Below are 276,555 nucleotides of genomic sequence, written 5' to 3' on the forward strand. Positions count from 1 at the left end.
GTTTTGCCTCAACTCCATTCTAAATGGCCTACCCTTTATTCTTAAACTGTGGCCTCTGGTTCTGGACGCCCCCAACATCGGGAACATGTTTCCTGCCTCTAGTGTGTCCAATCCCTTAATAATCTTATATGTTTCAATCAGATGCCCTCTCATCCTTCTAAATTCCAGTGTATACAAGCCAATAACGTAGCAGTTAGCATGACACAATTACAGCCTGGGGCACCAGAGTATGGAGTTTAATTCCAATGTTTTCTTCAAGGAGATTGCCTGTCGTCCCCGTGAATGTGTGGGTTTGCTCTGGTTACCTCCCACGTTCCAAAGATGTACTGGTTGGTAGGTTAATTGATCATTGTAAATTGTCCTGTGATTAGCCTAGGGTTAAATAAATGGCCTGTCCAATACTGTATCTCTAAATAAAATTTTAAAAATTATCCCATCCAGACTCATCGTTAAGCTTCAAGACTTGGGCCTTTGTACCTCTCTCTGCCTTTCTCATCAGCAGACCTCAATCACAGATGATTGATGGCAACAACTCTGTCCTCCTCACTGACTATTAGCACAGGTGAACCTTCAGACTGTGTGTATAGCTCTCCCCCCTCCCCCCACTCTGCTCACTATAAACACAAGGAAGTGTGGCTAAGCACAGCTCCAATGTCATAGACAAGTTCACCAATGTCACCACTGTTGCTGAACAAATTACAGGTGGTGATGAGTTAGCTTCCCGGAGCGAGAGAGTGCCAAGCTGAGTGCCAAGCTAACAGTTGTTGACTCCAGGAAGGGGAAGCAGGGTATATATGCACCTGGGTTCAGTTGTGGAGAGAATGAACAGCTTTAAATTATTGGGCATTAACACAACTGATGATCTGTCTTAGACATAGCACATAGCAATTTAAGGGGGTTCATCTTGTTAGCGCACACTCAACATCCTTCAATAGATTACTGTTGAAAGTAGCCTGATGGGCCACGTCATGGTCTGTCATGCCAATTAGAAAGCAAAGGAATGTAAGAAGCTGCAGAGGGTAGTGGACTCTGCCCAAAACATCACAGGAACCTCCCTCCCCACCATCAACTGTATCAACAGGAAGCACTGCCTCAAGAAGGCAACATCTATCGCTAGAGTTGCAAAGAAAACACATCAGCTCCCCTACTTGGTCAGTAGTCTGTAGAGATTCAGCATGTTATCAAGACTCTTGGCAAACCTCTATAGATGTGTGCTGGAAAGTGAGCTGACTGGCTGCATTATGGCCTGGTGTGGGAACACCAATGGCTTTGAGCAGAAAATCCTACAAAAGATAGTAGATTCGGCCCAGTACATCATGGGTAAAGGCCTCCCAACCATTGAGCACATCTACACGAAACTCTGCCATAGAAAAGCAGCATCCATCATCAAAGATCCTCACCACCCAGGCCATGCTCTTTCCTCGCTGCTGCCATCAGGTAGAAGGTACAGCTCCTCAGGACTTGCACCACGAGTTTCAAGAACAGTTACTGCCCCTCAACCATCAGGCTCTTGAACAAAAGAGGTTATCTACAAAGAGGATCTAGAGCTTTCCCACTGTTTATAATGAATAAGCTCTTCTCTGGCATCCAGCCAGGTACAGGTATCGATTTTAAGCAACATTTCAATGACAAACTGACATCTTCATCAGGGATGATGCCTGGGCACCCCTAGTCAGGTGCTATTCATACCCCTGTTGTACATGCCTCCTGATTAGTTGGTTCTCATCCAATCAGGGTTCCACTGTCCCACTTTGTTTTCAAATGAATTCCATTTCTACACTCATTCTATTTCTGGTGTTCCCACAACCAATGGTCTCACTTTAAGGACTCTTTATCTTGTTATTTCATGCTTTCATTATTTATTGCTATTTATTTATATTTGGATTTGCACAGTCTGTTGATCATTCATCCTGTTTAAAATTCTATAGATCTGCTAGCTATGCCCACAGGAAAATAGAATCGCAAGGCCGTATGTGGAGACATGTACAAGATGTGCCCTAATAATAAATTTTACTTTGAACTTTGACATACCATTCTTTGCAGCTACCATCAGGCAGAAGGTACAGAAAACCTTAAGTCTCACACCACCAGGTTCAAGAACAGCTTCACTATTTGGCTTTCGAACAACAGGCCCAACTCTAAACACTACAGTTTAGCAACACTTTGAACAAAAATAGACTTTGTTTTATTTTGTTCTAATTTGCAAAAATTGTATTTATGTTTAATTTATGCTTTTCTTGTGAATGCTACTTATTGAAGCTGCAGTATATGCCTGTGATCTGTGCATAGGACAATAAACTTGGCTTTGACTTTGACTAAATAATAACCAATACAAATACTGAAAAATGAAACAAAATTTAGGAAGGTAGAGAGTTTTTGTTTCAGACTGGTATATGGAAGGTCATCAGTTTCAAACATTAAGAAAATGCAGTTATATATAAACAAACGGCCAGTTACATATTTTGTGTGTGTCGTGGGGTTGGAAGGGGGTATGTGGTGCTGGGATCAAGGAACAGGTAATGCAAAGATACATATTTAAAGTGAAAATTAAGACTTTCGAATTGAAACATAGAAACATAGAATTCTGCAGCACATTGCAGGCCCTTCGGCCCACGACGTTGTGCTGACCATGTAACCTACTCTAGAAACTGCCTAGAAGTTCTCCACTGCATAGCCCTCTATTTTTCTAAGCTCCACATACCTATCTAAGAGTCTCTTAAAAGACCTCTTAAGATAATGTAGCAATTGGATTAATGATAAGTAGATTTGAGGAAAGGGTTTAACAGTAATAGCAAAGAGAGTCAATTCAAGGAAAATAGGAAAAAGTTGAAATTTACAGATAATGTATCTGAATGTACAAAGCATAGTACATAGGACAGTATAGCACCAGAATAGGCCCTTCAGTCCACAGCACAATGTTAATAATCAAATGGCCAACTAAGCTAATCTCTTCTGCCTACACAATGTCCATATCCTTCCACTTTCCTCACATAGATGTGCCTATCTAAATCTCCCTTAAAAGACCCTAATGTATTTGCCTCTACCACCAGCGGATTCCAGGCACCCACCACTCTCTGTGTAAAAATCTTACCCTTCACATCTCCTTTGAAAATACCCCCTCTCTCTTAAATGCATGCCCTCTGGTATTAGACATTTCAAACCTGAGAAAAAAAATACTGACCACCTACTCTATCTCCACCTACTCTCGTTATCTAATCAGATCACACCTCAGCCTCCACTTTTCCAAAGAATACAACCCAAGTTTGTTCAACCTCTCATTAGAGCACATGCCCTGGTAAGCCTCCTCTGCACCCTCTCCAAAGCCTCAACATCCTTCCTTTAGTTGGGTGACCAGAACTGTGCGCAATACTCCAGGTGTGGCCTAACTAGAATTGTATAGCAAGGTTCCATGGCCTAACAAAGTTCCATGGTTCTTCTTTGTTTCGTGACTGTGGGGAAGATGAATCTCAAGGTTGTCTACTGCAAACATACTTAGAAAATAAATGTACTTCCAATATTTTGAATCTTTTGACTAATAAAGGCAAGTATGCCATATGGCATTTTAACCAACGCAAGTACTTTCAGCGAGCTGTGAACTTGGACCCCAAAACCCCTCTGCTCATCAACACTGTTAAGAGTCTTGCCCTAATTTTACAAAGATGTTGCCTGGATTGGGGAACATGCCTTATGAGAATAGGTTGAGTGAACTCGGCTTTTTCTCCTCAGAGCAACAGAGGATGAGAGGTGACCTGATAGAGGTGTATAAGATGATGAGAGGCATTGATCATGTGGATAGTCAGAGGCTTTATCCCAGGGCTGAAATGGCTAACATGACAGGGCACAGTTTTAACGTGCTTGGAAGTAGGTACAGAGGAGATATCAGGGGTAAATTTTTTACACAGAGAGTGGTGAGTGTGTGGAATGGGCTGCTGGCAACAGTGGTGGAAGCGAATATGATAGGGTCTTTTAAGAGACTCCTGGACAGGTACATGGAGCTCAGACAAGTAGAGAGCTATGGGTGACCCTAGGTAATTTCGAAGGTAAGGACATGTTTGACATAGCTTTGTGGGCCGAAGGGCCTGTATTGTGCTGTAGGTTTTCTATGCTTCTAATCAGTGTACTCGCTCTTTAAATTTGACTTACCAAGGTGAAGCACTTCACATTTGGCCAGGTTAAACTCCATCTACCATGTCTCTGCCCATATCTACAAATGATATGTAATGTATCCCACTGTATTCTTTGTCAGTCGTCTATGTGATCCGCAACACCACCAATTTTCACATCATCTCCAAGCTTACTAACCCACCCATCTACACTTTCATCCAGGTCACTTATATACATCACAAACAGCAGAGGTCCCAGTACAGATCTCTGTGGAACACCACTAATCACAGACTTCCAGCTAGAATAAGACCCTTCGACTATATAACACTATTATATAGACAAACTAACACCAAAAATGGAGCTGAACAGATTTCATATAATCGTCTCTAACCCTCGTACTGCTCATTTCTACCTTCTACCCAAGATCAACAAACCTGATTAGCAGAGAAGGCCCATTGTTCCTGCTTGCTCCTACCCCAATGAACTCATGTCTTCATATTTTTGACTTCATTTTGTGTCCCTTGCCACCTACATTCATGACACTTTACTTGCTCTCGATCTTTCCAATCATTTTAAGTTTCCTGGCCCTTTTCATCTCATTTTTACGATGGATGACCATTCCCTATACACCCTAATCTCCCTTTAGGAAGGCCATAAAGCTCGCAATTTCTTTATAGACAACAGACTAACCAGTTCTCCTCCTCCACCACTACTTTCCTTTGTCAGGCAGAACTGGTCCCCACCCTCACCAATTTCTCTTTTGGCTTCTCCCACTTTCCTCAAACTCAAGGTATATCATTAAGAAGACATCAAATATAAGAATACCCTGAACATATGACAAAAACTTCAAGTAATTTTTAGATTTGCTGAGAATTTCCACCATTTGTGTTTTTGGCTTTCCATTGAAACAGTTTAACAATGATACAAAATTTAGTAAGCTAATAAGCTGTGTGTGGACACACTAAATTTTGCAAATGGATAGAGCCAGGACAAGCAAATTGACAAAAAAGGAGTATACAAGAGTGGTTTTCTGAAGTATAGAAGAAAAGGATTTGTTTAAATAATGAAGTGGTAGTAAATGTGATTTGTTGATAATGCTATTCATGCGAGACAGAACCTACAGGATAAACCTATGCAATAGGGAGGCTAAAGGAATGTTTGGCCTTCATTATGTTGGAATTGGGGTGCAGAATTGATGAGACCACATGTCCCAAGTTTTGCTTTCTGCAATAAAAGAGGATGTGCATTCCTTATAATCACTGTCAAATGACGTCCCTTTACCTTGGAAATCCAGATAAGTGGTGCACCACTTTTTATTGGGTAGGCAGGAGTTACAGTTACAATTAGTTCTGAGGATCTCTATCAAGAATGACATTTTAACTGTACCTACCAGAGGCTTGTAATTATAATCATATTTAAAGAGATGATTATCATAGTCGGCTGAAGGTTTGAGGTTATTAACAGTTAAATATAAACTTTCTGCAACTTTATAAACTGAGCTCAATTTTGATTATTTAAACAATATAATTTCACTAGTGGATGCTTTCACTGAATTAATAGATGTATTATACTGTTTCTCAGAGACCAATATGGGACACTTGATCTTTAGCTGTACTGTTGTGAGATTGATTACTGCTTCAATACTTGACTACATGTTTCTTATTTAATGAGATCTTGTGGAGAGAAGACATGGTCACAAATGAACATACTGCTAAAAGGAGAAGAAGATTTCAGGGAGTATCTATAGGAAGAAGTACAGCCGACGTTTCGGGCCAAGACCCTTTGTCAGGAGGGTCCTGAGGAATGGTCTCGGCCCGAAAGGCTGACTGTACTTCTTCCTACAGATGCTGCCTGGCCCGCTGCGTTCCACCAGCATTTTGTGTGTATTGCTTGAATTTTCAGCATCTGCAGATTTCCTTGTGTTTGCGTAGATTTCAGGGGTAACTTTTGTAGTCTTGTAAAATGTTCTGGGTCAAGCCAACTGTAGAAACTGAACAGATTTTCGTACTCAAGCAGGAAAAAAAATCTACAGATGCTAGAAATCAAAGTAATACACACAAAATGCTGGAGGAACTCAGCATCACACAGCATCAGTCACAATGAAGGGTCTCGGCCTGAAACGTCAACAGTTTACTGTTTTCTATACATGCTGCCTGGCCTGCTGAGATCCTCCAGCATTTTGAGTGTGTTGATTTCCTTCCTGATGCTTGTTGTGCAGTGAATCAAGGCACTGCCAGCCAATGAGATCCAGATAAACAACTGATTCCATTCCTTCTGCTTCAATGGAATACCAACTTCAGGGAAAGGATTTGGATCATGATTGTGTTCAGAAAGCACTTTCTGGAAGGTAGGAAAATGAGGAGAATGACCTTGTTATGGAACCAGTTCTGTTCATTGAGAAGTCTCATTTCCAAAGGCCAAACTTTCAAAGGGGACCAATATACTTCAGAAAGGAAGATCACGTCCTCCAGGTTTGTGACAGTTTCTTTATTTTACATTTATGCAAGCTTTGATCTCTGACTGCAGCACCACAAACATTCTTGTCTTTATCCTTGGCAAGCCACCTGATTTCTATGATGATAAATTGTCTCCATACTCAACAGCAGTCTCTTCTATATGTGTTTAAAATTGATAGTAGACAATTCCACATGATTTGATGAGATTGAGGTTGGAGACAATAGCAGTAATATTTCACTCACCGATGAGTTCAACACCTTTTATACACGATCTGAAAGGGAGAATAACACTACACCTGTGCCAATCCCCACAACATCTGATGACTCTCTGATCTCTGTTTCTAAGGCTGATAGCACAACATCCTTTAAGAGGGTGAACACTGGCAAGTCATCAGGCCTGATGACTTGCTGAAAATCTGTACCAACCAACTGGTTGGAGTATTCAAGGATCTAGAACAAAGAATGCAGAACATTGCATTCTGCTATAAATTATGACATTGTAGCCATCAGTGAGACTTGGCAGTACCAGGACTGGCAGCTCAATATTCTGGGGTTATGTTGTTTTAGATATGACACATCAAGAGGGATTAAAGGAGGAGGGGTTGCATTACTAATCAGGGTAAATGTCATGGCAGTACCCCATCAGGACAGACTGGAGAATTCATCTAGTGAGGTATTACAGATGGAACTGAGGAATAAGAAAGGTATGACCATGTTAATGGGGCTATATTACAGATAATCTAACAGTCCTAGGGAGTTAGAGGAACACATTTTGTAGAGAGATCACAGATATTTGTAAGAAACATAAGGTTGTTACAGTCAATGATTTTAACATTCCACGTATTGATAGGAACTCCCATACTGTAAAAAGACTAGACAGGATGGAGTTTGTCAAATATGTTCGGGAAAGTTTCCTTCATCAGTATGCAGAAGTTCCAATAACAGAGAGCATGATACTGGATCTGCCATTTGGGAATGAGACAGGGCAGGTGACAGAAATTTGTGCAGGGGAACACTTTGCATCCAGTGACCACAATGCCATTAGTTTCAAAGTAAATATGGAAAAGAGTTCTGATTCATGGATAGAGATTCTAAATTGGAGGAAGGCCAATCTTGATGGTATCAGAAATGATCTGGCAAGTGTGGATTGGGACTGGCTGTTTTCTGGCAAAGGTGTATGTAGTGGGAGGCCTTCAAACGTGGAATTTTGTGCAGACAAAGCTTGTATGTGCCGGTCAGAATAAAATGTAAAGAAAACAAGTGGAGGGAACCTTGGTATTCCAGAGATATAGAGGCACTGGTTAAGAGAAGAAAGGAGATGCATAGCAGACATAGGCAACTGGGAACAAAGAAGGTGCCTATGAAGTATAAGAAATGTGTGAGAACACTTAAGAAAAAAATCAGGAAAGCTAAAAGAAGGCATGAAGTTGCTGTATCAGACAAGGTGAAGCAGAATCCCAAGTGATTTTACAGATATTGTAAGAGCAAAAGGATTGCAAGGGACAAAATTGGTACTATGGAATATCAGAATAGTAATCCATGTAAGACCATAAGGCCATAAGATATAGGAGCAGAAGTAGGCCATTCAGCCCATTGAGTCTGCTCTGCCATTCAATCATGGTTGATCCAATTCTTCCAGTCATCCCCACTCCTCCACCTTCTCCCCATACTCTTTGATGCCCTGGCTAATCAAGAACCTATCTATCTCTGCCTTAAATACACCCAATAACTGGGCCTCCACAGTTGCTCACGGCAACAAACTCCATAGATTTACCACGCTCTGACTAATGTAATTTCTCCACATCTCTGTTCTAAATGGATGTCCTTCAATCCTGAAGTTGTGCCCTCTTGTCCGAAACTCCCCGAACATAGGAAATACCTTTGCCATATCTACTCTCTTTAGGCCTTTTAATATTTGGAATGTTTCTATGAGATTCCCCCTTCATTCTCCTGAGCTGCAGGGAATACAGCCCAAGAACTGCCATACATTCCTCATACGGTAACCCTTTCATTCCTGGAATCATTCTCTTGAATCTTCTCTGAACCCTCTCCAATGTCAGTATATCCTTTCTAAAATAAGGAGTCAAAGGAGATGGACAAAAAGTCTATGGCAATGAGGCAAAGCAGCATCAACTTAATGGACCCTGTACAGATTACAGAAGAGGAGGTGTTTGCTATCCTGAGGCAAATCCAGGTGGATAAATCCCCAAGGCCTGACAAAGTGTTCCCTTGGACTCTATGGGAGGCAAGTGCAGAAAGCAGTGACATTTAAATAATCCTTAGTGACAAGAGAGGTACCAGAGGATCAGAGGATTGCCAATGTTGTTCTGCTCTAAACAGAAGCTAGGAAATTATAGGCTGGTGAGTCAGACATCAGTTGGGGGTAAGTTATTGGAAGGTATTCTAATGGACTGGATATATAAGTATTTGGATAGACAGGGTCTGATTAATGATAACAAGGCTTCATTCATGGTAGGTCAAGTCTAGCCAATCTTATAGTCTTTTGAGGAAGTTACCAGTAAAATGAATGAAGGCAAGGCAGTGAATGTTGTCTACACGGACTTTAGCGAGGGCCCCACTTGGGAGGCTGGTCAAGAGGGATCAGTCTCACAACATTCAAGTTAAAGTAGTAGATTAGGTTAGACATTGGCCTTGTGGGAGAGTCCAGAGAGTGCTAGTAGATAGTTGCCTCTCTGACTGGGGGCCTGTGACTAGTGGAGCGCTGCAGAGAATGGTGCTGGGTCAATTGTTATTTGTCATCTACATCCATGATTTAGATGATAATATGGTTAACTGAATCAGCAAGTTTGCGGATGATATCATAATTTGGGATGTAGTGGACAGCGAGGAGGCAAGTAGGAATCTTTTTAGCCAGAGAATAGTAAATCTGTGGAATGCTCTGCCACAGATTGTGCTGGAGGACAAGTCCATGCATATATTTAAGGTGGAAGTTGATTGTTCCTTGATCAGTCAGGGCATCAAAGGATATGGTGAGAAGGCAGGTGTATGGGATTGAGAGGGATCTGGGATCAGCCATGTTGGAATGGTGGAGCAGACTCAATGTACTGAATGGCCTACTTCTGCTCTTATGTCTTATGGTCTTATAGTCTGATGATGATGCTACTCCTTAGAAATAGATGATTGAGAGGAGATTTGATAGAGGCATACAAAATTATGGGGGGTATAGATCGGTAAATACAAGCAGGCTTTTTCCATTGAGGTTGGGTGGGACTACAACCAGAGATCATGGGTTAAGGGTGAAAGGTGGAATGTTTAGGGGAAACGTGAGAGGAAACTTCTTCATTCCACAGGGATGTGTACATAGCCCCCTGCTCTATTTGCTTTACACCTATGACTGTGTGGCTAAGTACAGCTCCAACACAAGTTTGTGGATGACACCAATGTTGTGGGCTGTATCGAAGGTGGTGATGAATCAGCATACAAAAGGGAGATTGAAAATTTGGCTGAGTCTCACTCTATGTCAACAAGACCAAGGAACTCGTTGTAGACTTCAGGAGAGGGAAACTACAGATTCATGAGCCAATAATCATTGGTGGATCAGAGGTGAAGAGGGTCAGAAACTTTAAATTCCTGGGTGCCACTATTTCAGGAGACCTTTCTGAACCCATCTTATAAATATAATTGTAAAGAAAGCACAATTGCACCTTTACTTCCTCAGGAGTCTGTAGAGGTTTAGTAAGTCATTGAAACCCTTGGCAAATCTCTATAGACACATGGTGGGAAGTGAGCTGACTGGCTGCATTATGGACTGGGAACACCAATGGCTTTGAGCAGAAAATCCTACAAAAGGTAGTGGAATCAGCCCAGTACATCACAGGTAAATCCTTCCCAACCATGGAGCACAACTACATGAAACACTTCTATAGAAAAGCAGTTTCCATTATCAAAGATCCTCACCACTCAGGCCATGCTCTTTTCTCACTGCTGCCATCAGGTAGAAGGTACAAGAGCCTCAGCACTCACACCACCAGGTTCAAGAACAGTTACTAACCACAACCATCAGACTCTTGAACAAAAGGGGGTAGTTACTCTAATTTATGGACCCTTTATTGCTATTTATATCTGCATTTACACATTGTTGCCCATTGATCCTGTTTACAGTTACTGTTCTATATATCTGCTAAGTATTCTCGCAGAGAAAGAATCTCACGGTTGTATGTGGTGTCATGTCTGTACACTGGCAATGAACTTTTGTTTGAACTTTGAAATGAGCTCGCAGTCCTTTTGTGCTTCACACCCTTTGCTTCTTTGGAATTCAACATAGTGAATCAATAGTTTCAATAGAAACAGTATAAATAAGGCAGTTCTAAAATCTGCAGACAAATTATCACAAACTGCACGTTGTCAACACCATCCACATTAGAAAGGAAAAGAAAACATGATTATGTATGATTGTGAAATATACTTAACATGTCAATGTGATAGAGGGTGTCAACCTTTTGTGTGCAGTTTAAATACCTTTGTGCTCTAGTGCACACACGCACTCATAGAGGCAACATTGCACACAGGTGAATGATGGTATACTAGGTAGAACCACCTTATTGTACACTATTGGCCTAGCTAAAACAAGTATTAGAAACAGAAAAAACTGGAAACACCCAGCTGTTTAGACAGCACTGTTAACATTTCAGGTTGAAAACCTTTTGTCAGATTTCCAGCAATGCAGCTTCTTGACTTGCATTAGCTAAAACTGATATCGAGTTGAAGGTTAGGGTACAGAGTAGAATCAGGATAAAGAATTATGCATTTCGAAGCAGGTCAAGGAGAAATTTGTTTACTCGGTGGGTACACGGAGCTTAGCAAAATAGAGGGCTATGGGTAACCCGAGGTAATTTCCAAAGTAAGTATATGTTCAGTACAGCATTGTGGGCCAAAGGGCCTGTACTGCGCTGTAGATTTTCTATGTTTCTACATAAGTAGCTGGAATTCTCTACCTCAGCACATGCTCAGTCATGGAATTAGATCATGGTTAAAACTGATCAATGTTTTCACACTAAGAGAATCAAGGGACATGGTGATTATCCGGTAAATGGAATTGAATGACTGATCTATCAAAATCATATTGAGTAGTAGGAGATACTTCTTTATATTTCTGACTAAATCTATGACTAAAGCAAGTCACCAAACAACCATGAGAAATACCTTCACTAATAATTAGACCAATTATATCATCAGTGAAGTTGACATGCAGAGTGAAATAATTCACTATATCATGTTCATTCATTCCACGCTCTATCAAGTTTAAGAATAATGCAGCTAGTTTTATACACATGAAGCACATCTCATCAGGGAAGCAAGTGGGAGAGTGAAGTAAAAGAATGTACAGACCTTGTTCACTTGTTTCCTTAATATCTAATCTGCTCATTTTGAAGGTTGCAAAGCAGAATGGATGCTTTTATCATCACATAGCTTGTTCAACTACTCTACCTATCTAAAATAGAAATAGCTGACAGAAAGAATTTAATCCAGAAATATACTGATTCTTATAACTACAGCACAAACTGGATGTGAAAAAAAAATACCATATCAGCACAGCACAAGGAATGAAGTGTATGCAAAGTCAGGAAATTTATTTCTTCTTTCAAAGAATAATTTATCTTTAAATCTTTCCTATTTACAGACCATGCAGTTTAGTTGTGGACTTAAATTCTCCACATAACCATCTCAGAAAGATTCACTTCCCACAGATGTATGCCTGCTTGTATTTTAAAAATCCTTTTCTTATTTCCATCTCCAAACCTTTTCCAGTCAGTCATTCTATGTCCTCTGGAACAAATGACTGAATTGTTAAATTGCAGTAAATGCAGAACTTCTCATTTAACTTTCAGGCAGCAAATTCTTTGATCTGTTTTCAGGATCTGCATGTTTGTGTCCTAAAAGAATGATGCATGGATGAAAGCTTTAAAAAGGGAAATGAACAAAAGCTTAAGCAGTGAATCCAGCATGAATTGTAGGTTTGGAGTTGGAAGTGCTTGTCCATAGAAGACAAAGAGTAGGGGTGGAAGGCTGGTGGTTTGTGTTCAGAGGAGTTCTGCAAGGTGCTAGGACCACTGTTGTTTACCTATCCGTGATTTGGATGAAAATGCAGATGGGAGACCAGCAAAGTTGAAGAGGATATCAAGACTGGTGGAGATGTGGAAATGTAAATGATAATTAAGAAATAGTGCAGGATATAGATCAGTTACAGATATGGGCAGAGAAGTGGCAGATGGGAGTTTAATCCAGGCAAATATGAGGTGTTGTACCTTAGGAAGGTAAATGAAATCATATGGTATACAGTTAATGGTAGGCCCCTTAATGGTAGTGAAGTCCAGTAGGATCTTGGTGTCTAGACCCATAGTTCACTGAAAGTGGCACACAAATGGATGAAGTCTTAAAGACAGCATATGCTTGCCTTTATTGGTGGGGATGTTGAGTAAGCAAATAATGTTGCAACTATATAAAACTTAAGTCAAACCAAACTGGAAGTATTGTGTGTGGTTCTGGTCACCCTATTATAGGAAGGACATGGAAAGTATGCTGAAGGGAGTCCGGGATGCTTCCTAGATTAAAAGGTATGAGCTATAACAAAAGATTGGACAAACATGTGTTGTTCTCCTAAGAGAGCCAAAGGGTGAGATGAGACCTAATAGACGGCTTTAAATTATGAGAGGCATAGATTGGGTTGACTGTCAGAACCTTTACTCCAAGGTAGAAATGTCAAATATCAGAGAATATGTTTTTTAAGATAAGACGGTGAAAGTTTAAAGCCCATAGAACAGCAAGTGTTTTTTTTAATGAAGAGTGGTAGGTGACTGGAATGGGTTACCAGGGATAGTAGTAGAAGTAGGCAATTTGGTGGCGTATAAAAGGATCTTAGATGGACAAATGAATATGAAAGGATATGAATGAGGATATATAGTATGGACTGGCATCCATATCTGTACAAGGTCATGCGCTGAATAGCCTGCCCAGTGTTGTACTGCTCCACGTTCTATGAATCAAGAGCAACATTAACTTTGAGCGTTTGAACAGTGGTGAATCAGAGATCAGGAGGAAGAGAGGAGATGTCTCACTTAGGTCGGCGAGCAAGCGTTAAAAAGCAACACTTCATGGTAGTTTTGGTGTTTGAGCAGTGGTGAATCATGGTCGGGATTCATTAGCAAGTGCAAATTCATATAAGATGGAGGCAACTGGAATGGCCTTTGTTGGAGTGAACAGTGTAGGAATGGGTATTTGAGGCTTTGGCTCTTCAAGGCTTGAGTGAGAGAAGGCAAAAAGCTATAGGTAGATTTTTTCAGTTTATTTATTGTTTCCTTCTTTATAATTGCACAGTTAGAGCAGTAGGGACGCCAGGCAGGACAGTTGAATGCTCCTCTTAAGGGATGTGGGAAGGCAGGGAGACCGCCAGTGTCACTGATGACTTCAGCTTGAAGAAGTGCATCCAGCTGCAGCTTCGAACAATCCGCATTCAGAAGTTAGAGCTGGTACTGGAGGAATTTCGTATCATTCGGGAGGCTGGGGGGTGGGGGGTGATACACAGAACATGCAGAGAGGTAGTTACACACAAGGTGCAGGACACAGGAAACAGGGAGAAAGGGGTTAAACGGTGAGTGCAGAGTATCCCTTTGGCCATCCCCCTCTGCAACAGGTATACTGCTGGCGGTTGACCTCACACAGGAAAGTCACAGCAGTAAGCTTTCTGGCATGGAGGTTCAGAAGGGAAGTGGGGGGAGGGGAGAAAAGAGGCGAGCTGTGGTAATAAGGGACTTGTTAGTTAGGGGAACAGAAAGGAGGTTATGTGGACGAGAACGAGATTCCCAGATGGTATTTTGCCTCCTGGGTGCCAGGTTAAGGGACATCACGGATGAGTCCTCACCATTCTTACATGGGGAATGAGCAGCTAGAGGTCCTGGTCCATGTAGGTACCAATAATGTAGGTAGGAAGGGGGATGAGTTTCTTCAAAGTGAATTCAAGGAGTTAGGTGCTAAGTTAAAGGACAGAAATGCCAGGGTGGTGATCTCAGGATAGCTACCTGTGCCAAGTGCTAGTGATGCCAGAAATAGGAAGATTATACAGTTCAACCTGTGGCTAAGGAGTTGGTATAGAGAGGAAGGCTCAAATTTTTGGATCATTGTGCTCTCTTCCAGGGAAGGTGGAACCTGTATAGAAAACATAGCTTGCACCTAAACAGGAGGGGGACTATTATCCAAGTGGGAAGGTTTGCTGGTACTGCACAAGATTGGGGGGGGGGGGGTGTGGAAAGTAGAGTTGAAGGTGTTTGGGAACCAGAGTATTACAACAGTTAGTAGAGTGGTTGTGGAGACTGACGTCATTTAGATTCTCAGACAAAGTCAGTAATCAAAAGTTTGAGCATGGTGCAACTGACATCCTGAGCTGAGTATATTTCAATGCAAAGTATCGCAGGAAAGGTGGATGGGCTCAGCACGTGGAATTATGATATTGTAGTCATTAAATAAAATTTGGTTGCAGGACGGGTGGGGCTGACAGCTCAGTATCCTGGGGTTCCATTGTATTAGACGGGATAGTCCAGGACAGCTGAAAGAAGGAGTGGCATTACTAATCAGGGAAAAGGTCACAGCGGTGCTCAGTCAGAACAGACTGGAGAACTAGTCTAGTGATGATTTTTGGGTGGAACAGAGAAATAAGAAAGGTACAACCACATTAATGGTCCTATCCCTCCAAGGGATTTAGAGGAACAAATTTGTAGAGATTGCAGACAAAGGATTGTGATAGTAGGTGATTTTAACTTTCCATGTATTGACAGAGACTCCCATACTTGTCAAAGGGCTAGATGGCACAGAGTCTGTCAAATGTGTCAGGAAAGTTTCCTTAATCAGTATATAGAAGTCCCAATGAGAAGGTGTGCAATACTTTATCTCCGATTAGGGAATGACACAGGCAGGTGACAGAAGTTTGTGTAGGAGAACACTTTGTATTTAGTGACCATTATGCCATTAGTTTCAAGGTAATTATGGGAAAGGTCTTGTCCTTGGGCTGAAATTCAAAATTGAAGAAAGGTCAATTTTAATGGTAGCAGAAAAGTTCTGGCAGTTGTGGATTGGGACATGCCGATTTCAAGCAAAGGTATACTTGTTAAGTGGGAGGCCTTCAAAAGTGAAATTCTGAGAGTGTGAAGCTTGTATGTCCATGTCAGAATAAAAGGCATGGATTTAGGGAAACCAGACTTTCAAGAGGTACTGTGGCCAAAGCTAAAGAGGGCATCAGAGGGCAACTTCTCCCAGTTCATTAGTGAAACAAATAAATTCTTCCTATTCCAATGTGTCTGTTTTCCTTTTCAGGGCAGCTGGGGTCCTATGGGGATCTTTGATTTATAGTGGCACTCAAAATTGTGGTTCTGCACGGCAGCATTTTCCTGTTCTTGAAGCATGCCAAGCATCAGCCTGAAGTTAGGCAACTTTGGGTCCTTGTACAGCTCTGTAGACACAGATTCTCACTAGTATGACAAAGTGAAGTGTAGCAGGAGCTGGGACATTGAAGATAGCAAGAGTGGCTGTCAGAGGGCTGTGCATTTGGGATCTCTCTCTCTCTCTCTCTCTCTCTCTCTCTCTCTCTCTCTCTCTCTCTCTCTCTCTCTCTCTCTCTCTCTCTCTCTCTCTCTCTCTCTCTCTCTCTCTCTCTCTCTCTCTCTCTCTCTCTCTCTCTCTCTCTCTCTCTCTCTCTCTCTCTCTCTCTTCAATTTTTGAGTTGGGGAACGCAAAATAAAATAAATAGATGCAACATCAAAATAGCAACTGCTTGTCTCCCCTTTCACTGTGGAAAGAGTGATATTTTGTGGGTGTGAGAGAGTGCCCGAGGGATGTCAAAGACGTTGGAGTGAAGAGTTAGTTTTTGATGTACTGTAGACCATGGCCTCTCTTGAAGGGCTTTGCTGTTGCTTGCATGGTGGGTGGTGGGAATGCTAATGCTTTATGCTGAAATACGTGGAGGGAGGGTTGTGCATGGGAAGGGGGCAGGGGGCATTGGGGTCCTTATATTTTTTTCTGACATTCATTTTTTTGGTGGGTTTCTGATTTGAGGATGTCTGAGTAAGAATTTCAGGATGTATATTGTATATATTCTCAGATATTAAATGGAACTATTGAACTATTGATATTGAGGCCCTGGTTAAGAAAAGAAGTCTGTAGCAGGTAGAGGCAGGTACTTGAGGAGTACAAGAAATGTAAGAGAACACTTAAGAAAGAAACCATGAGGGCTAAGAGAGAGCACGAGGTTGCTCTAGCAGAGAAGGTGAAGGAGAATCCTAAGGGCTTCTACACATATGTGAAGAGCAAAAGAATTGCAAGGGACAAAACTGGTCCTCCAGAAGATCAGAATATTAATCTGAGTGGAACCAAAGGAGGTGGGGGAGATCTTAAATGGAATTTTTTGCATCTGTATTTAATTGGGATAGAGACACGGCCTCAAAGAAATGAGGGAAAACAGCAGCAAGGCCTAAATAGATCACAGAGGAGGAGTTCACTGTCTTGAGGCAAATAAGGGTGGACAAATCCCCAGGGCCTGATAAGATGTTGACTCAAACCCTGTGGGAGGCAAATTCAAAACTGAAGTAGCCCAGGCTAATATACTTAAACCATCCTTCGTGGCAGGTGAGGTAACGGAGGACTGGAGGACAGCTGATATTGATCCATTGTTTAAGAAAGGGTTTAAGAATAAACCAGGAAAGTATAGGCCGGTGAGCCCAACATCAGTAATGGGAAAAATATTGGAAGGCATTCAAAGAGACAGAAAAAATTAGTATTTGGATAGATAGGAATTGATAAAGGATAGGCAGCATGGTTTTGTTCATGGTAGGTCAAGTTTACCCAATATTATAGGGTTTATCAAGGATGTTATCAGGAAAGTTGATGAAGACAAGGCAGTGGATGTTGTCTACAATGACTTTAGCAAGGCACTTGACAAGGTCCTGCACAGGAAGTTGGTTATGAGTGTTCAGTCGCTTGGCATTTTGGATGAGCTAGTACATTGGATTAGACATTGGCTTTGAAGGAGAAACCAGAGAGTGGTAGTAGATGATAGCCTCTCTGACTGGAGGCCTCTGACTAGTGGAGTGCTGGGATCCATGTTGTTGTCATCGATATCAATGATCTGGACAATAATGTGGTTAACTGGATCAGCAAATTCGAGGTTGACACCAAGATTGTGGGTGCAATGGACAGTAAGGAAGATTATCGAAGGTTGCAGCAGGATCTAGAACAGTTGAAAAAAATTGGCTGAAAAATGGCAGATGAAATTTAATGCAGACAAGTGTGAGGTGTTGCCCTTTGGGAGAACAAACCAGGGTAGATCTCACACAGTGAATGCTAGGGCACTGACAACTGCAGTAGAACAAAGAGATCTGGGAATACAGGTCCATAATTTATTGAAAGTGGCATCAGAGGTAGATACGGCCATTATGAAAACTTTTGATGCGTAGACCTTCATTGAACAAAGTATTGAGTACAGGAGTTGGGATGTGATATTGAAGTTGTATAAGATGTTGGTGAGGCCTAATTTGGAGTATTGCATGAAATGTTGGTCACCTACCTATAGGAAAGATGCAAATATAGTTGAAAGTGCATAGAGAAAATTTACAAGGATATTGCCAGGACTGGAGGACCTGAGCTATAAGGAAAAAATTGAATAAATTGGAACTTTATTCCCTAGAACATAGAATATATTAAGGGGAATTTTGATAGAGATATGGAAAATTATGAGGGGGCATAGATAGGGTAAATGCAAAGCAAGCTTTTTCCACTGAGAATGTGTGAGAGTTTAACTAGAGATCATGGGTTAAGGGTAAAAGATGAAACGTTTAAGGAAAACATAAGGGTAAACTTCTTCACTCAGAGGATAGCGTGAGTGTGCAATGAGTTGCCAGCAGAGTGTTGGCTACATTTTTGATTTCAATGTTTAAGAGAAGTTTGTATAGCTACATGGATAGGAGGGGTATATAGGGCTATAATCCAGGTGCAGGTCAATGAAATTAGGCAGTTTAAATGGTTTGGCTTGGAATGGATGGCCCAAGAGCTGTTTCTGTGCAGTAGTTTTCTATGACTCTTTCCGTAGGAGAAATAGATGGGACAAAGGCAATATTTATCCCGTAATGAAAGAATCAACTAATAACCTCAAATGTTTATTTCATAGTACATGTATAATGTTGGGAATACCAACCTTTTGTTCCCTTTTTGTCTGAGGAAATGATGCTTAGCTGCCATTTTAAACCAACACTGCTTGCATGAAGGTACAAACTAATGCAGTTGATGGAATAATTCTAGTATTGTCCAACAGATGAAGAATCAGTCATTTATTTAAGTACAGGATGTGGTGAGGAACTTGATGATGAAGGCACCCTGAAACTACTGTGACCTGATTTTCTAGTTGTCTAGAGGTTGTATGTTAGACTCAAACATGCACCCTCTAGACATATAGAAAATGTAGCCTTGCTGGATTGCTGCCACCCATTTTATCGATGGCACAAATTGCAGCCAAAATTTGTTGGTAGGTAAAAAAAAAGAGTGAATGCTTGGTAGAGTTGGAGAAACTGGTGGTCTAGGGAGTGGAAATGAGTACCAATCAACTCCTGCATAGTGTCAAGCTTTGTAATGGCTCATGGAGCTATGCTTCTGTCTTTTGACTAAGAAAGCACAGTATAAGATATAAGATATAGGAGCAGAATTAGGCCATTTGTCCCATTGAGACTGCTCCACCATTTTATCATGGCTAATCCAGTTTCTCTCTCAGTCCCAGTCTCCTACTATCTACCCTTACTAATCAAGGAAATAACAACTTCTGCCTTCAATATACCCAATGGCTTAGCTTCCACAGCCACCTTTGGCTACAAATTCCATATATTCACCACTCTGACTAAAGAAATTCCTCCTCATCTCTGTTCTAAAAGGACCCCCTCTATTCTCAAGCTGTGTCCTCTGGTCTAAGACTCCCCCAGCCTAGGAAACATCCTCTCCACATACACTCTATTGAGGCCTTTCAACATTCAATAGGTTTCAATGAGGTCCCCCCTCATTCTTCTGAATTCCAATGAGGCCCAAAGTCATCAAACAGTCCTCATATGAAAAGTTTTTCAATTCCAAACTCATTTTTGTGAACCTCTTTTGAACACTCTCCAATGTCAGCACATCCTTTCTTTAATAAGGGACCCAAAACTGCTCACAATACTCCAAGTGAGGCCTCACCAGTGCCTTATAAAGCCTCAGCATTACATCCTTGCTTTTATAAGCTAGTCTTCACAAAATGAATGCTAACATCGCATTTGCCTTCCTCACCACTGACTCAACCTGCAAATTAACTTTTAAGAAATCCTGCATGAGTATCTTTCCAGTAATACCACGGTCTCTGAACTAGTTAAGCAGCCTCATGTGTGGCACATTGGAAAAGGCCTTCTCAAAGTCCAAGTACACAACATCAACTGATTCTCCTTTGTCTGTCCTACTTTAAATAATTCACACAGGTTTGTCAGGCAAGATTTTCCCTTAAGGAAACCATACTGACTACAGCCTAGTGCCTCCAAGTACCCTGAAATCACATCCTTAACAATCATTTCCAACAACGCCCCAACTACTGAGGTCAGACTAATTGGCCTATAGTTTCCTTTCTTCTGCCTCTCTCCCTTCTTGAAGAGTGGAGAGACATTTGCAATTTTCCATTCTTCTGGAACCATTCCAGAATCAATTTATTACTAATGCCTCCACAGTCTCTTCAGTCACCCTTTCAGAACCCTGAGGTGTATATCACCACTTTCACTCCTTTCAGTTTCTCAAGCACCTTCACTCTGTAATAGGAACTTCATCCACATCTGCCCCATGACAGTCTTGAACCTCCAGCATACTTCCAGTGTCTTCCACAGTGAAGACTGATGCAAAATACTTATTTAGCTTGTTTGCCATTCCTTGTCCCCCATTATTACCTCTCCAGCATCATTTTCCACAGTCCAACATCTACTCTTGCCTCTCTTTTACACTTCATGTATCTGAGGAAACTTTTGGTATTCTCTATAATATTTTAAGCTCGCTTACCTTCGTATTTCATCTTTTCCTTCTTCTGAGATTTTTCGTTGTCTTCAGTTTATGTTTAAAAGTTTCCCAGTCGTCTAACCTCCCACTAATTTTTGTTGTATTATATTCCCTTTCCTGGTGCACATGTGGTTATCTGGAAGACTGGCAGTTACTCAGACTTCCCACATCTCACACACAGCACAAAACACTGCCTCTGGAGCCAATCTCACTGCACTACTCCTCCCTAAGAGATGAGGAATGAAGATTTAAGAAGGAAAAGAGACACTTCTAGATACTTACCTCGCCCAGATCTGATGAGCCAAAGCCACTCCAAACACTGCCCAACTCACAACAATGGCTGCTCCAAAAATGGCTAACCTGCCTGCTCTTGTATTATTTTTATTCGTCCATTGTGAAGAATCCTACTGAGTGCTTTTGGAAGTTAAAACTTTGTAGAACATCTAATTTCTGCCCTGTTTTGCAGACACAGATTTTTTTTAGCTGATGCAGTTAAGCTTCTGTTCAATAGTGACTCTAAAGATGCTGATGTGGCAAACTTTGCAACAGACTGGCATTGTACATCAATGAACGCAATTCAAACACCTTTTGGAGACGGTCATGGATATGCATTTTTGAAGCTAGTTGACTGTCAATTGGCTAGACCTGAACTTCTCCCAATTTTGTCACATGCAGACACAGATTGTTTTAGTGCGGAAGGACATGAGAATGGAACTAAACATTGCACAATCATCAGCAATCGTTGTCCCATATAGAGTAGGCACAGGTCCTTCAGCCTCACTCATTCTTGCTGATCAAGGTGCCCATCAAACTCATCCCATTTGCCTGCATTTGGCCCAGATCTTTCTAAACTGATCTTGTTTGCATACTTATCCAAATACTTTTTAAATGTTGTCACTGTATCTGCCACAACTACTTCCTTTGTATGAAAATGTTGCCACTCAGATCCCTTTTAAATCTTTCACCTCTCCCCTTAAATCTATGCTCTTCAGTTTTTAGTTCCTGTTCCATAGAAAAACAAGCACATGGGAAAAAAGACCCTATGGGATCTATAGGATCAGAAGATTTAGAATCTTTGTAGGCAGTGTTAAGAAAAACTTTAAGGATAGGAAAACTCTGATTGAAGATGTCTTTTTAGAGCATATGGTTGAGCCCACAAGGGAAAAGGCAATCCTGGATTGGGTGTTGTGTAATGAACCAAATTTGATTAGGGTTGATTCCAATCAACCATTGGAAGATGTTGATCATAATATGATAGAATTCACCCTGCAGTTTCAGAGGGAGAAGCTAAAATCAGATATATCAGTACTACAGTGGAGTAAATGCAGCTACAGAAGCATGAGAGAGGAGCTGGCCAAAGTTGATTGGAAGGGGACACTAGAAGGGATGATGGCAGAACAGCAATAGCTGGAGTTTCTGGGAGCAATTCAAAAGACACAGGATAAATACATTGCAAAGAAGAAGTACTATAATTGTATGTTGAGGCCACTGCGACTGACAATGAAAGTCAAAGACTGCAAAAATGCAAAAGACTGGGCATAAAATATAGCAAATATTAGTGGGAAGGCAGGTGATTGTGAAGATTTAAAAAACCACAGAAAGAAATAAAAAAGCCATATGGAGAGAAAAGATGAATTACGAATGTAAGCTAACCAATAATATAAACTGTAAAAAAGGGTTAGAGTGGATGTTGGACCTGTCACTCCACTCTTTAAGAAGGGTGGGAGACAAAAAGAGAAGAAATTATAGGCCGGTTAGCCACTTCAGTGGTTGCTAAGATGTTGGATTCCATTATTGAGGTCCTGGGGTACTTTGGAGCACATGAGAAAATAGGCTGAAGTCAGCATGGTTTCCTTAAGGGAAATCTTGCCTGACAAACCTGTTGAAGTTCTTTGTGGAAATAAGGAGGATAGACAAAGAAGAGTTAGCGGATGTTGTTTGCTTGAAGTTTCAGAAGGCTTCTGACATGGTGCTGCGCATGAGGCTGCTAAACAAGAGGCTCGTGATATTACAGGAAAGATACTAGCTAGCTGACTGGCAAAAGGCAAGGGATGGGAATATAGAGGGCCCCTTCTGGTTGGTAACTAGTGGTGTTCTGCAGGGGTTTGTTTTGGGACCTCTTCTTTTCACGTTATTTGTTAATGATTTGGATGATGGAATTGATGGCTTTTTAGCCAAGCTTCCAGATGATATGAAGACATGTGGAGGGGAAGGTAGTGTTGAGGAAGCAAGGAGTCTGCTGAAAGACTTAGGTTAGGAGAATGGGCAAAGTGGCAGATGGAATATCGTGTTGGGAACTGTATGATCATGCACAGAGTTAGAAGGAATAAAGCCATTTTCAAAGGGGAGAAAATTCAGAAATCAGAGGTGCAAAGGGACTATGCAGAATTCCATAAAGGTTAATTTGCAGGTTGCATTGGTAGTAAGGAAGGCAAATGCGATGTTAGCATTCATTTAAATAGGACTAGAATATAAAAGCAAGGATGTAATGCTGAGCTATTATAAGGCATTGGTCAGACCACATTTGGAGTATTGAAAGAAGTTTTCGGCCTGTTATTTAAGAGAGGATGTGTTGACCTTGGAGAAGTCTAGAGGAGATTCACAAGAATGATCATAGGAATGACAGGGTTAACATATGAGGAGCATTTGATGGCTCTGGGCCTATATTCATTAGAGTTTAGAAGAATGAGTGGAGGATCACGTTGAGACCTATCAACTATTGAAAGGACTAGATAAAATGGATGTGTAAAGGATATTTCCAATACAGAAGGAGTCTAAGACCAGAAGACACAAACTCAGAATAGAAGGTTGTGTCTTTATAACAGAGATGAGGAGGAATTTCTTTAGTCTGAGGGTGGTGTATCTGTGGAATTAATTGCTACAGGTGATTGTGGAGGCTGTCATTGGGTACGTTTAAAGCAGAGGTGGACAGGTTCTTGTTAGTAAAGGCATCAAAGGTTATAGAAAGAAGGCAGAAGAATGGGGTGAGAGGGCTGGACCAAATGGCCTAATTCTACTCTTCAGTGTTATGCTTTCTTGGTCTTACATCCCTCATGAATTGTTGGAAAACGCATGGTCATGCACTTTGGGAGTAGAAATAAATGTGTGGACTATTTTCTAAATGGGGCAAAAATACAGGAGTCTTTGATGCAGAGGGATTTGGGAGTCCTGATGCAGAACACCCTGAAGGTTAACTTGCAGGTTGAGTTGGTGGTGAGGAAGGCAAGTGCCATGTTAGCATTCATTTCAAGAGGTCAAGAGTACAAGAGCAAGGATGTGATACTGAGTCTTTATAAGGCACTGGTGAGGCCTCACCTTGAGTACTGTGAACAGTTTTGGGCCCCTCATCTTAGAAAAGATGTGCTGGTATTGGAGAGGGTCCAGAGGAGGTTCACAAGGATGATTCCAGGAATGAAAAGGTTATTATACGAGGAACGTTTGATGGCTCTGGGTCTGTACTCTCTGGAATTCAGAAGGATGACGGGGGATCTCATTGAAACCTTTCAAATGTTGAAAGACCTAGACAGAGTAGATGTGGAAAGGATGTTTCCCATAGTGGGAGAGTTTAGGACAAGAGGGCACAGCCTCAGGATAGAAGGGCGCCCTTTCAAAACAGAGATGTGGAGAAATTTTCTCAGTGAATTTGGGGAATATGTAGCCTCATGCAACTGTGGAGGCCAGGTCATTGGGTGTATTTAAGGCAGAGATTGATAGGTTCTTGATTGGACTTGGCATCAAAGGTTACAGGGAGAAGGCCGGGAACTGGGGTTCAGGAGGAGATAGGAAAAAGGATCAGCCACGATTGAATGGCGAAACAGACTCATTGGGTCAGATGGCCTAATTCTGCTCTTCTATCTTATGGTCTTATGAATTTATACATATATAAGGTCACTGTTCCATCTCCTATGTTCCAAGCAATAAATTCCTAGTCTGTTCACCCTCTCTGATAATTCAGTTCCTCAAACCCTGGCAGCATTCTGATACAGTAAATCCACTCTGCACTCTTTCCAGTTTAAATTATGTCTTTTCTATTAACAGGAAGACCTAAATTGCATGCGGTAATCTAAGTGAAGTCTCACCAGTATCTTGTACAACTACAAAATTATGTCCAATCTTCTATACTGAATGTTCTGATTGGTGAGGACTTGCATGCCAAGTGCCATCTTCAGCATTCTGTCTAACTGTATTGCCGCTTTCAGCAACCTATTTATGTGTACTCCAAGGACCCTTTTCGCACAACAGTACCCCAGTCCCCAGGGTCAAACCATCCACTACGTATGTCCTATTCCAGTTTGACTTCCACTTACAAGATCACACTTATCCGAATGGAAAGGCAATCCTCTGGCCACTTATCCAACTGATTAATGTCTGCCAGCAATTTCTGATAACCTTCTTCATCCTCTACAATTCCACCAATTTTTGGCTCATTTCAGACTTATAATCATGCCTTGTATGTTCACATCCTGATTGCTTACATAAAAAATGAACAATGAACGTCCCAGCATTGACCATTGTGGCATACCAGTCGCCAGAGGCCCTTTGTCCCCTGTCACATTGGATCTTTTCAAAGGTCTTGCTCAAGTCCATGTGGACAATGCCCACTGCTCTACCTGCTTCTTCTTGGTTACTTCTTTGAAAAAAAATCCATGAGGTCTGTCAGACACAATTTCCCTTGCACAAAGCCATAATGACTGTACCTAATTATATATTGTCTATCCAAACATTGATAGATCATGTCCCTCTAAAATCCCTCCAGTAGCTTATTTACTGCAGATGTCAGACTCACCAGCATGTAGTTCCCTGCCTTGCCTTCGTCATCCTTCTTACACAGTACAACATTAGCCACTCTGTGGCAAAAGATGAAGCAAATCTCTTTGCAAGAGCCTCTATAATTACTTCTCTAGCTTACCATAAGATCCAAGGATGCACTTGGTCAGGTCCTGGGGATTTTCCAATCTTAATGTGCTTTAAGACTGCCATTATCTTCTTCCTGGTAATTTATATGTGGTCCAAGGCATCATAACTTATTTCCCTTTTTTCCTTTATTATCTATAAAAACCGATAAGAAATATTCATTGAAAATCTCACCCATCTCCTGCAGCTCCACACATAGCTGTCCATGCTGATCTTTAAGTGGACCTATTCTCCTGAGCCACCCTTTTACCGTAAATCTGTCTATATAATCTCTTCCGTTTTCATTAATCTTGCCTGCCAGACCAACAGCATAATGTTTTTTGCCCTTCTGATTTCCCTATCAAGTGTACTCCTACATTCCTTATAGCCATCAACAGATTTGCTTGTTTCCAATTGCCTAAACACTCTTTTTGTTTCCTGACAAGAGCCTCTATATCTCTCTCAGTCAGGGTTCCCTAAATTTGCTAGCCTTGTCCTTTCAGCTTTGCAGGAACATTCTGCACCTGGACTTCTGATATTGCACTTGTAAACGCCTCTCATTTTCCAGTCATCCCTTTGTGACATACAATGTCACCCATTCAACCTCTGCAAAATTCCTCCAAAATTGGCCCTGACCCAGTTCAGGAGCTTAAGCTATGGGTCTATCCTATCCTTCTACATAACTATTTCAAAACTAACAATATTATATTGATTGAACCCAATTTTCTCCCCATTGACACTGTGTCACTTGCCCTACATCACCCCCCAAAGAGAAGTTCCAGTGCTGTGCCCTCTCCAATAGGGCCTTCTAAAGATTGATTGAGGCACATTTCCCAAATTCCACCCCGAGCAAAGCGTTTGCTTGATGCGTGGTCCAGCCAATGTTAGGGAAGTTAAAATCTCCCACAACTACTATCCTATTACTCTTACAACAATCTTCAAACTCTCTCCATATCTGCTCCTCTATTTCCTGCTGACTACTGGGGGCCTATAGTACAGCCCTATCAAAGTGAACTTCCCCTTTTTGTTTCAAAGTTTGGCTTCTCTGGATTATCCCAGGAATATTCTCTAGTGCTAATGTTGATATTTACCTCATTAAAAATCAACTTCCCCTTCTATCTTACTTGTACCTCTGTCACACCTGTAGCTTCAGTTGCTTGGAACAGTAAGCTGTCCTGTCTTTCACTCAGCCAATCTGTGCCTTGAGTTTATCCACCTTACTATATTCTTCCTGAATTGTAACTTCTACCACAGTGGAGAGACCCCTTTACTGCATCATATCTACTTTCCACACCTCTGCAATTCCCCTTCTCCTGCTGGACAGAGCACGAATAGAATTCTCCTGATTCAATAATTTCTGTCCCAAGAATTTGATGGGTCATAGTAAAGCATGGAAAAGGTCCTTTGGCCCACAGAGTTCACGGTGATCATTAGATAAATAAATAGTACAAAGAAAAGGAACAATGAAGAACTGTTCATGGGTTTCATGGGCCATTCAGAAATATGATGGCGGACCTCACTATCTCCTTAACCTTCATGTCCTTCTCTTTGGTAAATACCTATACAAAGTAACCAACACAAAATGCTGGAGGAACTTAGCAGGTCAGGCAGCTTTGACACAAATGAACAAACAGTCAATGTTTTGGGCTGAGAACCTTCTTCAGGATTGGAAAAGAGGGAGGAAGAAGCCAGAATAAAAAGGTTGGAGGTTGGGGTTAGGGAAGGAGGAGATGGTGCTTTCGGTGGGCTGGTGAAGCACAGCGATGACTTTCTGGCAAAAAACACAACAATTAATTACTTCCTTACTCACACATTTTCTCAAAAACAATCACTGCATTCAATAGCAAGCAGCTTCCCTTTTGGAGCTGAGCTTTAGAACTGCTGGCATGTGCTGGCATTTTTGCGGTGTGAATTGAAGTCTCAAAGGTGCAGGACGATTGCAGTGTGATGTGTACAGGGGGAGGTGAAGAGATGAAGTAAGAGGTGGGATCAGAGTGGGGAAATGAAGAAGAGGGAAGAGGGATGTGGAAATAATTACCGGAAGTTGGAAAAATTGATGTACATGGTACCTGTATGGAGGCTACCTAGATGGAATATGAGGTGTTCTTCTTCCAAGCTGAAAGTGGCATTATCATGGCAAAGAGGAGGCCATGGATGGATATGTTGGAATGGGAATGGGCATAGCAATTAAAATAGTGGCCCATGTCTCTGCCTGCTCCTGCCCCACTGAACTAGTGTCCACATACCCTGACTCTATTCTATTCCCCTTGCTTCAGTCTCTTCTTACCTACAACTGCAACACTTCACATGCTTCTGTTCTCAACAACTTCCAATTCCCTGACCACGACCATTTCATTTTCACCATGGATGTCCAATCCTTGTACATTTCTATCCCCAATTACAAAGGTATGAAAACTCTTCGCTTCTCTCTCAGCAATAGACTCAACCGGTTCCCTGCATCCATCTGACAGAACTGGTTGTCACTCCGTTCTCACCAGCTTTGGTGAGACCTGACATAAATTCGGGGTCTGCTTTGTCAAGCACCTTTGCTCCATTCACCAAAAACAATATTTCCCTGTGGCCAAACATTTTAATTCCTATCCCCATTCTCATTCTGACATGTTGGTCCATGGCCTACAGTTTTTCCATGATGAGGCCACTCTCAGGATAAATGGACAAAACCTCATATTCCGTCGAGGTTAGTCACCAACCCGATGCATAAATATAAATTTCTCCTTCTTGTATTTTTTCTCCCCTTCCCTCTTTGCTTAACCTGCCTGTCACTTCCCCCAGTGCCCCTCCTTTTACACTTTCTCCCATGGTCCACTCTCCTCTCCTGTCAGATTCCTTCTTCTCCAGTTCCTACCCACCAGCCTTCACTTACCACTTTCTAGCTAGTCCTCCTTCCTGTTCCCCCCCACCCACCTGTTATTCTGGTAGATTCCCCCTTGCTTTCCAGTCCTGGAGAAGGGTCTCAGCCCAAAATGTCAACTGTTTGCTCATTTCCATAGATGCTGCCTGACCCATTGAGTACCTCCAGCATTTTGCATGTGTTGCTCTGGATTTCCCGTCTCTGCAGAATGTCTTGTGTTTCTGATATAAATGACTCACTTAGGATCATGACCACATCCTCTGCCTCTGAGCACATGTTCCCTCCCTAGTTATCCTCTTGCTCTTTATGTTATTATAAAATGTCTTAGGAATCTTTTTGATCCTACCTGTTAAGGATTTCTTATGGCCATTCCTGGCTCTCCTAATTCTCTTTTAAAGCCCTTTTCTAGTCTCTTTATATTTCTTAAGGGCTCTGTTTGATTTTATCAACATCAAAGATTCTCTTATCTTCCCAGTCTTTTCCTTCCTTCTTACTACAGTATACCTGTCCTGTACTCCATGCAGTTTTTTTCTAACATATTCCACATGTCAGATATGATTTTGCCCAAAAGCAACAGTTCCCATTTAACTCTCCCCAGTTTCTGCCAAATACTCTTGCAAGTTGCCCTGCTCCAACTTAATACTGTCCTGTCAGGTTCATACTTACCTTGATCTATAGATCAAAATATTGAGAGATCTCATTGCAATTTACAAAACTCTTAAAGAGCATGACAAGTCAAAATCAGAATCAGAACCAGAATTTAGTTTATTAGCACTGATATACATCATGAAATTTGTTGGTTAGGGCAGCAGTACAGTGCAAAACATATAAGAACACTTTAAACTACAATGTATACAGTATATTAAGTCAGTAGTACAAAAAGAGAGCAGTAATAGTGAAGTAGTGTTCATTGTCCATTCATAAATCTGAAGGCAGAGGGAAAGTAGTTGTTCCTAAAATGTTGAATGAGAGTTTTCAGGCTCTGGTACCTCTTCTCTGATGGTAGAAAAGAAGAGAGCATGTCTTGGGTGATGGGAGTCCTGACTGAGGGATGCATGCTTTTTTGCAGCATTGCCTTTTGAAGATGTCCTCACTGCTGGGGAGGCTTGTCCCCATGATGAAGCTGGCTGAGTTTGCAACCCTTAGCAGCTTTCTCTGATCCCCTGCAATGGCCCCTTCTATACCAGACAGTGATACGACCAGTCAGAATGCTCACCACCGTACATCTGTAAAATTTTGCTAGTCTTAGATGACATACCAAATCTCCTCAAACTTCTAATGAAATATAGTCACTGGCATACCTTCTTCATAATTGTGTTGATATGTTGGGCCCAGAATAGACCTTCAGAGATGTTAACACCAGGAACTTGAAACTGTTTGCCTTTACACTGCAGACCCCTCAATGAGGATTGATATGTGTCTCCCTGACTTCCCTCTTCTGAAGTCCACAATCAATTCCTTGGTCTTACTGACATTGAGTGCAGAATGGATTATTTACTGGCTGAGAATCCAGGGTTAGGGGAGTATAGTTTGAAGATGAGGGATAACCTATCTCCTGCTGAAATGAAGAAATAAGGGTAGTGATCCTTCAAAATGATCTGACCAAGAGACTGTGGCGATTCAGTCAAAGTGTTCATTCAATAGCAGAGCTTGAGAGTTTTTTAGATATTAAAGGAATCCTTTGGTCCTAAAATCCTTCTGTACATCAACACTGTTAAGGGTCCTACCATAAACAGTGCACTGTCCCTTTACATTTCATCTCCCAAAGTGCAACACCTCACATTTAGTAGGATTAAACTCCACCTACAATTTATCTGTCTATATCTACAACTAGTCCATACCTTTGGCAATCCCTAAAGACCCACCCGCCCACATTTTCACTCAAATCATTTATACTTATCATAAAAATTAAGAGTCACGGTATGGATCCATGTGGAACATCACTGGCCATAGGCCTTCAGCGAGATAAATCCCATCAGTCACTACACCTTGTCATCTAAGGTCAAGCCAATTCTGAATCTAACTAGTCAAGTCACCATGGATCCCATGCATCTTAATCTTCTGGATGAGCATCACAAGATGGACCTTGTTAAATGCCTTATGTGTACAGATAATGTCTACGTTAATCACCTTTGTCACCTCCTCTTTATCAAGTTAGTAAGTCAGTTGTTATTTCAGGTAAATGAGTCTTTACAAGAATAGCATTATTAATTTCTGATTTTATTCTGCATAAATTCAGTATACCCTATCGATGTATGGGGTAATATTAGACACTTGACCTACAAATCTGTATATCTTTGGAATGTGGGAAGTAATCCAAAGATCAGGAGAAACCAACACAAAGAATGTGCAAACTCAAAACTGACAACAGGACTGAGCCCAGATCGTTGGAAGTGTGAGACATTAGCTCTACCAGCTATACCACAGTCCTCTTAAATGAAAAAGAATCTATCTTTTTACAAGTATTATATTAAACCAATACACATAATCTGTCTGTAACATTCAGGTGTTGAGAATAAACAAGTGCTGTTTAATAACATTTTACATGTTGCCTAATTTTACAGTGACTCATACAGCAAAATCTAATACCAATGTACTTGAGTTTTTACAGAATCTGTATACGCTATTCATGCTGCAAATCACAGTTAGTACTGTCTTACATAGAAATATAGTAATGGATTAGAGAGGATTCAGCTCACTCCACAAATAACCCTCCCATGAAGCCTGTCCAACAGCACTGGGAATGCAAGGATAAACATCTATGGATGGGAACCCTTCACTGGACAATGCACTACAAGCAGCCTGGAGGTCTCAGGCGCCAGATAATATGCATCATTCTCAAGACATCCTGAAAGCTCTTTGCCATCTTGTCTCCAATATTCAGTTCAAGGTTCAAGTTTATTTATCACGTCTACATCGAAACGTACAGTGAAATGCGCCACAACCACTAAGTGCATGCTGGGGACAGCCCACAATTGTCACCACACATTCCGGCGCCAACATACTGTAGCATGCTCACAGTGTTCAGGAGAACAAAGCAGAAGACAACAAGTAACAAAACAATCCCTGATTCTCCCTCCCACCCAGGCACACACACGGTTTTCTAACCCCAGAATAGGCCGTCTGCTTCCGCCTCCAGCAGGCTTGGGCTCACAGAGATTCATAGACGAAGGACTCCAGCCAACAGGCCTCAACTTCTGGACTTCTAATTCAATCCTTGGGCCTTGATCCTTGGCATCAAGCCTAGCACCACCACCCCCCCAATCACTGAACACTTCACCTTGAATTCTGGACTTCTAATTCAATCCTTGGGCCTTGATCCTTGGCATCAAGCCTAGCACCACCACCCCCCACCCCCCCCAATCACTGAACACTTCACCTTGAATTCTGGACTTCTAATTCAATCCCTGGGCCTTGATCCTTGGCATCAAGCCTAGCACCACCACCCCCCACCCCCCCAATCACTGAACACTTCACCTTGAATTCTGGACTTCTAATTCAATCCTTGGGCCTTGATCCTTGGCATCAAGCCTAGCACCACCACCCCCCACCCCCCCAATCACTGAACACTTCACCTTGAATTCTGGACTTCTAATTCAATCCTTGGGCCTTGATCCTTGGCATCAAGCCTAGCACCACCACCCCCCCCAATCACTGAACACTTCACCTTGAATTCTGGACTTCTAATTCAATCCTTGGGCCTTGATCCTTGGCATCAAGCCTAGCACCACCACCCCCCCCCCCCCAATCACTGAACACTTCACCTTGAATTCTGGACTTCTAATTCAATCCTTGGGCCTTGATCCTTGGCATCAAGCCTAGCACCACCACCCCCCCCAATCACTGAACACTTCACCTTGAATTCTGGACTTCTAATTCAATCCTTGGGCCTTGATCCTTGGCATCAAGCCTAGCACCACCACCCCCCCCCCCCAATCACTGAACACTTCACCTTGAATTCTGGACTTGCCCCTGATGGGATCCCAGACACTAGGACTCGATCTCCGGTCTCACCAATTCGCTAGCCCAGGGCGTCAACAGACCTCAATCCCCCTGGCCGCATGGAACTCCAACTCCAGAACACACAAACGACTCACTATCCCTAGGGAGGTGGGGGGCATCAGATGTTATCTGCACTGGTCTACTGGCCCAGCATCCTACATCAGACCATTGGGTTCCAGTGTCTGCATAGCTGGCCTTTGAACATGGAACAAAGATTTAGACTCTCTAATTCGTCCAAAACCCTATCCCTAAACCCTAACCTGACCCCTAATTCCCCTTTCTGGTTCCAAAACCATCCCTACAAAACTAAAAAAGCTAAATCTGTGCCGTGACTTCAACGGAGGTCGCAGTTCAGCACCATCTTTGTCAACATGATAGATATTTAAGTAACCCTTCATTTAAAAAAGAGAAAGATTAATTAACAGATTACATTCCTAAAAATAAAATAAAAATGTTAAGAGAAGAAATCAAGTTTGATTTCAAATGAAAGTAAAAAAATTGCAGATGGATGAAATCTGAATTTAGAACAGAAAATGCCAGAAGAAATCAACAGGCCAGTCAGCATCTGTGGAAGAGAAGTAGAATAATGTTACTTGCACTTGCCTTTTTACACAAGGTCACCTTGCATTTCTGAACCTCTCAGCTCAGCACATCTACGCTCCACCACTGGAATTAGGCTCACAATGGTAATGCAAGCAACAGCTGAATGTGATCAAGCCTGTAAGTGGGACTGAAACCTTTATTACGCTGATCTGCACAGTGAATATAGTGGTCCAGGTGACTTCTTCTGGCCGTTTGTAAACTTTGAAGGTTTTGGATGAAGAACTTCCTGTAGATAAGGTATTCAGCCATCAAATGCATCTTGGTTCCAACTTACGATCTGTCTTTACTTACTTTTGCAAACATTAACTCCTGTGCAACTGGGGATTGTCAGACTCGGCTTCTGCTCCTATGACACAATTAACTCAAGATTCCCTGCAAAATTCCCAGGTTCTATTAATGGTGTGGGCCTTTGTTCCAGAGGCTTCTATATTCCCGTTACCAGTATTGCTGGATGCCCCATGCTGTGTGAATGGTAACCAGCAGGGATTTCCATGAGTTTCCCAGTTCCCAGGCCGGGAAAACTTCCCACTGAACATGTTACATCTTAAACCTGATAGAGTACACACTATTCTATTCAAGGGAATGGAGAAAAATTCAGCTAATAAGCTAATCTTGCCTTAATATATTGATTAACTTTGGAAGTGTCTACTAAAAATAACATAGTTACAGGTCACATGAAACTTTCCTATTGTAGTTTAAGATTTTCAGTGAAATTATTTTCATGTATTTCTTTGCCTATAGAGTTGTTCAGTCAAGAATAAAATTGTGCCTTTAACAATAGCACAATTAGTTGCTAATTAACACTGAAGGGTGGGTTCAAATGAAGATGCGGTACATTCAACTGCACTCATTTTTCACGCTTCATACCATACAAAGGATTATTATCATCAAGTGCTGAATGGAAATGTAAAGTTGATTTTCATTTGCTATTAGTGAATTTAGCAGATTGAATCAAAGTACAAGAACCCTAATGGCATAATCATACTTCACAAAACCTCTTTATATCAAGGACAATTCCTTCAATTGCCCTGACTCACTCTCTGTGCTTTATCCATGCTTGAGATCAATCTGTATGGATGCATGGATTCAATTCTCCTGGCTCTCCTGATTCCAGAGACAAATAGCAATGTAGCAAGGTATTTCTGACAGCTGGGCTTAATCTGTCTGACTGCTGAACCCCTAACCCCACAACACACTTGTTATATCTGTGCACAACTACGTATCAATTAAATAAAAGCAAACACGTGGGAGATGGTTTTAATTGGTGTATCACATTGTAGCGAGAGAGAGAGAGAGAATAAATGCACATGCGTAGACAACAGATCGATATGTAGTGCTAAGCCGGGGAAGAGGGTGTGGGGGTCATCGCTCTAAAAGAAATAGATCCATACTTATACATCAAACTTCCTCCCCCTTTAGATTAATGCAACTTAAAACTGTATACGTACAAAGCATTCAATTTCCCTTTCATAAACCCATATTCCAAATAAACATGCTTTCACAATAACAGTTCATAACTAACTTCACAGTTCTAAAGGTTTAGTCTTTTAGGTAGTGCTGTTACTTTCAGGGTAGCGCCTCTGGACCTATGGAGTAGCATCAGGTTTGGCAGGTATCTTGTCAATGATAATGTTCTCGAAACGCCCCTGGACCTGTGGAGTGGCATCAGGTTTGAGAGGTGTCTTGTCCAAGACAAAGTTCTCAGTTTTCCATGTCACGTTGCTGTCAGTGACATCTTCACTGAGAGGTAAGTCCAATGACTTTAATGTGTCTACCTTGTTGGATGCAATTGACTCAGGTGTGTTCTTCGGTTGAGCATCTGGTCCATATGATGGCTCCATGTCTGATCTCCAAAATCCACCGTGTACATCAGTGGTCCAGTTCTTGCAGCTATCCGACTGGGTGTCCATTTGTCTTCTTGGTAAACACACGCTAGGACATCTGTCCAATCTCAAAGCTCCTTGCTGCTTCATTTGGCAACTGGCTGAACTATTTAATCTGTACTTCCCTCTAAGGATCTGGTTTCAGGAGGTTTATGTGAGATCTCAGATTCCTGTTCATGAACAACATTGCAGGTATTTGATTTGTCGTCACATGAACGCGGTTCCGATAAACTAAAAGGAAGTTGTCCATCTTGTTCCATAGAAAAAAGTCCTCCTTGTCCATTGCTTTAATGAACTTCTTGAAGGTTTGGGTAAAACTTTCAGCTAACCCATTCATTGCTGGGTGGTGAGGAGCCGACTTGAAATGTCTGATGCCATTTTTCTTCATGAATAGTCAGAATTCTTCTGACATGTATTATGGTCTGTTTTCACTCACAATTTGTTCTGAGAAGCCATTTCTGGTGAAGATAGACCTCAGGGTGGAGACAGTCTTTGCTGATGTGGTTGACTTCACTGGTACACAGTAACCTCCGGCCACTTCGAATGAGCATCCACAGCAATCAGAAATGTGGAGTCCATGAATGGTCCAGCAAAGTCAATTTGTACTCTTTCCCTTGGTGACGATGCCCACTCCCACGGGAGTAACAATACCCGTGGGGGTGCATTTTGAACTTTTTGGCATCCCAAACAGCTTTTGGTGAAGTATTCAATCTGCTATTTACGCGCGCTCACCACATGTAGCTCCGGGCGAGACTCTTCATCTTGACTGTACCCAGGTGTCCTTCATGCAGATTCTCTAACAGTCTGGTGCGCAGTTCAGAGGGAACCACAACACGAGAGCCACACATCAGTGTTCTTTGACAGACCGACAGTAGGTCTCGTCTCGCTGAGAACTCTGGAAATGTAGGGTTACCACGAGCTGGTCATCATTACATGGTGATTTCACAAATTTTTGACAATGTTGGGTCATTCCTTGTTTCACTTTGTATTTTGGAATTTGTTACCGGCAACTGGTCCAGCAATGCAGAGTGTAACAATTCTGCTGGGTCGCAATGTGAAGACTTCTCTTCTTCAGTTGCCATCAGTATTGCTGTGTTGGTTGGTACCCTTGAACTCTATGTCTTAAGAGGAATGGTGCCCAACCTTGTAACCGGGTAGCAGTCATCACTGGGATTCCCTTCCTGAGATTGAAAATGGACACAAGGTGCTGGTGATTTGTCACTAGAGTAAACTTTTGGCTGTAGAGATAGTGGTGGTTCTTTATTCTCCATATTAGACTAAAGGACTATTGATCGATCTGTGCATAGTTGGGTTCTGCGCTTGTCAGTGACCTTGAAGCAAATGCAATCAGGCGTTCAGATCCATCCTTTATAACGTATGACAAAACATCTCCAATGCCATAAGAGGATGTACCTCACTCCAGTCTGGTGGGCAGAGCTAGAGGATAGTGGGTGTACAGTTCATTTGATGATGTTAGTCTCTTTGTTTCCTTGAATGCTCTTTCACATCTCTCTGACCGTTCCCACTTTGCTCCTGTCTGTAACAGTGTGTTCAATGGGTGCAGCACTGTAGCAATGTTTGGGAGAAACCGGTGGTAGTAGTTTACAAGGCCCACGTATGACCTGAGTTGTGACACATTTTCTGGTTTGGGTGCCTGTAGCACTGCTTCAATCTTTTCTTGTGACTTATGCAAGCAATGCTTGTCCATAACATGTCAACAATATGAGATTTTGTTCTTGAAAAACTCACAGTTCTCTCTTTTTGCACGCAGACCACACTCACTCAGCCAGGTAAGCACTTTACTAAGGTTCTGGACGTGCTTTTCTTCATTTTTGCCAGTCATGATGATGTAATCAAGGTAACATCCTGGGATATCCTGAAGCACTTGGCCCAGTGCTGTTTGCCAAATTGCGGGAGCTGAAGTGACGCCAAAAATGAGACAATTTTATTGGAACAGTCCCTTGTGATTGTTGATTGTAAGTAACTTCCTGTTTGACTCCTCAATCTCCATTTGCAGATAGGCTTGTGATAAGTCACTCTTTGAAAACCTCTCCCTTTTAAATAGTCCTATTGTATCTAATTGTTTTTTTCACCCTTCCATTATAGATCAAGCTTATTCAGCTTGGAAAACTAAGGGATTACTAAGATTTTCTGATTTATTTTTAGATAATTGTTTCATGTCTTTTGAACAATTATCCAACAGATATAACTTGCCGAGATTTCATTTTTTTAGATATTTACAGTTTAGACATTTTTTAAGTTCTGTACTCTCTACGTTTCCAAATTTTGTGCCTTCAGATACTTTGGAGAGTTTATTTGAATTAGACCCTTTTCAAAAAGGGCTTATTTCAAAACTTTATAATATAATTATGAAGATACGTTCAGAGCCCCTTTATAAGACTAAACAGGATTGGGAAAGAGAGCTTAGTTTTAGTATTTCTAGTGAGAATTGGGATAGAATTCTTCAATTAGTTAATACATCATCGTTATGTGCCAAACATTCACTAATACAATTTAAGGTTGTACATAGGGCCCATATGTCCAAGGATAAATTAGCTCATTTTTACTCTCATATAAGTCCTATTTGTGATAGATGTCATTCTGAAATTGCGTCTTTAACTCACATGTTTTGGTTGTGTTCATTTTTGGAGAAATATTGGAAAGATATTTTTGATATTATTTCTGCTGTTTTGAATATTGATTTACAACCTCATCCTATTACCGCAATTTTTGGTTTACCAATGTTAGATTCACAGCATTTATCTTCTTCAGCCCGTCGAATGATTGCATTTCTAACTCTGATGGCTAGAAGGTCTATATTGTTGAATTGGAAAGAAATTGATCCTCCCACTGTATTTAATTGGTTCTCTCAAACTATGTTATGTTTAAATTTAAAAAAAATTAGAAGTGGTACTTTTGAGACTTCTATTAAATTTGAAAAGTTATGGAGACCATTTATTCAACATTTTCATATGATGTAATATGACCCTGTGCCAAGTACATTTGATTTCCCAGCTTTTAGCTTATGTATTTTGAGAGGACCGGAAGTGACGGCATTGATGAATACTTATTTTTGTGAGATATTATAAACAGCCCACTTTTTTTTCTCCTTCTCTTTTGTTTGTTTTTCTTTCTTTTATATTACTTATTAGTTATAGTTATTAGATTAGATTAGTTATAGTTATTAGATTAGATTAGTTAGTTTTGCATTATATAAATTTTTTTTGTTGTTTTTTTTTCTTTCTTTTTTCTGTTTTTTTTATATTATACATTATGAAATATTTAGATTTACTATGTCCATACATATATCTTATGGCTTATGTCTTGGTAAACTCATTTATATTGTAACTATTATGTATGTTTTTTTTTCATATGTAATGGAATGTGTATGTTGGTAATTTCTTTATCAATATATCATCTGTATTCTGTCCATATTACTAATATTAATAAAAAGATTTAGAAAGAAAGAAAACCTCTCCCTACCTGTCAAAGATGCAAAAATGTCTTCTATTCATGGCAGGGGATATGGTACAATACACAGCACCGGGTTGATGCTCACTTTGAAATCCCCACATATGCGAAAGGCTCCGGCCTTCATTTCTTGTCAACCGAAACAATGGGCTTGGCCCAATTACTCCACTCAACCCTGGTGAGAATTCCAGACACCTTCATCCAGTTCAATTCTGGTCTTCATTCCACTGAGCTTACCAATCCCCTTTTCAAATACTTTCTCATTAGTATTAAGCAGCTGTGACAGTCTCTGGTTAGTGCTACCATTGACTATTGATGTCACACTGAGAGCTTTGATTGAGTGCCAGTCTAGTTGGATTTTTCTCAACCATTCACGTCCTAAAAGTGCTGGGCCTCCATATTTCAATACATAAAGCTCTAACAGTTGTATTTGGACTCCATACATCACATTTACTTTCAGTTTGCCATTGGGAGACACTTTTTTGCCTGTGTAAGTCTTCTCTAATGGTATCTTAGAAAACAGTCTGTTGTAGTCAGCTTCTGAAATTATACACAAAGCTGACCATGTATCCAGTTCCATTTTCAGTTTTACATCAGACCCATCTATTGTAATCCAGATGATTTTGTGATCTGATGCAGTTCGAGGCATGAAAGTTCACCTTGGTCAGATTCTATGTTGTCTGATTCTGATATACATTTGGTAACTCTATGCATTTGCTTTGATTTTGAGAGTTTTCACTTGGTTGTGCTTTCTGCCTGCCTTGCACACTCTCTCCATGTGACCTTGTCTGTGACACTTCCTGCAGACTTTGTCTTTGAACCAAAAGTCATTTGCAACTTGGGAGGATTTGCCACATTGATAAAACCTTTGGCTTTTTGCACCATTCAGGGACATGTTGTGTATTTCACATTCTAACCTTTTCTGTAGTTCTGCTGCATCCTTTGCTGCAGACTCTAATGATATTGCAATGGTCAATGCTCATTCTAAGTTGAGGTCTCTTTCAGTCAATAACCATGAGTGCTTTGAATATGCATGCCACATACAAGCCTGTGTCTTAATGCATCAGAAAGTCCATCGCTAAAGTCACAGTACTGGGAAAGTTTACGTAGTTCTGCAACGTATTCAGAAATGCTTTCATCTGTTGACTGGTTCCTTTTGTAAAATCTAAATCTCTCAGCTATTGCCAGCGGTTTAGGGCTCAAGTGATTTTGTAAAGTTGTAACAATTTCATTGAATATCTTGCTTGCTGCTTGTCAGGGGTAATAAGGATGTGTAAGGGTCTATGTCCTTGCACCCATTAAACTATGAAGTGTAGGGGCTTTCTTTTGCTCCTCCATGTTGCTCGCATAGCTGTAGGGTTCAACCCTCTCGATATACGACTCCCAGCCTTCATTAGCATTATTATATTTGTCAACTTTCACAACTGAAGCCATTGTCATGTTATTTTCACTTTAAACTCAGCGCAATTTTCACTGTTACTCACAGGTCCTTCAGTTTTCTCGTGCTGTTTAACTCTCACTGTTTTGTCCCGTAACTGTCGGCGCCAATGCTGATATTTTCTGACATTCAAGTTTGTACTTGTTGCCAAATTGTTGTGTCTGTACACAACTACACATCAATTAAATTAAAGCACACAGGAGATGGCTTTAACTGGTGTATTCACAATGCAGTGAGAGAGACAGCGTAGACAACAGTACATGTGCAGACAACAGATCAATACGTAGAGCTAAGGAGGGGAGGATCATTGCTCTGAGAGAAATAGATTCATACATTACAACACAGACACATTTTGACAGGTAGTATTAGTGGGCAAAGTCTCACACCCTGCAGAGATGTGAAAATGGTTTACATGTATCCAATATCTGGGAGTACACTCAGGAGATACCTAATAAAGTGGCCACTGAGTATATATTCCTGGTCTTCCGCTGCTGTAACTCATACACTTCAAGGTTCAACGTGTTGTGTGGTCAGAGATGCTCTTGTGCACACTACTGTTGTAAAGTGTGGCTGTTGGAGTTACTGTCACCTTCCTGTCAGTTTGGAGTAGTGTGGTCATTCTCCTCTAACCTCTCTCATTTACAAGGCATTTTCACCCACAGAACTTCAGTTCACTTTGTTTTTCTCACCGTTTTCTGTAATCTCTAGAGACTGTTAAGTATGAGGATCCCAGGAGATTAGCAGTTTCTGAGATATTCAAACCACCCTGTCTGGCACCAACAATCGTTTCACCATCAAAGTCAGTTAGATCACATTTCCCCTTGACCATATCTGCACGTTTTTAAGCATTGGGTTGTTGCCACACGATTGGCTGATCAGATATTTGCATTAATAAGCACTTAACATAGAAACATAGAAATCCTACAGCACAATACAGGCCCTTCAGCCCACAATGCTGTGCCAAACATGTCCTTACCTTAGAAATCACCTATGTTTACCCATAGCCCTATAACCCTTGCCTGTGTACAGACATACATAATAAAGTGGCCACCGACTGTATATAGACTTAAAGTTATTTTACATATTTTTAACACTTATTTTTTCAAATTAAAGACATGAAGTAAAATAAATGTTCTTACCTTTTCTTACTAATCTCTTGCTGAAGATTCTTCATTCAGATAATGAGGCTCCTGATCCTGTATCAGGTGTGGCTGGAGTTGGACTGTAGGGGTGATACCCCCGTATGGTGTCAGTAGACATCATTCTTTCCCTGTCTGTGTTAGCAAATATACTGCTTCTCCTTCATCAGCTAATCATTGGGATTAAGGGTGAACAAATTCCTCTTGGAGGTGATTATTGAAGACAATATGTGAATCACAAACTCTTCCATAGAAAGGACAGCAGGTGGCTGAAAGAGCAGTCAGATTGCCATTTTTGAATTTGTTCCCTTTTCTGTTACTTTTGCAGAGGTCTATACGTACCCATTGCTTGGCCTTGATGTTCTGAGCTTCAATTTCATTGTAAAAGGATTTGAAGCTTGGAAGCTTTTTACAATTTGCAAGATGATGGTGAGACCACACCTGGAGTACTGCTCACAGCTTTGATCCACTTACACAAGAAAGGATACAGTAGATTGGAAGAGATCCAAAGCAGATTCACCAGGCTAATTCATAGGGCAATATTCTTATATCATCAAGAAAGGTTAAAAAAAATGGTGTCAAATGGTTAAAAAATGGATCAGAGTGATGATTACTGATCATTTCTGCTTTCAAAGCAATCATTTCCTAGAAGTTGGTGGAAGAGTTGTCCATGTTGGGTCTCAACATCTCCTTCTATAACTGGATCTTGAACTTCCCGATGAGGCGACTACTAACACTCCATACTGTCAGCAGCATAACTGGCTCCATCATGATGAGCTCCGGCACCCCAGGACTGCGTGCTCAGTCCGCTGCTATCACACGACTGTATTGCATAATCCAGTCCCATTAAGTTCACTGACAACACAACAATGGTTGGCTTCATCAGCAACAATGATGAAATAGCATACGGGGAAGTTGGGGGGTGGGGGGAACAGATTGTGGACTGGTGTAAGCACAACAATATGAGTCTCCAAGTGGATCAGGTTGAAGGGATAATTGTGGATTTCAAGAAGGTGCTGGATGTCCATTCCCTACTGCACATCAATGCTTCTCCATGAGACAGTCAGGAGCACCACATTTCTTGGCCTGCACATTACCGACAATCTCACCTGGTCCTGCAACACCTTCTCTTTAGCCAAGACAGCACTGCCAGACCTTCACTTCTTTAGGAGACTGAAGAAAGCGATGCTCCCCCCTCCCCAACCCCTACCACTGTTCTCACCACATTTCACTGGAGCACCATTGAGAGTGTCCTGACCAACTGCACTACCATCTGGGATGGGAATTGCAATGCTCCAAAGCACAAGACCCTGCAGTGGATAGTGAGGACTGCAAGAAACATCATTAAGGTCTCTTTCCCCCACCCTAACTTTCAGGACATATATCAGAAGCACATTGCCTTCAGCATTGTCAAAGACCTCTCCCATCCTTCCCACAATCTCTTTGACCTCCTGCCTTCAGGCAAGAGGTACCACAACATAAGAATCAGCACATGTACACCTTGTCTGAATGTCCTGCCACCAGCACCTCCCTATCCCACACCCCAACTCACAGACACATTCTACTTCTGCTCTGGTCACTTTTCATCTTTCACTGCTGCTGTTTCACATATTTATGCGACTGCTTGCTTTATTATAACAGTGTCAGTGTCATTATACTGTCTTACAAAAATATGTACCTTGCACTTTAAGTCAACCTATCAAACTGCAAGCCATTCTATTCAGGGACTTGAGCAAATATTTTGTGACTGTATGTGCTGGGTCACACTGTGTCTATATGCGCTGTGTGTGGCCATATATACTGTGTCTTCCACCTTGGCCCCTGAGGAACAATGTTTTGTTTAGCTGTATACATCTGTTTGGTTGAGTGACAAGAAACCTGAACTTGAAAAGATGAGTCTGCATTCTTTGGGGTTTAAGGTGGTCTTAAGGAAACATGTAAAATTCCAATTGCACACGAATGGGTAAATTGATAAATTAGTTTAAATTGGAAAATTGGTTTATTATTGTCATAAATACTATGGTACGGTGAAAAACTTGTCTTGTATACTGTCCGTACTGATTAAATCAGTACAACAATACACTGGGATAGTATGAGGTCAGAATGCAGAATAAAGTGTTACAATACAGAGAAATTGCATTGCAGGTAGTCAGTATTGTGCAAGGTCGCAACAAGATGTCAAGAATCCATCTTATCGTGCTATAGAACCATTCAATAGTCCTAGAACACCAGGATAGAAGCTTTGAGACTGCTTTTAGTATTTTGTCTTTTCTGCCTGATGGAAGAAGGAAGAAAGGATAATATGCAGAGTAGCGATGGTTTTTTAATTATCCTCAGTGGTTCTGATCCTGGTTGGCACCTCAGTGTAATAGTACTTGAAGTGTGCCTTTCAGAATAGTTGATCATCTCAAGTAAACACAAGCATTAGGTCCCAAATACTACATAATAAAGAGGAGAGCTTTCGCTGGTGTCCTGACTGACGGTTATCCCTCAGCTAATTTTGGCCCTTCAGGTAATTTTCTCACTGTAGTTTGAGGCACCTTTGGTGTGCCCAGGTAGCTGCTTTATATGTACTTTCTAGTTGCATTGCAAAAGTAGCTTCAAAAATGGCCTGTGTGGATTTTTTGGAATATCCTGCTGATGTAAATAGCTCTCTGCCTTTTTCCTTCTTTACTGGGGAGCAGAATTAAAATGTATAGAAATAAATGTGTGCTTACTGAAGCACCCTAAATAAATAATTATGCATACTCTGATACTAATTCATCTGCCTCACCCTATTGAACTGGAACTCAACCAAACCAGTTTTGTGATGAGCTTACCAGCAAATACATTAAAGGCTATTAAAAAATATAAATGTAAAAATGGACTAGTTAATTAAAGTTGTTTCAGATGCTCAATTAACTTTTGGCAACTGAAAGCAATCAATTACTAAGATTTATAGATAATTGCCTAGAAATTCCTTCCCAGATAGATACCAATGCCACATGTTCGCCTTGTGTTGTTTCAGCGTGATGCACAAGGATCATAATTAGAAATCTCAGTTGTAAGGCAACACCACAGGTACTCATTCTTATTCCTTTGTGGACTGTGGCAGAAATTTCACACAGCTGCTGGAACTTAACTGCATAGTTATGATGTTAGGGCTCCAGCCCTTAAAGGGATATAAGCCAATCATACATGTCTTTAATGCAAAACAAGAGTCATCCATGTCAGGCTGAGAGAGGGAAAGGGGTAAGCTCCCCAATCCCTCCTACTTAACGAGGGAGAACAGGATTTCCTGGTGGAGGGATCCATGATAAAAGGGAAGGCCATCAAAAGAGGTGCTTGCAAGGGTAGTTTCAAAGCTGACATCTACGGATGATGCATTCTGAAACCTGGAGTTAGAAGTGGTTGATATCTGGAATGCACTGCCTGAGGGGGTGGTGGAATTAGATATGATCACATTGTACAAGAGGAGTTTAGATAGATGCTTGAATTTGTAGGGCATAGAAAAGTATGGGCAAATGAGACTAAGACAGACAGGCAAAAATTCAGAATGAATGCGTTTCTCATTACATTGACTCATGATGTATTGAATTGACTTGACTTCATTTCTTATATCCTTCACATACAGGAGGAGTAAAAATCCTTAAGTCTCCATCTAATTGTGCCATGTGCTGTCGTAGTAACTTATAATAATTTATAATAAATAGAACAGTTAATGTAATATAGAAATACACTCATCAGCGTAAGTTAATCAGTCTGATGGACTGGTGGAAGAAGCTGTACCGGAGACTGTTGGTCCTGACTTTCATGCTGCGGTACCACTTCAAGGATGGTAGCAGCTGGAATAGATAGTGGTTGGGATGATTTGGGTCCTCAATGATCCTACGGGCCCTTTTTACATACCTGTTCTTGTAAATGTCCTGAATTATGTGAAATTCACAACTACAGATGTGCTGGGCTGTCTGCACCACTCTCTGCAGAGTCCTGTGATTAAGGGAGGTACAGTTCCCACACCAGGCAGTGATGCAGCTAGTCAGGATGCTCTCAATTGTGCCCCTGTAATAATTCTTAGGGTTTGGGGGCCCGTACCAAACTTCCTCAACCATCTAAGGTGAAAGAGGCACTGTTATGCCTTTTTCACCACACAACTGGTGTGTCCAGACCATGTGAAGTCCTCGGTGATGTGGATGCCAAGGACCTTGAAGCTGTTTATGCTCTCAAGCTCAGATCCATTGATGTCAATAGGTGTTAGCCCATCTCCATTCCTCCTGTAATCCACAACCAGCTCCTTTGTTCTTGCGACATTGAGGGAGAGGTTGTTTTCTTGACACCAATGTGTTAGAGAGATGACTTCTTCCCTGTAGGCCACCTTGTTATTGTTTGAGATAAGGCCAATCAATGTTGTGTCATTGGCAAATCTGATTAGCAGATTGGAGCTGTGGGTGGTGATACAGGGAGTAAAGGAGGGGACTCAGTACACAGCCCTGAGGGGCTCCTGTGTTGAGAGTCAGGGAAGGTGGAAATGAGGAAGCCCACTCTTACAACCTGCTGGCCATCTGACAGGAAGTCCAGGATCCAGGTGCACAAGGCAGGGTGGAGGCCAAGGTTTCTGAGATTCTTGTCGAGCCTAGATGGAACTACGGTGTTGAATGCTGGACTGTAGTCCAAGAACAGCATTCTCACATAAGCATCAAGAGTCATGGAGCATTGAAACACATTCATTCTAACTTTTTCCCAGTCTATCTTAGTCTCATTTGCCCATGTTAGGTCCATACCTTATGCCTTACATATTCAAGTGTCTGTCTAAACATCTCTTGTACATTGTGATCATATCTGATTCCAGATATCAACCACAGTCTGTATATAAAACATTCTTCAAATCCCTGTTAAAGCTTCTTTCTCTCAAACTTAAACTTATGCCTTATTGATTTTGATATTGTGTCCATGGGAAAAAGATTCTGACTATTTACACTAATGTGCCCTTTATAATTTCATTACCTCCACTAGGTCACCCATCAGATTCCTTAGTTCCAACGGGTAACTAACTCAGTATATCCAGTCTCTCCTTATTACTAAAGTCCTCTGATTCAGGGAACATCTTGGAGAATCTCCTCTACACTCCTCCCAGTGTGGTCACATTCTTCTTATAAAGTGGTGATTAGAAATGTACACAATATTCTAAGTGTGACCTAACAGAATATTGTAAAATTACAGTGTAATCTCCCAATTTATCAATTATTTGCCCCAGTTTATGAAGGTTGGCATGGAAATACCGCCTTCACCGTCTGATGTACCTGTATTACCACTTAAGGGAACTATGGACTTAAATCCCAATATCTCTATGTCCGTCAGCATTTTTTAGTACACTCCCATGTATTGTTTCCATCCTACCACTATTTGATTTCCTAAATTGCATCATTTTACACTTGTTGGGATTAAATTTCATTACCAATTCTCCATCTTCTTTTCCGTCTGATCCATATCCTGCAGTAGACTTGGATGACCTTTCTTGTTACGCACAACACCATTAATGTTCATGTCATTAGCAGATTTACCGATCATACCTTCTACACGTATATCCAAGTCGTTACTGTATATCCCAGCACTGACTCTTTTATACACGCTGGTCACAGACCTTCCAATTGGAAAGATGTGCTCCCTTCAGCTGCAAAACTAACCATTCAGGCATCAGCTTTTGTTCACCCACTCTTACTGCCATTCATCAACAAATCATATCAGGGATCCAACTCGATAATACGCCACCTTGTATTACAGATGAAGAGCAAGGGGGCCTGTAGTGCCCATAAAATGAGTGGCTTGAACGAGAGACAGGAACTGCCTCAAGGCTAAGGGGATGGATTTGGCCAAGCACAAAATCTCCATGATATACTAGTCTGTTGCTTAATGAATTGACCTTTATGTCAAAAAGCTTCTGCTGCACACAAGTGAAAGCTTGTTTCAAGCGGCAGTGCATGAAGCAGCAGAATGCTTTGGAATTTGTCCTTGTTACTGCAGACTCTTCAGGGAGAATCTACCCCCTGACGTGTTGCAAGAACAAACTCAAGAAAGTGAGCAGAAGGCAGTAGGCAAAGTGTCTGGAGATAGTGTGGGAGAATGAGGGCCATCCTATTTCATTGCACATATTCCTCCAAACCACTAGTTTACATACAGATACTGTAAGAGTACACAATGGGTTGAAGTAGCATATTGCAAGAGAGGACTAACCTGATATGAATGGACTCCAAACAGGCAAAACGGAATTAAGAAGATACACAATCAAATGCAATATCTGACCTGTCAGATTAAATACACAAGATGATTAAGAGAAAGGAGAAATCCAACTCACAGGGCAACATTGTGTGTATGCTGAAAGTGATATGCATCCTCATGACAGCTGGTCTTTGGATCTGGAGTGATTGATAGATCAAGTTTTAATTACCATGAAAGCACAGGAAGATGCTATTCAAAATCTTTGTGCCACTATGAAGTTTCATACCAAGCCTTTATACAAACGTATGAAAGGGAGGGGTAGGTCACTCAGTCCCTCAAGTTTGCTCCATCATTCCAAAAGCTTATGGCTGATCTGATTTTATCTCCACATTCCCACCTGTTCCTGTAACTTTACAATCATTGCTTATCATGGATTTAACTAACTCTGAATTAGAAACTGAATTTTAGAATATTTTAAACATCCTTTGAGGAAGAGAGGTCCAAAGACTTCAGATGTTCAAAAGAATTGTACCTCAATTCTGTCTTAAATGGACCACCACTTATTTTTAGAACTCTTCACATCCACCCCTTCAAGAATGTTATTTCAATCCCTTCCCGATCTTCTAAACAAGTCAAGCCTGTCCAAATTTGAAAATATACCTTGTCTGAACTGGTTCTAATGCCTTTACATTCCTTTGTGGAAAAAATAAGAATCCAGTACTGTAAACGATAATCCAGATGAGACCTCAACAATGTTCTTTATAACCTTTGATCTTTTGTATTCCATTTCCCCCCACAATGAACAGTACCATGCTGTTAGATTTCTTAATTATTTGCCACACTTGCATCCATCCTTTTGCAAACCAAGTACAAGTACACGCAGATCCCTCGGTACCTTAGGGTTTTGTAATCTCTCCAGTTAGATAATAAGTTTTTAAAAAAAAATTCCTGCTGCTAAAATGATTATTTCCTCTTTCTCCCCGCTTTGCTAACTGTGAGCCAGACTGCACTTGCAATATTGTGAGCAGTTTTGGGTACCTTATCTGAGAAAGGATGTGCTGGCATTGCAAAGAGTCCTCAGTAGGCTCACGAGAATTATCCCAGGATTGAAATTGGTAACGTACTGTTTGAGCAGTGTTTGATGGCTCTGGGCCTGTATTGACTGGGATTAAGAAGAATGAGGGAGAATCTCATTGAAAACCACCAAATATTGAAAGGTCTAGTTGGAGTGGATGTGGAGAGGATATTTCCTATAGCAGGGGAATCTAGGACCAGAGGGCCCAGCCTCCAAAATGAGGGATGTGCATTTAGAACAGAGATGAGGAAAAATTTCTTTACCGGAGGGTGATGAATCTATTTTATTCTTTGCCACAGATGGCTGTGCAGGACAGGTCATTGGGTATATTTAAGTCAGAGGTTGATAGGTTCTTGATAATCAGGGCATCAAAGGTTACAGGGAGAAGGCAGGAGAATGGAGTTGAGAGAGATAATAACCAGCCATGATAGCATGGTGGAGCAGACTCAATGGGCTGAATGGCCTAATTATGTTCCTTATGATTTTATGTGCTTAAATGGTACTCATAAAATTCTCACCTATTCTATGTTTTAGATTGCTGCTTACATAATAAGTGTTTCTGGTAATCCAACTCATGAACACACACAATTTCACTCCAGTTCTCCCTCTTCTCCCTTTCACATGCCCATCAATTGCCCCAATTCTGTAGCCATCTACACACAAATGTATAATAGCCTGTTGACCTACCGGTATGTTTTTGGAATGTGGAAAGAAGTTAGAACATGGAAGGTCTCAGGGAGGTTGTCCAAATTTCATGGAGGCAGCACCAGAGGTCAGGATTAAGTCCAGTTCACTGAACCATGTGGCAGCGTCAGTAACTGCCATACCACAAAGTAGCTTTCCAACAGGCATACCATCCTGATCTGGAGATATGTGACTAGCCATTATTGTTGGGGTTAAATCCTACAATCCCATGCTGAACAACCCTGTGAAAGTACCTTCACGAAACAGACTGCACCAGTTCAGCAAGTTAGCTTACTATCAGGAGCCTTAGCGGAGATTTTTAAAACATGCTTAGCAACCAGAAGATTAGAGGATAGCTAATGTTGTTCTGCTCTTTGAGAAAGGCTCTAACAATAAATCAGGAAATATAGGCCGATGACCTTGGCATTGGGATGGCACGGCAGCACAGTGGTTAGCACAACGTTTTACAGTGCCTGTGAACCGGGTTCAATTCCCGCCACTGCCTGTCAGAAGTTTGTACGTTCTCCCCATGACCCCGCAGGTTTCTATCAGGCACTCCAGTTTCCTACCACAGTCCAAAGACGGACTAGTTGGTAGGTAAATTGATCATTGTAAATTGTCATGTAATTAGGCTAGGATTAAATGGTGGGATCGCTGTGCAGCATGACTCAAAAGGCCAGAAAGGCATATTCCATGCTGTATCTCAATAATTAAATAATCAGTAATGGGAAGGTACTGGAAGGCGTCCTAAAAGACCAGATATATAAGTATTTGGATAGAAATGGACTGATTAGGGATAGTCAGCTCTGAAGATCCCTGCTGCACCTAATGACCCTGTGATCTCTGTCTCAGAGGCTGATGTTAGGCTGTCTTTAAAGAGACTGAACCCTCGCAAGGTGGAAGGTCCGAATGGAGTACCTGGTAAGGCTCTGAAAACCTGTGCCAACCAACTAGCGGGAGTAATCATGGACATTTTCAACGTCTCACTGCACCGGGTAGAAGTTCCCATTTGCTTCAAAAAGGTAACAATTATACCAGTGCCTAAGAAGAATAATGTGAGCTGCCTTAATGACTATCACCTGGTAGCACTCACATCAGCAGTGATGAAATGCTTTGAGAGGCTGGTCATGACTAGACTGAACTTCTGTCTCAGCAAGGACATGGACCCATTGCAATTTGCCCATCACCACAATAGGTCAACAGTAGATGCAATGTCCACATGGCTTTAGAGAACCTGGACAACACAAACACCTATGTCAGGATGCTGTTCATTGACTATAGCTCAGCATTTAGCACCATCATTCCCACAATCCTGATTGAGGATTTGCAGAACCTGGGCCTCTGTATCTCCCTCTGCAATTGGATCCTCAGCTTCCTAACTGGAAGATCACAATCTGTGTGGATTGGTGATAACAGATCCTCATCGCTGATGACCAACACTGGTGCACCTCAGGGGTGTGTGCTTAGCCCACTGCTCTACTCTCTATATACCCATGACTGGGTGGCTAGGCATAGCTCAGATACCATCTATAAATTTGCTGACAATACAACCATTGTTGGTAGAATCTCAGGTGGTGACGAGAGGGCGTACAGGAGTGAGATATGCCAACTAGTGGAGTGGTGCCGCAGCAACAACCTGGCACTCAATGTCAGTAAGACAAAAGAGCTGATTGTGGACTTCAGGAAGGGTTAGATGAAGGAATACATACCAATCGTCATAGAGGGATCGGAAGTGGAGAGAGTGAGCAGTTTAAGTTCCTGGGTGTCAAGATCTCTGAGGATCTAAGCTGGTCCCAACATATCGATGTAGTTATAAAGAAGGCAAGACAGTGGCTGTACTTCATTAGGAGCTTGAAGAGATTTGGCATGTCAACAAATACACTCAAAAATTTCTACAGTTGTACCGTGGAGAGTATTCTGACAGGCTGCATCACTGTCTGGTATGGAGAGGCTACTGCACAGGACCAAAAGAAGCTGCAGAATGTTGTAAACCTAATCAGCTCCATCTTGAGTACTAGACTAAAAGTACCCAGGACATCTTTCAGGAGCGGTGTCTCAGAAAGGCAGCGTCCATTATTAAGGACTGCCAGCACCCAGGGCATGCCCTTTTCTCACTGTTACCATCAGGTAGGAGATACAGAAGCCTGAAGGCACACACTCAGTGATTCAGGATCAGCTTCTTCCCCTCTGCCATCCAATTCCTAAATGGACATTGAAGCTTTGGACACTACCTCACTTGTTTTTAATATACAGTATTTCTGTTTTTGTATGTTTTTTAAAGCTATTGAATATAAGTAATTGATTTACTTGTTTATTATTATTATTATTTTCTCTGCTAGATTATGTTATTGCATTGAACTGCTGCTGCTAAGTTAACCGATTTCACGTCACATGCCGGTGATAATAAACCTGATTCTGATTCTGACTTTGTGCGTGGTAGGTCATGTCTAACCAATCTTACAGAGTTTATCGAGGATCTTACCAGGAAAGGCGATGAAGGTGCCACATGGTAGGTTGGTCAAGTAGATTCAGTGGCTCATTATTCAAAATGAGGTAGTAAATTGGATAAGACATTGGTTTTGAGGGACAATCCAGAGAGTGGTAGTAGATGGTTGTCTCTCTAACTGGAGGCCTGTGACGAGTCGAGTGCATCAGGGATTGGTGCTGGGTCTGTTGTTGTTTATCAATGATCTGGATGGTAATGTGGCTAACTGGATCAGTGGAATTGTGGATGACACCGAGATTTGGAGTTTAGTGGACAGTGAGGAAGATTATCTGAGCTTGCAGCGGGATTTGGACCAGCTGGGAAAATGGGTTGAAAAATAGCAGATGAAATTTATTCAGACAAGTGCAAGGTGTTGCATTTCCATGAGAGCAACTAGGGTCAGTCTTACACAGTGGACAGTAGGACATTGAGGAGTGCTGTTGAACAAAGGGATCTGGGAATATAGGTCCATCATTCATTGAAAGTGGTGTCACAGATAGATAGAGTTGGAAGTAAAGTTTTTGGCAGATTGGCCTTCATAAATCAAAGTATTGGATACAGGTTTGGGATGTTGAAGTTGTATAAGATATTGGTAAGGCCTAATTTGGAGTATTATGTGTAGCTTTGGACACCTACCTACAGGAAAGATGCAAATAATGTTGAAAGAGTGCAGAGAAAACTTACAAGGATGTTGCTGGGACTTGAGGACCTGAGTAATAGGAAAAGATTGAATAGGTTAGGGTTTCATTCCTTGGAACGTAGAAGACTGAGGGGGAGATTTGATAGCAGTATGCAAATTATGAGGGGTATATATAGGGTACCTGCAGGCAGGCTTTTCCCACTGAGGTTGGGTGGATCATGGGTTAAGGGTGAAAGGTGAAAAGTTTAAGGGATCATGAGGGGAAAACATCTTCACTCAGAGTGTCGTCAGAGTGTGGAATGAGCTGCCTGTGGAAGTGGTGCATCCAAGCTCCATTTCAACATTTAAGAGAAGTTAGGGGATGATAGAAGTATGGAGGATTACGGTCCTGGAGCAGGTGGATGTTTAAATGCAGTTTAAAAGGTTTGGCATGGACTAGATGGGCCAAAGGGCCTGTTTCTGTGCTGCAACTTTCTATGACTGTGATTCTATCACCTTCCTAGGTCCTGGAAATGAATCAAATAAGCCAAATAAAGACATCTGTACTTTCAAAGCAAATATACCATCAAAGAAAAAGAATATTGCAGCAAGCCATACAGATCAATCCAGTTTTCTAGGTAATTTGTGGATTTCAGCCAAAGCTTCAGTCACTTCAGGGTTTAGACAAAGTGAGGTAAAATAGGATAAATTAGCTAAAGTTCCTCCTCTGTTTGCTCTTCAATCACTCCAATAGAAAAACTTGGGTGTAGATATTGGGTGAGGACAGAAATGACTGGAGCTCCTCCATGGTCAAATAGTCTACTCACACTCATATTAAACATACGAATAAAGGCAACTTCAGTTAGATAACAACAAGAACTGGCATAGTCAGGAGAGGGAAAGGAAATTGATAAAAGGTGGTGTTGTGGCCCAAGGTGTTTCTGTAAGTTTGATTTCAAACTCCCATTAGGCTTATTTAACAGTTAGATGAATCCACAGCTTGTATTTGCTTAGTGGGGCTTGGAAATCAAACATCCTTTTTGTATTTTTTTGTGTGCCACTCAGGTTTCTGAAGACAAAAGAAGTTAGTTTACTTACATAATCATTTTTTAATAGTCAGAAATAGTGAGTCATAATGAACAAAACACATTGGTATAATGGTACATATCATGACAAATATTAATAACAGTAGCAGGCAAAACTTGCTGTCACCAAATTGAACAAGAAGTTAAGCTTTAACTGGCTGTCTAAGATTAAATATTAAGTAGCTCTGAATTTGCAAGAAGGTACAGAAATTATCGCTTATATCCACAATGATTTTTGGGCTGAAACAGAGTATTAAAATCTGATTTTTTAACACTATGGGAACATACACTGTAGCTACTTACATGCAGTAATTTTCTAGATTCTATAATAGAAATATTACAAATTTTTCTACAATGTTGGGTGCCAGTAGTAAGGAGATATTTTTATGACCATAACAAAAGGAGTAAAATTTACTCCAAGTATCAGTTTGATATCAGTCTTCTTCGTATGAAATTTTATATGTGAATGTGAGCACTCAGTTTGGTTAAACTAACCATTTTTGCTACAAACTGAGCCATGGTTTTTATTCCATCAGGATCTATTGTCAGTAGTTTGTAATTTTATGGAAGAGGGAAAAGCAGTGGTACCAAGGTAGTAATTCTTTTTGGTGGTCCTTTGTACTGATGATTCCATTCGTGTTCATGGATTCTAATAATAGAGCCTTCTGGATGGTGATCATTTCCAGGCCAAAACAAGTGGTAGATGTCAGTGTCAGTGTCTGAAGAACATTTCAAACAAATACACTACATAATAATTTGAAATGTTTTTACAAATAATAAAAAAAAGTGTTGGCATGATTTTTAATTGATTAAGTGCCATAACTCATGGATTATCTGATCTGTTGCAAACTGGGAATGCAAGATCCAAAGCAACATGCACAAACTGCTGCAGGAATTCAGCAGACAGGGCAGCATGCATAGATATAAATGAACAGTCAACGTTTCAAGCCAAGACCCTTCATCAGGGCTGGAAAGGAAGGGGGAAGATGCCAGAATAAGAAGATAGGGGGAGGGGAAGGAGTACAAGCTAGAAAGTGATGAGTGAAACTAGGTGGGTGGGGAGGGGGGGTTGTTGTTGGAGTAAGAAGGTGGAAGGGTGAGGGTTGGAGAAGAAGGATTCTGGTAGGAAAGGAGAGTGGACTGTAGAAGAAGCAGAAGGTGGAAGGGCACCAGGGGGAGCTGATATGCAGGTGAGGAGGAAAGGTAAGAGGGGATCAGAGTGAGGAAATGAAGCAGAGGAGTTGGAGAAATCAATGATCATGCCACCAGGTTGGCGACTACCTAGAGAAAGTATAAGGCATTGCTCCTCAAACCATGGGTGAGAGTGGCCTCACCCATGGCAGAAGAGCAGGCCATGGACCGACATGTCAGAATGGGAATGGGGTTGGGAATGGCAATTGGATGCGTTCCTTTCCAGAACAGCAGAGAGATCCTCTTTCTTCAAAGAACATGGCTTCCCTTCCTCCACCATTGTTACTGCCCTCATCCACATCTCCTCCATTCTCCGGAGATCCGCACTCACCCACCTTCCTGACAGATTTCTTCCTGTTCTCTCCGTCCACCCCATGAGACTGCAGATCCAACACATCATTCTCCACAACTTCTGCCATCTTTAATGGGACTCTTACCACCGAACACATCTTTATCCACCTCTGCCCCATCTCTGCTTTCCACAGGGATCCCTCCCTCCATAATTCCCTTGTCCATTTGTAGCACCCCACTAGCCTCCCACCCGGCACTTAGCCCCGCAGGCGGCAGAAGCGGGACACCTGCCCGTTCACCACCTCCCTCACCTCCATTCAGAACCTCAAAGAGTGAACCTGTTGGGATTGTCTACTGTATTTGGCGCTCCCGATGCAGCCTCCTCAACATTGGTGATACCCGATGTAAATTAAGGAGCCGCAATGTTAAGCACCTCCACTCCATCCTCAAAAAGAAATATTTCCCTGTAGCCAACCTAGATAGCCTCCAACTTGGTGGCATGAACATTGATTTCTCCAACTTCAGGTAATTTTTCCCACCCCGCTTCCCTCTTATTCATTTTGACATGCTGACCCCCTTTACGTCTTCTATTCAGTTGTCTATCCCCTTCTCCTGGTGCCCTTCCACTTCCCCTTCTTCCATGCTCCACTCATCTCTCCTATCAGATTTCTTCTCCAGCCCCTCATCTTTTCAACCTATCAACTCCCAGTTTCTCCCCCCCCCCCCCACCCACCTGGTTCCACCAATCACCTTCTAGCTTGCACTTCTTCCCCTCCCCCCACCTATAAGTTCTGGCATCTTCCCCCTTCCTTTCTTGTCCCAATGAAGGGTCTCAGCCCAAAATGTCGACTGTTTATTCATATCCATAATTGATGCCTGCCCTGCTGAATTCCTCCAGAATTTAGTGTTTGTAGTCCTGGATTCCCAAAATCTGTGGAATTTTTTGTGTTTATTATCAAGATCCAAGACCTCTATCCATATACACAGCTCTTACAGAGTGTATTTTTTGAAGGGCTTTTGTGAACAAAGTAATTATTCCTACAGACACACTTGCTGTGGGTTATAGTTTCTATTGATACTCAGTTTATTTATTGGTTTGCTTAGTTCGAATGATCAAAAAATATGTTAAATATAACTTGTGAGATCATGCAAGAATTCCAGGAATCAAGCAGTAATCAGTCCCAAAATGAGAGATTTGTGGAGTGGCTTCTTTCACTTATATAATTGTGCAGAAGTTAGATTACTGTAGTAGCACCAAGTGTTTGTGATCATTGATCAAGAGATGTGAATCCTATGATCAGACCATTTAATTCATTAAAACATCATAAACTTCAGACAGCACAATATTGTTAACCCACACAGTTCCGCAGTAAATTATGATTGACAATCAAAGTTGATATAGTAGGTGATATTGACATCCTAAGAATATAGTGCATACTATGATATATAATGTATCATGAAGCAAACATAACTGTGACCAAGAAATAATTGGTAGATTATTTATTGGGATTTGTGATGAGGGGCTGCAGAAGTAATACATCTACAAGATTATCGATATAGTTCCTGATTGACAAAATGATTGAATGGCTATTCTGACTTCAACATTAGCAATTTTCACTAATAGCTGAATTAATTACATTTTTAATTACACATTTCATTTTAATTTATAAATGTGATTGCATGGCTTCGTACTTTATACCTGTATCCCAAAGTTCAAAGTTCAAATTAATTAATTTTACTTTTTAAGATGCTGTCGGTCTGAAGTTTGCACGCTCTCTCTTTGACTGCATCCTCCAGGGCATTTCAGTTTTGTTCGCACATCCCTAAAGGCACGTAGGTGAAAACTGATCAGTATTGCCACCACTCACCTGGGAAGGTGCAGCTCAAAGTCTTGCCTTTTAGGGTGCTGAGGTTGTCTCGTATTTTCATCTGCATTGTCCTCCACTTAATATTAGCACTTGCCCACCACAAATGCTATGATTGTTGGGGAAAAAAAACCACTTTCTGGAAACCCAGGACAGACAAAGAATGTGGAAAGTCAATCAACTAATGTCTGTGTGGTATCTGGCTTATTTTAGTGCATACATTTTGCCTGGAATGATGATTTTGTGTTGGTTGTTATTTGGAGATTGAATCAAGAGGCAAATATCGGTAACAGGGGAATGTAAAGTGGCAACCACTTGTAATCAAGATATTGGTTTATATGCAGTGTAATATAGAGAGATAGTCACCAACAGACCAGCCAGAAACACTCGAGGCCAAGATGCTTAGAGACAGAGCATAAGCCCATGATCAACTCCATTTCTCACCGATCTCACAGATTGAGTCGTCGAGGAAGATTGAAACATTGAGGCACGTGGAAGCAAACTGGTGTTCAGTGCCATCAGCCAGCCTTTTGCTTGTTGCTGCCAGAGGAAGGTGTCTGCGAATGATGGTCTCTCTCTCCTACTCATCCACTGCTCCTGCAGGAAGGTCTGGACTGGAAGGTTAGATTGTGTGGGATCTGGGGTAGGTAAATAATTGGATTGATCCTTCAGTCAAGGAATTGTTGGTAAGTTTGTAGGTGATCCTGAAATAGGTAGTAACGTAGGCAGTGAAAAAGGTTATTAAAATTATAGGGGAGTCTCCTCAGAGACAGCAAAGAGCCAGATTGCTCAATTGGCTGAAAAGACACCATCACACTGTAGAACACAGGCTCTGACAGTACCAGACTCAAATTTAAAAGATAAAGAAGATGTAAAAGAAGTGACAAAAAGCAGCTTTCTGGACTATCTGGAAGATATTTCCCAAGATAGCGTAGTTTGCCGGCGCCAGTTTAACTGGATTTGACCACATTTAGCCCATATCCCTCAAATCCATGTACTTGTCCAGATATCTTTTGAAGGTTATTATTGCACCAGTTTCAATGCTTCCTCTGGCAGCTCATTTCATATAGGTACCACCCTCTTCATGTAGAAGTTACATCTCAGGTCCCCGTTAAATCTTTCACCTCTCACCTTAAACCTATGCTCAGTAGCTTTTAGTTTCCCTTCCCTGGGAAAAAGATCATGTGTCTATCCCCAATGTAATTTCATAAGGTCACCCTCAGTGTCCCGGCCTGCCTAACCTCTCCCTACAACTCAGTCCCTCAATCTCTGGCAGCATCCTTGAAAATGTTCTCTGCACACTTTTACATTAATTATGTTTTTCATATAATGGGGCAACCACATGATATACAATATTCCCTACATGATCTCAGCAGCATTTTACATAATTCAGCATAACAACACACTTCCTGTACTCAATGTCTGACTCATGAAGGCCAGAGTGCCTAACACCTTCTTCACTGTTCTCTCAAGATTTAGATTCCAATATTCAAAAGCAAGATGGTTTAATGTCATTTCCAATGCACAAGTATAACGAAGAATGAAATAATTGTTACTCCAGATCCAATGCAGCACAAAAAAATACAATAAGGTAAAGAACACAATAATAACAACACAAAATAAATGTAAATACATAAAATTGTTTATATATATATATTGATTGCATGTCCATAAAGTGACACTAGGCATAAGAGTGACAAGAAATGATGAAGTTGTGGTGGTGGAAAGTGTGGAGGAGTGGGTTAGTGGGTGGAGGTGTCGATCAGTCTTACTGCCTGGGGAAAGCAGCTGTTTTATTTGGAATGGTGTCTACCTGTGATGCCACTTCCAGGGAACTATGTGCACATACTCCTAGGTCTCTCTGTCCCACTATACTCTCCCAGGACCCAAACATCCTCTGTATCATTCCTACCCTGGTTTGACTTCCCAAAATGGAACGCCTTATACTTATCTGAACTGAAAACAATTTGACAATCCTTGACTAGCTTAGTTAAATGATCAAGTCTCCCTTATAATTTTAATAACTATTTTCACTGTCTACATTACCACCTATTTTAGGATCACCTACAAACTTACTAATGATTCCTTGTAAATTCATATCCAAACCACTTATATAAATAATGAACAACAAAGATCCCAGCACCAATCTCATGGCACACCACTAGTCGCATCTGTCCAGTCCAAGAAAAAAATCTGTGCTTCCTACATTGACCGAAATATCAATCCAATTATTTACCTACCCCAGATTCCATGCAATCTAACCTTCCAGTCTAGCCTGCCACGTGGAACCTTGTCAATGCCGTTGCTAAAGTCCATATAAACATCATTCACAGCCCTGTTTTCAGTTATCCTCTTGGTTACTTCTCTGAAAAACTTTATAGACACAAAGCCATGTTAACTGTGCTTAACTAAACCTCGCCTATCCAAATATTGATGGGTCCTGTCCCTCAGAATTTTCTGCAGTAAATTACCCACCATTGATATTAGAGTCACTGGCATGGTGTTTTATGTCTTGTCTTTGCCACCCTTCTTATAAAATAGTACAACTTTAACTATCTATGGCTAAAGATGAAGCAAATCTCTTTGCAAGGGCCTCTGCAATTACTTCCCTGAAATTGGAGGATGCATTTTGTCAGGCCCTGGGGATTTTCCATCTAAATATGCTTTAAGTTTCCCAGTACTGCCTCCCTGCTTTTTCATATGTGATCCAAGACATCACACATTTCTCTCATTTCTTTTGCATCCATCATCTTCTGCACAATGAACACATCTTGCTCCACTTTTAGACAGTCGTGATAATCATTAAGGGGACCAATTCTCTCCCTAGCCGCTCTTATACACTTAATATAACTACAGAATCTCTTCAGATTTTCCTTAACTTGGCCTGCTAAACCTTCTTTTCACTAAACCTCGTAAATGTACTCTGACACCTCTTAGAGTCATCGAGGGGTTCATTTGTTTCCGACGGCCTAAATCCAATGTATTCCACCTCCTTTTACCTGACAAGAGCCTCAGGTTCTCTTATCAGCCAGGATTCCCCAGGCTTGCCAGCCTGGCAGGAAAATGCAGCACCAGCATTCCTGATATTGAACATTGAACAATGAATATAAAATATTACAGCATGGTCCAGGCTCTTTGGCACACAATATTGCGGTGACTTTTTAGCCTACTCTAAGATCAAACTAAACCTTCCCTCCCACATAACCCTCCCTTTTTCTACCATCTATGTGCCTATCTAAGAGTTTCTTACATGTCTCTAATGTATACGCCTCTACCACCACCACAGGCAGACCATTCCATGCATCTGCCACTGTCTGTGTAAAGAACATATCTCTGACATACTTTCCTATAGTCACCTTAAAATTATACTTTCTTACTTTAGCTACTTCTTCCCTTAGAAAAAGTCTCTGGCTATCCACTCTATCTATGCCTCTTATCATCTTGTACCCCTCTATCAAGTCACCTCTCATCTCCTTTATTTCAAAGGGAAATGTGCTAGCTTGCTCAACCTATCTTCAGCATCCCGGTAAATCTCCTCAGCACCTTCTCTAAAATTTGCACATCCTTCCTACAATGAGGCGAGCAGAACCAAACACAATATTCCAAGTGTGATCGAACCAGAGGTTTATAAAGCTGCAACATTACCCCATGGGTTTTGAACTCAGTCCCCCAACTAATGAAAACCAACACACTGCATGCCTCTTTAATAACCCTGAGGGATCAATGGACGTGAATGTTCCTCCGCACTGCTAATTCTCCTGCCTTCAGGTGCGACCTTCCAAAATGAATCACTTCACTCTTCTCTGGGTTTGTTTGTTTGTTTGTTTATTTATTTATTTATTCGGTGTTACAGTGCGGAGTAGACCCTCCTGGCCCTTCAATCCATGCTGCCCCAGGAACCCCACAACCCTGATTAACCCTAATCTAATCATGGGACAAGTTGCAAAGACCAATTAACCTACCAGGTATGTCTTTGGACTGTGGGAGGAAACCGGAGCTTTCCGGAGCACTCATCTTTGAATCTGGATGACTATGCCGACTTCAATAAAACCCTGTGTGGATGAGTGTGTGCCTATGAAACGTTGTATATTCCCAAACCGTAAGCCGAGGATGAACCGGGAGGGCAATTGTCTGCTGAGGGCTAGAACTGTGGCATGTAACTCTGGTGGTCTAGGTCTGTACAAGAGAGCCAGGTATGACTCGCGGAGGGGCCATTTCAAGAGTGAAGAAACTCTGGCATGATTTGCAGGTAATTACAAGGCGACACCCAATAGCATGAATGGCAGCGATGCTTCACTACCAGATAAACTCAACACCTTCTATGCCCACTTTGAAAGGGAGAATATAACTACAGCTGCGAAGATCCCTGCTGCACCCAGTGACCATGTCATCCCTCTTTCGGAGGCCAATGTCAGGCCGTCCTTCTGAACCCTCACAAGGCAGAAGGCCCCGATGGAGAACCTGGTAAGGCTGAGAGAACTTGTGCCAACCAACTAGCAGGAGAATTCAAGGACATTTGCAACCCCTCACTGCTCAGAAGTTCATACCTGCTTCAAAAAGGCAACAATTATACTAGTACCTAAGAAGAGTTGTGTGAGCTGCCTTAATGACTATCATCCAGCAGCACTCACATCTATGGGGATGAAATGCTTTGAGAGGTTGGTCATGGCTAGAATCAACTCCTGCCTCAACAAGGACCTAAACCCACTGTAATTCGCCTATCGTTACTATAGGTCTATGGCAGATGTAATTTCAATGGCTCTTCACATGGCCTTAGATCATCTGGACAATACAAATACCTATATCAGAAGGTGGTTCGTCAACTATAGCTCAGTGTTTAACACCATCACTCCCACAATCCTGATTGATAAGCTACAGGACCTGGGCCTCTGTACCTCCCTTTGCAACTGGATCCTTGACTTTCTAACCCGAAAACAACAATCTGTGTGGATTTGTAATAATATCTCCTTCTCGCTGACGATCCACACTGGCGAACCTCAAGGATTGAACTTAGCCCACTGCTCTACTCCCTCCATATGTATGACTGTGTAGCTAGATATAGCTCAAATGCTATCTATATATTTGCTGAAGACACAACCATTGTTGGTAGAATCTTGGATGGAGATGAGAGGGCTTCCCAGACATACCAGCTAGTTGAGTGGTGTCACAGCAACAACCTTGCACTCAATGTCAGTCAGATGAAAGAGCTGATTGTGGACTTCAGGAAGGGTAAGATGAGGGAACACAAACCAATCCTCACAGAGGGATCAGAAGAGGAGAGTGTGAGAAATTTCATGTTTCCGGGTGCTAAGATTTCTAAGGATCTAACCTGGTCCCAACATATCGTCTCAGCTATAAAGAAGACAAGTCAGTGCCTATATTTCATTAGGAATTTGAAGAGATTTGGTTTGTCACCTAAAACACTCAAAAACTTTAATAGATGTACTGTGGAGAGCATTCTGACAGGCTGCATCACTGTCTGGTATGGGGGTGGGGGGCTTCTGCACAGGACTGAAAGAAACTACAATAAATTGTAAAATTAGTCAGCCCATCTTGGGTATTAGCCTCCATGGTATCCAAATCACCTTCAAAGAGCGGTGCCTCAGAAAGGCTGCATCCATTACGAAGGACCCCTATCACCCAGGATATGTCCTGTTCTCAAGAAGGCACACACTCAGTGATTCAGGAACAGCTTCTTCCCCTCTGCGATACAGTTCCTAACTGGACATGAACCCATGAACATTACCTCAATTTTTTATATTATTTCTGTTTTGCATTGTTTTTAATCTTATTAAATATAAATTCATATACTTACTGTAACTGATTTACTTTGTTTCCTTCTATATTATGCATTGCATTGTACTGCTGTTGCTAAGTTAACAAACTTCATGACGCATGCAGGTGATAATACACCTGATTCTGATTCTGACCTCACAGGGAGGATGTATAGAGACTCCTTGCAGAACAGTGCTGGAATTGAACTCCCGACTTCCAGGTTGCCCCGAGCTGTAATAACATCATTCTAACCGCTAGGCTACTGTGGCGCTCCACCCTCTGCTACTTCTCAGCCCAGCTCTGCATCCCAGCAATGCAAACTATACAACCCCACCAACCTCCATGTCATCTGTAAACTTACTAACCCACCCTTCCACTTCCTCACTCAAGCCACTAACAAAAATCACAATGTGTAGGAGTCCAAGAACAGATTCCTGTGGAACACTACTGGTTGTTGCCAACCAGGCAGAATACTCTCCATCTATTACCACCATTTACCTTTTCTGGGCAAGTCATGGATGCCATGCTCCTGACTTTCTGAATGAGCCTACTATGAGGAACCTTATCAAACGCCTTACTAAAATCCATATACATCACATCCACTACTCTACCTTTATCGATGTGCTTTGTCACATCCTCAACTAATTCAGTCAGGTTCGTGAGGCATGACCTGCCCGCACAAAGCCACAATGATTATCTCTAATCAGACTGTGCTTCTCAAAATTCTCATAAATCCTGTCTCTAAGAATCTTCTCCAATAATTTGCCCACTACAGAAGGAAGAATCACAGGTCTATAATTCCCAGGGTTATCCCTACTCCCTTGCCTGAATAAAGTAATAACATCTGTCATCTTTCAGTCATCTGGTACTACTTCTGTGGCCAGTGAGGAGCAAAGATCATTACCAATGGCACAGCAAACTCTTCCCTCACTTCCCATCATGATCTGGGGTATATTCCATCAGATGCCTGGGACATATCTATTCTAGTGTTTTTCAAAATTTCTAGAACATCAAGCTTTAACATCAACATATTCAAGCATATTAGCTTTTTATGCTGTCCTCATAATCATCAATATCCATTGCACTTCCCTCCCACAAGCCAGTCATTTCTTTACTAGCAAACAGTCCCACCCAACCGATCTGTGCAAGATCCCACCTAATGCCTCCGATACTGGTACTTTTCCAGGTTAGAACATTAACCTATGGGCACATCCTATCTTTCTCCATAATCATTTTAAAGGCAGTAATAGTCACCAAAGTACTCTCTACTTGACACATCAGTTACATGCCCTACCTCAGTCTCTCCAGAGAAGTTCCAGTGTTGTACCCTCTCGAGTAGGACCTTCTATAAATTGAATATAGAAACTTTCTTGGCAGTCCACCCTGTACAGCATTTTGCACTATGAGTGGATCAGTCACTGTTAGGGAATTTAAAATCTCCCACAGATACTATCTTATCATACTTACAATTATCTACAAACTCTACATATCTGCTCTTCTAATTCCTGTTGACTTTGAGGGATTTATAATACATTCCCATCAAAATGACCATCCCCTTCTTGTTTCTAAGTTCTAACTATATGGCTTCACTAGGAATATCCTCTTTAAGCACTGTGGTTAATATCTCCCCCCATCAAAAGGCAACTTCCCTTCCTGCCTTACTTGTACATCTGTCAGACCCGTGACATCTGTAACCTGGAACACTGAGCTGCCATTCCTGCCTTCTTCTCAGACATACAGATTTCAGCTATATCCCAGTCCCTGGAACCAGTTCATCTGCCTTATACATTAAGCCTCTTGTATTGAAATAAATGCAGCTTAAACCCACTGTCTTCCCTCTCTTTGAACAGTGGTCCTAGCTATCCAGACCACTAAAACTGCTCTTGCTGGCTGCAGTATTAGTCCCCCGACTTCTCATTGGCCTCGGCCAATACAATTTAAACCCTCCTGAGCAGCATTACAAAACCTTCCTGCCAAGATACTGGTCTCCCTCCCGTTCAGGTGCAAACTGTCTCTCTTGTACGATCACCTCTGCCCAGTAAGAGATCTCAGTGATCCAGAGCCTGAATCCCGTCCACTGTGCCAGCTTCTCAACCACACATTCATCGGAGCTGTCTTTCTATCATTGTTCTATTACTGCCTTCACTAGCACAGGGCATAATGCAATGAACACTACTCTTGAGGTCCTACTTTTGAAGTTCCTTGCTAAGTCCAGGTATGACATTTGTAAAACCATTGAGAGCAAAGAGGCAATTTTGGAACAAACGAATGAGAGATGGATGCTTCACAGCCGCAGCAGGGTGTGTACAATATTATTTCCTATGAAGTGTGACCGCTTATCCTGAGTGGCAAAGACCCATCACTCCTGGATGAGCTCAGTAGCTTTTAGATGCGCTTTGATAGTGAGAATGATGACACACATACAAATCAGCCTCTACATCTCCAGATGGCCTAATAATCTCACTCTCTGAAACCAACATCCAGATATCCTTCAAGAGAACTGGGTTGTTGGATCATTCAGTTGTATTTTCTAAAATGGCAGAGGCTGGGGAGATCTGATGGAAGTTGGTTAGACAATGAGAGACTTAGATTGAGTAGAATGATGGCACCCATTTTTTCCAGGGTTGAGATGACTAATACTAGAGGGCATGAATTAAAGGTGAGAAGGGAGAAGTTCAAAGGAGATGTGAAATGCATGTTTTTTTTATATACAGAGAATACGGGGTACCGGCAATGTGGTGGCAGGGTTTGGTGAAGGAGGCAAATATAATAGAGGCATATAAGAGGCTCTCAGACAAGCACATAATTATGTAGAAAGTGGAGGGATATGGACACTGAGTAGGCAGAAGGGATTAGTTTAGTTAGGCATTTAATTAGTTTGGCAGAGAGCCATGTTCAATGTAAGAGGGTTAATCCACGAAAGGCATACCTACTGAGTACTAAGGATCTGTGCGGACCAACCGGCTGGAGTATTTATGGACATATTCAACCTTTTGCTTAGGCAGTCTAAGATTCCCATCTGTTCAAAAAAGAATCTATTACATCATTGCCCAAGAAGAATATGACGACTTGCCTCAGAGACTACCAGTGAGTAGCATTTATATCAACCATAATGAAATCTTTTGAGATGTTTGTTATGAAACAAATTAATTCCTGTCTCAGAGATTACCTGGACTGATCTCAGTTTGCTTAACTCCACAACAGATCAGCAGCAGATACTCTGGCTCTTCATTTTGCTCTGGGCTACCTGGACAACATGAGCTCCTAATTCAGGATGTAGTTCATCGACTACACTTTGGCATTTAACAATATCATCATCAAACTTTAAGACCTGGACCTCTGTACCTCAAACTGCATCTGGATACTGGACTTTCTGATTGGCACACCTATATCAGTGAGGACTGACATCTCCTCAACACATTGATGCAGATGCACCTCAAGGCTACCTGCTTAAACCCCAGCTTTACCCCTTATAAATACATATAACTATGTAGGTGATAAGTGAAACCAGGTGAGGGGGAAGGTGGGTGGGTGCAGGAGGGGAGATGAAGTGAAAAGCTGGGACGTGATAGGTGGAAAAACACTGAAGAAGACAGCTGATAGAGAGGAGAGTCTCACTTCATGTTTCCACCTCATTTAGTTTCACCTGCCCCTTCCCCTCTCTCCACTTTTTTCTGCCCCCATTCTTTCCAGTCCTGATGAAGGGTCTCAGGCTGAAACACTGACTGTTTATTGCATTCCATGACCTGGGGATATACATTCGTTACATATTTGGGCATGGAAGAGATAGAGATGGAATTCGGTGCAGCTCGTGTACAGTGTTTCAATTTGAGAGGCCAAATGGAAGGAGAAAGTAGACAGTTAATGGTAGACCCCTTCAAAGCAGTGAGGGACAGAGGAACCTTTGGGTCCAAGTTCACAGTTCACTGAAAGTGGCTGCACAAGTGGATAAGGTGGTAAAGCGAGTTTGAGAGTATGAAAGCCATGCTGCAGTAATGTAAAACTTTACTCAGACCACAATTGCATTGTGTGCAGTTCAGGTCAGCCCATTACAGTATAAGAAGGATGTGGATGTGGAGAGGAAGGACGTGGAGAGGATGCCTGGATTAAAAGGCATGAGGTATAAGGAAAGTTTGGACAAACTTGGTTTGTTCTTCTTAGAGCATTGGGGGCTAAGGGGAGACCTGATAGTGGTTTTTAAAATTATGAAAGGCATAGATAGGGTAGACAGACAGAATCTTTTCCAAGGATAAAAATGTCAAACACACGAAGACATGCTTTTAAGATTTTACGAGGGAAGTTTAAAGGTGATGTGAGGGGCCCATTTTTGTACACAGCAAATAGTAGGTGCCTGGAATGGGTTAGCTTCAAGATTCAAAGTGCATTTATTATCAACAAATGTATAAATTATACATCCTTGAGATTTGTTTGCTTACCAGGCTGTCACAAAGCAGGGAAGCCGAAAAAATCCAACTTTTAAAATAAGGACCAACCTCCAGTGCCCACAGCGAAAGACTGAAAGAAACAACAAATCAAGCAAACAATAGAAGCAAGGAACAACAGCAGCATCTGAACCAAAATGAGTCTTTAGATCCAAATCTTTGGAGCAGCTCAGAGTAGGCCTAAAACCTTGGTGAAGCCAGTCTCACTTTAGCGTCACAGAGAGGAGCCTACAGACTCTCTGGCCAGTGTTTACATTGTCCAAACCTTGCACTAGGAGCCAGGTTCTGCCACATCGAATCACTCCAGGCCTAGATTTTGCTGTCAGGTAAGCCATTCTCAACCTCTTCAAATTGGCTTGGCACCTAGAGCAATCCAACCTCGCCCAACTCTCGACACCCTGCTTTTCCTGTCTATATGGGCTGGCAGTTTGATAGACCAAACAGCCTATTGTACCTCCCATTAGGGTACCTGGGCCTAGCCGCAGTGAATCATTCCAGGCCTTAGACCCGGATTTTGCTGCAGAAGAAGCCATTCTCAACCTCACCAAATCGGCTCGGGACTTAGAGCGATCTATCCTCGCACTGGGTAAATTGGACGGGCATCGGAACACCTCTGTCCCATCTTCTCCCCTCCGAATCGTTCACTTCAACCAGCATGGCTCCAATTCCAAGTGCGTTGAATCTGCCACGCACCAACAGGGCACATCTCTGGGGTTCACTTTGCCCTCACTCACCTCTTCATTGCTTGCAGTGATAGTTTACCACAATTTACTTCAAAATAAGCATCATGAATAATGTTTTTAATCAAATTCCACTGCTTTCAAACCACAAGTAAGTTGTCGCACGACTTCTGTAACACCATCTTAAAACAGAGGTTTTTTGAAGTGAGCAACAACAACAGCATTCTGAACCAAATTAGATCCAAATCTCCAGAGCAGGTCCAAAGCCTCGGTATGCAGTTCATCATATTAGTCACCCCGTAGTTCGCAGGCACGAAGCACAGCACTGGGGGCAGCCTTAGCATCGTAGAGAAAGGAGCGCCCATATTATCTAGGCAGGGGTAGTAGAGGATGCTGGCAGTTTGGTGGAGTTTCAAAGGCTTTTGGGGAGACACATGAGTATGAAGGGAAAGGAGGGATATGGATGAGACAGAGGAAAGAGGATATTTAGTTTAAGTCAGCATTAAGTGCAGAACAGCATGTGGGCAGCATGGCTTGTCCAGCACTGCACAGTTCCAGGTTTGTGACCCACCATGCCTTTTGCTTTGAAGTGATCCCAATCACTATTAAGGACTTTGAAATCCTCCACATCTATATCCCATTACTTATTTACTGCCTGTTATGCCTGCAGATGTTTAAAGCAGCAATGAAAGTCCTCCATCTCTGTCTGTCCTTTGCCATCTACTCTATTGTGCTTGACCTTGGCAGTGTTCAGGGCTTCCTCTCGGTTTTCACTACTGCCAGCAATGGAGACTCAGGAATACAGACACACTCAGGTGTGATTACTGTTTCCATAACTGTCTTGTTTCACTCATTAGCTCTGAGGAGAAACCCAAACCTGGAAGACCTTAGTCTAGCCTCTACCCTTTGACCTGTTTGGATTGGGTGACCCTACCAAGAACCAAAGTATAAGGCCCTGACTCCACTCAGCATAGCTCTCCAGGCCTATGAGGCACACAGACCTCCAAACCACGACAAGCTAGTGGTCCTCTTGCAGGTATTAATTTCCGCAAAACATTGTTTCATCCTGTAAAGCACTTTTTAAAAACTAAAAATGTATAATAAATAAAATGTTCAACTGTTACATTTTCCATTTTCTTTGATAATTTCCCTGCTTTGTCTGTGCAGATCAGCACTTTAACCTTTGACGAGTTACAGTTTGTTTATGGCTGTACGTAAGTTGTGAAAAGTACAGATAAAAAGGAAAGTTAAATCACACCGTAAGAGCTGTTTAACCTTTAATAGAGCAAATTTATGCTTTGTGCTTTATCTACTCTTCCTGCCATATCAATCTTGTGCAGCAGTAAGATTCAAAACAGAACTGCTGGTTGAGCTCTTTTTCTTCTTTAGGAACTGTGTTTTCATAGATATTGGTATGATAACAAACTATTGCATAAGTAAAATTGTGCTGCATTTTTCTTTCTTTATTAATAACTTTGTCTTTTCCAAGACGGGCAATGTTAGTTTAAAACTGTAAATATACAGATGCTGTAAACCTGGAAAGAAAATAGACCAGGCTGGAAAATCTGAGAGAATCTTAATATTTCAGCAAGATGAACGTTCATCAAGAATATATGGTGGTTATTTTTTCTGCCATTCAGACGCTACCTCTTTGCTGAGTATTTCCAGAATTTCCTGGTTTTTGTTATATATTGGAAATGTTAATGCTTCTAAGCATCAGTAAATCCAAAGTCTAGGTTAAAATCTTCCAGGCGCGGCATAAATTTCTCCTTATGCAGAGTAGCAGATTATGATGCATTGCTGGAATTTAACCAGTTGAAACGGTCCTTTTATCAGCCAGGATGCACACCGAATTAGGGATACTGATTTTAGTTTTGAACTGAATGGGAAGAATGTATATAAATGACCTGGATGAAAACATAGATGGATGGTTTAGTAATTTGCCGATGATACTGGATTGGTGGAGTTGTGGATAGTGTAGAAGACTGGCAAAGAATACAGCACGCTATGGATCAGTTGCAGATATGGGCAGAGAAATGGCAGATAGAGTTCAACCCAGGTAAATGTGAGGTGTTGCACCTCAGTAAGCCAAATGCAAGGAGATAATAGAATATTAAGGAACCCTTGACATGGTTGCTGAATAGAGAGATCACAGAGTCCAAGTTCATAGCACCTTAGAAGTGACTACACAGGTCAACCGGGTGGTTAAGAAGGCTTATGGAACGCTAGCTTTTATTAGTCAAGGCATTGAGTTCAAATGTTCATATGTTGCAACTTTATAGAACTCTGGTTAGGCCACATCTGGAATACTGCATAGTAGTCTGACTGTAGGAAGGATGTAGAGGCTTTGGAGAGGGTGCAGAAGAGGTTAACCAGAATGCTGCCTGGTTTAGCATGTGAGAGGCTGGACAAACTTGGGCTGTTTTCTCTGAAGTGGTGGAGGCTGAGGGGAGATCTGATAGAGACTTATACCATTATGAAAGAGATAAATAGAGTAGACAAAGAGTATCTTTTTCCCAGGGTGGAAATGTCCAAAAGCAGAGGGCATGCATTGAAAGTGAGAGGTTTAAAGTCCAAGGGAATGTGAGGAGCAAGTTTTTCACTCAAGAGTCGTGGATGCCTGGAATGCACTGCCTCTTATAGTGGTAGAGGCATGTAGAGACTTTTAAGAGACATTTATGTAGGGAGATGAATATGAGGAAGATGGAGACATCGTGTAGGTAGGAGGGATTAGCTTTAGGGGTGTTTTTGATTTGCTTTTTAGCTGGTGCAGCACAACATTGTGGGCCGAAGGACCTGTTCAGGGGCTGTACAGTTTCAGTTTCTAATGTCTGCCTCTTGACACTCCGGCATCAATAATATAAAATAATAAACTTTTAAACTCCACTGTAAACTGATTAAACGGTCGATTTCAGTGATTATAAGGAGCTCTTTCTGATAACTATATTAAAGCAAACATGGAATGTTAAACAATAGGCCAAGAGAATCAATCAGCAGCTTGCCGTGCCCTGAATTCACCCAAAGCATGGCGAGCAGTGGTGATGCTGGACTTGGCTTTTAGAATCTCTTTACAACCGAGCAGTATTGGTTCCGGATGTACGTTCAGCAGCTGATGTTATATACATCACAGTTTCCTCTTCCCTATTGTTTATTTGTCCGAGAGGGTACCGTGAAAGGAAATGGATGGCCTACCCAACCTTCACAAATCTTGCCTTTCGCGGAAGTGGACCTGCAGCTCGCCGTCATCAGTTCCGACCATATGACATTGCCCACTTCTAGCCGCCAGGCTTTTTCGGACAGCGGTACTCTTAATTTGGGGGGAAAAAAGCTTTGGAGTGTTCTCCAGACTCGAATGAAAACTAAAGAGTAGGTGTCCAAGTAATTTTTACTTTCAACATTTAACAGCTTTTAAGGATAAAAAAAACCTCTGGCTTGGATTTGAAATCATGGTGTACCCTGTCTCCCTGCAGCAACGTACAGTACTTAATTTTCAAATGAAGAGTAATTTCGGTTTCTATTTTCATCTAAATTACATCAACTGCGGGCAATCTTAAATAGAACTGGACCCTGCCATATGAACTAAGTAATTCGAAATATTAACTGCACTACACTATATGACAAGGGTGATAATCTATTACTGGCTCTGTTAGGTGAAAAACTGGATCTTTACAAGTTACACACGCTAGGATTCCGTTAGTTGTTTGCTGTAAATAGACATTTCTATGTGTGAATTGATTTGCCACATTTGTTTTAACCAAATCCGTGAAAATGCTGTGAGAGTAAATTATTCGCCTACACTTCAGGAAACAATATAATGTCATACTTGTCTTGAGTGCGCTATAATTATACTGATCGGACGCTGAAAATTTCCTCTTTCAATCTTATCCATGTCCAACACAAGCTAGTGAGGTAGAAAATGCAGGCCCACATGTGACTGTGGAGAGTGCTTTGTAACTACGGTATATTTTGTTTGTTAACGCTTCAAATGAGATATAAAGGAAATAAATGTACATAGAGACTTACTAAATTCCAAATGTAGTTAATGTTTGCATTGTGCATTTAAAATTTTAACTCGCTTGTTATATTATTTTCCACTTCTTCCGTCTCTTTATAAAACATTCTCCTGTCAATTTGTTAAAGCATAACGCCTTCCCAGAATGGGGGACAGGTAAAACTCATTCTCTCTCTCGCTGTCTCTCCCTCTCCGATTTTCGCCTCGCAGCACGCCAGGATAAGCTCCAAGATGTAATGTCATTAAATTGCAAATGCTTTTCATTTCCGACACACACTGTTTACTTATCTGGGAAAAACATATGTTCAGCGGAATCCGTTAAATTCTACCTATTGCCTCGGGTAAAAAGTGCAATGGGAACGCACCCACGGAGCTTTTTTCTCTTCTTTTTGGCACTTTGGTTATCTACAAGGCTGCTTAGCAGAGAACTGAAAATGAAGATACAGTATTTGATTAGAGAGAACAGTGAACAAAATTCACACTTTGAGGGTCACTTCATTGCAAATGATTTTCTTTCCTTCGACATCTGCATAAATTACTATTTTTAAGGCATCAGGAGAGTCTGTATATTTTTCTCACTCTGTCAAACATTTAATTTCACGCGGAATATTCTGAATATGCTGAATTCATATCATGGATGCACTTTTAGCTAAGAGGAGGAATGCAGAATGAGAGATAAAACGATGCGATTTGCACTACAAGCCCATTAGTAATGGTGTTAACACGTTTCCCCGTTTACTTCGGAATATACATAATCTGTCGTCAAGTATTTTTCTTTCTTCGAAGTATAAACCTATGTATTTTTTATATAATAGAAACAAATCTTTGCAGATACTGTGAGCAATGTTCTTTAATTTGCCCTCCTTTTTTTCTGGTGTTAAAACTGGAAATCCAATTTTGTAGAATGGCCACATTTTCAGATAAAACAGTCCATGGCTAACAAATTTCAGAATTAGAATGGCTGTGATACCAACTGTTTTCAATTTCTTTATAATGAATTCAACCTTTTGGATATCAGATAAACTAAATAATACGATTTGCTAGACCACTAGCTTATAAAAATATGCAAATATGAGTTGCAGATTTTTAAATAAAGTTTATTTTTATGTATATGTTTGCCCTAAATTTAATAACCTAAGGACTTCTTCATGCCCGGTTAGTGTCCGTCATTAGCCAACTATACACTTATTCAACAGGTCCAATTACCTACGCCAGTGATTTAAGTATTTACAGTTCTAGAACAGTTTCAATCAGTTATTAACTAATAGGAAGCAAGTTATAATTGAGCTATCCATCTAGCTCACCTGTTTTTTTTGCAGATGTTTATAACTATCGAATGCCATTCTGTACCAGCCAAAGGAGGTTACAGAGATTAAAAAGGAGATATAAACTCAGATTCTTTGGCAGCCTTTGGTTAAAGTATCTAGGCATACAAAATTTTCTGCTAAGAATAAGGCATGCTAATGTAGTGCTGGACCGACATGAGTTTTAGTCCATTCAGCCCATTGAGTCTGCTCCATCATTCCATCATTATCCACCTCAACCCCATTCTCCCGCATTCTCCCTGTAACCTTTGATGCCCTTACTAATCAAGAACCTATCAACCCTGCTTTAAATATACCCATTGACTTGGACTCTACAGCCATCTGTCAATATAAATTCCACAGACTCACCAACTCCGAGCTAAAGAAAACCCTCCATCTCTTTGTTCTAAAGGGTTGTCCTTGTATTCTGAGGCTGTGCATTCTGGTCCTAAATGCCACCACTATAGGAAACATCGTTTCTGTGTCCACTCTATATAGGCCTTTGAATATTTTATAGGTTTCAATAAGTTTCCCACTCCCCGATGCAGAACCTCAAGGCAGATGAATCCAGTCTTGCACAAACTGAATGGGATTGTGTGATCCTTTCATCGTTCAACAGACTTTGCATTAGGAACTTTGTACAACCACCTTCTTCCTATTAGATTCATCATTGCAGAGGAAGTTTAATAGGCCATGGACTGCTGGGTTACCAACAACAGTGGAAAGGAATATTGGAGATTGAACCACTTGGGGATGCACTGAATCTTGGTTTGGGGCAACAGATTAATGGAGGTGCTGGTAATGTGATTGGACGGTGTTGAAGGGTGGGGAGGGGATGGTGTAACTGGCTGGATCTGCCTGATGAAAATCAGCAGGGAGATGTGAGAGACCAAACTTAAATAAGGATCTGTGAGACTGTAGATGCCTCAGACTCCATGGCAGCAGACCAGATAAAGCTGGTCTTGTTTCCTGATGAGCCAGAATTTATGCATTCAGTTAAGGTCAATTTCAGAATGACAGACGCACGTTGCAGCCAAGATGCTAAAAAGAATTTTGTGTATATTTTAGAAAATTATTGGGGAAAAAACTACAGATGCTGGAAATCTGCAAATTTTAAACACTAGGTTAATCAGCATCTCTGGAAAGAGAGGCAGTTATTATTTCAGATTGAAATTTCTTCATCAGAATTGGTAAGTTTGCAAATCAAGATAGTTTTAAAGTGAAGGTGGGGGAGGAACAAGTAGGACAAAGTAAATATGTCAGATGGGGGAAGACCTAGGTTGCTGAGGAGATTCTGCTGTGAAAGAACTGTCTGGTTGAAAGATGAAGGAGGGTGGTTAGAAAGAGAAAATAGTAATGGACATGTAAAATATATGAAATGTAGGCCAGAGCTTCTGCTGGAACTGAAACTAAAAAGAGATTGCTCAAAGTACTCAGCAGATCAAACAGTTTCTGTGGAGGGAGAAAATCAGAACTAATCCACACGTGACTGGCATCCTGAAGCTTAAAGATACCAAAATAACTCTACATAATGATCATCCAAACTGCATTTGGTTTCTCAAATGACTAAATTTCATTAGAAGTTTGAGGAAATTTGGTATGTCACCAAGGACTCTAGTGAATTTATACAGATGTACTGTGGAGTGCATGCTAACTGGTTGCATCACCACCTGGTTGTGGAGGGGCTACCGCACAGGGTCAGAAAAAACTGCAGAGGGTTTGTAAATTCAGACAGATCCATCCTGGATCTAGCCTCCCCACCATTGACAACATCTTCAAAAGGTAATGCCTCAAAAAGGCAGCATCCATCATTAAAGACCCCCACCACCCAGGACATGCTCTCTTCTCATTACTACTATCAGAAAGGGGGTACAATAGCCTGGACATACACTCAATGTTTTAGGAACAGCTTCTTCCCTTCCACTATCAGATTTCTGAACGACGAAGATACAATGAACACTAACTATTTCTGCTCTCTTTATACATTACTTATTTAAATTTTAAATATATTTCTTATGATAATTTATAATATATTTCATGCATCACACTGTATTGCTGCTGTGAAACAACCAGTTTCATATGTGAAATGCCAGTGATAATAAACCTGATTCTGATTCAAAATAGAGGAGGCGACACTGTGAGTAACAAATGCTGTATATTACATCAGGAGAGGTACAAATGAATACCTGCTTCAGCTGAACAGACTGGGCTACTGGTAGGTGGGAAGGGATGAAACTCTTTTATTGGCTCTGTTTTGTAGAATCACCTAGGTTACCTGGGCCTCACCCTTCCCTTCTGTTTGATATTCTCTCTGTCCTATCCATCCACTCTCACCTTTCCTGTAACTTTAATCTATCTTGTTTTTATTTGTTAAATCACACTTTGTATAGTTATATATCCTGTATGGAGAACTTGGATTAAATTTATACATGAGTGTTATTTGCACATAAAGTAAAATACAACCAAGTTTAGATAAATTTAAGTTATGTAATGCACAGGAACATTTGGGCTGTGTGGAGACGTTACTCACCCTTTTTAAAACCCAATGCTTGTTTGGTTGGATATTCATTCTCACATTATCATATGGCTACATATTTGACTTTTTTATTGATAACTTATGCAAAATGTTATCAAATATGCTTCCAGTCAGATGTGGTACATGCGACTGTACACTAAATTTACAGACATTAAGCTCACTATAAATATGCAGAGTAAGCAGAAAGTCATATTAATTGGAATGCAACTCAGAAAAGAGGATGAAGAGACTGAAGAACAGGAAGAGGAAACATGGACACTCCATTGGTTAGGCTGCAGGTGAACAATTAATTCAACTTTAAAACATTAACTGTCAATCCAAATCCCAAATACATCAGTTTTTTAGAAAAATTGCATATTCAGCTTAACAAACAATGGGTCTCCAAAAGACCACAGATGAATTTAGTCAATGGAGCCTCATTAAGCTGTTATCCAATATTATCTTGTTTCACAAATGCAACCTGAATCACTTTGAAGTTTAGGATGAGGAATGCCTATGCTCCAGGGAGAGAAGCCTCATCCTATCCTGCCTCTCACAATACAAACCGTCCACACCCTGCATCATCCTTGTGATTTTTTTTTTTGCATACTTTCCAGCTTAAGAAAATCCTTTGTATAGGTCATAACCATTTGTTCACCCCATTGTATCAGAAATCTTATACAGCTGTAACATGTCATCCCTTGTCTTGTACTTCATACTCTGACTGATGAAGGCAACCATACCAAATGACTGCTTAAGATCAAAAGACCATAAGCCATAAGAGCATTATGGTGACTGTTGTGGGACTTGCTGTTTTGTGGCAGCAGTTCAGTGCAAGACAAAAAAAAAAATCTGCCACCAAGTCTACTCCCTGGCTGATTTACTTTCCCTCTCAACCCCATTCTCCTACTTTCTTCCCATCTTTGACATCCTTCACAATCAAGAGCCTATCAACCTCCCCTTAAATATAACCAAGGACTTAGCCTCCACAGCCGTCTGTGACAATTAATTCTAGATTCACCACCCTTTGGCTAAAGAAATTCTTCCTCAAGCTATTTTCAAAGGGCTACTCTTGAATTCTGAGGCACTGCCCACTGGTCCTAGACTTTCCTCTCCACTCTATTCCAGGCCTTTCAATATTTGGTAGGGTTTTAACAAAGCCTCCCTCATTCTTCTAAACTCCTGCTAGTACAGGTCCAGACCTATCAAATGCTCCTCATATGTTAACCATTTTATTCTGGGAAGCATTCTCGTAAAGCTTCTTTGGACCCTCTCCAATACCAGCACATCCTTTCTTCGATATGGGACACAGAAATGCTCACAATATTCCAGTTGTGGTCTAACCGCCATCTAGCTATGTTGCCACTTTCAGAGAACTATGTATTTATTCAAATTCAAAATCAGGTTTATTATCACTGACTGTTGCTGTTTTGTGGCAGCAGTTCAGCGCAAGACATAAATAAATTACAATGAAAAGAATAAATAGTGAATTAATACCATTCAGAAATCTGATGGCAGAGAAGCTGTTCCTAAAACATTGGGTGTGTGTCTTCAGCCTCTATACCTCCTCCCTGATGGTAGGAATGAGAACAAGGCATATCCCAGATGATGGGGTTCATTAATGATTGATCTCTTGTTGAGGCACTGCCTTTTGATGACATGTTTAATGGTGGGAAGGCTTGTGCCTGTAATGGACTCTTCACCCTTTTTTTGTCCTGTGCACGCCATACCAGGCACAACCAGTCAGAATGCTCTCTATCTTACATCTGTAGAAATTTGCTAGGATGTTTGGTGACACACTGAATCTCCTCAGACTCCTAATAAAGTACAGTATAGCAGCTGGCATGATTTCTTTGTGATTGCATTAATATGTTGTGCCCAGGATAGACCCTCTTAGACGTTGATGCCCAGGAATCAATGCTTTTCAATGCTGACCCCTTGATGAGGACTGGTATGTGTTCTCCCAGCTTCCCCTTTGTGAAGTCCACAACCGTCTGGTCTTGCTGACGAGGGCAGGGTTGTTGTGGCAATATTACTCAACCAATGATCTATCTCACTCCTGTACACCTCCCTGACACCATCTGAGATTCTGTCAACAACAGTGGTGTCATCAGCAAATTCACAGATGGAATTTGAGCTGTTCCTAGCCACAGGGACATGAATGTAGTGAGAGTAGACCAGTTGGCTAAGCACACATCCTTGAGGTGTGCCTGTGATGATTGTCAGAAAGGAGATGTTATTATTGATTTGCATAGATTGTGGTCTCCCGAAGAAGATCCAGTTACAGAGCCCTAGGTCTTGAACCTTGTTTAAAATCCTCTGCACTATTCACAACTGCACCAAACTTACTCACTCTTTTACTTCCTCTTTCAAGTTATTTATAAAAATCACAAACAGCAGGGGTTCCAGAACAGATCACTAGAGTACCACTGGTCAGCCTACGAGCACCCTCTATCTTCTGTGCACGAGCCAATTCTGAATTCACACAGCCTAGTTTTCCCCAATGTCATGCTTCCTGACTCTATATATGAGCCTACCATGGGGGATCTTGTCAAACACCTTATTAAAATCTATATACACCACATTCATTGTTCTACCTTCAACAACTTGGTTTGTTACTTGCTCAAAGAATTCAATCAGGCTTGTGAGACATGACCTGTCCCCCATAAAGCCATGCTGACTAACACTGATTAACCCATGCTCCTCTAAATGCTCATTAATGCCATCTTAAGAATCATTTCCAATTGTTGACACACCATTGACATAAGCCTCACAGCTCTGTAATTCCTAGCATTATTCCTTGACCATTCTTGAGAAAATGAATAACATTTATCACACTCGAGTTTTCTGATACTACTCCTGTGGCCAGTGAGGACGCTAAGATGATCACCACAGGCACAACAATCTCTTCCATTTTTTACCAATGTAACCTGGGGTATATCCTGTACATCCTCAGGACTCACCAATCCTAATATTTTTCAAAAGATCCAGTACATCCTCTTTCTTAATGTCGACACGCTCCAGCATATTAGCTTGCTGTATGCTGCTTCACCTCTCATTGGTGAAGACTGAAGCAAAGTATTCATTAAGAACCTCCATTACCTTCCGGCAGATATTTTTCCTTTTATCTCTGATGAGTTCTACCAATGTTCCCTCTAGTTATGTTTTTTTTAAACAGCTGGACAGACCAGCCATTGCTCTGAGCAGGAAACTTATACACGGCCTTAAAACTACACAGCATTTAACATTTGTTTTTGTAATATGCATACTATGAATATTTAGAATGAAAATGGAAAGATCACATACTTTTGATTTTTTTTATTCACTGAAGGGTATAATGAAATACAATGCAAAGAAAATCTTTCACGTTTCATAACATTTAAAACTTAGCAATCAACAGGCTAGCAGTTTATTAGCAATGAGCTACTGACTTCCATTCTGTGTTTATTGTTACAATTTGTAACACCATTGTACCTTGAAACACTGACAATGTAAACATGTTGAAGCTCTAAAATGTTTCAAAGTATAGGTTAAGATACATCTATTATTTTGAAAATTCATGGATTATACTCATAACAATTACAGGGTATTTCATAATTATATTAACAGATTTCAAAATTATGTTAGCATAATTTCAAAATTATATTAACATTACATAAAATAAGATTCGAGCTGCTCAACAATGACTATGTGCACAGGAGTATTTCAGTTACTGCACAGCCACACACCCTAGAGGGACCAGTGAGCCCTACCCTCATTATAGTTATCATCCTGTTCTTCATGTATGTGTAGAATACCTTGGGATGAGTAATCCTCTTCATCAAGGCCTTCTTATGACCCCTTCTAAAGCTCCTAAATCCCTTTTTAAACACATTTCTGGCTACATTACAACTCCCCAGACCCCAATCTGAGCCTTGTTTCTAAAAATGTATGCATTTAAAAATGTAGTGCTCCACTACCACCAAGCTAATTTTGGATTAGCTTGGCTAACCAAGTTTTCATCCCAGGTGATCTAACCTACTGGGCATGCATACAATGTGGGACCTTGTCAAAGCCTTTATGGACAATATCGACTACCCTGCCCTATCAATCCCATTGATTATCTTTATAAAAACATAACCAAATTTGTGAGACACAATTTCCAATGCAGAAAACCATACTGATTATTCTTAAACATGAGAAAGCCTATAGATGCTGGAAATCCAAGGAACAAACACAAAATGCTGGAGGAATTCAGCAGGCCAGGCAGCAACTATGGAAAAGAGTGAACAGTTGAAGTTTTGGGCCGAGACCCTTCAAGACATGCTTTTGCACAAGTAGTCAGAACCTGTGTCTCAGCATCCCATTGCAGTAACTATCTCACCACTGATGTTAGTCTAACAGACCTGAGTAGCAAGCTTGTACTAGCAGCCTAAGATAAAGGAACAATGTTTAAGAAAGGCTCTAAAAATAAACCAGGAAACTGTAGGTCAGTGAGTCTGACATCAGTTTTGGGAAAGTTATTGGAAGGTTTTCTAAGGGACCGTATATGTTAGTATTTGGATAGACATGGACTGATTAAGGATGGTCAGCATGGCTTTGTTTGTGGTAGGTTATATCTAACCAAGCTTATACAATTTTTCAAGGAGGTTACCAGCGAAGTGGATGAAGGCAAGGGAGTGGATGTTGTCTACAAAGACTTTAGAAAGGCATTTGAAAAGGTCCCCCATGGGAGGCTGGTCAGAAAGGCTCAGTCACTCAACCTTCAGGATGAGGTGGTAAACTGGATTAGACATTTGCTTTGTGGTAGAAGCCAGAGAGTGGTAGTAGATGGTTGCTTCCCTGACTGGAGGACTGTGACTAGTGGTGTGCTGCAGGTATTGGTGCTTGTCATCTACAGTGCCTATAAAGATATTCACCACCCTTGTAAGATTTGATGTTATATTGTTTTACAACATTGCATCACAGTGGATTTAATTTGGCTTTTCTTGATGCTGATCAACAGAAAAAGAACTCATGTCAAAGTGAAAATAGATCTCTACAAAGTTATCTAAATAAATTACAAATATAAAACACAGAATAATTGATTGTATAAGTATTCACCCACTTTAATATCAGTTGGCTGCATCATTACTGGTGCAGCCAACTGATTTTAAAAGTCACATCATTAGTTAAATGGGGATCACTACTGTGTAGTCAAGCTGTTTCAATTGTGGTAAAAATGCACCTGTATCTGGAAGGATCGACTGCTGGTGAGTCAATATCTTGGCAAAAACTACACCATGAAGATAAAAGAACACTCCAAGCAACTCTGTGAAAAGGTTATTCATAAGCACACATCAGGAGATGGACACAAAAAGTCACTGAATATCCCTTGGAGTACAGTTAAGTAAATCATCAAGAAATGGAAAGAATATGGCACAGCTGTAAATCTGTCTAGAGCAGGCCAACCTCAAAAAGTGAGTAACCGTACAAAAAGTGGACTAGTAAGGCAGATTACCAGGAGATCTATGTTAACTCTAAAGAAGTTACAAGCTTCAGTGACTGAGATGGGAGAGACTGTGCATACAATTGTTGCCCAGGTGCTTCACAAGTCATAGCTTTATGGGAATGTGGCAAAGACAAAGCCACTGTGGGGAAAAAAAAACACAGGAAATCTTGGCCAGTTTGCCAGAAGGGACACAGTCTTTGAAGTAAATCAGTTGGAACAAGGTTCTATGGCTTAGTGAAACCAAAAGTGAGTGTTTTGGCCATCAAACTAAACACCACACATCATCTAAAACACACCATTGCTACCACGAAGCATAGTGGTAGATGTATCATGCTGTGAGGATGCTTCACTGCAGCAGTCCCTGGAAGATTTGGAAGATCATCCAGTTTGCCGATGACACGACTGTGGTGGGTCTCAGTAGCAAGAATGACGAATCAGCTCAGAGAGGAGGTGCAGTGGCTAATGGACTGGTGCAGAGCCAACTACCTGTCTCTTAATGTGAAAAAAAAAGAGATGGTTGTTGACTTCAGGAGGACATGGAGCGACCACTCCTCAAGGCTCCTCGGTAGAGATCGTAAAGAGCACCAAATTTCTTGGTGTTCACCAGACGGAGAATCTCACCTGGTCCCTTGACACTAGCTCCATAGCAAAGAAAGCCCAGCAGCATCTCTACTTTCTACAAAGGCTGAGGAAAGTCCATCTCCCACCCCCACCCCCATCCTCATCACATTCTACGGGTTGTATTGAGAGCATCCTGAGCAGCTGCATCACTGCCTGGTTCGGAAATTGCACTATCTTGGATCGTAAGACTCTGTAGCGGATAGTGAGGTCAGCTGAGAAGATCATTGGGGTCTCTCTTCCCGCCATCACGGACATTTACACTACACACTGCATCCGCAAAGGAAACGGCATTATGAAGGACCCCATGGACCCCTCATACAATCTCTTCTCCCTCCTGCCGTCTGGGAAAAGGTTCCGAAGCATTCGGGCTCTCACGACCAGACTATGTAACAGTTTCTTCCCCCAAACTATCAGACTCCTGAATACCCGAAGCCTGGACTGACACCTTGCCCTTTTGTCCTGTTTATTATTTATTGTAATGCCTGCACTGTTTTTGTGCACTTTATGCAGTCCTGTGTAGGTCTCTAGTCTAGCATAGCTTTCTCTGTGTTGTTTTTTATTACATAGTTCAGTCTAGTTTTTTGTACTGTGTCATGTAACACCATGGTCCTGAAAAACATTGTCTCATTTTTACTATGCACTATATCAGCAGTTATTGTCGAAATGACAATAAAAGTGACTTGACTTGAAGGTAGAGGGCAGCAAAATACAGGGAAACTTAGGAGCAAGAAAGTTCAGAGTTGGGAGAAGATTTGTTTTCCAGCAAGAGCGTGACCCCAAACATAAAGACAAAGCTACACAGGAATGGTTTATAAACAACAAAATTAATGTCTTGGAATGGCCAAGTCATAGTTCAGACATCAATCCAATTGAGAATTTGAGGCTGGACTTGAACAGGGCTGTTCACTTCTGATCCCTATGTACTCTAACAGGGTTTGAGCAGTTTTATAAAGAATGGGGAAAAATTGCAATGTCCAGATATGCAAAGCTAATCAACACCTATTCACTCAGACTCAAGGCTGTATTGCCACCAAAGGTGCATCTACTAAATACTGATTTGAAAAGAGTGAATAATTATGCAATCAATTATTTTGCATTGTATTTGTGATTAATTTAGATCTCTTCGTAGAGATGTTTTCATTTTGACACAAGTCTTTTTCTGTCGATCAGTGTCAAAAAAGACAAATAAAATCCACTGTGATTTAATGTTGTAAAACAATAAAACATAAAAACTTCCAAGGGCGTGAATACTTTTTATATCAATGATTTGAATGATTATGTAGTTAACTGGATTTGCAAATTTGGGGATGTAGTGACCAGTAGGGAAGGCTATCAGGGCTTGCAGATGGATCAGTATCAGCTGGACAAATTGCAGGTGGAATTTAATGCAGACAAGTACGCATATAGCACTTCAGTAGGACCAACCAGGGTAGGTCATACACAGTGAACAGTAGAGAACTGAGGAGTGTGGTAGAACAAAGGGATTTGGGAATACAGGTCCACTACTCATTGAAAGTGGTATTACAAGTACATAGATTTTAAATAAAGCTTTTGGAACATTACTCTTCATAAATGAAAGCATTGTGTACAGGAGATGGAATGTTATGTTGAAGTTGTACAAGAATTTGTAAGGCTAAGTTTGGAGTATTGTGTGCAGTTTTGGTCACCTATCTACAGGAAAGATGCGAGTAAGATTGAAAGAATACAGAGAAAATTTACAAGGATGTTGCCAGGTCTGGAGGACCTGAGTTACAAGGGAAGATGGACAGGGTTAGGACTTTATTTCTTAGAATGTAGAAGATTGAGAGGAGATTTGATAGAGATATTCAAAATTATGAAGGGTATAGATTGGGTAAATGCAAGTAAGCTTTTTCCACTGAGGTTGGGTGGAACTACAACCAGAGATCATGGGTTAGGGGTGAAAGGTGAAAAGTTTAGGGGCACAAGGGGAAACTTCTTCAGAGGGTCGTGAGATTGGAATGAGCTGCCAGCATGTGATGCATGCAAATTTAATTTCAACATTAAGCAAAGTATAGGTAGGTACATGGACAGTAGGGGTTGGGAGGGTTCCAGTGCAGGTCAATAGTTATAGGCACTTTAAATAGTTTGGCATGGACTAGATGGGCCAAAAGGCCTGTTCTCAAGCTGTCCTTCTCTTATGACCTTCAAGCCTTGTGGTATCTCTGCCAGTCTCAGTATTTATTTTTGACTTCGCCCAAATGTACTAGAATGCACTTTTTCAGGACCCATAGAGTCATCTACATCTACGTGCATTAAGATCACTAGTGCCTCTTCTTTTGTGATGTGGATATGTTTCAAGCTATCACTACTGTCTTTCCAGAGCTCAGTAGCTCCATGACCTTCTCTATTTATTTCAGACCTTGTGCATCTCTTGTGGCTCTAAATGTAGATGACAAAATTGATCCATAGAGGGGCATGTTCTCTCCCTAGTTACCCCTTTTCTCTAGGTAGATACAGAAGCAGTGGATGTTACAGAGTTAAGGAGCCAAATGGACAGATCCACCATGCCCCTAATTTAACAACTCTGATGTTAGCCTTTCAAGAAATAGGCACACAGGTACTTTGAAACCTGCAGCTAGAAGGATTAGAAGATGTAGGTTTGATACCTGACTTGAGACTTTGTCAGACTTTAGGAGGTGGATGACTCCTGTGTCAAATTTTTGACACTTTCCTACCACTTTTTGATACTTCGAAGGGCTTGAAACCTACTATGAGTGAGCAAGTGTACTAAGATATTGCAGACATCTTGCCAGATGCAATTGCAGCTCCGGTAGCCTAGTGTTGAGCAACATGACTTCTAGGATCCTTTATACATTCCTCCCTCATATTAGCTTAACTGGGAATACTTCTTTATCAAGGCACTGTAAAGCATTTGCAAAAAGGCATTGCTTTAAGTTTTCTTTGACCCGACATATTAACTCCATTCACTATTCTCTGAAATTGCCAAATATTTCAAGCATTTTTCATTTATACTTCAGATTTATATAATATTCATAGCTTTCTTTTGCACAAATCATTTTAGATTTCGCAGTATACACTTCCATGTAAAACTGATCACGACTTCCAAGGAAGTTTCCCTGCTCATAGGGCTTCCTAATCAAGCAATTTCCCTCTATGCATAATTATGCATCTTGCTCTTGATAAGCAATTTTCAGTTGTGCCAGATAATTGAAGGTGTAATGACCTATATAGCCAAATGACAATGACATTGCCTTAGACTTTCAGCACCATTTGTGTACCACAGTTAATGCATATGACATTCCAAGGTCATTCCAAACTTAATATCACATCAAGCCATTTAAGGTGAAATTACAGCATTTGACAAAAAGCTTGTAGATTTAAGAAAATATCTTAAAAGAAGAGGGCAAGTCATTACCTAGGTTTAAAAGGAGATTCCATAATTCTGTGATCACTTTATGTAGCTGAAGCCTTGATATCAATAGTGGAGAAATTACATTTTGGGAGGAATCAGTTGTCAAAATTAGAAGAACGAAATACCTAGGAGTGTGTGAGGCTACAGGACCAGAAGAAGGTCCGATCTGGGAGTGATTTGATAATTCAAATGAATGGGATAGGTGTGAACTGAAGTTTATGAAACAAAATAATGAATGAGATTGGCCAAGCTGTGGAATACTTCAGTCTGGGTTAAGTCACAGACGAGTCTTTCAAGAGCAGATAAATTGATACTAGGAAAATCAGAATGAATGACGGTCTCCTGAAACATGCAGTTTCAGAGAGGTAAGACAGAGTGGAGGCTGTTGCTCTTAATGGCATATCTAGAACTCAAATAAGATTGTTTACTTATGATAAGGAGGAGACTCTCTCTCACTTATGAGTCTTTGGAATTCTGAACCTAGAGGGTGTGGATACCACATCATTAAGTACATTTAAAACTGTGGAGAGTAAATTTTTTGACTAGAGGGAGATAAAATGTTGTAGACATCAAAATAGAAAAAAAGATCAACAATGTGCCAATTATAATCTTAGTACACGGAAGAGGAGATGTTTATTTGTTTATTTCTGCTCCTCTTTCCTACATTCATCCAAATTAACACCCGAATTTCATATGTTGAACAATTACAAATCGGGAGATTTCTCTCCTGCCTTTCCCTCCAGCCCTATCATCCACATTCTCTCTTATACTCCTTAAAAACACTGGGCTGCAGTTCAGTTGTAATCAGAACATTGCAGCCTTATTGACTCTATCATGTTTTGATGACACTGAGTAAGTTCTTTGATTGTGTTTTCTCTTTACAGTACAGAATAAATGTCAGAGAAAATTATTTAGTAAAGCATCACGGCCCTTGAGAAAATTATTTAGTAAAGCATCACGGCCCTTTTTTTTACACCAAACTCTATTACAGATGATTTATCTAAAGTAACAGATGGCTCCATCTAAGTCTTAAATACTTGGGAAACACTGCTGCTGAGCTTTCAGTAACTATGTGTGTTGATTTTTAATTTGCCATTATTAGTAGCATTGATCAAAAAGGTTATATATGATAATGGTTACATTAACTAGTGAATTAAACAGTCACTGATGCATAGGGTCTTTATTCATAGATTTAAATATCAACAATGACAAATTATAATTAAAATGTATACATATTTAAGTAACATACTACTTAAATATGTAGAACAAGACATAATTGCAGCAACTAAAACTGGCATAATCAGCTGTCTTGTATTGTAGATCTAGGTAAATTAAACTGCAAAAAAAATTACAACCTTTTTTTGAAAAAAATGGTTGAAAGGAATACTTCTTTGTGAAAGAAATGTGCCTTTATAATATTTGAGCATGCTAATATCAACATTCCAATGCAAATGTGTCACACTCCTTTCCTATGTACAAAACATATCAGATGCAATTGTTCATTTATTACAAAGCAAACAATCTATGAATAACTTCAAAACATAAGATGCGCCTGTACCTACATATAAACAAAGAAACTTCTGTATTGTTGGACAGTTATGAATTTAATTCCACACCCAGTTTCTCTTCCAATTGACCATGCATATCAAAGACTGTAGGCCAGGAGGAATGAATGTGCATAGAAATTGTATTGCAAGAATTACTTAAAATGATAATTTAAGACTGAAAACCGTTGTCTACATCAAGTGTTGAAATTTTAATTATAAAAATTAAAAAAAAATAAAGTCAGTGGGAAAATGGTTCTACTGACTGTTAGAGATCATCATCCATCCTCAGCATACAGCCAAATTAGAAATCTCAACTGTGTCTAATCTGCGCAATTATTTAAACATCACAATGATATCAATGTTCAGTGTACCCAAGGTGAAAATTGAACTTGTGCCCATGTTCACACATCAGGTGCCAATGTGCAAATCTACATCCATGATTAGGAGTCTTCAACCACACTATGAGAGTGCTGGTAGTGTTTTATGATTTTCCATTCTGGAGAATCTGATATTGTAAGTGTACAGAGGCACTTTAATATGGAAAATAATTCTTTCATTTCTACTATCAATGATCAATTTCACTGTCAGAATTATAATGTTTCCAACATTCTGTTTAATTGTTTAATTCTTTATCATGAAATATCCTGGAGGTAATGAAGCTGATGAACCTATCTATACAACACGCAAGATAGATAATTTGTCAACAGGGTCACAAGAGGGAGGAGTTCAAGAAATTATTTGTTACAAAAATATGAAAATATTCTCCACCTAATGAGTACATGATCATGTAGCACCATAGAAATAATTCACTATCCTCTTTTGAGTAAAAGTTGTGCAATTGCTTCTAGGGGAGATCAAAATGATAAAAAAAAATTATATTTTATGGAAACATGCCTATGAACCTCAACAACAAAAGTACTTAATTTGATAATATTTAGTTTTCCCATTGACTGAGTTGTTAACATTTATAGTACAAATATATTGATATCAATAATACAACAGAATAAAAACATAATATTGTAAATTGCATTTCATTAATCTTGGTACAGAAACAAATTTTGAAATAAACATAGTCATACTCTTTTCCATGATGATTCTATTTGCAGCATTTATGGTGGCAGATTATGCTCTGAAAAATTGTGTCCACAATCCTAAATTTATTAATTCAAGTGCATGTAATGTGGACTAGCCTTTGTAAATGACTTAGTCTTGATTGGTTTGGTACATAATAATTTGTATTAAAATGTTACCCAAAACCACAGCTTTGCTATTAGAATTCAATATATATTATATGTAGTGAATCTTTCTTTAGCTACATCTTCATCACTAGGACTTGTAATGATATCTATGCCCAGATGACATAGTGAGCGGCAATGTAACTGAAGAAAGTGATGAAACTTCCCAGAAAAGACTCCGAGAAAGGAAGAGTCTGTACAAGATGACCATGGAGACAGACTGACAGAGAATGACAGTAATGACAATAATCTGGGAAGAAACAACAATGATTTTACTTAAGACTGGTCCTGTGGAAACAGATTTTAAGACATATCTTTGCTAAATCAACATTGACACATTTTAGGAAATCATAAAATTGCTGTTGCTGCAGAATTTAAATAATAAACTGAAAACACTATATTGGTGAGACCCGCCGCAGACTGGGAGACCATTTTGCTGCACACCTACGCTCAGTCCGCCAGAGAAAGCAGGATCTCCCAGTGGCCACACATTTTAATTCTACGTCCCATTCTGATATGTCAATCCATGGCCTTCTCTACTGTCAAGATGAAGCCACACTCAGGTTGGAGGAACAACACCTTATATTCCATCTGGGTCTCTCCTACCTCATGGCATGAACATTGATTTCTCTAACTTCTGTTAATGCCCCTCCTCCCCTTCTTACCCCATCCCTTATTTATTTATTTACGTACCTATCTAGCTATCTATTTATTTAGTATTTTTTTCCTTTTTTTCTCTCTCTGTCCCTCTCACTATCACTCCTTGCCTACTCTCCATCTTCCTCTGGTGCTCCCCTCCCCCTTTCTTTCTTTCTAGGCCTGCCATCCCATGATCCTTTCCCTTCTCCAGCTCTGTATCCCTTTTGCCAATCAACTTTCCAGCTCTTAGCTTCATCCCTCCCCCTCCTATCTTCTCCTATCATTTCAGATCTCCCCTCCCCTTTCCAAATCTCTTCTTTCAGTTAGTCCTGACGAAGAGTCTCGGCTGAAACATCGACTGTTCTTCTTCCTATAGATGCTGCCGGGCCTGCTGCGTTCCCACAAGCATTTTGTTTCTGTTGCTTGAATAAACAGAAAATGCTGGAAACACCCAGCAGGTCGGGCAGCAACAATGGAAAGAGAAACATTTTAGTCTACAAGTGCTTTCTCAATTAGAACTTAGTGTTCCAGAATACATTTTTTAAACTTTTAAAATGCATGGAAATATTTGTGCAGACTTAGTATTTAGTAACTTGCCAGTTCTCTTGAAGTTTGGTTGCAGATCTGAGAGCATTTTAGCACCTCCAGTTACACCAACCTGCTTACACTGCCCTTTTGCACAATATTTCAGCGCAGTCAAACCGTACTGCAAACAAACAGGCCTTTTGCGCCACTACATCCATGCTGACCTTTGTGCCCATCTATAATATTCCCATTCACTGGCATTACGATTGTATCCATAAACACTTTAAGACCATAAGACCATCAGATGCAGTAGCAGAATTAGGCCATTTGGCCCATCAAGACTGCTCTACCATTTCATCATGGCTGACCCATTTTCCCTCCAATCTCCTGCCTTCTCCCCGTATCCCTTCATGCCCTGACTAATCAAGAATCTATCAGCCTCTGCCTTAAATATACCCGATGGCAAATGGAAATTTGGCCTTTATTACAAGGGGAATTGAGTACAAGAGCAAGGATGTCCTTTTGCATTTGTACAGGGCCCTGGTGAGACCACACCTGGAATATTGTGTACAGTTTTGGTCTCCAGTTTTAAGGAAGGACATTCTGGCAATTGAGGAAGTGCAGCGTAGATTCACTAGGTTGATTCCTGGGATGGCAGGGCTGTCTTACGCAGAGAGATTGGAGAGATTGGGCTTGTACACACTGGAATTGAGGAGATTGAGAGGGGATCTGATTGAAACGTTTAAGATAATTAAAGGATTTGATAGGATTGAGGCAGGAAATATGTTCCAGATGTTGGGAGAGTCCAGTACCAGAGGGCATGGATTGAGAATAAGAGGTCAGTTATTTAAAACAGAGTTGAGGAAGAGCTTCTTCTCCCAGAGAGTTGTGGAGGTGTGGAATGCACTGCCTCGGAAGACGGTGGAGGCCAATTCTCTGGATGCTTTCAAGAAGGAGCTAGATAGATATCTGATGGATAGGGGAATCAAGGAATATGGGGACAAGGCAGGGACTGGGTATTGATAGTGAATGATCAGCCATGATCTCAGAATGGCGGTGCAGACTCGAGGGGCCAAATGGTCTACTTCTGCACCTATTGTCTATTGTCTATTGACTTGGCCTCCACAGCTGCTTGTAGCAACAAATTCCATAGATTCACCACTCTTTGGCTCAAGAAATTTTTCATCTCAATTCTAAATGGAAATCCCTCTACTCTTGAGACTGTGTGCTCTAGTCCTAGATCTCTCCCACCATAAGAAAAATCCTCTCCTCATCCATGGTATCATGGCCTTTTTCAACATTTGATAGGTTTGAATGAGATCCCCCTCATTCTTCTGAATGCCAGTGAGTAGAGCCCCAGGGCCATCAAACATGTGATAAGCCTTTCAATCCTGGAATCATTTTAGTGAACCTTCTTTGACCCCTTTTCAACATGAGCACATCCTTTCTTAGATAAGGGGCCCAAATCCTCTCACAATACTCCAAGTGAGGTTGCACCACAGCTTTATAAAGCCTCAATATTCCATCCTTGCTTTTATACTCTAGTTCTCTCAAAATGAATGCAAACATTGCATTTGCCTTCCTCACCACTAACACAACCTGCAAATTAAACTTCAGGAAATTCTGCATGAGGACTCCCACATCCCTTTGCAGGTCAGAGATTTTTGAATTTCCTCTTCATTTAGAAAACAGGTTACGCTTTTATTTCTTCTACCTAAGTGCATGAACATACACTTCCCAACACTGTATTCCATCTGGCACTTCTTTGCCCATTCTTCTCATCCAAGTCTATCTGTAGCCTCTCTGCTTCCTCAACACTATCTGCCTCTCCACACATCTTTCTATCAGCCACAAAACTGGCCACTATGCCATCAATTCCATCATCCAAATCACTGACATATAACGTAAAAAGAAGCAGGCCTAACACACACCCCAAGAGGAACACCATTAGTCACCAACAGCCAACCAAAAAAGGCTCCCTTTATTCCCACTCTTTGACTCCTGCCAATCAGCAACTGCTTTATCTATGCTAATATCTTTCCTATACCTTGGGCTTTTAACTTGTTATGCAGCTTCTTGTGTGGCACCTTGTCAAAGGCCTTCTGGAAATCAAAGTACACAACATCTACCGATTCTCACACAAAATGCTGGTGGAACACAACAGGCCAGGCAGCATCTATAGGAAGAAGCAATGTGCTCTCCTGCTGTGTTCCACCAGCATTTTGTGTGTGTTGCTTGAATTTCCAGCATCTGCAGATTTCCTCGTATCTACTGATTTTCCTTTGTCTGTCCTGCTTGTTATGTCTTTAAAGAGCTCCAACAGATTTGTCAGACAAGATTTTCCCTTAACAAAACTATGCTGACTTCAGTCTATTTTATCATGTGCCTCCAAGTACCCAAAACTTCATCCTCAACAATTGACTTCAAGATCTTCCCAACCACTGAGGTCAGATTAACTGAGCTACAATTTCCTCTCTTCTGCCTCTCTCCCTTCTTGAAGAATGGAGTAACTTTTGCAATGTTCCAATCCTCCTTGAAAGGCTGTTAGTAATGCCTCCATAATCTCTTCAGCCACTTATTTCAGAACCTTGAGATGTAGATCGTCTTTTTCTGATTTAAATATCTGTTCAAATCCCTCTTAAATGTAGCAAGCATATCTGTATTTTGGATATATAATTATACCATTGCATTTTATTGATCGATTCCAATTCCTGAGCAATATTATTGGAACTTTCTATACATCAAGATTATGCAACAGTGCACCAGTTGGTGAACAAGATATTAAAAATTCAACAGGAAATTGTGCATCCTCCTCAATATCTGTTACGATGTGAGGAGATGTGTAAAGGGGATTTCTTCTTTTTTTTTTGTTACTGTGTATGTAATCAAAATGGCTTCTTTGTTTTGTTAAAAGTAGGAATGCTTCTTTGTTGTGAGAGAGTGCTGGAAGCTTGTTTGGGTTAAAATTTACTGATAACGAGAATTGTATTCCTTTGTAAACCAACTGGGATTAATGTTGTTCTTTCTTCTGAGTCTGTAAGCTATTGCTGGTGGGCTTTTGGACAGATCGGCGCGAGGGGGTGAGAGAGAGAGGACGCGATGCTGTAAACTGGGCGAGGATTGGACCCCGGGTGGGGGTCCAAGGCCAGGAGGTACCCTGAGGAGAGGAGACGACAATAGATGTGCTTGGTTGACCACTTCGGGTGGTCCTGAGCTGCGAGTCAAGGAGTTCGGAGGGGATTGAATGGTGGCCAGAAGACTTCAGTAATTGAGCTCCAATGGTTGTGCACAAAGTGGTTTGGACTTTGATAAGTTTGGCGCCTTTTCTTTATTGTTTTTCCTTCATATATACTGTATCGTTATTAATCACTTAGTTATAGTAACCTTTATAAATTGTACTCATTTAATCACATATGATGTACTGTCTGTTTTTGGGCGAGGCGGGGACATCACACAGCATCCACACCAGCTGATTACTCAGTTTGGTAGGGCCGAAGGCTGCTCCCCCTAGATGAGAACGAGCTGAGCGAGCCTGAGGCGACCCAGGGGGTTACAGATGTATAATTATACAGATACTCCCAGAAGTTCTAAAAGTAGGCCTTTGTTCATGGCCTGCGGTGCATCATTTTTTGGTGCTCAAATTGCTCTTTCACACAACCACTGTTAATTCAAATGTTGTCGAGAAGCACTGTAACTCTTCTTCAGAACCAGGGGAAATGCAGAGATGTCAGTTTTTAAATCATGGTTGGTGGGAGGAGTGCAGTTTAAGAAATAAAGGTTATGAAGATTGGTGAAGAGGATGGGTAATAAGGAGCATGAATACTGACTATTAGCAAGGTAACTTAAAGAAACTGGGTGATAAATGTACACAAGCATGATAATGGTAAACTATGGGAAAGAAATTCATCTGTAAGTGGGAAGTTCAACATTCATTCCAACAGGTTGCAAAGTGCCTTGATTCATGATGTTCTTCCAGTTGACTTTGGGTCTCACTACGGCAGTGGAAGAAGCTGCAGAAAGATAGGCTGGAATATGTGTGGGATTGAGAATTAAAGAGGTATGTAATATAGGAAGCTCAGAATTACCCCTGTGGATCAAATGCAAGTGCGTTATTTGATTTCTCCAGTCCAGAGAAGGCCATTTTGTGTGAACACCAACTTCAGTGGACTAAATTAGTTAGAAAGAATTTATAATTAAAATCCATGAAAGATTTTCTTTGGACAAAGTCACATTCTTTCAGGAATGCAAATTTCAAGTACATACCTTCTTTCTTTGGTACTCGGCAAACATTGCTGATACAGCTATGAAGACTGGATGGCAGAGCAACCAAAGAATGCAGCCCTAATATATTAAAAAGAAAGAGATCCTTGTGCTGGTTGTCAATCCATGAAAACCCCTTTAACAATATGCTTTTAAAAAGGATCAAGAAATTATTAGATATTTCTTCATTTCCACTTTGCATGAAAAATTACCAGTTCTGTTTTCAACCAACCCGAGTTGTAATATTAATGACTGAAAAACCACACAGATATTTTTTGTAGGTATCTGGATCTGTTAACAAATAATTTGGGGTAGGTTGGGACTGGGCTAGATTCATTTTATAATTTCTCTGTTTACTCCATCAGATATTTTTATCATGTTTCTAATTAAACTACCTAAATGCTGGAGGAACTCAGCAAGTCAGGCAGTATCTATGGAAAGGAATAAACAGTCAACATTTTGGGCCGAGACCCTTCATCCAAGAATAAATGACTTTAGCTTTGACCTCTTTAAATAAACAGGTAGCATTTAGGGCTTTGGAAATGTTGGTTACTGATTTTGATTTAATCTTTGTAGTAGCATCAAGTTGCCCTTGCAAGCAATACTAAAGAGATTCTCTGATTTGGGTTCTACCATGTTTGTTGCTTTTTGCTCTCCTTAGCTTGTTTATTCATTTGTGGGATGCAGGAAATGCCTATCTCAAGTGACCTGGAAAAAAAGAAATAGAGTATGGAGTAGACAAGTCACCTCTCCAGACTGCTCCACCATTTAATGGGACCATAGCTGATGTTTTACTTCAGTGTACAATTTTGCATCTTCTCAAACACTTAATATTTGAGTGTTTATCAGTCTCTGGGAAGTGGTGGTCAGCTATTTTACCATCACTTCTCCCTATTAATTTTGCAAAAGGGTGCATGGCAGACAGGCATAGTTATATATACTGTGGATATACTAGAGCTGTTGGGGAGGGTTTAAACTGATTTGGTAGGGGAGATGTGAACCAGAGTGATGGGGCTGATGATGAGGCAGCTGGTATACAAGTAGATGCAATGTGCAATGAGACTGTGAGGAAGGACAAGCAGATGATAGGGCAAAACTGCAGTCAGTGGGAAGAGTTAAAATGTAACGGGGGACCAAAATCGAGAAAGGTAATGAAGACAGATCTGATGATGATATTTCTGAATCCATGCAGTATATGAATATAGATAATCTTGAAGTGGTATTAAGAGATTGGCAGTTATGATGTAGTGGTAATTTCTGAATTGTGGCTGAAAGAAGATCACAGTTGGGAGCTTAACATTCAAGGATACACATTGTATCGAAAGTACAGGCAAGTAGGCAGAGGGGGTGTGGTGGCTCTGTTGGTAAAAAAATGTAATCAAATCCTTTAAAGGAGGTGACATAGGATTAGAAGATGTAAAATTGCGAAGAAACTGCAGGAGTAAAAAGACCCTAATGGTAGTTATACATAGACCTCCAAACCGTAGCCAGGATATGAAAACATAGAATATGGGCCAGGCATGTAAAAAGGGCAATGTTGCGATAATCAGGGAGGATTTCAATATTCAGGTAAATTGGGATCCAGCACCAACTGGATTTTTCCAATGGAGTGAATTTATAGAATGTTTACGAGATGGCTTTTTAGAGCAGCTTGTGATTGAGCCCAGAGGGGAATGACAATTCTAGACAGGGTGTTACGTAATTAATCAGATTCAGTTAGGGAGCTTAAGGTAAAGGAACCCTTAAGGAGTAATATGATAATTTACCATGCAGTTTGAAAGGGAGAAGATAAAAAAGGATGTATCAGTATTACAGTGGAGTAAAGGGAATTACAGAGGGATGATAGCGAAGCTGGCCAAAGTTGACTGGAAGGGGACACAAGCAGGGATCACAGCAGAACAGCTGGAGTTTCTGGAAACAATTTGGAAGGCATAGGAAAGACACATGCCAAAAATAAATAACTATTCTAAAGGGAGGATGAGGCAACTGTGGCAAGAAGGGAAGTCTAAGACAACATAAAAGTAAAAGGGAGGACATTTAATACAGTAAAAAATGTTCGGAAGGTAGAGGATTGCAAAGCTTTTAAAAACCAACAGAAGGCAAATAAAAGAGCCATAAAAAAAGAAAAGATGAAATATGAAAGCAAGCTAACCAATAATATAAGAGGATGCAAAACATTTCTTCCCAGATGTCTAAAGAGTAAAAGGTAGATACTAATGGATATTGTCCATTGGAATAATGACACTAGTAATGGGGGACAAAGAAAAGGAGGATGAACTGAATAAGTATTTTCCATCAGTCTTCACCATGGAAGATATTAGCAGAATGTCAGAAATGCAACAGTGTCAAGAGGCAGAGGTGAGTGCAGTAGCTATTACTAAGGAGAAAGTGCTTAGCAAGCTAAAAGGTCTGAAGATAGATAAGTAACCTGGAACAGATGGACTACAGCCCACAGTTCTGAAAGAGGCAACTGCAGAGATTGTGGAGGCATTAGTAAATATCTTTCAAGAATCACCAGATTTTGGAATGGTTCTTGGAGAATTGGAAAATTGCAAATGTCATCCACTGTTTAAGAAGGGAGTGAGACAGAAGATAGGTAATTATAGGCAATTAGGCCTGATTACAGTGGTTGGAAAGGCAAGCAGGATAGACAAAGGATTGTCAGTGGATACTGTTTATCTGGATTTTCAAAAGGCCTTTGACAAGATGCTGTATGAGGCTGCTGAACAAGAGTCCATGGTACTACAGGAAGTATAATAGCATTTATTTTGAAGATTGTCTGATTGTCAGAAGGCAGAGAGTTGGAATAAAAGGGGCTTTTTCTGGTTGGCTGCTGCTAATAGTGGTGTTCTGCAGGGGTTGGTGTTGGGACTGGCACTTTTCGTGTTATATGTCAGTGATTTGGATGAAGAAATTGATGGCTATATGGGCAAGTTTGTGGATGATGGTAAAGTGGCAGGTCATGTTGAGGAAGCAAGGTGTCTGCAGAGGGACTTAGATAGATTGAGAGAATGGGCAAAGAATGACATTAAATGTACCTTTGAAGCGGAAGTTGGAATTTATTTATTGAGATACAGCAAGGAATAGGCCCTTTGAGCCATGCCACCCAGCGATTCTCCATTTTAACCCTTGCCGAATCATGGGGCAATTTACAATGACCAATTGATCTACCACCCAGTATGTCTTTGCACTGTGAGAGGAAACCAGAGTACCCAGAAGAAACCCATATAGTCATAGAGAGAACATACATATTCCTCACAGACAGTGGCACAAACTGAACCTAGGTCTCCTGTACTGTAAAGCCTTGAGCTGGTCACTATGCTAAACCATGCTGCCCCAAATACAGAGTAGGGAAGTGCATGGTAGAAGGAATAAAAGAATAGACTATTTTGTAAATGGGCTGCAATTTCAAAAATGAGAGATGCAGAAGGAGCCCTTGGCAAAATTCCCTAAGTATTAACTTGCAAGCTGAGTCAAAAGGTAAGGAAGGGAAAAGCAATGTTAACATTAATTTTGAGAGAGAAATCGAGAGTACAAAAGCAAGGATGTCATAATGAGGCATTAAATGACATTTGTCAGACTATTCTTGGAATATTGTGAGCAGTTTTGGGCCTCTTATCTGAGAAAAGACGTTTTGACATTGGAGAGGGTCCAGAGGAGGTTCATCAGAATGATCCCAGGAATGAATATGAGGAGGGTTTGAGAGCTTTGGGGCTGTATTTGCTGGCGTTTAGAAGACACACAAACATCATACTTCTTATGATTCTGCACTGTTGTGTTTTCTGACTGGGAGATCAGTATCTAAATCCAGATATAATTATGAAAAGCAGAATTAATTGTTGGCAGTTTACAAGACAATGTCATCTTAAAAGTTGTGTCAGAAATACAACATTGCTTTAAAGTATTAATGCTCTTTTTATCATGATTAGACTGTAACTGTAGTTACCCAGCAACAACACTCAACTTTGGAACGATAACGGAGGAAAATATTTCACAGAATTTGTAAGGTAGAAGCAGAGATTTTGACCCAACTCACTTGTTCTCATCACTTACAACTGCATACCTCACAAAATCATTTGAATCTTTGGTCTCCTCTAAGCACATCAAATCAAACATTTTGCCCTTCATAATGTTCAGAGAAGCATTACTGAGGCAAGTTGGGGGCAAGAAAATCTGTTTAACTTTGGTAAGCTTTGGTCTCAATTAAATGTTAAACTAGCTTTGAAAGTATGAAAATTCATGGAGCACATTTTAATGCTGGATGTAAAATTATAAGAGTTACATTGCTGCTTGATCTATTCAGTCAGTTCTGAAAACAAAGTACAGATGGCTAAATCATCAATAAAGTGTTTCCTGCATCTTTTTGGCACATTATTAGCCAAATATTCCCTGAACTTATTTTATAAATGCATACATACTTGCTGAAAAAGATTATATTTGGCTTAACTCTGATTAATATAACAATATAGTGAGGGAAGTACTAGAGTTCAGTGACCTACTATTGATGTGAAGTGACAATTGGTCTTTATTCAAAAATCTTCTCAAGTTCAAATGCAACTTCAGTTTCCTTGCATGTTACCTTTCTTTAGGCAACAACCCATTAACATTTTGACAGAACCAAGCATCTGAGTGCATTTTAATTTGGTAGAAGGTAACTAGAAAAACACAAATAATTTTAGATTACACAAATTTAGGTAGTATTGTTGATAGTGAAGAATTTTATCATAGAATGTAGAACATTTGTCACTTGGGAAAGTGGTTTGAGGATTGACAAATAGACTTCAATACAGAAAGGTGTGAGATGATACATTTTGGAGAGTGAAACCAGTGTAGGATTTATATTATGAATGATGGGCAATAGGGAGTGCAATGGAACAGAGAGACTGAGCACAAGTGCATAGTTCATTAAAAGGGGTGCCACAGACAGACAGGGTGGCAAATTTAGCACGCTGGCCTCCATCGAGGCATGGATGTAACGTTAGGAGATGCAACATCATGTTGCAGTTATATAAATGTGATGCCACACTTGGAGTACTTGTTTTGATCACAGTTGTAGGAAAGATAAGGTTAAACTGAAAAGAGTGCAAAAAGGATTTGCAAGAATGCTGCCAGATAAAGGGCCTGAGTTATCGGAGAAGTTGCCAGGTTATGTCTTTATTTCCTGAAATACAGGAAAATGAGGGGCAACCTTATAGAAAAAGGTAAAAGATTAAAAAAAATCATACTTACTTTAGCAAATGTGATGTAGAAATCTCTCTTAAGTACACTTCTTTCCAAAGTAATAATCTGGTAAAGACTAGAGGTTAAGAGCAAGGCTAGACACACCCGTAAAACAATCAGCAGGAGACCTGCCATGCCATTGTATGCATGGTAGCTATGGTGATCAATATCTTCAAATTGCTCCCAAAGTAATAAAACACCCTGTTTAAAAAAAGTGACAAGGGAGAATAGTTAGTGCGAACTTTATTAAAAATATAAAAAATAATATTAAAGGGGATTTTTTTTTAATGTGGTTACAGAAATGAGTTCAGTTATAAGTAACTAAAACACATCTCCTTGAAAGGGAGAATAACATCATACTGGTGCAAATCTCCACAGCATCCAGCGACCCTGTGATCTCCACCTCAGGGGCTAATGTCAGAATATCCTTCACGAGGGTGAACCCTTACAATGCCATCAGGCCTTGATGGTGTACCTAACCAGGTACTGAAAACCTGTGCTGATCAGCTTGCTGGAGTGTTTAAGGAAATCTTAGAACAGAGGCTGAGTCGGGCGGCGCCTTGGAAGTCCATAGTGGGGAGTAGTACTCCCTTCTGCTGCTGGCATGGGATGGCGAGTCTGTCGGGACCCCAGGGACTTGTGGAAACTGTGGTGATTTCTTTTGAACTTATTGTCCTTTAACATCTTGGACTATTTTTACTGAGCCCATAGTCTGTTTTTTTTTTATCAATTATGCTATTGTTTGCACTGTTGTAACTATATGTTGTAATTATATGGTTTTGTGCAGGTCTTGTAGCTTTAGTTTTTGGTTTTGTTTTAGTCTAGTGGATTTGGAGCTCCTTTCCGCAGAACGCACTAGACCAGGCGTGGGCAAACTACGGCCCGCGGGCCATACGCGGCCCGTTAAGCTTTTTAATCCGGCCCGCAGAACTTGATGAAATTATATTAATAAACCTTGTTAATATTTTTCCCCCGCAATTCTAGCGTTTTCCCAATAGATGACGCATTCTATATACATTTGTGGCGACCCATTTCCTGGCACATCCGAACCGGCTCACAATTAGCCAGCATTCCGGCTAAGGGAGATAGCCTGCGGGGATTTGCGAGCACAGAGCTTTGGAGCCTCTGCGCCACGGGGGGGCAGGTTGAGGGAGGCTTAAAAGTGAGGCTGGGGATTTCGAATAAAGTTTTTTTCTTCGACTGCAGTTACCGACTCCGTGTCGTAATTTTAGCGCTGCCTGTAGCACACCGCTACACATTGACCTTTGTTGAGGTGCAGCGTATTACTCCACATTTGTGCTTTACTCTTTGTTCGGCTCGACCTATTTGTGTGAACAGGCGTTCAGCGTCATGAACATCAACAAAGCCAGCCACAGATCCAAGTTCACTGACCAACACCTCAGATCCATCCTGAGAATCGCCACAACAAAACTAAATCCAGACTTTGATGCGCTGGCTAAAAAGGGAGACCAACAACACTGTTCCCACTGAAATTAAAAATAAGTTTCTTCGTTGTGTTATGTAAAAAATGCATTTGAAAATATTTTTTTCAATAAGCCTTACATGTTACATGTCTTTTCTGTTAAGTGATGGACATGAGTAGTGTGCAGGTGCACGTACGTTCTCAATATAAAAAATGCGCTCCAGATCAAATAACGTGCTCCGCATACTGGCGCGCTGTCACTGTTCTGTCTTTGTGCTGGTCGTTTTTGAGTTTTGGCACAGGGGACAATTGAATAAGAAGGAGCAGGACAAGTAGACCTGCATCTCCTACCGTTTTTGAAATAAAGACAGTCAGGAGGAGAGTGATGATGATAATATCTTGAAGGATAACAGAATTTTCAGTGCTTTAAAATAATAACTGTTACTATAAAAAAAAAGCTGTATTTTATTCATTTAATTTTCAGTGTTTTAAAAGTCATTTTAATAAATAGCTAAATACCATGGGACTTCAAAGACAGATATTTTGTTGTAATGCATTTGTTCATTTTCAATTGAAATTAAAGCACATGTTTTCTACATATCCCATGATATTTTATTTTCTCTTATGAGGTGTATTACCAAAACACTCCGTCCATCTGCTCCTGGTCTGGCCCCCCTGTCAAATCTTAGAACCCTTTGTGGCCCACAAGTCAAAAAGTTTGCCCACCCCTGCGCTAGACGGTAGCGCGATATTAATATGCAGCAGCCTCTGTGGACTCTGGATTGGGGATTGCCAAACGTTACGTGGATTTTCTGGTGTAGTCTGTTTTGTCATATGCTTTTGTGATATCATTCTGGGGGAGCATTGTCTCATTTTTTAAACTGCATTGCATTTGTGGTTTCTAAATGACAATAAACTGAATCTGAATCTGAACAAGGGAATGCAGATTCAACCAGTTCCATCACAGGCACAACCCTCATCAGTGCACAAGGAGGACCCTCACCATCCAAGACATACCCTCTTCTCATTACTACATTGAGGATGAGGCACAGGATCCTGAAGCCCCACACTCAGTGATTCAGGAACAGTTTCTTCCCCTTCATCATCCGAACAAGCCACAAATACTACCTAACAATTTGCACTATTGATTTATTTTGTAATTTATTGTAATTTTTATGTCTCTGCACTGTACTGCTGCCTCAAAATGACAATTTTCGCATCATATAGGATGGTTATAATTAACTTGATTTGAAGTATAAACTGGAGTTTAAGAGGCCCCTCTTAGAAAGTTGATAGATTTGTTATAAGTGTTAGAGTCATAGAATAATACCCTCTAGCCCAGATTGTTCATTGCAACTAAGGTGTCTTTTGCTTACATTTGCCCCATATCCCTCCAGACTTTCCAATCCCTGTACCTATCTAAATGTCTTTTCAACGTTAACTGCATCCACCTCTACCATTTCTTGGTAGCTCATTCTACATAACCAACACCCTCTGTATGGGAAAACTTATCACTCATGTCTATGTTAAATTCTTCCCCTCTCACCCTAATCCTATGCCCTCTAGTTTTAGACCTCCTTACCCTTACCCGGGGTAAACAACTGTGATCATCCACCATGTCCATGTCACTCACGATTTTGCATATCTCACTATGGATACCCTTCAGCCTCCTTTCCTGTAGGGAAAACAGTCGCAGCCTATGCAGAACTTTTATAATTTGAGCCATCCAGTCCCAGCAAAATCTTTGTGAATCTTTTCTACAGTCTCTCTAGATTAATTACATCATTCCTATGGTAGGGTGACAAGAACTGCACATAATACTCCTGGCATTGTCTTACCAGTTAGCTGCTGGGATGTGAAGGAATGCTGCAGAATCATTGAAAAACTGCAATATACAGATGCAGTTATCGGGCTGGATGTGTACACGTCTTCTGTAAACAATGCTCATTTGTATTTCATGAATAGCCATGGGTAATTAAATGACTGCAAGTCCATTTTAGGTCTCTATTCTATATGGTCTGGTATTGGATTCTTCCAGGTGCTGATTCTAGCCCAGAACTTCCCCATCCTCCTGATCATTCCCTCATCCACATACCTTTGGGTTTTCTCTTCAAAATTATTAATAATCAGAAAGTCATAATAAGGCAGGAGACTAGGTGACGAGTACTGGAGGGTGCTCTGATATGATGCAGACTGAGAAACCCTACCAGTCTCTTACATCATAGGGGTGGGGCGGGAGGAGTGAGATGAGGGCAGATCAGAAAATAGAGAAGATGCGGGTGAGAGCTGTATTGATAACAACACAGGAAATAAGACACTTGGATGTCCTGAAATGGAAAGTCTTTTCATGAGGTCAGATGAGGCTCAGATGGAGGAACTGAGAATGGAATAGCCTCATTGCAAGTGGCAGGGTGGGAAGAGATGTAGTCAAAGTAACAATGGAAATGAGTGGGTTTGTAAAAGGTGTTGGTGGATAATCTGTGACCAGAGGTGGAGACCGAGAGATGAAGGGACAGAGGTATCAGGATAGACTAACTGAATTTAAAGACTGAGTGGTAGTTGGTGGCAAAGTTGATGAATTTGACAAGTTCCACATGGGTGCACGAGGCAGCACCACAATGCAGTGAACAAAGTAGTGGAAAGTGAATTGGGGAGCTAAAGCTACTCAAGGATACAAACTCTTAAGCTCTTAATACAAACTCTTAATTTTTCCATCATTTTTTAACTTCACTAATTTGCTTCTCTTTCATTGAACTCTTGGTACCATAATATATCTGGGAAATGTTTATGTCCACTTCTACAAAGGCAGAATCAAGGAATTTGTTTAATTACTCTTTCATTTCTTTGTTTCTTCTTTATAAATTCACTGCAAGAGCCTCATTCTTCTAACGTTTACTTTTTGCATGCTCATTGTAGGTTTTACAGCCCATAATTTGAGCAAGGTTTTCCTTGCTCAAATGAGTTACTCTTATACTCTTACTTTAGTTCTCAATCGTTTGATCTCTTTTTGCTGAAGTCTAAACTGTTCAGACTATTAGGCTTGTTACATTTTTCAGTTAACATTATATGACTTTGGGTCTAATACTTCTCCCAACTTTTGTTGTACTGGCCGGAATGCTTTTCCTTTTGTGTTTTTAAGACAGTATAGAATATACAGCTGTTGTAGTTTCTGTATTTGTGGACTGGATGTCAGCGGTTATCTATCTACCACTATTGCATTCAGTAAAGCTCCCCAAACTATCAAGATTGTATAAATCATGGTTAGCATGATCTGTGACAGTTTACCAGAAGGACATGGAGTAGCAGTAGCAGCAATATGGACAATGGAAAGAATGAATTTCAGGAGGCCTGAGAAGTCAGCAGGAGACGCTCATGGAGTGAGCATTCTTTCAGATTCGCTCCATAACCTTTACTTTTTTTAACCTATGATCACCCTTATTTAACTTATTTTTACCTACACCAAAAGATTCTTGCTACTTTTTTGGACTTATCTTTAAGAGTTTATTGTGAATTTTGAAGAAATGAATACAGAAATGGCTCTTAGATCTAAAGGGCGAGAACCTGGGAAAGATCCTAACGGGAACGGGAAGAAGAAAAAGACCGATCCTAAGCGCACTGAATTGACTTATGAAATATTATTGGAGGTTTTAAATGAAAAATTTGAAGAACAACGACAAATTTTCAAACAAGATATAAAGGCTTTTCAAGATTATATGGATAAGACTGATTCAGTAGTTAACCAGCAGCAAGTTCTAATCGCAACTTTGCAAGAGGACGCTCGGAAGCGAGACTTGATAATTGAAAAACTGGAGCAGAAATTACTTTCAACGATTAAACAGGTGAAAACACTTAAAGCCAAGAGTGTCGACTTTGAGAATCGGTCCAGAAAACAGAACTTACGCATACTTGGTCTCCCGGAAGGTATTGAACAAGGGGACCCCTCGAAGTACTTCGCGCAACTTTTAAAGGACGCGTTCCCTTTTGTATTCCCAGACAGTCCTCCATTACTTGATCGCGCTCACAGAATTATGCGTCGATCACCAAGTGCTTCAGCTAAACCACCGGTTGTAATTGTCCGATTTCATTATGTGCATGTTAAAGAGCAACTTATTTGTGTGGCTCGGCATGTAGGGATGGTCAAATTTCAAGAATTCAATTTTCAATTAGTGGAAGATTTTAGTCCAGAAGTAATGAAGGCAAGGCTTCTTTTTAAACCTCTGATGTCCGAATGTTATGAGAAAAATCTAAAACCTGCGCTTTTATACCCTGCGAAACTCAGGATATCGCCTCCCAATGCATCAAGGTGTGTTTTCTTTTCTACATCTGAACCGAGAAGCTTTTTGAATGAGAACTTCCCTACTGCTATGGATTCTCATCTCTAATAAACGAGTGATTTTGATCGTTGCAAGATGGTTTTTGTTTCCAAAACCAGATTTTGTTTCTGGTTATTGGTGTAGGTTTACTCTATACTCTAGTTAAAGTTTTTTTTTGATGTACTAATCTTTTTATTTTACTTACTTCAATCACTGTACTTTAGCTTTGGTAATTTTTATTAATCCTTCGAAGGTGATTTTTTTTTTACTAAGATGGCGGTTTCTTTAAAATATTTTTGGCTTTTTTTTTGATTTCGCCATTTTTTTCTCTTGTCTTCTTCCTATAATGCATTTCTTATCACAGTTTAGATTTTTTTTTTGGTTTGTTTGGGTTTTAACCCGATTTATAAGTTACTAGTGATTATATTCTTTTTGTTTTTTTACTACCAATTATATTAAGAAGTTTGGTTTTAGTATAGTGATTATTATTTCTTTAGAGTTTGGGTGGATCTTTTTTATGCTTTATACACAGAGTTGCCTTCTGCTGATATGGGGGTAGATTTAGTTTCATTTCTCCTTTTTCCCAGCGTTCTCCTGGCTGGGGAGATCTTTTCTCCTCTTGGGTGGGGACTGGAGGGGTCTTTTTCTAAATCTTATATTCTTTACATCAGTTTTTTTTAGTTTCTTCATTTGGGCTGATTTTAAACGACTAAAATGTTCGCGATGTTGTCACTTCCAGGTCTGCCCCTTATTTTTGTTCCTCTTCCGGGTGCATGAGTTCATAATTTGGATAACCCTTTATATACCAAAGGGTTGATTTCAGAAATATGGCTCAGACCATTAATTTTGTCTCTTGGAATACTAATGGCTTAAACCATCCGATTAAACGGAAAAAGATTTTCAAAGTATTCCAAAGACTCAATGCTCATATTATTTTTGTACAAGAAACTCATGTGAGGAAAGAGGATAATTATCACCTTTTTTGGTTTTGGAGGGGTCAACAGTACCATTCGAATTCGAATGCTAAAGTAAAAGGAGGTTTCAATTTTTATTGACTCCTCTATTGCATTTGTCCAACACGATATCTTTTCGGATCGGAATGGTAGATTTTTGTTAATTACTGGCTTACTTTTTAACAAAAAGGTTGCTATGGTTAATGTTTATGCTCCAAATGTGGATTATCCTGATTTTTTTTAAGTCCTTATTTACTTCTCTACCTAATCTAAATGAATATAAGTTAATAATGGGTGGTGACTTTAATTATTCTTTAAATCCTTTGTTGGACAAATCTATATCTACTCAGACTTTACCTAATAAGTCGGCCACTTATATTAACTCTTTTTTGACTGATAATGGAATTTTTGATATTTGGAGATTTCAGCATTCTAAGGACAAAGAGTTTTCATTTTTCTTACATGCTTATCATTCCTACTTGAGAATTGATTATTTTTTTATTGACTCTTGTTTTATTCCATTGGTAAGTGGCTGTAATTATGATATTATAGCCATCTCTGACCATGCTCCATTAAAACTTTCTATTAAATTTATGGATACAGCTTCTCGTGCTAGACAATGGCAATTTGATTCTACCTTACTGCAAGATCCGGATTTTATTAAATTTATGAAGGAACAGATCAATTTCTTCTTTTCAACTAATTCCATGGATGATATTTCTTGTGGAACACTTTGGGACACTTTTAAAGCATATATACGTGGACAGATTATCTCCTACTCTGTTGGTCTGAGAAAACGCATTAAGAAGGAAACTATTTTATTAGTTGATAAAATTAAAGAGATTGACAAGAAATATTCGACTACTAGTAAGGAGCTTTACAAACAAAGGGTTGAACTTCAAATGGAACATAGTTTATTACTTACATCTTCGATTGAAAATCAATTAATGAAAACCAGATCTGATTTTTATATACATAGTGATAAATCGGGTAAACTGTTAGCTAGTCAATTGAAGAATGCTTTGGTTAAACGTCAAATTACTAAGATTCGTCAGCAGAATGGGGATCTGACAGTTAACCATGATGAGATAAACAAATCATTTCAAGATTTTTATAACTCCCTGAATCATTCTGAATTCCATCATGATTATAATACCATGTGTGATTTTCTTGGGAAATTGAATTTTCCAAAATTATCATCAGATGATCTTTCAATATTAGAAACTCCTATTACGGATGCAGAAATTAAAGGGGTTATTTCCTCTATGAATTCTGGGAAAGCACCAGGTCCAGATGGGTATACAGTAGAATTTTTAAAATGTTTTTCCACTACGCTTTCTCCTTGGTTATGCAGGGTTTTTGAAGAAGCAATTAGATTGGGTAAACTGCCACAATCTTTTTATAGAGCTTCCATTTCTTTAATATTGAAGAAAGATAAAGACCCTACTGACTGTGCATCCTATAGACCAATATCTTTATTGAATGTAGATTCCAAGATCTTTTCCAAGTTACTGGCATCCAGGCTGGAGAAGGTATTACCCCAAATTATTTCGGAAGATCAAACTGGTTTTATTAAAAATCGCTATTCTTTTTTCAATGTTAGCAGATTATTGAATATTGTTTATACTCCTTCACATAGCACTTCAGAATGTGTCATTTCACTAGATGCGGAGAAAGCATTTGATAAGAGTTGAATGGCCATACTTATTTACTGTGCTTGAGAAGTTTAATTTTAGTCCAACATTCATTTCCTGGATTAAACTGATATATCATACTCTAGTAGCCTTGGTGCTTACTAACAATCAAAGATCTCCCTTTTTTCATTTATTTCGGGGTACTAGACAAGGCTGTCCTCTTAGTCCATTATTATTTGATATTGCTTTAGAACCCTTGGCAATTGCTATTAGAGAATCACAGAACATTTTTGGCATTAATCGTGGGACGGACATACATAAGCTATCATTATATGCAGATGATTTATTATTATTTATTTCTGATCCTGAGAAATCCATTCCTGCAGTTATATCATTGTTGGCTCAATTTAGTAATTTTTCCGAGTATAAGTTAAATCTTAATAAGAGTGAATTGTTTCCTTTAAATAGACAGGTTCCAATTTATGGAAATTTACCTTTTCAATTAGTTAATGACTCTTTTTATTTACTTAGGGATTGAAATCACAACTATAAGGACTTATTTAAGGTTAATTTTTTACCCCTAATCGATCAGATTAAATGTTTGTTTACTAAATGGTCACCAGTATCTTTATCTCTGATAGGTCGGATTAATGCTATTAAGATGGTTATTTTACCCAAGTTTTTAATATATATTTCAAGCGGTACCAATTTTTATTCCGAAATCTTTTTTTGCTAATGTTGATTCAAAAATTTCCTCATATATATGGCAGAATAAAAATCCTAGATTAGGTAAAAAATATTTACAGAAGGCAAGGAAGGAAGGTGGATTGGCATTGCTTAATTTTAGATTTTATTATTGGGCAGTTAATATCTGATATTTGATATGTTGGTTAAAAGATTGGGATTTATCTTTTAGCCCTCATTGGGTGAACCTGGAAATTAAATCTGTACAAGGATTTTCACTGGGTTCTATTTTAGGGTCTTCTCTTCCCTTTGCTCTTTCTAAATTGCCGAAACGAATTGACAATCCGATAGTTAAACATACTTTACGTTAATGGGCTTAATGGACCAATAAAAAGAAAAAGGCTATTGCAGTTACTTGGAAATCAGATACATATTTAAGTATAGACTCTTGGAAGAAAGAAATCTATGGCTGTATTCCATTAGAAAAAATTACGTATAATTTAAGAGATAAAAATGAAACATTTCTGAAAATTTGGAGCCCTTACTTACTAAAGACAGGACTAAATATATAAATGCTCTGAAGATGAAACAATTGGTTATTTGGGGAAAGAAATAAATATATATATTAAAGTTATAATGAACTCCATGGAGCATGTGGAGATCTACCACCAACCAGACACTCTTTCTTTCTTTCTTTTTTTTCTCTTCCTTTCTCTTTTTTTTCTATAGGGTAGTCAGGGGGGAGGGGTTAAGGGGAGGGGGGAAGGGTTATATACATATTTTTTCTCATATTTCACTCTGTAATTACTTAAAAATGCAATAAAAAAAGTTTTCAAAAAAAACATACTTTACGTATATGGTTTCAATTTCAGAAATTTTTTGGGTTGACTCAGTTTGTTTTAAGTATTCCTATTGTATCCAATTGCTTTTTTTATCCTTCTATTATAGACCAAGCTTATTCAGCTTGGAAGACTAAAGGATTACTACGATTTTCCAATTTATTTTTGGATAATTGTTTTATGTCTTTTGAACAATTATCTAATAAATATAATTTGCCTAGATTTCATTTTTTTAGATATTTACAGATTAGGAATTTCTTAAATACTGTACTTCCTACTTTTCCAAATTTTGTGTCTTCAGGTATTTTGGAGAATTTGTTTGAACTAAATCTTTCTCAGAAAGGGCTAATATCAAAATTTTACAATATAATTATGAAGATACGTTCAGAGCCCTTCTATAAGATTAAAAATGATTGGGAAAGAGAACTTAACCTTACTATCCCTATTGAGAATTGGGATAAAATTCTTCAATTTAGTTAATACATCATTTATATGTGCTAAACATTCATTAATACAGTTTAAGGTTGTGCATAGGGCTCATATGTCCAAGGATAAATTGGCTCATTTTTATTCCTTTATAAATCCTATTTGTGACAGATGTCATTCTGAGATAGTGTCTTTAACTCACATGTTCTGGTCGTGTCTGCTTTTGAAAAAATATTGGAAAGACATTTATATAACCATATAACAATCACAGCACAGAAACAGGCCATCTTGGCCCTCCTAGTCCATGCCAAACCCTTAATCTCTCCTAGTCCCACCTACCCGCACTCAGCCCATAACCCTCCACTCCTTTCCTGTCCATATACCTATGTACCTATATACCTAAATATACCCATATATTTTTGATATTATTTCTAAGGTATTGAACATTGATTTACAACCTCATCCTGTTACTGCAAACTTTGGTTTACCAATATTGGACTCACTCCATTTATCCTCTTCTGCTTGTCGAATGATTGCATTTCTTACATTAATGGCTGGAAGATCTATCTTGTTGAATTGGAAAGAAATTAATCCTCCTACTGTATTTCATTGGTTTTCTCAAACTATGTTATGTCTAAATTTAGAAAAAATTATAAGTGTTGTATTTGATACTTCTATTAAATTTGAAGATATGGAGACCATTTATTTAATATTTTCATATGATGTAATATGACCCTGTTCCAAGCCTATTTGTTTTTCCAGTTTCGATTTTATGTATGTTGAGAGGATCGGAGTTGACGACACTGATGATTTTGTATTTTTGTGAGATATTATAAACAGCCCTTTTTTTCCCCATTTTTCTTTTTCTCTTTTTTCGTTTTTTTTCCTTATTAGTTATTAGATTATTAGATTAGGTTTTTTAGCATAATTTTTTTTTCCTTTTTCTTTTTTCTGTTTTTTTTAATATATGTTATGATATAACTAGGTTTGCCTTGTTTATTTGTTACCTGTATTGTCCATGATTTGGGAATATCCATTTATACTGTAACTATTACTTACGTATTCTTTCATGTTCAGTTGAAATGTGTATGTTTGTAATCCCATTATCTATGTATCAATTTTATTTTGTTGATATTAATAATAATAATAAAAAGATTGAAAAAGAAAGAATTTCAGGAGGCCTAAAGCACAGTCTTGAAAATCAGTTGACAAGCAGGTTTTCAAAAGGGTCCCTTGACTTTGGCAGGACTCTGCAGTTTCCTCTCTTTCTTGAATTACTGATTATATTTGAGGCTACTTGTTAAAGTGTTGGTGCGTGCCCTAGTGGGCAAGGCATCAGACTAGTAACCTGAAGGTCACTGGTTCGAGCCTCAGCTCAGGTCTCAAGGTTTGTGTCCTTGAGCAAGGCACTTAACAACACATTGCTCTGCGATGTCACCGGTGCCAAGCTGCATGGGTCCTAGTGCCCTTCCCTTGGACAACATCGGTGGCGTGGAGAGGGGAAGGCCTGCAGCTTGGGCAACTGTCAGTCTCCCATACAACCCTGCCCAGGCCTGCGCCCTGGAAACTCCAGGCGCAGATCCATGGTCTCTCGAGACCGATGGATGCCACGACCACTTGTTAAAATTTCACGGTGATGGCAATATTCCCACTTATTTGGCTAACAGAACTATTGATATTTGAAAAAGTTCTAAAATTACTTATTTAGTTAGCAGAGATGTAGCAACTACACTGACCTGAGTAATGACTGTTGCAATTGCAATAATATTTGATGTTGGTGTTGAGTCCCACTCCAGAAGTTTACTCTGGGTTCTTCCCATTCTACCCAGAGTCCTTCCCATACATAAACTCAGAAGCATGTAGAGCATCTGATTCTGTGCGATCATATCACATACTGTTAAGGGAAAGAAAGGATCAACAGGTTTGTTATTTTGTTCAGATTCTAAAGTTGAAATAAATAACTAAAAAATTACAATACCAAAATTAGAAGTCGAAAACACAAATACACAAAGTCTAAAACAAGAGGGAAAATCCATTATTATATAACTTACATCATTTTGTACTATTCTTAACCTGCACCACTCAGTATCACGAATCTCTACTGAAAATTTACTTTTTGTTCCATTTACAATACTGAATTCATAGCATTGCTTTTTATTTAGTAACACTCTCTACAGAGAGAAATTTTACAAGAAAATCTGTAGTAATTAGAAATTTCTAACAGATGGGGATGGGGATGGATAAATTGGATTTATCCAGAGGCAGCCAAATAGAACGTAGAATAGTACAGCACAGTACAGGCCCTTTGGCCCACAATGTTGTGTCGACCCTTAAACCCTGCCTCCCATATAACCCCCCACCTTAAATTCCTCCATATACCTGTCTAGCAGTCATAGATCACAATAAAGATTGCAGACGGTATTAATGGGTCAGCTAATATCCACCTGGAATCAGTGTGAATTTTGTTTCTCATTGGCTATATTGGTTTCAGTAGCAGAGAACCAATACCCTGTGTGTAGCCAGCTCCTGAGAAAATTAACCTATACTTCCATAGAACATAGAAGAGTGCAGTACAGGAACAGATCATTTGGCCCACTATGTTGTGTCAAACAAGCTAAAAAGCAATCATAAAACACCCAAACACTAATCTCTCCTACCTACACCACATCCATATCCCCCCCATCTTCCTTACATCCATGTCAGGAAGAAAATAGATCTCTCAGCCTCCTAAAGCTAACACGCCATTCAATAAGATCATGGATGATTTGTTTTTTATTTTTATTTTAGTGATACAGCACGGAGTAGGTCCTTACGACCCTTTGAGCCACACCATCCCAGTGTTACCCAACGAACCCGAACAACCCTAACCTAAACACGGACAACCTACAATGGCCGATTAAACTACTCTGGACAGTGGAAGGAAAGAATGCCCAAGTATTCCACAGGGAGGACAGAGACCCCTTTCAAAACAGCACCAGAATGGAATTCCAAACCAGAACTCCCTGAGCTATAACAGCGCTAACCACTATGCTACCATGGGGCCTCAATTCCTCTCTGTGCCAGATCCACACCATCCTAAATTCCTTGATATTTCAAAAAATATATTCTTCTTGTTAAGCACTTCCAATGATCTGACAGCCACAACCCTCTGGGATAGGAAATTCCAAAAAAATCACCACCCTCAACAAGAAGAGTTCCTATGCACCCCAACTTTAAAAGACCACCTGCAATGTTGCTTTTCTGTTTAAGGTTCTCCCACTGGTGGAAACATCTCAACATTCATCTTCTGGTGCCCCCAAGGATCTTATGAATTTCAATAATATGATAGAATTTAACCCACAGTTTGAGAGGGAGAAGATATTATCAGATGCATGAGTATTACAGTGGAGTAAAGGGACTTAAAAAAGCATGAGAGAGAAGCTGGCCAAAGTTGATTGGAAAGGGACACTAACAGGGATGTCAGCTGGAGTTTCTGGCAACATTTCAGAAGGTGCAGGATAGATACACAAGAGGATAAGGCAGCGGTGGAACGTAGGAGGAATGACGGCACCTAACGGCGACTGCTTTGCTTGCACCTTTGGAACAGCTCTATTTCTACCTTTAATATCTTTATTTTTTCCTTTCAGGGTTCTTTTTAAGACCCTGACCTGGAGTTACATGAAAGCTTCAGTTCTTTGCAGGAATGGGACCCGCTCTTGGGGTTCCACAACTGGCTGTTATTCGACATGCCAATGGTTTGCCTGACAATCTCAATTCTGTTCGGAAGCCTAAGATTTCGGGGTTCTGGAGACAGATGGATCAAGGGTTGGTGTCACAGCCAGATACTCATGTGTCGTTGGGGAGATCGGAAAACCTTTTTCAGTGGGCCCGAAGATCCGAGGTCTTTGCGATCTTCAGGCACACAGCCCGGAAAAAGCGACGAAACGGACTTTTAAGATCGTAAACCAGTGGGTTGTTGCCATGTCTCCCACCTACTGTGAAAATGGGGTCACCTCCCTCTCCCTTGCCAGAGAGAGAGAGAACCTGTGGGTTGTCGAATTCGAATGAGATGTGAAACTTCTGGGGCAACTGCAAGGTCTGTGTCATTGCTATCGCTTAGCTCACACTTGGACCCGGTGATTTTACCGATGCGCTTTTAAGTTTGCTGGTGGGGGGAGGGGGAAAACCTCTGCTCACTGCCGCTTATGCATGGGAAGGGGAGTTAGGGGCCTTAGGAGTTCCCCTGTTTAACTGTTGTTTATTCTTTAGGGTACTTCTCTGTTTTTGTGGATGCTTGTTAAGAAAAAGCATTTCAGGATGTATATTGTATACATTTCTCTGACATTAAACTTGACCTTTGAACCAAGGCTGACAAGGGAAGCCAAAAAGCATAAAAGCACAAGAGAAGGCAAATATAATTTTTGAGAAGGAGAAGCTAAAGTTGTAAGTATCAGTATTACAGTGAAGTAAATGGAATTACAGAGGCATGAGAGATGAGTTGGCCAACACTGATTGGAAGAGATCTCTGGCAGAGATGACGGCACAGCAGCAATGGCTGGAATTTCTGGAAGCAATTTGGAAGACACAGAATATATGCACCCCAAAGAGGAAAAAGGCAAGATGACATAACCATGGCTACCAAGAGAAGCAAAGCCAACACAAAAGCCAAAGAGTGGGCATATAGAGCAAAAATCACTAGGAAGTTAAGAGGATTAGGGAAGCTTTAAAAAAAACCAATAGAAGACAACTAAAAAAGTCATAAAGAATGAAAAGATGGAATACAAAAATAAGCTAGGCAGTAATATTAAAGAGGACACCAAAAGTTTCCTCAGATACATAAAGTGTAAAAGAGTGGCGAGGATAGGTATTAGTCCGCTGGAAAACGAAGCTGGAGAGGTAGTAATGGTGGACAAGGAAATGGTGTGGACAAACTGAATAAGTATTTTACATCAGTCTTCACTGTGGAAGATGCTAGCAGTATGGTGGAAGTTCCAGGTGTCAGGGGTCATAAAGTATGTTAAATTATCATTACTAGAAAGCACATTCTTGGGTAACTGTAAGGACTGAAGAGATTGTGGGAGGCATTAGTAATGATCTTTCAAGAATCACTAGATTCTGGAATGGTTTTGGAAGACCGGAAAATTGCAACTGTCATTCCACTCTTCAAGAAGAAAGAAAGGCAAAAGAAAGGAAACTATAGGCCAGTTAGTTTGACCTCAATGTTTGGGAAGAAGATGGAGTCGATTATTGAGGATGAGGTCTCAGGATACTTGGAGGCACAAGATAAAATAGACTGTAACCAGCATGGTTTACTCAAGGGCAAATTTTCCTGACAAATCTGTTGCAATTCTTTGAAGAAATAACAAGCTGGACAGGCAAAAGGAGAATCAGTGGATGTTGTGTATTTGGATTTTCAGAAGGCCTTTGACAAGGTGCCACACATGAGGCTGCTTAACAAGCTACAAGTCAGTGGCATAACCGGAAAGATTCTAGCGTGGATAAGCAGTGGCTGATTGGCAGAAGGCAAAGAGTAGGAATAAAGAGAGACTTTTATGGTTGGCTGTCGGTGACTAGTGGCATTCCACATGGGTCTGTGTTGGGACCGATTCTTTTTACTTTATATGTCAATGATTTGGATGATGGAATTGATGGTTTTGTTTCAAAGTTCTCAGACAATCTGAAGAGAGGTGGAGGAGCAGGTAGTTTTGAGGAAGTAGAGAGGTTCAATTCCGTTTCTATATCTTATGGTCTCATCACCCTTCCAAATGCAAAAAAAATATAGGGCAGTTTTCTCATCTTGCAAATTAACCTAATGAATCTTTTCTGGACTACCTCCAAACATTGATGTATTCCTTCTAAAATAAGAAATAAATTGTACACAGAACCTCACCAGTACCCTGTACAACTATAACAATACATTTTTAATTCTAAACAAATCTTTCAACTACTGCCCTGGTGGAAACTGATCCACTGTAAATCAGTGATTGATGAATGGAGGTGTGTAATTGGCAACAGCAGCGTTCTAGAACAAACAGAAATTTATGAAGACCATAACAAAGGCAGGTTTGAATATTCAAATTCAACACAGACTTGAATAACCACATTACTGAGTTCTGATGAAAGATAATCATTGGAAATATTAACTGCTTCTCTCTTTACAAATGCTGCATGATCTGCTATGCACTTTACCTATTTTCTATTACCATACTATTTCTTAACTAAATTGAGCACTGGCATTGAGAGAAATGCACAATATTGTAGAGAGATAAGATGGCAAATGAATATGAGGAAGTTTGTTAATAGAGAAGCGTATGTTTGAATTTGCAGGAAAGCTGCAGTGAGAAGCATAATGGCAGCCAAATTTAATGACAGTATTTAAAACAATCTTTACAAATGTGTCAATGAAGCAGTTTGTTTATGGCGCTTTGTTGGTCGAGGTCATCTACGAACACTGCCTGCTAGACGCCTACACTGTTGGTGCAGCCCCATCGTGGTTACGAGACCAATGTGATAGTGGCAGTCTCTGTTGCAAGGGTCCCATTTGTAAGTGGTCTCCACTCTGAAGGAGCTACAGCATTCTCCTCTATGGGCCCGTTTGTCTTCTGCCACTTTCGTGGGTTTTTCCTCACCTGACTTGAGGTGTCGTTTCAGGGTACTATTCCATCTGGTGCAGTCAGTTGCAAGTTTCTCCTTAGACAGTGTTGATGTCCAGAACCTTCATATCCCACTTGCAGACATCCTTGTAGCGCAGTTGCAGACTGCCAACAGTTCTCTTGCCTGAAGCCAGCTCACCATAGAGGTTGTCTTTTTGGGATGCGGTCACCCTGCACGCGGTGGATGTGGCACAGCCAGTGAAGCCTATGCTGCCTGAGCAGGAGGCTGCCATAAGATACTGTCTCCCCAGGTGATGCCCATGATGTGACAACAGCACCTGAAATGAAAGGCATTGAACCTTTTCTCCTGCTTAGCATATATTGCCCAGGCACAATCAAACCCCTGTCCATGAAGGCCAACACACCATATGCCTTCATAACAATCCTATCAAATTGCACGGAAACATGAATTGAATTGAATTAACTTTATTTCTTACATCCTTCACATACGAGGAGCACAAGTCTTTACGTTTGCACATCTGAATGTGAAATGTGCAAATTATAATAATTTGTAATAAATAGTATGTACAACATAACTGTCAAAATTGCTCAGAAATGTAATTGTGTCAGCACAATCAGTCTGATGGCCTGGTGAAAGAAGCTGTCCGTGAGCCTTTTGGTCATGGCTTTAACACTGTGGTCCCAGATGGTAGCAGCTGGAACAGTTTGTGGTTGGGGTGATTCAGTTCCCCAGTGATCCTTCAGGCTCTTTGTATGCACCTGTCACTGTAAATGTCCTGAATAGTGGGAAGTTCACATCCACAGATGTGCTGGGCTGTCCACACCACTCTCTGCAGAGTCCTGCAATTGAGGGAAGTACAGTTCCCATACAGCCAGTGACGCAGCCAGTCAGAATGCTCTCACTTGTAGCCCTGTAGAAAGTCCTTAGGATTTGGGGACTCATGCCAAACTTCACCCATCTGAGGTGAAAAAGACACTGTTGTGCCTTTTTCACCACACAGCTAGTGTGTACAGACCACGTGAGGTCCTCAGTGATGTGGATGCCAAGGAACTTGAAGCTGTTTACCCTCTCAACCCAAGGTCCATTGATGTCAATAGGGGTTAGCCCATCTTCATTCCTCCTGTAGTCCACAACCAGCTCCTTTGCTTTTGCGACATTCAGGGAGAGGTTGTTTCCTTGACACCACTGTGTCAGGGTGATGACTTCTTCTCTGTAGGCTGCCTTGTTATTATTTGAGATTACGCCAATCAAAGTGGTATCATCTGGAAATTTAATTAGCAGATTGTACCTGTGGGTGGCGACACAGTCATGGGTATACAGAGAGTAAAGAAGGGAGCTTAGGACACAGCCCTGAGGGGCTCTTGTGTTGGACGTCAGAGGGGCAGAGGTGAGGGAGCTCACTCTTTACCACCTGCCGGTGATCTGAGAGGAAGTCCAGGGTGAAGGCCGAGGTCTCTGAGCTTCTTGTTGAGCCTGGAGGGAATTGAGGTGTTAAATGCTGAACTGTAGTCCGAGAACAGCATTCTCACATAATCATCCCTCTTCTCCAGGTGTGTAAGGACAGTGTCAAGAGCTGTGGCTATTGCCTCACTTGTCGATCAGTTGTGTTGGTACATGAATTGTAGGGTGTCCAGTCTGGGTGGTAACATGCTGCAGATGTAGTCCTTGACTAGCAAATGTGTCCAGGCAAGAATATAGGAAGCACTTGCTTATTATTGCACTGAGTACGACAGGACGCCAGTCGTTCAGACATGTTACCTTGGTCTTTTCAGGTACAGGAACAATGGTGGATATTTTGAAACAGGAGGGCACTCTAAACTTTGAAGGTCCATGGACCTGCCATTAATCCCGAATTCTGCCTTTAAATTTGACTTTTCAAAATGACTCAGTTCACACTTTTCCAGGTTAAGTTCCATCTGCTATTTCTCAGCCTAGCAACCCTCCATACTACTCACAACTCCACCAATCTTTGTGTTATCTGCAAACTTACTAACCCAATCTTTCACTTTCACATCTAAGTCAATTACAGCAAGAGTCCCAGAACAGATGCTTGCAGAACACTACTAGTCACTGACCTCAAGGCAGAATACTCTCCATCTACTACACCTTCTGCCTTTTATGGGCAAATCAGTCACAGAGCCAAATTTCCCTGAATCCCATCACTCCTGGCTTTTTGAATGAGTCTACAAGGGAGACCTTATCAAATGCCATACTAAAACCCATATACAGTACACCATATCCATTGCTCTACCTTCATCAATGTGCTTTGTCATATCCTCAAGGAGTTCAATCAAGCTCATGAAGCCTTACTTACCCCTCACAAAGCAGTGTTAATTATCATAATCAATCCATGCTTCTTTGAATACTCATAAATCCCATCTCTAAGAATCCTCTCCAATAACTTGCCCGCCACTGAAGTAAGACCTACTAGTCTATAATTCTGAGGGTTATCCCTTCTCCCTTTCTTGAACAAAGGGATAACATTTGCCGCCGTCCAATCACCTGATACTACTCTTGTGGTCAGTGAGGATACAAAGATGCTGCAACCTCTTCCCATAAGAACCTGGGGAATCCCATCTGGCCTCAGAGGCTTGTGCTTCTCAAATGTTCTAGCTCATTTTCAACATCAAAATGTTCAAACCTATCAACCTGTTTTACACTGTCCCTATCACTGGCAAACACTGAAGCAATGTGCTCATTAAGGAGCTCCCCGATCACCTCCTACCCCAGGCACATGTTTCCTCTACTATTCCTGATCGATCTGACCTGATCTCTCACTCTGGCCCTCCTTGACACATGCATAGATCACCTTGGGGTTTTCCTTAATCCTTCTTGCCAAGGCCTTTACTTGACCCCTACTAGCTCTCCTAAGACCATTCTTCAACTCCTTTTTGGCTACTTTGCAATTCTCTAGTCTGATCTTTGCTTCCCAAACCTTAGGTATGCCTCTTTCTTCCTCTTGACTCGATGTTCTACATCTCTTGTTGACCACAGTTCCTGCATCTTACCATCTTTTCTCTGCCTCAATGGGACATACCTTTTCAGGACCCCCAGTAAGTGCTCCCAAAACAACCTCCACAACCTTGTGCATTTCCCTGAGTACATCTGTTCCCAATTTACGGTCCCAGTTCCTGCTTAATAGCATTCTAATTCTCCATCCCTCAGTTAAATATTTTGCCACACTGTTTGCTATTATCCCTTTCCAAGGCTACAGAAAAGGCCAGGGAGTTGTGGTCATTGTTTCTGAAATGCTCTCCCACTGAAAAATTTGACACCTTAATGGGTTAATTGCCTAGCACCAAATCTAATATGGCCTCTTCTCCAGTCGGCTGTCTACATATTCAGTTGGAATCCCTTCCTGGATAATAAATTCCACCTATCCAAACCTTTTGTAGTAAGGAGCTACAAATCAATATTAGGGAAAGTGAAGTTATATTGAGTGAAGAATGTAAGAATGCATTGAGATGCTCTTCCCTACTGATAGAGGATAAAGACTGCCAAGGGAGGGAGGCAGAAGGGAAATTGTAGGCCAGTTAGCCTTACTTATGTGGTTGGGAAGATTTTGGATTCTATTATTATGAATGTGGTTTCAGGGGACTTGGAGGTATAAGATAAAAGTAAGCCAAAGTCACATGGTTTCCTTAAGGGGAAATCTTGCCTGACAAATCTGTTGAAACTCTAGGAAAAAACAGTTTAGACAAAGAAGAACCAGTGGATGCGGTTTACTTGGATTTTCAGAAGACCTTTGACAATGTGCCACTAATGAGTCTGCTTAACAAGATGAGTGTGCATGGTATTATAGAAAAGACAATAGCATTGATAGAAGAATGACTGATTGGCAGGAGGCAAAGAATCAGAATAAAAGAAACCTATTCTATTTGGCTGCTGGTGTCAAGTGGTGTTCTGCAGGGATCAGAATTAGGACCACTTCTTTTCACATTATAAGTCAATGACATAATTGCTGGCTTTGTGGCTAAGTTTGCAGATGATACAAAGGCAGGTGGTGGGGCAGATCGTGTTGAGGAAACAGGGAGTTTGCAGAAGGATCCGGACATTGTGTTAATGGTCAAGGAAGAGGCAGACAGAATAAAGTGTAGGGAAGTGCATGGTCATACATTTTGGTAGAAGGAATAAAGGTGTAGACTATTTTCTAAATGGGGAGAAAATTCAAAAATCTGAGGTGCAAAAGGACTTGTAGTCCTTGTGTAGATTCCCTAAAGGTTAAATTGCAGTTTGAGTCGATAAGAAAGGCAAATACAACGTTAGCATTCATTTTGAGAGGACCAGAATAAGAGAGCAAGGATGTAATGCTGAGGCTTTATAAGGCATTGGTCAGACAATGGGAGTATTGTGAGATGTTTGATGTTTTGAGCCCCTTATCTAAGAAAAGATGTGCTCGCACAGGAGGTTTACGAGAATGATTCCAGGAATGAAAGGGTTAACATGCGAGTGTGTTTGATCGCTCTGGGCCTGTACCCACTGGAGTTTAGAAGAATGGGGGGTGGGGGAATCTCCTTGAAACCTATAAAATACTAAAAGGCCTAGAGAGAGTGGATGTGAAGAGGATGTTTCCTATGCTGGGTGAATCTAGGACCTGAGGGCACAACCCCAGAATAGAGGGACATCAATTTAGAACAGAGATGGGAATGAATTTCTTTAGCCAGAAGGTGGTGAATCTGTGGAATTCATTGCCACGGATGGCTGTGGAGGCCAAGCCACTGAGTATACTTAAAGAAGTTGGTAGATTTTTGGTTAGTCAGGCCGTCAAAGGTTATGGAGAGAAGGCAGGAGAATGGGGTTGAGAGGGATAATAAATCAGTCATGATGAAGCAGACTCAATGTGCCAGGTGGCCTAATTCAACTGCTATGTCATATGGCTTTTATTGCTGATAAAATCGTGAGGTATGGTTGAAAGCTGCCACAGTCAGTGGCAGGGCCTTGTGCCATGCTCACAGATTCAACAACCTCAACAAAATGCACTTCCATTTTAACAAATCACCTTAACCCCTCAACAAAGATTTTTCAATCCCACTACCACCGCCACTCATGACTTCTCATAGTAAATTTCCAGCAGGTTCACTTATTTCAGTTAAACTTCCTCAAATTACAGTTACTACCAGCACACTCACACCTTTTCTTCCTAGTCAGATTTTTCTGTGTATTTACTTGCCCTTGCTCATGCATTTCTCAGAAGGAAACATTGGAAAGAAAGTCATTCATGAAGAAAGGCTTTTATATCATTTAACAGTAGATACTGTGCTGTCTGCAAATGTCTGCCATCATCTGGTATGAGATCATGTCACCTCTTCTGCCTTTTGTGTTCAAACACACTGAGGAATTTTATCCTCGGTCTGTGTAGCGCAGATGGTTTCTATGAAGCTTAAGTTTACTAATTCACTAACATCCATTAAGGTGCAACTCTGAATACAACAGTTGGATGTTGTTTCTAAGTTCCTGCTCTCATCAATGTTAATATTCACCTTAGCCCTATCTATGATCCAATTATATAGCATAGTATAATTGGCACCCATGATGATCTGATGCATTTGGATTTCAAAGTGGAGATAAAATGTACAAATTTTTGAGGCTGTCAAATAAGCTTCAAACGTGTCAGTGTTATCTCTGAAGTTGTGAAAGTAACTCCAAAGCAGTCAAAGTAACCTCTCAGCACGACTACTGGGAACAAAGCCTTTCACAGAAGCAGCTGTGAGGTTTCACTACTTATTGGCAAATTTCCCTGCCAATTCTTCAGACCCTCAATTGCCACTGTGTTCTCATTTTGATTTCACTGGCAAGTCCCAAGAAGCGTGGGAAATCTGTGGAATCACAGTTAAATTTGAAAAGGCAGTTTAACACAGTTCCAATTGAATCACTGACATATTAAAATTGACAATCCATGATTGCTCACACACAGCTGAATGCTTGGGAGTTAAATGCAGAAGTCAGTGGATTAAAGCCTGCTTCCCTGTACATTGTCAATTCCTCTGCTTAAACCCCACTAATCCCAAGTACATTTAGTCCTAAAAATTAGAATTCTACCCCCAGCCCCCCATGGCATCTTTGAAAGATAAAATCTACAGTTTCCCCCCCCAAAAAGTTAAAGTTTTTCCATTCAGAAGATTTTGCAATACTAAGTATTTGTTTGAACAGCTGTCACCTGTAGGACTAATCTATATCCCAGAAAGTAGGAATAAGCTCTTTTCTGGCTAGCACAGACACAACGGGCTCACTAGCCTCCTTTTCTGTTGAACCGTTTCCATGATCTATTTAGATTCATAGAGCTGTACATCACAGAATCAGACCTTTCAGCCTGTGTTTGGCTGATATCCCTCTAAACTCTTCCTAACCATGTACCTGTCCAAATGCATTTTAAATCTGGTAATTGTATCTGCATCTAACTGAACCACTGCCAACTCATTCCGTGTACCCATCACCCCTTGTGTAGGAAAAATATTGCCACAGGTCCTCTTTAAATCTTTTCTCTCTTACCTTAAATCTATGCCCCTCCCCCGCCCCTCTGATTTTACACTCCCGTACCTTAGGAAGAAGACTAATGTCCATCCACATAATTTATGCTTCTCATAATTTTACTATTCTCTCCACCTATGAGGTCACCCTCAGTCTACTTCGCTCTCGAAGAAAGTTCCAGCTTATCCAGTTTCTCCTTATAACTCAGGCTCTTCAGTCCTGGCATCATCCTTCCGAATCTTTTCTACATCCTCCCTAGCTTTATCACACCTTTCCCACAGCACGTTAACCAGAACTGCACACGATAGTCTAGGGGTTGCTGAACCCACAAGTAACTCAACAGTTGCATGTTATCCCAACTTAATGTCTCTGTTAATAAAGGCAAATATACCTTATGCCTTTTCTTGCCATGCTATCTACTTGCGATACCACTTTCAAGGAACTATTTACTTCTATCCCAAGGCCCTGCAGTTCAATAATACTCTGCAGGAACCTGCATTTACTGAGCATGTCCAGGTCTGGTTTAATTGCATAAAATGCATTTGAATGAATTAAATTCCATCAGTAATTTTCACTTTTCCAGATAATCTATATGCTACTGTACAGTTAGATAACTGCCAATCAGTACTTGAATAGAACTGCATCATGTATTAGATAGCTGATATGCCCTTCAACATGCACAAGTTATATGCACACAGATGTATTCCATGTATAGGCCATCTACAGTAATAAATGGGTACAGTTTTCTTTTGAGATGCCCTTAAGTTAATTTTGGCTATGTTAGAAATACCCAAAAATGGTACCTATATCTCCACAGCATTATAGTGAATGGCATCAAAATACACAAGACTTTAAAAAAAAACAATAACTACTAAAAGTAGAGAGAAAAGGGAATAGTTTTTTATTCATAACAATAAATGTATGCAACTATGTTGGGCTTTGTTCATATGCATGGGTGTCCATTATTATAGAGTTTACAACCAGAGGATTTCATTTATGTCTGCGCATGAAAATAAATTACTTAGTACTTCAAAACTCTATTACAAGATCAGGTATATATTTATTAAGAACCAAATTAACCAGAATATTTAAAATAAACTTCGCATCTCACATTCAGCCAAACTTCCCAGCAAAGGAATTCCAATTCCATCCACCGAGTACCTGAAAGAAAGTAGATATTATAATTTAGGTGTTTTTATGGAGTAACTAAGATGTTTCATTTCATTCACAGAAATTACTTCTGTAGGGAGGTGCAATGTTGTAGTTTTAAGTTCTATGTTTTTGTATGCTTTATTAATTTCAAAAATATTACATAATCAGTTCTCTTACATCTCTAACCTGAAACTTCATCTACTACATCAATTTCCCCCAACACAATTTTAATTTGTTTTATTTGAATGTAGAAACAACTCAGGTTTATCCACAATTCAGTTCTCAGTACAATTTCAATGTAGGTTAAAACTATATGAAAGCAAGAAAATATATAAATCATAAATTAACTTGTTTTAACATAGAAAACCCACAGCACAATACAGGCCCTACCTGGACAGGTGTACATAGTTGGTGATTGCTGCACTGGCCTGCAGCACTAATCCAACAGACAAAACCTTCAGCATACTCTGCATCGGTCCATCTTTCTTAATTGATTGCCATATTGGTTGAGCATAAATGCAGGCGACTATGAAGTAAACCAATACCAGAAGGAAGTAGAAGTCATGTAACCCTATGAAAAGGATCAATTGCTGAGATTCAAAGATGAACAGAATATTAAAACTGAAAGATGCAGAACTTATTTGCAAACACCTCACTTTTAATAAATTCTATTGTTGCAAATAGAAATTGAGCTTTTTGTAAAATAATCAAGGCAGCAAAATGACAATACAGGGACACGATCCAGACACAACTCTCCACCAATAACACACACAGCTTATGGCAAGGCCTGCACACCATTGCAGACTTCAAAGCTAAGCACAGTGGTGCTGCCAACATTGCTGCCTCTGTCCCAGATGAGCTAAACCTCTTTCTTATGCTCGGTTCGATGTTGCCTTCACTGAGCCCGAGGAGAGCCGCCAAAATGACCTGCACCTTAGTTATCTCTGAGGCTGAAGTACGCAGGTGTTTCCAATGAGTGGACAGTTGCAAGGCTGTGGGACCAGAGTGGGTAACAGGATGGGCACAGCACAACTGGCAGGTGTGTTTAGACATTTTTAATCTCTCCCTCTCCTAGTGTAGAGTGCCCTCCTGCTTCAAAACATCCACCATTGTTCCTGTACCTAAAAAGACCAAGGTGACATGTCTGAACGACTAGCATCCTGTCGCACTCGCCTCAATAATGAGCAAATGCTTTGATAGGCTGGTCAAGGAGTACATCTGCAGCATGCTACCACCCACACTTGACCCCCTACAATTCCCCTACCAACACAGCCAATGAGCAGATGATGCAATAGCCACAGCTCTACACACACATCTGGAGAAAAAGGATGCTTATGTGAGAATGCTGTTCTTACACTACAGTTCTGTACTCAACAACATAATTCCCTCTAGGCTTGACAAGAAGCTCAGAGACCTTGGCCTTTACCTTATGCAGCTGGATCCTGGACTTCTTGTCAGACCCCTGGCAGGTGGAAAGAGTGGGCTCCCTCATCTCTGTCCCACAACACAGGAGCCCCTCAGGGCTGTGTTCTAAGGCTCCTCCTTTACTCTTTGTGCACCTATAGCTCCAATCTGCTAATTGAATTTACTGATGACACAGCATTGATTGGCCTTATCTCAAATAAAAATGAGGGAGCCTACAGAGAAGAAGTCATCACCCTGACACAGTGGTGTCAAGAAAACAACCTTTCCCTCAATGTCACAAAAGCAAAGGAGCTAGTTGTGGACTACAGGAGGAAAAGAGACAGGCTAGCCCCTATTGACATCAAGGGATCCACGTTTGAGAGGGTGAACAGCTTTAATTTACTCTGCATACACATCATCAAGGACCTCATGTGGTCTGTACATACAGACTGTGTGGTGTAAAAAGCACAACAGTGCCTCTTTCACCTCACACAGTTGAAGAAGTATGAATCCCCAAATCCCAAGGAGTTTCCACAGGGGCACAATTGAGAGCATCCTGACTGGCTGCATCACTGCCTGGTACGGAAACTGTGCTTCCCTCAACTGTAGGACTCTGCAGAGAGTGGTGTGGACAACCCAGCGCCTCTGTAGATGTGAACTTCCAACTATTCAGGACATTTACAGAGACAGGTGGGCAAAAAGGACCCAAAGGATCATTAGGGACCCGAGTCACAACCAACCCCAAACTGTCCGGCTGCTAACATCCGGCAAACGGTACCGCAGCATAAAAGCCAGGACCAACAGGCTTTGGGACAGCTTCTTCCACCAAGCAATCAGCCTGATTAACTTACACTGATACAATTGTATTTCTATGTTATATTGACTGTCCTGTTGTACATACTATTTATTACAAATTACTATAAATTGTGCATTTTAGACAGAGACGTAACATAAAAATTTTTACTCATGTATGTGAAGGATGTAAGAAATAAAGTCAATTCAATAAGAATGCTTTGCATGATTGTGCTTAATGCTGAACAATACAATCATCTTCCCCACTCCTAACCCAACCATTACCTGCACGCACAAGAGACTTTAAAGCATCAGCCTCTACTGATGCTGATTACTCTGTCAACATAAGACTTTTCTTTTACTGTCCATTCCATTTCTCTTACCACATCTTCCAGCCTGAATTCAGTGCTGGTGTAATGATCTTATTCTGATATCAAACCATTTCACTTCTTTTCGGATTTATTTTATCGCCTTGATTAAAATATCTAATTCTAGAGGGCATGGATGTTAAAGTGAGAGTGGTTGAAAAGGTGTATTTTTGTGAATTGATGGACTGTCAGGGGAAAGACAGAAAATGCAAAATATAAGATATCTGACAAAACATAATGATGTGTTTTAAAAAATATCAAGAATAATGCCACATGAGAAAGAAGACGTTATCAAAATACAAGAATATCTGGAAATAGCTGACTGGCCTCTTACTGTACATCTATGTTAACTTCATGTCGACTTCAATTGTTTGAATTTATAAAACTTGACGAGTCCATAAACGTACCAACATAAATTTACTGTATAAATAAAAAATCTAACATTTTTTCACTGATTAATGTAATAATAGGTTTACCGCCAAGACCAACATTAAACACCATTTCCAAATACTTTCCCAAACTTTTGCAGCACTTTTTGTAAAGCTATTCCCACCATGCTTTTAGGGAGGAATTCTAACTAAGATGACCAGTCAGCTATTTCCAGATATTCTTGTATTTTGATGCACGTCTTGTTTCTTATGTGTCTTTATTCCTGATATTTAAAAAAAAATACATCAGAATGTTTTGTCCAACTTAGGATTGTGTGCAATGGTCAGTATTGGGAGTGCTTCTTTCCACACAGTCAGATAACAAAATTGATAGATTTGTGGCCAAGTTTGCCCATGATATAAGTCCAGTGGAGGGGCAGGTAGAGTTGCCAATGCCAGGACATCTTTTCTTAGATAAGGGGCCCAAAGGTGCTCACTATACTCCAAGTGTGGTCTGAATATTGCCTTATGCATTCTTGCTTTTATATTCTAGTCTACATGAAATGAATGCTAACATTGCATTTGCTTTTTTTTTTAACTACATTTCAACCTGCAAATTAACCTTTAGGGAATCCTACACTAGGACTCTCAAGTCCCTCTGATCTGAGTCCTTTCGTTCCCTGAAAAATAGTCTATTCCTTTATTACTTCTACCAAAATGTATAATTATACACATCACTAAACTGTATTCTTCTTGCCACTTCTTTGCCCATTCTCCAAATCTGTCTAAGTTATTTTGCAGACTCCCTGTTTCCTCAACACTCCTTATTTCACACTTTTATGATATTCAGCATAACGTTCATTTTCATTCCCAAAGCTTGTATCGCATTGGTTGCCATTATCATACCCTGGGTAAACAGTACCTGATACTTTGATTGCAATCAGTTTATTAATGATATAGGTTTACACGTGGGATGGGGTGCATGATAGGGTAATTTGAAAGTTCTGAGGTATGTCAGGATATTCAAAGCAAAGATGAGTAGATTTTTGGTATTAAGGGAATTAAGAGTTTCGGAGAGGTGGCACACTGATAGAGTGCTGTAACGCCAATTGGTCTACTTTTGTCTGCTACTGCTATTTCTGAACTTCACAAACAAACATATGTCCAGTGAAGTGATTTACAGACTGCAGGAAGATCTGGATGGTCTGATCCGTTGGACAGAAAAATGGCAAAAGAAATGTAATTTAAATAATTTAAATTCAATGTCTCATTATTATCATATACATGTAGGTACAGGTGCAATGAAAATTGTACTTGTGAAAGCATCATAGGCATATTGCATCATGTAAGTCATATTTGTAAGCAAACCATAAATTAAACACAAATTACACACAATTTTTACAAGAAAACAAAATTACAACTAAAAAATGGCCATTTCAATGCAAAGTCTAAACACCACAGTGTTGCTAGACTGTGGTGATTAGGATTCTGTTGTTAGTGAATGGCTGAAGGGTTATAGGGCCACAGAGTATAACAGCACTATCTATATCCCTCATAATTTTGCATACCTCTATCACATCTCCCTGCAGTCCCCTACACTCCAGGTAATAAGATCCTAACCTATTCAACCCTCTAACTCAGATTCTCAAGTCCAGGCAACATCCTTGTATAATTTCTCTGTATTCTTTCAATCTTATTAATATCTTTCCTGTAGGTTGCTGACCAGAACTGCACACAACCCTCCAAATTAGGCCTTACCAATGTCTTGTATGAAGGTTAATGTGGCAAAAGCTCTCTTTACAACCCCATCTACAGTGACACCACTTTTAAGGAATTACAGATCTGTATTACCAGAACCCTTTGTTCTACAACACTCCTCAGTGCTCTGCTATTCACTGTGTATATCCTACCCTGGTTTGTTCTCCCAAACCTCTCACCTGTTTGCATCAAATTCCATCTCCCATTTTTCAGCCCACTTTTTCAGCTAGTCCAAATCCCGCTACAAGCTTTGATGGTCTTGCTCGCTGTCCACTACATCCTAGTCTTGGTGTCATCTGCAAATTTGCTGATCCAGTTTACTACATTATCTGGATAGCTGATATAGATAACAAACAGCAATAGACACAGCATTGATCACTGTGGCACACCACCAGTTACAGGCCTCAAGTTAGAAAGGCAAAATTCTACCACCTCCTTCTGGTTTCTCCCATGAAGTCAATGTTGAATCCAATTTACTACCTCATTCTGAAACTTCTTGACCAGCTGCCCATGTGGGATCTTGTCAACAGTCCTTGCTGATCTCCATGTAGACAACATCGAATGTCCTTCTTTCATCAAATTTCCTAGTAACCTCCTCAAAGAACCGTATAAGATTGGTTATGACCTCACACACACAAAGCTATGTTGACTATTCCTAATCAGGCATTGTCTGTCCAAATACTTGTACCGTACATCCAGTCCCTTAGAAAACATTTCACAATTTACCCACAACTGACATCAGGCTAAGCGGCCTACAATTTGCCAGTTTACTCTTAGAATCTTTTTTTAAACAAAGGAACAACATGAGCAAACTTTAATTGCCTTCTTCACTGTCCACTTTGCCTCTTGTCTTGGTGTCATCCACAAATTTGCTGATCCAGTTTGCCACATTATCATATTAATGATAAACAACAATGGAGCCGATCCTTGTGGCACATAAGCCACCTGTCAAATAGACAACAGTCTTTTTTTCCCCCAAAAAGACCGAGTGATCATCTTTATGGTCGAATTAATACCCAACGTGATACGGCCTATCGCCAGTCTCACTCCCCAGAAATAATCCTGGTGTCATGTCATCTGCTTCTAACTTTGCTGTTAGCTCTGTCATTAAGGACAGTACTATAGAGTCTGGACTAGCCCAGGGATTCCAGGCTGCTCCCTAGCCTCGCTGTTGGCCAAACAGGAAACCTGTCATCCCATATTGAAATAATCACCAATACATTTTTATAGATAAAGAAAATGCTGTATAAAGTGGAGCTGTGAGCAACTCCTGCTATGACTGGTCTAGATTTTAATCAATAATTCACAATTTTTGCCAATACTCGGTGCTGCAGTGCCATCTTGTGTTAGAAATTCATTTTGCGACAAAATATTTCAACTGTAAAAATGACACCAAGGGCCTAAACTTTAATATTCTTTCAGGATAACGAAATGCACAACAAAGAAACAGCCTTTTGGCTCACCTTCTCTGTGCTAATTCCACTTAACTGTAATTAGTCTATATTCCACTACACCTTTGCTATCCAAATGCATTTTAAACTGCCTCCACCACCTCCAGCAGCTCCTTCAAGATAACAACCACCCACCCTCCTCCATGAAAGAAAAACTTATCCCTCAAATTTTCTTTCAATTTCTCCCCTCTCACCTTAAACCTATACCATCTAGTTCTAGATTCCCAGAATAAAAATTCTGGCTATCTATCCTATATATGCCCTTCATAATTTTAACAGCCTCCTCAAGTTCACACCTCAGATTCCGAAGCTCATAGTACTGAACGTGGCAGTAGTGCAATAGATGAGATACCTCAGGAGGCCCTGTTTGAATGTGGATATATATGTATTTATGTATAGTAAGAAAAATAGAAGGTTAAACTTTAAGCACTATTTAAAAATTCTCTTGTAGAAGTGCTCTCTTGCAAGCTGCAGGAGAAGTTTTTATTTATCATTTTTCCTATTGTGTTATTCCTAATATTCTTAAATTTTGTATTTGAGCATTGCATGTGAAGACTGCTGCATTATCATTCTCAGAACTACATGTTAGGCTCCATTTTTTCCTGCTGCAGATAAAGAATTAAAGGAAGAATTCTTGTAATTCAGTTGTCCAGGGAAACAAGCGCTAGACTTTGATGAGTAAGTTAAAAGTTTCAATTGGTGTAAACTACAATTGAAGTTAATTTATTCTCAATGCCGACATCAATGTCTTGTTCCTGAGATAGAAATTCGGGAGTTGCTAGCAGCAGCTGAGCCTCACTAGCATTTACGGATTGCATCATTTAAACCATAGCGTTGGAAAGCTTGCACCACCCTGTTCCAACACTAAATGAGGCCTGGCTGATCCAATCTCTCACTCTTATATTTGGTCCGATTCCTCCAGGGTCCAAAGATCTGTGCATGTTCAGGCTTAAATCAATAATACTGAACAGCCTGAAGTAGACAGTTCCAAAGATGTACAAATGTGCATAAAGAAATGTCAATATTCGAAGTGGCTAATGGTACGAGGTTATGTGCCCACAGCTGACGTCAGATCATCTTTTATCCTCAAAATTCAAAGAATGTATTCCAGTACAGCCCTCCATAAGTGAACGTCTGTATCAACCAAGAAAGTCTACTCTTCTTTAAGTACGAGAATATACAAAAACCTTGTACAGTCTCAGCAAGATTTCCTTACTTTTTAATTCAGCCCTCCAGTAATTGCCTTCTTAATTGCTTTGGTATCTGCAAATTCAATTATTTTAAACCAGCACATCAAAACTCCACAATACCCAGTATTTGCTGTATTCTCATGCTTAAATATTGTGCTTCGCTATCAAAATGAAGTTCACGTTTCATCACATTTTCTATTTATATCATTTTGAAGAATCATTGCTTCCCCTGAACAGTTCTTTTCTTGCCTGTCTGAGGCCGATTTATAGAAATTATGAATGGCTGAGGACCAATTTATAACAACTTACTCAACATGAAAAGCAAGACCTTCAACCCTGTTCGTACATTACCTGCAAACACGAATCCTTATTTTAAAATGAAAGATATAGCACTGAGAAAGGACAGTGTCCACTAAGTTCACACGAAACATCAACCCCCATTGACACTAATCCTACATTAAAGTTTCAAAGTCTCTGTATATTTTCATCGACTATCCTAGTCTCTTCACATTGTGGGCAACATACAGGGTCAATTAACCAACCAATCAACCAGCATAACTATGAGGAAACCCACCTAGTTGCAGAGAGAACGTGCAAACTCCATGCAGACAGCACCCAAAAAAAGACAGGTTGAACTGGAGTCCCTGGCACTATGAGGCAGCAACTTTACAAGCTGCATCATCGTTCAACCTATGTTTACATGACAAACATTTGCATAGTAACTTATTTAATGCCTCTTCAAAATCCAAATAAAGGCTTAACAAAGGCGGTGTTTTGTACAGCAAAGAACAGTAGTTTGGTACAGTTACTTACCAGACTCCTCCGCACTGAAGTGATCCAGTGGATTGTTTGCTACATCTGGGTTCAGCAAAACAAGTTTAAACTTGATAGTCTCTGCAGCAAAGTTGTTGTCCATTGCAAATTCTTTTTCTGAGCATGTGTATTTATCAGCATACACAATGCAACAGGCCTGAGGGTATGGAAACTGAGAAAGGGTTTGATTGTTCTCCACATCATCCAATGAAACTGGGGGGGGGGGGGGGTGGGAAAGAGGGAAAACAGATCACAGTTACTCTACCTCTACCACTGGAACAAAAAAATAGGAATTACCTGTATTTACTGGCTCAAAATGCCATTTTCTTTGATTGCATTTTATTCTTTAATTTGCGCAGAGAAACTTTATGTCGTTCAGAGGTCATCATCCACTGATTTTGAACACATCTTTGCAAAGAACTTAATGAAATTTTTAAATAAATTATGGCCAATCAGCTGGATCATTCAGAACCTCTGGCTGCATGAAAATCATCAACCCTAGACAACCCCACCCCCATGCCACACTTTTTTTAAAAAAAACATAGATGGCTCAAGCATAAGGAGAGAAACAATTGGCTCAGATAGTAGGTGGGCTTCAGGCTTTACGTCCTCAGCCTCTAATCACAGGACAAATTAACAAGCTTTGTAACAGTAACTGGAAGGTCTTCCAATGGCTTTTAACTTGCTTCCAAAAATCACATTAATTTAAAAATTACACAAATTTATGAAATCTAAATAATTTTAAACAATAAAGTGAACTAATTCAATATCTGTTAAATCATTACATTAAAAAAATAAACAGTGATGTACTAACCTTTTTCTCTCCCCCCCCCCCCCCACAGTGTTGGCAATCCCATGATTCCCTGGGCAGGAAGCAAAGTGCATCTAAACATTCACTGCAGCGTATCACTGCTCCACTGTGGGAATCTACAGTGTCCTCTATACAGGGCTAGCATTTAGATGCACCATCATGTCTTTGCTCTCTGTCTTCCATCGCATACATGCAGAATATAGTTCCAACATACATCACAACAAAAAGGCTGATAATATTTTGGAATCGATGGCTATCAATTCAGACAGAGTGCTGAGAATCAAAGGTGGAAACATATTGTATTCAGAAATATATTAAGCCAATTCACCCTTCTTCAAATAAACTACAAAGGCGTAAAGATTTCTAATGCATAGTACTTTGATATTTCGTAAGATTATATTCAATGTGTACATACCTAAGGATTTCAAAGGTATAATCAGAAATGAACCAGAGCTAAGGCAAACTAAGGAGACGAAAAGTTTGTTTATTGACATAAGCTTAACAAAGGGCTGATTTATTTTTTATTTAGAGATCCAGTGCGGAACAGGCCCTTCTGCCCTAAATAGCAGCACTGTCAAACAATCCACCTATTTTAACCCTTGTCCAATCACAGGACAATCTACAGTAACCAATTTACCCACCAACCGGTTCATTTTTGGACAGTGAGAGGAAATCAGAGCACCTGAAAGAAACCCACATGCACACGGGAAGAACAGAGGATGCTGGAATTGAGCTCAAACTCCAGTGCCCCAAGTTATAATAGTGTTGTGCTAACCGCTACACTACCGTGGTATAGCTCAGAAGAAACAGTATGTCATTAAAAATGTACAATTAAATAAACCCATGCTGTAAAACTATTTGGGTGGCAGGGTGGAGATGTGTCTCTATCAAAGGAGGTGTAAGGCACTTCTTCCCTCCACTCACCTGCAGGACACCTTTGGGTAAGATATAGCATCTACTCAGCCCACCCCTGAGGAGGGTCATGTGAAGTTATTGGACAAGTAGATACTGAAAGGTCTTATGAGCAGCTAGTGCGTATCACAAGTCGTGGTTATGTGACCACTGGTGCCAGGCAGACAATCTCTGAAGAGTATTGATAATGACTGGGGTCACCATCTTGTAAAGATACTGCCCAGAAAAAGGCAATGGTTAATAGGATTTTTGAGCTAATCTACAAAACATTTCACATCAAGTTGAAAGAAAAAATGCAAAAGCTGTCAACAATTTAATAAAAATTGAAAACCACTGTGGTGAACTATGTGCCTGTCTGGACACGCCCCCTGCTGACTGCTCCTGTGGCTCCTCCCACAGGCCCCTGTATAAAGGCGATCTGAGGCCTGACGCTCGGCCTCAGTCTCCAGGACAAAGTATGATGGACTCTCACTCCTGGTTCCTTCTTCCAGTCAATAAAAGCCGATATCTCGCCTTATGTCTCAGTGTGAGTTATTGATGGTGCATCAATTTTATTGACTGGAAGTTTTAAAACATGGAACCCGTTTTGTGTCCGGACCGGTTGGATTTGGACCCTCAAGACCCTGACGCAGCTCTCGCTTTTGAAAACTGGCTTGCATGCTTCCAATCGTACTTGGAGGAGGTTCGTGCAACTGAACCCGCCGTTATGCACAGAATCCTACTCTCGAGGGTCACCCCCAAAGTTTACTCCATTATCCAGGACCTGCCGACCTACAATGGGGCACTGGACGCCCTCAAAAGACAGTACCTGCGGCCGGTGAACACCGTCTACGCAAGACATCGTTTAGCTACCCGGCAACAGCGGCCTGGCGAATCGTGCGCTGAGTTTCTCCGAGCACTACAGACGCTCGTCCGAGCTTGTGACTGCAAGACGCTCACGGCAGAACAATATGCGGAGTTGCTGATGCGAGACGCCTTTGTGACGGGACTGAGGTCAGTGTACATGCGCCAGCGACTGCTGGAAAATGCCGACCTTCCCTTAAGCTCGGCGATAGAGACGGCCAACGCTCTAGAAGCTGCGCTGCATAACGCCGACGCTGTCTAGTCGCGCGATTCCCCACCGGTTCCGTGGACTCCTCAGACCCCGCCACCGCCGGCTCCCGGGAGCGAATTCGCCAACGCCGCTGCCAGTCGCGATTCCACGAGCTCCCCGAACCCGACCACGGCTGCGACCCGTCAGAAGCCCGTGTGTTATTTCTGTGGCCATAAACAACACTCTCGACCACGCTGTCCAGCGTGAGAAGCGACCTGCTCCAGCTGCGGAAAGCGGGGCCACTTCGCCAAGGTCTGTAAGTCTCAACCTCGAGCGGAGTGCAGCGCTGCGGGTGAAACGTGGGGGCCGCCATCTTGCATGCCTGGATGTGGGCGGCCATCTTTGTCGACGTCAGCACGTCCCGCCCCCGACCCTCGGATGCTGACCGGGTACCCCGGATGTGAGCGGCCATCTTTGTCGACGTCAGCATGCCACGCCCCCGGCCCTCTGATGCTGACCAGGTCTCTGGCCACTGTAACTCTCGACCAAAGCGCCCCACACCAGCTTGCAAGGTCCATGATGGACATCCGGGTGGAGGGGCACAGGACTAGATGCCTGTTTGACACGGGCAGCACTGGGAGTTTTATTCACCCGGACACAGTGCAACGCTGCGGACTTGCAACTCGGCCGGTCAGTCGGAGGTTCCATTTGGCTTCTGGGTCGCAGTCCACAGACATCCGGGGGGGTTGTGTAGCGACTTTGGTGGTGCAAGGCACAGAGTATCGGAACTTTGAGCTCCTGGTCATGCCTAATCTGTGCGCACCTGTGCTATTGGGGCTGGACTTCCAGAGCCATCTCGAAAGTGTGACTATGGTATACGAAGGGCCCCTCCCACCACTCACTGTCCGGAATCCTCAGTTTTGTGGGACTTCTTCACATACCCCGCTACTGACCACACACACACACGGGCACACATCCCATCCAGCACCAGGCCGACAGCTGCGCTACCGACACCACTTGCAGCCTCTCCACTCTCAAGGTCCCTCCCCCACCGCTGTTCGCCAACCTGACCCCCGATTGTAAACCTGTGGCAACCAAAAGCAGGAGGTACAGCGCGGGGGACAGGGCCTTCATTCAGTTGGAGGTGCAGCGGCTGCTCAGGGAGGGGATCATTGAGCCAAGCTCAAGCCCTTGGAGGGCCCAGGTGGTTGTTGTTCGGACTGGGCAGAAAAATAGGATGGTGGTGGACTATAGTCAAACCATCAATAGGTTTACGCAGCTTGACGCGTACCCCCTACCCCGCATCGCGGATATAGTCAACCAGATTGCTCAGTACAAGGTGTACTCGACAATAGATCTGAAATCCGCTTATCACCAGCTCCCCATCTGCCCAGAGGACCGCCCCTACACCGCCTTCGAGGCGGGCGGCAGGCTCTATCACTTCCTGCGCGTCCCTTTCGGTGTCACGAATGGTGTCTCTGTCTTCCAGAGGGAAATGGACCGGACGGTGGACCAGTACCAACTGCAGGCCATGTTTCCCTATCTGGATAACATCACCATCTGTGGTCACGACAGGCCAGATCACGACGCCAACCTCCAACGATTTCTCCAAGTGGCTGCAGCTCTGAACCTTACTTATAACAGGGACAAGTGTGTGTTTGGAACCACCCGCCTTGCTATACTTGGGTATGTCGTGGAAAACGGGGTTATTGGCCCTCATCCCGAACGTATGCGCCCCCTGTTAGAACTCCCTCTTCCCACCACTCTCAAGGCCCTCAGACGGTGCCTGGGTTTTTTTTCCTATTACGCCCAATGGGTCCCCCATTACGCAGACAAGGCTCGCCCCCTGGTCAAGTCTACCTCGTTTCCCCTCTCTGCTGAGGCCCGCGCGGCCTTCAACTGCATTAAAGCGGACATTGCCAAAGCTACGATGCATGCGGTGGACGAGACCGCTCCCTTCCAAGTGGAGTGTGATGCCTCCGATTTCGCTCTGGCTGCTACCCTCAATCAGGAAGGCAGACCAGTAGCATTCTTTTCTCGGCTCCGAAATTCGGCACTCCGCGGTGGAGAAAGAAGCCCAGGCCATAGTGGAGGCTGTTAGGCACTGGAGGCATTATCTCGCTGGCAAAAGGTTCACCTTGCTGACCGACCAGCGCTCGGTTGCGTTCCTGTTCAGCAACCAACAGCGGGGCAAAATCAAAAATGATAAGATTTTGCGGTGGAGGATAGAACTCTCCACCTACACCTATGATATCCTGTACCGGCCTGGCAGACTCAATGAGCCCCCTGATGCCCTATCCCGGGGAACATGTGCTAGCACACAGCTCGACCAGCTGTACATCCTTCATGCACAACTTTGCCATCCGGGGGTCACCCGATTTTACCATTTTGTGAAAGCTCGGAACCTGCCATACTCCCTGGAGGACATCAGGACGATGACCAGGGACTGCCAAATTTGCGCTGAGTGCAAACCGCACTTCTACCGTCCTGACATGGCACAACTTGTCAAGGCCACCCGCCCTTTTGAACGACTGTGTTGACTTTAAGGGCCCCCTTCCCTCCACTGACCACAATGTCTATTTTCTCAGTATTATTGACGAGTACTCACGGTTCCCCTTTGCCATCCCCTGCCCCGACACCACTGCCACGTCCGTCATAAAAGCCCTGCGCCAGCTCTTCACTCTGTTCGGGTATCCCTGCTATATCCACAGTGATAGGGGGTCCTCCTTTATGAGTGAGGAGCTGCGCCAGTACTTGCTAGCTAGGGGCATTGCTACCAGTTGGACCACGAGTTATAATCCCCGGGGTAATGGCCAGGTGGAGCGGGAGAATGCCACAGTGTGGAAGGCCACACTTTTAGCCCTTAAGTCAAAAGGGTTGCCGGTCTCTCGATGGCAGGAGGTCCTCCCGGAGGCACTGCACTCTATCCGCTCTCTGTTATGTACGTTCACCAATGCCACCCCTCACGAACGCCTATTCTCTTTTCCCAGGAAGTCTGTCACTGGGACCACCCTACCAGTTTGGCTGACGTCCCCGGGGCCAGTGCTGCTCCGGAAACATGTGAGGAGCAATAAATACTCCCCGCTGGTAGAGAGGGTTCACCTTCTACATGCGAACCCCCAGTATGCTTACGTGGTCTTACATGATGGGCGGGAGGACACGGTCTCCATCCGCGACCTGGCACCCGCAGGTGCAGCAGACCACTACCCTGAAGGCTCTCCGGTAACTATGAACCCTGCACCAGAGGTGACACCGTGCTCACCAGGCCCTACACAGACTCCTCACGACACTTGTATACCAGGCGTTTCGTACGCATTTATACCAGGCGCCTCGCACATGCGTGAGGGATCACCGGCGCCTAGTGGGCAAGAACAAGTGCAACCTCCGTCTCCTGTGCAATCACTAATGTTGCCGGCATCTATGCAATCACAGCCGGTGCTACGTAGATTGCAGCGACAGATTCGACCACCTGATAGACTTGACTTGTAAGAAACTTCGCCACATGGGGACTCTTTCAAACAAAGGGGGGGTGAATGTGGTGAACTATGTGCCTGTCTGGACACGCCCCCTGCTGACTGCTCCTGTGGCTCCTCCCACAGGCCCCTGTATAAAGGCGATCTGAGGCCTGACGCTCGGCCTCAGTCTCCAGGACAAAGTATGATAGACACTCACTCCTGGTTCCTTCTTCCAGTCAATAAAAGCCGATATCTCGCCTTACGTCTCAGTGTGAGTTATTGATGGTGCATCAACCACAATTAAGAAGCTGAAAAAGGATTCATCCCCTTTGTAGTTACAATGCTAACGTTGCACAGGTTCACACCCTGCCTAGGTCACGCAGCCCTCTGGCTGAGGGAGAAGAATGGTACTTGTGACAAAAGTTTACTGTGATACCAAGTCATTCTGAATGAGCATTTATGTGAATAAATGTGAAGTTATCCACTTTGGAAGCTGGAACAAGAGGGCAGTGTATTGTCTGAACGGTGTCGAGTTAGGTAAGAGAGAAATGCAAAGAGACCTAGGAGTCCTAGTTCACCAGTCAATGAAGGTGAATGAGCAAGTGCAACAGGCAGTGAAGAGGGCAAATGGAATGTTGGCCTTTGTTACAAGGGGAATTGAATACAAGAGCAAGGATGTTCTTTTGCATTTGTACAGGGCCCTGGTGAGACCACACCTGGAATATTGTGTACAGTTTTGGTCTCCAGGTTTAAGGAAGGACATTCTGGCAATTGAGGAAGTGCAGCGTAGATTCACTAGGTTGATTCCTGGGATGGCAGGGCTGTCTTACGCAGAGAGATTGGAGAGATTGGGCTTGTACACACTGGAATTGAGGAGATTGAGAGGGGATCTGATTGAAACGTTTAAGATAATTAAAGGATTTGATAGGATTGAGGCAGGAAATATGTTCCAGATGTTGGGAGAGTCCAGTACCAGAGGGCATGGATTGAGAATAAGAGGTCAGTTATTTAAAACAGAGTTGAGGAAGAGCTTCTTCTCCCAGAGAGTTGTGGAGGTGTGGAATGCACTGCCTCGGAAGACGGTGGAGGCCAATTCTCTGGATGCTTTCAAGAAGGAGCTGGATAGATATCTGATGGATAGGGGAATCAAGGGATATGGGGACAAGGCAGGGACTGGGTATTGATAGTGAATGATCAGCCATGATCTCAGAATGGCAGTGCAGACTCGAGGGGCCGAATGGTCTACTTCTGCACCTATTGTCTATTGTCTATTGAGCTGCAGAAGTCAGTGGCTGTAACTGGAAATTAAGCTCCACAATCTCCAAAGCCTTGCATAGAAAGGGTATTTATGGAAGAGAAGCAAGGAAGAAGCCCTGGCTAAAAAAAAAGCATATCTTTACCCATAAAGGTTTTGCAAAACATCACTTAGAAGATATGGAACAATGTCTTGTGTCAGCTGAGACTAAAGTGGAACTTTTTGGCTCAATGCTATGCAGTACATGTGACGCAAATCTAACACTATGCCTCACCACCCCGACTATAAAGTAAGGTGGAAGTAGCATCATGTTATGGGGAAGTTTTTCAGCAGCAGGTAATGGAAATCTGGTCCGGATTGATGGGAAGACAAATACTGCGAAATACAGAGAGATCCTGGCTAAAAACCTAGCCTCTACCAGAGACACTTAAACTGGGGAGAAAGTTCATCTTCCAGCAGAACAACTACCCAAAGCACACTGCCACAGCAATCATGGACTGGCTTGAAATTGAGAAAATTGATGTCCTTGAATGGCCCAGTTCGAGTCCTGAACTTAACCCATCGAAAATCTCTGGCAAGACCTCAGGATTGCTGCTCCACAACTAACCATACCAATTGAATCAGCAATTTTGCAAGGAGGAATGAGCAAATCTTGTGCAAAGTTAATAGAAACTTATCCAAAAAGACTACTGGCTGTAATAACTGTGAGAGGTGATTCAATGAAGTACTGCGCACAGGGGGAATTAGTACTTTTGAACTGCTGACATTTCTCTTTTTGAATTTTTAGTTTCTCATGCTTTACAATTTTCCTTGTTTTTTGGGCTGTACTGTGGGAAGAAAGGAGCATGTGATTCATAAATAATACTTTTCAGTTAAAATAAAGCAGAATCCCTGGCTGTAATAGTCTTTTATGTGAACAAAGGGTTGGGGCTGATTCAAGGCTGTACATACTCAGAAGCTCAAATTTACAATGAGGCAATAACAGATACCTTCCACTGGTTGGAAGTAGACCTGCAGGCCCCCAGCTATGCTTGGGACTCATTGTCTGCAACATCAAAAAATCACATGACCCTATTACTCTTAGGGCTTCAGGCTAGATCAAATGACACGATGACACTAGCAAAATGTAAAGTCTGCTGTCATTGTTGCTGCAGATAATTATGAAGTTTTTCACTGCAAGGCAGAGAACAGCAAACTGGGTTGAAAACATTACCTCCCCCCCCCCCCCAACCCAGTGAGCAGGGCAATAGATTGCACCCACATCATATTAAGGGCAACAAAGATAACTTCATCTATATTCTTCATAGAGCAATATGAATGCGGGAATTACCAAAAGATTCTCCTGACCAGTTTTCATTGATGGTACTTCTGTTATAAGTTTACACACATGTTCAACTGGCATCCTTAGGGAGATGAGAACTATGCTTATTTGTGACTCAGCACTTGCCATAAACCCATGCGCTCAATCAGAACATCCCAAAGATCATCTCAGAGCCACTCAACAATGCTTTTAATGCCTAAACTATACTAAAAAATTGTATTTCAGTGCTGTGCAGAGAAAATCATGTTTCAAGATTTAAACACAGAACTCGAACAATGCAAGATGGTGCTCCAAATTGGAACCCTGCATCAGGTCTACACCTTTAATCTCCACAGATGCTTGAGCTGCTTCGTTAAAATGTAAATTTCTAGCCTCTGTATTCTCTTCAGTCTTGTTTTATAGTGATTGCTGCAGCCATCTTAAAATTTACTGGCTTGTAGATGCATCCTAATATTAATGTTACTTTTATCGGAGGTGTTTAAGAATGAGAGGGATGAGGATTGAAAAGGCAAAATTGAATTGAAATTGGTCCTCCTCCATTTGGTGTTTTATCTATATTCTTTTCCATAGTTATTTTCAACTTTATGAATATCTTGATCACTGGTTGCTAAATGCATCTCATAATAGCCGCTTCATTTAACCTGCCTCACTTCCACAATCAAGTTCAGTAATGCTGGAAACAAAATAATCTAGAACATTCTCCTGAATACATTTCAAAAACTCCTTCCCAAGTTTTCCCCTTATATTGTTGCTATTCCAGTCTATCTTTGCATAGTCAAACATACCCCATCACCACCACTGGATTGCTTTTGCACACCTTTGTAAATTCTTTGCAATTCTACTCCTCTGTTTCCCATGAGGTACTCCCAATAGATACTCTCAACAGTGTAATTACAACTTCTACTGCATCTTAATTTTTACCAAATAGATCCTGTCTTTGATTGCTCTACAACATACACTTTCTCCAGCATTGTTCTCCTCAGTCAAGTATTGCCATTCACCAAGCCCTCCATCCTAACCCTCTCATCCTTTCCTTCCCTCTTTCATCAACACTTTGAATCCAAGAATATACAGAATCCATTCGGCTCTTTTTAATCCAGATTTCTGATTCTGTCACATCATAACTCCTGCAGTTCACCATGATTAATGTGTGTTCTCTATCTTTAATTTCAATCATCTCTTTTAATCCGGTCCTTTCTATAAACATTATAAGATAAAATCCAAAGATATTTAATTCTCCCAATGTAGTGTGCATCTTTCTCTTTCAATGCTTATCCTAATGCCCAAACTCCTCATTATTTAGTTTAAACCACTCTCACAGCAATACTAAATCCCCCATGAGGATACTGGCCCAGTATATTAAGTTGCAAGTGGCCTAGCTGTACAGTCCTACCTTTTCCCAAAACTGCTGCCAATACCATAAGTTCACAGGAAATCAGCAACATATAGAAACTAATTGACCTTCTATTTCTAATCTGGTGGCTAGTGCCCCTGATACTATAAACATAAACTGTTGTATGTTCCAGTTCATCATACTGGAACTAATTTAGTACCTGATGTGCCCAAAACTGCTTGTTTCACATCCTACCTTTTACAATGTTGTCTCTTTTAACAAGAGAGTAGCTATGGAGAAGGTAGGGCCAGCCACTCATGGACAAAGAAAGGAATTCATGGCTGGAGCCAGATGGAAACAGATAGGTACTAAATGAATACCTTGCATTGACATACACTAAAGAGGAGAATGTGGAGGATAGTGAGATCAGGAACAGGGGTGTTATTCTAGGGCATACTGGAATGAGGTGGTGGTGTTGGAACATGAAAGTGGATCAGTCCCCCGAGTTTTGACAGGATCTCTCTCAGGTTATTGAGGAAGGCAAGTGTAGATACTACTGAAGCCTTGAGATGATCTTTGTATCCTCTGTAGCTATAGGTGAGGTCCGTGAGACTGAAGAACAATGTTTGTCCTTTCTTTCCAAATGAAAGGAAGGAAGAAAAAAGGAAGCAAAAGAGAGGGCATATAATATAGCAAAATTCATGGGAAGGTAGAGGATGGGGAAGCTTTTAAAGACCAACAGAAGGCAAATAAAAAATCAAAGAATGAAAAGAGGAAATATTAAGGCAATCTGGCTAACAATAGAAAAAAGACAAAGTTTTTCAGCTATATAAAGTAAAAGAAAGGCGAGAGTAGATATCAGATTGATGGAAAATGATGCTGAAGAGTAGTAACAAGGGAACAAAGAAATGGCAGAGGAATTGAATAATTTTTTTTGCTTCAGTCTTCACTGTGGAAGACATTAACAGAATGCCAGAAATGTGAGTATCAGGGGCAGAAGTTAGAATTCCTAAGGACAAGATATTTGCGAAGCCTGAAGGTAGATAAGCCACCTGGACCAGAAGGACTGCACCCCAGGGTTCCAAAGGAGATAGCTGAAGAGATTGTGGTAGCACTAGTAATGATCTTTCACGAATCACTCGATTCTGGAATGGTTCCTGGGGCTGGAATATTGGAAAAGTCACATCACTCTTTAAGGGAGGCAGACAAAGGAAACAATAGGCCAGTTAGCCTGACTTCAGTGGTTGGAAATATGTTGGAATCTTTTAGTTAGGATCAGGTTTTGGAGTCTTTGATTAAGGAGGAGGCTGTTTTGGAGTACTTGAATGCACATGATAACATAGGCCACAGTCAGCATGGTTTTCTAAAGGAAAATCTTGCCTGACAAATCTGTTGAAATTCTTTTAAGAAATAGTAAGCAGGTTAGACAAAGGAGAGTCAGTAGATGCTGTTTATTTGGATTTTCAGAAGGCCTTTGACAAGGCTGCTTAACAAGAGCCCATGGTATTACAGGGAAGTAAGATTGACATGAATACAAAATTGACTGACTGGCCCTGGGCAAAGAATGGGAATAAAGAGGGCTTTTTCTGGTTGGCTGCCAGTGACTAGTGGTATGCTGTAGAGGTCGCTGTTCAGGCCACTTCTTTTCATGTTATATGTCAATGATTTGAAGGAAGGAATTGATGGCTTTGTGGCCAAGTTTGCAGATGATACAAAGATAGGCGGAGGGGCAGGTAGTGTTGAGGAAGCAGAGTGACGGCAGAAAGACAGACAGATTGGGGGAAATAGGCAAAGAAGCAGCAAGTGGAATATACCGTAGGGAAGTGCATGGTTAAGTACTTTAGTATTATTTTCTAACTCCCCATTTAGGAAAGGAGCAGAAGGATTTAGGGGTCCTTGTAGAGGATTCCCTTAAGGTTAACTTGCAGGTTGTGTCAGTGGTAAGGAAGACAAATGCAATGTTAGCATTCATTTTGAGAGGATTAGAATACAAAAGCAACCATGTGATGCTGAGTGTTTATAAGCCATTGGTCAGACTGCGCTAGGAGAATTTTGAGCAAGCTTGGGCCCCTTATCTAAGAAAAGATGTGCTGGCATTGGAGAGGGTCCAAGGGAAGTTTATGAGAATAATCCCAGAATTGAAAGGGTTAACATTTGAGGAGTGTTTGATAGCTCTGGGCCTGTACTCATTTGGAGTTTAGAAAAATGAGTGGGAATTGCAATGCAACCTATCAAATATTAAAAGATCTGGATAAAGTGGATGTGGAGAGCATGTTAGCTACAATGGGATAGTCTAGGAACAAAGGACATAGCATCAAGATTGAGAGACATCCATTTAGAACAGAGATGAAGGAAAATACCTTTAGCCTAAGGATGGTCAATTTGTAGAATTCATTGCCACAGACAGCTGTGCAGGCCAGGTCATTAATTATATTTAAGGCAGAGGTTAATAGGTTTTAGATTAGTTCAGGGAGTCAAAGGTTATAGGGAGAAAGTAGGAGAATGGGGTTGAGAGGGATAATAAATCAACCATGATGGAATGGTGCAGCAGACTCAGTGGGGCCAAATGGCCTAAATCTGCTTCTAAAACAAACAAAAAAGGAAAACAAAGTATAGGAAAGTAGGGAAATTATTAATGAAGGTTTAGGAAAATATGGAAGAACGTGATTTATAGCTTTGTGTATGGAGAGGTTATTTCTCACAAGCCTGTTTTTTGATGAAATGAAGAAGACAACTCAAGTCAGTAGAGCAGTGGATGTTGTAAACATGAACTTCAGTACAGAATTCAACTAAATCTCTCATGGTCTAATTTAACAGAGTAAGGCGTATGGGATCTATAGTGGCTTCACAGATTGGATTCAAAAATGGCTTGACTGTTGAAGACTAAGGATGCTATAGAGGGTAGGTAGCAGCAGAAGAGAACTTTTCTGATTGGATGTCTGTAACTAGTGATGTTCAATGGGTTTAATGCTGGAATCTCTGCTCTTTGTGACCATAAATGATTTAGAAGAAATGCTGCTGGTCTTATTAATAGATAACACCGGAATTGGTGGAGCTGTGGATAATGAGGAAGGTTATCAAAGGATACAGCAGGATACTGATCAGTTGGAAATATGGGCAGAAATGGTGATTGGAGTTTAATCCAGGCTCTTGTGAGGTGTTTTACTTTGGAAGGTCCAATGTAAGAGGAAAATATACAGTTTAAGTAAGATGCTTAGCAGTATTGATTAACAGTGGGATTTTGGGTATGAACAAGTTCATAGCTTCTTGAAAGTGGCAACACAAGTGGAAAGGGTGGTAAAGTAGGTGTATGGCATGCTTGCCTTCATCAGAATTGTTTTCAGTGTAAAAGTTGGTAGGTAGCAGCTATATAAAATAGTTCAGTCACATTTGGAGGACTGTGTGCAGTTCTGGTCACCACATTAGAGGAAGGATATAGAGGGTTTGGAATGGGCACAGAAAAGGCACACAAATCTGTTGCCTGGATTAGAGAGTATTAGCATAAAGAGAGGTTGGACAAACTTGGACCCCCCCACCCCCCGGAATACCAGGAGCAATGTGATAGACGTGCAAGAACTGATGAGAAAGGCAAAGCTGATAGAGCAGAGAATTCAGTTAAACTCTAGTAAAATTTAGTCTTGAAAAACAGAATTGAAATCAATCTACTGTAACAAGATTTACCATCACATCACTACTGCCACATTTCATACAAAACATAATCTTGATTATCCATCATTAATTTTATTGCAGAATGGTGTTAGAGATGTTTGACATTTCAGAATTCTACGGTTTTTCTTTGTTTAGTCCAAGCAGAATTTACATTATAATAATAGTTACAAGAACTTAATACTTAATTATATAGAATTATGAATTACCTCAGTCAATAGCTTTGAAATGCTGTTTAAAAGGATTTCTTGACATCAAAGGCTAACTATGTTTTGCTTCATGAAAAGAAATCCTGGCCCTTAATTTTCTGTTGTAACATATTAAACAATGCTATCTGAATCATTGTTTAAAAATAGCCACTTGACAAAGCCAAGTAGGATTGTGAAAAAATGAAAGACAACATGTTACGCATTTTCTATGTGGGAGCAATTAGCTGTTCACAACTGCTCCTCAATAACAGTAATTCAGTGCTCAAAACTAATTTCATAATCAAAGAGGTCTAAGGGAAATTGAACTCAATATACTTGACCAACAACAGTAAACATGAAATTTAGACAATGAATATCAAATTAAGAAGCTTGAGGGAAACAAAACAACCGCATTTGAAGTAGATTTGCGAGAATTATATATAAAAGGACTTTTAAAGCTGAATATTAATTTATTCAAATACTGAATTTAACTTCATGATGACACCAATGAACAACACGACCAACGGCGATGTCCTGGGGACAGTTCATGAGACTATTTTTTTAACTATTACTTCTTTCAATTATGATTCGACTGCTAAGCTGTATGCAATTGGAACCCGTGATTTACATTTTGATGGTGCACTCTTGGGCCAATTGAGCGAACTGGCACTTTGCTGTCTTTGGGGGCATTTAGTGAGGTTGAGCTCCAGGTGCAGCCTGGAGGCCTGGAAACTGGGCACGAGTTTCTATCCAACACAGACATTGAACAAGGTTGAAATCAACGAAGACGAGAGCAGAGGACAGATGGGTGCTCGGAGATGCCTGCCTGTGTTTGACCAGTCTTGCTGTCCCTCTCACTAGCTGTTAGAATAAAGTGCAGCAGTCTTGGGCTCCATGTTGTAAGGATTGATCAGGAAGGCTCAAAGCTGTGGACTTGTTTTAAAGGGACTTTGAGCTTCATATTGCACATGTTTCTGGATTCTAGTTGTTCTTATTTTTGCTGTTTTGAATGGTTTGATTGGGTTGATCAGTAAGGACTGGGGCATTTCAGTAAAGACTGGCTCTGTGGCCTGCAGTCGGCTGGCAGCACAGAACTGAACTGAACTGAACATTCCTGGACTCCCGGTTTGATGCTTGATATTCTATGTCTTGTTTGCTCAATTTTTGCCATTTGCTCAATTTGCTTTTTTTGCCTGCATTGGGTCTTTGATGTTTTTCTTCAAATGGGTTCCATGGTGTTTCTTTGTTTTGTAGCTGCCTGCGGGACGGCAAATCTCAAATTTGTATTCTGTGTACATACTTTGATAATAAATGTACCTGGAATCTTTTTATTCAACATGACCCTCAATCCTCCATTCCAGCATGTTGTGTGTGCTGCTACATACAAAAGGTCTCTCATAGGTCATACCTGGAACTCTTGTAGGATTTGGTATCATCAGTCTGGAACACCAGAAAACTAGCCTTCAGCAGACTGAGGCTCCAAGGCTTCTGGCTTGAGAAATGTTCTCGAAGGCACACAACTCAATCAACACAGATATTGATGATGTTGGTGACAGCTGTGATATATTCATTCAGATCCAAACATGAATCTCTGAATATAGTCCAGTCCACTGATTCTAATCAGTTCTTTGAATACATCTCTATCTCTTGTTGACAGTATCTTAGCGGTCTTCACTACTGGTGCTGTGGTTCTCAGTCTCTGCCTTTACACTGGGAGTAGAAACACAGCCAGGTGATCAAGCTCGCCAATGTTTGGGCAGGGATGGAATGGTAGGCATTCATGATGGTGATGTAATGCTAATCGAACACACTGGCTTCTCTGCTTCCACAGGTCACATATTGGTGAATCTGTCAGAAATTTAGTGTGGTCGAAGTCCCCTGCAATGATCAGGATGCGCAGTCTCATGACTGTTGATCATGGACCTCAGCTCCTCCAGTGCCAGCTTGACATTTTCCGGGGACAGAATGCAACCCAGATGTTCCAGGTTGGAGGAGCAGGATTGAAGTAGAACCACCATGATCAGTTAATCATGAAGGAACTACCACTATCTCTGCCTTTACCTGAACCACTATCTGGCCATAGACAGTGAAGCTCTTGACTGGAGTGCTGTGTCCCGAGTGCCAGGGGCGAGGCAAGTCTCTGTGAAGCAGACTCCCTCTTATTACAGTCTTGCTCTGAATTCTTCAATTTTATTTTCCAGACACTATGTATTAGCTGGTAGGAAGGCAACGATGAGGTGGCCTTAGGGACGCAAGGCCATCGGTTTCAGTTTTACCTGGAGTCTTCCTCAGCACCTATGTTTCCTGAGACAGTGGAGTACTTCCCTTAGATTCCAGCTACTGCACTCATTCCCTGGTGGTCTGGAGTTCTGATCCGGCCAGTTCTGAAGACAGTTACTAAGTTGAAGGAATGGTACTTACTCAAGTCTCTGTGGTTGCAGATTTCAGCTGTAAGAATTTTAAATGGGAATACTTGATGATTCACTCAGGAGCTGCAGACAGAAAGATACTCTTTTGTGGCATCATGCTTTTTACTATTTTTTCCAGAATCTGTGATGACAAACAGATGGCCAACTTTTCAGGTCAAGACCTTGCATCAGGACTGTTTCTGTTTATAATTAAAAAATAGGGTCATCAGTGGGGGTGAGGACTCCTTTCAAAAGAAATAGGTAATACACATGGAGGTGGAGGGGATGGCAAGAGGTTCTACATCATGATGGGTCTGAGCTTATTGAACTTAGCGTTGAGAGGATATGGAGAGGCAGGGCTCAGATGGGTCGCAAAATGGGGTTAAGGGAATTCAGAGGAGAGGCGAGGGTCATGTTTTGGCTAGGGTGGGATATGCAATCGGTAGGGGTAGATCATGGAGAGATCAGTGGCAGGTTAAGAACAAGTATGCCCCAATGGAACACTGGGAGTCTGGGCCGACAGCAATCATAAATGTGGAGGCCTTGCAGAGTGGAGAAGACCTGCACTGCTAACCCATTCTTTAAACAAAACAAAAGCCCTGACGCAGAGTCTCAAACCAAAATGCCGAGCATACCTTTTCCTCTACAGATGCTGATTAGCCTACTGAGCTCCTCTGGCAATTTGTTTTTTTCTCCGGTTTACAACATTGTGTGGCTGTTTCAGTCTTTGGTGCTGTTTGTGCTGAGTTTGTAAGTTCTGCCACTGACTGTGTGGGTTTCCTCTGGATGATCCAGTTTACTACCACTTCTCAGAGAGTTGGTAGGTAAATGCCACAGTAAACTCTCCTTATGTGTAGGTTAATAGTAGAAACAGTGGGGAGCTGATGGGAACTTGGGAAGAATAAAATATGATTAGTGCAAGATTAGTGAAAATGAGCATTTGATTGTTGGCACAGATTCAGTGATCCAAACGGGCCATTGCTATGCGGTATAATTCTGTGAACAAAACAAGGCAGGAAAAATGCATTAATCTGTACTTGGAGAGGCAGACATGAATCAAGGATCATCTTGGGAGATATAAGAAACTGAAGATGCTGAAATCTGAAGGAACAAATAATCTGCTGCAGGAGCTCAGCTGGCCAAGTGATACCTGTGGAGGTAGAGCGACTGTCCACACTTCAAGTTGAAAACCTGCATCAGACTAAGTGAAGAGGGGAGAAAGCCAATATAGATTTCGTGGAAGTGGTAAGAAAGGGGTCAAAGGTAAATTGTGGCAGTGGTTCCATGGAGAGTGAAGAAGGTCACCAAAATTACAGGGGAGTCTTGATCAGGTAAGTAAATGGGCCACAGCCTGGGAAATGGCTTTGAATTCAGAGAAGTGCCAAATATTGCATTTTGAGAAGTCAAACCAGGGTAGGACAAATAGAGTGAATGGTCGGTTCCTGAAGAGTGCGGCCAGAGGGACCAAGGAACACAAGTAAACAGTTCGCTGAAAGCAGCATCTCTTATAGATAGGGTGGTGAAGGTGTGGCATCGAGCACATTGGGCTGATAATAGTTATCAGTCAAAGCAGTCTGGGTACATAAGTTGGGATGTTATGTTGCAGTTGTACAAGGCGTTAGTGAGACCATACTTGGGAGTATTGTGTACAGTTCTGGTCAGCATATGAAATGGTTAAACTGGAAAGAGTACAGAGATTTACATAGACGTTGTCAAGACTTAGAGGGCCTGAGTTACAGGGAAAAGTTGCACATGCTAGCATATGGTGGTTTATAATGTAGTGTGCAATGTTCAGCTACAGTTTGAATTTAATCCTGAAAAATGCAAGGTGACACATTTTGGGAGGATTAATAAAACTAGGATTTTAAAATGAATGGAATCAATCTCAGGAACTTTAATGTACAAGTTGAAGATCCCCAACTCAGCAGCACATATAAATTGGTTTAAAAGACATATGGGACACTTGCCTTCTTCAGCAAGGACACAGAATACAAGAGTAGGGTGATTATGGAACAACTACATAAAATATTAATTAGGCCACAGCTGAAGTACCCTGAGCTGATTGGGTCACCATGCTATAGGAGGGACAAGATTGCATTGGGGAGGGTGCAGAAAAGGTTCACCAGAATGATCGGGTATTAAGTGTTTTTGCAATGGGAAGAAACTGGATAAAATGGGTTAGTTTTCCTTGGAGTAGAAAAGGCTGGAGGCAGGGGACCTGACTGAAGAATACATTTTGAGGGGCATATACAATATGAATAGTGAGGAATATCCCCCCTTAGCAGAGCTGTTGATAACTGGAAATTATACGTAGGTTTAAAGCAAGAGAAAGAAATGATTTGAGTGAGAATATTTTCATCCAAGGCTAATTAAATTTGGAATGGACTGCATGAGGGAGTGTTGGAGGTAGTTATTACCACAATTTTTAAGGTGAGCATTTAGATATCCAATGGCACAAGTCTAAAGGGCAAATATTTAAAAAAACTGAGATTAGTGTAGATACATAGATTGAGGGTCAGCATAGACATAATGGGCCATTGGGCTGATTTCACTGCTATGTAAATCCATGGCCATCTCTTAAACATGTGACTGCTGAACCCAACCATTAATTGAAATCATTGTGCAGCTTGACAAGCACCGGAATCATTCCAGCAGAGAAACAGTTCAATTTATTGAACACAGAACAGTACAGAACAGGAACAGGCCATTCAGCCCACAATGTTGTGCCAAACCAGCTAAAAAGCAAGTCAAAAATACCCAAACACTAATTCCTCCTACCGAAACAATGTCTATTTCCCTCCATCTTCCTTAAATCCATGTGCTTATCTAAACATCTCTTCAAAGCCTCTAATATACCAGGCAGTGCATTCCAGGCATCCACCACTAAGTAAAAATCTTAACCCCCACATCCCCTTTGAAACTAGCCTCCTCACCTTCTGGTATTACGCATTTCAACCCTGGAAAACTTATAATCCCTGTCTACTATATCTGTGGCTTTCATAAACATATAATCCTCTATCAGATCTCCTCTCAGCTTCCACCGCTCCAGAGAAAACAACCAAAGTTTATCCAGCCTCTCATGATAGTACATGCCCTCTAAACCAGGCAGCATCCTGGTAAACCTCTTCTGCACCCTCTCCAAAGCCACAACATCCTTCCTATAGTGGGCGACCAGAACTGTATGCAAATATTCCAGATGGGGTCTAAGCAGATTTTTATAAAATTGCAACAAAACCTCTCAACCTTTGAAATCAATCCCTTGACTAATAAAAGCAAGCATTCTATAAGTCTTCTTACCAAACTTATCAACCTGTGTAGCCACTTTCAAGGAGCTATGAATTTAGATCCCAATATATCTCTGCTCAGCAACACCATTAAGAATCTTGCCCTTCCTGTGCCGTCTCCTTGCATTTGCCCTATGGAGTTGCAACACCTCACATTTATCTAAGTTAAATTTCATCTGCCATTTCTCAGCCTATATCTGCAACTGATCTAGGTTGCACTGTATTCTTTGCCAGTCTTCTACACTATCCACAACCCTACCAATCTTAGTTTCATCTGCTAACTTACTAACCCACCCATCAACATTTTCATCCAGATAATTTATATACAAGACAAACAGCAGAAGTCCCACCACAAATCCCTGCGGAACACCACGCATTACAGACCTCCAGCTTTATTAAGTCGCTTCAACCACTACCGTCCTCTGTGCACAAGCCAGTTCTGAATCGAAACAGCCAATTCACCGAGGATCTCATGCATCTTAATATTCTGAATTAGCCTCACGAGTGACACTGCACAACCCTCATCAATCTCTCTCATCACCTTATCAGAAAATCAAGTTGGTACGATTCACCCTGCCCCATTCAAAGCCATGCTGGCTCTTCCTAATTAGACCATGGATTTCCAAATGCTCATGTAATGCCCTGGTTAAGATTTCTACTGCTATGCTGTAGGTATTTCATTTTAGCAGCTTTCTGCTAAAGCAGTGTCCTGTTGGTAGAATGATTTGATTTCACCCAGAGATAAGACACCATGTTGTTCAACTTAGGAATGTTACATCAGCCATTCAGGATGGTGGGATCAGGAGAAAGCTCTAGAGACAGCGGGGCAGAGAGAGTTTTGTGATGGATAGTAGTCCAATTTGGAGCCTTTTGGTGAGAGCTGTGGGAGTGGGACAGAAGATAGGATTCTGCAGAATGCCATTGGATGGAGGGTCCCCACTGCACAAAGTGCTTTGTGCAGATGAATGGCTCCAAGGAGGAAGGGCAAATACTCCTGAGAGAGACCCAGTTTGTTCAAAAGGGACTTTGAGGGAAGCTTGGACCGTGGCAGGTACTTTCACCTAGACGGTGGGTTCAGCGTGTGACTAACAGATGATTCCAGTATGAGTTCCAGTGGCTATGTGCACATTGCACTGGTTTAATTATAATTTCTTTTTCCAATTAACTATTTGATAAAGCTGAAAATGGTTAAAATATTTTCTTTATAGTTTTATGTGGTATACAATCTGTTATTTCTTGCTGACAGACAATTGTGCATGGGCAGTACACTGCATTCACTTAAACTGAGGTCTCTTTAATCAGAACAGTGTGATGTTCCTGTTTGCTTGAACCCCCAAATCATACTGACCCAAGACATATACTGTTTCTAAAGGTGGCATTCTCACCACTCATCTGTCTTAGCCCCAAGAATTTTCTCCAGCAATCTCCCTACAACTAACGTGAGACTCACTGGTCTATTTTCCTTCTTAAGTAGAGGTACAACTTTAACCGCTCACCAGTCCTCCGGGACCACACCTGTGCCTAAAGAGGGCACAAAAGCACTGGTCAAGGGCCCTGCAATCTCATCTCTTGCCTCCTTCAATAACCTGAGTAAATCCCACAAGGCCCTGGGGACTTATCCACCTTAATACTCATTAGGAGACCCAATACTTCCTCCTCCTTGGCCTCTAAACATCCTAACATAATTATACGCTCAGGACTGATCTCCTGGTCCTCCAATTCCTTTTCCTTAGTAAATACTGAAGCAAAGTACTCATTAAGGATTGAGATAGAGAAAAAAGGGGGAGAGTTACTTCTTTCATTAAGGTGAACATCATGGCAGTAGTCAAAAATAAAATTCTTGAAGCATTATTTATTGGGGCCTCCGTGGTGGATCTGAGAAATAAGGCCCTTAAATAGTCAACAGTTATTAGCAGAGAGATTGTGGAGAGCTGTAAGAATAAAAAGGTTGTTGTAGTCATGGATATGAACTTTCCTAACATAGACTTAGACTACTACACTTAGGGCTTAGCCAAGTTTCAACCTGTTAAATGATTTCAGCAAAGTTTCTGCTTGCAGTAATATTGAATGTCCCACTTGGGACAGGACAAAATTCACCTACTTTGGGGCAATATGTTGGGCAAGTGACGGTGATGATATTGCAGAAACACTTTGGTACCCATAGACCATAGTTCTATTAGCTTTAAAATAATTATGGAAAACGAAAAAAAAAATTGGAGCAAGGTAAATTTTGACAATGGGAGACAAGAGTTTGCAAAGCTGGATTGGGGTAGGCTTCTTGTGGGAAAGGGACCTCCGGCAAGTGGAAGACTTTTAAAAGTGAGTCAGTGGGAGCTCAAGATCTGAATGTTCCTGTTAAAGTTGGGTGAAGTAGGGAACCCTGGATGATAAGAACATTAATGATGAAAACAGGAAGAGATGGCAAGGGTCAAGGCAGATGGGATCAGGTGAATACCCAGGGAAGTGTAGGGGATGCTGATGTGCACCCAGAAGGAAATCAAGGTGACAAAAGCCGGGGGTGGGGGGAGAATGAGATAGCTTTGGCTGAGAAGATTAATGAGAATCCAAAAAGATTAAGTATTTTGAAGGGGAAAAGAAAGAGTATTTTCTTATGAGAAAATGATACTAAGGTAGGTGGCGTTACGGATCATGAAGTAGGTTTTCAAAGGTTGCAGAGAGATTTAGACCAGTTAGAAGAGTGGGCTGAATGATGGCAGATGGAGTTTAACGCTGGTAAGTGTGAGGTGCTACATTTTGGTCCAAATAGGACATACATCATAAATGGTAGGGCATTGAAAAATGCAGTAGAACAGAGTGATCTAGGAATAATGTTGCATAGTTCCCTGAAAGTGGAATCTCATGTGGATAGGGTGGTGAAGAAAGCTTTTGGTATGCTGGCCTTTATAAATCAGAGCACTGAGTATAGGAGTTGGGATGTAATGTTAAAATTGTACAAGGCATTGGTAAGGCCGAATTTGGAGTATTGTGTAGTTTTGGTCACCGAATTATAGGAAAGATATCAACAAAATAGAGAGAGTACAGAGAAGATTTACTAGAATGTTACCTGGGTTTCAGCACCTAAGTTACAGGGAAAGGCTGAAGAAGTTAGGTCTTTATTCTTTGGAGTGTATAAGATTTAAGGGGGACTTGATAGAGGTATTTAAAATAATGAGGGGGATAGATTGAGTTAACGTGGATAGGCTTTTTCCATTGAGAGTAGGGGAGATTCAAACAAGAGGACATGATTTGAGAGTTGGGGGCAAAAGTTTAAGGGTAACACAAGGGGGAATTTCTTTACTCAGAGAGTGGTAGCTGTGTGGAATGAGCTTCCAGTAGAAGTGGTAGAGGCAGGTTCGGCATTGTCATTTGAAATAAAATTGGATAGGTATATGGACAGGAAAGGAATGGAAGGTTATGAGCTGAGTGCAGGCCAGTGGGACTAGGTGAGTGTAAGTGTCAGCACGGACTAGAAGGGCCGAGATGGCCTGTTTCCGTGCTGTAATTGTTATATGGTAACTAGAGAAAGAATTGGTCCCTTCAAAGACCAACGTGGTCACCTATGTGTGGAACTGCAGGAGATGGGCAAGGTCCTTAATGAATAATTCAGTTTTTACTGCGTAAAAAAAGCCATGAAGAGTTGGAAGTCGAGAAAGGTAATGGGAATGTCTTAGGGATAGAATGGATAGAGTAACTGTTGGGCATTTTAAAATATATGAAGGTATATAAAGCTCCAGGGTGTGATCAAGTATATCTAAGAACACGGTGGGAGGCTAGAGAAGAAATTGTAGGAACCCTGACTGAGATATTTGCATCCTCTGGTAGGATCTTTATGTCCTTGTTGTCCACTGGAATGGTACTGGAAGATTGGAGGGAGGTGAATGTTGTCCCCTTGTTCAAAAAAGGTAGTAGGGATAGTCCAACTAATTATAGACCAGTGAGCTTTACGTCTGTGGTAGGAAAGCTGTTGGAAAAGATCCTTAGAGATAGGATCTACGGGCATTTAGAGAATCATGGTCTGATCAGGGACAGACACCATGGCTTTGTGAAGGGCAGATCATGTCTAACAAGCCTGATAGAGTTCTCTGAGAGGTGACCAGGCATATAGATGAGGGTAGTGCAGAGGATGTGATCTACATGGATTTTAGTAAGGCATTTGACAAGGTTCCACACCATAGGCTTATTCAGAAAGTCAGAAGGCATGGGATCCAGGGAAGTTTGGCCAGGTGGATTCAGAATTGGCTTGCCAGAAGAAGGCAGAGGGTTGTTGTGGAGGGAGTACATTCAGATTGGAGGGTTGTGACTAGTGGTGTCCCACAAGGATGATCTGTTCTGGGACCTCTACTTTTCGTGATTTTTATTAACGACCTGGATGTGGGGGTAGAAGGGTGGGTTGGCAAGTTTGCAGACAACACAAAGGTTGGTGGTGTTGCAGATTGCAGAGAGACATTGATAGGATGTAGAAGTGGGCTGAGAAGTGGCAGATGGAGTTCAACCCAGAGAAGTGTGAGGAGGTACACTTTGGAAGGATAAACTCCAAGGCAGAGTACAAAGTAAATGGCAGGATACTTGGTAGTGTGGAGGAGCAGAGGGATCTGGGGGTACATGTCCACAGATCTCTGAAAGTTGTCTCACAGGTAGATAGGGTAATTAAGAAAGCTTATGGGGTGTTAGCTTTCATAAGTTGAGGGATAGAGTTTAAGAGACGCGATGTAATGATGCAGCTCTATAAAACTCTAGTTAGGCCACACTTGGAATACTCTGTCCAGTTCTGGTCGCCTCACTATAGGAAGGATATGGAAGCATTGGAAAGGGTACAGAGGAGATTTACCAGGATGCTGCCTGGTTTAGACAGTATGGATTATGATCAGAGATCAAGGGAGCTAGTGCTTTACTCTTTGGAAAGAAGGAGGATGAGAGGAGACATGATAGAGGCATACAAGATATTAAGAGGAATAGACAGAGTGGACAGCTAGCACCTCTTCCGAGGGCACCACTGCTCAGTACAAGGGGACGTGGCTTTAAGGTAAGGGGAGGGAAGTTCAAGGGGGATATTAGGCAAAGGTTTTTCACTCAGAGAGTGGTTGGTGCATGGAATGCACTGCCTGAGTCACTGGTGGAGGCAGATACACTAGTGAAGTTTAAGAGACTACTAGACAGGTATATGGAGGAATTTAAAGTGGTGGGGGGGGTTATATGGGAGGCAGGGTTTAAGTGTCGGCATAACATTGTGGGCCAAAGGGCCTGTACTGTGCTGTACTATTCTATGTTCTATCATCATTAGCCACATGTGAGATTGGAGGGCAGCGAATGTTCCACTTATGTTTCCGAAGGGCTGTGACAAAAAACATCAGAATTATATACCAGCAAGTCTAACATCTGTAGTGGTTAAATTACTGCAGAGAATTTTAGTAAAGTATTACACTACCTTACTACCTTACTACCTTCTGTAGTATTACACTACCTTACTGCAGAGAATTTTAGTAAAGTATTACACTACCTTCTGGATGCACCTCCCTGAGGCACATCCAGAAGAATAAGATGCATGGGATCCATGGCCATTTCAATCTAAAACAGGTTTGCCCGTAGAAGACAGAGAGTAGTGGTTGAAGGGACTTATTCTAGTCTGTGATGAGTGGTGTTCTGTAGGGATCTGTACAGGGACCTCTGCTGTTTATGATGGACATAAATGAGTAAATTTGCAGACGATACAAAGATCACTGGTGTTGTGGATAGTGTAGAAGACTGGCAAAGAATACACCTGAATATAGATCAGTTGCAGATATGGGTGGAGAAATTGCAGATGGAGTTTAACCCAGCAAGATATTAAATCCTGCATCTTGGTAGGTCAAATGTAAAGAGACATTACACTGTTAAGGGCAACAGTCTCTTTATATTTGACCTACCGAAGAGCAACACTTCATATTTGACTGGGTTAAACTCCCTGAAGGTGACTACACAGGTTGATAGGGTGGTTAGAATGCATATGGCATGCTTGCTTTTATTAGTCAAAGCAGTTAGTTCAAAGTTAGGCACAGCTTTATAAAATGCTTGTTAGGCTGCATCTAGAATATTACTTACAATTCTGGTCACCCCATTATAGGAGAGATGACAGGCTTTGAAGAGGGTACACAAGAGTTTTACAAGGATGCTGCCTGAATTAGAGGCATGTGCTACAATGAGAGTTGGACAAACTTGGGTTGTTTTCTCCAGAGTGGCGAAGGTGGAGGGGAGATCATTTGAAGTTTTATCAGATTGAGAGGCATAGGTATAGTTGGTATAGTATGGTGTGACGTATGCAGTCTTAGTTTTTCCAAGACCATGGTTGCTCTTGACAAATTTTTCTGCAGAAGTTGTTTGCGATTGCCTTTTTCTGGGCAGTGCCTTTATAAGATGGGTGACATCAGCCATTATCAATACCCTTCAGAGATTGTTTGCTGGGTGTCAGTGGTCACATCACCAAGACTTATGATATACACCAGCTACTCATATGACCATCCACTACCTGCTTCCATGGCTTAACATGATCTTGAAATTGGGGGGAGGGGCTAAGAAAGTGCTACACCTTGTCTACGGGTGATCTGCAGGCTAGCAGATGGAAGGAGCGCCTTACACCTCCTTTGGTAGAGATGTAGCTTCACCCCGCCACCCAATGAATAAAAACAGAGTCAGTAACTTTTTCCCCTGGGTTGAGATGTCTAATACCAGAGGGCATGCATTTAAGATGAGAGGAGGTAAATTCAAACAAGATGAGAGGGGTAGACTTCCTTTCTCCCCACAGTGGAGTGCGCTGTCTGGGGTGGTGGTAGAAGCAGATACATTAGGGACTTAAGAGATATCTAGATAGGCACATGAACATGAAAAAAATGGAAGGATATGGACATTGTGTAGGCAGAATGGATTAATTTAGTTGGCCATTTGATTGCTAAATTAATTGGTTCGGCAAACATTGTGCACTGTAGGGCCTGTTCCTATACTGTACTGTTCTATGTGCAATGTTCTAATACATCTCATCTGACTTTACCATTGAGAAGCTCATGCAAGACTGAAAGGTAGTTAATGTTGTGCATTTATTTAAGAAGACCTCCAAGGACAAGCCAGGAAAGTACAGGCCAGAGAGCCTAACATCAGTGGTGGGAAAGTACTGCAGGGGAGTCCAAGAGAGAGGATCTATCTGCATTTGGAGAGGCAAGAAATGACTAAGAGTCATCAGTATGCTATTATACATGGGAAATTATATTTCACAAATTTAGCTTAACCTTTTGAAAAGATGACCAAAAAGATCAACGAGAGCAACACTAGTCGTTATTTCCTACATGTTCTGCAGAAAGGCCTTTGGTAGGCTGACTGAAGGCAAGTTCACATTGAATCCTTGTTAAACTAGCCATTTAGATACAAAGTTGGCTTAGCGATAGGATTCAGAGCGTGATAGTAGAACATTGATTTTCCGATCGGAGAAGTTAAACCAGGACAGGACTTACTAAGTAAATGATGGTGAGTGTTGTATAATACAGAGACCATGGGACAAAGTATATTGTTCACTGAAAGTGACAAGACAGGTAGACAAAGTAATGAAGAAGACATGTAATGCTTGTCTTCAACAGGTGGGACATTAAGTAGAAAGACAGGAGGTTGTGTTACGAAGTATAATGCATTGGTGTGAGCATATCTGGACTATCGCGTGCCCTTCTGGTTGTCATACTCATGGAAGGAAGTGGTTAAGCTAGAGAGAGCACAGAAAAGTCTCACGGGGAAGTTACTGGGTCTGGATAGATTAGGATTATTTTCTCTGAAGCAAAGGCGACTGACAGGACACCTTACAAAAATTTCTAAAATCACGAAGGACAAAGATAATGTGGATAATCACAGGCTTTTCTCCAGAGAATCTGGAAGTAAAGGACATAGTTTTACACTGACGAGGGAAAGATTTAAAGGGTACCAGAGTGCATAGATTCTTCACACAGAGGATGACTGGTATATGGAACAAGCTGCCAGAATGGTAGAGGTCTGCCCATTCAGTCAGCCTATGCCTTACTTATCATTATTCTCACCTTCCAAACCATGCAAGCAGCAAACTTAGGAACATTATTCTGCATACCCATGCCCAAGTCATTGATACATTCCAAAGGAATGTATTTTCCATTCTATGCAACAACACAAAATGCTGGATTCTAAATAGCTTAGTATTAAACTCACATTTACAACTGAGAAATAAAGGCATCTATGTTCATTAACAGCCACATGGATAATTTCACATATTTGTGTCCAAATATTATTAAATAATTTGCTAGTAGTGGTATGATTGACTTATCTAAATAATTATTTTAAGAAACGTTACGAATCAGCTCTGTTCACATGACTTCTTTGATCACATAGTTTTTGACATGCATATTTATCATACAGCAGTCTGTCCTTTTATTAAAATACATTCATCACTTTCACCCATAATTTTACATTGTAGTTTAGACACAATTGAATCATAAATTGTCCATTAATTACCAGTTAGAGTATGCAATAGATTAATAATTGACCATGGAAACACACACATGCTTATTAAATCTTGAAATACTATATATCATTATAAAGTTTCTTACTTGTCAACTGGGCTTCAGAGAACTTCAGCAAACAGTTCACTTCTCCAGTTTTCTCCTGTAGCTTAAGCCAAGCCTGTTCATGGAAGAGGTAAAGCTTGGCACCTTTGTCAATGGCCACTGTTCTGTTGTCAATTTTGCAGTTTACTAAACCATTTGTACCTGAAGATTAAACATGTATTCATATTGTAAGAACTTCTAATAATGATCTGTCCCATAGACTTTATAACATTTAACTTGTATCATAGGCAAAACAGAAAAGTTGAATGGGTAAAATCAGATATAGAAAGGGGAAAAATTAATGAGACAGAAAATATTGAAAAATAAAAATAAACTTGATAGAATAAATTAACTGCTTAGTAATAATTTTTCAGTCAGAGAGATTGAATGACAGCAATTAATACATCACATCATGCATCAGGCAGCAATCAAAGTCAAAGTAAAATTACTATCAAAATACATCTATCATATGTCACCATATATTACCTTGGCATTCATTTTCTTGCAGGCATGTACATGAAAATAAAGAAATACAACAGAACTTAGAAAAGCTATACATAAACAAAGACTGATGAACAACCTTTGTACAAAAGACAACAAAAGAAGACAAATTGTGCAAAAAAAGTTCAAAGTTGAAAGCAAACTTATTACTGAAGTACAAATATGTCACCATATACTACCAGGAGATTCATTTTCTTATGGGCATTCTCGGTAAATACAAAGAAACACAATAGAATCAGTGAAAAAAAGGACATACAACTAAGATAGATGAACAACAAATGTGAAGCCAACTGCAAATATAAAAAGAAACAAATGTCAAACAAAATAATAATAATAAGAATAAGAATAAACATCAAGAACATAAGATGGAGAGTCCTTGAAAGTGAGTCCATAGGTTGTGGGAACAGTTCAGCGTTGGGGTGAATAAAGTTAAAGTTATCTCCTCTGGTTCAGCAGTCTGATAGTTGATGGGTAATAACTGTTCCTGAATCTGCTGGCATGACTCCTGAGGCTCCTGTACCTCCTTATTGATGGCAACAGTAAGAAGAGAGCATGGTCTGGATGGTGGGGGTCTTTGATGATGGATGTTACTTTCCTGTGACAGTGTTTCTTGGATGTACTCAATGGTGGTGAGGACTTTATCCATGATGGACTGGACTGTATCCAGTATTTATGTAGGCTTTTCCATTCAAGGGCATTGGTGTTTTCATACCCGCCTATGATGCAAACAGTCAGTATATTCTCCACTGTGCCCCTATAGAAGTTTGTCAAAGTCTTAGATGACATGCTGAATCTTTGCAAATCTCTAAAAGATAGAAGTGCTGCCATACCTTCTTTGTCATGGCACTTACGTGCTGGATCCAGGATCAATCCTCAGAAATGATAATGATTTGATGATTTAGTGGAGACAGCTTTGATGGAATTATTCTAGTACCTTGAGAGATTCCTTTTGCAAGCAGTTTGGTCTCAGCAGCATATGGGAGAGCAAGGATCACCACTGGTCAGTGCATCATGAGAGTGCTATGCTTTGAGCTTCAAATTCCCTTTTTGTCAAACAAGCCAAGGCAGAGTTGGTGTATTTGAAGGTGATGATAAATTTCAACTCTGATGTCTGTGTTCACCAATAGGTGACTCCTGAGATATGAAAAGTGGCCCACATTTTCCAGAATCTCATGGATCTTTATTGTTGGATGCCACTTCACTTGCAAAAGGGACAAATAGGTGACTTTAGCCTCGCAGATGTTGAGTTTATAGTCTATCTTCTGACAAGTTTTGATGATCAATTCAATGTCTTGAAGCATGGTGTCCACGAGTGCTCAGACCCGTGTATTTCTGCACATTGCAACTCAGCTTCTAAAGTTTGGATGACCCTACCAGTTGAATGCAAAATTGTTTAATACTGTTGAGACAAACAGGAGGAAATCTGCAGATTCTGGAAACTCAAGCAACACATACAAAACACTGGTGGAATGCAGCAGGCCAGGCAGCATCTATAGGGAGAAGCGCTGTCAACTTTTCTGGCCGAGACCCTTCGTCAGGACTAACTGAAAGGAAAGATAGTAAGAGATTTGCAAGTAGGAGAGGGAGGGGAAAATGTGAAATGATAGGAGAAGACCAGAAGGGATGGGGTGAAGCTGAGAGCCAGACAGGTGATTGGCAAAAGGGATACAGAGCTAAAGAAGGGAAAGGATCATGGGACGGGAGGCCTAGGGAGAAAGAAAGGGGGAGGGGAGCACCAAAGGGAGATGGAGAACAGGCAGAGTGATGGGCAGAAAGAGAAAAACAAACTAAATATATGGAATGGGATAAGAAAGGGAGGAGCATTAACGGAAGTTAGAGAAGTCAATGTTCATGACATCAGGCTACCCAGCCGGTATATAAGGTGTTGTTCCTCCAACCTGAGTGTGGCTTCATCTTGACAATAGAGGAGGCCATGGATAGACATATCAGAATGGGAATGGGACGTGTAATTAAATTTAATTCCACGTCCCATTCCCATTCTGATATGTCTAACCATGGTCTCCTCTACTTTTTTGGGGAGGTGCACATCACTCTACTGCATAGGGTACACGGTACCTGCAGCATAGATGCAACGCATAAGTATAAATCAGCTTTTAGCCACAGATACCCAAGGTAGCCAATCTGGTCTGAACAGTCTAATAGCAAGATATAGCAAAAAAAAAAGACAGACATGAAACATTAAGTACATTCCTTTAAAATTATAACATTTTAAACATCTCATGAAATTCCCTAATCCATGTCTGATCAAATAGAAAATGAACATCTGGAAAGCACTAAGAATGTGAACCTTTTCGTTAGTGCCATGTGGAAGTGCTAATCTTACTAATCTCCTTTCACTGACCCAATGGCTTTGCAATCACATTTCCCTCTAAGATGTCTGCTCACTATCAAAAAGGCGCTCATTATTCCTGAGATTATGGTGGAGATCTGCATCAACCTCAGCCTGGATTGTGGATGATAGCTCCTTCGTTCCCTTCGATGAAGTGTTTCTCTATGGCTTCATGTTCCATAATTCATTCAGATGAAACTCGCAGGCTCTCAACAGCAAATTACACATCCTACTCATCTGGTGCTTTCTTCTACCCCAGGCATATCTTATGAAAATCTGTTCACTAGTGCCCAAAAGAAATAATAAATAATTCCCATCAAGGCATGTTCACTGCTTTCCTCAAACAGCCGCCACATTGAGTAACTTCCAATTCTATTTCAATATTCATTGCTCTCACTATGCTCCTATCGGCCCTCAATTCCCCTCTTTACTTAAACTTCTTAATCCATACCGTTTTAATATTACCTGCTGGACCTTGCAATCTCACAGCCTATTGACCACAACTTAATATGTAGTTTTCTTTTCACCTCTGTCCCCCCACCAGCACAACAACTTTCCCTTCAAACTGAAGAGAACTTACTCAAGCTTTTCCAAGTTTAATGAAAATTCATAAAATCTGAAATGTTGTCCTCTTCTCTCTCCAAAGATGTGTATTTACAGTATTTTCCATCTGTACTTTAGAACTCTAGTTAAGATAAATTATCAATTCACTGTTATACAGTGATTTACAAGAAAAAGCTACTTCATAGTACCACTGCTTTGTAAGGGCATCATCAAACTAAAACATATAAGGAAAGATTCAATCAAAAGGTTGTCAAGGTGATAGAATTAGAAAAACACTCATTTCAAAATACTGATGGTCACTCAGGCTATGAAGACAGGAAAGGATTATGGAAATAAAAGTGAGAATTTTAAACTGGAACTCAATCTCCGTCAACAAGTGATATTGGGTAAATGGGATTTAGCTGACAAGTTACACCACCAATATTCTGGATAGTCTCATATAAAGGGAGGGTCTCCATCGATGGATTCAGTAATCAAATCTGGAACTAACAGAGGCATAGATGTCAGCTTCAATGGCAAATTAGCTAAAGTCAGGGCATAGTTAGATAATTTTACAAAGGTGAATATAGCTATTATTAGCAACATTTCTGATTCATAATCTGCAGACCTTCAGCCAAAAATTATACTTGTTATGTAATGCAAGCACAGACAAGAACAATGGAGTAGTAGGATTAAAAGTTTTTACTGACTCGTGTTAGCCAAAGTACATGCTAGGTTACTCACAGTACAGGTGCAATGAACAGGCTGTGAAAGACGAAAACGTGTGCACTGGAAGTCCGTGCAAAAAGAGAGCCTTCTGCGCATAGCAGGCTCAACTGATTCACTGTGCGATCCATTGCCCACACTCGCACCTGTTATATTCTTGCAATCCATTCGATTCAGTTCAATATTAAGTTGGTAAAAATCCTGAGAGTTTTTCCAGCAAAGTTTCCAGATAGAAAAGCAGCATCACTATTTTGGAAAATGAGCATAGCAGGGATTGAAGGCAATTTCTCTAGGGAGCAGGATGCAAATTATTTCCGTTCCAGCAAGTGTCACAAAATAGCTTGACAATGCTGATGAAGTAAACGTGAAGTAAACCCCATTTCCAGAAAAGTTGGGATATTTTCCAAAATGCAATAAAAACAAAAATCTGCGATATGTGAATTCACGTGAACCTTTATTTAACTGACAAAAGTACAAAGAAAAGATTTTCAATAGCTTTACTGACCAACTTAATTGTATTTTGTAAATATGCACAAATTTAGAATTTGATGGCTGCAACACACTCAACAAAAGTTGGGACAGAGTTAAAATAAGATTGAAAATTGCACAGAATATTCAAGTAACACTGGTTTGGAAGATTCCACATTAAGCAGGCTAATTGGTAGCAGGTGAGGTATCATGACTGGGTATAAAAGTAGCGTCCATCAAAGGCTCAGTCTTTGCAAGCAAGGATGGGTCGTGGCTCACACCTTTGTGCCAGAATTTGAGAGAATTGTTAGTCAGTTCAAAAGGAACATTTCCCAAATGCAAGATTGCAGAGAATTTAGGTCTTTCAACATCTACAGTACATAATATTGTGAAAAGATTCAGAGAATTCAGAGACATCTCAGTGCATAAAGGGCAAGGTCGGAAACCACTGTTGAATGCGCGTGATCTTCAAGCCCTCAGGCGGCACTGCCTAAGAAACCGACATGCTACTGTGACAATTATAGCCACCTGGGCTCGGGAGTACTTCGGAAAACCATTGTCACTTAACACAGTCCGTCACTGCATCCAGAAATGCAACTTGAAGTTGAATTACCAGGGAAGGAAGCCATACATCAACTCTATGCAATAATGCCGGCGAGTTCTCTGGGCCCGAGCTCATCTCAGATGGACTGAAAGACTGTGGAACTGTGTGCTGTGGTCAGATGAGTCCACATTTCAGCTAGTTTTCAGAAAAAACAGGTGTTGAGTTCTTCGTGTGAAAGATGAAAACAACCATCCTGATTGTTATCAGCAAAAGGTGCAAAAGCCGGCATCTGTGATGGTATGGGGGTGCATCAGTGCCCACAGTTTGGGTGAGTTGCATGTATGTGAAGGTACCATTGCCTCTGAGGCATAAATTAGGATTTTAGATAGACATATGTTGCTATCAAGGCGATGTGTCTTCCCAGGACAATGCCAGACCACATTCTGCACGGGCTACAACAGTGTGCCTGTAGACACAGAGTGCATGTGCTTAACTGGCCTGCTGCCAGTCCAGATCTATCTCCTATTGAAAATGTATGGCACATCATGAAGAGGAGAATCAGACAATGGAGACCACGGACTGTTGAGCAGCTGATGTCTTATATCAAGCAAGAAAGGACAGAATTTCCAATTGCAAATCTACTACAATTAGTATCCTCAGTTCCAAAACGATTAAAATGTGTTATTAAAAGGAAAGGTGATGTAACACAATGGTAAACATGCCTCTGTCCCAACTTTTGTTGAGTGTGTTGCAGCCATCAAATTCTAAGTTTGTGTATATTTACAAAATACAATTAAGTTGGTCAGTAAAACAATTGAAAATCTTTTCTTTGTACTTTTGTCAGTTAAATAAAGGTTCACGTGAATTAACATATCACAGATTTTTGTTTTTATTGCATTTTGGAAAATATCCCAACTTTTCTGGAATTGGGGTTTATAATAAAAATAAAATAATAATATTCATATAGCATTGTCTTACATTAAGAAGTAGGCTCAAAGTGCTTTACATACATTGCAAAAATAAATCAATATTGTCATAATAGTACGAGCCAAGATTTTTTTAAAATCACATTATACAGAATAAAATGTAAATGAATATACCAAATTATATAAACATAATCAACATCAACATGCATTAAGTAATCCTATAAGTAGGCCAAATTAAAAAAGTAAGTTTTAAAAAGCACTTTGAAATGCTCCACAGTACTAGCCTGGCACATCTCTGTCAATAAAGTATTCGAGATGGGTATTAGAGGAGCTGATCCAGCTGTAGACCATGTTGCTGCCCGCTACTCAGGCATCAGAATTGGTGCACTATAAACGTGGGAAATTGTCTCAGACATTTCACTTGCAAAAGCAAGACTCTGTTGGACAGTGACAATGTAAGTTGTCCTTCTGCGAACACCAGTCCAGCTCCTCTGATCAACGACAGCTCACTGATGGAGCAGCCCTGCAGTACCGAATGTTCTTGGGGTAATCGTCTTTGGATTGTAAAAAAACTAATTTTACAAAGGGGAAAAAAAAACACCTTTGGTTGGCCCTAGAGAGGCCACTGTGTTCCCTCCAATTTCTTATGGCATCTTCCCCATTCTTTTCCAGTTCTGATAAAGGGTCTCAGCCCAAAAGAAAGCAGAATCTCCCAGTTGCCACACATTTTAATTCCACATCCCTTTCCGATATGTCTATCCATGGCCTTCTCCACAGTCAAGATGAAACCACATTCAGGTTGGAGGAACAACACCCTATATCCCATCTGGGTAGCCTCCAACCTGATGGCATTAATGCCCCCCTCCCCTATCCCTTATTTATTTCCCTCCCCCTTTTTCCCCTCTCTCTGCCCCTCTCACAATCACTCCTTGCCTATTCTCCATCTACCCCTGGTGTTCCCTCCCCTTTTCTTTCTCCCTAGGCCTCCCATCCCATGATTCTCTCCCTTCTCCAGTTCTGTATCCCTTTTGCCAATCACCTTTCGTTCTTAGCTTCACCCCTCCCCCTCCTGTCTTTTCCTATCATTTTGGATTTCCCCCTCCCCCCTCACTTTCAAATCTCTTACTACCTTTTCTTTCAGTTAGTCCTGACGAACGGTCTCAGACCAAAACGTCAACTGTGCTTCTTCCTATAGATGCTGCCTGGCCTGCTGCGTTCCACCAGCATTTTGGATGTGTTGCAAAAGAATGAGTTTCTCTTCATAATTGCTGCTTGACTACTGAGCTCCTCTAGCATTTTGTGCATGTCACTCTGGATTTCCATCATATGCAGCAGCTCTTGTGTCTGGGTATCACGCATAGATACGGTAACAAAGAGAGCCTTCGGCATATTGGCCTTTATGTTTCAGTGTACTGAACACAGGAGCTGAGATTCCACGTTGATTGGTGAGGCGAAATTTCGAATACTGTGCGCAGTACTGATCACCTACCTACAGGAAGGCTATCAATCAGCTTGAAAAAATGCAGAGAAAATTTTCTACAATGTTTCCGGGACTTAAGGACCTGAGGTATAGGATATGGTTGAATAGATTAACACTTTATTCCATGGAGTGCAGGAGAGCCAGGGGAAATTTTACAGAAGTATACAAAATTATTACAGATAGAGTTAGAGTGAATGCATGCAAGTTTCTTCCCTGCAGTTTGGGTAAGACTACAAGAGGTCTTAGGTGTAGGTGAAATATTCAAGAAGAATCTGAGGGGAAGTTTCTTCAGTCAGACAGTGGTGCAAGTGTGAAACAATAAGCCAGCCTAACTGGTAGATGGTCAATTGCAACATTTAAGAGAAGTTTAGATGGGTACATGGATGAGAAAAATTTGGAGGGCTATGGTCCAGGAGCAGGTAAGTGCACCAGGTGCAGACTAGACAGATGATTGGGTTGGTACGATTAGATGGGCCAAAGGGTATCTTTCTGTCCTGCAGTACTCTATGACTCTGCACATCCATGTGCCTATCCAAGAGCCTATTAAATTACAATATTTGCCCCCACAACAACCCGACAGAACATTCAAAGCATCCATAAATTTCTATATAGAAAAACTTGTCCTGCACATTTCTTTTGAATTTACCCCTTCTCTCTTTAAATGTATGGCCTCTAATATTAGAGGCTTTGAGATGATACCAGCTGTCTACGCTATGTCTGTCATAATCTTATAAAGTTTTATCAGGTTTCCCGTCCTCCATCACTCCAGATAAATCAATTGAAGTTTCTCGAATCTCTCTTCATAATCCACATCTTCTAATCCAGGGGTAGCATCCTGCTAAACAGTTTCTGTACTCTCTGCAAAGCCTCCACATTCTTCCTCGGGTGACAAAAATTAAATTAAATATTCCTGAGTTTTATATATCTACAACATAACTTCCCATCTCAAAGCATCAACTAATACAGGCAAGTATGCCAAACACTTTTTTTAAAAAACTATCCTATCAAACTGTGCATCCACTTTCAGGGAGCTATGGACTTGGACCCCAAATTCTTTCCCTTAACAGTACATTGTCTCTTTGTATTTGATCTCCAAAAGTGCAACAGCTCATATTTGGCCAGATTCAATTCAATCTGCCATTTCATCACCCATATCTAACTGTCCTGTATACCAATGTACTCCTTGGTGATTTTTATGCTACCACAACAGTATTACAGAGATTTTTGGGTTTAGGACATCTACATGTAACAACTGACTTCGGCTACCAGTCTTCACTTCTGAAAATGTATTGTGCATTTAATTAGGAGTGCAGCTCTGAACAATGGGTTCCTAAAAGCTGTGAATCCCAGTACAGACAATGCTGATTAAAATTAATTTGGACGTCTGTGGTGTGGATATGAATCAGGGGGTGTGAAGGCTGTATGTAGTTTCAAAGAAAGCATTGTCCTTTGATGTTTGGCACATAAGATATCGAGCCCCACGTTGGGCTTGCAGACCTTTCCACTGAAAACATCTCCATATGATGCCTATTGTACCTTGTTTTGTCTACTTTTGTATCTACCAGTAATTTTCTCCGGTGACTTCATTCACGCAACAAACATTACCAACCTTTGTGTCATCTGCAAACTTACTAATCCACATTTTCATCCAGGTAATTGAGAGACATCACAAATAGCAGAATTCCCAGCATAGATCCCTGTGGAACACCACAAGTCAAGGTTCCCCAGCTAGAGTAAGTCCCATCAACCACTGCCCTCTGTGCTCTTTAAGCAAGCCAACTCTGTGAAATGCATTCACAACTTTTCAGGGAATTAAACAACCTATGACTATTCTGCAAGATCTGGACAACATACAAGAGAGGACTGATGCAAATAACTTTCATATCACACATCTCCAGCTAGAAATCCTAACTACTTGTTATTTACTTTCACCAGCATTGTCACCAACAAAACCCTTACCTTAGTCCCAATTGCTGACCAAAAATATAACTGGGCATGCCAACAGTAGCAGGTCAAAGACTAGATGTTCTACAATTCACATTCTTGTTCCTCAATCCATTCCTTATTTCTGTGCCACATCAAGAAATATGATCAAATGCTCTCCACTTACCTGGAGGAGTTCAGTTCAACATCACTTGATTTGGTAACAGCCAGGCAGACTGCACCTCATTCATCACTCTTACTCCATTACCAGGGATTCCAGACTGCAGAGTATGCTATTTATATACTGTACTGCCATAACTTCTCAGTCAGCCCAACACCATAGTACAGAGTTTCTCAACCAGGGTTCCCCAGAACCTTAGAGTTCCGCAAGAGATCATGATTACAAAAAATAAACAGTGTTCTTGAACTTCGCGCATTGCACGACACTAACCAGTGGTGGCCGGTGACCAAGCAGCCCCATCAGCAATCTCTCAGCCCAGTATGGCAGTGCGCAGTAGGACTGTGATTATTTGGTTCAGTAATTCTCAGTTTTTGACGCGAGACAGGCCGTTGATAATTGGTGAGCACTGTATTGTACAGAGGAGAGGACGGTTGGCTGATGACTAGTGAGTGTTGTATTACACAGAGGGGAGGATGGTAGGCTGATGACTGGTGAGTGTTGTATTACACAGAGCGGAGGATGGTTGGCTGATGACTGGTGAGTGTTGTATTACACAGAGGGGAGGATGGTTGGCTGATGACTGGTGAGTGTTGTATTATACAGAGGGGAGGATGGTTGGCTGATGACTGGTGAGTGTTGTATTATACAGAGGGGAGGATGGTTGGCTGATGACTGGTGAGTGTTGTATTACACAGAAGGGAGGATGGTTGGCTGATGACTGGTGAGTGTTGTATTATACAGAGGGGAGGACGGTTGGCTGATGACTGGTGAGTGTTGTATTACACAGAGGGGAGGATGGTAGGCTGATGACTGGTGAGTGTTGTATTACACAGAGGGGAGGATGGTAGGCTGATGAGGAGCATGAAGTGAGTTTTCTAAGCATTGAATGGACTCGCTCAACTTGGGCAGTGATATCAGCCTCTCCCTCCCAAATTACCTCCACAAACTTCCCCTTACATGCCACAACTGACTTACGGGATCAAACAAACTCTACTGGTGTAGTAAAAATCTGGAGGGAAATTTACCTTCTAAAGAAGGAATTTTTACACACTGCAACTCAGCTGCTGGCTGCCACTTTGCTACTGTTGTAAATATAGCAAAAGGTGTAAGTTAGAAGTTAATTGTATTGTGAAGTTTTCATATTTTTTGCAGTTTTCTCATTTAGCTATTTATTATGCTGTTCTTATTTTGCAACAACGGACACCGAAAGAGTCTGTCTTTACAATGAGAGCTACTGATCAATGTGTTTTATATGGACTGGTGATCCACATTGCCCTGTTCCATTGGGCCCAGTCCGTGGCAAACAGCTTACAAAGCTGGCAATGGCGCCAGCAAAACTGAAGACACTTAATCACAGCCATATGGCACGTAAAAGTGCTGATTATTTAAAAAAGACCCAGGAAGCAAGTTATTTAGTAGCAGAACTTTTTACCCCGAAAAGAAAAAGTCACACAGTTGGTGAGAACCTAACAATGCCAGCATGTAAAATTATAATGGGTAAAATGCTAGGACAAGATGCTATACGAGAAATGTTTCACTCTCAAACAGTATAAGTTGACGTATTGGTGACATGTCACATGATGCTGAAGAAGTTTTGTGTGATAAACTGGAAAACTACAGCTTCTCTATTCAGGTTGATGAGTCAACAGATATCACCAATAAATGTCATGTAGCATTTGTAAGATTTGTAGATCATGGTGAAATTCCAGAAAACTTTCTGTTGCAAAGGCCAAGATATGTTTAATGTTTCGTTTTCATATCTGGCAACAAAAGGTCAGTCTTGGAGGAACTGTGTTGGTATCTGTACTGATGATTGGCTCCATGAGTTTCATCTCTTTTGTAACACAAAATTCTAAAATTGTCACAAAACTCTGCTTACCATTGTCATTAAATTTTCATGTTGTAAATAGCATTAATTAAAATCAATTTACAACCTTTTTTTAAAATTAAATCTACCAAGCCTACCTTTAAAAAAAATTAAATCCCATTTTAGCTTAAGCCAGTTATTTACCAGAAATTTATTATGTTTGCCTTACGATATTTTAAAATTTATGAAAGGGAAAGAAAGAGATTAATACAAGAAAGGTATGCCAAGTTTAAGTACACCTTTTTTTTCAAGAAAGGTTGGCTAAAAATTCATTCTCTGCTCAAAAGAGCATTGACAATCACTTTTGGATTATTGTATTTGCAACTTGCTGATCACACTAATGTACCATGAGCTGTAGATATCATAATTATCTTATGCAGGGGTTCCCTAAGAACTGAAAATTATTTCAAGGTTTCCTCCAGGGCAAAAAGGTTGAGAAAGGCTGGCATAGAAGGACAAGGACAACAACCATTTTGAAATACTGCCACTATTACCTCTCAAGCCACACATCGTTCTACAAACCTACTGTGATTCCTTTCTTGTTGGGTTCAAGTAGTGGAACTTCCTATCCAGGAACACTGCTAGAAAATTGTCTTTATTTAAATTGCAGTTGTGCACAAAGGTAGCTGATCAACACCTAATAGGTAATAGAAATGAGAAATACTGGCCTTGCCAGTGAAGCCTCTATCCCACAGCAATAATGAAAGATTCCATTAATTCAAAATGTCTGAGTTCAGACCATAAAGCAAGGTGAGGACCTTGTCACAGTCATGGTAGTAAACAAAAATAAGATAGTACAGAAAATAGCTTCACAATAGCAAGTTAATTTTAAAGCAGTTTCATGCTTTAAAGGAGCTTGGAAGTGAAGATGATGTTGTATCGTTTATTTAACTGTTTTCCATTACTTGTCTTTTAAGAGGGTGTTAATTTATCTAAATGCCTTTGGCAAAAAGATATTAAGATTGTAGAAAGAGAGAAAATAGCCATTTGAGCTTCTGAATATATGATCAAGACTAAGAAGACAGCAAAGTCATATGCAAGTAACTTGGCATTATACTGCTGAATTACATGTTACAAATTACCCTTGCATAGATCCCTAAATAGATCTTAATTGTGCAAGTTGCTGTGCAACTTTTTCAGCAAGCAGCAAATGGATGATGCTTGCTACTGACCCTGAAGAAATATGCCCTGCAAAGTTGAATCAGAATCAGGTTTATTACACCGGAATGTGACGTGAAACTTGTTAACTTAACAGCAGCAGTTCAATCCAATACATAATCTAGCAGAGAGGAAAAAATAATAAAATAATAATAAATAAATAAATCAATTACATATATTGAATAGATTAAAAAATGTGCAAAACAAATACTGTATATTAAAAAAAAGTGAGGTAGCGTCCAAAGCTTCAAAGTCCATTGAGGAATCGAATGGCAGAGGGGAAGTTGTTCCTGAATCGCTGAGTGTGTGCCTTCAGGCTTCTGTACTTCCTGCCTGATTGTAACAGTGAGAAAAGGGTATGCCCTGGGTACTGGAGGTCCTTAATAATGGAGGCAACCTTTCTGAGACACTGCTCCTGGAAGATGTCCTGGGTACTTTGTAAGCTAGTGCCCAAGATGGAGCTGACTAGATTTACAGCCTTCTGTAGCTTCTTTTAGTCCTGTGCAGTAATGCTTCCATACCAGACAATAACGCAGACTGTCAGAATGCTCTCCACGGTACAACTATAGAAGTTTTTGAGCGTATTTGTTGACATTGCAAATCTCAAACTCCTGATAAAGTATAGCCGCTGTCCTGTCTCCTTTATAACTACATCAATATGTTGGGATCAGGTTAGATCCTCAGAGATCTTGACACCCAGGAACTTGAAGCTGCTCACTCTCTCCACTTCTGATCCCTCTATGATGATTGGTATGTGTTCCTTCATCTTATCCTTCCTGAAATCCACAATCAACTCTTTCATCTTACTGACATTGAGTGCCAGGTCGCAGGGATCTCTCTCTGTGACATAAATTCCCTTTTCTGAAAGGTTTTGCAATTAGGCACTCAAAAACATTGTAGTCTTATGTACCAGTAATAACATCAATCATACTGAGCAGCCAGAAAATATCCAAGATATAATATGCATAATGAAAAATATCACAACATTAATGAACATCTTTAAATATCAATCTACAAAAATAATTTTAAACTGTGTACTACAGTCTGGGTCACAAAGCACAAAAAATGGCCCTTTCCTCAATGACATCCATACCAGCTGTTAATTACCCATTTGTACTAATCCCATCATTAGCACACAGCTTTCTAAGCCTTGATAAAACCATTAAGACCATAAAATATAGGATTGGCACATCAAGTCTGCTCTGCCATTTAATCATGGGCTGATCAAATTCTTCCAGTCATCCCCACTCCCCTGCCTTCTCCCCATACCTTTTGATGCCCTGGTTAATCAAGAACCTATCTATCTCTGCCTTAAATGCACCCACTGACTTGGACTCCACAGCCGATAGTGGCAACAAATCCCATAGATTTGCCACCCCCCAACTAAAGTAATTTCTCTGCATCTCTGTTCTAAATGGATGTCCTTCAATCTTGAAGTCATGCCCTCTTGTTCTAGACTCCCCTACCATGGGAAATAACTGCCATATCTAATCAACATCCTTTCAACATCCGGAATGTTTCTATGACATCCCCTCTCATTCTCCTGAACTCCAGAGAATACAGCACAAGAGCCACCAGACCCTTTCATTCCTGGAATCATTCTCATGAATCTTCTCTGAACCCTCTCCAATGTCAGTATATCCTTTCTAAATTAAGAAGCCCAAAACTGCACACAATACTCCAATACGAGTGCATTATACAGTTTTAACATCACATCCCTGCTCTCGTATTCTATACCTCCAGAAATGAATGCCAACATTGTATTTGCCTTCTTCACCACCGACTCAACTTGGAGGTTGACCTTCAGGGTATCCTGCACAAGGACTCCCAAGTCCCTTTGCATCTTTGTACTTTGAATTCTCTCCCATCGAAATAATAGTCTGCCCATTTATTTTTTCCACCAAAGTGCATGACCAAACACTTTACGACATTGTATTTCATTTGCCACTTCTTTGTCCATTCCCCTAAACTATCTAAGACCACGTCCACACTAGACCGGATAATTTTGAAAACGCCGGTTTTGCATAAAAACAACAGGCATCCACACTAGGTGTTTTTAAAAATAACTCTGTCCTCATTAAAATGGAAATTTGGGCAAATCTCCTCCTATTGGGCATATGCAGAATACACAGAAAACAAGCGAAGAGGAAACAGTATACTTGGTGCACGTTTGTCCAGAAACATTTTCTACAACCACAGTCTCTCTTCACTGATGAAAGGGACAACCCTACAACTAAATGCAATAAGGCCTGTTACTGGGCAAAAGTGAAATTTGCTGTTACCTCATTTGTTTGCCTTTACTTATGCCAGGTCTTTGTGTATTATTTTGCTGTACATGTGTAATAAAATGAGTTACTGGGCAAAAGTGACAATTGCATCGACTGAATGTTTGCACAAGCAATACATTAATAAATGTATAAAACACGTCTACATCAGTGTTATCTTGTATTTCCATACAATGTTACATTAAGCTGTTACACATCTATTATCAGATATTGTTGTGGTGTTGGAGGTTGCGTTCAAGAAAACAATGAAATGCAGCGCTGCCACCACCATTTGTTCCGGCACGTCATGACAGCGGTTTTATAAGTAGCCGGTTACTCCATACACACAACACCGGATATTAGGTGCTTTCAGATTTATTCACACTGGAGAGCGTTTCTGAAAACCTCTGTTTTCGGGGGAGGAAAACGCCGTTTCACTGTGGATGGAGGGTCAAAATGAAGAGAAAAAGCTTCGGTTACGGATTTATCCAGCCTAGTGTGGAAGTAGCCCAAGTATCTCTGTTTCCTCAACATAATTCAAATGATTATCCAGATACTTCTTATTCACACCTTAAATCCCTGCTTCTGATCTTAGACACCATTATAAAGTTTCTCATCCTACTCTCTGTTCTGGATATACACTACCTTAGTCACTCAACAAAATCTCAGCTCACTTATTTAACATTGATTTTTACAGCAACTATGTTGTACAAAACTTAAATTCACAAAGTTGCATGTTAAATTCATCCGTTAAGAGTAAAATAGTATGGAAGAGCAGTAGGAACTTCCCAGCATTTGAATTTAACTGCACATATGCTGATGCCAGAAATTGTGAACATTACAGAATAATGAAATTGAAATCTAATTGCTTTGCTACAATTACAAATGCATATTCCAGATCAATGTTTTGATGAACATTAGTGTCAAAAAAATAGAATATACTTCACTTTTATCATGTAAGCCACTGATCACCAAACGTTTTAAGCCCAAGATCCCCTACCTCGGCCTTAGTAAAAGGCAAGTTCAACCCCAAATCAATTAGTTACACGCATGGGCAGAAAAGACCGGAAGTAAAAGACTGGAAGTAAAACACCGCAACCCAGAAGTAGAAATAATATATAAACACCTGGGGTACCCACCATTTTTTTTGCACCATGGACCAGTTTAATATTGATAATATTCTTGCGGACCGGCCGACAGGGATGGGGGGGGGGGGGGGGGGGAGGTGTTAAACACGACCGGAATACAGTGATACTCGAAGCAGGTTCCTTATGTCCAGTCTAGTCTAGTTTTCACGGCTCTCGGCTTCTATCCCGCTTGTTCGCGTTTTTTCCACTGAGAAAACTCAGCGGGTTCGTCTTTAAGTGCTGGGTGCTTGGACTCAGGGTACTGAAGCAGTTTTGAGACATTGCCTCATTAGACAGCCTCCGGGCCCGAACTCAGCCTCCCGCCCGGCGCCAGATGCCTTGGCCAGGTACGGCTGGTCGTGGGTGGGGTGAGAAAACAAGTTCAGGGCCAGAGGTCCCTGTACCGGGGCCGCAGTGGTCACAGTCTGGAGAGCACAGCCGACTGAGCCGGGAGTGTGACAGAGCGCCCGCCCACCCCCCTTGTAGGATCTATCAGCCGACAAAAGTTTGTTTCAGTAGATCACAGCGAGGTAGCTGCTCTGATACTTACAAAACGCTGAGTCCAAATTAGGTCGTCTGCGAATATTTTAGCACCAGGGTCCCCATAAACATTCGGTGTGCTAAACAGGTTCAGAGGCAGCGCTCCAGGCCAGTAGTGACGGCACTTCCTGCTGGCCGTCCGAGACCAACCGGTGATCCCTGGCACGAGGGTATCACTGTGTTTAGTCGCCTGATGACTTCACATGGGTTCAAGTTCAACAGTGGGCTGACGGGGAATGAGGAAAAGTGCAGCTGACTCATATCGCTTCCTTGCGGCCCAGTGGTTGGGGACCAGTGAATTACACTGTGTAGTGCAGGAGAGCTATACGCATGTGCATTGGACAGAAAGAACGGGACTAAGACCCCACAACCTGGAAACAATCTCTCAACAGTATTTGTGTATTCATTTTTCATTTTTTGTCAGGATAAACTGGGAAAGTCTCAAAGATCGACTAGTCGATCTCAATCGATGGGTTGGCGACCACTAAGATAAGCATTAAATAACATGGGTTAGATTTCCCATATGACAAACAGTAACTACTTCCATTTAGCAAGTCATTTCAGCAAGCCTTCCAGCCAAAGTTGACCCACTGCAATTCGCCTACTGCTGAAACTCGTCTATGGCCATCTTCCTGACTCCATATTCAACTCTGGAGCATCTGGACAATAAAGACACTTCTGTCAGACTATAGTTTATTGTCTACAGGTCCACTTTCAATACTACAATTCCAAGCAAACTCGTCAAACTCTGGACTACGGAAGTCAACACTTTCATTTGCAACACCATCCTTGACTTTTTGACTTTTAGACTTCAATCAGTAAGGATAGGCAACAGCACCTTCACCACAAATATCCTCAACACTGGTGCTCCACAAGGTTGTATCCTCAACATCTTACTCTACTCCCTGTACACTCATTACTGTGGTTAGATTTTGCTCTAACTCCATCTACAGATTTTCAGAAGAAACCAGTACAGCGGGTTGTATCTCAAATAACGATAAATTAAATAGACAAAGAAGATGAGGAGGTTGATAACGTGGTATCTTGCCAAGATACTTTCCTTCAACGTTAGCAAAACATTAACATCAGGAAGAGGAGCAGTCCACTTGCCTCTATTTATATCAACAATGGTGAGACTAAGCTTCAGGTTTCTAGAAGTGGAATCACTAATAACTTATTCTGGTCCAATTATGCAGATGCTACCACCAAGAAAGCTTACCAATGCCCCCTACTTCCTCAGGGGGCTAAATAAAAAAAAAAGTTATTGATGTACCACAGAAAGCATCTTACCTGGAAGCACATCAGCTTAGTATGTTAACTGCTCTGAGCATGACTATAAGAAACTGCAGAGTTGTGGACACAGCACATCACAGAAACTAGCCTCCTCTCCAAAGACTCTTTCTGTACTTTTCACTGCCTTGGTAAAACAGTTAGTATAATCAATGATCCCACCCAACCTGAACATACTCTCTTCACCCCACAGAAGATACAAAAGACTGAACACACATACTAGCAGGCTCATGGACAGCTTCTACACCAGCTGTAAGACTATTTAATAGTTTCCTAGTATGTTAAGATGGACTGTTGACCTCGCAATCTGCCTCATATTGATCTTGCAGCTTATTGCCCACTTACACTGCACTTTTTCCTACAGCTACCACACTTCAGTCTGCACTATTAATTTCTTTGGTCCACGTATGGTCAAGTCTGTGATGAGGGCTAGGACTAAATCTTCAATGTTAGAGTAGACAGTTGGGCAATAATTAACCAGACTGTACTCCTCATGCTTTTTGTAAACAAGTTAATTAATTTTCCACTTGAGTAGATGCTAGGTTAACTGGAACAGATTGTTAGCCAAGTCAGAAATCACTTAATTGGCAGAAGCCTGGTTCTGTGATCTCACTAAATGGAGGAGCTCAAAAAGGATCTCTTGTGACATTTCTTGCCAAATATATTTGTTAAATACTTCAGTCTTGTCTTTACTGTTCATATTCAGTACCTCATCATAAAGGAGTGAGAATGTTCTTTGAGTCTCTTTCTCATTTATCAGTTCAGGTGTCCACCATCGTCATGATTACATGCAACACGACCTTAGAGCCCTGATCTGATCAGTCGATCACAAGCTTACTCAAATTATTGAAGATTGCTTTGATATTATGCAAGCATGTATTGTCATGTTACAACTTGGTTGGCACTTCATTTTTAGGCAAGCTACATTCTTCACCTTCCATACCCTTCTGTCCTCCCAAGTGAAACAGGTTCATTCCCTGGCTTGACTGTAATAGTCACAGGGAGATTTAACACATAACAGGCTATTTGGCCCTTCTAGTCCATGTCAATCATCAGCCACCTATTTAAACTAATCTAATCTCAATTCATTTTCTCCCCACAAGTTAATGGCAGTATGCAGATCTGCTGACTCTTGAGTCTTCAGTTTGTAGCAATGTACATTTCTGCTGCTTGTCCTTATTGCCTTATTGATGCCAGATATTCCTGACTGTGCTGACACACCACATGATGGAGTGTGTTCTGACAAAATCATCTCCACTAGATGGCTGGCTAGTCAGTTACTATACAACTGCTGAATAACATCACAGACGTATACAAAGTAAAGGTGGAATTCACACACTACCTGGTGCAGACCCAGGTAAGCAGCTATGTCCTTCAGGGATTAGCCTCCTTAGCCAGTAGCGGTGCTACCAAACCAGTGTTGGTAATAGATATTGAAGTCTCCTACCACAGTATATCCCGTGTTTTTGCTCCTGTCTGTGCTTTTTCCAGTGTTACTAAACATACAGGGTCAATGATTCATTAACTTAAGGAGAGTGGTCTGTGAAAATCAAGTAGGTTTGATCTAATGTCACAAGACTTCATGGAGTCTGGAGTTAATGCTGAGGACTCCCAGGTCTACTCCACCCCCCAATGCACTGCCAGTTCTAATGGATCAGTTCTGCAAGGCTCATCACTGCTAATTTTTTTTAAATTTCAGATTGGTAACTGAAATGGTAATAGCTACCATGAAGGGATTTCAACACGTTTATTAGTCTAGGCCTCTTCGAGTACTAATTTTGTAACATAACTTTTGCATTACCTGTATGACAATCTGAATATAAAATTATCTCAGAAAGAAGCCAGTACAGGTCCTCCCCAGCTTTATGAATGCCTGATTTATGCACAACGTACATATAAGCATAGGTGCTTGGGAGACAAGCAGATGGCTGTACTGCCCACTGTGGGTCTGCAGGCATCTTGTGGTAGCAATTCCAACTTGTTAACTACCTGGGCTACAAAGAGTTCACAGGAATGAAACACTGCTGAAACATGGTGAGAACCTACAATTGAAGAACTATTTACAGACTACAGGGATACTACCCATTGGTCAGTAAGAAGTTTTTTTTTCAATTTTAGTAACTTCTACTTGGGCATATTAATTACAAGTTCAAAGCCTGCAGATGACATGAAATTTACAAGCAATAACAATGGTGATAAGACTTCAGGAATATAAATAGGAAGCTGAACTTGGAAGACACATGGTCATATTTAACACAGTATGAACAGAGTGAAAAACAAATTGCTGGAGGAAATCAGTGAGCCAGTGGAAGGAAATGAACAGTTGACATTTCAGGCCAAGACCCCTGTATAAGGACTGTCCCTACAGTCTCCTGCATCTACAAAGAGTAAAAAGATAGTTGTTGGTTGATAGAACTAAATGAAATAATTATTTGAAATGTTGCAAAACTTATGCAGGAACCTGACTGTACGTACACAATATTTTTAAAAGCATCAACACAACATTCAAAAGGCTATTTTTAAAAAAAATAAAATGTGAACTTGTGCATTGGCAATCAAGGAATATTATGGAGAAGTATTAAATCAATGGAAAACTGGTTGTATCAGCCTCAGCTATAATACTGTAAGTACCTCACTTAAGGATACAAAGCCTTGCAGACTGCAAAAGAACTTTGAGTGATACTAAATCAATGGGAAACCTAAAGTTTCAGGGGTGTAGTGGACAGTGAGGAGGGCTATCATGGCTTGCAGAGGGATCTGCATCAGCTGGAAAAATAGCAGATGGAATTTAATGTAGACAAGTGCAAGGTGATGAACTTCGGTAGGACCTACCAGGATAAGCCTTACACAGTGAATGGTAGGCACTGAGGAGTGTGGTAGAACAAAAGGATCTGGGAATACAGGTCCATAACTCACTGAAAGTGGCATCACAGGTAGATATGGTTGTAAAGAAAGCATTTGGCACATTGGCCTTCATAAATCAATACATTGAGTACAGAGAATGGGATGTTATGCTGAAGATGTTGGTGAGGCCTAATTTGGAGTATTATGTGCAGTTTTCACCTACCTACAGAAAAGTTCTTAACAAGTTTGAAAGAGTGCAGAGAAAATTTACAAGGATGTTATGGGGTCCAGAGGACCTGAGTTAGAAGGAAAGATTGAATAGGTTAGGACTGTATTCTTTAGAATGCAAAAGATTGAGAGGAGATTTGATAGAGGTATACAAAATCATGAGGGGTATAGATAGTGTAAATGCAAGCAGACTTTTTCCACTGAGCTTGGATGGGACTACAACCAGAGGTCATGGCTTAAGGATGAAAGGTGAGAAGTTTACGGGGAACATTAGAGAAAACTTCTTCACTGAGGGTCATGAGAGTGTGGAATGAGCTGCCAGCATGTGGTCAAGCTGACAACACAAATGGTCCATGCAAGCTTGATTTCAAATATTAAGTTTGGATAGAAGGGATATGGAAGGCTATGGTCCTGGTGCAGGTCGTTTAAATGTTTTTTCTGCATGGACTAGGTGGGCTGTAGGACGTACTTCTGTGTTGTACTTCTCTATGACTTTATGACTCTAATCCTTCATGCTACATTGTATTATAAGTAACAGTATTTCATTTCCAGAGGAAGTAATCTTCAGAACCAATAGTGGTTATACTCCAGAACCAAGCTTACTCATATCTCTGTAGCTGAGCTGGAGTAAGTAGATTGGCCATTGTGTTTGCCCATCTTTAATAACCAAGTTCAAACCATCATTGATACCTTTACGAAAGGATACGAGAGGATGGGCCTTACTATCAAATTCCACAGAGGTCCCCATCTCTGCTGCACCATATTCTCCTCTGACAAGAATGATTTATAGTATGACTTCCTTGAGCTCAGAAGCTGCTTCTCAACAATGAATTGTCATCAATGAGCCAGTACTCTCTTTTGTCAAATTAGCAAAGAGGTATCTGACAATCAAGCAACACACACAAAATGCTGGTGGAACGCAGCAGGCCAGGCAGCATCTATAGGGAGAAGCACTGTTGACGTTTCAGGCCAAGACCCTTCGTCAGGACTAACTGAAAGAAAAGATAGTAAGAGATTTGAAAGTAGGAGGGAGAAGTGCAAAATGATAGAAGATCTGAGGGGGTGGGGTGAAGCTGGGAGCTAGAAAGGTGATTGGCAAATGGGATACAGAGCTGCAGAAGGGAAAGGATCGTGGGACGGGAGGCCTAGGGAGAAAGAAAGGCGGAGGGGAGCACCAGAGGGAGATGGAGAACAGGCAGGGTGATGGGCAGAGAGAGAAAAAAAGGGGAGGGGGGAAAATAAATAAATCAGGGATGGGGTAAGAAGGGGAGGAGGGGCATTAACGGAAGTTAGAGAAATCAATGTTCATGCCATCAGGTTGGAGGCTGCCCAGACGGAATATAAAGTGTTGTTCCTCCAACCTGAGTGTGGCTTCATTTTGACAGTAGAGGCGGCCATGGATTGATATATCAGAATGGGAGTGGGACGTGACATTAAAATGTGTGGCCACTGGGAGATCCTGCTTTCTCTGGCCGACAGAGCATGGTGAACTGTTTTCCTGCAACACCCTTTTTTGTTTTAAACTAATACTGAAGTTATATTTGCCATGTTCCAATTTACAAGGACTGACAGAGTTTTGAAAGGTGCAACTATTTTAATCACTATTTTAAAGCTATCTCTTTTAATATTGTGGGGTGTGGATTATCAAACCATGAGGATTTCAAACTCATTAGTTTTTTCAACACTTTTAAAAAAAAGTAATAGTTACTTACTTTACATTCACCTTGTCTTTGGACTCTGGATTCACCATTCCTGGCAAGGTTTTGTATTCTCTTTCATAAAGACAGAACTAAAGTAATTTTTGATTGTTCTGAAAGTGTAAATTAAAAGTTCTTTCCAAGGGTGGAAAGATCAGAAGTGAGATGACACTGACTTAGTATAAAAGCTTCTAGTTCTTTGCTTTTACAAACTCCAGAGCTGAAAAATAGAAACAACCAAAGATTCTAAAATATCACATAGAAACCCCCTTACTTCAAAGGGAAGACAGAAAGCAGAAAAGCGGAGGAGAGACAGAAAACTATACACCACACCGCTTGATATCTATTGGGGGAAAATATTAGAAAGTAGCAGTAAGAGACATTGTAACTGAAGCATTTGAAAACCTGTCAAATTCAGGATGGCTCTGTGAAATAGTCATCACGTTTGAACAACTTATTAAGAGCCCTTTAAAGAAATAACACACGGGCCTGTAGACAATACAAAATCAGAAAGCTTTTGATAAGTGTCACACCAAAGATTATTGCAGAAAATAAAAGCTCATTATGCAGGACATATAGCAATTGGTGTACCAATGAGACTGGTGCCTTAGCTTCAACTTATTACAATTTACAATCAACTGAATGGAGGCACTGAAGATAAGCTAAACCTGCTGATAGCTTCCTAATTATCTTTGTGTTAAGCTGTGCAGAAGAAATAAGGACATTACAAAGGGTTTTACATAAGTTAAATGACTGAACAAAAATCTAGCAAATGGAGTTATAATGTAAAAATGTGGTATTATTCATTTTGGCACAAAAAATAAAAATTTCACTATCTGTACTCCTGAGTGATTACAGAGTTCAGAGATGCAGAGGAATCTGAATATCCCAATGTATGTTTCAGTGAAAGGTTGCTCTGTGGGTACATCAAGCACAGAACACTCACACAAAGCTGTGGCACAGGGAATAGAGAGGTTATGCTTTAGTAACATAGACCACTGATTAGATCCCATTTAGAGTATTATGTGCGGTACTGATCTCCTTAAAGAAGGGAGTTAATGGGTTGGAAGTAATTGGAATATGCTTAGTACACTATTATGGGAATGGGTGGATTATCTCATAAGAAAATGTGGGATTCGTTATGGTTGTATCAGCTGGAAGTCAGAAGAAGGAAAGGGAATTTGACTGACAGGACATAAGACCCTGCAGAGGTCTCGTCGGGGTGGATGTGACAAGAAACATTTCTCTTATGGGAGAACCTAGAGATAGAGTTTACTGTTTAAATACACTCAAGAAGATGACGAAGCAAAATTATTTTTCTTTTCCTGAAAGGGCAGTGCAGTTTTTGATTTTTTTTTAGAAAAGGAAATGTGGAAAGAGAGTTGATAAGCAAATTGAGTGAAAGCTTACAATGGGTAAATGGGAAAGGAGAGCTTAGGTTATAATCAGATCAGCTATGAACCTATTAAAAGTTTGAACAGCCTTACTAAAGCAAATGGCCTACCTCTAATATATATGTAAGAGGTAATTGGGTTGAGATCCCTCCCATCATACGCATTGATCCTTTTGACATTAAGCTAAGTCTCTATTTCTTTCTTAATAAATTTAATGACCTGGCCTTCTGTGCCTTATGTGATAGAGAATTCTTCAAGTTCATCACTCCAGATGAAGAAATTTCACCTGATCTCAGTTCAAAATGGTATCTTAAGGTTGTGATCCCGGTTTTGAACTGTCTAGGAGCCATTCCTCTATTAGGCACACATAGATTTTTAGATTTCTATGAGATTCCCTTTCCATTCTCCAAATCTCTCATCAATATTGCTCCAGTAAACTCAATTCCTCTTCATACATTAGTAGTGCCATCTAGAATCTCTTGCCCGCATTACCTCCATAGAAAGAAAATCTTCCCTCAGTTAAGAAAACCAAGCACATACATAAAACTTCAGAGGGGGTTTCAGGGCAGGAAGACATCCTTGCTCCTATAATCAAATCCTCTTGCAAAAAAGCCAATCTATCACTTACCTAACTACCTGCCGAATTTGAACATTTAATTTCAGTCAAAAGGCACTCAAATCTCTTTACTTCGTCCTTGCACCCCAATCACCATTTAGATATGTCCTGTGGTTCTTATTAGCAATGTGGACAACCTCACTTTTACCTATTTTAGTCTGCATCTGACATTCATTTGACCAGTTAACCACCTTCTTTACATCACTCTGCCTCTTTGCATCCATCTCACAGATCTGATTTGCCTTCCTCTGCTCCTCTCCAGCTTTGTGTCACCTGCAAACTCTGCAGACTTGGAAATGTTATATTTGGTTCCTTTAACTAAATCATTGATGTATACCTGGATATCTGGGATCCTAGAACTGATCCCTATAGTAGCCCTCAATAGTCATTATCTGTCATTCAGAAAATATTACCTTCTCTGCCTGTTCCCTATCATTCAAACAATTCTCCGTCTACGCCAATATATAACCCCGAATATCCGTGTACACTAACCTAAAGGGTGGAAACGTTGGGAAGTAAAATATTAGATGATAGAATTGGGTGCGGTTGGTCAAATGTTCTGGATATTGGTGTGGGGTACTGACTTGCACGATAATAGGATTGGCCTTTATTTTGGTCTAACACCTAAACCCGGGAACTACATCAGGAGATTCTAGTTCTCATCTCTTTCTGAGATTAACGATTTTGAGAAACTATTTGCCCTGAGGTCAGGACGCTGACAGACTTTCCGCGTATCTCCCATCGCTTAACACCTTAGCAACGTACATCATTAAAGAGAATTCGCTTCTAACCATCAGCCACGCGTCAAGCAACAGATGAGATTTTACGTTTATTTTACTGCTGGGTTATTAAAATAATTGAAGCTAGGCGGAAAAAATATGGTTAACAAAATAAAATGCTAACAATATTTGGGCTGCTGTTGATTCAAGTCATTAAGTTCATTCAAGTTAAATCAGAACCAAGTCATTATAACAAAAAGCACCAAAGTATTAAATGCATACATCTTCACAATTAATCAACACCTACCATGAAACAGAAACTTTGCAACTTGCTGCCCACCACTCCGTGCCGCAATCTCACTGCCGAAAGATCCAGTCACCGTTTTCCCATCACACATCAACAGCACCAGCTCTGCAAAAGTGGCCAGAACTATAAGTCTCATTGTGATTTAAAGCCCCAAGCTGTCTACCGGCTGCCACTCATCCCTCCCTTCCAGCTACAAAGCGGCCTCGGTGCGGAGGTCTGCTCGCCGGGACCCCACGAAAGCCGCCCCCGGGCGCGGCCCTCCGACGTGTCAACCGGTGTCGCAAAGTGCTTACCGAAAACTGTGCGGGGCAACAGCCCGCCAGTACCGCTAAAAATAACCAGAACAAAACAAATTTCACAACTACGGAACTTTATAATGATTCATTTTGTGGTGTAAATATTTTACGGCGACTGTGGCGCGTAAAGCGCTTAGACCGTAAAATGTGCGCCCTTTACGGCAGTTGGAGCTGCTTTGGAAGCTGTGTGAGTCGGCGAGGATAACTGGTGATTCCCCGCAATGTTTGAGAAGCGGCGAGGATAACTGGTGATTTCCCGCAATGTTTGAGAAGCGGCGAGGATAACTGGTGATTCCCCGCAATGTTTGAGAAGCGGCTGCTGGTGACGGGCGGTGCCGGCTTCATGTAAGTCTCTGGCAACATGGGAGGGTTCAGATCTAACGGGGAAACAATGCGTGGTTCTGTCAGTGGGACAAAACGTTGCTAGCATGGAAGTATAATAACTGAGCACAGCCAAAAAAAAAAGCCTCAATGTTTATTTTAGAGATTCTAGACATTGACAACTGTAGCCCTTGAACAAGTCTTTCCTGCTGCTTCAGTTGAATCTATTCCATAATACAGTGGGGTGGGATGTTCCCAAATTTCAACCCAGTGGTAGTTGGCAATATACTTCCAAGCTGGGATGATGTACAACCCTGGAGGAAAACATGCAGATCGTGGTGTTCACATAAATCTTGTGCCATTTAATTCTTCAAGACAGCACAGAAACAAGATATTTAGCCCAACTGCACTAATTTCATTTGCCCCAATTAACACTGTAACCTTCTATGCCTGTCATTGTTTAAGTGTCTGCGTAAATTGTTTCTTAAGTATGGAAATTGCATCTATTTTTACCACTTCCTCTGTCATCACATGGTGTTACACTTGCAGCTACACCTCCTCCATTAAAGGCCCTAAACAGCCCTTTCAAGTGAGCCATTGACATGTGAATTCTGGGATGTTATTTATTCCATAGGAGATCCGATTATGACTTCCTCTTTGTCCGTGAGACCAGACGCAGACTGGGTGACTGCTTCACCAAGCACGTCAGACAAGATCTCCCAGTGACCAGTCATTTTAATTCCACTTCCCGGTCCCACACAGACATCTGTCCACAACCACCTCTACTGCCAGGTTGAAGTGAAATGCAAATCAGAGAAAAGACACTTCATATTCTGCCGTGGTAGTCTCTACCCTGGAAGCAAGAACACTGAGTTCTCAAATTTCCAGTAACAGCTCCTTCTCTGTCAATTATCTCCTTTTTGTCATCCTCTCTCCTGCTAATCCACCAGTCCCCATCATCCTGTTACTCTACTGATCACCCACACACTCCTCCCACTGGTGCCCCTCCCCACATCCTTCCCTTTATTCCATGCTCCACCTTTGTCACTGCCAACTATCAACATTCCCACTCTTCACCCCCACCCTCTTACCTTACCCATCCCTTTACATGGATCCTTACAAGACCTGTTAGCTCCTGCTCTACCCTTCAATCCACCTTTATAAATTGGCTATCTCCTCTCTTTCCTTCAGTCCAGATAAAGGGTCTTGACCTGAAATGCTGACTGTCCATTTCTCTCTGTAAGTGCTGCCTGACACACTGAGTTATTCCTGCTTTTTGTGTGTCAATCCACATTCCTGCAGCTTCTGTCTTTTGTTGTCTCCAGCATACTGCAGAGATTTATTCTGGGCTCATTGTTATTGCTCATTTATAAATATCACTTGAATGAGAATGTATGTGGACTGATCAGCAAGTTGTTGATGATATCAAAATTAATTAAGGATTAATGGAGGGACATCACATTGTCTCGTTGATGAAGCTGCATTTGGAGTATTGTGCAGGTTGGCATTCCACAGGAAGGTTAACCAGGCTGGGTCTTTATTCCCTGGAATGTAGGAGAATGAGGCAACTTTATACATGTTTAAAATGATGAGAGGCATCGATAAACTGGATGGCAACAGTCTTTTCCCAGGTCAGGGGAGTCTATAACTAAGGGGCAGGGGTTTCAGGTGAGTGTGGAAAGATTTAAAAAGGAATTGAAGTGGAACTTTCAGGTAGAGCGTGGTGAGTGCACAAGAGGTACACCAGGATATTGCCTAGAATAGAGATGTTTACTGATCAAGAGAGATTGGATGGGGTTATTCCCACTGGAATGTGACACACTGAAGGGTGAGTTTATCGAGGTTTATAAAATTACAAGGGGCAGAGATAGAATAGATGGCCAGTTTATTTTTTCTAGGTAGGGAAGTCCAAAGCTAGAGGCCTTTGTTTGGATTAAGAGCAGGTGGTGGTTATATGGAACAAGCTGCCACAGGAAGTGATAAAGACAGGTACAGTTAAGGCATTTAAAAGTAACTTGGATAGGATAGCAGTTTAGAGCCATACAGCACCAATACAGGCCCTTTGCCCCAACTAGTCTATGCCCTCCGCTGTGCCTATCCAGTTAATCCCAATTTTCTGTGTTGGACTATATCCCTCCATGCCCCACTCTTTTAAGTAGTTCTTTAAATGATACTATTATACCTGCATTAATCACTTACTCTGGCCTCTCATTCCATATACTCACATGAAAATGTTGCTCCTGAGATCCTTTTTAAAATTTTCCTCTCTCACTCTAAACCCCTGAGCTTTCATGTCTATGAACTCAATTTGGTTTTGAATGTTGTTGCTTGCTTTAATTGTTTGTGCAGTTTGTGTCTTTCTTTTCTTCTTTGCGCAGTGGGTGTTAGTTTTCCTTTTAAATGTGTTCTTCCGAGTTTCTTGTTTTGTGGCTGCCTATAAGGAGATGAATCTTGAGGTTATATAATTTATCACAAAGGAGAAAATCTGCAGATGCTGGAAATCCAAAGCAACACACACAAAATACTGGAGGAACTCAGCAGGCAGGGAGTTCTACAGAAAAGAATAAACAGTGTATGTTTCAAGCAGAAACCCTCATCAGGATGGGAAAAAAGATGAGAAGACAGAGTACGGAGGTTGGGGAAGGCAAGAGGAAAGTACAAGTGATAGGTGAAACCTAGGGAGGGAGAAGGGTGAAGAAAAGAGCTGGGAAGTTGATGAGCGAAAGACACAGGGCTGGAGAAGGGGGAATCTGATAGGAGAGGGCAGAAGACCATGGGGAGAAAAAGGGAAGGGGGAAGACCACCAGAGGGAGGTGATGAGCAGATGCGGAGATAAGATGAAAGAGGAAAATGGGAATGGTGAAAGAAGGGGGGACAATTACCAGAGGTTTGAGAAATCGATGTTCGTGCCATCAGGTTGGACGCTACCAGACAGAATATAAGGTGTTGTTCCTCCAACCAGAGTGTTGCCTCATTGTGGCAATAGAGAAGGCCATGAACTGGCATGTCAAAATGGGAATAGGAAGTGAAATTGAAATGGGTGGCGACCAGAAAATCCCACTTTTTCTAGTAGGTGTTCGGTGAAGTGGTCTCCCAATCTACGTGGGGTCTCACCAATATACAGGAGGCCCACCAGGAGCACCAGCTACAGTAGATGACCCCAACAGACTCACAGGTGAAGTGTCACCTTACCTGGAAGGAATGTTTGAGGCCCTGAATGGTAGTGAGGGATGAGGTATAGGGCAGGTGCGACACTTGTTCTGCTTGCAAGGATAGGTACCAGGAGGAAGATCAGTGGGGAGCGACAAATGGGCAAGGGAGTTGTATGGGGAGCGATCCCTGTACAAAATGGGAGAAGGGAGCAGATGTGCTTAGTGGTGGGCTCGTGTTGGAGATGGTGGAAGTTACAGAGTATTATGTGCTGGATGCGGAGGCTGTTGAGGTGGTAGGTGAGGACAAGAGGAACCCTATCCCTGCTGGGGTGGTGGGAGGATGGGGTTAGCGCAGATATACACGAAATGGAAGAGATGCGGGTGAGGGCTGTGTTGATGGTGGAGGAAGGGAAGCCCCTTTCTTTGAAGAAGGAGCACATCTTATTAGTTCTGGAATGAAAAGCCTCATCCTGAGAGCAAGTGTGGAGATGGAGGAACTGAAACAAGGGGATGGCAATTTACCAGTGACAAGGTGTGAAGAGATATAGTCCAGGTAGCTGTGAGAATCAGTAGGTTTATAAAAGATATCAGTAGATAAACTGTCTCCAGAGATAGAGACAGAGATTGAGAAAGGAGAGGGAGGTGTCATAAATGGACCAGGTAAACATGAGGGGAGGGTAGAAGCCATTGGAGGCAAAGTTGGTGAAGTCGATGAGCTCAGCATAAGTGCAAGAAGCAGCACCAATGCAGTTGCTGATGCAGCATAGGAAATGTTGGGGAGTAATACTGGTGTAGGCTTGGAACATTGGCTGTTCCAAGTAGCTGACATAAAGGAGGTTATGATGACTGGACATCCATGGTGAAAATGAGATGATCAGGGCCAGGGAACTTGAAGTCATTGTTTATACAAACTTTGATAATAAATGTTCTTTGAGCTTTAAACTTTAGTTTTGGATTTCCGTAATCTGAGGAAAAACTGTTGATATCCAACTTATTGATGCCTCTCATTATTTTAAATGTTTCTATAAAGTCGCCCTTCATTTTCCTACATTTCAAAGAACAAAGATCCAGCCTGGCTAACTTCTCTCTCTAACACAGGCCTTCTGCATACTGTAATTCTGGCAACATCCTCAAATCATTTCTGCATTCTCTCCAGTTCACCCATATCTTTCTTATAATAGGGCAGCCAAAACTGTACACAGTACTCCAAGTGCAGCCTCACCAACAACCTGTACAACTGCAACATAATATCCCAACTCGTATTGTAAAAGTATAGTAATGAGTAGTAGATTTCAAAACATTAATGATAAGTAGTAGATTTCAAAACCAAATGTTGATCAATTTGCCTGTGTTCAATGGACCTTTCGTCTTTGTGGCAAAATTACAACCAACTAGATTGATTGAAATGTACAAACCCCAGAAGTCTTGAGGTTTATAATGCTTTTTTGCTAAGCAAGTAATCCAAGGTGTTTTTGTATTCAAGTGCCTCGCATGTGATTATTTGCTTGCTGGAGAGATATCCAGATCATTTGATCATAAATCTGGACAAGGTGAGTCTGTTTACATTGTCTTCCTTATTTAGAACATAGAACAATTTAGCACAGTACAGGCCCTTCGGCCCACAATGCTGTGCCGACCCTTAAACCCTGCCTCCCATATAACCCTCCACCTTAAATTCCTCCATATACCTGTCTAGTAGTCTCTTAAATTTCACTAGTGTATCTGCCTCCACCACTGACTCAGGCAGTGTATTCCGTGCACCAACCACTCTCTGAGTAAAAAACCTTCCTCTAATATCCCCCTTGAACTTCCCACCCCTTACCTTAAAGCCATGTCCTCTTGTATTGAGCAGTGGTGCCCTGGGGAAGAGGCGCTGGCTGTCCACTCTATCTATTCCTCTTAATATCTTGTATACCTCTATCATGTTTCCTCTCATCCTCCTCCTCTCCAGAGAGTAAAGCCCTAGCTCCCTTAATCTCTGATCATAATCCATACTCTCTAAACCAGGCAACATCCTGGTAAATCTCCTCTGTACCCTTTCCAATGCTTCCACATCCTTCCTATACTGAGGCAACTAGAACTGGATGCAGTATTCCAAGTGTGGCCTAAACAGAGTCTTATAGAGCTGCATCATTACCCTGCAACTCTTAAATTCTATCCTTTGACTTATGAAAGCTAACACTCCATATCCTATCTACCTGTGAGGCAACTTTCAGGGATCTGTGGACATATACCCCCAGATCCCTCTGCTCCTCCACACTTCCAAGTATCCTGCCATTTACTTTGTACTCTGCCTTGGAGTTTGCCCTTCCAAAGTGTACCACCTCACACTTCTCCGGGTTGAACTCCATCTGCCACTTCTCAGCCCACTTCTGCATCCTATCAATGTCTCTCTGCAATCTTCGACAGTCCTCTACACTATCCACAACACCACCAACCTTTGTGTCGTTTGCAAACTTGCCAACCCACCCTTCCACCCCCACATCCAGGTCGTTAATAAAAATCATGAAAAGTAGAGGTCCCAGACCCTTGTAGGACACCACTAGTCACAACACTCCAATCCGAATGTACTCCCTCCACCATGACTCTCTGCTTTCTGCAGGCAAGCCAATTCTGAATCCACGTGGCCAAACATCCCTGGATCCCATGCCTTCTGACTTTCTGAATAAGCCTACTGTGTGGAACCTTGTCAAATGCCTTACTAAAATCCATGTAGATATGACAATTCAATGCAAGTTTCAGCTTGTATCTTTTAGCTTATCAAGCACTGCATTCCCTGGTTCTAGCACTGGCTGCAAACCTAACCAAATCCCCAATCACCTGTGCTCCCAAGGCCTTCTCTCAGCTAAAGCTCACAGATTGTCTGCCTGAGTTCTAGCTCTAACATTGTAACATCACACATATTCCTATTCCTGACCCTTGTTGCTCTAGTCACACACGGGCTATTGAAATTTCACTCCTTGGCTGGCACAGCAGATCAAGTGCAATCCATCTCATGGCAAACAGGATTCACTGAGCACCATAGGCATATAGTACCAATACTATACAGTGTGAAATATAGCCAACACTTGCAGTAGTACAACGCTGACCTTGCCAATGAGTAGATCTGTGGATAGCAGACAGTGTAAATGTTATGATTCTACAGAAATTAATCTAGTATTTTATCTCACATTCCTTAATCACTACTTTGCCTCCAACAGCTTGATTACTGTGCAAGCTTAAAGAACTTGAAATCAGTTTCTAACAGAAAAAACTACAAATTTATAAAGGTATTTAAATGTTTATTAAATTATTAAGTGTCATACTGCTAATGAAACTCTGCACTTTTCTGAATTATTTTTGTGGGAGATCATCATAACAGTAGCAAAATAACTTGGCGCGATAAACTGCCTTTTTAAAAAACATCCTGTAGAGCAGTGCTGACTCTATTTACCCACAATGTGGTCCAAATAAGGAACAGTACAATATCAGGTATCAAGAGGCATCTGACATCAGCAGTGTAGATGGTATGATTTACAGTATTTCAAAATATTTAAATAGCAATGTTCTAGTAACATTAATGTGTTGAGGGTGTTACTGCTCTGGAGTTTCTTCATTTGCATAAGAACTAGGAACATTGATAGGCAGCCTGGCCCGTTTGAGCTGTTATTTATTAAGATCGTGGCTGATTTATCTCAAGATTATTTTCCTGCACTATCTTTATGCCCTTTGACATTCTTAATATTCAGAAATCTATCAGCTTCTCTCTGGAATGATCTCAGTGACCTGAGTTTCCACTACCCTCTGTGGTAGAGAAATATGAATATTCACTAGCCTTTGAGTTAAAAAAAAATTGATTTCAATTCTAAATATTCTATCCATTTTTCTGTGACTGTGACCTCTGTGCTAGACTCATCAGCTGAGAAAGATTTCCCCTTGAGCAAACCATGCTGACTTTGGCCTATTTTTATCATTTGCGTCAAGTACCTGAAACCTCATCCTTAATAATCGACTTCAACATCTTTCTAGCCACTAAAGTCAGGCTAACTGGCCTAGTATTTCCTTTCTTATGCCTCTCTCCTCTCTTAGAGGTTGGTGACATTTGCAGTTTTCCTGTCCTCAAGAACCATTTCAGACTCCAGTGATCCCTGAAAGATCATTACAAATGTCTCCACAACTTCTCCACCTACTGGAGTCCACCTAGATTCTGCCGCTTTCTGAAAGGAATTTGTCTGACTCCATGGCCAAACACCCAACTAATCCCATTTTCAAGTTCGGCAATGACACACCAGTAGTGGGGCTCATCAACAATGGTGTACCAGCCTACAGAGAGGAGGTGGAAGAGCTCAAGGCTTTGTGCCAGCAAGTAACCTCTTTCTCAATCTTGACAAGACAAATGAGATGGTTGTGGACTTAAGGGAACTCAAAAAACATCAGTGGCACAGCTTGGAAACTGCGAGCAGGTTTAAACTCCTGGGAGTGCACATTTCAAACAACCTTTTTATGATCTCAACACATTGTACGCAGTCAGAAAAGCTCACCAGCGCCTTTACTTTCTGAGGAGGCTGAAAAGAACTGGACTATGCACATCTCTACTCACATCATTCTACAGGTGCGCCTTAGAGAGCATCCTAACATGTTGCATCATTGTATGGTATGGAAACTGTACTGTGACAGACAGGGAAACTTTACACTAGGTAGGTAAAACTGCCCAGTGCAATACAGGCACTAGCCTACCTGCCATCAAGGATATATGTACAGAAAGGTGCCGGAAAAAAGGCTAGTAACATCATGAAGGAAGGACCCACCATGCTCATGGACAGTTTGTCCCACTCCTATCAGGGAAGAGGCTATGTAGCATTCACACCAGGCTCAAAAACAGTCACTTTCCCCAAACAGTAAGGCTGATCAACCCTTCCGCACTGCCAGTCACCACTTGTTTGTCGTTTCCTGTCTCACATACTATGTACAGAAATTCCCGTGCCTAACTTCAATTATAAAATCAATCTACAGTATGTATACAAGCTATCTTCAATATTTATGTTTATTGTGTTTCTTTTTGTGCTGCATTGGATCTGGAGTAGTAATTATTTTATTCTCCTTTACATTTGAATCTTGATTAATCCCTGTCTTTCCAGGTATTGGTTAATTCTATTCCACAGATTCTTTTCAAATAACTTGCATTGTATTGGCATTAGACTCTCAGATCTGTAATTTACTGGTTTATCCCTGCTGCCCTTTTTAAATAAAGTTACTGTATTTGCTTTCCTCTAGTCATTTTTGCAGTGTAAATTTAAAGTTTTTATCAGAACCTCAGCAGTCTTCTCCTTTGCTGCCAAAGCAGTGTGGGATACAGTCCGCCCTCCTTATCTGCAGGGGATTGGTTCTGGGACCCCTCGCGGATACCAAAATTTGCGGATGTTCAAGTCCCTTATTCAACCTTCTCAGTGCAGAGAACATTAGGACCCGGTTGCAGAGATCTGAATCCACAGTATTTCTGTTTGCGAAAATAATCACAAACATGATTGAAAATAAAGTGGAAATAATAAAGCGATCGGAAAGAGGTGAAACGCCATCGATCGTTGGAAAAGCGTTAGGCTACGTCGGTCAACGATCAGAACAATTTTAAAGGATAAAGTGAGAAAGGCCCTGCCCCAATGAAAGCTACAATTATTACTAAGCAACACAGTGGTTTAGTTATTGGATTTTGGGGTTTTGGGTTTTTGATCCTCCACATCAACCCGGCACAGTGGAGAGCACACTCAAAAGCGGTCTGTCCTGAGTCCCGAGAACTTCCGTTCCCGAGCCCAGCGCTGAAACATATGTTCTTAAGTGTTTTATATGCATAGAAAGGTAAAATATATACTATATACTAAGACAAACGTTTGACTAACAGACGCTAAATGATTCAAGATGTACCTGTTCCGACTTATTTAGTAGGAGAACTTCTGATTTTTTTTTGATCCTGATCCACAATAACGCATGCACATCCTCCTGTATATTTTAAATCATCTCTAGATTACTTATAATACCTAATACAATGTAAATGCAATGTAAAATAGTTGTTATACTGCATTGTTTAGGGAATAATGACAAGAAAAAAAAGTCTGCATATGCTTGAACAACAAGTGCTGGAAGAGCACTTCCGGGTTTTTGCGATTTGCGGTTGGTTGAATTCGTGCATGCGGAATTTGCGGATAAGGAGGGCCGACTGTATGTCTCGTTAAGCCCTGGGGATATATCAGTTTTTAAGCCTAAGATATCAAGTATGTCCTATTTAATGATGACTTGTTCCAGAATGTCACTTTACCCTCTGTGAATTCTCTAACAGTTGTGTTGTTCTCCTTAATGAATACATACAGTATAAGAAGTATTCATTTAAGTCTTTGCTTGCATTCTCTGGCTTCATACACAAATTGCCATTTTGTTCCTTAATGGGCCTTGCCCAGTCCTCGGTTGCACCTAATATATGCACTGACTTCTTTGGATTTTCTGTAATTTTGTCTTTTAGTGATATTTTGTGCTCCATTTGGGCACCTGATTTCTTTAAGTACACATCTACATGCACTCACTTTTTATACAGGTCCTCCAGGTCTTTCCCAGCTTATGGATGATAAGAGCGATCACTTAGGAGACCGGTGCTTTGGATCTGGCAGTTATTGTGGGATCGCAGCCATCCTATGATGTGTGCAAACATGGTTTGCGGCTGCATTTCTGTCTTGTGAAATGGCCGATGTGGCTATTGATACAAATCCTACTTGCCTGCATTAGTTCTAAATCCTTTTATACCCTACTCATTCAGATATATGTCCAGATGCCTCTTAACTGTAATTACTGTTCCTGTCTTCACCACCTCCTCTGGCATGTTCCAGATACCATTTATTCTTTGTTTGAAATATTTACCCCTGAGATCCCCTTTAAACCACTACCTCTCACCTTAGACCTATGCCTTCTAGTTCTATGCCCACCAACTGTGGGAAACATACTCTGGGAATCTACTCTCTCTACGACTTTCATAATTTTTATGTTTTGTCCTGTTACCTCTCAGCCTCCTTTGCACTAGGGAAAACAGATCAAGGCTTTACCGTCTATCCTTATAACTCAAGCTTAATCACACCTTTGCTGTCACGCCTAACATTCCACAACCATAGGCTTTTTTTTATCCTGACCTCGATATCCCTTGACACACAGGTTTCCTTGGACTTGTTCTCCTTAAAATTTGGCATTTTTGGGATCATGTTGGCACTTTGCACTCCCATTTCATAAAATATAGAACAGTATAGCTCAGAAAAAAGGCTTTTTTGGCCCACAATGTTGTGCCAAATAAGATAAACTTTTAAATACCTAACTAAACTAATCCCTTCTGCCTTCACAATGTCTATATCCCTCGATTCTCAGCACATTCATATGCCTATCTTAAGAGCCTCTCTTTATCTTTACCATTGCTTCAGGCAGCATATTCCAGGCATTCACTGCTTGCTGTTTGAAAAGAACATTGTCCTGCACATTTCTTTTGAATTTGCCTCACCCACACCTGAAATGCATACCTTCTGGTGTTAGATACTTTGATCTTGAGAAAAACAATACTAACTGTCTATTCTTATTCGTGCTTCCCATAATTTTATAAACCCCTATCAGATCTCCCCAAGGCCTCTGCCATTCTAGACAAAACAACCAAAGTTTGTTTAACCTCACTTTATAGCATATGCCCTCTTTCAAAGGCAGCATCCTGGTAATCCTCTTTCACAGCCTCACCAAGGCTCCACATCCTTCCATAATGGGGTGACCAATATTGAATGCAATGCATCAAATGCTGCCTAGAAGGAAGTTATATTGCAGTTTTTAAAACTAGAGTTTTATAAAGTTGCAATGTAACTTCCTGACTCTTGAATTCGGTGCCTCAGCTAATAAAAGTAAGTATGCTATATACATCTTCCTTCCCAACTTATCGGACTTTGCAACCATTTTTGGGAAGCTATGGACCTAGACCTCTAGATTCTTCTGTATATCAACACTGTTAAGGGTCTTGCTGTCCTTTTACATTAGACACTTTTATGTTTCCTGTGAAGACACTGCATTTTTTAAAAATTTCTCTGCCATTTTCTCATTCCACATGATATTTTCATAGTTATAAGCTTTGGAGTCCAGTGGAAAAGAATTGCACTTCCATCAGGCTAGTAATGTGATATATACATTGTGTAAGGATAGGTTAAGAATTGAAGTAACACACACAAAATGCCGGTGGAACACAGCAGGCCAGAAGCTCTGTCGACGTTTCGGGCCGTGACCCTTCGTCAGGACTAAGAATTTAAGTCTTGTGTTTTGACATTCAGAATGTTGTCAAGATTTGACCTTTTTTTTAACTATTTGTTATGTTGCTGCCATCAAGTGGAGACCAACAATTCCATAAATAAAAGTTCTGCAACTGTAGAAGTGTTTTTACCAAGTCAAAGTTGGTTCCAGTGATGCTAGAACAAGTCCAGATTTAATCATCTAGTTAGAATAGTTAGAATAATCTAGTTAGAATACTTAGAAAGGAGCTAATTATTTTTATGATTCCCTCTCTGAGCAGACAATATCTGTTTGTAAAGCCCCAGAACAAGATTCGGTTATTTGATTTATCAGTGAAATTGTGGCTAATCTTTTTTCCAACTCCATATACCTGTATTTTTAAAAATATTTCCAGGTATCAAACCCGTTATCAAAACTGAAAACGTTTCAGTTGCCTTTGTGGAAGATTGTTACAAATTTCCACTATCACTTGAAAGTTAACTTAACATTTGAAGTTAAGTTGTAGAGTCCTAATATCACTCTGTTTTTCAGATTATATCTGCTCAATCAAATTAAATTCTCCCTCTATATATAAGGCAACAATCAATTCACACACACTAAAATCCTGTGAGCACTGAGCAAGACAGCTGATGAGTTTGTTTTGGTGACATTGAGCGATGAAGGTTGCTCAAAGCATTAGGTCAGGCACTTTTTGCATTTACTCAATTGAGCAAACACAATTGAAATATAGGAAAAAAGTTCCATATAAACTTAGTTCGCTGTTTTTATTTTTGCTACTACTAAAAATATGTTGGTGTCAGACAAGAGTGAGGAATGTATATTTGCCAGGTTCCTAAGACAGTCTTCTTTTTGCATCCATCAAAAAACAAGTGAAGTTACTTGAAATAAATCATAGATTTATTTTTGTTTCTCTTTCCATAAATACATGACCCAAATGTATGACCAGCAAATTGTATATCTTTAAAAGAAAAAGGTCCTGCATATTTTGTAGAATGCTTTATCTTCCTGTTTTCTTTTGTTGTGATTGGAGTATTTTAAATTGTTTTTAATATAAAAAATGAATTAACCATAAAGGTATTTTGTTAATATGTAAATAATACGTAATTACGGAATTCTCTGTTTATAGGGTGATATTTGTGATGAACATTTTATGAAGCTATTGTTTGAAATTGAAAGAATTCACATAGTTCTACATTTCGCAGCTCAAACTCATGTTGGTAAGGAGATTTCTTAACACTTTTCAGTTTGGTACCTGCTTATACTTGTAAGTATAAGGACAAAAGAAGTTGCAAATTAATTTTATATGTCATGACCATAAGACATTGGAGCAGAATTATGGTTGAGTCTGCTCCACTCTTCCATCATAGCTAATTTATTACCCCTCTCAACCCCATTCTCCTGCTTTCTTCCCATAACCTTTGATGCCCTCACTAATCAAGAACCTATCAACCTCCACTTTAAATATGTTCAATGCTGTGGCCTGCACGGCCATCCATAGCAATGAATTCCACAGATTCACTACCCTCTGGCTAAAGATATTCCTCCTCCTCTCTGCTCTTAATTGATGTCCCTCTTTTCTGAGACTGTGCCCTCTGGTCCTAGACTTGCCCACAATAGGAAACATCCTCCACATCCATTCTATCCATCAATAGTCAATAGGTTTCAATGAGATCCCCTACATTCTTCTGAACTCCTGTGAGTACAGGCCAGAGCCATCAAATGCTTCTCATGCAGTAACCGTCATTCCTGAAATAATTCTCCTCTGGATCCTCTTCAATGCCAGCATATCTTTTCTTAGATAAGGGGCCCAAAACTGCTCACAGTACTCTAAGTGTGGCCTGACCAATGTCATATAAAGCATCATCATTGCATTCTTGCTCTTGTATTCCAGTGCTCACAAAAAGAATCCTAACATTGCACTTAACTTTCCTTACTACTAACTCAGCTTGTCTCTTTGCAACTCTGATTTTTGGATTTATTTCCTGTTTAGAAAATAGTCTATGCCATTATTCCATTTACAAAAGTGCATGACCATACACTTCCCTACACTATGTTACGTCTCCAGCTCCTTGGCCCATTCTCCTGATCTAAGTGCTTCTGCAGACTCACTGCTTCATCGACACTACCAGCCCCTCCACCTATCTTTGTATTGTTGGCATACTTGGCCACAAAGCCATCCAAATCATTGACATTTAACATAAAAAGAAGGGGTCCCGTCACAGACCCTGGTGGAACACCACTAATAACCAACAGCAAGCTAACCAGGAAAGGCTCCCTTTATTCCCACTCTTTGCTTCCTGCCAATCAGTCAATGCTGTGTCCATGCTAGTATATTTCCTGTAATACCACGGGCCCTTAACTTGTTAAGTAGCCTACTGTGTGGCACCTTGTCAAAGGCTTTTTGAAAATCCAAGTACACAACATCCACCAATTCTCCTTTGCCAATCCTGCTTGTTATTTCTTCAAAGAATTCCAACAGATTTGTCAGGCAAGATTTTCCCAAAAGGAAATCATGCTGACTTTGGCATACTATATCATGTGCTTCCAAGTACCCCAAAACCACATCCTTAACAATCAACTCCAACATCGTCCCAATCATCAAGGTCAGACTACTGGACTATAATTTTCTTTTTTCTACCTCCCTTTCATCTTGAAATGTGGAATGACTTTTGCAATTTTCCTGTTCTCCAGATCCATGCCTGAATCTATTAATTCTTGAAAGATCATTACTAATGCATCCACAATCTCCTCGGCCTCCTGTTTCAGAGCCCAAGGAGTACAACCCAGAAAAGTGTGAGGTGGTACACTTTGGAAGGACAAACTCCAAGGCAGAGTACAAAGTAAATGGCAGGATACTTGATAGTGTGGAGGAGCAGAGGGATCTGGAGGTACATGTCCACAGATCCCTGAAAGTTGCCTCACAGGTAGATTGGGTAGTTAAGAAAGCTTATGGGGTGTTAGCTTTCATAAGTCGAGGGATAGAGTTTAAGAGTCGCGAGGTAATGTTGCAGCTCTATAAGACAACACACACAAAATGCTGGTGGAACACAGCAGGCCAGGCAGCATCTATAGGAAGAAGTACTGTCGACGTTTCGGGCCAAGACCCTTTGTCCGGACTAACTGAAAGGTAAGAAAGCTAGCTCTGTATCCCTTTTGCCAATCACCTAGCTCTTAGTTTCACCCCACCCCCTCTGGTCTTCTCTTATCATTTCGTATTTCCCCCACCCCTCCTACTTTCAAATCTGTTACTATCTTTCCTTTCAGTTAGTCCTGACAAAGGGTCTCGTCCCGAAACGTTGACAGTACTTCCTTCTATAGATGCTGCCTGGCCTGCTGTGTTCCACCAGCATTTTGTGTGTTTTGCTTGAATTTCCAGCATCTGCAGATTTCCTTGCGTCAGCTCTATAAAACTCTGGTTAGGCCACACTTGGAGTATGTCCAGTTCTGGTTGCCTCACTATTGGAAGGATGAGAAAGCTTGGGAAAGGGTACAGAGGAGATTTACCAGGATGCTGCCTGATTTAGAGAGTATGCATTATGATGAGAGATTAAGGGAGCTAGGGCTTTACTGTTTGGAGAGAAGGAGGATGATAGGAGACATGATAGAGGTACGCAAGATATTTAAGAGGAATAGATAGAGTGGACAGCCAGTGCCGCTTTCCCAGGGCACCACTGCTCAATACAAGAGGACATGGCTTAAGGTAAGAGGTGGGAAGTTCAAGGGGGATATTAGAGGAAGGTTTTTTACTCAGAGTGGTTGGTGCATGGAATCCACTGCCTGAGTCAGTAGTGGAGGCAGATACACTAGTGAAATTTAAGAGACTACTAGACAGGTATATGGAGGAATTTAAGGTGGGGGGGTTATATGGGAGGCAGGGTTTAAGTGTCAGCACAACATTGTGGGCCAAAGGGCCTGTACTGTGCTGTACTATTCTATGTTCTATGTTTCCTATGGGTGGATGAGTATAGGAACAGAGGGCACAGCCTCAGAATAATGGGACATCTATGAGTAATTTCCCTAGCCAGAGAGTGGTGAATCTGTGGAAGTCAAGTCATTGGGTATATTTAAGCAGAGATTGATAGGTTCTTGATTCGTGAGGCATGAAGGGTTATGGGGAGACGTCAGGAGTTTGGAGCTGAGAGGCAAAGGGATTGGGGAAAATCAGTTGGTGTCAGATCACAACAGTGGGAATTTGTTGAATGCATACGAGATTGCTTTTTAGAGCAGCTTGTGCTTGAGCCTACTTGGGCAAAGGCCATCTTAGATTGGGTGTTGTGTAATAACCCAGATCTTATGAGGGAGCTTAATGTAACGGAACCCTTAGGAGGCAGTGATCATAATATGATTAATTTCATACTGCAATTTGAGAGAGAGAAGCATAAGTCACATGTATTAGTATCACAATGGAATAAAGGGAATTACAGAGGCATGAGAGAGGATACTGGTGGGGATGACAGCAGAGCGGAGGTGGCTGAAGTTTCTGGGAATAGATCACAAGGTGCAGGATAGATATATCAATAGAAGAAGTTCTCAAATGGCAGGGGTAGGCAGCCGTGGCTGACAAGGAAATTTAAGGACTGCATAAAAGCCAAGCAACGGGCATATAAGTTAGCAAACGTGAGTGGGAAGATGGATGATTGGGAAGCTTTTAAAATCCAACAAAAGGCATCTAAAAAAAGTGATAAGAAGGGAGGATAAAAAGGTGAGATATGAGGGCGAGCTAGCCGATAATATAAAGCAGGATACCAGAAGTGTTTTCAGTTATATAAAGAGTAAAAGAGGTGAGAGTGGAAAATGATGCTGATGACTTGGGGGACAAAGAAATGGCAGATGAACTTAATGGTTACTTTGCATCAGTCTTCACAGTGGAAGACACTAGCAGTATGCCAGAGATCTGTGGGTGTCAGAGAGTAGGAGTGAGTGCCATTGCTATTACAAAGGAAAAAGTGCTAGGCAAACTCAGAGGTCTTAAGGTGTGTAAGTCACCTGGACCAGATGGATTACATCTCAGGGTCCCAAGAACAGTTGCTGAAGAGATAACGAAGGCATTGGTCCTGATCTTTCAAAAATCACTTGATTCTGGCATGGTCCCAGAGGACTGTAGAATTGCAAATGTCACTTCATTCTTTAAGAAGGGAGTCAGGCAAAAGAAATGAAGTTATAGGCTATTTAGCCGAACCTCAGTGGTTGGGAAAGTGTTGGTGCCTATTATTCAGGATGAGATTTTGGGGTATGTAGAGACTAAAGTTAAAATAAGTCAAAGTCAGCTAAGTTTCTGTCAAGGGAAATCTTGCCTGACAAATCTGTTAGAGTTCTTGGAGGAAGTAACAAGCAGGGTGGACAAGGGAGATGCAGTGGATGTCACTTACTTGGATTCTTTGGATTTCTTCGTCCTCCATTACTACCTCTCCAGCATCATTTTCCAGCTGTCCAGTAGCCACTATCACCTCTCTTATTTTTTATATATCTGAAAACATTTTTGGTATCCTCTTTTATATTTTTGGCTCACTTCATATTTCATCTTTTCCCTCCTTACGGTTTTTCTGGTTGACATCTGTTGCTATTTTAAAAGCTTCCCAATCCTCTAACTTCCTACTAACTTTTGCTGTATTATGTGCCCTCTCCTTTGCTTTTGTGCTGATTTTGACTTCCCTTGTTAGCCATGGTTACCTCATCCTCACTTTAGAATACTTCTTGATCTTCACGACGTACTCTGTCCTACACTTTCCAAATTGCTCCCTCATCAAATCTGGTTCATTATACAACACCCAATCCAGAATTGCCTTTTCCTTAGTGGGCTCAACCACAAGCTGCTCCATAAAGCCACCTAACAGGCATGCTACAAATTCCCTCTCTTGGGATACAACACCAATATGCCTGCATATTGAAATCTCCCATGACTATTGTAACATTGCCATTTTTACATGCCTTTTCTACTGTTGTAATCTATTTTTTCACTTTCTGGCTTTTGTTCGGAAGCCTGTATATAACTTCCATCAGGGTCTTTTCACCCTTGCAGTTTCTTAACTCTTATGCACAAGGATTCTATGCCTTCCAAGCCTATGTCAGATCTTATAACAGACCTTTCTAAGGATTTGATTTCATTTTTTTTACCAACAGAGCCACCCCATTTCCCCCCCCCCCACCTATTTACCTGACCTTTTGATACAAGATGTATCCTTGGATGTTAATCTCCCAACAATGATCTTCTTTCAGCCACGACTCAGTGATGCTCACAACGTCATACCTGCCAATCTCTAACTGTACTACAAGATCATCTACCTTGTACTGTGTACTGTGTGCATTCAAATATAACACCTTCAGTCCTGTATTTATCATCCTTTTTGATTTCACTCTCCCGTTACACTTTAACTCTACCACTGATGCAATTTTGCCCTATCATCAGCCTGTTCCTCCTCACAGTCTCCCTACACAATGCATCAACGTGTATCGCAATTGCCCCATCCTCAGTCCTATCACTCCAGTTCCCATCCCCCTGCCAAATTAGATTAAACCCTCCTCACAGCTCGAGCAAACCTCTCCTCAAAGATATTAGCCCCCTTGGGTTCAGATGTAACCTGTCCTTTTCTTATAGATCATTCCTTCCCAGAAGTGATTCCAATGACAGAAATTTAAAATCCTGCTCTCTCATTGGATTTTAGACCACTTATTCATCTGTACTATCATTCTATTCCAGCCCTGACTAGCATGTGGTAGTGGGAGTAATCCAAAATTGAAGAATTTTGTTCTTATTCACACATACTACTACTACTATGTCGACTCAGGCCTAGGGGGCTGGCATCAGGCAAACACCACATCTACACAGCTTTAATTTTATTAATTTAATGGTCTGTATTCTAAAATTATAGGCAAAACCAAGTTTTTCTAAATAAAAAAGAATTAATTTGATGCTTTATTGCATGGAATTTTCAACATTGTTCAATTGAAAATTGATTTTTCTGCTTATTTGAGCAATGAAATAGGGTAGTGATAATTTCTAGGTTGTTTTCCATCACTGGCAAAATTTATCTGTCATTAATCCCCAGACAGCAACATATTTGAGGCATTACTTGGAACTTGGACCACATTGTCCATTGGCTCTATTCCCAGGACAGCTTGCTCATCACACTGTCGGGACAAACAGAAAGGACTGTAAGGTTAATAAGTGTCCTTACCCCACCCATCCTAGCCACCAACCACCCCCCTCCTAATTTATCTTCAGAACTGATTGCTTTTAATTGCTGATTAATTTTGCTTTTTCTACCTCATTCTTGTATCCTCCCCTCAGCACGTAGTTGACTTGTCAATCTTCAAGCACACTGTTTGCCTTGATTTGCAGGGAAAATTGAAAAATCCAATCTGGTCCGTTTTAAGCTCCTTCCCCTCCCAGATGCTTCTCTCTAATTCATCTACACTGGTATGAAGAAGTTTTCTTACATTCCTTCCAGCTACTTGATCTGAAGCGATCACCATTGTTATTTATGACTATAAGATCAGGCAGTGGTGCAAGAGGAAGCAGAAACACAGTATAAGAGCTGAGGCACTAGCTAGGCTGAGAGCTAATCTGACCAGGCCAGCAATATCATCACTTTTCCTGACCGATGTCCGTTCACTAGAAAATAAGATTGACTCTCTGAGTCTGAGAATCAATGCACAGAAAGAGTCTACACTGAAGCGTGCTAAACAACAATGTGCCCAACTTGGCGTTTCAACTTGAAGGGATAACTGTTCTGTGTAGATAGAAACTGCCTGTCGGGGAAATCCAAAGGAGGTGGAATCTGAGTTTACAGTACAATAACAAAGATTGGTGCATAAATGCAGCTGTTCTGTGGCAATTAAACATCTTACAATTAAATGCTGGCCACATTAGCTGCTCAAGGAGTTCATTCTTGTGTTCAACACCACCGTTTACATTCTGCCCCATCCCGAGCATGAATGCCAAGGATGCACTGGGAGAGCTTTACAGTATCATCAGCTCTCTATAAAACAAGTTTCTGACAGTCTGGTCATAATTGCAAGAGACTTCAATCACCTTAATCTATAGGACATTTTACCCCAAGAGCCATGGACACCTCACCAGGGCCACTATGGGAACATACAGACTGGACCATGTTTATACAAAAGATACAGTACTTGTAAAGCCACCGCACTGCCTCATCTTGTCCTTTCTGACCACATCTCCATAAAGTTAATCCCAGCATACCAACTGCTGCTGAGAATAGAGAAACCAGTCAAGAGGGCCATCACCATATGACCAGGTGAGGCAATCTCTAGGCTTCAGGACTGTTTGAACTGACTAACTGGCAGATGTTCAAGGAGCCCACCACAAATGGAGAAGGCACAGACCTAGAGGAATATGCCTCATCTGTCACCGGCTTCGCCTGTAAACATGTACCGTAGATGGAGTTGGCACCTCAAGAACAGCCAGCTCTGGAGTCCTGGCTGAAGACAAAGGTGCTCTCCCTACTGAAAGCCAGGACACTGACTTCAAATCTGGTGACAGAGCAGCCGGGGAAACTTCATCTGAGGCAGCAAGAAGGCAAAGACTACCTATGCATAAAAAATCAGGAATCCCTGTCTGATCATGATGCCTGGCATACGTGGATGGGCCTCCCTCCTCGATGCTCTAGATAACTTTTATACACGCTTCAAAGCATGCAACACAATGCCACCCACAAAGCTATCCCTTTCCAGGTGAGCAGCCACCATCTGTAATAGCTGAGTATTCAGGGAGTGTCCACACCAGATCACTGACGTCTTCACGGACATCTCACACAACCTCTCATGGTCCCAAAACACATCCTATGCTGTCAAAAAACTAATGCCCCTACTCTCTGAGAAGGTTGAAGAGATCTGGGCTATGCATATTGATACTTGCAACCTTCTACAGATGCACAGTAGAGTGCATCTGTAACATGCTGCATCGCATTATCTGTGCTAGGTGTCTGCTGATTTTGTGCACTTAGTCAATCAAAAGAACACAGCAGCATACACTGTATGAATTCCTCCGTATTAGCTATTAAGAACCAATACACAGATTTATAGTACCGTAATAATATTGATAGTGTTTGAATTTGTTCTGCATTCATTTAAATAAATAATTTATTACTCAGTTAAATAGTAGTTTGTCTTTTTTTAAACTATTTCCATTAAACCTCAGCCGGTTGGGGCAGTCACTTAATTGAGTCAAAATGTACTGGTCCCAGTGTGTCCCAGTTAACTGGAATCCACTGTGTTCATAAAATTTGGAGCATTTATATAGAATTGTTATGTGATCAAGGAATCAGTGCTGCTGGTACATTAATTTCCTTCTTTTCCCCCAGATAAGTCATTTTGGTGCTCTTCAGAATTCAAGCACGTGAATATTTATGGCACAGAAATACTAGTGAAAGCTGCTTATCAGGCTAATGTTGAAAAATTTATTCATGTTAGTACTGATGAAGTCTATGGAGGAAGTATTAAAGAGGTAACTGATGAACTAATAATGTGTCTTTTTGTTTGCTACTTAGGATGTGAGGTATTTTTTCTCATGGCAGTTTCATGTCAGTTCATGAATGCTCTTAAATTCAGTTATGAGTCACAGCAATGAACCATTGAAATATTTTCGCTGAAGGACTCCTGCGGTCATTTGGGCAGAAGGTTGACATTTCAGGACAAGAACCTGAGCAGGGAGGGGAGTTGATCGGTGTAAAGTGGAGGTGGGGGGGGGGGAATGTGGGGTAAGATCATGCAATAGGTAATGTATGACCTGATGAAAATATTGTTGAATTACCTAGTAAGTTTGCAAATGGCACAGAAATTGACAGAGTTGTAGATAATGAATTAAGTCATTAAGGGATACAACAGGATAGAGATCAGTTACAGTTATGGGCTGAGAAATAGCAGATGGAGTTTAATTCAGGCAATGTGAACTGTGGTACTTTGGAAGGTATAATGTAAGGGAAAAGTTATACATTTGATGGCAAGTAGCATTGATGAACAGAGAAAGATTTTGAAGTCTTAAGTCCATATCTCCCTGAAAGTAGATATGGTAGATAAGGTGGTAAAGAAAGGTACATAGCATCTGTAGGGGCAGAGAGGATAAATGTTGGGAAGTCATATTGCATTTATATACAATTACACTTAGATATTATGTATAATTCTGGTTACTCCATTACTGGAAGTATGTGGAGGTTTTGGAAAGGAAGCAGAAGTTTTAACAGGAAGCTGTTTGCATTAGTGGGTATTGGCTCTAAAGAGATTTTGAACAAACTTGGATTGTTCTTCTTGGAGTATCAGAGACTTATGAGAAGCATAGATAGTTTAGACATAATATTTCCTCAAAACAGAAAAGTCAAATACCGGAGACCATAGGAATGTGATGGGCAAGTTCTTTTATTCAGAGCACAGTAGATGTCTGGAATAACTTACCTGGTGTAGAAGTGAAAGAAGGCAGTTCAGTGAGTGAGGAGGCTTTTAGATAGGAAAATTAATGTGAAGGGAATGGAGGATTAAGGATGATACTCAGGAAGAGGACATTTGGTATAGATAGGCATCGAGATTGATTCAGTATCGTAGCTCAGATGGCCTGACCAATGCTCTGCTGTTCCATGTTCTTTGTTTAAAGGGGATGTGCAGTGCAAGTATTTATTTTACACAGAGGTGGTAAGTGCCTGAAGCATGCTGCCAGTGTTTGTGGTGGAACCAGATGTGATGATGATAGACAAGAGGCTGTTAGATTAGGGACATGAATATGGAGGGAATGGAAGTATATGGATCACATGCAGGCAGAGGAGCTTAATTTAGTGTAGCATCATGCTCAGCAGAGACATTGTGGGCTGAAGGACCTGTTCTTGTGCTGTACTGTTTATTGTTGATAGTTGGAACCAAGTGAACTGGGGAACAAGAGGCAGGTGGAATCAGGTAGGAAAGGGGGAGTTTTGAGGCTGGGGTTTGTGGGTGAAAAGTAAAAACACCGAAGTGAAAACAAAAATTGGGCTGATAGAGCCTGGTATTGGGAGGGGAGGGGTAAAGCAGGGACAAGGTCTAGAATATGATACGGAGCCAGGTAGGTGTGATGATGGACAGATGGAAGGGGGGATAAAAAAAGGTTTTTCAACCCAAATGTCAACCTGTTGCTTGCACTTGAAAAACCCATCCGGGATACATTCTGTAAAGTTGTTCACCTCTACTTCTTTCAAGTAGCTTTAATATACTTGAGGGCAACCATTGGGTATTGGCAGGAGTACTCTGTGCCAACGTTTGGACCTGACAGCATAAGGCTTCAAGGTCAGTGTCAATATTGAGTACTCTGAGGGACATCGCCTCACCTTTAGTGAGTCACTTGTGGGGATGAAACAAAACATAACAAGGATTATCTGTTATTGCTAACCATAAAAGTCCAAAGTTAATTTATAATACAAGTACATATATACCACCCTAAGATTGGTTTACTTGTGGGCATACCCAGTAAAAAGAAGATGACCTCCAAAAGGTGAACCCAGTTCAACAAGGAGTTCAAAAAAAGCTTGCAAGGTTTAACATTAAGTATATGTGTACCCCTCCCCACTTCCCACAAAGCTGCTTTATTAGTGCATTCGACAGTGAAAACATTATGAGTTAGGCCTATCAAGCTGTGTCTTGATCAGCCAGTGTAATAGCTCTTCCAGTTTAGACATAGGTATCCATCTCTTGTAATCAGGATTTTCCAGCTTTGACTGGATGAGTGGCTTTGGCTGTGACAAAGGCACACTGCCATGACCCATGAGGGCTGGGGCTATAGACCTCGTACCTAAAGGTGGGATTAGATTTGCAAGTTTGTATTCATTGTTACTTATGACATTTGAGTTTTAAAGACTGTAGGATGCACACTTTCAACAGAACTTACCCAAGAGATGACCGCTCTAGCTTGTTACTGGTTAAATAAACTGGAGACATTGGGATGTGAAAGATCAAGACTCTATAGGGTAAAAAAAACTAATGGACAGTATAATGTATATTTATTACATAAGTACAGATCAAGTATTTGGAATGTATTATATGTTTAATACAGTTTAGAACCAATTTGTGTAATACTTTCAAGAAAAACAAAGTTCATTAATTCCTATGATTGAGCATTTCGTGTCAATTGGAAGAGAATCTGGAGGTTGTGAGTTGTGTGATAATGAAGGAATCTGCTTTTAACATACTGAATAATTATAACCAAAAGAAGCTTACAAATAAAAAAAATGGAATTGTAAAAATGTTTTAATATCAGAACTGTACATTTATTGAATATGTTTTTGCCTCTTCAATATAGGAATTCAGTGAAACATCTCCTAGATGTCCTACAAATCCTTATGCAGCGTCAAAAGCAGCTTCTGAATGTATAGTCATGTCGTATTGGGAAAACTTCAGGGTATGTTTTTGTATATTGTATGCTGTAGGAATATCAGACACCCAGTGCCAATAGGCTGGTCCTGGACTTATTTCCATTTGGCATGATTAACTTATTATTTAATTATTTATGGTTTTATATTGTTATATTTCTTCACTATTCTTGGTTGGTGCGGCTGTAATGAAGCCCAATTTCCCTCAGGATCAATAAAATATGTCTGTCTGTCTGTACTGCAAGGATTTATCCTGTGTTTACAAATAATGTCAATTGCTATTTTGATCCACTATAATCTTTTCTTGGGGTATTTTTCTTTCCTGAGTTCAGGCTGACAGACTAGTTCACATGCCACAAACACGGCACCGTATCTTGCTTACACAATGTCTTTGCGTATAATCAGCTTTAATTATTAATTTGGTGTTAGTTCTCTGTTTAATTTCTGATCTTTAGCGTTCTTTCAGGAGCCAAGAATGGTGAGCAGTCTTAATTCCAAGTTTTCAGTTTATTGTAGAGTACAAACAAACATGTAAATGCTGAGCAAACTAAATAAAGAGTTGAAAGATGATACTAGAGGGGAATTAATGCTAAGAGGTGTAAGACAAAGGAATAAAATAAATAAAAGAAGGTACTTCTGAAAGATCTGTCACTTTTATAGATAAGATTAAAAAAATTCCTTACATAGTGATGAATTAGTTAGTAGGCCACATAATTAAAACAATTCCATCACATGGATAATGTGCTAATACCACTGGACAATAAATTTTTTCAAAAGTGTTGCTTCCTCAGAATTTATTTTTGTTTATGATAGACTGCTTGAAGATGAACACAAATATAATTTCAGACTACTTATATCACGTAGGAATTTGGAGAAACAACAAATTAATTTTTATTGAATATAATGTGTTTAATTGCATAATGGTGCTGATGCTTTGCAATAGTTCAACTAAGTTAAAAATACTTTGTTAATGATTTTCATTTCTACTCAGTGTCTGAGGCTTCTTGCTTAAGTGCCCAACAGTAATTCGCCACCATTGATGGATTCCAGTTGCCCTGGTATCTTTTCTCCATGACCGCAATGTCCTGGTGAAACCCTTCACCATGCTCGTCACTAACAGCACCAAGATTGGCAGTGAAGAAGTCTAAATGGGAATGCAGAAAATGAATCTTTAGTGACATGCTACAGTTCATGGTTTTATATGCTTGAACCATGCTTTCAACCAGTTGCATGTAGTTTGGTGCTCTGTAGATGCCGAGAAAAATTTCAACAACTTCGTTGAATGCCTTCCATGTGATTTTCTCTGGTCCCACTAGAAATTCTTCAAATTGCCTGTCATTGATTACCTGTTTGATTTGTGGACCAACAAAAATGCTTTCCTTAATCTTGGCATCAGTTATTCTGGGAAGCATCTGTCTCAAATATCGAAATCCTTCATAGAAATTTTTGTGCCTGGTGATAGCAAATTCCATCCTTACAGTCTTTTTTTTTATAAATTTCTTTATTGAATTTTCAAATAGGTTACAGAAAGAAAAAAAATTATCATCCCCTTAACCCCTCCCCCTAACATATCCCTAAAGAAAGAAAAAAAAGAGAAAAAAAAGAAAGAAAGAAAGAAAGAATGCCTGGATATCAGCAGATCCCCACATGCTCCATGGAGTTCATAATAGCTTTAATATGTATATTTATTTATTTCTCCAGATAAACAATAATGTTATCTTCGGAGCACCTATATATTTAATCCTATCTTTTGTAAATAAGGGTGCCAAATTTTCAGAAATATTTCATATTTAAATTGTAAGTAATTTTTTCAAGTGGAATGCAGTTATAAATTTCATTCTTCCAACGATCTATACTTAAGTATGAATCTGATTTCCAACAAACTGCAATAGCCTTTTCGGCTACTGCCAATGCAATTTTTATGAATTCTTTCTGATATTTATTCAATTTGGATTTCGATTTTATCCCTTCAATATCGCCTAGTAAAAATAATGTTGGATTATGTGGAAGTTATATTCCAATAATTTGTTTCAGTAAAACTCTTAAATTTGTTCAAAAAGGTTGAATTTTAAAACAAGACCAAGTAGAGTGTAAAAAAGTACCAATTTCTTGATGACATTGGAAGCATTGATCAGATCAATTTGGGTTTATTTATTTATTTTTTGTGGTGTAATGTATAATTGATGTAAAAAATTATATTGCACTAGTCTTAGTCGGACATTTGTTGTATTTGTCATACTGTCAAGACATAGTCTTGACCAATTTGTTTCTTCAATTTTAATATCCAAATCAATTTCCCATTTTTGTCTTGACTTATGAATTCCTTGTTTAATTGCCTGCTTTTGAATCAAACTATACATACAAGAAATAATTTTTTTAATTTTTCCTTTTTGAATTAAAATTTCTATTTCATTAGGTTTCAGCAATAACATTGTTTGACCCAATTTATCTCTTAAATAAGCTCTTAATTGGAAATAACAAAAAAGTGTTCTTTGATATTTTATATTTTTTTAATTGATCAAATGACATTAATATACTTCAAAACAATCTCCTATATATATAATCCCTTTTTGAAACCAGTTGTGTAAAAGTTGGTTATCCATTGTAAAAGGAATAAGTTTATTTTGAATTAAAGGTCTCTTTGCTAATAAAGATTTCTTTATCTCATCATCAACATTTATCTTATTCCATAAATCAATCAAATGTTTTAATATAAGAGATTCTTTCTTTTCCCATATCCATTTAGATTACCACTTATAAAATCTTCTGGTATATTTTCTCCTATTTTATCTAGTTCTATTCTAATCCATGCTGGTTTATCTTCATCAAAAAAAGATGCAATTGCTTTATAATAATTTTTGAAGTTTGGAAGTTGTAACTCTCCTAGGTCAAAATTTCCATGTCAATTTTTCCAACGATATTCTTGACATCTTACCTTTCCAAAGGAACTTCCTCACACATTTATTTAACTCTTGAAAAAACTTCTGCGGTAATTGTATTGGTAGTGTTTGGAATAAATATTGTAATCTAGGGAATACATTCATTTTTACAGCATTTACTCTGCCTACTAATGATATTGGTAACATCATCCATTTATCAAGGTCTTCTTGAATTTTTTTCAATAATGGTAAATAATTTAGTTTATATAAATTCTTTATATCATTATCAACTCTTATACCTAAATATTTTATACCATTTATCGGCCACCTAAATTGAGTTATTAATTGACATTGACTATAATCTCCTTTAGTAAGGGGTAGAATTTCACTTTTATCCCAATTTATTTTGTAGCCTGATATTTTCCCATATTCTTCCAATCTAGAAGATAATTTACACAGCGAATACAATGGGTTTGTTAAATAAAGCAAAACATCGTCAGCAAGTAAATTAATCTTATATTCCTCCTGGTTAACTCTGAAACCCATAATATCTGGGTCTGTTCTAATTAATTCAGCTAATGGTTCTATCGCCAACACAAATAAAGCAGGTGATAATGGACAACCTTTTCTAGTTGACCTTGTTAACTTAAGTTATGTTGAAATTTGACCATTTGTCATTAGCTTTGGGATTAGTATTTAAGGTTTTAATCCATTTTATAAAAGATTTTCCTAACCCATACTTTTCCGATACCTTAAATAAAAAATCCCATTTCAATCTATCAAATGCTTTTTCTGCATCTAAGGCAACTGCCACACTCATTTCCTCCCTCTTTTGTGCCAGATGAATTATACTAAGTAACCGAGTTACATTATCTGCCGATTGTCTATTTTTGGTAAATCCTGTTTGATCCATATGTATTAATTTTGGTATTTAAATATTTAGATAATCTAGTTGATAAAATTTTTGCTATTATTTAATAGTCAGTGTTCAACAAAGAAATAGGTCTATATGATGTTGGCTTTAGAAGATCTCTATCTTTTTTTGGCAATACTATTAAAATAGCTGTCGAAAAAGATTCTGGAAGTTTATGCATTCTTTCCGCTTGTTGTATTAACTCTATAAAAGGAGGAATTAGTAAATCTTTAAACTTTTTGTAAAATTCAGGCGGAAAACCATCTTCTGGGGATTTATTACTCTGCAGTGATCCTAGAGCTTCTTCGACCTCTTTTAATGTAAAAGGCATATCTAATCCCTTCTGTCTTCCGAATTCAATTTTGGAAGAGTTATTTGTGATAAAAACCTTTCTATCTCAACATTATCATTTTGTGATTCTGATTGATACAGTTCAGAATAAAAATTCTTAAAAATTTCATTAATTTCTAAAGGTTTATAAGTAATTTTATTTACACTTGTTCTAATTGTTTCACCTGGTTCGTAATATCTCTGTTTAGTTCTCATAATTGCTTTTTCCGTTCGGTATGTCTGAAGTGTATTGTATTGTAACTTCTTGTTAACAAGTTGTCTTCTTTTTTCTTCTGTCATATATCTTTGAGATTCTTTTTCTAATTTTGTAATCTCTTTCTCCAATTGATCTGTTTCTACCATATAGCCCTTCTTAATTTTAGAAGTATGACTTATTGTCTGACCTCTCAAATATGCCTTCATTGCTTCCCATACTATAAACTTATCGTCAACTGAATGTAAATTTGTATCTAAAAAAAACTGGATCTGCTTTTTCTTGAAATCACAAATATCTTGACGTTTTAATAATATTGAATTAAATCATCTGTAAATCGATTCCTCTTTATCCATCATTATCATTGTCATTATTAAGGGGGAATGATCTGACAATATTCTTGCTTTATATTCCATATTTTCACTGTCTTCAATATTTGTTGAAAATAGAAAAAAAATCTATCCTTGAACAAGTTTTATGTCTATTTGAATAAAATGAATAATCTCTTTCTTTTGAATTAATTCTTCTCCATATATCAATCAAATTTAAATCTTTCATCAATGATAAAGTTAATTTTGTTACTTTTGATTTTGTAACAACCTTTGTTGATCTATCTAAAACTGAGTCTAAACAAAAATTAAAATCTCCACCTATTAATATTTTGTCATATGCGTCAGCCAAATTCAAAAAGGCCTCTTGTATAAATTTTACATAATTTTCATTTGGTGCATAAATATTCATAAGAGTCCATAGTTCTGAAAAAATTTGACAATGTATAATTACATATCTCCCTGCAGAATCAATTAATACAGTTTGTATTTTAATTGGTAAAGTTTTATCAACCAAAATTGCAACTCCCCTCGCCTTTGAGTTAAATGAAGCTGCGGTAACATTTCCGACCCAATCTCTCTTTAATTTTTGATGTTCTATCTCTGTTAAGTGTGTTTCTTGTTTTAAAAAAAAAACTATATCTATTTTCATTTTCTTAATATATGTTAAAATTCTTTTTCTTTTCACCAGTCCATTAAGCCCATTAACATTAAAACTTTAAAAATTCAGTAAATTAGTCATTATTTTTAATAGGGTTACTCCAATCTACAATAATACCTAATCTTTCAACTTTCGTAGTACCTTGGGGAACCTTTTTAAAATTCTTCATGTTGCTATGTGTCTCCCTCCCAATTGTCCAGGCAAAGAAAGAAAAATAAAAGAAAAATAGATTATAAAGAAAAAAAATAACAAAATACCCCCCTACTAATGTTGTGAATGAAAAAAAAAACACAACATTACCCCCCTCAGTTGTGCGGGTCATGGCAATCGCCATGATTACACACATGAGTACCATAGCAATTGAACCAAAGTTCCCCCAGCTCACCCGTAACATAAAGAAGTATATATAAGAGAAGGAAAAAAAATATCACTACTCTCCATTAATATTTCTCAAATTTTAACCTTTCTCCCCCTGTATCATATAATCAAGAATATATTTAAATACTCTTCTGTCCTTAAACATCCATCAGTTCCATTCACTGTCCCTATCTTCATCTTTAATCCATTTCACTTTTAAATCTTTGACTATAATTAGCGAATATTTGGGAGTTCTTGTGCGAATTCTTCTGCATTCCGATAATCAGTAAAAATTCTTCGTGGTGATTTTCATGATCAGTAGCCCAAAATAGATAAGATACACCTGAAGGTATTCAGGAAGCAAAATCTTTGTTGTCCAATGAAAAATGAGAAAGGTGATAAACTGTTAGTTTAGCAGTTATACTGCTTTCTGCCAGTGACTGTGAAAAATACATGTGTTTGTTAAAAAGTACTCATTAAAAACAGTATTATTAAAATAAAACAGCCTTGTCATGCTGACCCAAAATACTTCAGCATATCTTTCTATGTAGCAGCAAGGCACCTGACAGTCAAAGAACTTATTAAAAGCTTTGTAGGCCATCAACACCCTGTCTCAGCTTAGGTCACTGTAAGAACTATAAGGACATTTTTATAGTTTTCTAAATACCTCTGAATTGAGAAAAAGTTATTTTAAAATGTTAGAACTTTTAAACTTTAAAACAAATTAAAAGTTTTGTAACTTTAAATGTTTGAAAGACATTAATTTAAGCCAAGCTTTTTTTTAATGAAGGCAAACACATCTTTTCCTTTGCTTCCTCATCTGCAGCCCCACAGTTCCCATTGAAATTAAAGGGTATTGAATTTTTTGATAAAGATATCGAGGTGACACCCCACTGTGAAAATGCTGGGGAATCTTATTAAGGTTATGCCCTGTTGTTAGACTTTGTAAGTCCAAGACTTCCACATTTGACAGTAAATGCTTGGAAGTCCAAGACTTACTTGCACTTTAATGGATAAATGACCAGCAGGATCCCGGCCATAATTATCAGTATGGTTGCGATGGTAGCAGTCATGACTTTTCAAAGGCTTTCAATTCAGTACCTATTCCAGGTATTTAAGCATCTACTTGACACTTTCATTTCCATTCAGTTATGTCTGGTGAGCAGTGTTTGGGATGCAATGTTAAATGAAAACACTGGTTGCCTTTGACGGTGTATGCAAAAGTCTCAAGGAACTTGTTCAAAAAAACCAAAACTGTCCCCACTCACTTGATGACAACTAAGACAGATTTGCTATGAACACCTAGTCTGGGTCCTTAATGAGTTCAGAACCATGATATTATGCACATAGATTTCTAGTCAATTCTACCATCAAAATGCACATGCCTTTTCAATACCTTGCACCACTATCTCTATCTCATTCATTGATACTCCCCTGTTTTTTTTTGTTGCTGTTACATGGGATCCATAGTCACTTGTCCATTTAGATTCAGAATTGGGCTATCCCATATGGAAGACGGGAGTGGTAGAAGGGTGTTAAACTTGGCTGAAGGTCCGTGACTAGTGATGTTGCACAGAGATCTGTGCTGGGACATCTGCTGTTTGTGATATGTGTAAATGACTTGGATGAAAACATACATATATGGGTTAGTAAGTTTTCAAATGATGTAAAGATCAGAGGCATTGTAGATTGTGTAAAAGATTTCTAAAAGGTAAGTGGAATATAGATTGATTGCAAATATAGATGGAGAAATGGCAGATTGAGTTGAGTCTGAGCTAAAGTGCAAAGTTAGTGCCAGAACCCTTCAGTGTTCATGTGCAGAGGCATCTTCAGTCCACATCCATAGCTCCCTGCAAGTGGCTGTATATAGTAAGAGGGAGAGGAAGTTCAGAGGAAATGTGTGAGGCAAGTATTTTTTTGCACAGAAAGTACTGGGTGCCTGAAATATGCTGCTGAGGATAGCATTGGAGGCAAATATGATAGAAGCATTTAAGAATCCCCTAGATAGGTATGTGAATATGTAGAGAATGGAGGTTCATGGACTAGGTACAGACAAAAGGCAATAGTTTAATTGGCATCATTAGGTTAATTAGTTTGTGGCACAACAGCATGGGCGAAAGGGCCTGTTCCTGTGCTATACTCAGAACAGTCTATATACTTCCTCAATTACACTGTAATCCTCGCTCATGATCATTGCTAGTGTAACACAGAACAGTCAGTCTTTGGTTCTTGCTGGATATGCAATAGTTCCAATATTAACACTACATTGAAGCTTATCAATTAAAATGTCCAATTTGTTCTTTGCCTGATATGGAGCACAAAAGTTCAGGTTTTGATGTCCAATGTTTATTGTTGTAAAATACTCTTTTTGTACAAAGTCTATATTAGTGATTGATTAACATATGAATGAATAAACATTAACTTATTTATTCTATTTCTTTCATAGTTTCCTGTTATTGTGACCAGAAGCAGTAATGTTTATGGACCCCATCAGTATCCAGAAAAAGTAAGTCACTTTATTCTGTAATTTCGCTAAGTGTGCAATGCTTCTGCAATTTCTGGAACAGCTTGTTACTGTAAGTTGCACTGAAGATAATTTATGTACAGTGCTTAGCAGTTTTTGACACCAATGATAAATATAGTGGGTAAGATCTTCCCCATATTAAAAATTTCTAGGTTTTATGCCCAATTGAGGTAGACATGAAACTATAGAAACCCACAAAAAGTAGACTATATTATATATTTTTTGTTTTTTATGTTGGAGGGAACAGATAGTTACTTTGAACTTGAATGTGTGGATTGATATGGATTAATGGGATAGGATGTCATCATGACAGTGAAAGTATGTGCAGAAGGTCAGGTCACCACGGACTAAGTGGGTCAAACTGCCTATTTCTGTGCTGCAGTTAGTTTCAATGTCATTGAGGAGTATGATTAGAAAGTCATAAGGGATTCCTCAATTCATAAATACATGGATAGAATACAATGAATTGAATAGACCACAGTTGGAATACTTGCATTGAATTCTGATCATGGTCGAAGATTGCAAAGTTCCCGAAAGGTCTTGGACAATGTATTAAGCAAGTTATATTATAAGATGGCATCTTAGAGTCATAGATTACTGCAGCACAGAAATAGGCAGTTTGACCCACTTAGTCCGTGGTGACCTGACCTTCTGCCCAGTCTCTCTACCTATACCTAGACCATATCCCTCTAAGCCCATGCAACTATCAAAATTTCTTTTACATGTTACAATCGAACCTGCATCTCCCACTTCCACTGGCAGCTTATTCCACACTCACACCACTTTCTGAGTGAAGAAGTTCCCCTGACTTTCCTCTTAAACAGTTCACATTTCACCCTAAACCTATAATCTCTAGTTCTAGTCTGGCACAACCTGAGAGAGAGAATTCCTCCATATTCCTGTCTAGTAGTCTCTTAAATTTTACTAGTGTATCTGCCTCCACCACTGACTCAGGCAGTGCATTTCACGCACCAACCACTCTCTGAGTAAAAAACCTTCCTCTAATATCCTCCTTGAACTTCCCACCCCTTACCTTAAAGCCATGTTCTCTTTTATTGAGCAGTGATACCCTGGAAAAGAGGCGCTGGCTGACCACTCTGTCTATTCCTCTTAATATCTTGTATACAACTATCCTCCTTCTGTCCAAAGAGTAAAGCCCTAGCTCTCTTAATCTCTGATCATAATGCATACTCTCTAAAACAGGTAGCATCTTGGTAAACCTCCTCTGTACCCTTTCCAATGCTTCCACATCCTTCCTATAGTGAGGCGACCAGAACTGGACACAGTACTCCAAGTGTGGTCTAACCAGAGTTTTATAGAGCTGTATCATTACCTCACAACTCTTAAACTCTATCCCTCGACTTTTGAAAGTTAACACCCTATAAGCTTTCTTAACCACCCTATCTACCTGTGAGGCAACTTTCAGGGATCTATGGACATGTACCCTCAGATCCCTCTGCTCCTCCACACTACCATGTATCCTACCATTTACTTTGTATTCTGCCTTGGAGTTTGTCTTCCAAAGTGTACCACCTCACACTTCTCCAGGTTGAACTCCATCTGCCACTTCTCAGCCCACTTCTGCACCCTATCAATGTCTCTCTGCAATCTTTGACAATCCTCTACACTATCCACAACACCACCAGATCATCTGCAAACTTGCCAACCCACCCTTCTACCCCCACATCCAGGTCGTTAATAAAAATCACAAAAAGTAGAGGTCCCAGAACCTATCCTCGTGGGATACCACTAGTCACAACCCTCCAATCCAAAGGTACTCCCTCCACTGCAACCGTCTGCTTTCTGCAGGCAAGCCAATTCTGAATTCACCTAGCCAAGCTTCCCTGGATCCCATGCCTTCTGACTTTCTGAATAAACCTACCATGTGGAACCTGTCTATTTGTGATGCCACTTTCAAGGAATTATGGATGTGTTCTAAGGCACACCTTGGTGCCCTACCATTCACTGTGCAATTCCTACCCTGGTTTGTCCTGCCAAAGTGGAGCACCTTCCACTTATCTGGTATTGAATTCCATCTGCCATTTTTTCAGCTCATTTTCCCATTTGGTCAAGATCACACTGTAAACTTTGTTAGTCTTTATCGCTGTACCTTGCACTCACAATCTTAGGCTACATCCACACTATGTCGGATAAACCTGTAACCGAAGCTTTTTCTCTCCGTTTTAACCCTCCGTCCACACTAAAACGACGTTTTCATCCCCCAAAACTGGAGCTTTTCAGAAACGCTTTCCAGGGTGCGTATTTTTGAAAACGCTGTTCGGGCAGATCAGTGTGGACGGGGTAGCTGGAGATTTCTGAAAATGCTATCAGACGGCAGCGCGCTATTTCATTGTTTTCTTGAACGCAACCTAACAATTTCAGAACAGACAGCAATGAGACTGAAGCCAAAAGAGTTAAAAATGTACTCACCAAATATTTTGACCCATAACTTACTGAATAAATAAGTATACTGTACTCACTTAGCCCTGTTTTCTGTCCTTGCTCGTATGAAGGTGGTTTCCTATATATGCAAGTACTTCTCTGACAGTAGATGTGTAACAGCCTAATATAACATTGAATGGAAATACAAGATAACACTGATGCAGACATGCTTTGTACATTTAACAAGGTGCTTTATTAATGCAACAGAGTTAGTCAGTTTTTCAATGTTCGTCATCAGCCAGGTCAATCTGTCCGTGAACTCCCTGTCGGTTGCCTCCATACGCTCCAGTATTTGTTTTTTTTCACTTTTAAGTTCTCCTGTGCGAAAGCCAATAGTTGTCCGTCGTTTTAAGTTTTTCCAGTCTGTAACTACACAAACGTGCACTTTTACGGCGAGATTCGACACCGAACATGTCATTTGCTTTTAGTAGATGTGTCTTGCGCATGCGCAGGAGGAGAAGGTTGGCTGAAATCTCCGTTTCAGTGTGGATAGAGATATTTTCAAAAATGCATAGTGTGGATGCCTATCATTTTTATGCGAAACTAGCGTTTTCAAAATTATCCAGTCTAGTGTGGATGTAGCCTTAGTGTCATCTGCAAATTTGATGAACCAGTTTACCACATTATTATCTAAATTGTTAATATAGTTGATAAACAATGAAGGACACAGCACTGCAGCACATAAATAGTCATAAGGCTCCAATCAGAGACATCACTTTGACTTCTGCTGAGCCAATGTTGGATCCAATTGGTTACTTCATCTCGAACGCCAAGCAACTGAACTTTCCAGACCAGTCTCCCATGTGGGACTTTATCAAACACCAATAGATTATTTAATCACATTAAAACATCTTTATTAAAACTGTTCAAACCTTGGATGCAGTTGTGATTCTTAGCTGTAGCAGGCTGAAACAAGAATATTTAATTGTATCCATCGAGCTGTGCCACAACAAGCTGGCCTCAAAGCACCCCAGAAGTTCAAACTTTAATTGTCATTCAACCATAGTCCATAGGAATGAACTCAGCCAAACAAAACAGCATTCCTCCAGGACCAAGGTGCAAAACAACAGTGTCAACAGCACATAGCACATATAGTGCTATGATAGCAGAAAGTATACAGTCACAATAATTAATGTAACCCAAGCCCGAGTGGCATAGCTTGTAGATTGATGGTGCATGGGGTGTTGTCCTGGCCCAGAATTTTACTTTCATCTTGCTAGATCTTGTAAAGAAGTATTATGTCACACAACCTTGATAAATGGCTACCCTCCTGGTTCTTTTGCCACATTGAAACTCCCTTCACCCACAAATGTGTCAGTGTCACATTCTGAAATCAAGGTGTTGATTTCGTACTCTTTGCTACTTCCTCATGACGGACATGCTTTTTTGCTGCTGGAGAGTGTCCTTTTCTGGGGTGAAAATCCTGCTTTGTTAACATGTGTGGCAAACTACCGGAAGGAGATTGGAATTCCCATGTACTGATGCATATTTAATTATATGTATCCTTACATCAGTAATAAGAACATTTTTGGAGAAGATTCTTAAGGATAGGATCTACTCACACCTGGAAAAACATGGACTAGGGAACAGCATGGCTATGGAAGCCATGTCTTACAATATTGTTTATTGGATGTCCTGTTCCAGAAGATTTTGATAAAGTCCCTTATGGTAGTCAGATCCGGAAGATTAAGTCATTTGGGATTCACAGAGACCTAGTAGATTGGATTCAAAACTGGCTTAGCCATTGAAGTCAGAGGATGGCGGTGGATATGTGTTATTCTGACTGGAGGCCTCTGACCAGCAGTGTTCGCAAGGGTCATTGTATCATTGGAACTGTATTCTTTGTGATGATAATTTAGATGAAAATCTAAGTGGCCTGATTGGAGGAGTTGTGGATAGTGATAAAGGTAATCAAAGAGATAGAGGAGGATATAGATAAGTTGGAAATGTGGCCAGAGAAATGGCAGATGAAATTTAATTGATTCAAGTATGACATGTTACACTTTGGGAAGTCAAGTATAAGAAGATAGCATAGAGGAAATGGTAGGGCCTTGAGGGTCCTTGATGTATAGAGGCATCTTGGGTATTGAGTCCATAGCTCCCCAAAAGCAGATAGTATGGTAAAGAAGGTGAATAACATACCTGCCTTGATCATTATGAAAGTTACATCTGTATTAAACTTTAATTAGTCTATATTTAGCATATTGTGAATTTAGTATATTGTGTGCAGTCTGGTTACCACATTTCAGAAAGGATGTTGAGGAATTGAAGAGGGAGCAGAAGAGGTTCACTAGGATGTTGCCTGGATTGGAAAAAATGAGCTATATTGTTTTCTCTTGTGTAGCGGAGGTTGAAGGGCAACTTAATAGAAAAGCATATACAATTATAAGAGGAATAGGTAGGGGAGATAGTGTTTGTTCCCAGGGTGTCACATCGGGTACTGGGGGTACAGTTTTAAGCAGAGATGAGGTAAGTTTAAAGATTTATGAGGCAAGGTTTTTTTTACACAGAGCAGTAGGTGCCTGGAATATGGTACTGGGGAGGGCAGATATAATAGTAATGTTTTAATAGACTATAAAACCATAAAATACACAAGATGAATTCAGCCATTGAACCCATCAAGTTTGCTCCACCATTCAAGTTAAATAAGAGACATTTAGACAGGAACATGGGCAGAAAACAGAGAGATCTGGCACTGGGATTAGGTTAACTTGGCATCATGGTTGGCACAGGCATAATAGACAGAATGACCTGTTCTATGTTGTAATGTTCCAAGTACAGTTGCAAGAAAAAATTTGTGAACCCCTTGCAGTTACCTGGTTTTCTGCATTAATCACTCATGAAATATGGTCTGATCTCCAACCAAGTCATAATAATAGACAAACACAATCTGTTTAAACTAATAACATACAAACAATTGTACTTACCGTCAATACTGAATATGCCATTTTACAATCGCAGTCTTAGTTCAAAAAAGGTATGTGACCTCTGAGGTAATGCTTTCTACAAAAGCTATTTGAAGTCAGGTATTTCATTAAACGAGATGAGATTGGAGGTGTTGGTTGTAGAGGTGCCCTGCCCTATATATTTAAAAAAAAGACACGCAAAATCAAATTACTGACATAGCCTGCTCTTCTCAAGAAAGATCTGTTTAGGTGCACCATGCCACGATCAAAACAACTTTCAGAGGGCTTTAAAAGAAGAATTGTAGAGATGCATGAAGTTGGAAAAGGCTACAAAACATTTCTAAACACCTGAGTGTTCATCAGCCCACAGTAAGAGAAATTGTCCACAAACGGAGGAAATTCAGTACTGTTGCTACTCTCCCTAGGAGTAGGCATCCAGCAAAGATCACACCAAGAGCACAAATCTCTAGAACTTGCTGAAGTTTCTGTGTTCAAGTGTCCACTATAAGAGAAATACTGAATAAGAATGAAAAGACATCATGGAGGAAATCACTGCTGTCCAAAAAAACATTACTGCACATCTCAAGTTTGCAAAAGACCACCTGGATGTTCCACAGTGTTTCTGGGACAATATTCTGTGGACAGATGAGACAAAAGTTGAACTTTTTGGCAGAAATACACACCACTCTGGAGGAAAAAGGGCAGCAAGGTAATGATCTAAAACACAAGAGTAAATCAACAACAATGATTTAAAAAGAAGAAAATTTGTGTTTTTTAATGGGTTTTAAGTTTGAATCCAGACCTTAACCCAATTGAGATGCTGTGGAATGACCTGAAGAGGGCTGTTCTTGCAAGGTTCTCAAAAATATCAATGAACTGAATTAGTTTTGTATGGGGAAATTATCTAAAATTCCTCCTCACCATTTTGCAAGTCTGATCAGCAGCTACCGGAAACGCTTGGTGGAAGTTATTGCTGTTAAAGGAGATGCAACCTGTTATTAAATACAAGGGTTCACTTACTTTTTCCATCCTGGACTGTGAATGATTAAACAATGTACTCAATAAAGACATGAAAGGTAAGATTATTTGTGTGTTATTAGTTTAGGCAGATTATATTTGTCTATTATTGTGACTTGGATGAAGATGAGATCACATTTTATGAGTAATGTAGAAAACCAGGTTTACAAACTTTCTCTTGTAACTGTATGTGTACTTGGGTTTTAAAAATGTATAATCCAGTGTTTGTAATACATGAGCATTTCTAACAGAAACTCTGATGTAACCTTGTTTTTTTATTTTTGTTTAGGTTATTCCAAAATTTATAGCCTTATTGCAACGTAATCAAAAATGGTAGGTAGATTTGAAATTCAGTGCTGTGATTTGAGATTCAGTAGAATATTCATTGTTTTGAGATGTTTATTCTGATCTTACACAAATATCAATCATTATCAAAAGCAAATTATGTATTAATAGCATTTTGAATAAGCATAAGCCTCAACATGTTATTGTGAAAAAACCATCTTTGCAAAATGATGAGCTCTGTTCTGATAATGTTGGGAGAAAATTTGGAATGGGGCCTAATCTGTCTATTTTTATGATTCTATGTGGTTTCTGGATAACAGGAGTGCTGGTATAAGTAGAAGAGATTACAAGACCTTCTACAGCAAAAATAAATACAAATGTTTTTTATAGGAAAGGCAGTAGAAATTCTGATTGTGAGTAAGTAAGCACTGAGGACGATTCACTAAATGATGTAGACACTTGGCTCCCCTGTTTTTCTAATCAAATTGAGAAACTTAAGCAAATGTGACACACAAGGGCAAAGCATATGGGGACAAAAATATAACAGATTTATTTAATTTATTTAGAAATACAGTGCAAAAAAGCTCTTCTGGCCCTTCAAGCCATGCTGTCAGCATCCCTTGATTTTAACCCAAGCCCAAACCTAATCATAGGACAATATATGATAACCAATTACCCTACTCACTGATACATCTTTGGACCAAGAGAAGAGAAAACCCACTTATTACACAGGGAAGACATACAAACTCCTTACAAAGGACACCAGGGTTGGAACTCCGAACTCCAAGCTGTAATGGCATTGCACTAACTAACATGTGGCACTGGAAGGATATGCTGTCTCTGCAAAATCCTCCAAGTTCACTATAAGGATAAGCATATCAATGTTGGTGTCCCCAGTTGAAAAACTACTCACACTCAGTTGTGCAGACACATGATTCACATACCTTCTACCAGACTGCTGAAACAAGAGCTGTATTCTAAGCTGTGTCACCAAAAAAAAACATTGCCACGTGGTTAGAAGATTCAAAGCTTAATTGAAGAAATGTAACATCCTCACTGACTCCTTGGAATCAGGACTCAAGGCCATTTAGAGCGGAGAAGGTGCATTTCGGATAATAATGTAACTAGAATCCATTTAACCAGAAGTACATGAAGCCTTACATAGGTGTTTGAAGGAGTACACCACCCCACCAGCTACCCACCTATCTATTCATCATGCATCCCCTAACTCATTTGTAAAAGTGCTGAGAATTTTAAAGTTGCTAGTCATCTTAGGTCCCTAGGTACTGCCTGAGCAGAATAATTCAGAAAATGACTCGGCCAATTTTTCCCACAAGAGGGTCTTGCAAAATTTATTGATTAGATGATGTGTTTTATTAGGGATATTGTTTGAAGACTGAATGCTTACAAGATCACGGAGACCTTCCTTCCTGTTTTTCTGATTGTGTGCTTTGATATTTTATGCCCTTAAAGAAGGCATGTCATTGGTATTTCTCTAAATTGTTGGCTTAGATGATGTATTTAAATCTCTGGTGTGAGGCTTCAGCACACAATCTTCTGAACCTTGGGCAGAATTGCTGTTGTCCATTCAAGTCTGATACCAGGCACAATATATAATACAATACACACAGCACCTTCTCCATTTTAAATGGTATTGAGCCCTGATTCCTAAGAGTCCGTGGGGATGTTACATTTCTTCAATTAAGCTTTGAATTTAACTACCTGATACTTTTTTTGTGTGAAACAGGAGCTGTATACATTCTACGAAATGGCAGCATGCACGGTCGCTGCAGCCTTTCTGGCTCCAGTCAACAGTGAAATTTCTTTTCCTGTTCATGTTTTCTACAACTGAAAAAGACTGCTGATTATGAAAAACACTAAAATCTGCAAGGCTGTGCTGTTACAGTCTGATACGTGGTGTGGGCCCTCACCCCGCTCCATGGTAAATAAGCAATAAATATCTCCGTCAGAGAAGTGGTGTGAGACGATGCAGAGGCTCGGCAAGCGGCTTGCTTTTCGAGTGAGCCTTAAAACAAATCTCTGGAGGCCTGTGCTTTCAATGATTCTACTTGCTAACATCTGAACATCTGATCACTAGAAAATAAGCTGTATTACCTGTGTCTGCATCTGAACCAGTGGAAGCTGAGGAACTGCTGTACACTTCTCATGACAGAAACATGGCCATAGGATGCTATTACAGACCTGGCCCTAATCTTCTTTTGGGCAGACAGAAATGTTGCGACCTCCAGCAAGAGCCATGGAGGAGGTCTGTGTGACTACATCAATAGATATGCAAGTGCCTTGGGAGTAGCGGTCCACTGCTCACTACAGATGGAGTTTTCAATGGTGAAGTGCTGGCCCTTCTACTTACTGAGTTTGCTGACATTGTGACTGTTGCTGTTTATATCCCCTCCTATGCTAGTGCTGAAGAGGCGCTGTAGGAGCTCTATGCACCATCCGTGACCTCAAAAGCCACTACCCTGATGGTGTGTTCATTCATGCTGGGTTAAAAATGGTCCTGCCAGAGTTCTACCAGCATGTCAACTTTGCAAGCAGAGGAGGGAATATATTCAACGTAGTTTATACCAATGCTCCTGGAGCTCATGTTGGATACTCAGGCCTCATATCCAGTTTGCTGATCCCTGCATACAGACCACTGGCTAAACAAGTAAAATCAGTTTACAGGGAGTTCAGGACTTGGCCAGAAGGTGTCACCTCAGCACTATTTTGAAAACATGGACTGGAGCATAGATAATCAGGGAGGCAGCTGCCTCACGTCAACATTGATGAAAATCCAGGATCAATGACTGGCTACATAGGCACACATCAACTACTCCGCATCACACATCAACGGCTATGCCGAGTAGAGATTGGAGAGCACGATGTTCTCTAGTGTGCACGTAATGGACAATCTAACCTGGACCTACAACACCACCTCTCCAGTCAAGAAGATACAGCAACATCTATACTTTCTGAGGAGATTGAGGCTGCATGCCTTCATTCTAACAACTTTCTACAGGAGCACCATCAAGAGTGTCCTGTCTGGCTGCATCATTGTGTGGCATGGAAGCTGCGAGGTGTCAAACTGCAAAACCTTACAGGGGATAGTAAGACTACTAAGAGGATCACCGGGGTCTCCCTCCACACTAATTGTGATGTTTACTGGGAACATTGTAAACAAAGAGGCCGAAGCATTGTAGAGAATCCTGACCACTCATCCCACAATCTCTTTGACCCACTATTATCAGAAAGGAGGTGCAAGAGCATCAGGATTAGGATAGTCAGACTGAGTAACAGCTTCTTCCCTCAGCTGTGGGACTACAATACCCTGGGTATTGATCACTAAGACAGTGAGCTGTGTACTGTTTACATGTGCTACACACTACATGCATTTTTGAATTAGATTTTATTTTGTATGGTAATATTTTGTTCTATGTGCTCTGTTTGGGTCACTGTTGTTTCGTTTGGTTTTATATATGTACAGTCAGGTGACAATAAGCTTGAGCTTGAACTTAAAAGAATTCTGTTATTTTGAGTGCTATGTTATATCCTGGACTGGAGGGGTTCATCATAAGGAGAAATGGTTTAGGCTTACTTTCTCTGTATCCATCAGGATAAGTTACACCGGGCAGAAGGTACAGAACTCTGAAGTTCAGGTTCATGAACAGTTATTTCCCTTCAGCCCACAAAGGTGCTCAGTCAGACAGCGTTTATGGAGGGAAATGGTTTTCACAAACGTCTGCAAATCATTTCTCTTCAATTATTCTGTTCTTGAACCAACATACTCACCGTGATCTCTACCTCAACACAGCAACACTCTGACCTCTTCACACTACAATGGATTCTGCTGTTTTTTGGGTCTAGTTGTGTTCTTTCTTGTATTATTTATGTTTATGTCTTTCTTGTTAATGTTTTCTTTTTAATGCTATGTATCTGTGATCCTGCTGCAAGTAAATTTTTCATTGCAGCTTCATATATGCATTTGACAATAAAGTGACTTTGACTTTAAACTTTTGGTTTTGACTTTAAAAAGGACACAATTTATGAACGTTTGGAGAAGGATAGTCGTAGAAACAGTCAGCATCACTTTGTGAGGGAGGGTCATGCTTCACAAAACTGAGTGACTTTTTTGAGCAACACAAACAAACTGCTGGAGGAACTCAGCAGGCCTGGCAGCATCTATGGAAAAGTGTACAATTGAAGTTTCAGGCTGAGACCCTTCAGCAGGACTGGTGGAAAAAAAGATGAGGAGTAGATTTTAAAGGTGAGGGAGGGGAGGGAGAAACACAAGGTGATAGGTGAAGCTAGGAGGGGGAGGGGTGAAGTAAAGAGCTGGGAAGTTGATTGGTGAAAGAGATACAGGGCTGAAGAAGAAGAGAGACTCTAACAGGAGAGGACAGAAGGCCATGCAAAAAAGAAAAGTGGGGGGGAGCACCAGAGGGAGGTGATGGGCAAGGAGTTAAGGTGAGAGAAGGAAAAGGGGATGGGGAATGGTGAGGGGGGGGCAGTACTGGAAGTTTGAGAAATCGATGTTCGTGCCATCAGGTTGGAGGCTAGCCAGACGGAATATAAGATGTTCCTCCAACCAGAATGTGGCTTCATCATGACAGTAGGGAAAATCATGGATTGACATATCGGAATGGGAAGTGGAATTAAAATGAGTGGCCACTGGGAGATCCTGTTTCTTCTGGTGCACAGAGTATAAGTGCTCGGCAAAGCAGTCTCCCAATCTACATCGGGTCTCACCAATATACAGGAGGCCACGCAGTGAGCACCAGACACTGTACATGACCCTAACAGACTCACAGTTGAAGTGTCTCCTCACCTAGAAAGACTGTTTGAGGCCCTGAATGGTAGTGAAGGAGGAGGCGTAGAGGCAGGTGTAGCAGGTGTGACTTAGTTTGAGGTTATAAAAATCGATAATGGTAGAGTGGTGGATGTGGTGTATATAGATTATAGTACAGCATTTGACAATGTTCCCATGGAAAGCTCATTCAGAAAGTCATAACGCATAGCATACATGGAAGCTTGGTAGCATGGATTCGAATTGGCTATCCCACAAAAGGCAGAGGGTGATAGTAGATGCTGCAAATTCTGCTAGGAAGTCTGTGACTAGCAGTGTTCCACAGGGATCTGTTCTCTGTGATTTTTATAAATGATTTGGATGAGGAAGTGGAAAGATGGAGATGTTTGTAGATGACACAGGGTCGGTGGTGTTGTGGATAGTGGTTGTTGTAGGTTACGATGAACATTGACAGGATGTAGAGCTAGACTGAGAAGTGGTAGGTGTGAAGTAATTCACTTTGTAAGGTCGTACTTGAAGGCAGAGTACAATCTTAATGGCAGAATTCTCAGCAGTGTGGAGGAACAGAAGGATCTTGGGGTTCAAGTCTATACATTCCCTCAAAGTTGCCCCAGAAGTTGACAGGGTAATTAAGAAGGCGCATGACTTTCATTAGTTGGGTGACTGAGTTAGTCCACACTTGGAGTATTGTGTCTTTTCTGATCACTGCATTATAAGAAAGATGTGGAAGCATTAGAGAGAATGCAGAGGGTATTTACCAAATGTTGCCTGGATTGGAGGACAAGGTTTATGAGTGTTTTTCTCTTTAGTGTGAAGGTGCTGGAGAAGTGACCTGATAGTATATTAAGAAGAGTCATAGATAGAGTGGACAGCCAGTGCCTTTCTCCTGGGCATCAGTGGCTAACACTTTTTAAGATGAGTGGTGGAAAGTTTAGGGGAGATGTCAAAGTTTGTTTTTGTTTTACACAGAGAATGGTAAATGCCTGGAATGCACTGCTAAGTGTGGTGATAGAGACTGATATATTAGGGACATTTTAGAGTCTCTTAGGTAAGTGGATTAAATAAAAACAAAGAGTTATGTGCTGTGAAGGAGGGAAGGGTTAAATTGATTAAGGTGTAAGTTAAAAGGATGGCTCAGCATCATGGGCTGAAGAGACTGCTGTATTGTTCTATGATTTTGCTAAACAATAGGTGGTTGAGAGGTGACATGATAGAGGTATATAAACTTAAGAGATGGATCGATAGGCTAGGTAGGCAGAGTTTATTTCTAATGGTAGGAGTGTCTAAAACTTGAGTCATGGTTTAAGGTGAGAGAGGATAATAAAGGGGATTACGGGGACAAATTTTTCACACAAAGAGTAACTGGTATTTGGTGTCAGGTGCCTGAGGAGGTAGTAGAGGCAGCAACAGGAACAACACTTTGGACAGGGATTTTTATGATGAACACAGCATAGAGTGATACAGAATTAGTGCAGACATTCGAATTAGATTGGCTTGATGGTTGACACAAAGAGCCTATTTCTATGTTGAACAGCTCTGTAACACTTCGATTTTACAAATGATCAAAAATGCTACCAGTGAAACCAAATGAGGGAAATTTTCCAAGAGTGTTTTTCTCTAAATGTCATATAGGAATAATTTTGAGAATGTGTAGTATATATATAAGCATGGCATTTGTATGTTGTCAATGAGTATTCAAAATTAAGTCCAAATCAATTTCATTTTTGGAAATCATTGTTGATGTTTTTTATCTTTTAGCTGTATTCATGGAACAGGAAAACAAACACGTCATTTTCTGTATGCTACAGATGTTGCTGAGGCTTTCCTCACAATTCTTGAGAAGGGTGAACCTGGCGAGGTGTACAACGTAGGCACAAACTTTGAGTTGTCAGTTTTTCAGCTTGCCAAGGAGTTAGTGCACTTGGTAAGTTAAATTGATAAGAACTCTGTTCTTGCCAGAGTTCCCAAGTGATATTTCCTTTTTCTCTTCTTCCAGTATTCACAATTCAATTTCATTGCGATTGATCTACCTCTATAGTACCTCAGAGGGCTTGAATGTCTAGTTGTGGAGTATAACATTTTGGGGTCAGACGATAAAGAGACTTGATGGGAAAGATTCAAGGGCCTGATGAATTAGGCTGTGTTCTAACTGATGGGAGTTCGCTCTCCCTGATCTCTCCTTACCAACTGGTTGGAGCCATTCAGGCCTTGGTATTGAAGTCACCCAGGAAGGTCGATGTCTGTCAGTGATAAAATTCTGGAGTTGGGGATGATGCATGGGGGAGAGTTCTGGGGAAATGAGAACACAGGAACAAGCCTTTAACCCACAATGTTGTACTGAACCAATTAAATTAGTATTCAATTGGCCAACTAAACTAATCCCTTTCGCCTGTGCAATGTCCATATCCTTTCATGTCCCTCACATTCATGTGCCTATCTAAACATCTCAGAGGGGCACCTGCCCCTCTCTGTGTTTATAAAACAAACTTGCCCCTCACATCTCCTTTGAACTTAATCCTTCTAACCTTTAATGCATGCCCTCTGGTATTAGACATTTCAACCCTGGGAAAAAGATGCTGTCTGTCTACTCTAATGTTTAATCCTAAAGCATAAACACACCATGGTCAGCAGTTATTGCCAGATCCCTTGGTGCTTGTGGCAATTTATATGCAAGTAGTCCAAAAACGGCTCTTATATCAAAGTCAGTACTGATATTCTTGCCAAGTGATAATTGTAAGCTAGCTTTTCTCCCTCTTCTCAAACTGTCTTCAGCCTTTGCTATCTTCCTCACACACAACTCCGCTCCATCATCTAGTTGGATGAGGCCCTTGTCACCTGAACATATTCCTGTCTATACAGTCCATGGTTAACAGATCATGTGGGCAGCTCTTCTGCTTCCACACCATGTCACTGATTCCTGTGTGTGGCTTCCCTGTTGACTCTGCAAACTTAAACTATTCAAAGATTGACCTGTTCAATTCTTATTCAGCCATCAATCTTTGTTGGCTTTCCTACATTGACTTTTAGTTAATATCCTTCCATTTTAAAATACAAGCATTCACAAGCCATGTGATCTCCTTGAGCCTGCTATGTCATATAATCGGATCATAGATGATCCTGTGCTTTATCCTCTGTATCTCCAAAGTTCTTATACTCAACAACTGATCATACTCAGTTTTCTTAAATAGAGAATTTCAAAGATTTTACTGCTCTCTCCATGTCTGTCTTAATTTGTTGAATTCCTTATCCAGAAACTATACCTAGTAGTTTCAAATTACCTAACAAGAAGAAACAGGCCAGGTAGTCCCTCACACTTTATGTCTCAATGTGATCTCCTCTCAATCTTCCAAAATGAGTACTTACTAATCAGACCAAATTTAGACAGTCACCATGTTAATATATATCCACCATAAACAGTGCTGTGTAGTCTTCATGGATCTGCAAGTTTTCATGATTAGCAATGAACAGGATCTGCACGTTGAGTACTGACACCGGAAGTTGCCAGATAATGAATTGTTACACGACCCCTACAAGTGGATTGGTTTCACATCTTCCCCAGTCAAGATCCATTAAAAAATAGAAGTGGGCAGACAGTCCTGAAGAAAGGTCTCAGCCTGAAACTTCGACTGTTTACTCTTCTATAGTTGCTGCCTGGCTTACTGAATTCCTGCAGCAATTTGTGTATGATACATGGGCAGATAAAGGCTGGGATTTAGATTTTTTAAAATCTCATCTGGCCCATAACAGTTGTTTCTGGGAGTTTGAAATTTTCATCTGTAATTTTGAATTCTTTGCCCAAATAAATCATAAATGCCTTTTTATGTTAAGCATTTAATCTTTCAGTTTGGGATCTTAAACTTTTAGTTGGGTAAGTTAACTAATTAATGAAATTAATTAGTGAAGAAGTAATTTAAATTCAGGGTCAAACCAAAAGCATGGGCTGGAAGAAATAACCTTGGAGAAAAGAGAAACTTCACACTTCACAAGCATTTAATTCCAGACTTTTATACCAATTCATGCACTCTTACTGCCAAAACCACTTCATTTCAGTAGTAAATCGGATTTGAATTTTCATTTGCTGTCACATTTCATATGGCTTCAATTCTTTTGCATTCTTGAACTAATAAATTAGTTTGCAAGAAATCTTGCAAGTCTAGATGTTATTGTAAAGAAATTGAAAGCTGAACTTCATTACTTAAGGTTTTAAGAATTGAAGCTGTCACACTATAAATATTGGCTAAATTGTGGCTAATTTTGAAACACTATGGTTCTCACAAGAAGCCATTGAATGGAAAGGATAAAGAAATTTAGAAATTGGACATGGAGGCATGCCAATTTTTCAAATGATAACTTTAATACCGGAACATCAAAGACCCTGTCAATTAAACAGATTTTTGTGCCTAATACTCAGTTAGGACTTTAAATGAGTGAGAATTTTCTCCAAAGCAGAGCTTTATTTAGCCACTGTCACCACTGTTAGTGGTGACATTTATCTAATTTACTATTTTTATTATTTTTCCATGAATTTTGAACATAAAAATACACAATAAAATTGCTTCAGCTGCTAGCTTTCCAGCATAAAAATGAAATAATTCTTGAAATTCCTAGTGTTGAGAACTTTAATCACTGTGCATCCACTGTCTGTCTGTTATAGATTAATTTATAGAGATTGGTTGATTGCTGTGATTGGTCTGCAATTACATTGCTATTATTTGCAGTATCATTCTACCAAATTGGCGTTAAACAAACCAGATAGACTGCTCTTCTCTTGATTAGTAATCCTGTGTTTGTAATTGACAAGTTAATATTTTCTATATGATCTTATCAAAATGTAATTACCTTGGTGATCCTGACCATATGCTGTTGAATCTGCTATATATTCCTAATAAGTTGAATTCTAGCTTCTTATTTCTTGCATGAAAAATGTAGTCTTATGCTTCCTGGTTATCAATTCTCTCTGAGCTTGTTTAAACACAAATTTAAATTTACAGATTAAAGAAACTGTTTCAGAATCAGAACTAGAACTTTGGATTGATCATGTCAGTGACAGGTTGGTGTTAATATTTGAAACTCATGATCTTTTACATTAAATGAGCACTGACTTTTTTTTGCAAAGAATTTCTGCAAAATTCTAAGGAGAATATTGCAATTAATTCCACTGCTATCAGAATCACTTAATAGAACACTAAAGCTATCTGACCTGCCTAATACATTCATGTCCACCCTCCATGTGAGATGTTACAGAGGTAATTCATTGGGCATTTTCAGAGCTATGACTCCCAAAGTTTTGTACCACTGTGACTTTCTTTGCATTGCTTACTTGTCATGCAACACAAAAACAGCCCTTCTGCCCACTCATCCCTACTAATTAAGATGTCCTTCTAACCTAGACATATTTGCCCACGTTTAGCCCATTTCCCTTCAAGTCTATCCTATCCATGTACCTGTTCAAGTGTGCTTCAACAGGGTAACCAAAACTGTAGGTGCAGTATCATCAATGTATTATACAATGGCAACATCAAGTCCCAACTCCTATACCATGAAATATTGCACTATTTTATTTATTTTATTTTTATTTTTTATTGTAATACAGTAATTTTTTATGTCTTGCACTGTACTGCTGCCACAAAACTACAAATTTCATGATGTAAGTCACTGATTCTGATTATGTTGCTCAGTGTCCTGGCTGAGAAGGGCCAGCATGCTGCCTTCAACACCTTGTTTGCTAGTAATGTTTCATCTAGCAAAAAAGTTCTTAGCACCCCTTCATTTTGTGCAGTCTTTTGCAATGACATGCTTCCTCTCTGGATCGGAGGGTTTGGGAGTGATTTAAGATTAAATAGTGAGCAAACTCTTCCATATTTGGGGAAGGAGTTGGCTGATGAGGTGAATCAGTGGGTTATGTGCAACTAATTCCTGATTGATTTATGGTCATAGATGTGCCTCTGCACAAAGTTTTCTGTGAGCGAAGAGTGGAGCTGATAGTCATAAAGTAATACAGCATGCAAAACAGGCCCAAATGATCCATGCCAACCATGATGTCCACCAAACTGGTCCCATTTTCCCACATTTGGCCCACACTCCTGAAAAATCCTCTATTCATGTATTTATCCAATTGTCTTAAATGTTGTTGTACCTGTATCAACTAATTCCTCTGGCAGTTCCCTCTATGTATGCACGTCCTTTTGTATGAATAAGTTGCCCTTTCAGGTACATTTTAAATCTTTCCCTTCTCACCTTAATTCTATGCCATTTTGTTTTTATTTCCCCTTCCCTAGGAAAGACATTCATTTACTCTATCTATGTCCCTCATGATTTTGTACACCTCAATAAAGTTACGTCTCAGTCCGTTATGTTCCAAGGAATAGTCCAAGCCTTCCTGACCTCTTTCTGTTACTCAGGCCTTTGAGTACTGGCAGCATCTTCATAAATTTTTAATTTCATAATATCTTTCCTGTGACAATGCAACTAAAACTGTACACAATGCTCCAAGTGCAGACACACCAAAAACTTGTACAACTGCAACATAATGTCCCAACTCCTATATCAATGCCTTGATATTGGCCAGTATACCTAACACCTTCAAGAGAAAATCTGCAGATGCTGGAAATCAAAGCAACCCGAACAAAATGCTGGAGGAACTCAGCAGGCCAGGCATCATCTATGGAAAAGAGTAAACAGTCAACGTTTTGAGTTGAGACCCTTCATCACCTTCTTCACTACCCTGTCTAACTTGTACTCGTCAGACCCAATTAGATTCTACAGCATTCCTAAGGGTCTCATCATTCACTCTATAAGCCTTGCACTGGTTTTTCTTCCCAAAGCACAACATTTAGACAAACTCAAAACCACTGTCTCTGGTTTCTCTCTCCTGAAGTCTGCACTCAGTTCCCTGGTCTCCCCCACTATAGGAAACATCCTCTCTACGTCCACTCCATTTAGGACTTACAATATTTGATAGGCTTCAATAAGATTTCTTGCCCCCTCCCTCCATTCTCCTAAATTCCAATGAGTACAGGTTGAGACCCAACAAATGGTCCTCGTGTTAACCCTTTCATTACTGAAATCATGTACTTCCTCTGGACCCTCTCCAATGCCAGCAGATCTTTTCTTAGGTAAGGGGCCTAAAACTGCTCACAATACTCCCATGTGCAGTCTGATAAATGCCTTAACACCAACTTAAACTGCAAGTTAACCTTTGTGTCTCTGATTTTAGAATTTCCACCCCGTTTAGAAAATAGATTAAGCCTTTATTCCTTCTACCAAAGTCCATGACCATACACTTACCTACACTGTATTCCAGCTGGCATTTCTTAGCCCATTCTTCTAATCTGTCTGAAGTCCTTCTGCAGACTGCCTGCTTCCTCAACACTACCCACAACTGCACTCACTTCTGCATGCATGCACTCTTGAATTTCTGGCAAACTGCTAATGTCTTCAATAGTGAAGACAGATGCAAAATACTTAATGAGTTCGACCAGCATTTCTTTGTTACCATTACTACCTCTCCAGTGTCAATTTCCAGCTGTCCAATATGCACTCTCACCCCTCATTCCTCTCATTTACTCTTTATATATCTGAAAAAACCTTTGGTGTCTTTTCTATATTATTGGCTAGCTTACCTTCATATTTTCATCCTTTCTCTCCTTATTGCATTTTGCTGGTTTTTAACAGCTTACTGATCCTACAACTTCCCACTACTTTCCTTTATATCATATGCCCTGTCTTTTGTTTTTATGCTGTCTTTGACATCCCTTATCAGCCACGGTAGGCTCATCCTCCCAATGGTATCAAAAGCATTATACTTATTATTGAGGGAAGCAGCCACAGGGATACTCTGGATTATCTGCCCATTCCCTCTCCCTCTCCTGACAATCACCCAGCCACTTGCCTCTTGCAACTTAAGGGTGACTGTCTCCTTGTAGCTCCCATCTATCACTTCCTCATCCTGCCATATGAGCTGACGGTCATCCAGCTGCAGCTCCAATTCCCTAACACAGTTTGTAAGGAGCTGTAGCAAGATGCACCTTGTTTAGATGTCGTTATCTGAACGTCTCCCAGAGTTTCCACATCTAACATGAAGACCACACCACTGACGCTGGACACTTTGTCACTGCACTAGCCAAAAGGTTGACAATGCGTCTCATCACATTTTGCTTGAAAATCTGAAGTGGTGCTGGACTATGGGGTCAGGTGGGATAGCTCATTCTCGTGCTGTTCTGATGCAGCGTTAATTGCCATTCTGTGCTGTAAATTTTCAATAGCTCTGTAAATTGCACATAGTTTTACCTGGGTTTCCTTTGTGCACTAAACATTACAACCCATGTAATCTGTATTTCGTTTCATATTTCTCACAGCTATTTTATCTTAAGATGCATGTTTGGGAAATGGATATAGTACTGAGACTTAATTGCAGAAAAATTAGGAGGCAGATGTTAAAGAAAATTAGGTATAAGGAAATTTTGGACAAATCTGGCTTCTTGTTTCCTCTGGAGCATTGGACGGTAGTGGGTAACTTGACTGAAGTATAGAAAATTACGAAAGGCATTAGACAGGGAAAATAGTCTATTTCTCAAGATGATAATGTCAAATACTAGAAGCCATAGCTTCATGGTGTGGGGAGGGGGAGTTTAAAGGAGATTTATGTAGCTATTTTGTTTAACGGTGAGAGTGGTAGGCATGGAAATGCCTGCAGGCAAGTGTGCAGTTTAAATTTCCATCATGGTTGGCACAGACATTGTGAGCCAAAGGGCCGGTCCCTGTGCTGTAGTTCTAAGTTCAAGGCATATTGCACTTGATAATACTTCGTATAGTTCTTGTATGCGACTGCCTGTAAGCAAATAAATCTCAAGATTTTATAGCTTATATATTCTGTGATAATAAATGTACTTTGAATGTAAAGCCTGCAAGTTATCAGCTTTAATACAATAGTCTGTTTCAATTCGAAATTGTGGATAACTACATGCTTGGTGGACTAATTATATGTATCTCCCCGCTTTCTATTTCTTTTTGTTCTCAGGCCTTCCAATGACTTGGGATATCCAATGAATTCAAAAAAGCTGCATAGACTTGGCTGGAAACCCAAAGTGCCCTGGGAAGAGGGAATTAGAAAAACAAGTATGATTGAAATAATTTTTAAAATAATTTTTGATTTTTTAAAAATCAAATACTGAGCAATTAGAATGTAACGTTTGGTTTCTCATATTATGGGTTGAGGCACTGCTGATATATTTAACTAATTTGATTCAATTATTAGATAGTGAATGGTTTGATTTAATACCTGAATGAAATCAAACCTATCTGCATCTTTTTCTTACCTTTCTTGATTTCTAACATAACTCTACAATGTTCTAAAAACAACACTCTCCAGCCCTACTTGCAACATTCAGATATTTTTGCCACAAGTCAACTTATGAAATATTTTAAAAATATCCTTCATTGTAAATTTTTTTTAATATTACTGGCAGAATAACTTAATAATTAGAGAAGACAGGCAGGACATTCCATTTGGCCATATATCAGTTACCAGTTGTCTTCGCTCACATACCAAATCCCTCAAAGCAGTCAATATGATCCTCAGCCAAGTCTGATAGTATTGACTACAGGCTACAGATTAATATTGCAGTTTTCTAGCCCCCAAATAGGAGAACAAAAGCAAATTAAGTGTCATTGCAGGTGAAAAATAGAAAGTGGTTATGAAGCATCAAAGAATGTTTGACTAAAAAAAACATTAAATGACATATGAGGAAATTTCTCTCAAATTTAAGTGCTAAAAAATTATCAGTCCAAATAAATATGCCATTATTTGGCTATCTTCAAATATAGATAGTATTTTCAAAGAAGGAAATAATTCATGGAGTTTATAAGAAATACGATTTAAAAGAGGTTTGTTATACAGGTAGTCCCCGAATTACAAACGTCCGACTTAGGTACAACTCATACCTACAAACTGAGGAAGGAGAACGCCGTCCGCCATTTTAAGTGGATCATGACGCCGTCTGCCACTTTAAGTTGTTGCCGTTGACACTGTGCTGAGAGTGTAACTTTGTATTTGGCTTAAATTTTTCTTAGCAAGATTCACCCTAACCCCCCCCCCCCCACCCTTTTCTGGTCGGCTGGTGGCACAGTGAGATCAGCGCCGGGCTGGAGAACGGAGGATCCCGAGTTCAATCCAGTGACAGACCACTCCCGAGTGTGCTCTCCATCTGTGCCAGGTTGATGTTGAGCTCGCAACTCAACCTCGTTAAAAAAAACACTGCCACCTCCAGTTTAAATTCCCACGCGGAATATTGTGGAGGATCAAATACCCAAACCCGAACTTGGCACTGCCCCCACTTGTCCCATTTAACCTGTCTCAGTGCAGTGGACTTTAGGACCCGGGGAATTCAGAGTGGTGGTCCTTAGGACCCAGCGGAGCTCAGGACCCACCACCCGCAGTGTTTCTGTTCCGTTGACAGGAAGCGATCACCATTGAAAATAAAGTGGAAATAATAAAGTGTTTTGAAAGAGGTGAAATGTCATCGGTCATTGGAAAAGAGTTAGGCTACAGTCAGTCAACGATAAGAACAATTTTAAAGGATAAAGTGAGAATAGTGGAGCATGTGAAAGGCGCTACCCCGATGAAAGCTACAATTATTACTAAGCAACGCAGTGGTTTAATTACTGGAATACATACTTTTTTTAGTGTTTTATATGCATAGAAAGGTAAAATATACTATATACTAAGACAAACGTTTGACTAACTGACGCTAAATAATACCGGATGTACTTGTTCCGACTTACGTACAAATCCGACTTAAAGACGGACTCAGGAACGGAACTCGTTCGTAACCCGGGGACTGCCTGTATAAAGTACTCAATAATAGTAATGAAACTGTCTTAAAAAACTTCTTTCAGGGATGTAGTTACTATAACACTTAAGAGGATAGAAATAAATGCTATTGTATTCTGTCTTCACCAGTTCACTTGCATCTGTCTATGCCACCAGTGCAGTGTTCAAGGGTGAGAATATTCCCTCATTTGACTTTCTCATAGTCATTGAAACATCTCCACACCTACCTTATCATACCCTCTGTGGACAATATATATTTCAATTTAACTTTTCTTTAGCCACTCATGAAAATATTCATTCTAGAAATTAGCCTTGTGAATTTTTTCTGATCTGCTTCCAGTGCAGTTTTGGTCAAATGAGTGGACCAAAACTGTGCTTAGTGCTCCAGATGTGGCACCTGTTTTCCTCTGCAATTGATGCTTTAAACTTATCCTTTGAACTCGCATTCTGGGCAGCACTTGAAATTGGTGACATTCTTAGAGTCTCCTTTTAGTGCTAGTTATACCTGTTAATAATTGCCTTCCACTAGTTATGGTAGAATTAGAGCCCTGGAATTGATTTATTGATTGTGACTTAGCTCTGTCAATGGCCATGTACTGCAGCTTCATCTGTTTGGCACCTTGCTTTCAGATATGCCTCATACAGCTCCTGAACAGCTTCAAAACTCCTCATTGAATCAGGGTTAATTCCAGTTGCTCGATAGTAATGGTGGGATCTGGGAATGTCAGCTCATTAAGTTACATTGTGGTGTGCATCACTGCTCTGCCAGTCTACAGAGCCTAATGGATGACTCGTGTTGAGCTATCAGATCTGTTCTGAATCTATCCTACTTAGCAAAATTATTGTGCAGTACAGCTGTTCATATTACAGAAATTTATCCTGCTGGAATTCACAAATCAATACCCAAACATTTATAATATGAGCTATAGAATTATTAATTGTGTGTGGGGAATGGGGGGAATAACCAAAACTGCAAGAGCAACAGCTAGTCTTGCCCATTTTTATTTTTAGTCACTCAGTATTCTGGGCATTATCATGTCAATTGGTTTGGCAGTCTTTGACACGCCCTCTCCAGTCAGAGGACATGTGGACAGGATGTCTCTGAGAGTGGTGCTGCCACGCTCTTCATCAGGGGTATTTCCTCTGGGTGTACTGCATTGTGGAGAACTGGAATAGCCATGGCCATTTCCTTAAACCCTTTATTCCACTTCCACAAAGTTTTAACATGTTGTCCCTCTGATATTTGCCACATCACCTTTCTCCCATGAGCCCCAGTCATCAAATCCTACCCACTTCCCTGATATTGCCACTTCCTAATCCGTGACCATTGCCCACCCCCCATATAAAATGCACGGCAGCACTGAAACTTCTATTTGTGTCCTAGGACTAGTAAGGGTGTGGCAAAGGAAGAATTTGTCTGTGCCAACTAGCCTATTGATGCAGTGACGTCCAATCCAAATCCTACTGTCTGATAGAGTGACTAAAATCAACAGATTTGTCACATTCACTTGAGCCTTGTTCATCCCCAACTCCAATGTTAACCTCAGCTGTTACATAATGGGAGTTGGTCAATTTGTTATTACAGATAAAATGGCTTAATGTGAGAGGAAAAAAACATCTGTATGAGCACATCTTGGCTTTCACATGTAAAAGGTATTTTTGTATTTGCAGAAAATTGCAATAATTATAGTTTCCTTGGAATATAATCACCCTGAAATATGGAACCTTTAGATTGCAGCATTCGTCAACGTACCCCAGGAGCCTGTCATTCACTGTGTATATCTTGCCATTGTTTAACCTCTCAAAATGCATCACTCACTTTTGACTGAATTAAATTCCAGCTGCTATTCCTTTGCTTATTTTCCCAATTCTCATTGCAATATTATTTCCTATCCACTCTACCACTTACTAATTCTGCCACCTACAGTTTATTCAAATTGTTAAGATAAACATCAGCACTGATTGCAGTCTGACACTATTTATTCATAGCTCTCCAGTCTGAAAAGTAGCCCTCTGACTCCTAAGTTAATTTTGTATTCCTTTTAACACACACAAAATGCTGGAGGAGCTCAGCAAGTCAAGCAGCATCCATGGAAATAAGTGAACAGTCTTCATTTCGGGCTGAGACCCTTCCCGGGACTTGAATGGAAGGGGGAAGATGCCAGAATAAAAAGGTAGGGTAGGGGAAGGAGGTAGCTAGAAGTTGATCAGTGAAGCCAAGTGGTGGGAAAGGTACTGGGCTAGAGAGAAAAGAATCGGACAGGCATGGACCATGGGAGAAAAGGGGGTGCACCAGGAAGAGGTGATAGGCAAGTAAGAAGAGGTAAGAGGCCAGAATGGAAGGAGGAGGGAAAAAATTTACTGGGAAGAGAAACCTATGTTCACGCCATCAGGTTGGAGGCTACGCAGGCAGAATATGAAGTGTGGCTCCTCTACCCTGACAGTGTCCTCATTGTGGCACAAGAGGAGAACATGAACAGGAATGGGAATAGGAATAAAATGGTTGGGCACCAAGAAATTCTGCTTTTGGCAGATGGTGCAGTGTTGCTCGATAAAGCAGTCCCTTAATTTACGACGGGTCTTACCAGTGATGAGGAGGCTGCAGAATCAGAACCAGGTTTATTATCACTGGCATGTGTCATGAAATTTGTTTATATCAGGAGCACCGGATACAATAGGTGACCACAACGGATTTGCAAGTGTAGTGTTGCCAGGTAAGTCAACACTTGTACATGAGAAGAAAACTGCATGGAAGTTTTACTGATCTCTGAGATTAAAATGTTGGGATTATTTTACACATTTGTATAATACTTCTTCACCTTTCTCTTGAATTCATAACCTAGATCAGTTTTGTTTATTGTCATATTATTTGCTGATACATGCATGTATGTACAAATTTTCCCAACAGTCATTAATTCTCCTGTTGCTCTGTCTTATCCTTTAGTCAAATGGTATGAAACAAACTTCCACAACTGGTCAAATGCAGAAAACGCGTTGGCACCTTTTCCATCGTCAGTACTTCAAAATGGATGCCAGCAATTATGATGTTTTACTTAGATGACAGCAATTCTACCTCATTAGCAACTTCAGATGGATATTTTATTTTGACATAGAACAGAAAGGAAATGACTCTCACCAAGACGTCTAATTTGTAAGCAATTAATTAACCTTTTTCAGATATAAAAGGATTTATTTCATGTGCGGTAATGTTTGAGTATCTAACTCACAAACATTAAAAATGTGATTTGTTATTTGATTACAGATAAAATAATCATGTAATCTGGTTAAATAATGTATTTTAGGAATGGAAACAAATTGCTCTTATTGTATAATAACTCATGTGCATTGCCTCGCCCTTATTTCATGCTTGAGTATCAATGCCATTGGGACTAGTGTGGACAGTAAACGTGGCAATGCCAGGATTGTCTACATTTCTATTTTTCTTACAATGTAGGAGACCATACGATTTATTGAATCTATCCCAGGTCTCAGCTCCTTCCCCCACTTATTTTCTAAAAAATTGTTCTCTTTCTGTCCTGTCCATCAACTTCCCCAACCACTAACATTTATTTTTTGTGATCAAAATACAGAGTGGCTTATTTACCTCCCATACAGTTCCTGTGGGAGAAAACTGGAACATGCACTGGAAACGTGTGATTACAGGAAAAATCTACAGATTTCACATGTCCCTAGAGGTCAGAATTGAAACTGTTACTGGAGCTGTGCAATATCAGCACACCTACTCCTGCATTGTGCCACCAAATGTCAGCCTGGTATTTCCGTTTAGTTTTTGAAGGCAACATTTAATGTAGGATTTTATGTTTCCCCCAATTAACATTATATAATTGTTTTAATTGCATTGTCTTTGGACGAAGATAACATATTTGTATGTTTTTTTAAATTATCTATCATGATAGAACATAGAAAATTAAAATACAGTAGAGGCCCTTCAGCCATGCTGATTTTAAACTGATATTTAGCAAAGTAATTTCAAGGAAGTATTTTTCTTTCAAAAAATCTTAAGATGTATGGGTAAAAAATTTATAACCTCTCCTTCACCCCAAATGAAAAAATCACAGATAGCAACTTACTCTCAACAAGCCAAGTATGTCACCATAAGGTGAATCTGAAAATGCATCTTGTCAAATAAATAACCTGTATTGTTTGACCATTTTGTTATTACGTTTGTTCTTATACACTACATAAGGTGCTAGATCATACTGTTTTCTCCATTATTGATCAATAAAATATGTATTTTGTATCATCTCTCTTTTATATATGCTCTCTCCTTGTAACTGCACAATGGTTGTTCAACAATGAATAGGACCATGGCACAGCAGTGAATATTACTACAGGGACCCAGATAAATGGCAAAAGCATCAAAAGGATTGAATGGAACTAATGGGATTCTTCTGTTTAGGTTTAGATGCACCTGAATGAAATATAAGACCATAAGATGTAGGAGCAGAATTAGGCCATTTGGCCCATCGAGTCTGCTCCACCATTTCATCATGACTGATCCAATTTTCCTCTCAGCCCCAATCTTCTGTCTTCTCCCTTCGTACCCTGAACTGTCAAGAATTGATCACCCTCTGCCTTAAATATACATGGCTTCCACAGCTGCCTGTGGTAAAGAATCAAATGCTCTTCATATCACAAATCATTCAATCCTGGAATCATTTTTGTGAACCTCCTTTGAACCCGCTCTATTTTTCAGCACATCCTTTCTAAGATAAGGGGCCCCAAAACTGTTCATATTACTCCAAGTGAGGCCTCAATAGTGCTTTGTAAAGTCTCAACATTACATCCTTGCTTTAATATTCTTGTCCTCTGGAAATGAATGCTAACATTGCATTTGTCTTCCTCACTACAGAGTCAACCTGCAAATTAACCTTTAGGGAATTCTGCAAAAGGACTCCCACACCCCTTTGCACTACAGCTTTTTGTATTTTCTCTCTATTTAGAAAATGGTCAAACCTTTCATTTCTTCTATCAAAGTGCATGACCGTACACTTCCCAACTGTATTCTATCTGCGATTTCTTTATCCATTATTCTAATTTGTCTTAAGTCCATCTGTAGCAGCTCTACTTTCTCAAAACTGCTTGCTCTTCCACCTATCTTCAGGTCATCCGCAAACTTTGCAACAGAGCCATCAGTTCCATCATTCAAATCACTGACATGTAACATAAAAAGAATCTGTCCTAACGCAGACCCCGGTGGAGCACCACTAATCACCGGCAACCAGCTAGAAAAGGCTCTCTTTATTCCCACTCTTTGCCTCCTGCCAATCAGCCACTGCTTTATCCATGCTAGAATCTTTCTTGCAATATCATGAGCTTGTTAAGCAGCCTATGTATGGCACCTTGTCAAAGGCCCCCTGAAAATCCAAATACACAGCAACTGATTCTCCTTTGTCTATCCTGCTTGTTATTTCTTCAAAGAATTCCTAATCTATTCAATGTTTCCCTGTAACTCAGGTCCTCAAGTTCCGGCAACACCCTTGTAAATTTTCTCTGTGCTCTTTCAATCTTATTGACATCTTTCCTGAAGGTAGGTGACCAGAACTGCAAACACTACTCCAAGTTAGGGCTCACCAACACCTTATACAATTTCAACATAACATCCCAACTCCTGCACTCAGTACATTGATTTATGAAGGTCAACATGCCAAAGGAGTCCTTTACAACCCTATATATCTGTGATGCCACTTTCAAGGAGTTATGAATCAGTATTCCCAAATCCCTTTGTTCTACTGCACTCCTCAGTACCTCACCATGTAAGACCTGCCCTGGTTGGTCCTCCCAAAGTGCAACACTACATTTGTCTGAATTAAATTCACCAGCTGGACCAGATCCAGTTGCAAGTTGTGATAATCTTACCCGCTGTTCACTACACCCTTAATCTTGGTGTCATCTGTAAATTTGCTGATCCAGTTTACCACGTTATCATTCGGATCATTGATTTAGATGACAAACAATAATGGACCAAGTATCAGTCCCTGCAGCATACCACTAGTCACAGGCCTCCAGTCAAATAGACAAATATCTACAACCACTCTCTGGCTTCCTCTGCAAAGTCAATATCTAATCAAATTTATAACCTCATCTGAATGCAAGTAATTGAATGGTCTTGACCAAACTCCCATGCTGTACCTTACCAAATGCCTTAGCTAAATTCCCTGTTGACAACATCCACTGCTTTGCTTTCATCAACTTTCCTGGTAACTGCCTCAAAAACTCTACAAAATTAGTTGGAAACAACTTACCACGCAGTAAGCCATGTTCATTATCCATAATCAGTCCCTGTCTATCCAAATACTTACATAGCCAGTCCCTTAGAATACCTTACATCAACTTTCCCACTGCTGATCTCAGGCTCACCAGCCTATAATTGCATGTCTTATTGTCAGAGCCACTCTTAAATACTAATCTTCTGGCACTTCACCATGGCGAAGGATGTTTTAAATATTGCTGTTTTGGCCCCTTGCAATTTCTGAGGGAACACTTCACCAGGCTCTTGGGATATATCCACCCTAATTTGCCTCAAAACAGCAATCATCTCTACCTGTGTAGTCTTTATCCAGTCCATAATCTCACTGTTGCATTGCCTCACATCTATAGACTCTGTGTCAGTTTCCCAAGCAAACGTAGATGCAAAAAATCCATTTATGATCTCTCCTATCCCTTTTGACTCCACACATAGATTAATCTGATCTTCTAGAGGGCCAATTTTGCCACTTGCAATCATTTTGCTCTTAACATATCTGTAGAAGCCTTTATGATTCTCCTTGGCTTTGTCTACTAGAGAAACCTTTTTGACCTGCTGATTTCATTCTTGTGTTCTCTTACATTTTTTATATTCAAGTACTTCATGTGTTCCTACCTGCCTACATGTGCTACGAACCTCTTTTTTTTCTCAACCAGGACCTCAATATCTCAAAAACTAAGGTCCCTAAACCAGTTTTCCTTGCTTTTTTTTTGTGGCAGGAACATACAAACTGTATGCTCAAAATTTCACTTTTGAAGGCCTCCCACTTACCAAGTACACATTTACCAGAAGATAACCTGTCCCAATCCCCACTTGCCAAATCCTTTCAGTTATCATCAAAGTTGACCTTTCTCCAATTTAGAATTGCAACCCAAGGACCAGACCTATCCTTTTCCAAAAATACCTGAAACTAATGGCGTTATGGTCACTAGATGCAAAGTGTTCCCCTACACAAATTTCTGTCACCTGTCCTGTCTCATTCCCTAATAGGAGATCAAGTATTGCACACACTCTCATTGGGACTTCTATGTACTGATTATGGAAACTTCCCTGAACATATTTGATGAACTCTATCCCATCTAGTCCTTCTACGGTATGTGAGTCCCAGTCAATACGTGGAAAGTTAAAATCATCTTCTATCACAGTCTTATGTTTTTTGCAAGTCTGCGACCTCTTTACAAATTTGCTCCTCCAAATCCTGTGGACTGTTAGGTGATCTATAATATAATCTCATTAACGTGGTGTAACCTCCTGGGTCGCCTCAGGCTCGCTCAGCTCGTTTTCGTCTAGGGGGAGCAGCCTTCGGCCCCGCTAAACTGGGTAATCAGCTGGTGTGAATGCTGTGTGATGTCCCCACCTCGCCCAAAAACAGACAGTACACCATAAGCAATTAAATGAGTACAATTTATAAAGGTTACTATAATTAAGTGATTAATAACGATACAGTATATATGAAGAGAAAAAATAAAGAAAAGGCACCAAACTTATCAAAGTCCAAACCACTTCGTGCACAACCGTTGGTGCTCAATTACTGAAGTCTTCTGACCACCATTTGATCCCCTCCAAACTTCTCGACTCGCAGCTCAGGACCCTCCGAGTGGTCAACCAAGCACATCTAGCTTCATCCCCCCTCCTCGGAGTACCTCCTGGCCTCGGACCCCTGCTTGGGATCCGTTCCTTGCCCAGCTTACAGCATTGCATCCTCTTCTCTCAACCCCCTCGCACCGATCTGCCCAAAAGCCCGTCAACAAAAGCTTACAGACTCAGAAGAACATTAATCCCCATTTGGTTTACAAAGGAATACAATTCTCGTTATCAGTAAATTTTAACCCAAACAAGCTTCCAGCACTCTCTCGCAACAAAGAAGCATTCCTACTAGTTAACAAAACAAAACCCTTTTGATTACATACACAGTAACAAAGAAAAAAGAAGAAACCCCCCCCCCCCCTTTACACAATTTGCTCCTCCAAATCCTGTGGACTGTTAGGTGATCTATAATATAATCTCATTAACGTGGTGTTACGAATGTGGAGCAAATCTGATGGGCAGAAGGGTACGGAATCGCCAATGCCCCCCCCCCCCTTTTGGAGAATGGCAAATCGCTACTATTCCGATGCTGTTATCAAAGGAAATGAGAGAGATAAACAGCTCATACAAATTTATGAGAGAGAGGCACAGCCCAGGTTGGAATGTCTCCTATTGACAAAGAGAGAGATTACTGCTATTGTTTCTTGGAGAAGGAATTGTGTATTGAGTACTGTACTATTCATTGAAACCCCTCGGGACAACCAGAGTGGTCTGGTGGAGGGATTGCATCATCCCAACCTGATTGACATCTGAGTGAGGATAAAAGAGGGTCTGGGGAAACAACCCTCAGACACACTAGGAGAAACATATGAGACCGGTGGGGGCTTGTGTGTGTGTGTGTGTGTGTCCATCCTTGCCTGGGTGACAAGTCCTCCATGAAACGGCCTCGCTAAAGGAGGGATACGGATCAAGATTGTAAGAAGGAAAGCCGGCAAGTTTTTCTATTTCTCTCTCTCTCCAACAATTACAACAAAGCAATCAACAATGGCTGCAGCCTGTATGAACTGAAATGAACTTTAGATTTTCCATCGGACGATTCATTATCCCCTAGACAACAATAGAGCTTATTTCTTATTGATTATCATTATACCCGCACTTTTAGGTTTAGTATTGATGATGTATATTATCTGTATATTTGCATTGATATTATTTTTGTGTATTTTTACTAATAAATACTGTTAAAAATAGTATCATCAGACTTCAATGGACGTCTCTATCTTTGCTGGTAAATAATCCAGTTACGGGGTTCATAACAGTGGTCATACGTTTCTTGTTCTTCAGTTCTACCAATAAAGCCTCAGTAAACAAGCTCTTGAGTCTGTCCTAACTGAGCACTGCCATTACATTTTCCCTGACTAGTAATGCAAACCCTACCCCTTTAATCCCATCCGCTTTATTACATCTGAAACAACGGAACCCTGGAACATTAAGCTGCCAGTCCTTGAAACCAAGTCTTACTAATGGATACAGTGTCATAATTGCAGGTGCTGATCCATGCCCTAAGCTTATCCGCCTTTCTTACAATAGTCCTTACATTGGAATATATGCAGCTCTGGGCACTAGTCCCACCATGCTCAGCCTATTGTTTCTTGGCTTTGTATGTAGGCTTAACGGCATCTTTCCCCACAACCACTCCACTATCTATTATGGTGCTCTGGTTCCCATCTGCCTGCAACTCTAGTTTAAACAACCCGTGCAGCATTAGCAAACCTCCCACTAGGATATTAGACTCCTCCATTTCAGGTGCAAACCATCCCTGCTCTCTACCCTGGAAGAGAGTGCAATGATCCAAAAATATGACATAGCATGTGGAGATGAAAGAGCATAATCTGTAACTTGGTTTTCTGTTTCATCAAATTTAATTCTATACAATTTATCTCCACTATGGAATATTAACAGAAAATGCTAAAATATACCATCTTTGTAACTTACTACAATGTTAACAAGAGTTGATGACTCTTCATCAAAACTCTTCAACCTGAAATGTTAATCTTTTTCTCTTTCCACAGATGTTTATGTTCTAGAAACTCTGTTTCCAAAGTTGGTGCAGAAAGATTGACAGAGAATACATTTTGCATTCATTCATTATTTGTCTGCATCCATTTTTGGATTTTTGTAGAAAGGATAATTAAAGTTTTATTCATAGAGTAGTATGTTGTGGCAACAGGCCCTTTGGACCCAACTCATTCTCTGAGCTTCAGACCGTTTACTTTAAATGTACATTCTAAACAAAGGGTATATTCTGCTGGTTACTTAAGAAGTTTTTTTTAATGTACTGATTTTTTTATCTAAGCAAATAAAATATTTCAGAAAATATTTTAAAGGTAATTTAATAGATAAAAGTGTGTATTTCTACCATGCCGACCACTTAAAGCACTGAAGGGTATTATTGAGTCCTTACCAGCAGAGTCAAAGTAAGCAAGCTAATTCCAGTTTCCTGCCTGCCCTCTTCCCCCATGTCTATGCACATTCTTTGCTTTCAAATACTAGAAAAGCACCAATTGAATTTCTTCACCCTCTACCCTTGGCACTGCATTTCAGAGCCTAGCCAGCTGCTGGATCAAAATGTTTGAATCATGTTAGTTTTGATTTTTATCCCAACCACTCTTCATTCGTATACCATTGTTCTTGATCACTCTGCAGTGGTTACATTTTTACATAATTTTAACTTTTTACATCACTTAAATATTTAGAAACAGGCTTCTGTACTCACTTAGCCCATGTATCTGTGCCATCTCCTTTGATCTGTAGCCACATGTGAGATCCTAGAGGTCTGGTGAGCAGCTTATGTTGTTCCTTTGTTCAAATAGGGAAACATAGAACATCCTGGTTAATATAGACTGATAAATCTCACATCCATTGTAGAGAAGCTATTCTTAAGACTTGAATGCATAAGAAGAGGCATGGCCTGTGTAGCGTTCTCGCTCAGGTGTAATTAAACGCCGAGATAAACCGTAGTCAATGAAGCAAGGTCGCAGTAAGATTAACCATTTACTGTTCACTCTTCACATTAACATATGGTGAAAACTGTTGATAAAACAATACAAGATTGATACAGTATTTGTTCCCTTCTTGATATCACATTTACATTGTAAATACTTGTAAAAGTAACTATAACTACATTACATTAAAGTACAGCATACAGGCAGAATTTACCTACGCCATTGACTGCTTTAAATACACTTCAATGCAAACTATCCGCAACTCTTTAACTAACAAAAACATAAACATTATCAATCGTCGTTACTTTTAACAGGATCGGCATTAACATTTTAATTCAACATATCGATTATCTATTAACACAGCGTTGCTCTCACTGTAATTTCTAATGCTTGCAAACAACTTCTTGGGTCTGCCTCGTGCGAGCCCCCGCCCTCGTGTTGATCCCAAACCGGTATTTTCCCACAAGACACGGCAAAACCGGATGTGACGTCATCGCATGCCGATATAGTTTACAGGCAATGAATATACTTTAAACAATTCTAATTCTAACTACAAAATACTAACAAATGAATTACTAAGCGAAAATATTATAAACTAAATAACTGCCATAAAGGCAACACAGCCTGATTGCGGAGCAGTCTGCATGGTTTTATGAACAAAAGGTTATGTGTTACTAGCTTGATTGAGATTATTGCGAATGTGATGAAGCTGATTGATGAGGTCAGGTTAGGAGATGTAATCTACATGGATTTTGGTAAGGCATTTGACAATGTCCCTCATAATTGACTAATCCAGAAGATTAAGAGGAACTTCAGTGGTGGGAGATGCTGACTAGAAGTCCTTATCAAGTGTGTTCCACAGGAATCAGTGATGGGACCTCAGTTGTTTGTGATATATGTGTAAATGACTTATATAAAAGCATCAATGATTGAGATGATAAATTTGCTGATGACACAAAGATTACAGGCACTGTGGACAGTGAAGAAGGTTGTCAAAGTATACAGAAAATCAGTTACGTATGTACAATGTACTGTGTATGTAATCAAAATGGCTTCTTTAGTTTGCTAGAGTAGGAATGCTTTTATGTCTGATAAGTGTTTTTTTTCTCGCAGTTGTTTAGCTTTGGACTTGCTGATATGGGGATTGTATTCATTTGTTAACCAATGGGGAATGTTATTTTGTCTTGTGGGGCTGGGAGCTTGGGGGGTTTCGCGGTCTTTTGAGGGGAGTCGGGAAGAAGACGCCGAGGAAGGTGGATGTGCACTGCACTGCTTGGTCGACCACCGGGGTGGTCCCAGGTGCGAGGACGTGGAGGTTGGAGGAAAGTGACGAGGGGTCGAATGGTTCGATGGTTGAGCTCCAACGATGTGCACTAAACTGACTGAACTTTGATAAGTCGGCGCCTTTTACTTTTTCTTTTCTTTCATATATATTGTATTGCATAGTACTCTTTTAGTTTTAGTAAAATCTTTAAAGTGTATTTCATAACGGTATCTGGTGTATGTTTGATACTGTGTGTGTCTGGGCACATGGCATAAACTTGATTCCCACAGCACCAGCATGTACGGGAGGTGGGGTTGGTGAGTGGCTGGATCTCCTTTTCCCCTAGACCCATACCATCCTGTTGGGTAAGTGTTACATTTGTGGGGGCTTGTCTGGGATTGGATTGTCAGGGGCTCTGGAATTGCTCAGGCAGCAGAGTGGAGATGGACAGAGATAAGATAGTTAACTGGTGCGAGTTGGAAGATGTACCGGTGCAGTATGCCTGTGTAGTGTGTGGGGTGGATTTTCGAGTTTCGGGAGATGCGTTAGTGTGGGGCTTAAGTTTGGTGAAGGGTATTGGGCAGGTAGAATTGGTAGGCAGACGGTGTGGTAAAGAGGTGGAGTCTAGCTGGGTGTTGGTTCGTACGAGTGCTGACGTCATGATATTGGAACTGCCGGTGACGGTCAGTGTTCCAGGGGAGGCGGGGCCGTGGGGGCTCCACACTCTCTCCAAGGATGAGGATGATGAGATACCGGAGGAGGAGCTAGAGCTAGAGGCGGCCCCCAGAGAGGTGCCTGTCTCTAGAAAAGGGGCGTTGGAGGGGGAAGGCATGACTAGGCCCCACCCCCCAGGTAGGGTAGAAGCCTCGGAGCCGGCGGCCGCACTTAACTCCCTGGCGGGGATGGCCGAGAGGCCACGGCTGAAGCTGGGGGTGTACTCCAGAGCCAAGCCTACTCCAGATGGGGAGGTGGACTATGAGACCTAGATTGAGCATACGTCCTTGATGTTAGAGGAGTGGCCAGGCTCAGAGGAGGAGAAGAGGCGGTGATTGGTGGCAAGTTTGAGGGGTTTAGCAGCCAAAACAGTCTGGGAGTTGAAAGCTGAAAAGCCTGGGGCTTCAGAGGAGGAATGCATAGAGGTTTTGGATGGAGCGTTTGGGTTGTTAGGGGAACCCTGGCTGCTTTTAGCAGAGTTTCAATGCCTGGAACAATGGAGAGGGGAAAAGCTCTCTGAGTACATATTTCGGATGGAGGAGATGCTTACGGGGTTGTGGCGCCGGGGGGTAGTGAAGGCGCCTGATGTGGCTAGCGTGAGGATGAGTCAGATATTCAGTGGCTTTCTGGAGGAGGACAAGGTGGCGCGGACTATCCGGCAGGCTTATAGAAAGGGCCCCGCTCCATCATTCAGGCAACTGTCAGAGAGGTGTGGGAGGAAGAGAGAGCGTTGGGGCAGAAAAGGGTCCGGGCCACCAGGAGCGATCCTTAGCGATACAGGAAGTGGTGGCTGGGTGGAGGACTAAAAACCCCCAGGGGAGTAGGCACCCCCGTCTGGAAGGGAAGAACAGGGAAGTTACTCACTCCCGGGGGTGGCCCGTGCAGTGGGTTGGGAGCGGGGGCCGTCCTGGAAGAGGAGGGGCGGCTGACAGCGTGTGCTTTCACTGTGGGAAAGAGGGGCATTTCAGGCGGGACTGTGGGCGGCCAAGGGTATGCTATAGCTGTGGAGAAGAGGGACACTTTCGGTGGGATTGTGAGAGACAAGGAGCCCCGCGGAGGGCAAGCCCCCCGCGACTAAGAAGGGAGAGGTGTCGGGAAACTTAGGAGAGGCTCAGTGAGGGAATGGACTGGAGCTTCTGGAGGTATGTTTGATACTGTGTGTGTGTGTATGCGCGGCATAAACTTGATTCCCACAGCACCTGCGTGTACGGAAGGTGGGGTTGGTGAGTGGCTGGGTCTCCTTTTCCCCTAGACATATACCAGCTTGTTGGGTAAGTGTTACACGTTCATGTGCGTAAAAATGGCATATGTAATTTAGTCCAAGCAAATATGAAGTATTACACTTTGGGAGGTCAAACGTAAGGTGAATGTGTACAGTTAATGGAAGACCCTTTAACAGTTTTGAGATATAAAGGGATCCTGAGGTCCCGGTTGCCTGAAAGCGGCAATGCAAGTAGATAGGGTGGTAAAGAAGGCATATTGGTATACTTGTCTTTGTTTGTCAGGGTATTCAGTGGGAGAGTCAGGAAATCAAGTTGCAGCTACACTTCGATTAGGTGGTACTTGGAGGATTGTGAAGTTCCATTACAGGAAGCCTAAAAGAAGAGTACCAAAGAAGTTTACAAGGACACTGCCTGGGTTAAAGGATATGAGATACAGTATAAGGAGAGTTTAGACTAACTTGGACTGTATTCTCAACAATGTTGGATGCTGAAGGGAAGCTGATAGATTTATAAAACTATGAGAAGCATAGGCTGTCATTATCTTGTTCCCAGGATGGAAATGTCAAATACTAGAGAACCTGCATTTAAGGTGAGAGGTGCCTGGAAAGGGCTACCAGAGATAGTTACAATGCAGTTACAATATTGGCATTAAGAGGTTTTAAACAGGCACATAAATCTGCAAAGATTCCATATTTTCTTACAACATAGTAAGAGACCATTCAGCTCACCAAATCTATGACAGCTCAAGAATAATCCCATTACCTCTGTTATTCTTCCTGTTCCTTTATTCTCCCCATATTCCCTCCATCTTCCCCCACTCAGTTCTACACCGGGGGCAATTTGGAATGGGCTATTGACCTAAAAATCTGCGTATCTTTGGAATGTGGGAGGAAATCAGAGCACATGGAGGAAACATACATGGTCAAAAAGTTTGTGTGTTTGGCGAGGTAAGTGGGTGAGAAGACTTATTTTCTCTTATTTCATTCCTGTAGAATTAGGTAGCATGTCTGCAGGGTTAGTGCTTTGTTTAGGGTGTCAGATGTGGGAATCCTGGGAGAACTCCAGCCTCCCTGATAGCCACATCTGCGCCAGGTGCACCGAGATGCAGCTCCTCAGAGACTGTGTTACGGATCTGGAGCTGCAGCTTGATGACCTACTGCTTATTAGGGAAAGTGAAGAGGTTATTGACAGGAGCTACAGGGAGGTAGTCATCCCTAGGCTACAGGGAGGTAGTCATCCCTAGGCTACAGGGATGAGAAAACTGGGTGACTGTCAGGAGAGGAAGGGAAATGCCCGGATAGTGGAGGGGATAGAAATGCCCTGTGGCTGCCCCCGTTCAGCAACACATATATCGTTTTGGATACTGTTGAGGGGAATGACCTGACAGGGGACGGCCACAATGACCGGGTCTCTGGCACTGAGCCTGGCGATGTTGTGCAGGGAGGGAGAAGAGGAATGCGGTAGTCATAGGGGATTTCATAGGGGAACAGACAGGAGATTCTGTGAGCCTGACTGAGATACACGCATGGTGTGTTGCCTCCCAGGTGCCAGGGTACAGGATGTCTCAGGTCTGGTCCAGAATATTCTGAGGGGAGAGGGTGAGTAGCCAGCAATCTTGGTACATGTTGGTACCAATGACATAGATAGGAAAAGGGAGGAGGTCCTGAAGAGAGATTTCTGGGAGTTAGGAAGGAAGCTGAGAAACAGGACATCCAGGGTAGTAATCTCAGGATTGCTACCTGTGCCATGCGCTAGCGAAGGTAAGAATAGTAGGATCAGGTAGATGAATGCGTAGCTGAGAGACTGGTGCGGGGGGAGGGCTTAAGATTCTTGGATCATTGGGATCTCTTCTTAGGGAAGTATGACCTGTTCAAAAAGGACTGGTTACACTTGAACCCGAAGGGGACCAATATCCTGGCGGGAAGGTTTAATAGAGCTCTTAGGGAGGGTTTTACCTAATTTGGCAAGGGGATGGGAATCAGAATGATAGAGTGGAGGAGGGGGAAAACAGAAATAGATCTAAGATAGTCAGCAGTAAGGATGTCAGGAAGGACAGGCAGGTGATGGGGCAAATTTGCAGTGCAATCAATGCAAAAAGTACCAAATACTGGACTTAAGGTGTTATACTTAAATGCACTGTTATGTACTCGTGACACGTGACAGTGGTACCCTTGTCACGTGACTGGGGTTGAAGCTATACTGGACTTGAGGTAATGGTCTTGTGATGGTGGAGTGACATGATTTTCCCACCAGTAGAGGTCATGTGACAGGTTTTTTTTTTACAGGGTATAAAAGGAGGACCCCTCCCTGTGAGGAGGGGCAGTTCGTGGTTGGATTTGCCATGTTGACTTCATACCACTGCGTGATTTAATGTTATGATGCAGTTTAGTTGAAAGATGAAGTTTTATCTAATGCCTAAAGTTTAAAAGGTCATCGCCAGCAGTTTCTTTACAATACTGCTAGTTGAGAATCAGGGGAGAGTGAAGATCGGAGTTTGGGAGATAAAAAATCGAGGAGAATCGATTTCGACGGTGGAACAGGTTCGACCTTGTTTGATCCTTATTCGGAAGGAATTCGTTGACTGTTCTCGTGTTAATCCCTGCAAAATAGCAGAAAGGATTGAGGACAGTGTTGTAAAGGAAAGGTCAGTGCCTTTAAGCCGTTTCATTTCGTAAATTCTTCATGGGAAAAAGTTCAATCTTGGGAACTGAAGCAACACGATGTGAAAGAGAATTTAAATCATCTTAAAAAGTCTCTCCCTTAAATGGACTGTGAGCATTTTGAACTTTTGGCAATACTACTTTGAAGAACTGTTTTTGCAACATCACTTTAAGAACTGTTTAAGCTGCCGCACAGCAGCTGATTTCCGGTTACGTTAGTGGTTTGTTTACTATTGGAGGGTTTGTTTTCAGTGTTTAATCAACATGTTATTTGTTATAAAAACTCCTGCCTGACCCATTATGTTTATTGTTGCCTGGATCCATAACAGCACGCAGCATAAGGAATAAGGTGGATGATCTTGTCGTACAGTTACAGATTGGCAGGTATGATATTGTGGCCATCACTGAGACATGGCTAAAGGATGCATGTCTCTGGGAGCTGAACATCCAAGGATACATGGTGTATCGGAAGGATAGGCAGGTAGGTAGAGGGGGTGGCGTGGCTTTATTGGTAAAAAAATGATATTAAATCATTAGAGTTGACTTTTTTTGCATAAATTTTTTTCTTTTTCTTTTTTCTGTTTTTTTTAAATATATATTATGATATACCTAGGTTTGCCTTGTTTATTTGTTACTTGTATCATCCATGATTTGGGAATACTCATTTATACTGTAACTATTGCTTATGTATTCTTTCATGTTCAGTTGAAATGTGTATGTTTGTAATCCCATTATCTATGTATCAATTTTATTTTGTTGATATTAATAATAATAATAAAAAGATTGAAAAAGAAAGAGTTAACATAGGATTGGAAGGTACAGAACCTTTATGGGTTGAGCTAAGAAATCGCAGGGGTAAAAGGACCCTGATGGCAGTTATCTACAGGCCTCCAAACAGCTGCAGTGATGTGGACTACAAATTACAACAGGAAATAGAAAAGGCTTGCCAGAAGGGCAATGTTATGATCATTGTGGGGGATTTTAACATGCGAGTGGATTGGGACAATCAGGTCGGCACTGGATCTCAAGAGAGAGAATTTGTAGTATGTCTACGGGATGGCTTTTTGGAACAGCTTGTTGAGAACCCACTAGGGGATCGGCTGTACTGGATTGGGTATTGTGTAATGAACCAGAGGTGATTAGAGAGATGGAGGTGAAGGAACACGTAGGAGGCAGTGATCATAACATGATTGAGTTCACTGTGAAATTTGAGAAAGAGAAGCCGAAATCCAATGTGTCGGTATTTCAGTGGAGTAAAGTAAATTATGGTGGCATGAGAGAGGAACTGGCCAAAGTTGACTGGAAAGGGACACTAGCAGGAAGGACGGCAGAGCAGCAATGGCTGGGGTTTATGCGAGAAGTGAGGAAGGTGCAAGACAGATATATTCCAAAAAAGAAGAAATTTACAGATGGAAAAAAGATGCAACCGTGGCTGACAAGAGAAGTCAAAGCCAAAGTATAAGCAAAGGAGAGGGCATACAAGGAAGCAAAAATTAGTGGGAAGACAGAGGATTGGGAGGTTTTTAAAAGCTTACAAAAGGAGTCTAAGAAGGTCATTAAGAGGGAAAAGATGAACTATGAAAGAAAGCTAGCAAATAATATCAAAGAGGATACTAAAAGCTTTTTCAAGTATGTAAAGAATAAAAGACAGGTGAGAGTAGATATAGGACCGATAGAAAATGATGCTGGAGAAACTGTAATGGGAGATAAGGAGATGGCGGAGGAACTGAACAAGTATTTTGCATCAGTCTTCACTGAGGAAGACATCAACAGTATACTGGACACTCAAGGGTGCCAGGGAAGAGAAATATGCACAGTCACAATTACGACAGAGTAAGTACTCATGAAGCTGAGTAGTCTAAGGGTAGATAAATCTCCTGGACCAGATGGAATGCACCCTCGTGTTCTGAAGGAAGTAGCTGTGGAGATTGTGGAAGCATTAGCAATGATCTTTCAGAAGTCAATAGATTCTGGCATGGTTCCGAAGGACTGGAAGATTGCAAATGTCAGTCCGCTATTTAAGAAGGGGCAATGAAGCAAAAAGGAAATTATAGACCTGTTGGCTTGACATCGGTGGCTGGGAAGTTGTTGGAGTCGATTGTCAAGGATGAGGTTACGGAATACCTGGAGGCATATGACAAGATAGGCAGAACTGAGCATACTTTCCTTAAAGGAAAATCCTGCCTGACAAACCTAGTGCAATTTTTTGAGGAAATTACAAGTAGGCTAGACAAGAGAGATGCAGTGGATTTTGTGTATTTGGATTTTCAGAAGGTCTTTGACAAGGTGCCGCACATGAAGCTGCTAAACAAGATATGAGCTCCTGGAGTTACGGGAAAGTTACATACGTGGATAGAGCGTTGGCTGATTGGCAGGAAACAGAGAGTGGGAATAAAGGGATCCCATTCTGTTTGGCTGTCGGTTACCAGTGGTGTTCCACAGGGATCCGTGTTGGGGCCGCTTCTTTTTACATTGTATATCAACAATTTGGATTATGGCTTTATGGCTAAGTTTGCTGGTGATACAAAGATAGGTGGAGGGGCCGGAAGTGCTGAGGAAACAGAGATTCTGCAGAGAGACTTGGTTAGGTTGGGAGAATGGGCAAAGAAGTGGCAAATGAATTACAATGTCAGAAAGTGTATGGTCATGCACGTTGGTAGAGGAAATAAACAGGCAGACTATTATTTAAATAGGGAGAGAATTCAAAGTTCTGAGATGCAACGGGACTTGGGAGTCCTCGTGCAGGATACCCTAAAGGTTAACCTCCAGGTTGAGTCAGTGGTGAAGAAGGCAAATGCAATGTTGGCATTCATTTCTAGAAGAATAGAGTATAGGAGTAGGGGTGTGATGCTGAGGCTCTATAAGGCACTGGTAAGACCTCACTTGGAGTACTGTGTTCAGTTTTGGGCTCCTTATTTAAGAAAGGATGTGCTGACATCGGAAAGGGTTCAGAGAAGATTCACTAGAATGATTCCGGGAATGAGAGGGTTAACATATGAGGAACGTTTGACCACTCTTGGACTGTACCCCTTAGAGTTTAGAAGAATGAGGGGGGACCTCATAGAAACATTTCGAATGTTGAAAGGCATGGACAGAGTGGATGTGGCAAAGTTGTTTCCCATGGTGGGTGAGTCTAGTACGAGAGGGCATGACTTAAGGATTGAAGGGCGCCCATTCAAAACAGAGATGCAAAGAAATTTTTTTTAGCCAGAGGGTGGTGAATCTATGGAATTTGTTGCCACGGGTGGCAGTGGAGGCCAAGTCATTGGGTGTATTTAAGGCAGAGATCGATAGGTATCTGAGCAGCCAAGGCATCAAAGGTTATGGTGAGAAGGCAGGGGAATGGGACTAAAGGGGAGATTGGATCAGCTCATGATAAAATGGCGGAGCAGACTCGATGGACCGAATGGCCGACTTCTGCTCCTTTGTCTTATGGTCTTACAGTCTAAAAGTAGAATGTCCAAACTCCACACATACAATACCAGAGGGAAACTGGGTCACAGCACTGTCAGATATGTAATGTGATTTGTTCTAAATTATTTTGATCTATGTTAACCTCTGAATGCATTTTGGAGTTCTCTGACTGAGGAAGGTTAAATTTAGATGGCCTCTCTTCCCCACCTCATGTCACAAGTCTTTGCAATGAATAGTTTCTGTAGTCCTTAGTCTGGAACACAAGATTATCTTTCACAGCTGGTTCTTTGAACAGAACGTATTTATACTTTTCATGTTTTTCTGAAATGGTCAAGGCACATGAATATTAGACTGAATTTCTGGCATTTATTTCATGAAAACTTTCTTTCCCTGGACTGGAAAATGTGAGTATATCAGAGATCAGATCTAAGCTGCAGCCCTGGAAATTTCCTTAACCACACTAGCATACTAGTTCAGTGGTTAGTGGTTTACAGCGCTAGCGATCACTGATCAGGGTTCAATTCCCACCACTGCTTGTAAGGAGTTTGTACATTCTCCCCGTAATCATGCATGTTTCCTCCGGGTGTTCTGGTTTCCTTCAAGATTCCAGAGTAAGTTATGGGCATGCTGTGTTGGTGGCACTTGCAGGCTGCCCTGCAATATAATTGCTGATTTGATTTTGGCACAAATGACACACTTCTCTGGATGTTTTGGTGTGCATGTGACAAATAAAGCTAATCTTTAATCTGTCTAAAGTTATAAAGGTCAAACTAGGTTGTGGTCCACATCTTGCTTGTTCTCATACTCTCTCCTGCTCTTCCTTGCTCTCATTCTCACTCAGTGTCAGAGGCTGAGTTTTTTTTTGCATTTCCTGACTTCCCAAGATGGTCACTATCTAGAAAGCAAAAGTCAGGAAGCTGGAAGAGTACTGCACGGGAACAGGCCCTTTGACTGATGATGTCTGTGTCAACCCCGATGCCAATTTAATCTGCATGTGGTACATAGAAAACCTACAGCACAACACAGGTCCTTCGGCTCACAAAGCTGTGGAATGGGCTGCCGGCAACGATGGTGGAGGTGGATATGATAGGGTCTTTTAACAGATTCCTGGATAGGTACATGGAGCTTAGAAAAATAGAGGGCTATAGGTAACCCTAGGTAATTTGTTAGAGTTTAAACTAGAATTGCCGGGGGTGGGGGAGGGGGGTGGAACCGAATTGAAGAGGTGGAGGAAGAGAGAGTTGGCTCACAAATAGAAGTTTGTAGACGGTGTGAGATAGAAGTTAGGCAGGTGACAGAGAAAGGACGCACTCAGACTGATGGCTTGAGATGTGTCTATTTTAATGCAAGGAGTATCATGAACCAAGCGGATGAGCTTAGAGCATGGATCAATACTTGGAGCTATGATGTTGTGGCCATTACAGAGAATTGAATGGCTCAGGGACAGGAATGGCTACTTAGAGTGCCAAGCTTTAGATATTTCAGAAAGGACAGGGAGGGAGGCAAAAGAGGTGGGGGTGTGGCACAGCTGATCAGAGATAGTGTCATGGGTGCAGAAAAGATGCAGGTCATGGAGGGATTGTCTACTTAGTCTCTGTGGGTGGAAGTTAGGAACAGGAAGGGGTCAATAATTCTACTGAGTGTTTTATATAGACCACCCAGGGACATCAAGGAGCATATAGGGAGACAGATCCTGGAAAGATTCAATAATAACAGGGTTGTCATGGTGGGAGATTTTAATTTCCCCAATATTGATTGGCATCTCCCTAGAGGAAAGGGTTTAGATGGGGTGGAGTTTGTTCGGTGTGTTCAGGAATGTTTCCTGACACAATATGTAGATAAGCCTATAGGAGGAGAGACTATACTTGATCTGGTGTTAGGAAAAGAACCTGGTCAGGTGACAGGTCCCTTTGTGGGAGAGCATTTTGGAAATAATGATTACAATTCTATCAAAGCATGTGGAAGGCTGTCAGAGGTTACAGCGGGACATTGATAGGATGCAAATCAGGGCTGCGAAGTGGCAGATGTTCAACCCAGATAAGTGTGAGATGGTTCGTTTTGGTAGGTCAAATATGATGGCAGAATATTGTATTAATGGCAAGAGTCTTGGCAGTGTGGAGGATCAGTGGGATCTTGGGGCTGCGCATCTTGACTGTGTGGTTGAGAAGGCATATGGTACGTTAGCCTTCATCAACCGTGAGATTAATTTCAAGAGCCGAGGGGTAATGTTGCAGCTATATATGACCTTCATAAGACCCCACTTGGAGTACTGTTCTCAGTTCTGGTCACTACAGGAAAAATGTTGGAACTATAGAAAGGGTGCAGAGGAGGTTTACAAGGATGTTGCCTGGATTGGGGAGCGTGCCGTACAAGAATAGGTTGAGTGAACTTTGCCTTTTCTCCTTGGAGCAACAGAGGATGAGAGGGGACTTGATAGAGGCGTATAAGATGATGAGAGGCATTGATTGTGTGGATAGTCAGAGGCTTTTTCCCAAGGTTGAAATGGCTAACATGACAGGGCACAGTTTTAAGGTGCTTGGAAGTAGGTACAGAGGGACGTTAGGAGTAAGTTGTTTTACACAGAGAGTGGTGAGTGAACAGAATGGACTGCCAGCAACTGCGGTGGAGGGAGATACAATAGGGTCTTTAAAGAGACACCTGGATAGGCACATAGAGCTCAGAAAAATAGAGGTAATTTCTCAAGTAAGTACATATTCGGCACATCATTGTGCGCTGAAGGGCCTGTATTATGCTGTAGGTTTTCTATGTTTCTATAATACAGAAAATAAATTAATTAATGACAGTAAGTATATATACTGTATTAAGTAGTTCAATTAGTAATAGTGCAAAAACAGAAATAATAAAAGTGAGGCAATGTTCTTGGGTTCAATGTCCATTTAGGAATCAGATGGCAGAGGGGAAGAAACTGAGAAGATAGATCAGCTGGTTGAGGGGTGTTTCAGCATTAACCTTGCACTCAACATTAGTAAGAGCAATGAATTGATTATAGACTTTAGAAAGGGTAAAATGAGGGAACACACACAACTCCTCATCGAAGAGTCAGTAATAGAAAGGGTGCACAATTTCAAGCTCCTGACTGTCAGCATCTCTGAGGATCTAATCTGGTCTCAGCATATTGATGCAGTTGCAAAGAAGTCGTGAGAGCGGCTATACTTCTTTAGGAGTTTGAGGAGATTTGGTATTTCACCAAAGACACTCACAAACCTCTACAGATGTACCCTGGAGACAATTCTAACTGGTTTCATCACTGTCTGGTATGGGGTGGGGGGGGGGGGGGCGTCACTGCACAGGATCAAATTAAGCTGCAGAAAGATGTGAATTCTTTAGTTCCATTGTGGGCATCCAGGACATATTCAAGGAGCGATGCCTTAAAAAAGGCACCATCACCCAGGATAAAACTGGAACAGTGCTTGAACTAGACAAAACGCAAAACAGCGTGTTGTTTGTGTAAAAGTTCCATGAATTTCAGAAATATGATGTTCATTCTTGGCAACAGTTGTTGATGAACAGCTCACATCCTTTGATTTCTGCAATCCCTTGGACACAGGGAATATTGTCCTCAGTCTGTGATCCTCCTTCCTGTCTTCTTAAATAGTTCTACTCCCCTGTGAGCGTTCTTCCACATGCTTGATCTTATCACACTTCTAGGAAAACGACTACTCAATCAAAGTCCATATTATGACAAAAGGATTGCATGAGGGCAGGGGAGGAGAAGAGCAGGGCTGAGAAAAGACAATACCCTATGGAAATCCAAAGCAGCCTTTTAGCTTCATTTCAGTCAGCATCTCATGATATTGTGTCAGCATCTCATGATGCTGCTTGCTGCTGCTTGAGCGCAGGAGGGGGCAGGGGTCTTTCAGGTGTTTTCTGTCATCCATTCTTTGTAGTTTTTTTTCAGTTTCAAGGATGTCTGCAGAGAGCAAGGAATTTTGGTTGTATATTGTATCCATTCTCTGATATGAATGAAACCATTGAACCTTTGTTCAATGTTACATCCCTTAAACAGATTGTGTACATATACATCACCACCCCTTTCTTTCTGTTGACTTACAGTCTCATGAAAAATGACTTATACCCCTTGTTTCTTTCCACTGATGACGTTACAATTTTAATCCCCTCTATTCCCCTTTCCCCTCTTCCTTCTCTCTTTTCCCGTTCCCCATTTTAGATACTTTCTTACCTCTGTCTCTTCTCCTCTGCTGCCCTCATGCAATTCTTTCATCATATATGGAATATATGGCACATCACCTTCCTCTGGTTCTCCTCCTCCTTCCCTATATTTCATGGTCATCTATCCTCTCCGCCTCCACTTTCCCCAGGAGTTATACTGGTGGCCCGTGCATTAGGTTCCAATGCTTTCAAACCAATCCTTCAGCCTTTCAGTATATTCTGTGATCTCATTGACCCATAGTCAAGAGGTAATTTTTGTAGTTTTTAATTTGAACCCTGACTGCTCATACTGTACATTCTCTTTGGTCTTATCTATGTCCTTCTCCTTTGTCCTTTCTATAGCTTTGCTTTACACATGGAAGACAACACTGGAGCATTTACTTCCTACTGAGGAGCTACTGTACATCCAAAACTGTACAACTTCTATCTCTTGATTGTCAGTAAACATGGAAACAGTAAGTTTGGGCCTTTCAACTAGATCATCAATATAAATTGTAAACTGCCAACAACCCATAATAGCATCTCACACCTCTTGTTCCCTCAAAAGGACTTCTGTTGTCTTTTGTACCACAGTGCTTCAGTTAATTTTCTTGTACTCCCAGTTTCTCTGCTCTGATCCAGTCAGACTACAAAGAAGTTATATTGTTGGAGAAATGCTTGGTCTGAGCGATTTCTAGTAGTGTGTCTTTATACCTACAGTGGCATGCAAAAGTTTGCGCACCCCAGTTAAAATTTCTGTTACTGTAAGTAGTTAAGTGAGTAGAAGATGACCTGATTTCCAAAAGGTATAAGGTTAAAGATGACACATTCCTTTATTATCTTAAGCAAGATTACTTTTTTATTTCCATCCTTTACAGTTTCAAAGTAACAAAAAAGGAAAAGGGCCCGAAGCAAAATTGGGACACCCTGGATAGTCAGTACTTAGTAACAACCCCTTTGGCAAGTATCACGGCTTGTAAATGCTTTCTGTAGCCAGCTAAGAGCCTTTCAATTCTTGTTTGGGGGATTTTCACCCTTTCTTCCTTGCAAAAGGCTTCTAGTTCTGTGAGATTCTTGGGCCGTCTTGCATACACTGCTCTTTTGATGTCTATCCACAGATTTTCGATGATGTTTAGGTCGGGGGACTGTGAGGGCCACGGCAAAACCTTCAGCTTGTGCCTCTCGAGGTTGTCCATTGTGGATTTTGAGGTGTGTTTAGGATCATTATCCTGTTGTAGAAGCCATCCTCTTTTCATCTTCAGCTTTTTTACAGTCGGTGTGATGTTTGCTTCCAGAATTTGCTGGTATTTAATTGAATTCATTCTTCCCTCTACCAATGAAAAGTTCCCCGGGCCACTGGCTGCACCACAAGCCCAAAACATGATTGCTCCACCCCCGTGCTTAACAGTTGGAGAGGTGTTCTTTTCATGAAATTCTGCACCTTTTTTTCTCCAAACATACCTTTGTTCATTGTGGGCAAAAAGTTCAATTTTAACTTTATCAGTCCACAGGACTTGTTTTCAAAATGCATCAGGCTTGTTTAGATGTTTCCTTTGCAAACTTCCGGCGCTGAGTTTTGTGGTGAGAACACAGGAAAGGTTTTCTTCTGATGACTCTTCCATGAAGGTCATATTTGTGCAGATGTCGCTGCACAGTAGAACAGTGCATCACCACTCCAGTCTGCTAAATCTTCCTGAAGGTCTTTTGCAGTCAAACCTGAGTTTTGATTTCCCTTTCTAGCAATCCTACGAGCAGTTGTCTCGGAAAATTTTCTTGATCTTTCAGACCTCAACTTGACCTCCACCATTCCTGTTAACTGCCATTTCTTAATGACATAACGAGCTGAAGAAATGGCTACCTGAAAACGCTTTGCTATCTTCCGATAGCCTTCTCCTGCTTTGTGGGCATCATTTATTTTAATTTTCAGAGCGCTAGGCAGCTGCTTAGAGGAGCCTAAGGTTGCTGATTGTTGGGACAAGGTTTGAGGAGTCAGGGTATTTATAAAGCTTTGACATTTGCATCACTTGGCCTTTCCTAACGATGACTGTGAACAAGCCATAGTCCTAACAAACTAATTAAGGTCTGAGAGTTTGGTAAAAGTTATCTGAGAGCTCAAATCTCTTGGGGTGCCCAAACTTTTGCGTGATGATGCTTTAATTTTCTTCACAAAAAAATTGTACAAAACAAAAATAATAAACTAATCTTGCTTAAAATGTTGAAAAGAATGTTTCATCTTTAACTTTACGACTTTTGGGGATCAGTTCATCTTCTACTCACTTAACTAGTCACAGGAACAGAAATTTTGACCAGGAGTGCCCAAACTTTTGCATGCCACTGTATATGACTCATAATCAGATCCTCCTGTCCATAACCAATGGCTAGTGCAGCCCATTGCTTAACCCAACTGTCACAACTGACTTCTGATCTACACTCAGTGGCCACTTTATTAGGTTCAGGAGTGGAACCTGGTGTGGTCTTCTGCTTTACGCTTTACGGCTTGACACATTGTACATTGAGAGATGCTCTTCTGCACACCACTGTAGTAACGTGATCATTTGAGTTACTGACACCATTCTGTCAGCTTGAACCAGTCTGGCCATTCTCCTCTGACCGCTCTCATTAACAAGGCTTTTTTTGTTCACAGTACTGTCACTCACTGGATGTTTTTTTTTCAGTTTTGGTGCTATTCTCTATCAACTCATGAGACTGTTGCGCATGAAAACCCCAGGAGATCAGCAGTTTCAAATCACCTTGTCTGGCACCAACAATTATTCAACAGTCAAAGTCACTAAAATCACATTTCTTCCCCATTCTGATGTTTGGTCTGAACAACAACTGAATCTCTTGACCATGTATGCAAACTTTTATGCATTGAATTGCTACCACACAATCAGATGATTAGATTTTTGTATTAACAAATCTAATAAAGTGGCCACTGAGTGTAAGTGTTCAGATAATTTTCTTTATCCATGACACCTGCAACTACGATTCTGGATTAACTAACCTGAGTGAATGTTACATAGACTTTTTCACCTTCAAAGTTAATCAAGATGAGATCATTATTGGTACTGTGATTGATAGGGATCTCACTACTTTCCGCCCACTGTTACCTGAAACTTTCTACTCTTCCTATTTACTTGTTTAATCTCTCAAACAAATACACAGACCGTATTTAGTCAAATACAAGGCCACAGACTGTGGTGTGGGTATATTTAAAGCAGAAGATGATAGTTTCCTGATTGGTCAGGGCATTAAAGGATATGATGTATGGGGTTGACTGGGATCCAGGCTCAGCCATGATGGAAATGGTGGAGCAGACTCGATGGGCTGAATGGCCTAATTCTGTCCTATGTCTTATGGCCTTACAGTCTGGAAAGGTTTAGATTATGTCATCAAACTTCTTAACACCATTATGAAACTCAACCCAGATAAGTGTGAGATGGTTCGTTTTGGTAGGTCAAATATGATGGCAGAATATTCTATTAATGGCAAGAGTCTTGGCAGTGTGGAGGATCAGTGGGATCTTGGGGCTGCGCATCTTGACTGTGTGGTTGAGAAGGCATATGGTACATTGGCCTTCATCAACCGTGAGGTTAATTTCAAGAGCCGAGGGGTAATGTTGCAGCTATATATGACCTTCATAAGACCCCACTTGGAGTACTGTTCTCAGTTCTGGTCACTACAGGAAAAATGTTGGAACTATAGAAAGGGTACAGAGGAGGTTTACAAGGATGTTGCCTGGATTGGGGAGCGTGCCATACAAGAATAGGTTGAGTGAACTTTGCCTTTTCTCCTTGGAGCAACAGAGGATGAGAGGGGACTTGATAGAGGCATATAAGATGATGAGAGGCATTGATTGTGTGGATAGTCAGAGGCTTTTTCCCAAGGTTGAAATGGCTAACATGACAGGGCATTGTTTTAAGGTGCTTGGAAGTAGGTACAGAGAGACGTTAGGAGTAAGTTGTTATACACAGAGAGTGGTGAGTGAGCAGAATGGACTGCCAGCAACTGCAGTGGAGGTAGATACAATAGGGTCTTTAAAGAGACACCTGGATAGGCACATAGAGCTCAGAACAATAGAGGTAATTTCTCAAGTAAGTACATGTTCGGCACATCATTGTGCGCTGAAGGGCCTGTATTATGCTGTAGGTTTTCTATGTTTCTATAATACAGAAAATAAATTAATTAATGACAGTAAGTATATATACTGTATTAAGTAGTTCAATTAGAAATAGTGCAAAAACAGAAATAATAGAAGTGAGGCAACGTTCTTGGGTTCAATGTCCATTTAGGAATCAGATGGCAGAGGGGAAGAAACTGAGGGAGATAGATCAGCTGGTTGAGGGGTGTTTCAGCATTAACCTTGCACTCAACATTAGTAAGAGCAATGAATTGATTATAGACTTTAGAAAGGGTAAAATGAGGGAACACACACTACTCCTCATCGAAGGCTCAGTAATAGAAAGGGTGCACAATTTCAAGCTCCTGACTGTCAGCATCTCTGAGGATCTAATCTGGTCTCAGCATATTGATGCAGTTGCAAAGAAGTCGTGAGAGCGGCTATACTTCTTTAGGAGTTTGAGGAGATTTGGTATTTCACCAAAGACACTCACAAACCGCTACAGATGTACCCTGGAGACAATTCTAACTGGTTTCATCACTGTCTGGTATGGGGTGGGGGGGGGGGGCGTCACTGCACAGGATCAAATTAAGCTGCAGAAAGATGTGAATTCTTCAGTTCCATTGTGGGCATCCAGGACATATTCAAGGAGCGATGCCTTAAAAAAGGCACCATCACCCAGGATAAAACTGGAACAGTGCTTGAACTAGACAAAACACAAAACAGCGTGTTGTTTGTGTAAAAGTTCCATGAATTTCAGAAATATGATGTTCATTCTTGGCAACAGTTGTTGATGAACAGCTCACATCCTTTGATTTCTGCAATCCCTTGGACACAGGGAATATTGTCCTCAGTCTGTGATCCTCCTTCCTGTCTTCTTAAATAGTTCTACTCCCCTGTGAGCGTTCTTCCACATGCTTGATCTTATCACACTTCTAGGAAAACGACTACTCAAGCAAAGTCCATATTATGACAAAAGGATTGCATGAGGGCAGGGGAGGAGAAGAGCAGGGCTGAGAAAAGACAATACCCTATGGAAATCCAAAGCAGCCTTTTAGCTTCATTTCAGTCAGCATCTCATGATATTGTGTCAGCATCTCATGATGCTGCTTGCTGCTGCTTGAGCGCAGGAGGGGGCAGGGGTCTTTCAGGTGTTTTCTGTCATCCATTCTTTGTAGTTTTTTTTTCAGTTTCAAGGATGTCTGCAGAGAGCAAGGAATTTTGGTTGTATATTGTATCCATTCTCTGATATGAATGAAACCATTGAACCATTGTTCAATGTTACATCCCTTAAACAGATTGTGTACATATACATCACCACCCCTTTCTTTCTGTTGACTTACAGTCTCATGAAAAATGACTTATACCCCTTGTTTCTTTCCACTGATGACATTACAATTTTACTCCCCTCTATTCCCCTTTCCCCTCTTCCTTCTCTCTTTTCCCGTTCCCCATTTTAGTTACTTTCTTACCTCTATCTCTTCTCCTCTGCTGCCCTCATGCAATTCTTTTATCATATATGGAATATATGGCACATCACCTTCCTCTGGTTCCCCTCCTCCTTCCCTATATTTCATGGTCATCTATCCTCTCCGCCTCCACTTTCCCCAGGAGTTATACTGGTGGCCCGTGCATTAGGTTCCAATGCTTTCAAACCAATCCTTTAGCCTTTCAGTATATTCTGTGATCTCATCGACCCATAGTCAAGAGGTAATTTTTGTAGTTCTTTTTAATTTGTACCCTGACTGCTCATACTGTACATTCTCTTTGGTCTTATCTATGTCCTTCTCCTTTGTCCTTTCTATTGCTTTGCTTTACACATGGAAGACAACACTGGAGCATTTACTTCCTACTGAGGAGCTACTGTACATCCAAAACTGTACAACTTCTATCTCTTGATTGTCAGTAAACATGGAAACAGTAAGTTTGGGCCTTTCAACTAGATCATCAATATAAATTGTAAACTGCCAACACCCCATAATAGCATCTCACACCTCTTGTTCCCTCAAAAGGACTTCTGTTGTCTTTTGTACCACAGTGCTTCAGTTAATTTTCTTGTACTCCCAGTTTCTCTGCTCTGATCCAGTCAGACTACAAAGAAGTTATATTGTTGGAGAAATGCTTGGTCTGAGCGATTTCTAGTAGTGTGTCTTTATACCTACAGTGGTATGCAAAAGTTTGCGCACCCCAGTTAAAATTTCTGTTACTGTAAGTAGTTAAGTGAGTAGAAGATGACCTGATTTCCAAAAGGTATAAGGTTAAAGATGACACATTCCTTTATTATCTTAAGCAAGATTACTTTTTTATTTCCATCCTTTACAGTTTCAAAGTAACAAAAAAGGAAAAGGGCCCGAAGCAAAATTGGGACACCCTGGATAGTCAGCACTTAGTAACACCCCCTTTGGCAAGTATCACAGCTTGTAAATGCTTTCTGTAGCCAGCTAAGAGCCTTTCAATTCTTGTTTGGGGGATTTTCACCCTTTCTTCCTTGCAAAAGGCTTCTAGTTCTGTGATATTCTTGGGCCGTCTTGCATGCACTGCTCTTTTGAGGTCTATCCACAGATTTTCGATGATGTTTAGGTCGGGGGACTGTGAGGGCCACGGCAAAACCTTCAGCTTGTGCCTCTCGAGGTTGTCCATTGTGGATTTTGAGGTGTGTTTAGGATCATTATCCTGTTGTAGAAGCCATCCTCTTTTCATCTTCAGCTTTTTTACAGTCGGTGTGATGTTTGCTTCCAGAATTTGCTGGTATTTAATTGAATTCATTCTTCCCTCTACCAATGAAAAGTTCCCCGGGCCACTGGCTGCACCACAAGCCCAAAACATGATTGCTCCACCCCCGTGCTTAACAGTTGGAGAGGTGTTCTTTTCATGAAATTCTGCACCTTTTTTTCTCCAAACATACCTTTGTTCATTGTGGGCAAAAAGTTCAATTTTAACTTTATCAGTCCACAGGACTTGTTTTCAAAATGCATCAGGCTTGTTTAGATGTTTCCTTTGCAAACTTCCGGCGCTGAGTTTTGTGGTGAGAACACAGGAAAGGTTTTCTTCTGATGACTCTTCCATGAAGGTCATATTTGTGCAGATGTCGCTGCACAGTAGAACAGTGCATCACCACTCCAGTCTGCTAAATCTTCCTGAAGGTCTTTTGCAGTCAAACCTGAGTTTTGATTTCCCTTTCTAGCAATCCTACGAGCAGTTGTCTCGGAAAATTTTCTTGATCTTTCAGACCTCAACTTGACCTCCACCATTCCTGTTAACTGCCATTTCTTAATGACATAACGAGCTGAAGAAATGGCTACCTGAAAACGCTTTGCTATCTTCCGATAGCCTTCTCCTGCTTTGTGGGCATCATTTATTTTAATTTTCAGAGTGCTAGGCAGCTGCTTAGAGGAGCCTAAGGTTGCTGATTGTTGGGACAAGGTTTGAGGAGTCAGGGTATTTATAAAGCTTTGACATTTGCATCACTTGGCCTTTCCTAACGATGACTGTGAACAAGCCATAGTCCTAACAAACTAATTAAGGTCTGAGAGTTTGGTAAAAGTTATCTGAGAGCTCAAATCTCTTGGGGTGCCCAAACTTTTGCGTGATGCTGCTTTAATTTTCTTCACTCTAAAATTGTACAAAACAAAAATAATAAACTAATCTTGCTTAAAATGTTGAAAAGAATGTTTCATCTTTAACTTTACGACTTTTGGGGATCAGTTCATCTTCTACTCACTTAACTAGTCACAGGAACAGAAATTTTGACCAGGAGTGCCCAAACTTTTGCATGCCACTGTATATGACTCATAATCAGATCCTCCTGTCCATAACCAATGGCTAGTGCAGCCCATTGCTTAACCCAACTGTCACAACTGACTTCTGATCTACACTCAGTGGCCACTTTATTAGGTTCAGGAGTGGAACCTGGTGTGGTCTTCTGCTTTACGCTTTACGGCTTGACACATTGTACATTGAGAGATGCTCTTCTGCACACCACTGTAGTAACGTGATCATTTGAGTTACTGACACCATTCTGTCAGCTTGAACCAGTCTGGCCATTCTCCTCTGACCGCTCTCATTAACAAGGCTTTTTTTGTTCACAGTACTGTCACTCACTGGATGTTTTTTTTTCAGTTTTGGTGCTATTCTCTATCAACTCATGAGACTGTTGCGCATGAAAACCCCAGGAGATCAGCAGTTTCAAATCACCTTGTCTGGCACCAACAATTATTCAACAGTCAAAGTCACTAAAATCACATTTCTTCCCCATTCTGATGTTTGGTCTGAACAACAACTGAATCTCTTGACCATGTATGCAAACTTTTATGCATTGAATTGCTACCACACAATCAGATGATTAGATTTTTGTATTAACAAATCTAATAAAGTGGCCACTGAGTGTAAGTGTTCAGATAATTTTCTTTATCCATGACACCTGCAACTACGATTCTGGATTAACTAACCTGAGTGAATGTTACATAGACTTTTTCACCTTCAAAGTTAATCAAGATGAGATCATTATTGGTACTGTGATTGATAGGGATCTCACTACTTTCCGCCCACTGTTACCTGAAACTTTCTACTCTTCCTATTTACTTGTTTAATCTCTCAAACAAATACACAGACCGTATTTAGTCAAATACAAGGCCACAGACTGTGGTGTGGGTATATTTAAAGCAGAAGATGATAGTTTCCTGATTGGTCAGGGCATTAAAGGATATGATGTATGGGGTTGACTGGGATCCAGGCTCAGCCATGATGGAAATGGTGGAGCAGACTCGATGGGCTGAATGGCCTAATTCTGTCCTATGTCTTATGGCCTTACAGTCTGGAAAGGTTTAGATTATGTCATCAAACTTCTTAACACCATTATGAAACTCAACCCAGATAAGTGTGAGATGGTTCGTTTTGGTAGGTCAAATATGATGGCAGAATATTCTATTAATGGCAAGAGTCTTGGCAGTGTGGAGGATCAGTGGGATCTTGGGGCTGCGCATCTTGACTGTGTGGTTGAGAAGGCATATGGTACATTGGCCTTCATCAACCGTGAGGTTAATTTCAAGAGCCGAGGGGTAATGTTGCAGCTATATATGACCTTCATAAGACCCCACTTGGAGTACTGTTCTCAGTTCTGGTCACTACAGGAAAAATGTTGGAACTATAGAAAGGGTACAGAGGAGGTTTACAAGGATGTTGCCTGGATTGGGGAGCGTGCCATACAAGAATAGGTTGAGTGAACTTTGCCTTTTCTCCTTGGAGCAACAGAGGATGAGAGGGGACTTGATAGAGGCATATAAGATGATGAGAGGCATTGATTGTGTGGATAGTCAGAGGCTTTTTCCCAAGGTTGAAATGGCTAACATGACAGGGCATTGTTTTAAGGTGCTTGGAAGTAGGTACAGAGAGACGTTAGGAGTAAGTTGTTATACACAGAGAGTGGTGAGTGAGCAGAATGGACTGCCAGCAACTGCAGTGGAGGTAGATACAATAGGGTCTTTAAAGAGACACCTGGATAGGCACATAGAGCTCAGAACAATAGAGGTAATTTCTCAAGTAAGTACATGTTCGGCACATCATTGTGCGCTGAAGGGCCTGTATTATGCTGTAGGTTTTCTATGTTTCTATAATACAGAAAATAAATTAATTAATGACAGTAAGTATATATACTGTATTAAGTAGTTCAATTAGAAATAGTGCAAAAACAGAAATAATAGAAGTGAGGCAACGTTCTTGGGTTCAATGTCCATTTAGGAATCAGATGGCAGAGGGGAAGAAACTGAGGGAGATAGATCAGCTGGTTGAGGGGTGTTTCAGCATTAACCTTGCACTCAACATTAGTAAGAGCAATGAATTGATTATAGACTTTAGAAAGGGTAAAATGAGGGAACACACACTACTCCTCATCGAAGGCTCAGTAATAGAAAGGGTGCACAATTTCAAGCTCCTGACTGTCAGCATCTCTGAGGATCTAATCTGGTCTCAGCATATTGATGCAGTTGCAAAGAAGTCGTGAGAGCGGCTATACTTCTTTAGGAGTTTGAGGAGATTTGGTATTTCACCAAAGACACTCACAAACCGCTACAGATGTACCCTGGAGACAATTCTAACTGGTTTCATCACTGTCTGGTATGGGGTGGGGGGGGGGGCGTCACTGCACAGGATCAAATTAAGCTGCAGAAAGATGTGAATTCTTCAGTTCCATTGTGGGCATCCAGGACATATTCAAGGAGCGATGCCTTAAAAAAGGCACCATCACCCAGGATAAAACTGGAACAGTGCTTGAACTAGACAAAACACAAAACAGCGTGTTGTTTGTGTAAAAGTTCCATGAATTTCAGAAATATGATGTTCATTCTTGGCAACAGTTGTTGATGAACAGCTCACATCCTTTGATTTCTGCAATCCCTTGGACACAGGGAATATTGTCCTCAGTCTGTGATCCTCCTTCCTGTCTTCTTAAATAGTTCTACTCCCCTGTGAGCGTTCTTCCACATGCTTGATCTTATCACACTTCTAGGAAAACGACTACTCAAGCAAAGTCCATATTATGACAAAAGGATTGCATGAGGGCAGGGGAGGAGAAGAGCAGGGCTGAGAAAAGACAATACCCTATGGAAATCCAAAGCAGCCTTTTAGCTTCATTTCAGTCAGCATCTCATGATATTGTGTCAGCATCTCATGATGCTGCTTGCTGCTGCTTGAGCGCAGGAGGGGGCAGGGGTCTTTCAGGTGTTTTCTGTCATCCATTCTTTGTAGTTTTTTTTTCAGTTTCAAGGATGTCTGCGGAGAGCAAGGAATTTTGGTTGTATATTGTATCCATTCTCTGATATGAATGAAACCATTGAACCATTGTTCAATGTTACATCCCTTAAACAGATTGTGTACATATACATCACCACCCCTTTCTTTCTGTTGACTTACAGTCTCATGAAAAATGACTTATACCCCTTGTTTCTTTCCACTGATGACATTACAATTTTACTCCCCTCTATTCCCCTTTCCCCTCTTCCTTCTCTCTTTTCCCGTTCCCCATTTTAGTTACTTTCTTACCTCTATCTCTTCTCCTCTGCTGCCCTCATGCAATTCTTTTATCATATATGGAATATATGGCACATCACCTTCCTCTGGTTCCCCTCCTCCTTCCCTATATTTCATGGTCATCTATCCTCTCCGCCTCCACTTTCCCCAGGAGTTATACTGGTGGCCCGTGCATTAGGTTCCAATGCTTTCAAACCAATCCTTTAGCCTTTCAGTATATTCTGTGATCTCATCGACCCATAGTCAAGAGGTAATTTTTGTAGTTCTTTTTAATTTGTACCCTGACTGCTCATACTGTACATTCTCTTTGGTCTTATCTATGTCCTTCTCCTTTGTCCTTTCTATTGCTTTGCTTTACACATGGAAGACAACACTGGAGCATTTACTTCCTACTGAGGAGCTACTGTACATCCAAAACTGTACAACTTCTATCTCTTGATTGTCAGTAAACATGGAAACAGTAAGTTTGGGCCTTTCAACTAGATCATCAATATAAATTGTAAACTGCCAACACCCCATAATAGCATCTCACACCTCTTGTTCCCTCAAAAGGACTTCTGTTGTCTTTTGTACCACAGTGCTTCAGTTAATTTTCTTGTACTCCCAGTTTCTCTGCTCTGATCCAGTCAGACTACAAAGAAGTTATATTGTTGGAGAAATGCTTGGTCTGAGCGATTTCTAGTAGTGTGTCTTTATACCTACAGTGGTATGCAAAAGTTTGCGCACCCCAGTTAAAATTTCTGTTACTGTAAGTAGTTAAGTGAGTAGAAGATGACCTGATTTCCAAAAGGTATAAGGTTAAAGATGACACATTCCTTTATTATCTTAAGCAAGATTACTTTTTTATTTCCATCCTTTACAGTTTCAAAGTAACAAAAAAGGAAAAGGGCCCGAAGCAAAATTGGGACACCCTGGATAGTCAGCACTTAGTAACACCCCCTTTGGCAAGTATCACAGCTTGTAAATGCTTTCTGTAGCCAGCTAAGAGCCTTTCAATTCTTGTTTGGGGGATTTTCACCCTTTCTTCCTTGCAAAAGGCTTCTAGTTCTGTGATATTCTTGGGCCGTCTTGCATGCACTGCTCTTTTGAGGTCTATCCACAGATTTTCGATGATGTTTAGGTCGGGGGACTGTGAGGGCCACGGCAAAACCTTCAGCTTGTGCCTCTCGAGGTTGTCCATTGTGGATTTTGAGGTGTGTTTAGGATCATTATCCTGTTGTAGAAGCCATCCTCTTTTCATCTTCAGCTTTTTTACAGTCGGTGTGATGTTTGCTTCCAGAATTTGCTGGTATTTAATTGAATTCATTCTTCCCTCTACCAATGAAAAGTTCCCCGGGCCACTGGCTGCACCACAAGCCCAAAACATGATTGCTCCACCCCCGTGCTTAACAGTTGGAGAGGTGTTCTTTTTTCATGAAATTCTGCACCTTTTTTTCTCCAAACATACCTTTGTTCATTGTGGGCAAAAAGTTCAATTTTAACTTTATCAGTCCACAGGACTTGTTTTCAAAATGCATCAGGCTTGTTTAGATGTTTCCTTTGCAAACTTCCGGCGCTGAGTTTTGTGGTGAGAACACAGGAAAGGTTTTCTTCTGATGACTCTTCCATGAAGGTCATATTTGTGCAGATGTCGCTGCACAGTAGAACAGTGCATCACCACTCCAGTCTG

General features: G+C 40.7%; 2 protein-coding genes and 1 long non-coding RNA gene across 8 annotated transcripts; 1 reads left to right on the forward strand and 2 right to left on the reverse strand.

Annotated features, from left to right (window-relative positions):
• Positions 1-85,784: 85,784 nt before the first annotated feature.
• gpr180 (G protein-coupled receptor 180) lies at positions 85,785-185,852 on the reverse strand. Of its 5 annotated transcripts, none has more exons than XM_059970355.1 (11): positions 185,753-185,852; positions 184,623-184,727; positions 159,416-159,430; positions 158,933-159,091; positions 130,676-130,888; positions 122,922-123,102; positions 122,491-122,540; positions 110,054-110,211; positions 98,055-98,246; positions 92,829-92,906; positions 85,785-87,651 (listed from the first exon to the last, which is right to left on the reverse strand). In XM_059970355.1, the coding sequence occupies exons 1-11, from the start codon at positions 185,841-185,843 to the stop codon at positions 87,493-87,495; spliced, it is 1,401 nt and encodes a 466-aa protein (XP_059826338.1). In that variant the 5' UTR covers positions 185,844-185,852; the 3' UTR covers positions 85,785-87,492. The 5 variants fall into 5 exon arrangements, with proteins under 5 accessions (XP_059826338.1, XP_059826342.1, XP_059826339.1 ...); XM_059970359.1 differs by lacking the exon at positions 185,753-185,852 and adding an exon at positions 184,916-185,034; XM_059970356.1 differs by lacking the exon at positions 159,416-159,430.
• Positions 185,076-243,104, forward strand: LOC132394336 (dTDP-D-glucose 4,6-dehydratase-like). Of its 2 annotated transcripts, none has more exons than XM_059970361.1 (12): positions 185,076-185,263; positions 189,875-189,941; positions 191,592-191,660; positions 197,789-197,879; positions 205,986-206,128; positions 208,940-209,038; positions 217,139-217,198; positions 223,871-223,914; positions 230,429-230,594; positions 233,662-233,720; positions 237,690-237,787; positions 242,446-243,104. In XM_059970361.1, exons 1-12 carry the CDS (start codon positions 185,220-185,222, stop codon positions 242,544-242,546), a joined length of 1,041 nt encoding a protein of 346 aa, XP_059826344.1. In that variant the 5' UTR covers positions 185,076-185,219; the 3' UTR covers positions 242,547-243,104. The 2 variants fall into 2 exon arrangements, with proteins under 2 accessions (XP_059826344.1, XP_059826345.1); XM_059970362.1 differs by lacking the exon at positions 189,875-189,941 and adding an exon at positions 203,709-203,814 and having other exon boundaries at positions 185,126-185,263.
• On the reverse strand, positions 220,001-223,609 carry LOC132393751 (uncharacterized). Its single transcript, XR_009512069.1, has 3 exons — positions 223,486-223,609; positions 222,586-222,738; positions 220,001-220,027 (listed from the first exon to the last, which is right to left on the reverse strand). It is a non-coding gene; the product is annotated as an uncharacterized LOC132393751 (long non-coding RNA).
• Positions 243,105-276,555: the final 33,451 nt, after the last annotated feature.

The sequence above is a fragment of the Hypanus sabinus genome, chromosome 5, assembly GCF_030144855.1.
Source record: "Hypanus sabinus isolate sHypSab1 chromosome 5, sHypSab1.hap1, whole genome shotgun sequence".
NCBI classification, from domain to species: domain Eukaryota; kingdom Metazoa; phylum Chordata; class Chondrichthyes; order Myliobatiformes; family Dasyatidae; genus Hypanus; species Hypanus sabinus.

Excerpts from the sequence above, each read along its gene's own strand:
- LOC132394336 (XM_059970361.1), top strand. The coding sequence starts at position 185,220 with ATGTTTGAGAAGCGGCTGCTGGTGACGGGCGGTGCCGGCTTCAT. Across the intron at positions 223,915-230,428 it reads TTGCAACGTAATCAAAAATG|CTGTATTCATGGAACAGGAA; the intron begins GTAGGTAGATTT and ends TTTATCTTTTAG. Across the intron at positions 233,721-237,689 it reads ATTGATCATGTCAGTGACAG|GCCTTCCAATGACTTGGGAT; the intron begins GTTGGTGTTAAT and ends TTTTGTTCTCAG.
- gpr180 (XM_059970355.1), bottom strand. The coding sequence starts at position 185,843 with ATGTCAATGGCTCACTTGAAAGGGCTGTTTAGGGCCTTTAATGGAGGA. Across the intron at positions 98,247-110,053 it reads TTGCAACAGTCATTACTCAG|GGTGTTTTATTACTTTGGGA; the intron begins GTCAGTGTAGTT and ends TTTTTTAAACAG. Across the intron at positions 92,907-98,054 it reads TCTACATCACATTTGCTAAA|GGCTGCATTCTTTGGTTGCT; the intron begins GTAAGTATGATT and ends TTAATATATTAG.